The sequence below is a fragment of the Scyliorhinus torazame genome, chromosome 5 (genome assembly GCF_047496885.1).
Source record: "Scyliorhinus torazame isolate Kashiwa2021f chromosome 5, sScyTor2.1, whole genome shotgun sequence".
Classification (NCBI taxonomy): Eukaryota; Metazoa; Chordata; class Chondrichthyes; order Carcharhiniformes; family Scyliorhinidae; genus Scyliorhinus; species Scyliorhinus torazame.
This window is the reverse complement of record NC_092711.1, coordinates 88,176,203-88,464,560: the sequence shown is the minus strand read 5'-3', so window position 1 is coordinate 88,464,560 and position 288,358 is coordinate 88,176,203. Positions and strand designations below refer to the sequence as shown.

The 288,358-nt window shown below is 46.6% G+C and overlaps 3 protein-coding genes, 2 long non-coding RNA genes and 3 gene segments (V, D, J or C); 3 read left to right on the top strand and 5 right to left on the bottom strand.

Annotated features, from left to right (window-relative positions):
- The first annotated feature begins 53,298 nt into the window (after window positions 1–53,298).
- Window positions 53,299–77,964, top strand: LOC140418829 (Ig heavy chain C region, membrane-bound form-like). The segment is given in 7 exon segments: window positions 53,299–53,389; window positions 69,104–69,403; window positions 69,600–69,905; window positions 70,759–71,067; window positions 73,437–73,766; window positions 77,671–77,798; window positions 77,940–77,964. Coding segments are annotated over 7 exon segments (1,425 nt in total).
- A 7,134-nt stretch (window positions 77,965–85,098) lies between these two features.
- LOC140418828 (uncharacterized) lies at window positions 85,099–263,123 on the top strand. 7 transcript variants are annotated; one of them, XM_072502453.1, is made up of 4 exons: window positions 250,437–250,516; window positions 254,522–254,637; window positions 256,361–257,342; window positions 259,295–263,123. In XM_072502453.1, exons 3-4 carry the CDS (start codon window positions 256,477–256,479, stop codon window positions 259,332–259,334), a joined length of 906 nt encoding a protein of 301 aa, XP_072358554.1. In that variant the 5' UTR covers window positions 250,437–250,516; window positions 254,522–254,637; window positions 256,361–256,476; the 3' UTR covers window positions 259,335–263,123. The 7 variants fall into 7 exon arrangements, 1 of the variants encoding a protein (XP_072358554.1); XR_011945359.1 differs by lacking the exon at window positions 256,361–257,342; XR_011945357.1 differs by lacking the exon at window positions 256,361–257,342 and having other exon boundaries at window positions 258,844–263,123.
- LOC140418826 (uncharacterized) lies at window positions 139,098–142,595 on the bottom strand. The gene is made up of 2 exons (XR_011945356.1): window positions 142,460–142,595; window positions 139,098–141,588 (listed from the first exon to the last, which is right to left on the bottom strand). It is a non-coding gene; the product is annotated as an uncharacterized lncRNA (long non-coding RNA).
- On the bottom strand, window positions 146,410–156,858 carry LOC140418825 (uncharacterized). Of its 3 annotated transcripts, none has more exons than XM_072502452.1 (3): window positions 156,680–156,858; window positions 155,405–155,527; window positions 146,410–147,875 (listed from the first exon to the last, which is right to left on the bottom strand). In XM_072502452.1, the coding sequence occupies exon 3, from the start codon at window positions 147,758–147,760 to the stop codon at window positions 146,555–146,557; it is 1,206 nt and encodes a 401-aa protein (XP_072358553.1). In that variant the 5' UTR covers window positions 147,761–147,875; window positions 155,405–155,527; window positions 156,680–156,858; the 3' UTR covers window positions 146,410–146,554. The 3 variants fall into 3 exon arrangements, with proteins under 3 accessions (XP_072358553.1, XP_072358551.1, XP_072358552.1); XM_072502450.1 differs by having other exon boundaries at window positions 155,412–155,527; window positions 156,680–156,857; XM_072502451.1 differs by lacking the exon at window positions 156,680–156,858 and adding an exon at window positions 156,021–156,039 and having other exon boundaries at window positions 155,412–155,527.
- Window positions 175,692–177,126, top strand: LOC140422658 (uncharacterized). Its single transcript, XR_011947541.1, has 2 exons — window positions 175,692–175,917; window positions 176,325–177,126. It is a non-coding gene; the product is annotated as an uncharacterized lncRNA (long non-coding RNA).
- On the bottom strand, window positions 179,008–197,916 carry LOC140418824 (Ig heavy chain C region-like). The segment is given in 5 exon segments: window positions 179,008–179,458; window positions 181,166–181,474; window positions 182,301–182,606; window positions 182,803–183,099; window positions 197,837–197,916. Coding segments are annotated over 5 exon segments (1,323 nt in total).
- LOC140418823 (uncharacterized) lies at window positions 233,489–240,071 on the bottom strand. Of its 5 annotated transcripts, none has more exons than XM_072502447.1 (3): window positions 240,001–240,071; window positions 236,644–236,757; window positions 233,489–234,787 (listed from the first exon to the last, which is right to left on the bottom strand). In XM_072502447.1, exon 3 carries the CDS (start codon window positions 234,665–234,667, stop codon window positions 233,726–233,728), a length of 942 nt encoding a protein of 313 aa, XP_072358548.1. In that variant the 5' UTR covers window positions 234,668–234,787; window positions 236,644–236,757; window positions 240,001–240,071; the 3' UTR covers window positions 233,489–233,725. The 5 variants fall into 5 exon arrangements, with proteins under 5 accessions (XP_072358548.1, XP_072358546.1, XP_072358547.1 ...); XM_072502445.1 differs by lacking the exon at window positions 240,001–240,071 and adding an exon at window positions 239,231–239,983; XM_072502446.1 differs by lacking the exon at window positions 240,001–240,071 and adding an exon at window positions 239,243–239,983.
- A 2,102-nt stretch (window positions 263,124–265,225) lies between the features above and the next one.
- LOC140422657 (Ig heavy chain C region-like) lies at window positions 265,226–286,659 on the bottom strand. The segment is given in 6 exon segments: window positions 265,226–265,681; window positions 271,374–271,682; window positions 276,211–276,525; window positions 276,740–277,039; window positions 286,072–286,437; window positions 286,566–286,659. Coding segments are annotated over 6 exon segments (1,740 nt in total).
- Window positions 286,660–288,358: the final 1,699 nt, after the last annotated feature.

Genomic DNA, 288,358 nt, shown 5'->3' with positions numbered 1-288,358 from the left:
ACATTATTTACTGCTCTTTCAGAGGGTGGTTGCAGCCTCGAAGGGCCGAATGGCTTCCTTCTGCACTGTAGACATTCTATGATTCCATGACATTGGAAGACGTCGGGGAGAAAATGGTGAAGCCACCGTGCTAAGAAGTGTTAATGTGGAGTCGAATTGAGTGTGAAACACGCTGGAGAGCAGCAATTGTTTCGTTCCTTTTCAATCAAGGGAAATAATTAATTGGGTTTCTAAGGTTGGTGAACTTCACATTATATTTATGGTGTTAAGCCCATTCACTTACACAAATCATCACATTTCAGCATGTGGTTCTCGTGGTTCCACATTCCTCCTTTCAATTAAGGTAACCAGAAAAATACATTAACACCAACTGAGGCACTTTATTCTTTAGCTGAATTTAACCCACATTCATCTGCAATTTGTTACAACCAAAATTTTGGGACCTCCAGCGATGGTGATGAACTGGTACATCAGTGGAAATAGTTTCTTGATAGTTGAAACCAGCAAGGATTTACTGAGGGCAATTCGTGGTTAATTAAGCTGTTTGAGTTTTATGATGAGCAGCAGAGATGGTTGATCTGAGTATTGCTGTTGTTGAAGTTTCAAAAGCTATTTGACAATAGCGCAACCTTGTGAGCAGAAATGGAGATCATGGGGTAAAATAGGCAGTACCAAGTTCGAAAGGAAATTGCCAGAAAACAACCAGCAGTGTGGATCAGCTGTTTTCTGGGGTGAAAGCAGATTTGTAGTGAAGTTTCCAGCGATCAGCAGTACGGCCTTATCTATGACACATGAATGATCTGGACCATGGTTGAGAAGGACGATTTTGAAATTCTGCGGATGGTATGAAACTTGGAGGTGTTGTGAACCATCAGTGGGTGTCATGTGAGAGTACCTTTAAGAACTGGGTGTGTTTATCAAATAGCTGCAGTGATGTCAGAGTGTGATTGGAGCTGGGCTGTCTGTCTGCTTTACTTTCGTTTTCGAGCAGGCAGCTACAGTGCGTTTTAGTTTCGTTTTCAGAGCTGGATAGCTGCAGGCAAAGCAAGTAGCTGAATAATGATCTCTCTCTACAAGCAACAGACTGTCTTCAGCTCATTTGAGGATTTCAAAGTAATAACTGTTTCTATAGAGAATTTAAACCTGCTGTCTTTCTTTGAAAACGGTTTAACATATGGATGTTGTTAGGGAAGTTATGAAGGGTTACTTATAGAATATTGTATCTGTGGGGATTATTGATGTTAATAGTTGTTAAGATGTTTACTGTGGGTTTATAAAGTGCTAACTGGATTCATAAATCAACATGGTTTTGTTTTAAAAGTACTTTAGATCTCTGTTGCATCACACCTGTAAAGTAGGCCCTTGTGCTCCCCATAACCACAATCTATTAAAAGTGTGGATCAGTTGAACTCCATGATACACTTTGGTGTTCTCTAAACCCTGGCCCATAACAGTGGGATAATGTATAACATCAAAACCAGGCAGGGAGGTTGGTGCAATGGGCTGGAAACTGCGAGATTAAATTTATTGCAGAGAATTGTGAAGTAATTCATATGTTAGGCAGAATGCAAAAAGGCAAAAGAAAATAAAGGGAATCATTCAAAAGGCTGTACAGGAGCAGAGGAAGCAGGGTGTGTATATGTGCATAAATTATTGATGGTGTGGGACAGGTTGAGAAAACGGTCAATAAAGCAATTAATAAAGAGCATTATCGATGGGAATATAGAATACAGAGGAAAAGACGTAATGTTAAACGTGTAGTAAATTCTGGTTCGGAATGAACTGAAGCATTGTGGGCACCACACTTAGACGAGAGATTGGATTGGATTTGTTTATTGTCACGTGTTCGGAGGTACAGTGAAACGTATTTTCCTGCGAGCAGCTCAACAAATCATTTAGTACATGAAAAGAAAAGGAAATAAAAGAAACTACATAAGAGGGCAACACAAGATACACAATGTAACTGCATAAGCACCAGCATCACCGGTGTGAAATGATGAGAGTGAATGAAGAAAATATTCACAAGAATGGTTCCGGAGATGAGCAATTTCAGTGACGAAGATAGATTAGAGAAGTTACGACTATTTTCCTTGACACACATGTTGAGAAGTGATCTGGCAGAGGTATTGAAAATCATGAGGGTTCTAGACAGAGCAGATTTGGGAGTCTAATCCCATTGATAAGAGGATCGAGTACCAGAGGGCACAGATGGAAGTTAATTCGAAAAATATTAATGGAGACATAGGTGAATGGTTCGGATGTGGACTGGACTGTTTGAGAGTATGGTGGTGGCAGGGTCAATTGATGGATTACTATCTGAAAAGGAAAAAAACACAATGCTATGCATCGGAGAAAAGAGTGATAGTGTGCATCCTCCTTCAATCGGACAGCACATACATGTCGGTCCAAATGGTCTTCTTCTGCACTGATAACGTGCTCTGACTATGTTTAAAGAGAGGGCAGCGGGTTAGCTGTAATGGCACTGGCTTGAAATTGACATGCGCAGGCTAATTCTCTAAGGTCATGTGTTTAAATCCTAATACAGCAGACAAAATGGCGCAGTAACTTATCAGTTCATGGGGTCAAACGTGGTCAACAAATGTTGACCTTGCCAATGGGCCCCACATGCCACAAAATATATATTTTAAATCAGCAACTGCAATAGCAATGTTTGGCCAGTGGATGGCAGTGACACTGTGATTGCTGATATTACAGGAAGCATAGATCCATGATGACATGCAGGCCGTGCTCCTCATCCAAGGAACCAACTCAGATCCAATACGTGTGCAAACTGGAGCCACACAGGGCTGCGTCATCGCACCAACACATTTCTCCATCTTCTTTGCAGCAACACTCACCCTGGCAACTGAAGCTCCCCGTGTAGTGGAGCAAACCGACAGAGAAGCGGAAAATTGTTCATCCTCCGACGCCACCAGGCCAGAAGCAAGACCATCCCATCCTCAGTCATCGAGCTGCAGTACGCAGCCGACGCCTGTGTGTTCACACATTCAGAGGCTGAGCTGCAAATCATCGTTGACCGAGGCAAATGAGAGAATGGATCTCAGACTAAGCATCCGGAAAACCAAGGTTCTCTATGGGCAGCACGGTAGCATTGTGGATAGCATAATTGCTTCACAACTCCAGTGTCCCAGGTTCGATTCCGGCTTGGGCCACTGTCTGTGCGGAGTCTGCACATCCTCCCCGTGTGTGCGTGGGTTTCCTCCGGGTGCTCCGGTTTCCTCCCACAGTCCAAAGATGTGCAGGTTAGGTGGATTGGCTATGATAAATTGCCCTTAGTGTCCAAAAGTGCCCTTAGTGTTGGGTGGGGTTACTGGGTAATGGGGACAGGGTGGAGGTGTTGACCTTGGGTAGGGTGCTCTTTCCAAGAGCCGGTGCAGACTCGATGGGCCGAATGGCCTCCTTCTGCACTGCAAATTCTATGGTTCTATGGTTCTACCATCAATAACAGAGGCTGCCGCGCCCGGGGTCAGACTGGGGTCTGGTATAATAATCACAGAGACCGGCTCCAGTGTATCAATAACAGAGACTGCCGGGCCCGGGGTCAGACTGGGGTCAGGTATAATAATAATCACAAAGACCGGCTCCAGTGTATCAATAACAGAGACTGCCGGGCCCGGGGTCAGACTGGGGTCAGGTATAATAATAATCACAGAGACCGGCTCCAGTGTATCAATAACAGAGACTGCCGGACCCGGGGTCAGACTGGGGTCTGGTATAATAATAATCACAGAGACCGGCTCCAGTGTATCAATAACAGAGACTGCCGGGCCAGGGGTCAGACTGGGGTCAGGTATAATAATAATCACAGAGACCGGCTCCAGTGAGTCAATAACAGAGACTGCCGGGCCCGGGGTCAGACTGGGGTCTGGTATAATAATAATCACAAAGACCGGCTCCAGTGGATCAACAGCCGTCTGCAGATAATATGTATCAAGGATCTTAGTTTTATTCGCAAGTGAAGCTGTGAGACAGGTATGATGCCTAGGGACTTGGCCCAGTCTGCCTTGCATTAAAAAGGGATTGCAACCATCTCTGAGTGAGGAGCGTGTGACTGACTCCACCTGGGATCTTTTATACCCAATGGGAGAACAGTCATGGCGGACTCGAGAGACTTCTGATATCTGAGGTGATAATGATGTATCTTTCAGGGGAACCGAAAACATCTGTTTCTTCTCATTCTTACCAACACTTCTCCATTTATACAGACACAGAGAAGCCGCATCCGCCAGGTTATGGAAACTAAATCATCAAAACCCTATCGCATGAAGAATTCGTGCCACAAATGCTAAAGATAATTGTACTTTTTCTGAGCAAGTTCTATCCAGTGTTTCTTTGTTCAAAGTAACGAATTTCTCATTCTGCTATAGTGCAGAAGATGGCCATCGAGTCTGCGCAGACCGTTTGAAAGAGCAGCCTACCTGGGTCCAATCACCGATCTTGTCCTGTATCCCTGCCCAACCTTTGGACACGAAGGGCAGTTTAGCATGGCCAATCCACCTAACTTGCACATCTTTGGACTGTAGGTGGAAACCGGAGCACCCGGAGGAAACCCACGCAGACACGGGGAGAAAGTGCAACCTCGACACACACAGTCACGCGAGGTCAGAATCGTCTGTTCCCTGGCGCTGTGAGGCAGCAGTGCCAAACACCGTGCCGCTGAAAGTTTCCTGACAATTACCTACACACGCCCAGGTTCTGCCAAATGACCGGATTGGCACAAGAGCAAAGCTATATAATGATTGCATTTAATTCGATGCCAATGAAGGACAGAGGTCGAAACAGAAGAGGTACTGGGACAATGATTCGAAATGAGCCATCCGACTGGCTCCATTGCCTATAATTCTGCATATCTTAACGCCTTAAAATATTTATCGTACATTTTACAACGATACTATTAAATCTGATTCTATCATTCTTTCCAGCTGTGTTTTCCAGTTCATAACAACTCGCTGTGTAAAAATAATCCTCCTGTTCAATACAATAAACTGTGTCCTCTGGTTACAGAGCCTCCTGCCAGTTGTAATAGTCTCTCTTTAATTACTCTGTTCAAATCTTCATGGTTTTAGCAGTTTGGTTAAATAGACAACACAGAGAGATGGCGGGAGATACAGGGAGAGAGAGGCAGAGTAAAAGTGAGCAAACAAACATGAAGAGGAGAAAGAGAGACGGTGGGTTGAAAGAAAAAAGCTGAGAAACAGTAAAAATGAATTACACAGAGAGAGGGAGGAGGATAAAATAATGAAAGAGAGCAAGATATCATTTCCTGGATTCAGAGAACCGAGTGACTGATCCACTGACTATCCAATTATGCCCTGGAGTGGAAGGTCTAAACAGATCACACCAGGCTCATTTGTAACTGTCACCACAATGTGATCTGTGTGACTCTGCCCTGACTCTGTGGGCAGATAGAGGCCGCACTGACAGATGTTCTCACCAGATTGTGGTCCCTGGATTTATATTCTGCTGAGAAGTGAGATTTGCGGTTTGGTACCGGCAGCAGAGTAACAGGAAGTTGTGTTACCTGAGAATGAAACAGCAGGCGTCAGTTTCATGTTATCACAGTGAACAGTCTTCCTGCCTGTGATGGTGACCTCACTCTGACAGCATCAAGAACAACCACACAGATTGCTGCCGCTCTCAGCATTACATTCACCTCCATTCCCATTCCATTTAAAAGGTTAGAGTACTTGTGTAAAAACACATTAACCGAAGGGGAGATGGATAGAAGGTTGTCACTGGGGGAGAAGAAGGGGAATTAAAACAACAATTTCGCTACCAGAGGTAAAGTAGAAAGTTTGAAGTGCGTTGATGTCTCTGTGAGTGAGAGACTGAGAGAGAGAGACAGACAAAGAGAGAGATAGAGAGCGATAGAGAGGGAGAGAGAGATTAATCTTTAAAGACATAAAGTGCCTTCAACAAAAAAAGATGTAAACGTTAGGTGCCAGAACCGGCTGCTGTGTACCTGTGTATGGGAGTTAAGTCTGAGAGAGAAGCGGGATCAACAGAGAAAGCGAGGCGTGCTGATATGTAAGTAATTTGAAACATATATTTGCCTTTGCAAGGGAATGAACAGCTTGGTATTACTGTCACAATAACTCAAGAACAGTAAATATTGACTGTAGCATAGGATCTGGAAGGTAATCTCAACACAATGTCGTCATGTGCTGAAAAATAATTTCAATTATTTGTACCACCATTTTGTAAAAAATGAAAAATGATGTGTTCCAGACCAATGGACCACCATAGACATACAGACACACACACACTTACACACACACACTTTCAGACTCTGTCTCTCTCAATCATTGGCCACAGCAAAAGCAAACGGAATCCCTTCAGCAAAAAGGGTGAAAGACAATTGGCACCATTAAAAAAAACAGTGAGTAATTGTCACAGATAAACACAAGTATGAATTAGTGATATCTACCACAATGGAGCTTGTGACTGTGCTGTGTGATGTGAAATTCAATATGGCTCCTTTATTCCTCTTCTTCTCTCTGTTGATGAAGTGAATGTCACATGACTCACTCCAAACTTTCAGCAAAATATTACGCACACATATCCCCGGACCAATCACACCAACACCATAGGGCAGCACGGTAGCACACGTGGCTAGAACTGTGGCTTCACACTGCCAGGGCCCAAGGTTCAATTCCCCGCTGGGTCACTGTCTATGCCGTGTCTGCATGGGTTTCCTCCGGGTGCTCTGGTTTCCTCCCGCAGTCTAAATACGTGCATGTTAGGTGGATTGGCCATGCTAAATTGCCCTTCGTGTCCGAAAATAAGGTTAGGAGACGTTATTGGGTTATGGGGATAGAGTGAAAGTGAGGGCTTAAGTGGGTCAGTGCTGATTCGATGGGCCGAATAGCCTCCGTCTGCACTGTATGTTTTATGTAAATAGTTATTCATTATGCTTTTGTAAGTGAATTAAATCTGAGAGAGAAAAGGGAGCTTAATTAATCTACGTGCAGTCTGAAACAAAGAGACGAGAACAGATCGGCAGTAATTTGAAAGTTGTATTTGGTTTTGCAAGGAACGTCCACAACCCCTAACAGTTATTGACACGACAAAATGTATTCTTAAAAACAGAAGTGACTGCCCCTTTTCACGCCCCCAAGGCAGTGGCGCAGTGGTAGTGTCGCCGGACTAATAACCCAGAGACACAGAGCCAAACTCTGGGGACCTGGGCTCCCACCACGGCAGGTGGTGACATTCAAATCAAGAAAAATCTGGAATTAAAAGATGACCACGAAACCATTATCGATGGGAGTAAAAACCCATCTAGTTTATTGATGTCCTTTAAGGAAGGACATCTGTCGCATTTAACGATTCTGGCTATAGCTATATGGCTTCAACTATGTTGTCGCTGGACTAGTAATTCAGAGACCCAGAGTCAAATTGGCAGGTGGTGAAACTTGAATCTAGAAAATCAGGAATTTAAAATCTGATGCTGACAATCAAACCATTGTCGATTGTAGTAAAAACCCATCTGGTTCACTGATGTCCTTTAGGGAAGGAAACCTGTTGCCCTTAACTAGACTGTCCTTCATATGACTCCACATCCACAGCAATGTGGTTGCCTCTTAAATGCCCCCCAGGATGGGCAGTTGCTGCCGGCCCAACCACCGACTCACACATCCCATTAACACATTCGGCGGATCCCGCAAAAACGGACTTTTGGGCTCTTTTCAGGGCCCCCAACGGTACCTTTCTGCCTTTTCCCGGCGTGGGAAGGAGTTAATAATAGCTCCCCGTCAGTATATGGCTCCTACTAGGAGCGGGGCGACAAAAAAGGTGGTGGTGGACCCGAAGAAGGTGCGAGGGAAGAAGAACAAAATGGCGACGGGCGGAGACCAGGCAGCGTGGATGCAGTGGGCGGAGGAGCAGCAGGAGGTTTTCCAGCCCTGCTTCAGAGAGATTAAAGCGGACCTGCTAGAGCCGATTAAGGCTTCTATTGATAAGCTGCTGGAGAGACAGCCGGCCCAGGGGGTGGCGATCCGCGAGGCTCGACAAAGGATCTCTGACAATGAGGACGAGATCTTGGGCTTGGCGGTAAAGGTGGAGGCGCACGAGGCGCTCCACAAGAAATGGGAGGAGCGGTTTGAGGAGATGGAGAATCGGTCGAGGCGGAAGAATCTGCAGATTCTGGGCCTCCCGGAGGGGCTGGAGGGGCCGGACGTGGGGGCCTATGTGGCCACCTTGTTGAACTCGTTGATGGGAGCGGGGTCCTTTCAGGGGTCCCTGGAGCTGGAAGGAGCCCATGGAGTGCTGGCGAGAGGCGCAAGGCTAACGAGCCTCCGCGGGCGGTGCTGGTGAGGTTCCATCGGTTCGTCAATCGGGAGTGTGTGCTCAGGTGGGCCAAGAAGGAGAGGAGCAGCAGGTGGGAGAATGTGGAGGTTCGAATATACCAGGACTGGAGTGCGGAGGTGGCGAAGAGGAGGGCCGGGTACGATCGAGCAAAGGCAGTGCTGCACAGGAAGGGGGTGAAGTTTGGCATGTTGCAGCCAGCGTGACTGTGGGTTACTTACAAGAACCGGCACCATTATTTTGAGTCTCCGGAGGAAGCATGGGCCTTTGTTCAGGCCGAGAAGTTGGACACTGATTGAGGGTTGGGATGGGCGATTGGGGACTGCGGTTGATATGTTATGTTGATTCTTTTTTCGAGGGGGGGCCTTTGCATTGCTCCGGGTTTCTCCTTTTTCTCTGTGTTTTTCTCTTTCGGGTCAGTGAGGGTGGTTGGGGCGGGTTGGGTACTGTTTTGCTCGGGTTGGTCGGGGGGGCTCTTGGAGGGGGGTAGGTAAATGGAACAGGGGTGGTGGGCGGCGGTCAGATTGGGCGTGTCACACAATGGGAGGAGTCGAAGGAGAGGTGGGAGTGGCCGGGGTCAGCAGGAGTCAGCTGACTTGTGGAAGTGCAATGGGGGGAGTAAATCAGCTAGGATGGGTCCTAGCTGGGGGGGGGGGGGGTGTTGGGTGGGGGGGAATCGAGTTGCTGCTGCTATGGTCAAGGAGGAGCTGGAGCGAGTGGGGTTGTTTGAGACGGGGGTATGCTGCTGTGGGGAACGGGCCGGGTGTGGGGTGCGTGCGCGTGGTTGGCCGAGGAGGGGTCATGACTATTCGGCGGGGGAGGGGGGTGAGTGGCCCCCTGATCTGGCTGATAACTTGGAATGTAAGGGGACTGAATGGGCCAATTAAGCGGGCCCGTGTATTCGCGCACCTGAAGGGGCTCAAGGAGACTCACTTGAAGGTGGGAGACCAGGTAAGATTGAGGAAAGGGTGGGTAGGTCAGGTGTTTCACTCGGGACTGGATGCCAAAAATCGAGGGGTGGCGGTCTTGGTGGGAAAGAAGGTGTCATTCGAGGCGTCGAGCATTGTGGCAGATAATGGCGGTAGCTACGTAATGGTAAGTGGTAAGTTGCAGGGGGAGAGGGTGGTACTGGTCAATGTGTAAGCCCCGAACTGGGACGATGCGGGTTTTATGCGGCGTATGTTGGGTCGGATCCCAGACTTGGAAGTGGGGGGCCTGATAATGGGGGGAGACTTTAACACGGTGCTGGATCCGGCACTGGATCGCTCCAGGTCTAGGATGGGTAGGAAGCCGGCGGAGGCTAGAGTGTTGAGGGGGTTTATGGACCAGATGAGAAGTGGACCCTTGGAGACTTGCAAGGCCGGGGGCTAGGGAATTTTCATTCTTCTCACATGTCCATAAGGCTTATTCCCGAAACGACTTTTTTATTTTGAGTAGGGCGCTGTAGCGAGAGTCGAGGATACTGAGTATTCGGCAATAGCCATTTCAGACCACGCCCCGCATTGGGTGGACTTGGAGATGGGGAGGAGAGGGACCAGCGCCCGCTGTGGCGCTTGGAGTTGGGGCTGTTGGCGGACGAGGAGGTGAGCGAGCGGGTGCGAGGAAGTATAGAGAGGTACTTGGAGACCAACGACAACGGGGAGGTCCGAGTGGGGATGGTATGGGAGGCGCTGAAGGTGGTGGTGAGGGGAGAGCTGATCTCGATTAGGGCCCACAAGGAGCGGAGGGAGAGGGGGAGAGGGAGAGGCTGGTGGGGGAGATGGTGAGGGTAGACAGGAGGTATGCGGAGGAGCCCGAGGAAGGATTGTTGAGGAAGAGGCATAGCCTCCAGGCCGAATTCGACCTGGTGACCACCAGGAAGGCGGAGGTGCAGTGGAGGAAGGCCCAGGAGGCGATTTACGAGTATGGGGAAAAGGCAAGCCGGATGCTGGTGCATCAGCTTCGGAAGCGGGACGCAGCTCGGGAGCTCGGGGGAGTTCAGGACAAGGGAGGGAGTGTGATGCGGAATGGGGTTGGCATCAATGGGGTCTTCAGCGACTTTTACGATGAATTGTATCGATCCGAGCCCCCACGAGAGGAGGGAGGGATGGGCCGCTTCCTGGACCAATTGAGGTTTCCAAAGGTGGAAGAAGGACTGGGACTGGTGGTGGGATTGGGGGCCCCGATTGGCCTGGAGGAGCTGATCAAAGGGATAGGAAGCATGCAGACGGGGAAGGCACCGGGGCCGGATGGTTTCCCGGTCGAATTCTATAAAAAATATATGGACCTGTTGGGCCCACTGTTAGCCAGGACCTTCAATGAGGCAAGGGAGCGGGGGGGGGGGGGGGGGGGCGGGGGCGGGCGGGGGGGGGGGGGGGGGGGCTTTGCCCCTGATGATGTCCAGGCACTGATCTTTTTGATCCTGAAGCGGGTCAAGGATCCCCTGCAATGTGTGTCTTACAGACCGATTTCCTTGCTAAATGTAGATGCCAAGGTGCTGGCGAAGGTGTTAGCCACGAGGATTGAGGATTGTGTGCCGCAGATCATCCATGAAGACCAGGCAGGGTTTGTGAAGGGGAGGCAGTTGAACGCGAATGTGTGGAGGCTTTTGAGCGTTATTATGATGCCGGCAAGGGAGGGGGAGGCGAAGAGAGTGGTGGCGATGGACGTTGAGAAAGCCTTCGATAGGGTAGAGTGGGGGTACCTGTGGGAGGTGCTGAAGTGGTTCGGGCTTGGGGAGGGTTTTGTCAGCTGGGTTAGGCTGTTGTATGAGGTCCCGATGGCGAGTGAGGCCATGAACACGAGGAGGTCTGAGTACTTTTGGTTGCACCGAGGGACAAGACAGGGGTCCCCCCTGCTCTTTGCACTGGCGATCGAACCCCTGGCTATGGCACTGAGGGAGTCAAGGAACTGGAGGGGTTGGTGCGGGTTGGGGAGGAGCATAGGGTGTCGCTTTATGCGGACGACATGCTGCTATATGTGGCGGACCCAGTGGGAGGAATGCCGGAGGTAATGAGAATTCTTAGGGAATTCGGGGACCTTTCGGGGTACAAGCTCAACATGGGGAAGAACGAGCTGTTCGCAGTTCATCCAGGGGACAGGAGAGGGGGATTGGCGAACTCCCACTAAAAAGGGCGGAGAGGAGCTTCAGGTATTTTGGGGTCCAGGTGGTCAGGAGCTGGGGGAGGCCCTGCATAGGCTTAATTTTACAAGGCCGGTGGAGCAAATGGAGGAGGAGTTCAAGAGGTGGGACGCGTTGCCGCTGTCTTTGGCGGCTAGGGTGCAGTCAATCAAAATGAGGGTGCTCCCAAGGCTTTTGTTCCTGTTCCAGTGCCTCCCCGTGTTTATCCCGAAGGCTTTTTTCAGGCGGGTTAATAGGAGTATACTGGGATTTGTGTAGGCGCGAGGGACTCCGAGGGTGAGAAGGGTGTTCCTGGAGCGGAGTAGAGATAGGGGGGGGGCTGGCGCTGCCCAACCTCTGTGGGTACTACTGGGCCGCCAATGCGACGATGGTGTGCAAGTGGGTGATGGAAGGGGAGGGGGCTGCATGGAAGAGGCTGGAGATGGCGTCTTGTGTGGGTACGAGTCTGGGGGCGCTGGCAACAGCGCCGCTGCCGCTCCCTCCAAGGAGGTATACCACGAGCCCGGTGGTGGCGGCTGCCCTCAAAATCTGGGGCAATGGAGACGGCACAGTGGGGAAGTTGGGGCCTCGGCGAGGACCCCAATACGGGGGAACCGCCGGTTCGCCCCAGGAAGAACAGGTGGAGGGTTTTCGGGGTGGCACAGGGCAGGGACACGTAAGTTGGGGGACCTGTTTGTGGACGGGAAGTTCGCGAGTCTGGGTGAGCTGGAGGAGAAGTACGGGCTCCACCCGGGGAACACCTTCAGGTACTTACAGGTAAGGGCGTTTGCCAAGCAGCAGGTGGCTACTGCCACACACTGTACAGGACAGGGTGCTGTCGGGGGGGGTGGGTGGGAGTGGGGGGGATCTCGGAAACTTACCCGGTGATGCAGGAGGAGGCCTCGGTGGTGGAGGTAAAAGGTAAGTGGGAGGAGGAGTTGGGATAGGAGATTGAGGAAGGGACGTGCGCGGATGCCCTGGGGAGGGTGAACTCTTCCTCATCGTGCGTGAGGCTCAGCCTCATACAGTTTAAGGTGCTGCACAGGGCACACATGACCAGGACAAGGGTGAGCCAGTTTTTTGGGGGTGAGGACAGGTGTGTTAGGTGCTCAGGGAGCCCAGCAAATCACACCCATATGTTCTGGGCGTGCCCAGCACTGGAGGAATTTTGGAAGGGCGTAGCGAGGACGGTGTCTTGGGTGATCGGATCCAGGGTCAAACCAGGCTGGGGGCTTGCAATATTTGGGGTGGCAGAGGAGCCGGGAGTGCAGGAGGCGAAAGAGGCCGGAATTCTGGCCTTTGCGTCCCGGGTAACCCGGCGAAGGATTCTTCTTCAGTGGAAGGATGTGAGGCCCCCAAGCGTGGAATCCTGGATCAGCGATATGGCGGGGTTCATTAAATTGGAGAGGGTGAAATTCGCCTTCAGAGGGTCGGTACAAGGGTTCTTTAGATGGCGGCAACCGTTCTTAGACTTTCTGGCAGAACGATAGACATTGGTCAATGGCAGCAGCAGCTCGGGAGGGGAGTATACTTTATTACTGTTTTTGTTATTTACACCGAAGGGTCTGAGGGGGTGTATATTCCAGTTGTGTTAAGTCGGGGTGTTAATGTTAATTTATTATTTATGTACAGGGGGGAGGGGGGTATGGAGGGTTGCTTTTCTGGACTGTGTTTTGTTCTTAACCCTGTTGGGTTCTTTTTATTCTCATTTTGCTATTGATATTTTATGAAAACCTTTGTTAAAAATTATCTATCTATCTAACTATCTACCTACCTATCTATCTATCTATCTATCTACCTGCCTACCAACTATCTATCTATCTATCCATCTATCCATCTATCTATCCACCTATCTATCTATCTATCTATCTATATACCTACCTATCTATCTAACTATCTATCTACCAACTATTTACCTATCTATCTATCCATCCACCTTTCTATCTATCTATCTTTCTATCTATCCATCTGTCTATCTATCTATCTATTAGACAACCGTTATTTCTTTCATCCATTTGCGCGATATGGCATCGCTGGTTGGGTCAGGAATTATGGCCCATTCCTAGTTGCCATTCAGAAGGTGGTGGTGAGCTGCCTTCTTGACTTGCTGCAGTCCCTGACATGCAGTTACACCCGTACTGCTATTAGCGAGAGAATTTTAGTATTTTTACCCAGCCATAGTGAAGGAAGGACGATATATTTCCAAGTCAAGATGGTGAATGACTTGGAGATGAACCTCCAGGTGTTCCAAGGTATCTGCTGCTCTTGTCCTTGTTGATGCTTGTTACTGTGAGGTATGGTAGGTGCTGACTATGGAACCTTGATTTGTTCCTACAGTAAATTCTGTGGATGGCACCAGTCAAGCGGACTGCTTTGTCCTGGATGGTGTAAAGCTTCTTGAGGTTTGTTGAAGCTGCACTCTAGACAAGTGGAAAATATTCCATTACACTCCTGAATTTTGCTTTGCAGACGATGGACAGGCTTTGGGCAATCAGGAAGTCAGTTACTCGCTCCAGGATTCATAAACGTTGGACTGCTCTGGCAACCACGTCATTCGTCTGGCTCGTCCAGTTTCCGGTCAATGATAACTCCCAGAGGGCAGCACGGTGGCGCAGTGGGTTAGCCCTGCTGCCTCACGGCGCCAAGGTCTCAGGTTCGATCCCGGCTCTGGGTCACTGTCGGTGTGGAGTTTGCACATTCTCCCCGTGTATGCGTGGGTTTCGCACCCACAACCCAAAGATGTCCAGGCTAGGTGGATTGGCCTCAATAAATTGCCCCTTAATTGGAAAAATGAATTGGGTTCTATAAATTAAAATAAAACAAATGATAACTCCCAGGATTTTGATTGTGCGGTAACCAATGAAAAAACATCAGGTACATTATGCTGTGGGGTAGGGCCGTTGTAATATAAAATGAGACACAGAAGACTTCAGCCGTGAATGAAACAGAATCTGACACTATAATATCATGATGTGGAGATGCCGGCGTTGGACTGGGGTGAGCACAGTCTTACAACACCAGGTTAAAGTCCAACAGGTTTGTTTCGATGTCACTAGCTTTCGGAGCGCTGCTCCTTCCTCAGGTGAATGAAGAGGTATGTTCCAGAAACATATATATAGACAGATTCAGAAATGCCAGCCAATGCTTGGAATGTGAGCATTAGCAGGTGATTAAATCTTTACAGATCCAGACATTGGGTAACCCCAGGTTAAAGAGGTATGAATTGTGTCAAGCCAGGACAGTTGGTAGGATTTCGCAGGCCTGATGGTGGGGGATGATTATCCATCTATAACCGGGACCTGGGATTCATGTCGCATTACATTCATCCCCCTGACCTCCTGCTGACCTCCTCCTAGCACTCCGCGAGATAGTCTAGGAACGGTTGCCACCACCTGAAAAACCCTTGCACAGACCCTCGCAAGGCAAACTTTATCCTCTTCTGCTTGATGAACCCTGCCATGTCATTGATCCAAGCTTCCACACAAGGGGGCTTTGCATCTTTCCACAGTAACAAAATCCTCCACCGGGCTATCAGCGATGCAAAGGCCAGAATGCCGGCCTCTTTTGCCTCCTGCAGTCCGGGCTCATTCGATACCCCACATACTGCTAACCCCCAGCTCGGCTTGACCCGGGCGTTCAGCAGTTTGACATAGTCCTCGCAAAACCCCTCCAAAACCCATCCAGCGTCGGGCATGATCAGAACATATGGGCGTGATTTGCTGGGCTCCAGGAGCACTTCACACATCTGTCCTCCACCCCAAAGAACCTACTCAACCTTGCCCCTGTCATATGCGCTCTGTGAACAACTTTAAACTGTATTAGGCTGAGCCTGGCTGAAGAGGAGGAAGAATTAACCCTACTCCGGGCACCAGCCCACAGACCCTCATCTATCTCCTCCCCAAGTTCCTCCTCCCACTTGCCTTTTAACTCCTCCTGCAGCTCCTGGTAAATTGCCAAAACCTTGCCTTCTCCAACCCATACACCCGAAATCACCCTATCCTGAATCCTACGTGTTGGAAGCAGCGGGAATTCCCTCACCTGCCGCCTCTCGAACTCCCTCACTTGCATTTACCTGAAAACGTTCCCCGGGGGTAGCCCAAATTTCTCCTCAGGCGCCCCTAGGCTCGCAAATGTCCCATCGATGAACAGGTCCCCCATTCTTTTAATCCCTGCCCGATGCCAGCTCCGAAACCCCCCATCCATCCTTCCCTGGATGAACCAACGGTTCTCCCGAATCGGGGACCAACCCGAGGCTCCCACCTGGCCCCCGTTCTGCCTCCACTGCCCCCAGATCTTCAGCGTCGCCTCCACCACTGGACTCGTGGTGTACCTTGTCGGCGGGAGTGGCAGCGGTGTCATCACCAGCGGCCTCAGGCTCGTGCCCACACAGGACGCCATCTCTAGACTCTTCCACGCCGCACCCTCTCCCTCCATTACCCACTTGCGGATCATCGCCACATTGGCTGCCCAATAATAGCCACATAGATTCGGCAGCGCCAGCCTCCCCCCTGTCCCTGCTACGCTCCAGAAACACTCTCTTCACCCTCGGGGTGTTATTCGCCCACACAAATCCCATGAAGCTCCTGCTTACCCGTTTGAAAAAGGCCTTGGGGATCAAAATGGGAGGGCACTGGAACATAAAGTGAAACCTCGGAAGGACCGTCATTTTGATCGACTGCACCCTACCCGCTAGTGACAGTGGCAGCATATCCCATCTTCTAAAATCCTCCTCCATCTGCTCCACGAACAGCGTCAAATTGAGCTTGAGCAGGGCCCCCCAACTCCTAGCTACCTGGATCCCCAGGTACCGAAAGCTCCTTTTCGCCCTCTTCAGTGGTAACTCGTCTATCCCCCTTCCTGGTCCCCTGGATGCACCACAAAGAGCCCACTCTTCCCTACATTGTACCCCGAAAAGTCCCCAAACTCCCTAAGGATCCGCGTGACCTCCGCCATCCCCTCCACTGGGTCCGCAACATACAACAACAGGTCATCAGCATACAACAACACCCGGTGTTCCTCTCCCCCCGAACCAATTCCCTTCCATTTCCTGGACTCCCTCAGTGCCATGGCCAGCGGCTCAATTGCCAGTGCAAACAACAAGAGGGATATGGGACACCCCTTCCGCGTCCCCCGGTACAGCCGAAATTCATCTGACCTCCGCCGGTTCATAGCCACACTCGCCACAGGGGCTCTATATAGTAGCCTGAACCAACCTATGAACCCCTCCCCGAAACCAAACCTCTGCAACACTTCCCAAAGATGCTCCCACTCCACCCGATCAAAGGCCTTCTCCGCATCCATAGCTGCCACTACCTCTGCTTCCCCCTCCACCGAGGGCATCATAATCACCTTGAGGAGCCTCCGCATATTATTATTCAGCTACCTACCCTTCACAAATCCCGTCTGGTCCTCATGAATCACCCCCGGGACACAGTCCTCAATTCTCGTAGCCAGAACCTTCGCCAGCAACTTAGCGTCAACATTGAGGAGCGAGGTCGGTCTATATGACCCACATTGCAATGGATCCTTGTCCCGCTTCAAAATCAAAGAAATCAGCGCCCTGGACATTGTCGGGGGCAAGATCCCCTCCTCCCTCGCCTCATTAAATGTTCTCACTTGCAACCGGTCCAGCAGGTCCACGTATTTCCTGTAGAATGCAACCGGGTACCCAACCGGCCCCGGGGCCTTCCCCGCCTGCATGCTCCCCAATTACTTAACCAGCTCCTCCAGCCCAATCGGTGCCCCCAGCCTGACCACCTGCTCCTCCTCCACCCTCGGGAACCTCAGCTGATCTAGGAACCATCAAATCCCCTCCTCCCCCGCCGGGGGCTCAGATCTGTACAGATCCCCATATAAGTCCCTACATACCTTGTTTTTTCTCACCGCACTCCGCACCGTATTCCCCCCTCTATCCCGAACTCCACTAATCTCCCTGGCTGCCTCCCTCTTACGAAACTGATGTGCCAGCATCCGACCCGCCTTCTCCCCATACTCATACGCCGCCCCTTGCGCTTTCCTCCACTGTGCCTCTGCTTTCCCCGTAGTCATCAGGTCGAATTCCGTCTGGAGGTTCTGTCACTCCCTAAGTAGCCCGTCCTCGGGGGCCTCTGCATAGCTCCTGACCCCCTTAAAATCTCCCCCACCAACCTCCCCCTCCCCTCTCTCTCTTCTCCCTGTGGGCCCTAATGGAGATTAGCTCTCCCCTGACCACCGCCTTCAACGCCTCCCAGACTACCCCCACCTGCACCTCCCCATTGTCATTGGCCTTCAAGTGTCTTTCAAGACACCCAGGAACCCGCCCGCACCCCCCCTCATCCGCCAACATTCCCCCATCGGGGCACCACAACGGGCGCTGGTCCCTCTCCTCTCCCAACTCCAGCTCCACCCAATGCGGGGCGTGATCCAAGATGACTGTGGCTGAATATTCCGTTCCCTCCACTTTCGGGATTAGCGCCCTACTGAAGATGAAGAAATCTATCCGGGAGTAGGCTTTATGGACGTGGGGAAAAAAGGAAAATTCCGGCAAGCGGCCTGGCAAACCTCCATGGATCCACTCCCCCCATCTGGTCCATAAACCCCCTGAGCACCTTGGCCGCAGCCGCCCTCTTACAAGTCCTGGACCTAGAACGGTCCAGTGCTGGGTCCAGCACTGTGTTGAAGTGTCCCGTCCCGTTCCCCCCCCGGCCCCATTAACAAGCTTCCTACTTCCAGATCCGGAATCCGACCCAGCATGCGTTTCATAAATCCGGCATCATCCCAATTCGGGGCATATACGTTCACCAGTACCACCTGCATCACCTGCAACGTACCACTCACCATTACATATCGACCTCCATTATCCGCCACAAAATTCAGTGCCTCGAACAACACCCGCTTCCCCACCAGTATTGCAAACCCTCTGTTCTTCGCATCCAGCCCTGAATGAAAGACCTGCCGTACCCATCTCTTTCTCAGCCGAACCTGATCTGCCACCTTCAGATGTGTCTCCTGGACCATAACCATGTCCGCCTTCAGTCCCTTTAAGTGCGTGAACACCAGGCCCTCTTGACCGGCCCATTCAGGCCCCTCACATTCCAAGTTATCAGCCGGATCAGGGGGCTACTCGCCCCCCCCCGTCCCCCCCCCCCCCCCCCCGCCGACTAGCCATCTCCTTTTTTAGGCCAGCCAGGTGCCCACGCCTCTCGCACCCTCCAGTCCCCCAGGCGGCGGACCCCCGCCCCGACTACCTCTCCTCCCCCCAGCTCCCCTTTGGCCAATGTAGCAGCAACTCAGTTCCCCCCCCCCCAACTCTCACCCCCCCCCCCCCCCCGCTAGATCCTCATATAGCCATTTTGCTCCCCCCATGACACTCCCGTAAGTCAGCTGACTCCTGCTGACCCCGGCCTCTCCCGCCAATCCATCGGGTCCCCAGTGTGAGACTCCCCCCACCTCCCCTTGGCAATCAGTGTGTGCTCCTCTCCAGCACCGCCCTCCCCCCCGGCCCCGACCCCTTCCTTCCCTAGCGCGGGAAAATGCCCGTGCTTTCCATCTGAGCTGGCCCCACCCCCTCTGGCGCAGCTCCTTTTTGCGGCTTTACCCCAACTCCCCATCCCCGGGCCTCCGCAGCCCCCCCTCTTCCTCCGCGGGGCCCTGCCCCTCCAACACCGACGCCCACACTCTCACACAGCCCCCACATCAAATCCATTCACCCACCCCACCCAGCACCAAAACAAAAAGAACATTTCCAAAACGCAGTAAACACCGTAACCCCCCCCCCCCCCCCCCGTGACAAACCCTCAGTCCGAGTCCAACTTTTCAGACTGGATAAAGTTCCACGCCTCATCAGGCATCTCAAAATAGTGGTGCCGATCTTGGAACGTGACCCACAATCGTGCTGGCTGCAGCATACCGAACTTCACCCCCTTCCGATGGAGCACCGCCTTGGCCCATTAAAACCAGCCCTCTTCTTAGCCACCTCTGCACTGTAGTCCTAGTAAATTCGGATCTCCGTGTTCTCCCACCTGCTGCTCCACTCTTTTTTGGCCCATCTCAGGACGCACTCTCTGTCCATAAAGCGGTGGAACCTCACCACTACAGCCCTTGGCGGCTCGTTGGCTTTGTGTCTTCTTGCCAGGACCCGATGAGCCCCATCCAGCTCCAGGGTCCTCGGGAAAACTCCCGCACCCATAAATGAATTGATCATCATGACCAAATATGCCCTGGCATCCGACCCCGCCACTCCTTCAGTAAGACCCAGAATCCGAAGATTCTTCCTCCTCGACCTATTCTCCAGGTCCTCAAATTTTTCCTGCCACCTCTTGTGCAGCACCTCGTGCGCCTCTACCTTCACCGCCAGGCCCAAGATCTCGTCCTCATTCTCCAAGGCTTTTTGCCGCACCTCCCGGATCGCCGCCCTTTGGGCCTTCTGGGTCTCCACCAGCTTCTCAATCGACGCTTTCATTGGCGCCAGCATTTCTGCCTTCAGCTCCACAAAGCAGCATTTGAGGAACTCCTGCTGCTCCTGCGACCACTGCGCCCACGCTGCTTGGTCTCCACCCGCCGCCATTTTGCTTCTCCTCCCTCGCACTTTCTGCTGCACCAAAATCACTTTCTTAACCGCTCCACTCCTGGTCCAATCCATACAGTGCCGGGCGAACCTTACTGTCACCGTCCCACACTGGGAGCCGCCGAACAATTGCCGTTGGGGCCCCTCGAAAGAGCCCGAAAGTCAGTTCCTGGCGGGAGTTGCCAAACATGCGACCTACCTCGGCATAGCCGCAAGCGGAAGTTGCTCAGTGCATTTCTGAACGTGACTGCACCTATTCGTTAAAGTAGAAAACACAGGCGGAATGTGGCACAGTGGTTAGCACTGCTGCCTATGGCACTGAGGACTCGGGTTCGAATCCCGGCCCTGAGTCACTGTCCATGTGGAATTTGCACATTCTCTCCATGTCTGAGTGGGCTTCATCCCCACAATCCAAAGATGTGCAGGGTATGTGGATTGGCCACACTAACTTGCCCCTTAATTGAAAAAATAATAATAATTGGATACTATAAATTTATTTTTAAAAGTAGTAAACACAATCTCTTGCAGTCATAACTGAGCAAGGATGAATTGTACTTTGTATAGAAACATGGTCCTTCTTATTCAAAGGTTTAACTGCAAATAGCATTACATACACAGATACAAAGGTAAAACGAAACATGGCCAGTACAATCATTACAAAGACAAGACCTAGGGTAACAAATGATGTTACACGGTTAAGTACAATGATAATTGAAGCAGGGCTCAGTGTAATACTGCGGAACACAATGTGTCATAAAATATAACTAAAGACGGAGTTTAACTACAGTGAAAACTCAAGTAGAGTAAATTACAGGGGGCACATGATCTAGTGTCTTAATAACTGTTATAATATCAAAAGATATAAACTCTGAGAGGGTATAATTTAGAGAGAAGTGAGAAAGGACCTATTTTATTTTAAAGCGAGATATGGGGGAGCGCGGTAATAAATGAAATGCAACCCATTGCACTCTTAATAATGGCATTGCCTCGCACAGTAATAACTAAAACAATATGTAGCGCAACATTTACAGGCACAGAACTGGCATTAAATAAACAGAGCCGGAGGTGTACAGGAATTACTAAAACTGGGGGTTGGTTAATACAAGTGGAGACAGTGTAGTGCAGTGTATACCGACAAACCGGGATTCATTACAACTGGGAAAGTGTTCTAATCCAGTGGTTACGATTGCAGGGTGTATATTCATAATAACTGAGACAGGGTGTGCAGCAATGATTAATGGAGGGAAGTCCAGAATAAGGGGCGTAGTCGAAGGATATCGGGGAGACCATTTGGGACTGAGATGGGGAGAAATTCTCGATCACAGGAAGCAGTTGAGGCCAAAACATTGTATGGTTAGAAAAATGAATTATATATAGCTCTCGTAGCTATATGGATCATAGGATATGGAGGGAAAGCGAGAACAGTATGTTTAATTGGGTGATCAGCCATGTGATCATAATGAATAGAAGAGGGGGCCGAATGGCCTACTCCCGCACCTATTGATTATGTTTCTATGTTTCTTTGTAATGCCACAAATCCTAAAATATATCTAAACTGAAACAGGGACTAGTGCAGTAATTCCTCATACAGGGTCGACATTAATTTAAACTGAGACAGGGCCGAGTTCAGTGATTAGTGATGGGGGAAGGGGTCTACATTAAGGTAGATTTGGACAGGGGTATAATGCACTAATTGCTGCTACAGGGTCTAGATTAATATAAACTGAGTCAGAACCGGGTTCAGTGATTACTGTAAATTTAGACATGGGGTCGAATGCACTAATTGTTAATGCAGGGTCGAGATCAATACAAAGTGAGTCATATTCTATGTGGTAATTACTGCTACAGGGTCTAGATTACCGAAAACCGAGATGAGGTGCAATGCAGTGATTACTGATTCCCGGTATAGATTCGCACAATACGAGATATGGTCCATTGAAGGGTCAGCCCAAGATTAATGTTGATCAATATAGGGCTGAGTGTTATGCTCAGCCTTACAGGGTTGAGATTATATATATGAAGACATATGTTGTCTTTTTTTGTGTGGTTTCTGTGTGTGTGGACATTTTCACACCAAAATCCTGTACAAACACACAAATAATTCCTTTGTTTATACACCAATTAAAGGGACGGAGTATGGGGAACTTAACTCTCTACATAACCCCGCGTTTTTCCTGCCCTGCACGTATCTGATGGTGCGGCAAAGACGAAGCTTTACTACGTTTCTTACATGTGCTTTACCTGTCCTTCACATGTTAGATAGCGGATGTTGCGAAGAGTGCTTTCCTCTGTACTGTGCCTGTCCGCGTGCTTGAGGGGAGATTGTCAAGGGCAGTTTGCTCGGTAACTAAATCTTTACTGTTGGTGCCTTGGGAGTGTATAATGGGACAGGTTTCAGGAAGCGTTATTTTTGATCGAATCCTGTGATGTATCTGGCCCGAGAGTGTTTGCTGGTTCAGTGTGCAGGAAGCTTTGCTCTGTTTACAACCGCGTGCTGTACCTGACTTGCGAGAATTTGACGCGATATTTTAGACAAGAAGAGCGTTACTAAATCTGCCCTTGGAATTTTGATGGGCGCAGGAAATGGAGAAGTCTGGGACCATTGCCTTAATGCCCGTGTCATATTTGAAAAGTGAGCAAAATTGATGTTCCTGCGATTAAATGGGCAGTGGAAGAATATGTACAAAAGTGGCAGGTATCCAACTTTGGGCACAGCAGAAAAGAGGACAAGGTGAGAAGGGGGTGATCAACGCAGGACAGAGGGTGTTGTACCTAAATGTGTGCATCATATGAAACAAGGTAAATGAACTCATTGCGCACATTAAAATGAGCTGGTACGGTGTTGTGGACATCACAGAGACGTGGCTCCAAGGGGATCAGAGCTGGGATCTAAATATACAAGGATAGGTGTCCAAACGAAAGGATAGGGAGAGGGACAGAAGGAGCAGGTTACATTGTTAGTATGGAATGAAATTAACTCAATAGCAAGAAACAATATAGGGTCAGAAAGTATAGAATCTCTGTGGGTGGCGTTGAGGAATCGCAAAGGAAAAAATACCCTGTTGGGTGTTATGTACAGGTCCCCGAGCAGTAATCAGAATGTGGGGCAGAAAGTAAATCAGGAGACAGAAAATGCATGTAAGAAAGGCAATATTACAATAATCATGGGGGACTTCAATATGCAGTTAGATTGGGGAAAATCGGGTTGGTAGCAGATCCCAAGGAAAGGAATTTTTGGAATGCGAAATAGATGGTTTTTTTGGAGTAGCTTGAGACAGAGCCTACTAGGGAACAAGGAATTCTGGATTTGGTATTATGTAATGAGGCGGATTTTATTAGGGAACTTAAGGTGAAGGAACCTTTCGGGACAGTGCCCACAATATGATAGAATCTACCCTCCGGTTTGAGAGGGAAAAGTTGGAATCAGATGATTAAAGGTAACTACGAAGTTATGAGGGAGGAGCTGACCAGAGTTGATTGGAAAATGAGCCAAGCAGGGAAGACAGTTGAACAGCAATGAGAGGGGTTTGGGGGGATTATTAGCAAGGACAACATAAATTAATCCTAAAGCGGAGGAAACATGGCTGACGAGGGACGTCAATGACAGCATGAAAGCAAAGGAAAATGCATGCAATGTGGCGAAGATTATTGGGAAGCCAGAGGATTGGGAAGCTTTTCAAAGCAAGCAGAGGACAACTAAAAATCAATAAGGGGGGGGGGGGAGAGATTAAATATGAGTGTAAGCTGGCTAATAATATATAATAACATTGCTGAGAGATTTTTTCCGATACATAAAAGGTAGAAGCGAGGCCAGAATGGACCACTGAGGCTGCAGATGTAGTAATAGGGAACAAAGAAATGGCAGGGGAACTGAATAGGTACTTTGCATTTTTCTTTACAGTGGAAAACACCAGTGGGATACCAGATCTTCAGCAGTCAGGGGACAGGGGTGAATGAAGGGGCCATCACTAAAGAGAAGGTGCTGGGGAAACTGAAAGGTCTGAAAGTGGATAATTCACACCCACCGGATGGACTACTGCCCAGGGTTCTAAAATAGATCGCTGAGGACATCGTGGAGGCATTGGTGGTAAACTTTCAGGATTAACTGGCGGCAGGGACGTTCCCAGAGGATTGGAAAATGGTTAATGTAACACCCCTGTTTAAGAAGGGAGGGAGGTAGGAGACATGATATTATAGGCTGGTTAGCTTGAGTTTGGCTGTTGGTAAGATTTTAGAGTCTATTATTAAGGATGAGAGTGAGGGAACCACTGTGGTGCAGTGGTTAGCACTGCTGTCTCACGGCACCAAGGACCAGTGTTCGATCCTGGCCCCGGGTTACAGTCCATGTGGAGTTTGCACATTCTCCCCATTTCTGTATGGGTCTCACCCCAATAAACCAAAGAGATGTGCAGGGTATGTGAATTGGCCAAGCTAAATTGCCGCTCAATTGGAAAGAAAGAATTGATACTCTACATTTATTATTATTAAAAATTAGGGATGAGATTTCGGAATATTGAGAAATCCATGATAAAATAGGATTGAGTCAGCATGGATTCTTCAATGGGAGCTCGTGCCTCACAAATCAATTAGAATTCTTTGAGGAGGTAAAAAGGAAGTTCGACAAAGGAGAACCAGTGGACGTGATCAATTGGGATTTCCAAAGGGTCTTTGACAATATGATACAGGAGGCTGTTAAATAAGATAAGAACCCATGGTGTTATGGGAAAGATACTGGCATGGAGAGGGGATTGGATGACGACAGAAGGTAGAGAGTGTGGATACAGGGGTCTTTTTCAAGGAGGGTCAGTGTTAGAACCACAGCTATTCATAGTATGCATTAATGATCTGGATAAATGAACAGGGCGACATGGCAGCACAGTGGTTAGCACTGTTGCTTCACAGCACCAGGGAACCGGTTTCAATTCCCGCCTTGGGTCACTGTCTGTGCGGAGTCTGTATGTTCCCCGCATGTCTGCTGGGTTTCCTCCGGGTGCTCCGGTTTCCTCTCGCACGTTCCGAAAGATGTCCTGTTAGTTGAATTGGATATTCTGAATTATCCCTCAGTGTACCTGAACAGGTGCTGTACTATGGCGATTCGAAGATTTTCACCATAACTTCATGTGTTAATGTGAGCCTACTTGTGACATTAATAAAGATTTTTATTTTTATTGAACTGAGGGCACTGTTGCTACGTTTTCAGATGATACAAAGGTATGTAGAGGGACAGGTTGTGTTGAGGAAGCAGGGAGGCTGCAGAAGGACCTGGACGCGCTAAGAAAGTGGGCAAAGAACTGGCAGATGGAATGCAATGTAGAAAAGTGTGGGATTGAGATTGTGCACTTTGGTTGGAAAAATAGGGGCATAGACTATTTTTCAATTGGGAAAAGGCTCAGCAAATCAGAAGCACAAAGGGACTTAGGAGTTCTAGGTCAGGATTCTCTATGGTTTGCCAAAGAGTCATTGGACTCGAAACCTTAGCTGTTTTCTCTCCCTACAGATGCTGCCAGACCTGCTGAGATTTTCCAGCATTTCCTCTTTTGTTTCAGATTCCAGCCTCCGCAGTAATTTAATTTTAAATTCTTACGGTTAACATGGAGGTTCAATTGGCAGTTTTAAAGGAAAATGCATGTTGGCGTTCATGTTGAGTGGGCTAGAAAACAAGGGCAGGGATGCACTTCTGATGTATAAGGCTTGGGACACATCCCATTTGGAATATTGTGAGCAGTTTTGGTCCCCGTATCTAAGGAAGGATAGTAAGAAGTTTTACAACACCAGGTTAAAGTCCAACAGGTTTGTTTCGATGTCACTAGCTTTCGGAGCGCTGCTCCTTCCTCACCTGAACACAAGAGTAAATTCGTAATTCTGAACAAAACAGAGATTTCCATTAATACCATAGAATTTACAGTGCAGAAGTAGGCCATCCGGCCCATCGAGTCTGCACCAGCTCTTGGAAAGAGCACCCGACCCAAGGTCAACACCTCCACCCTATCCCCATAACCCAGTAACCCCACCCAACACTAAGGGCAATTTTGGACACCAAGGGCAATTTATCATGGCAAATCCACCTAACCTGCACATCTTTGGACTGTGGGAGGAAACCTGAGCACCCGGAGGAAACCCACGCAGACACGGGGAGGATGTGCAGACTCCACGCAGACAGTGACCCAGGCCGGAATCGAACCTGGGACCCTGGAACTGTGAAGTAATTGTACTATCCACAATGCTACCGTGCTGCACACGGTTAATGTTTGGAAATTTCCGTGCACCGGTGTTCCCATGTAGACATGTCCCTCAAGCCCAGTTCATTACTGGGACGTTGGTAAAATATTCAACTCAATATTGCCCACATGATAGCAGAGCAAACACCAATGTCATACAACTAATTAACAAGAATTAACATAATCTCCAAATCAACAATGATTCTATTGTACAAACAAGCAAATATATACAATAATTTTAATATCGAGACAGGCAACAGGAACATGGTCTGGTGTAATATGAACAGAGACAGGTCCTGCTGTGATGGAAAGAGACAAATTCCTGTGGAATATAAAAGAGGCCGAACTTAATGTAATATCATCCAATGTATGGTTTTAGCGTTGTATTAATTGAGTGTAGCACAAACAGAACAGTGTAGCATAGACAAGGGCAGGGTTTACTTAAATATAAATAAAGACAGGGTCTCATTCAACACGAGAATAAACAGATTTGATGTAATACAGTGCATAGAAAATAGAGCAGGAGTGGACCATTCTGCCCTTCGAGCCTGCTCTGCTATTCATTCTGATCAGGGCTGATCATCCACCTCAGTAACCTGTTCCCACTTTCCCCCATATCATTTGGTCCCTCCAGAATTTTGATCCCCAAGAGCTTTATCGAACTCCCTCTTGAAAACATACAATACTTTGGACATAACTTCGTTCTCTGGTAGAGGATACCATAGATTCACGACTCCCAGGGTGAAGATATTGCTCCTCATCTCAGTCCTAAATGGTTTACCCCGTATCCTGAGGCTATGACCCCTGGCTCTAGCTTCCCCGCCCCCCCCTCCCCATCGGGAACATCCTTTCTGCATCCGCCCTGTCTAATCCTGTTACAATTTGATAACTTTATAATCAGAGGGGGAAATTAATACTTCAGAAAATAGTACCTGCTGATTTCTGACCCTCCTGCCAGTGAACGACGCTTCTTCCTAATTAATCAAACAAAATCCTTCAGAATTTAGTACGTCTTTACCACGCCTGCCCATAAACTGCTAGGTTCTTAAGAAAACAATCCCAGCTTCCAACCGCTCTGACCGTGCAGCTCATGCAGTGGGAAGATCAAGTTGTATATATTTTTCTGCCTTGCTTGTTTTTAGATGCTATTTTTGGAATTATTGGCATTTTATATGGAGCCAGTGGAATTCCCATTCACCATTACCATCGTGTCAGAACAAGACTAATAAAAGACCAGCCTCTGAAAATTAAATTAAAGAGTTTGAACTTTAGATACACTAAGCAATATTTCAGAATGTAATGTCAAAATGCAAACCATGATAGGTTAACAGTGTTCTTTTAGTAGAATCGATATCACCTCTCACAACAGGTTCTTGAGCCCATGATCCAGACCTGTGATCCAAAGCAGAAGGAGCGTTTTATGTTCAGTTGCTCCATCTTTTGGATGTGATGATATTACAATCTTAGGGGTGCTTCGCAATATTATTACTAGACTGGTAATCTGGAGACCTGAGCTATTGCTCCAGAGGCAGGAGTACAAACTCCACCAGGGTATACTGCAATGATTTGAGCAGTTTTGGACTCCTTACCTAAGGATAGATATTTTGGAGGCAGTGCAGAGAAGGTTCATTTGGTTAATCTCGAATACGGATGGATTTTCATAGGCAGCTGGAATTTCACAGCACAGAAAATGGTCCTTCGGCCCATCGTTACTGCGCCTGTCATCAAACAGAGAAGAATCCGGCCCTAGATGGTTTTGAAGCAGACCTTTCGGTTTACAGCCAAACACGTTGACCAATTGCACCAAAGAGATTTGCATGAGGAGAGGTTCAGTAGGTAAGGCCTACACGCATTGGAGTTTAGAAGAATGAGAGGCGAACTTACTGAGATATTTGGTATTCTCAGGGCACTTGACAGCGTGGATGCGAGAGGTTGTTTCTGCTTGTGGGAGAGTCTAGGGCCATTGGGCACAGTCTCAGAGTAAGGTGTCACTCATTTCAGACGAGGATGAAGAGGAATTTATTCTCTCAGAGGGGAGTGATTCTATGGAATTCTTTCCACAGAGAATTGGAGAGGCCGGGTCAATAAATATGTTCAAGGCTGAGACAGTCAGATTTTTCATCAGTAAGGTAATCAAGGGTTATGCGGATAAGGCGGAAACGTGGAGTTGAGGATTTTATCAGATCAGCCACGATCTCATTGAATGCCAGATCAGATTCCATGGGCCGAAAGGCGAACTGAACATATAACATACAGTGCAGAAGGAGACCATTCGGCCCATCGAGTCTGTACCGACCCATATTACGCCCTCACTTCCACCCTATCCCCGTAACCCAATAACCCCTCCTAACCATTTTTTGGACACTACGGACAATTTAGCATGGCCAATCCACCTAACCTGCACGTCTTTGGACTGTAGGAGGAAACCAGAGCACCCGGAGTAAACCCACGCAGACACGGGGAGAACGTGCAAACTCCGCACAGACAGTGACCCGGAGGGGAATCAGACCTGGGACCCTTGCGCTGTGAAGCTACAATGCTATCCACGTGTGCTACCGTGATGTCCTTACTGCTGCTCCTCCCTCTTATGATTTTATGGCACCTGGGGGAACTTTCAATTAAATGAATTAATAAATCAGAAATAAAAATCGTCGTGTCATTCATAATGCTCATGAAGTTATCGAAATTTCCCAAAGCTCAGCTGGTTCACCAACATCCTTCAGGAGAAGAAATCTTCCCTCCTTACCCTGTCTGGCCTATATCTGACTCGTTCAGCAGTGATGTGGTTGACGCTTATCTACCTCTGGTATTGCCGAACAAGCAAGTCAGCCGAAGAGAAGCTGCTACATAAAGTCAAATGTGAATTCAACCGTCCAATGTGCCCCTTATCTAAAAGGTGGTTCACATCCGGCTTCTCAGGATGGACAGTTAATGCTGACTTTGCAGTGACAGTCATAGGCCGAGAATGAATGTTAAAAACTGTGCAAAGTGCTGCAGATTCCGGAAATCTAAAACAAAAACAACAAAAAAGGCTGCTCAGTGAGCATCAGCAGAGAGAGAAACAGATTCACATTTCAGGTGGACCACCTCATTGACATAATTCTAAAGAGCAGAGCTGATTTTCCCGGTATCCTCGACCAATGTCCGTTCTTGAACATAAATCACAGATTAGCTGGTCACTTATCACATCACAGTATGTGGGAGCTTGCTGTGCACACATTCCCTGCTCCGTTTACAACATTACATCAGTGACTAAATTCAGCAAAATATATCAGTGGGTTTTAAGGGCGTTGGGATGACCTGAGGTCGGGTAAAGGGTTTTCCAAAAGCAAGCTCTTCCCAAATGTTAACATTTTAAAACGCAAGTTGTAATATGTTGAAGGATCTGAGATTACTGTGACTATCGGTCACTCCTCTGCCTGATGTTTTAATTTATCTAGTTTATATCGGTTACTATTTCAATCAAATTAATATTCAGTGGAATAACAGCCTGGTTAAAGATGCTTCATTAATTGAGGCATCAGAACTTTCAGAATGAATACTTAATTTAAATGTATTTTTTATTTCAATTAAGTAACATCTGTTCTAATGGATGTTTCTATACATTTTAACCAACTGTCAATATTCTTAAAATACACCGCTATTTTGAGTTGAAACTAATCAATGAGACTGTGTTTATCTCGTTTTGCTGACATGAATATTTCATTGTGACCAGTGAGGTGTTTATGTAAATAAACACAAAAATAGAAGTCCCAGATTAGATTATAGACTGACAACAACATAACAACCATTTCCCCACCGACATAGCACAGAAATAGAGGCAAAGATGTAAATAGATCAACGGATTCCAGTAGTGATTGTTTTTGGACATTTGTTTCTTTATCGGTTTTTGAGAAAAAAATCATGATGATATCCATGTTCACAATTAGGAAAGTGTCCCTCTAATCTCGAAATATAATGACATGCGAAATGTGTTCGTAGAGTTTGCCTGTATCTGATATCTGTGCCTTTCTCCGAACTGGTTCTGTCTCATGTCTCTCCACGATGGGCCATTGCCTTTAATCGACAACATGAAGTCAACATGTGGTGAATACATTCTCTCAGCCCAATCTCACCCCATTGGCTTCCAACTAAATGGATCGAATCCAATTAATTGGAATATATAGAGGGAGTTTTACTCTAAAATGTGGTTGGAGTATTCAATTACCTTGTAGTGTTTAATGAGAACTGTAGAGAAAAAATTACCCTGCATCTAACCTGAGCTGCACAGAGTGGTGAGCATTTGATGTGGCAGTGCCGAAGGATCTTTCCCTTTATCTAACCAGTCTGACAGAGATAGATAGTTTTTTGAGTAATAAGGGGATCAGGGGTTATGGCGAGAAGGCAGTTGATAGGCGATGAGAAACATAACAGTCGTGATTAAATGCGGAGCACACTCAAGTGGTCTAATCGTCGAATTCTTCTCCTGTGTCTTATGGTTTTATGGTAGGAAGACCATCTATGGATGATCTTAGAATAGAAAGGTGCTTGATTGCCATCGCAGATATGGTGGGTGAAGGGCATCCTTCTGTATTGTAAACCACTAATTCTCCATGACTCTATGACAAGGGCTAAAAGGATTATCACTCATATAGGATGGAGATTAACCTAAACTAATCCAATAATATTTTTGTCACAAGTAAGGTGACATTAGCACTGCAATGAAGTTACTGTGAAGAAATCCTAGTCGCCACATTCCGGCACCTGTTTGGGTACACAGACGGAGAATTCAGAATGTCCAAATTACCGAACAGCACATCTTTCGGGACTTGTGGGGGGAAACCGGGGCACCCGATGGAATCCCACGCAGACACGGGGAGAACGTGCACAGTTGGGACTCTGGCGCTGTGAAGCAACAGTGCGACTGCAATTGGATCTCGTGCAGTGATTACTGATGCAAGGTCTAGACTAACATAAACCGATACAGGTTCTGGTGCAGAAATCACTGATACAAAGGTTGATTACCCTTAAATGATATAGGATGTAGAGCAGTGATTATTGATTCAGTGTCTGGAATATTATAAACTGAGGTAGGGTCTATTGCAGTCATTCCTGCTGCAGGATCTGGGTTAATATATGTGTAAAGACTTATTAGGTCAGATGATTAAAAACTTGGTCGACGAGGCAGGGTATATGGGATGATTTTATTCAGGGAATTGAGGTAAAGAGGAGTACGGATTGCATACCAGAGATTAGGGCCGAGATGCATGAAGACATCGCAAAGTGAAACAATTAATTCTGAAGATAACATTACGTCTTGATCAATTACAGTTGCAAAACTTAAGAACAATCTTTTATATAAACACCTACACGAATGGTCAATACCTTTTTGCAGAGAATTCACTTGCTCTTCTTAGCCAGATGAGAGTTCTATGATTGGGTGGACATTTATCCTGTGGGTGCCAATCTGGGGATTCTGTGTTAGCACTGATCTGTCTAACATTGCCAGTGTATCAGATGATTGGTGAATATAAAACGAGGCAGGAAAATAACCCTCGCCATAAAACAACTTTCCAATGGATAGAGTGTAACACAAGAGTAAATTCATCATTTTGAACAAAACAGAGATTTCCATTAACTTTTGGAAAGTGCTGTGCACCGGTGATCATATGTAGACCTGTCCCTCAAGCCCAGTTCATTACTGGGACGTTGGTAAAATATTGAACTCAATATTACCCACATGATAGCAGAGCAAATACAAATTTCATAGAACTACTTATAGGTATTAACAAAAATGAATATAATCTCCAAATCAACAATGATTGTACTCGTACAAACAAGCAAAAATATACAATCATTCGTTATATCGAGACAGGCAACAGGAACATGGTCCGGTAAAATATCAATAGAGTTAGGCCCTAGTGTGATGTAAAGAGACAAATTCCTGTGGAACATAAAAGAGGCGGAGCTTAATGTAATATAATCCTATGCATGGTCTAATGTAGTATTCAATGCGTGTAACAGAAACAGAACAGTGTAGTATAGACAGGGACAGGGTTTACTTTAATTTAAATAAAGACAGGGTCTCATTCGGCTTGAGAACGGATTTGATGTAATACAGTGACATAAAAAATAGAGCAGGAGTAAACCATTCTGCCCTTCGAGCCTGCTCCGCTTTTCCCCGTTTCATTTGGTCCCTTTAGAGCTTTGATCCCCAAGAGCTATGTCTAACTGTTTCTTTAAAACATGCAATACTTTCGACTCAACTTCGTTCTGTGGTAGAGAATTCCACAGATTCACGGCTCCCAGGGTGAAGATATTGTTCCTCATCACAATCCTAAATGGTTTACCTCGTATTATTAGATGGTGAACCCTCGTTCTATCTTCCCCCACCATCGGGACCATCCTTTCTGTATCTGCCCTGTCTAGTCATGTTGCAATTTGATCGGTTTAGAATTAGAGGGGGGGGGGGGATTAATTAATATCTAATTAATCAGTGTCCTCTTTTTCTGACCCTCCTGCCAGTGAATCAAGTTTCTTCCTAATTAATCAAACAAAACAATTCTTAAGTTTGAACATTTTTACCAGGCCTTGCCATAACCTGCTCGGTTAAAGGAAAACAGTCCCAGCTTCCAACCGCTCTGATCGTGCAGCTCATGCAGTGGGAAGATCAAATTGTACTTATGTTTCTGCCTTGCTCTATTTTTGGAATAACTGATATTTTGTATGGAGCCAATGGAATCCGATTCACCATTAGCATCGTGTCAGCATAAGACCCAAGACTAATAAAAGACCAGCCTCTGAAAATTAAATTGATCCATGTAAGACTGGACCCTGAGTTTGAACTTTAGATTCCCCGAGCAATATTTCAGAATGTCAAAAAGCAAACCATGATAGGTTAACAGTCTTGTCTCAGTAGAATCAATATCACCTCCCACAACAGCTACCTGAGCACATGATCCAGACGTGTGATCCAATGCAGGAGTGTTTAATGTTCAATTGTTCCACCTTTTAGATGTGATGATATTACAGTCTTTGGGATAGTCTCGCAATATTATTACAAAACTGGTAATCTGGAGGTCTGAACTAAGACTCCAGACACAGGAGTACAAATTCCACCAGGGCATATTGTAATGTTGTGAACAGTTCTGGTCTCCTTATATAAGGATAGATATTTTGGAGTCAATCCAGAGAAGGTTCTTTCGGTTAATCCCGAGTATGGAGGGATTTTCAAAGCTAGGTAGCATTTCACAGCACAGAAAGAGACCTTTCGGCCCATCGTTACTCTACCTGTCAGCAGAAAAAGAAGAATCTGGCCTTGAATCACAGGCCTTTCGTTAAACAGCCAAACACGCTGACCAATTGCACCTCAGAGACTGACATGGGCAGAGCTTAACTCGGTTAGGCCGACACGCATTGGAGTTTAGAAGAATGAGTGGTGAACTTTCTGAGATATATAGTGTTCTTAAGGGGTTTGACAGTGGAGACTATAGGGGTTGTTTCGGCTTGTGCGTGAGTCTAGGGCCATAGGCCACAATCTCAGAGTAAGGTGTCGCTCATTTCAGACGAGGATGAGGAGGAATTTCTTCTCTCAGAGGGTAGTGATTCTATGGAATGCTTTGCCGTAGAGAGTTGGCCTGATCAATAAATATGTTCAAGGCTGAGACAGGCAGATTTTTCATCAGTAAGGCAATCAAGGGTTATGGGGATGAGGCGGCAAAGTGGAGTTGTGGATTTTTTAAAAAAAAAATATTTATTAAAGTTTTTTAACACACTTTTTCTCCCTTACAAACAATAACAATAAGCATTCCATAGACTCACTACCCTCTGAGAGAAGAAATTCCTCCTCATCCTCGTCTGAAATGACCGGCACCGTACCCCGGTAACAAAAGAGCAAGAAATCGCGCGGAGCAAGATATACAGGACAAGATGATATATTTACATAGCTTGTACACTGGCTCTCTCCCGTACGTGCCAGTTTCCCCAACCCTTCATGTTAACTCTTGCTTGTCCACCCTCCCAGGCAGTCCCCCCTTCCCCCCCTTCCCCCCCCCCTCCCAGGGCATCCCCCTCCCCAGGTTGCTGCTGCTGCTGACTGACCTTCCTCTAACGCTCCGCGAGATAGTCTAGGAACGGTTGCCACCGCCTGTAGAACCCCTGCGCCGACCCTCTCAAGGCGAACTTAATTCTCTCCAACTTTATGAACCCAGCCATATCATTTATCCAGGCCACCACGCTGGGGGGCTTTGCCTCCTTCCACATTAGCAAGATCCTTCGCCGGGCTAATGGGGATGCAAAGGCCAGAATGCCGGCCTCTTTCACCTCCTGCACTCCCGGCTCGTCCACTACTCCAAATAGTGCTAGCCCCCAGCTTGGCTTGACCCGGACTTTCACCACCTGAGATATTGCTCCCACCACTCCTCTCCAGAACCCCTCCAGTGCCGGACATGACCAAAACATATGGACATGGTTCGCCAGGCTCCCCGAGCACCTTCCACATCTGTCCTCTACCCCAAAGAACCTGCTCAACCTCGCCCCCGTCATGTGAGCTCTGTGAACCACCTTAAATTGTATCAGGCTGAGCCTGGCACACAAGGAGGAGGAATTAACCCTACCGAGGGCATCAGCCCACAAACCTTCCTAGATCTCTTCCCCCAACTCCTCCTCCCATTTACCCTTCAACTCTTCTACCAGCGCTTCCCCCTCTTCTTTCATCTCCTGGTGTATTGCCGACACCTTGCCCTCCCCGACCCATACACCCGAGGTCACGCTGTCTTGAATTTCTTGTGCCGGGAGCAACGGGAACTCCCTCACCTGTCGCCTCACAAAAGCCCTCATCTGCATATATCTAAAGGCGTTTTCCGGGGGTAACTCGAACTTCTCCTCCAGTGCCCCTAGACTCGCAAACGTCCCGTCAATGAACAGGTCCCCCATTCTTCTAATCCCCACCTGATGCCAGCTCTGGAACCCCCCATCCATCTTCCCCGGGACAAACCGGAGGTTACCACTGATCGGGGACCACACCGATGCTCCCATTGCACCCATGTGCCATCTCCACTGGCCCCAGATCCTTAACGTTGCCGCCACCACCGGGCTCGTGGTATACTTTGACGGCGAGAGCGGCAGCAGTGCCGTCACCAACGCCCCCAGGCTCGTTCCTTTACAGGACGCCATTTCCATCCTCTTCCATGCCGTCCCCTCTCCCTCCAGAACCCACTTGCGGATCATCGCCACATTTGCTGCCCAGTAGTAGCTCCCCAGGTTTGGCAGCGCCAACCCTCCTTGGTCCCTACTGCGTTCCAGGAACCCTCTCCTTACCCTCGGGGTCTTGTTCGCCCACACAAACCCCATAATACTCCTACCTACTCTCTTAAAAAAGGCCTCAGTGATCACGATGGGAAGGCACTGAAACACAAACAGAAACCTCGGAAGGACCACCATTTTGACCGACTGCACCCTACCCGCCAGCGAAAGCGGTAAAATGTCCCATCTTTTGAAATCCACCTCCATTTGCTCCACCAGCCTCGTCAGACTCAGTTTAGGTAGGGCCCCCCAACTCCTGGCTATCTGGATCCCCAGATACCGAAAACTCCCCTCCGCCCTCCTCAGCGGTAGGTCCCCTATCCCTCTTTCTTGGTCCCCCGCCTGTAATACAAAGAGCTCACTCTTCCCTACATTGAGCTTATAGCCCGAAAACTCCCCAAACTCCCTTAGAGTCTGCATGACCTCCACCATCCCCTCCATTGGATCCGCCACGTACAGCAACAGGTCATCCGCATATAGCGACACCCGATGCTCTTCTCCCCCTCGGACCACCCCCCTCCATTTATTAGACTCCCTCAATAACTTGGCCAATGGTTTGATCGCCAATGCGAACAACAGGGGGGACAGGGGGGCACCACTGCCTTGCCCCTCGGTACAGTCGAAAGTACTCCGACCTCCGCCGGTTCATCACTACACTCGCCACCGGGGCTCTGTAAAGGAGTTTAACCCAACTGATAAAACCTCCCCCAAACCCAAACCTACGCAGCACCTCCCAGAGGTACTCCCACTCTACTCGGTCAAAGGCCTTCTCCGCAGCCATAACTACCACTATCACCGCCTCTCCCTCCACCGATGGCGTCATCATAACGGTTAAGAGCCGCCGCACGTTACTGTTTAATTGCCTGCCCTTTACGAATCCCGTCTCGTCTTCATGGATCACCTCCGGTACACAGTCTTCGATCCTCGTGGCCAGCACTTTTGCCAGCAACTTTGCATCCACATTAAGGAGCGAGATCGGCCTGTTTGATCCACATTGCTGTGGGTCCTTGTCCCGCTTTAGGGTCAAAGAAATTGTCACTTCCGACATTGTCGGAGGCAGTGTCCCCTCCTCTCTTGCCTCATTAAAGGTCCTCACTAATAGCGGGGCCAACAGGTCTACGTACTTCCTGTAGAACTCCACCAGGAACCCATCCGGTCCCGGGGCCTTCCCCGCCTGCTCAGCTCCTCCAACCCAAATCGGCCTCCCCAAACCCTTGATCAGCTCCTCCAACCCAATTGGTGCCCCCAAACCAGCCACCTCTTGCTCCTCCACACTCGGGAATCTCGGCCAGTCTAGGAATCGTCTCGTCCCCTCTTCCCCCGCTGGGGGCTGGGATCTGTACAGCTCTTCATAGAAGGCCTTAAATACCTCGTTTATTTTCGTCGCACTCCAAACCGTGGCACCCCTTCCATCTCTGACTCCCCCTATTGCCCTCGCTGCCATCCTCTTACGGAGCTGGTGTGCCAGCATCCGACTAGCCTTTTCCCCATACTCGTAGGTCGCCCCCTGCGCTTTCCTCCACTGTGCCTCCGCCTTCCCTGTGGTCAACAGGTCAAACTCCGTCTGGAGCCGTCGTCTTTCCCCAAGTAATCTTTCCTCCGGGGCCTCTGTGTATCTCCTGTCCACTCTCAAAATCTCCCCCACTAACCTCTCCCTTTCCATACCCTCTGTCTTCTCCCTATGGGCCCTAATGGAGATTAGCTCTCCCCTGATCACCGCCTTCAATGCCTCCCATACCACCCCCACCCGCACCTCCCCATTGTCGTAGGCCTCCAAGTACCTTTCGATACACCCCCTCACCTTCCCACACACCACCTCGTCCGCCAGCAGTCCCACATCCAGCCGCCACAGCGGGCGTTGGTCCCTCTCCTCTCCCAGCTCCAGTTCCACCCAGTGCGGGGCATGGTCCGAAACGGCTATGGCCGAATACTCCGTCCCCTCCACCCTCGGGATGAGCGCCCTACCCAGAACAAAGAAATCTATCCGGGAGTGGACTTTGTGTACATGGGAGAAGAAAGAAAATTCCCTGGCCTGCGGCCTTGCAAACTGCCATGGGTCCACTCCCCCCATCTGATCCATAAACCCCTTAAGTACCTTGGCCACCGCCGGCCTCTTTCCAGTCCTTGATTTGGAGCGGTCCAGTGCTGGATCCAACACTGTATTGAAGTCCTCTCCCATTATCAGGCCTCCTATCTCCAGGTCCGGAATGCGCCCCAACATGCGCTTCATGAATCCTGCATCATCCCAGTTTGGGGCGTATACGTTTACCAACACCACCCACGTCCTTGCAGCCTACTGCTCACCATTACATATCGCCCTCCATTGTCCACTACAATAGTCTTGGCCTCAAATGACACCCGCTTTCCCACCAATATTGCCACCCCTCTATTCTTCAAGCCCAGTCCCGAGTGGAATACCTGTCCTACTCATCCCTTTCTTAGCTTGAACTGGTCTGCCACCTTCAGGTGTGTCTCTTGGAGCATGACCGCGTCCTGGAGCATGACCACGTCCGCCTTCAGTCCCTTTAAGTGCGCGAACACTCGAGCCCTCTTCACCGGCCCATTCAGGACCCTCACATTCCACGTTATCAGCTGGATTGGAAGGGCTCTCACCCCCGCCCCCCCCCCCCCCCCCCCCGCCGACTAGCCATCTCCTTTTCTGGGCCAGTCCCGTGTCCACACCTCCCTCGCCCTCCAGTCCCCCAGACGGGGACCCCCGCCCCGACCACCTCTTCTGTGTCCCATTCCCTTTCGGCCAGTGCAGCAGCAACCCTTTCCCCCCCACCCCCCTTCCCCCTCTCCCCTCCCCCCCCCCCCCCCCGCTAGACCCCTGTCTAGCTTTTTTGCTCCCCCCATGTCACTCCCGTAAGTCAGCTGACACCTGCTGACCCCGGCTTCCCCCGGTGTCCCATTGACCTCCCCGTGTGGAAGTCCCCCAATCTATCTGCATTCCTTCGTTCCCCTTCCCGCCTTTCTTCCGAACACCGCGCTTTCCACAGCCCACTCCGCCCCCTCTGGCGCATCTCCTGTCGCGGCCTTGTCTCTCTCCCCCAGACCATGTAACATTCCTGCGCGTGGTTGACCCCCTATATACACCAACCATCACACATCAAACCTCAAACGTCCCCCCCACCCTCACATACCCTCAATAACAGTCCAACTTTTCGGTTTGAATAAAGGTCCACACCTCTTCAGGCGTTTCGAAGTAATAGTGTTGGCCCTTGTATGTGACCCACAGTCACGCTGGCTGCAGCATTCCAAATTTCCCTTCTTTCCAGTACAACGCCGCTTTGGCCCGGTTGAAACCTGCTCTCCGCTTTGCAACCTCCGTGCTCCAGTCCGGGTATATTCGGATCTCTGCATTGTCCCACTGACTGCTTCGCTCCTTCTTGGCCCATTTCAGGACCCACTCTCTGTCCGTGAACCGGTGAAACCTCACCACCATCGCCCTTGGCGGCTCATTTGCCTGGGGCTTCCTCGCCAGCACCCGGTGTGCCCCGTCCAACTCCAGCGGCCTCGAAGGGGCCTCCTTGCCCATCATCGCCCCGAGCATCGTGCTCGCATATGCCCCAGCATCGGCCCCCTCCAATCCTTCAGGGAGACCCAGGATCCGCAGATTCTTTCTCCTCGACCTGTTCTCCAGGTCTTCGAGTCTTCCCGCCCACCTCTTGTGTAGCGCCTCATGCTGCTCCACTCTCACCGCCAGGCCCAAGAGCTCGTCCTCGTTCTGACTGACTCTTTTCTCTACCTCCTGGATCTTAACATCGTGGGCCTTCTGGGTGATCCCGAGTCCTTCAATTGCCGAAAGCATAGGCGCCAGCATCTCCTTGCGCATCTCCTCGTGCTGCTCCTCGAAGCAGCGCTTGATGAACTCCTGCAGCTCCCCTTTGTCTCTGGCCGCCGCCATTTTGTTTTCTTTCCCTCACTTCTCCCGCTGCTCCAGTGACGATTTTTTGGCCGTTACACTTCTGGTCCCTTTCATAGAAGTTGGAGGGGGACCTCTCTCTTCCCTTCCCCACGGGTTGACGTCAAAAAAAGTTCCGTTGGGGCTCCTCTAGCGAGCCCGAAAGTCCGTGGTAGCGGGAGCTGCTGAATCGTGCGGCTTAGCTCCGCATAGCCGCAACCGGAAGCAGTTGTGGATTTTATCAGATCAGCCACGATCTCATTGAATGGCAGATCATATTCCATCAGCTGAATGGCCAACATCTGCTCCTCCCTCTTATAGTTTTATGGTAGCTGGGGGAAATAGCAATTGAATGAATTAATAAATCAGAAATAAAAATCATCGTGTCATTCATAATACTCATGAAGCTATCGAAATTTCGCCAAGTCCAGCAGATTCACCAATGTCCTTCAGGAGGAGAAAGCTTCCCTCCTTAATCTCTCTGCCCTATATGTAACTCTAGTTCAACAGTGATGGGTTGACTATTAACTATCTCTGATATTGCCGAGCAAGCAAGTCAGTTGATGGGAAGATGCTACAGAAAGTCAAATGTGAATTAAACCGCCCGAAGTGCACCTTATCAAAAAGGTGGTTCACATCCGGCTCCTCAGGATGGACAGTTAATGCTGACTGTCACTGATGGCCATATGGCGGAAATAAATCCAAAACTGTTCAAAGTGCTGCAGATTCTGGAAATCTAAAACTAAAACAACAAAAAAGGCTGCTCAGCAAGTCAGTGAGCATCAGCAGAGAGAGGAACAGATTCACATTTCAGGTGGATTACCTCATTGACATAATTCTAAAGAGCAGAGCTGCTTTTCCCAGTATGCTAGACCAATGTCCGTTCTTCAACTAAAATCACAGATTAGCTGGTCACTTATCACATCTCAGTTTGTGGGAGCTTGCTGTGCACAAATACCCTGCTCTGTTTCCAACATTACAGCAGTGACTAAATTCAGCAAAAATATATCAGTGAGTTGTAAGGGCGTTGGGATGACCTGAGATCGGGTAAAGCGTTTTACAAAAGCAAGCTCTTTCCAAATGTTTACATTTTAAACTGCAAGTTGTAACATGTCGAATGATCTGAGATTAATGTGACAATAGATCACTCCTCTGCCTTACGTTTTAATTTAAATACTTTAAACTGGTTAATATTTCAATCAAAGTAACATTCAGTGGAAAAGTAGCTGGTTAAAGGTGCTTTATTAATTGAGGCTTCATAACTTTCAGAATGAATATTTAATTTAAATCTATTTTTCTTTCAATTAAGTAACATCTGTTCTAATGGAAGTTTCTCTTCACTTTAACCAACTGTCAATATTCTTAAAATAAACCACTATTTGGAGTTGAAACCAATCAATACGTGAATATGTTTATCTCGTTTTGCTGAAATGCACACTTAATTGTGACCAGTGAGGTGTTTAGGTAAATAAACACAGAAATAGAAGTCCCAGTTTAGATTGTGGACTGAGAAAAACAAAACAAATATTTCCCCACCAATACAACACTGAAATAGAGGCAAGGATGCAAATAGATCAACGGATTCCAGTAATGCTTGTTTTTCGACATTTTCTATTCATCAGTTATATGAGAAAAATTTCATGATGATATCCATGTTCAGAATTAGGAAAGATTCCCTCTAATCTCTAAATATAAGGACCTGCGAAATGTGTTCGTAGAGTTTTTCTGTATCCTATCTCCTTCTCTGCCTCTCTGATAACTCTCCACGATGGGTCATTGTGCTTAATCGACAACATGAAGTCAACATGTGGCCAATACATTCTCTCAGCCCAATCGCACCCCATTGGTTTCCAACTAAATGGATTGAATCCAATGAATTGGAATACGTAGAGGGAGTTTAACTCTAATATGTGGTTGGAGCATTCAATGATCTTGGAGTGTTTAATGAGAACTGTAGGAAAATTTTACCCTATCTGGGCTGGGCCTGGTGGCGAGGATTTGATGTGGCAGGGCCGGAGAATCTTTCCTTGTACTTCACCAAGCTGCCGTGACCTTGGAGCATTTGTTTGCCCAGGGTGGAGCAAGCTTTACTTGCATGTAACCTGCACTAAACCTGCCCTGTGAGTGTTTGTTATGGATGTGCACAGGGAGATTTACTCCGTATCTGAACTCTGCTGGACCTGACCTGGGTGAGTTTGATGGAAAAATGCAGAGGTTTCTTTACCCAGTAACTAACCCCACTGTCAACCTGGCTTGGGGATCTCGGAATGAAGAGTGCAGAAGAGCTTTCGCCTGGTATAGAACCCTTGATTTCCAGGCCTTTAATGTGTCTAAGCGAGTTATGTAGAGGGAATTTCGTTCCACATAATAATAATCGCTTATTGTCACAAGTAGGGTTCAATTAAGTTACTGTGAAAAGCCTCAAGTCACCACATTCCACCGCCTGTTGAGAGAGGCCGGTATGGTAATCGAACCCGCACTGCTGGCATTGGTCTGCATTGCAAGCCAGCTATTTAGCCCGCTGTGCTAAACCAGCCCCTCATGCAATCTGCAGCTGCTCTGGGAATGTTTGATGGGGACAGTATGATTGAAGAAGTCCTGGCAACATCTTGCCTCCAACCAATGATGCAACTGTCCTGCGAGTGTTTGAAGGGGCAGTAGGCCCTGCCTCTGTATTGTACCAGGCCGTGAACCCACTTCTGTGTATGTTATACTACCTCGTACCCGTGTCAGTTTATATTCAATAAGGATCTGTTTCTGATTATAGAACATAGAACATAGAACAATACAGCACAGTACACGCCCTTCGGCCCACAATGTTGCACCGAAACAAAAGCCATCTAACCTACACTATACCATTATCATCCATATGTTTATCCAATAAACTTTTAAATGCCCTCAATGTTGGCGAGTTCACTACTGTAGCAGGTAGGGCATTCCACGGCCTCACTACTCTTTGCGTAAAGAACCTACCTCTGACCTCTGTCCTATATCTATTACCCCTCAGTTTAAAGTTATGTCCCCTCGTGCCAGCCATTTCCATCCGCGGGAGAAGGCTCTCACTGTCCACCCTATCCAACCCCCTAATCATTTTGTATGCCTTTATTAAGTCTCCTCTTAACCTTCTTCTCTCCAACGAAAACAACCTCAAGTCCATCAGCCTTTCCTCATAAGATTTTCCCTCCATACCAGGCAACAGCCTGGTAAATCTCCTCTGCACCCGCTCCAAAGCCTCCACGTCCTTCCTATAATGCGGTGACCAGAACTGTACGCAATACTCCAAATGCGGCCGTACCAGAGTTCTGTTGCAACATGACCTCCTGACTCCGGAACTCAATCCCTCTACCAATAAAGGCCAACACTCCATAGGCCTTCTTCACCACCCTATCAACCTGGGTGGCAACTTTCAGGGATCTATGTACATGGACACCTAGATCCCTCTGCTCATCCACACTTTCAAGAACTTTTCCATTAGCCAAATATTCCACATTCCTGTTATTCCTTCCACTGATTGTTCATATTAAACTAGGCCACCAATTAGAGGACATGCCTTGATCAATAAGGAGTTCAGGGGTTATTGGAAGAAGGCAGGAGAATGGGGATTCGGAACATATCGGCCAGGATTTAATGGCGGAGCAGTCTCGATGGGTCGAATGGCCTAATTCTGCTCCTATATCTTATGGACACATGGAACCTGTTTGTCTCTGTTTACATTAACCTAGAACCTGACTCTGTTTCTATTAATTTAAACCTGTCTCTGTATTAAATTAGACACAGCCTCAGTTCTGCATTGGGCCATATCTCTGTTCATATTACAGAGGGCCCGGCCTCAGTATTTGCTGCGGTACACCATGCACAATAATGTCGAAAGTGGCTGGGGTGGAAATTGTGAAGATAAAGAAAAACTGAGGTAACAGTAATAATGTAAAATTCTTCAGCGAACAATGCTGATCTATGCCCAGATAAACGTCGCCATCTGTCTTGTCAGCACCCTAGTTGTGTGTACATACAACCACAGATCTCCCTGATCTTCTTGCAGCCATTTCAAATTGTGCAACTTAACTTCTATTGCCTGGGCCTAGTGCAATAAACTAAGGGAATGGACCAGTTGTAATTGTGCAACATAAGCAAAGGACCATTAGATAAATAACTGAGTACTTAATGTTACAGCAACATTCATTCTCTTCACAACGGCCACACAGTAGCTGCAGTGTGTAACATCGACGGGATGCACTGCAACAACTCGCCAAGAATTCTTCAACAGCACCTTCCATACCCGAGACCTCCGAGAATCACAAGGGCAGCAAGCACATGGGAACACAATACTCTGCATCCTCCTACACATACAGCTCTCTGGGGCAGAAATTGTTCTTGGGCATTGGAAAAGAAGAAATGCCAACTGAAATCTAATTCCGCTAACTGCACTGAAAATGAATATCAAATGTTGCATCGCACACACTGTAGACACTATACATCCCGTTTCAGGCTGTTGCCATATACTGATTTCTTGTCCAAAATATGTATTTAATATATTATATTTCCATCTCAAAGACATGTGGTATAATGCTCCCACAGTTAAAAACAGAGGTATCATATGGTGCATTAATAAAAGTGAGCAGGTCTCGGAAAAAATAGGCAGATTCAGGATCAAATATAGAATCCCTATAGGACAGAAGGTCACTCGGCCCATAGCATCTGCACCTACCTATGAAAGATCACCCTCCCCCATCCCCCGCCCTTGCACCATGACCTGCGCAATTTAGAATGGCCAATAAACTTAACCGACGCATCTTTGGACTATGGGAGGAAACCGGAGCACCCGGAGGAAAGCCACTCAGACACAGGGAGAAAGTGCAATCTCGGCACGATAGTCAAGAATTGAACCCTGGAGCTATGAGGCAGCAGTGCTAACCACTGTGCCACCGTGCCGCCGGCACCATAAGCAGAGACTGGGTCTAGTGCAATCTAAACTGAGTTCTGCTCTAGCGGAGTGTCGACTGATACAAATTCAGACACAAACAATGCAGCAATAAGAAGGATATTGTACAATACAAGAATAACAGGCAGGGCCTAGTGTTATATAAACAGGGACATGGGCAGGTGTAGCATTAACTAAAGCATGATTGAGTTTATTAGAATCTAAATATCTAGTAGAGTAATAATTGAGACAGAACCACATGTGATGCAAACAGAATGTTGTTCCAGTTTATGATGCACAGATAAAAGTTCTGATGCAGTAACGATTGTGACGCATTTCTTACCAGATTAACCCAGACATGGGTCAGTGCGTCATAATTAATGATTTGTAATATAAACAGGGTGTGGGCTGGTATATTAACAACTGATATTCAGCCGAGTGCAGGAAAACTGAGAGAGAGCCTGTTGCAATGTGATAGAGACACGGCCGAGTGTAATGTAATCCGAGGCGGGGGCTGGGTGAATGTAAGTTGAGCGATATGTTTAAAATGATTTAGTGGGATCTTGGCGTCACCAGTAACGTCAACATTCGATGCCAATTCCTAATTGCCCTTGAGAATGAGGTGCTGAGCCCTCTTATTGAACCATTGCATTCCATACTGACTAAGTACACCCACAGTGCTGATAGGAAGGGATTCCAGGATTTTGACCAGTGACAGTGAAGGAACAGAAACATAGTTCCCATCAAGATGGTGTGTGGCTTGGCGGAGAACTTGCAAGTCCTGCTGTTGTAATGCATCGGTCGGGCCTGGTCCTTTTAGATGGCTGAGTTTGTGGGTTTGGGAGGAGGCAGTTGCTGCAATAGATCCTTGAATATCGTTCACGCTGCTAGAATTGTACACCCGTGATTCAGGCAGTGAATGTTTAAGCTGGTGGATGGGGTGTTCGTCGAGTCGGCTGCTTTGTCGTGGATGGCGTCGCGATTCTCGAGTGTTGCTTGATGGGCACACTTCAGACAAATGGAGAACATTCAGTTAAACTCCTGACTTCTGCCTTATCGATGATGGATCTGGGTTAGGAGGTCAGGAGGTGAGATGCTCACCGCAGAATTTCCAGCCACTGAGCTGCTGTTGTAGCCATAGTATTTAAAATATTCTTCCAATTCAGTTATTAATCAATGATAATACAGAGGATGTTGATAGTGGGTGAATCAATCACGGTGGTGTCATTTAAAATCCTGGCGAGATGGTTAGAATCTCCCTTTTTGGGATAGTCATTGCCTGACACTTGTCAGTCCAAGTCTGAATGTTGTCCAAGTCTTGCTGTATATGAAGACAGACTGCTTCAGTATTATAGGAGTCGAATATGGTGCAGAACACTGGGTAATCATCAGCGAACATCCCACTTCTGACGTTATGATGAATTGTGAAGCTGTGGCCGGGGACATTATGCTGTGGAGACTATATGTGACAGGGTGATCCTTGACACTTCGCATGAAGTTGCTGATAATCGAATGCGGACTGATAGGGAAATAATTAGCTGGGTTGGATTTATCCTGCCTTTTGTGGACGGGTCATGTTTGGCAATGTTATACATTGTTGGGTACATGCCAGTGCTGTACCTGTACTGGAGGAACTTGTCTGGGGCGCAGCCAGTTCTGGAGCACAAACCTTCAACATTGTTGCTGGAATGTTGCCAAGGATAATGCATTTGCAGCGCCGTCTGCCATTTCTTGATATCGTGTGGAGTGAATCAAATTTCCTGAAGACTGACACCCATGATGATGCGGACCACCGGAGGAGGCCGAGATGGATCATCCTCTCGGCACCTCTGGCAGAAACTTTCAGTCTTGTTTTTTGCTCTGACGTGCTGGGGTCCCCCATCATTGAAGAGGGAAATTTTATTGATGCTCCTATTCCGGCTACTTGTTTATTTATTCATTAATATTCAGGACTGGATGTGGCAAAACTGCAGAGATAGATCCTGTATATTGAAAATAGGATCACATTGATTGTGTGATATAAACATTGACAAGTACTGGTGCAGTACTAATTGAAACAGAGAGTCGCGTATTATAAACCAAGACAGAGTCTAGTCTGACAAAAATACAGATGGAGTCCAATTTAAAATGAGCAGAGACAGCAGTAATTATTGAGGCAATGTCTGCTTCATGTAATGCAAGGCATTTCGATTTAAATTCCATCTGCTGGCCAAACTTTGCAATTGCAGTTACTGTGAAAATGTCGCTGTCAGGTATAATCTATGATGTTGATGTATCCATAATCCATTCCCACAAATGTAAAATCACATCGCCTTCTGCGGGAGGTGCCAACATTTAAAGTGTAACTAATTGCAGGTGTCGCTGGCTGATTCTCCCACATTGAGATCAGCACCAGAGCAAAGCGGCTCAATTCCTGGTCATGCATTTTTGTTCATCTTTGTTAAATGGAGGAATCTTTACCTGGGCGCTTAATGGAGTCCGTGGGAAATGTAACATTCATCTAACAAACATAGTGTTGGGGAGAGTTTATTGATTCATTATACCACCTGGAAAATGGTTGGGGTAATTGTCTCCGACGCTTCCCAGGAAGTTAACATGGGATTTTAATTTTAAAGGGGAAATGTGGGTGTGCGTGTAAGGCAGAGAGAATGCGTGTGTGAGAGACTGTGTGTGTGTGTGTATTTGTGTGAAACACATGTTGCGTACAACTAAATTTCACAAAGGCCACGGCATCCTTCCTTTTCCAATAAATACACAGCAAATAGTTCCACAAATGTTGCACCTGAAGCTCCCAATTGTCTTCTGGGTTGTCATTTTCTCGGTTTGTGTCGATTTCAAAGCTGCTAAATCCACTGGTCCTGGTGGTTCACACCAGCCCGCCGGAGGTGTCGCCATTATTTTCCGTTTGCAGCTGGTGACACCCAAGTGTGATGATCAATGTTTAGGTTCAGGGACATTATGTCACACTTGGAAGAATCCTTGAAGCGGAATATCGGGCTTCCCACTGGATGCGTGGCTCCGGCTACTTCGCAAAGTGGAAATTCCTTGGTCGTGTGACCATGTCACATTTAGGGACCATACTGGAAATGTGCAAACCACCTATTTTTAATTGTCTTTGAGAGAACTGCCGCATTTCTGATTTTGTCCCGCCAGTAAATATCCATAATGCATTGCGGACAACAAAGATGAAATTGGCTGAGCTATTTTTCTTGACAGCTGTAAGTCGTTGTTTCACAGCCATACAACAAGGTTCTGAGAGCTCAGGCCTTATAAACCATCAGCTTGTTCCAAAGGGTCAGCTTGATATTATTCCATGGACATTCAATGAGTAAAACAAAGGTCGGATCTGCTTTCTCCATGACAGCATCACATTCTACTTCAAAGCAGCCTCTCAGCGCGGAAACTCGACAGCAGAAATTGCTCGCCTGCTCTTATTTTGCGTGACCATTGGCGAAATTGCAACACCTTGTCCCACGACCACGGTTTTCCTCATACTACTCATTGGTAAGGAAGAACAAGTTACAGGCACCGGAGACATAGTTTCTGTAGATGATGTTTTGTTTGGATGATTCCGCGTAGAGGAATTCTCTGTGGAGGATGTATTGTGATTATGTCTCCGTTTTGATGACTGGAAGGTTGTAGAGGTTGCAGCCTGGCCTAGTGTGCAAGTGGACTTCATCCATATCTTCAGGGAAGACGAAGATCAGCAGGATGCTGTCCAATAAAGTTGGGTGTGGGACACGGCCCTCTTTCATTCAATTATTCACTTAGAATCTGTCGGAAGTGGAATCATCAATCTGTACAGTGTTTTGCCAGGGAAAGAGTGAATGAAACAGTGGAGCTTTAGCAGACAGCCAAATGTCTCCAAATCGTATAGTCCCTGCTCCGCTGACGGTGTCGAAAGTTTATTAAGATTGATGAAAGTAAGGTGAAGAGGTAGACGTGTGGCAGAGGGAGCAGATCATGTCCAGAGTAAATCTTGCGACATGAATACCGTGCCTTGCTTCCAGCTACATTCGGCCTGCAAGCAGATGAAGTGTTTAAAGTGTGAAACTAGCAGAGGCCTTCCCAGTGCTGCTATGAGTGAGATATGTCAATAGTTGCTGCAGTTTCCTCTGCCCACTTTGCTTTCACATATTGGTTATGATTTTACATCATGAATCTCCTGTGGGATGTTTTATATTTTCCAGCAGAGAAGGAGCAGGCCATAAATGTTCAGAAACATAGTAATTATATTCACAGTTTTTCGTTTATTTATGAACATAAATAATTAGATTCACCAACTCCCATCGTTTCACAAAGATTACAACAGTTTTAAATTAAGTTGTACGGTGTGGCCGTCGCAGGCTCGCCATGATTTATTGTCCATCGCTAATTACCCTTCACAAAGGGCGGTGAACTGCGTGTTTGAACCTCTGCCGTCACTCCAGTGCAGGCACACCGACGATGCTGTTAGGGAGGGAGTTCTAGTCATTTGAACCAGCGACAGCGAAGATTCGGCGATATATTTCCAAGTCAGGGTAGTCAGTGATTTGGAGCAGAATTTCCAGGTGGTGATGGTAGAAATGAAAATGTCTGTACCTAATGTGACGTTATTGCACCTTTAAATCCCGATTTGTTATTACACTGTTTTGGAAAGTAATTCAAAGTCTGCAGTTGTCCACTGAGTTTCGCGGTATTTCTGTTTTCACATTAATACGTTTTTAGTCTGGTGTCTTCATTAATTTGGGTGAGGACATCTTGAGTGACTTATTGTACATGAAATGACGACATGTTCCAAATATTACCGTCCCTCCTCAACCTAATCATGTTCCAGCTTTCTGTCATTGAGATGAAGATTCACCATCAGCAGAGAAGAACACCAGCACCACAGGAGTATCTCCAGTTTCCTCCTAGTAACGCCCAGCTGGTCTGTTCCCAATAGTCTGGGGATGGAATTCACCCAGAAAATCTTCAGCCACCGATTGTACCATTCTGACGCAAATTATAAAGGACCAGCTTTAATTTGTGAAGTCATCAAGCGCAAAACTGAGAATGTAGAACAGCATCTTTCAGGACCATCTAGCCATCCATCCATCAACCCCATTCACTGATTCCTCAATCAACATATTTAGGCATCCAACCAACATCCATCCCTACATCAAAGCCGTAATCCTTTTATCTTTTGGTTGGGTGGTGGTGGGGGAGTATTAATGTCATTGAACCAATAATGCAAAGGCTCAGGCTAATTCTGTGGGAACTTGCGAACAAATCCTACCATGGCCGGTGGGGGAATTTGAGTTCAATTAATAAATCTGGAATATAGACTAACTGTGTCCATGGAATCCCCTCTGCTTCACCAATGAAGGAAATGTGACATCCCTCCCTGGTCTCACCTACATGTGGCTCCAGTCAGACAGCAACATGTCTGACTCTTCAGTTCCTTCTGAGCTGCCCCAGCAAACCACTCAGTTCAACAGCAATTAGGGACAGGGAACACATGGTGGTCTTGCCGGTGAGTCCCACATTCCATGGAAGCATGTAGGAAAAAATACAGAATATACATGTTGATCTGTTGCAAATGGGCCCCTGTCTGATAGTCTAATTGTATTTCTATCCATCATCACAATGTTATGAGATGTGGGAGAGATCTCCAGCCGGCTGTTGTTGCTAAGAGAGGCTAGAAAAGCTGGATAACTCTCCTTTCCTGAGATGGGAACAGTTCAGATAGGTTCGCAATTTAAAACGTAAAATGATGTCCAGTACTGTTGCTGGGTAGATTTGTTTATAAATAGTCCTCATTGACAATGTTAAGAGTTTGAAGCTGGCTTGCAGCCAAACGGTCAGTACTGAGGAAACAGATCTCTGAAAAAAAATCCAGATGTTTCCTGTAAACAACTTTGAACATTCGAGCCTGCCTGCTGCAAGCGGTTGGATTGCTGCCAAATACTGTGTGGGGCAGATTAGCCTGAATATGAATGGACAAAATGGGATTTATCCATTCAAACAATAAATGTTTCAGTCGCACATGAAGTAAACGTTTTAAATGGTGTTCCATCTAAATAAATATATTCAGTGAATGCTGTGATCACGCTGAGGTTAGACGCGATCGGAACATTGTAAACTGACCAGATGCTATTTAATTCATATTAGTTCCGAGTAAAGGTCACTGTAGTTATTGAAGTCCGTTTGTTAAGAACCTAATGAAGTGAGAGTGAGTGGTGTTGATGGACCCAATCCACAAGCCCAATAAGACGAGGTACTTAAATAAAATCATAAAACTGCCTTGAACCCGCCTGAATCCCTGGAATATTCTCCGAGTTGTTGACTTCAGTTAAACGGAGGCGTCTCTTATACCTGATCAGCACCGTGTTCTGTACAGTTTAATTTGTGCTGATTTCCATTATTATTTAACAGTCCCTCTCATTTCTGCCAATGAGTGGAGAAATGACCAGTTCATGACCTGCTTCAGTGGAAGATAAAACATTTATTCTTGTGATATTGTGTAATATTCCGCAAAATCCTGATATCCTGTGTTCCCAACATAGCGAATGTTAGACAGCCGGTGGCCAGTGAAATTAGCGGCATTGCTTTGGATGCTGAAGGATAACTTTGCTGATCGCCCTGTCCGTTCTGATTCATTCTGTCAAATGTTAATGTCAATTTTATGTTTGCAAGTGGGTTTCTTTTACCGCTAATTTTCACAGGACTGTCTGAGGCTCAGGGGCAGTTTCAGAAATGTAAGGAGTGACATTGTGTAATGTTAGGAGCCTTGTCTGCAGACCCGCAATGCTCAGTGATAGCCATCCGCACTGCAAATGGAATCACCTTATTCATTCCCGCATTCCGACATAAACCGTCAACAATTCCTCTGATAAATGATACATGTTTACAAATGGAATGGGGACCCGGAGTGTTGCAAATCAGACTGACATACAACCTATTCCCTGACAAAATAATTAGTCTTTTTAAGATCATATCAATATATTGGAGTAGAAATAAAGGGACTGAATTTGCAATGGAATAGTTCTTTTCTTAACAGATGAGCAAAAGTAATTTCGCAATGGGGACATTATAAAGAATCAATTCAGAGAAACAAATATCCCGCTACAGATAAATGTCTATTTAATAATAACCCATAGTAAATCTCCGGGTCCATCCTGTTGGGGGGGGGGGGGGGGGGGGGGGTGGAAGGTGGGACGTGGATCCAGTCGCCGCCTCCACCAGGGAATCAACAGGCGGCGCCTGGAAACCCGCCCCTTCTGCCGGGTATTTAAATGCCGCTCACTGGGACCCGAATCCAACAGTCCGGGAGCTGGTTTGTTCACTGAGTTCCTGACACAACCATTTCCCCCAAATGACCAGAAGGATGAGGTGGGCCATTTCTCTCAGTTTGTTGCTGACCTTCTTATCCCGTGAGTAGTTTTTATTGTCCAAGTCTCTCACTGTTACTGTCTCAGTGTTAGTCTCTCTCTGGAATGTTCCAGAGTCACCAATCATTTCACCAGCATTAATCCTCGGGCTTTTTGATATATTTTTACAGGTGTCCAGTCGGAGGTTGTGTTGACTCAGCCGGGGGCAGAGACCGGGCGTCCCGGAGGCTCCCTGAGACTGACTTGTAGAACCAGCGGCTTCGATCTCGGCAGCTACAATATGTACTGGATCCGCCAGGTCCCCGGACAGGGGTTGGAGTGGTTGGTATATTACTATAGTTCATCAGACAACAGCTACGCCCCAGCAATTAAAGATCGATTCACTGCGTCCAAAGACACTTCAAACAACATCTTCTCTTTGGCCATGACGAACCTGAAGACAGAAGACACCGCCATCTATTACTGTGCAGGAGACCACAGCGAGAGGAACCAGGGCTGGACCCGCACAAGAACAGCTCGAGAGCGAATTCAGCAACTTGCACCTTAACCTGAAGGTCAGTACTTGATTCAAATGTAATATTGATGTCAGTGATCAGAGTCAAAACACAAGCTGCTTCTTACATAACTGACACAGGGAAAATTAAACAGTAAAACCGAACAAACCAATCGATCTGAAAGTATTAGCTTCTGTCTGTTGATGTTTACTGTTAACAGTTTCAGTAATTACAGACCTGGATATACTCATCGTTGTATTATTTCTGATACTTGGAGAAAGTCTATTTGCATTGCGTTTTATGAACTGCTGTCTAAATTGTAAATTCGATCAGAAGTAATCGTCTATTTGAAGTGAATATTGAGCGGCAGGGCTGAACAGAGAGTGGGTGCAGTTTTTGTGCGGGTGTCTGTCACTGTGACTACAGTGGGTCACAGTGCTGTGCACAGCGACATCCTCACACAAAAACCTCAGTGAAAGAGTTTGTCCAAATTGGTGATCAGGGCCACAGCAGGATTGTCAACTTAAATGAGGCTTAAATAAAACACAATATTAGTTTGTGAAAAGGTACAACAATCTTCCACTTTATCTCTGTGGAACGACACGCTAAATGTGCCCAGAGGGTTTAAAAGTGTTCCGATCCTCTTTATAAATGTATTGACCAGGACAAGCTGAAATAACTCAGATTCGCTCTTGGAAGAGACAGAGTTAGTTTTTTGAACGCGCAGTGAAATTAAATCTCTGTATTTTACAGTTAACAGTCTGCCGCAGTATTTGACACGCTGTGTCTCACTGTGATAACTGGATCACAGCAGTTACTGTCAATACAAAAAGCCCCTCAGCACTAATTAACTGAGGCTGGCTCAGTGCTCGCTTTTACAATCCAACTTTATTTACAGTGAAGTATTATTCATATCCAGCATTGACAAAATGACAATAATTAATATGGAAATCTGTGACAATTATTCACTCGTTAGTTGGTGATTTCAAGAACATGATCATGTGTTACTCTGAAATATAAAACATTAGGGTCATTTCTGAACAGCAAGCGATCTCCACAAGTACAATTCTAGTTTAATGAAAATTTACCGTGCCTTTACCTTGTCTCTGGTTTGTGAATATTCAAAATAATGGTGGATTTCTGTCTATTTTGTGCAGGTCCGGTTATTGTACGGAGCTGCTCAGGGAATGTGACACTGTGACGCTATGGACTACTGGGGACAAGGCACCATGGTGACGGTGACTGCAGGTAAGAATCATTCAATTATTTATGAACTGTTTTACTTGAGTCTATGTTTTATTTATTTTTTCTATTTTAACTACGCATTCGTTCACTGAATTGCGGGTTTGCTGGATTCTGTATTGAGATTTTGTTGGAATGCTTTATGTGATTCAGCTGAAAAAGGAATTATTCTGTCTCTTGACAAAAGGTTCTGCTGAGGGATTCAGTCCCTGGTTGTTATGATTTGATGTTTATTTGCTGAGGATACTGTGGCTGGGTTACTTTAAATACCTAACGCCTGTTAAACAGTTTGGTATTTCTGCAATGTTTAATCTCGGTGACATCTGGTGGCTGCAGATTTTACCACCTCCTGCACAAGTGTTAGAAATCTACCCAATATTCACAAAATATGCTGAAGTATCTGTATCAATTTATTGAACACTTCCCGCGTATTGACAATGCTGATGATATTCTTCCATATTTCTGTTTGTTTTAATTGTTCATTCACTTGCTGAAAGGCGAATTTGGTGGGTTCTAGATATAAATTTTCTTGAAATGCTGTTTGATTCTATTGAAAGTGTTTGAAGAATTGAGCTGGTTCTCCATGAGACGAGTTTCAGCCTCTCGGTGATGTAATTTGATGTATTTCTGCTGAGGAGATTGTGTCTGGGTGATTTTGAATTAGTAAAATTTGTGAAACGATTCTGGCGTTTCTATATTCTTTAAACTCGGTGATATTGAGCGTTTCCATGTTTTGTAATTGAATGAAATAAGATACGTATTTGAAACTGTTTGGCACACGATTGTGGGTGGAAAACAGTTAGGATTTTAGAGTGTTTTTTAAAAGTGATGATTGCAGATTAAACTAAGCCACAGTTTAAAATGCTCTTTCCGAACATAATTTGTTACTGAAATCACAGTCTGGCTTTTCTTCAATGTTCCACCTTGGTAGGGTTGATGGATGCAGCTTTTATCTCTCCTGTCAACTGTTTAAATGCGTTTGAAATATGGTCCAACATGAATAAAATGTGGTAAAGTTTCAAAAATATTTTGCACATACCCCACATCCTCACAATGATGTTACTGTTGTTCTGTATTTCTATTTAGTTTGATAATTCATACATTTGGTGTCGAACTGGTTTGCTGGATTCGATATTCAGCTGTTTTTGAAATGTTACATTTGATTCTGTTGAATGTAGAATTGAGCTGCTTCTCAATGAAACGGGTTCAGTCCTTACAATGAGTTTTGGTGTTTTTGCTGCTGAGGAGATGGTGTGTCTGGGTGACTTTGAATAAGTACAATTTGTGAAGCGGTTTTCTGTTTCTACGTTGTCTCTGCATTGTTCAAACTGGGTGACATTGAGCAGTTACACGTTTTCTGGTTAAATGTAAAAAGGTTTGCGCGTTTGAATCTCCTTGAAACACAATTGTGGGGAGTAAACGCGTCAGGTTTCGAAAATAAAGAAAGGAATTAAAGATTTGATAGACATTTTTAAATTTTACCTACTGATTACTGATTAAACTAAACCATGGCGTCATTAAGAACGCAATTCGTTACTGCAGTCTGAAACTATTTAATTAAACCGTTTTCAAATTCGTGAGTAAAATTAATATGACAAACAATTATAATGCGGTATTATCACCATATTATCCAAATATATTTTCATATTAATATCATTAATCATCAATCTCCTTTCACAATTCTGCTGTGCTTTGTACACCATTAGCATGACCGGAAAAGTTTCTCGGCTGGGAATATTTTGTGATTATTTCTGAAACTGTTTTAATAATAACATATTGATTTTACAGCACTGTTCAGTTACAAAAGATATATTTGAATTATTTTTAATTTCTCTGATTTCGTTTGCAGTTACTTAAATATGAGTTTTATATTGCAGTTTGGCAATTTATTTACCCGGTTATTGTATTAATTATGTGCAGCAGCAAGAATATTATCTCTTCAATATTTGTAGTTGTCTCTAACCTAATCATAGAGTTTTCTCAGAGGCAGAAGTCGCTGACAGTGCAGGAATTATTCTTATGATTTTATTTAAATTGTAGGAATATTCATACTGCACAGTGCTGGAGATTGACAAGTAAAAGCTTGAAATTCAAAGAGATTAATTTAATTACAAAAGGAGAATATTAGCTTTGCAATAATAATAACATCGTGTCTCGCAGAGCTGTGCTGTACACAATATAACATTATAGAAATAAAACAAATTATACAATAGAAGAATAGATTATATCTGAGCCTCAAGCTCGTAAATTGAACAAGAACATTTCTCGATCATTTTCTCACCATGTTTCAGGGCTGTGGAGAATCTGACTGAACTGTTTTCATTAAGTTGTGCACTGATTAATTTGGATCTCCTTTTCTTCAGCAATATTTTCAATAATAAAGTTACTCGAATTGCCTGAATGATTAAATCTCAGAAACACTTTATTGATCACAAACTACCAAGGACTTTATTGTTTTATATATATATATATAGTTTCGAGTTACAACAGTTTATCAATTCGGGAATACCACTTTAACAAACAGATGAGATATTACACATGTCTGAATTATTCCATCCGATAATTTGAAGTTTAATATTTAATTAAATCCAAATTATTTATCAAATTTCAGGCAGGAGCAGGTTTTGAATTACAGAGAACCATGTTTTATTATTTATATTATAGAGTACAAATCAGCTGACAGGTCAACTAATTGACAATTGGCAATAACTTGCAATGCGACATTAGTACTAACTAATTCAACATAAATTAACTGCTACAATTGAGTAGCATACTGGTGTGTGATATCAAAGCTATTGGAGAATGGTTAATTGTACTGAAAATAATTTAGAAAACAATACATTTATTTGCTCCGGTTGAATAGGTGGCCCGCCTCCATTGTTTTGTTGATTGTATTTAATTAAGACATTGGATCAAATCAGGTCATCAGTTTCCAATGTGAATGTTTCCTGGTTTGTTTATTTCTTATCAAACACTGGATCTCTGTCACAGACATTAAACTCCCCTCAATCTGTTATATTTAATGGGTTCATTCTCAGTGAAAATATATTTTGCCCAGAAATGTCTGAAAGGCGAAGGGAGTTTGAAATTAATATGAGTTTAATTTCAAAGAGGTTATTAAATTTATTTTGTCGTAAGTTGACTATTTATCAATTAGAATCAAGCAGTTTGAATGATTCGTTCCCCTGTGTTTCAGAGTGAAATTTGACACACTAGGTACGCTCTCATCCGCACACTCTTTCTCCCTCACACACTCCCTCTCTCCCAGAAACCCGGACTATTCCTCAAACACACAGACACTCTCTCTCACAGAGACTCTCACATACACGATAGCTCTTCAAAAACACACAGTCTCTCACACACACACTCGGTCACACACACGCACTGCCTCACACATTCATTCTCTTACATACTCTCTGTCTCCAACTTTCTCTCTCTCCAACTCTCCCTCACACACCAACAGACTGTCACTCACTCTCTCACATACACAGGCACATTATCCCTCTCTCTCTTCACAGACAATCTCCCTCTCTCACACTCTCTCACAAACACACTCTCTCTTTCACGTTTTACCAATCTCACTCACATACACAATCATTCACAGACACACTCTCACACACATGCACTCTCGCACACATTATCTCTTGCACACACATGCCCTGTCACACACATCTCTCTCACACAAAAACCCTCTCTCACACATACACACTCTCACGCATACGCTCTCTCTCACACACTCTCTCTGACATGCATGGTCTCTCGTACGCACGCTCTCTCACACACATGCTCTCACACACACGCTCTCTCACACACACGCTCTCTCACACACACGCTCTCTCACACACACGCTCTCTCACACACGCTCTCTCACACACACGCTCTCTCACACACACGGCCTCTCGCACACACGGCCTCTCACACACACGGCCTCTCGCACACACATGCTCTCTTGTACACCTGCTCTCTCACACATATATCCTCTCTTGCATACATGCTCTCTCATTCACATGCGCTCTGATACTCACACTCTCTCGCACACACTCTCTCACTCACTTGCTCACTCACACTCATTCTCTCTTGCAGACACGCTCCCTGACACACAATCCCTCTCACTCACATGCTCTCTCATACACTTGCTCCCTCACATACATGCTCTCTCAAACACTCACTCTCTCACACACACACCCTCTCTCACTCACAAGCTCTCTCACAGACACGCTCTCTCATTCTCTCTTGCACTTACGCTCTCTGACACACATGCTCTCTCACACATGCTCTCTCACACTCATGCACTCACGCACACATGCTCTCTCACACACATGTTCTTTTGCACACATGCTGTCCCATGCACACATTCTCTCACGCACATGCTCTCTCGCACACATACTCTCACACATGTTCTGTTACACCCTCTCTCACACACATTCTCACACACATGCTCTCACACACGTGATCTCTCGCACACATGCTCTCTCACATACATGCTGTCTCACTCACATGCTTTGGTGCATACATGCTCTCTCACACATGCTCTCTTGTGAAAGCACTCTTTCACACACATGCTCTCACACACACAATTTTGCGCATACAGTCTCTCTCCTGTGCACACTATTTTGCTCCTCACACACACACACATCCACTCGCTCGCATAAATACACACAATCGCGCTCTCACACACAGATATTCTCTCACGCAGATATTCCCTCACACACAGATACACTCTCACACCCACACTCACACGTGTACTCTCTCTCTCCCACTCTCTTGATTCATCTCTTGCAGAAACACACACGCATTCACACACATGCATGCAGACACATGCATGGACACACTCACAGGCTCTCAGACACATACCCCCACACTCCCTCACACACACACACACTCAGATACGCACACACTTTCACATACACAGGTGAGAGCAACTGAACTAACATCAATAATAAAAATAATAATCTTTATTACTGTCACAAGTAGGCTTACATTAACACTGTAATGCAGTTACTGTGAAAGGCCCCTAGTCGCCACACTCTGGCGCCTGTTCGGGTACACAGAGGGAGAATTCAGAATGTCCAAACCACTAACAGGTCGTTTTTCAGGACTTGTGGGAGGAAAGCAGAGCCCCCAGAGAAAATCCACCCAGACACGGGGAGAACGTGCAGACTCCACACAGGCAATGACCCAAGTGGGAATCGAACCCGGTTCCCTGGTGCTGTGAAGCAACAGGGTTAACCACTGTGCAGCCGTGCCGCCAAATCAAGGCAGCATTGAAACGTGTGACCTCAAGCAACCCAACCAAAGAATGAATGGATGGGAATCAGGGGAAGAATCTCCGCTGGTTGGAGTCACAACCAGCACCAAGGTGGATGGATTCCATTGCTGGAGGCCAATCAGCTCAGTTCCAGGACATCACTGCGAGACTTCTTCAGGGCAGTGTCCAAGGTCCAGCCATCTTCAGCTTGTTCATCAATGACCTTCTTTCCATCATCAGGTCTGAACAGGGGTTGATGGCAGATGATTGCATCATGCTCAGCACAATTTGCAGCTGTACAGTCACTAAATAAACCTTTAAATAAAGCATCATGGAGGCTCTATCCGGTTCTGGCTGACAAGTGGTAAGTAACAGTCTAGTCACCCAATTGAAGGCAATGCCCACCTCCAGTAAGAACGGATCTAACCACCGCCCCTTGACATTCACTGGCATTACCATCATTGAATCCCCACTAACAACCTCCTGGGGATTAACATGGACCAGAAAGTGATCTGGACGAGTCATATAAATGTTGAGGCCAGAAGAACAGATCAAAGGTGAGGAATCCTGCGGTGAAAAACTCATCTGCTGACTCCCCAAAGCCTGTCCGCCATTTAAAGATCCACTGCAGAAGCTCATCATGTCTCCCTAGACAGCACCTTCCAAACCCATGACAGCGGCCACCTGGACAAGGACAGCAGAGACATGGGAACACCACCAACTGGAAGTTCAATCCCAAGCCATTCAGCATCATGACTATAAAATATATCACCGTTCCTGCACTGCCGCTGGTTCAAAATCATGTAACTGACTCGGGGAAACAGCACATGGACGGCAATGGTTAAAGACGGAAGCTCGCCACATTCTCAAAGGCAATGAGGGATGGGAGATAAATGCTGGCCGAGCCAGGGACGCCTACATCACAAGAATGAATAAACACAACACACTCTCTCTGACACAATATGACAAGAATTTTACGGGCAGAAAAATCCCATTTACAAAATGAAAATCCGTTAAGTCGCAGGAATGTTCATTGTCCCAGTTCTAAATTGTTTTGTGGAAAATGAAATTACATCGGCATTAAAGCAGCTGCCCAGTGATCTACACTGCTGTCTGACTGTACACAGCCGGTGTTACTGAAAGTATTGAAGCAGCTGCCCAGTGATCTACACTGCTGTCTGACTGTACACAACCGGTGTAACTGAAAGTATTAAAGCAGCTGCCCAGTGATCTACACTGCTGTCTGACTGTACACATCCGGTGTTACTGAAAGTATTAAAGCAGCTGCCCAGTGATCTACACTGCTGTCTGACTTTACACAGCCGGTGTTACTGAAAGTATTAAAGCAGCTGCCCAGTGATCTACACTGCTGTCTGACTTTACACAGCCGGTGTTACTGAAAGTATTAAAGCAGCTGCCCAGGGATCTACACTGCTATCTGACTGTACACAGCCGGTGTTACTGAAAGTATTAAAGCAGCTGTCCAGTGATCTACACTGCTGTCTGACTTTACACAGCCGGTGTTACTGAAAGTATTAAAGCAGCTGCCCAGGGATCTACACTGCTATCTGACTGTACACAGCCGGTGTTACTGAAAGTATTAAAGCAGCTGCCCAGGGATCTACACTGCTATCTGACTGTACACAGCCGGTGTTACTGAAAGTATTAAAGCAGCTGTCCAGTGATCTACACTGCTGTCTGACTGTACACAGCCGGTGTTACTGAATGTATTAAAGCAGCTGTCCAGTGATCTACACTGCTGTCTGACTGTACACAGCCGGTGTTACTGAAAGTATTAAAGCAGCTGCCCAGTGATCTACACTGCTGTCTGACTTTACACAGCCGGTGTTACTGAAAGTATTAAAGCAGCTGCCCAGTGAGCTACATTGCTGTCTGACTGTACACAGCCGGTGTTACTGAAAGTATTAAAGCAGCTGTCCAGCGATCTACACTGCTGTCTGACTGTACACAGCCGGTGTTACTGAAAGTATTAAAGCAGCTGCCCAGTGATCTACACTGCTTTCTGACTGTACACAGCCGGTGTTACTGAAAGTATTAACGCAGCTGCCCAGTGATCTACACTGCTGTCTGACTGTACACAGCCGGTGTTACTGAAAGTATTGAAGCAGCTGCACAGTGATCTGCACTGCTGTCTGACTGTACACAGCCGATGTTACTGAAAGTATTAAAGCAGCTGCCCAGTGATGTACACTGCTGTCTCACTTTACACAGCCCATGTTACTGTAAGTATTAAAGCAGCTGCCCAGTGATCTACACTGCTGTCTGACTGTACACAGCCGGTGTTACTGAAAGTATTAAAGCAGCTGTCCAGTGATCTACACTGCTGTCTGACTGTACACAGCCGGTGTTACTGAAAGTATTAAAGCAGCTGTCCAGTGATCTACACTGCTGTCTGACTGTACACAGCCGGTGTTACTGAAAGTATTAAAGCAGCTGTCCAGTGATCTACACTGCTGTCTGACTGTACGCAGCCGGTGTTACTGAAAGTATTAAAGCAGCTGTCCAGTGATCTACACTGCTGTCTGACTGTACGCAGCCGGTGTTACTGAAAGTATTAAAGCAGCTGTCCAGTGATCTACACTGCTGTCTGACTGTACGCAGCCGGTGTTACTGAAAGTATTAAAGCAGCTGTCCAGTGATCTACACTGCTGTCTGACTGTACACAGCCGGTGTTACTGAAAGTATTAAAGCAGCTGTCCAGTGATCTACACTGCTGTCTGACTGTACGCAGCCGGTGTTACTGAAAGTATTAAAGCAGCTGTCCAGTGATCTACACTGCTGTCTGACTGTACGCAGCCGGTGTTACTGAAAGTATTAAAGCAGCTGTCCAGTGATCTACACTGCTGTCTGACTGTACGCAGCCGGTGTTACTGAAAGTATTAAAGCAGCTGTCCAGTGATCTACACTGCTGTCTGACTGTACACAGCCGGTGTTACTGAAAGTATTAAAGCAGCTGTCCAGTGATCTACACTGCTGTCTGACTGTACACAGCCGGTGTTACTGAAAGTATTAAAGCAGCTGCTCAGTGATCTACACTGCTGTCTGACTGTACACAGCCGGTGTTACTGAAAGTATTAAAGCAGCTGTCCAGTGATCTACACTGCTGTCTGACTGTACACAGCTGGTGTAACTGAAAGTATTAAAGCAGCTGTCCAGTGATCTACACTGCTGTCTGACTTTACACAGCCGGTGTTACTGAAAGTATTAAAGCAGCTGCCCAGTGATCTACACTGCTGTCTGACTGTACACAGCCGGTGTTACTGAAAGCTGATCAATGTGGAGAATCAGGACAGGATCGATGGAGAGGAAGAGGAGGAGGTGGGGGTGGTGGACCCGATTGGAGGATCCCGCAGCTCGGCTGTGGACAACAGGCAACAGAAAGCTGAGCCTGAGCGGAAATTCGTCCCAAGAAACATCGTCCCAATGGGCTGGGAGCACCTGGGAATGATCACTCACCCACACTCACTCACGTACCCTCACTCACCATTCTCACCATCACTCATTGACCCTCACTCAACCATCCTCAATGATACACCTTTCCTTAACCACCCTCACACGCAGACTCACACTCCCACCTTCATTCACCTACCGTCATTCACCCCCCTGACACACTCTCACTGACCCGCCCTCACTCTCACACCCTCACACACACACTCACACATCCTCATTCAGCAACACTCACTGTCATTGACTCACCCATAGACGCCCAACCTAACTCTCACCCTCACTCACACACTCTCACACACTCATCCTCAAACACCCACCCATCCTTCCCCCCCCCTCATTCAGGCTCTCACCCTCACTCAGCCACCCACCCATACTCACTCCCCCACCTCACACACTCTCACTCACCCACCCTCACTCTCACACCCTCACACACACACTCACACATCCTCATTCAGCAACACTCACTGTCATTGACTCACCCTTAGACGCCCAAACTAACTCTCACCCTCACTCACACACTCTCACTCACTCCTCCTCAAACACCCACCCATACTCACTCCCCCACCTCACACACTCTCACTCACCCACCCTCACTCTCACACCCTCACACACACACTCACACATCCTCATTCAGCAACACTCACTGTCATTGACTCACCCTTAGACGCCCAAACTAACTCTCACCCTCACTCAGCCACCCACCCACACTCATTCGCCCACCCTCACTACCCTCACCCACCCATCCACACCCACCCTCACTCCCCCTCATTCAGGCTCTCACCCTCACTCAGTCATTCACACACCCCCACTCACCCGCCCTCACAAGCCCTCATTCTGTAAACCACCCTCACACACCCTCACTCCCCCACCCTCACTCACCCACCCTCCCTGACACACTCTCATTCACACACCCTCACACACCCTCCCCACCCTCACTCACCCACCCTCCCTGACACACTCTCACTCACCCACCCTCACACACCTCACTCCCCCACCCTCATTCTGTAAACCACCCTCACACACCCTCACTCCCACCCTTACTCACCACTCACTCACTCACCCACCACCACTCACCCACCCACCCTCACTCACCCACCCTCACTCACACGCCTCACACACTCTCACTCACACGCCTCGCACACTCTCACTCACCCACCTCAGCTCACCAACCTCCCTGACACATTCTCACTCACCCACCGTCACTCTCACCCTCACACACACTCACTCACCCACCCTCACACACTCTCATTCAGTAAACTACCGTCACTCACTCATCCTCAAACACCTACGTATCCTCACTCACCCTCATTCAGGCGCTCACACTCGCTCACTCTCCCACCCACACTCACGTTCACTCACTCACCTACCCTCACTCAGCCACCCTCCCTGACACACCCTCACTCACCCACCCTCACTTACCCACCCTCCCTGACACACTCTCACTCACCCACCCTCCCTGACACACTCTCACTCACCCACCCTCACTCAATCGTCCCTCAACCATCCTCACTCATTCACCCTCACTCACCCACGCTCACTGACTCCCCCCTCATTCATTCACCCACTCCATTCACTCACCAGCAGTCGACCCCCTGACTCACTCACCCTCATTCACTCACCCTCACTCACCCACCCTCACTCACTCACCCTCACTCACTGACCCTCGCTCACTCACCTTCACTGACTCTCACTACACAACCTCACTCACCCAGCGTCACTCATTCTCTGCGTCTCACTCACTCTCCCTCACACACCCTTCATTCGTCCTCGGTGACATACCTACCCTCAGTCAGTCACCCCTGATCCGCCACTTATCAACATTCATACATCCTCAATCACCCAACTCACTCACCCTCACTCAGTTACTCACTAACCCACACTCACTCTCCTACCCTCACTCAGTTACTCACTAACCCACACTCACTCTCCTACCCTCACTCAGTTACTCACTCACCCACACTCACTCTCCTACCCTCACTCAGTTACTCACCCACACTCGCTCTCCTACTCTCACTCAGTTACTCACTCACCTGCACTCACTCTCCCACCCTCACTCAGTTACTCACTCACCCACACTCACTCGCCTACCCTCACTCAGTTACTCACCCACACTCGCTCTCCTACCCTCACTCAGTTACTCACTAACCCACACTCGCTCTCCTACCCTCACTCAGTTACTCACTCGCCCACACTCACTCTCCTACCCTCACTCAGTTACTCACTCATCCACACTCACTCTCCTACCCTCACTCGGTTACTCACTCACCCACACTCACTCTCCTACCCTCACTCGGTTACTCACTCACCCACACTCACTCTCCTACCCTCACTCAGTTACTCACCCACACTCGCTCTCCTACTCTCACTCAGTTACTCACTCACCTGCACTCACTCTCCTACCCTCACTCAGTTACTCACTCATCCACACTCACTCTCCTACCCTCACTCGGTTACTCACTCACCCACACTCGCTCTCCTACTCTCACTCAGTTACTCACTCACCTGCACTCACTCTCCTACCCTCACTCAGTTACTCACTCACCCACACTCACTCTCCTACCCTCACTCAGTTACTCACTCACCCACACTCAGTCTCCTACCCTCACTCAGTTACTCACTCACCCACACTGACTCTCCTACCCTCACTCAGTTACTCACTCATCCTCTCTCACTCATGCCCAGGAAATGGGCAAGGGAGCGGCTGCAACGAGAGAGGAATGGAGAACTGGAGCGAAACTGATGACGAGTGGCGCCCGAATGTGGCTGCATGACACGGGACTGCCGGGAGCCGGGGAAAGTGCAGAGAGCCGGGGAAAGACTCCGGAGCCGAGAGAAAGCGCCGAGGCGGTGGAAAAGAACAAAAAGGCGGCGAAAAGGCAGAGTTGGGAGGAAAGCATCGAGATGCAGGGGAAAGGACAGAAATGTAGGGGAATAGACCGAGATGCAGCGGAACACACAGAGTCGTAGAAAAGGACAAAGAGTTGGCAAGAAGTGGAGAGAGCAAGGGAAAGGTGCAGAGAGCAGGATGGGGGTGGGGGTGCGAGGGGCGGGGGGGGGGGTGGCGAGTGCGGGGAGCCGGGGGAACTGCAGAGAGCCAAGGGGGGAGGGGGGTGCAGGGTACCGGGGGAACTGCAGAGAGCCGGGGGCGGGGGATGAGGGGGGGGGGGGCGGGTAGTGCAGGGAGCCGCGGGGGGGGGGGGGGGGAGGTGCAGGGAGCCGGGGGAAGGTGCAGAGAGCCGGGGGCTGTGCAGAGAGCCGGGGGAAGACGCAGAGAGCCGGGGAAAGAGGCAGGGAGCCGGGGAAAGAGGCAGGGAGCCGGGGAAAGACGCAGAGAGCCGGGGAAAGATGCAGGGAGCCGGGGAAAGATGCAGGGAGTAGGGTGAAGGAGCACAGAGCCGGGGGAAGTGCAGAGAGCCGGAAGAAAGTCCATGGAGTGGGCGATAAGCGATAAGAATCGGGGTAAAGCGCACAGTGCTGGCGAAAACCTCAAAAAGCCCGCACAAAGATCCAGGAACCGGGAAAAGCACAAAGAACTGGGAAAAGTGCAGCACACCTGGGCAAAGCACTAAAGAGCAGGAAGAAAATGCAGAGTCGAGAGAAAGTGCAGAGATGCGGAGGAAAGCGCAGAGAGCCGTGGAAAAGAGCAGAGAGCTAAACGAAAGTGAAGGGACCAGGAGAAAGGTGCAGAGATCCAGCGGGAACCGCAGAGAGATGGGGGACGCACAGGGAGCGCGGGGCGGGGTGCGGGGGGATTGCAGACAGCCCGGTCTCAGTGACAGGCGGAATGTGGAGTTAACACCACAATCAGCACAGCCAGGAGCTTATTGATTGGGGGAGGAGGCTCGACCGGCTGAATGGCCGACTCCCTCATGATCCTAAAATGAGAGACTATTGCAATTACTCAAATGTAAAACCTTATTGTAATTATATAAATGTGCATTCCGAAGGTATTTTTGAAGCAAAGACACTACTCTCTGGTTTGGGGAATGGGGGTAGTGAAATGGAGAGAGGGGGCGGGGGGGGGGGGGGGTGGGATCAGTAAATTTGAACAAAGGGAATTTCCCAAATTGCAAAGATACAAATGAAGAGACAACATTTTTAACACAAATTGATTGTGACGTACACAGCTCAGTGAGCTGGATTGTGGCGTACACAGCTCAGTTAGCTGGATTGTGACGTACACAGCTCAGTTAGCTGGATTGTGACGTACACAGCTCAGTTAGCTGGATTGTGACATACACAGCTCAGTTAGCTGGATTGTGACGTACACAGCTCAGTTAGCTGGATTGTGACGTACACAGCTCAGTTAGCTGGATTGTGACGTACGCAGCTCAGTGAGCTGGATTGTGTCGTACACAGCTCCGTTAGCTGGATTGTGACGTGTGCAGCTCAGAGAGCTGGATTGTGATGTACACAGCTCAGTTAGCTGGAGTGTGATGTACACAGCTCAGCTAGCTGGATTGTGACGTACACAGTTAGCTGGAGTGTGACGTACACAGCTCAGCTAGCTGGATTGTGACGTACGCAGCTCAGTTAGCTGGACTGTGGCGTACACAGCTCAGTTAGCTGGAGTGTGACGTACACAGCTCAGCTAGCTGGATTGTGACATACACAGTTCAGTTAGCTGGATTGTGATGTACACAGCTCAGCTAGCTGGATTGTGACGTACACAGCTCAGTTAGCTGGAGTGTGACGTACACAGCTCAGCTAGCTGGATTGTGACGTACACAGCTCAGTTAGCTGGAGTGTGACGTACACAGCTCAGCTAGCTGGATTGTGACGTACGCAGCTCAGTTAGCTGGACTGTGGCGTACACAGCTCAGTTAGCTGGAGTGTGACGTACACAGCTCAGCTAGCTGGATTGTGACGTACGCAGCTCAGTTAGCTGGACTGTGGCGTACACAGCTCAGTTAGCTGGAGAGTGGCGTACACAGCTCAGCTAGCTGGATTGTGACGTACACAGCTCAGTTAGCTGGATTGTGACATGGACAGCTCAGTTAGCTGGATTGTGACGTATACAGCTCAGTTAGTTGGATTGTGACGTACACAGCTCAGTTAGCTGGATTGTGATGTACACAGCTCAGTTAGCTGGATTGTGACGTCCACAGCTCAGTTAGCTGGATTGTGACGTACACAGCTCAGTGAGCTGGATTGTGACGTACACAGCTCAGATAGCTGGATTGTGAAGTACACAGCTCTGTTAGCTGCATTGTGACGTACACAGCTCAGTTAGCTGAATTGTGACATACACAGCTCAGTTAGCTGGATTGTGACATACACAGCTCAGTTAGCTGGATTGTGACGTATACAACTTTGTTAGCTGGAGTGTGACGTACACAGCTCAGCTAGCTGGATTGTGACGTACGCAGCTCAGTTAGCTGGACTGTGGCGTACACAGCTCAGTTAGCTGGAGTGTGACGTACACAGCTCAGCTAGCTGGATTGTGACATACACAGCTCAGTTAGCTGGATTGTGATGTACACAGCTCAGCTAGCTGGATTGAGACGTACACAGCTCAGTTAGCTGGAGTGTGACGTACACAGCTCAGCTAGCTGGATTGTGACGTACACAGCTCAGTTAGCTGGTGTGTGACGTACACAGCTCAGCTAGCTGGATTGTGACGTACGCAGCTCAGTTAGCTGGACTGTGGCGTACACAGCTCAGTTAGCTGGAGTGTGACGTACACAGCTCAGCTAGCTGGATTGTGACGTACGCAGCTCAGTTAGCTGGACTGTGGCGTACACAGCTCAGTTAGCTGGAGTGTGACGTACACAGCTCAGCTAGCTGGATTGTGACGTACACAGCTCAGATAGCTGGATTGTGAAGTACACAGCTCTGTTAGCTGCATTGTGACGTACGCAGCTCCGTTAGCTGGATTGTGACGTACACAGCTCAGTTAGCTGGATTGTGACGTATACAGCTCAGTTAGTTGGATTGTGACGTACACAGCTCAGTTAGCTGGATTGTGATGTACACAGCTCAGTTAGCTGGATTGTGACGTCCACAGCTCAGTTAGCTGGATTGTGACGTACACAGCTCAGTGAGCTGGATTGTGATGTACACAGCTCAGTTAGCTGGATTGTGACGTACACAGCTCAGATAGCTGGATTGTGAAGTACACAGCTCTGTTAGCTGCATTGTGACGTACGCAGCTCAGTGAGCTGGATTGTGACGTATACAGCTCAGTTAGCTGAATTGTGACATACACAGCTCAGTTAGCTGGATTGTGACATACACAGCTCAGTTAGCTGGATTGTGACGTATACAGCTTTGTTAGCTGGATTGTGACATACACAGCTCAGTTAGCTGGATTGTGACGTACACATCTCAGTTAGCTGGATTGTGACGTCCACAGCTCAGTTAGCTGGATTGTGACGTACTTAGCTCAGTCAGCTGGATTGTGACGTACACAGCTCAGTTAGCTGGATTGTGACGTACTCAGCTCAGTTAGCTGGATTGTGACGTACAAAGCTCAGTTAGCTGGATTGTGACGTACACAACTCAGTTAGCTGGACGGCTGGTTTGTGATGAAGAGCGATCCCAACAGCGCGGATTCAATTGTTGTACCGGCTGAGGATATTCATAAAGACCCCCATTCTCAACCTTGCCCCTCGCCTGAGGTGTGGTAACCCTCAGGTTAAATCACCACGAGTCAGCTCTCAGAAGGAAAGGGCAGTCTCCGGGACTATGGTGACATTTCTATTTTATTTTACATGGTAGCTGAAATAATGGGGGAAACCCTCTGCTCCTCTCCTTCAATCCAATGACAGTTACACCATTCAGGCGGCATCAAATGTTATTTTTTTTGTATGTGTTCGAAACGGAGAAAGGGATGCAAAGAGATGGCGATTCTCAAATCATAGAACTAATAGACGCTGAAATATGGATGTAACAGTTAATGAGAACATGTTAGGATAAATGCATCGTCACATTTTGATGTGCTTGGTAACTTATAGATCACAAATAACAGAGTCTAACTTGTTGAATGGGCCATTCTTTCCCAGCAACACCGTCTCCGCCCACTCTCTACAGCCTGGTCTCCTCCTGTCAGCAAAACAACAACGACGGCTCCGTGACCTACGGCTGTTTAGCGATGGATTACTCCCCAGAAATCACCAGCCTTACCTGGAAGAAAAATGGGCAGCTGATCACCACTGGAGTTAAGAAATACCCGTCAGTGAGAAACAAGAAGGGAACCTACACCCTGAGCAGCCAGCTAACCATCACCGAGTCAGAGGGGGGATGCAGCGAAATCAGCTGTGAGGTTCGACACAGCGGCTCAGACAAGAGCATTGGAATGAAATGTAAGTGTTGTGGAATCTGTGAGAAACAGATGTTTTGATTACTTTATTTACATCTTTGGTCATAACACATTTATGGTTCTCTGCATAGTTCTGATTCCTGCGAGAAATAGTGACCACAGAGAAACTGTTCAAATATAATTAGTCATTTTATTCGTTACATCTTCTTCAAGAAATGTCTCACTTGTGTTTCTTGAAGGCGGAGTCAACACTCCAAATGTTCTCCTCACCGTGAGTTCCAATGAAGAAATCTCAAGCAAGAAATTTGCAACCATGGTCTGTTCAATCAACGATTTCCATCCAAAGTCAATGACGGTGATGTGGCTGAAGAATGGACAAGCCATGGGTTCAGGATTTGACACCTCGCCCCCCTGTGAAGTGAACGGGAACTTCTCGGCGAGCAGTCGGCTGACAGTCTCCGCTGGGGAATGGTTCAGCAAAGCGGTCTATACCTGCCAGGTCACTCACCAAGGAGTCACACAAAGTCAAAACATCACCGCCTCTGGTAAGAGACTCAAACAGGGGAAACAATAAATCATCCTGCACTCTGATGTTAATCCAAATCAGGAATTTACTGAAGTTAGTGCAAAGCACAGAACAACTTCTAATTTACTGCCATGTAGTTTGTGTTTCATTCTGATGTAAGAGCTGCATGAGGGTTGCTTATCATTCACGATTTTATGAATATGGAAATAACTGTATCCCTATAATTTGAAGTAATTTAGTGAGTGAGGTGAATGAATGACATGAAAATCGCTTATTGTCACAAGTAGGCTTCAAATGAGGTTACTGTGAAAAGCCCCTAGTCGCCACATTCCGGCGCCTGTTCAGGGAGGCTGGTATGGGAATTGGTCCCGCACTGGTGGCCTGCCTTGGTCTGCTTTAAAAGCCAGCGATTTAGCCCCGTGCTAAACCAGCCCCTGGTGGACTTGATACCAGCTTTATCCTGAGACAGCTGATTATATTTGAGTCAGTGGGTGTCTCAAACACTTAACTGATAACAGCTCTGGGGGAAAGTGTTGGAAAGTTCATCCAACCTATTTATGGATCAACCGCTAGTACTTCGTTCCTGAGATCAGGAATGGAATATTTGTATTGGGAATGCTGAAATGCTGATTCGTTAGAATGATATCGGGGCTGACTGTATTTCACAATGAGAATAGTTTTCACAAAGCAAACTGGTTTTCCATTGCATATAGAAGATTAAAGGCGGTCTTTAGAGGTTGATGTTTCGAAGTTGATTATTTAGAGGTTGATGTTTCGAGGTTGATTTATTCCCATTTAGAGTTCAGGCTGAATACTGCTGTCCTGATTCTGAAGATAAAACTTGGGTTGATTTCCACTTTTTTCATTCGCAGATCCTTCCGGTTGCACTGTTGCCTCAGTAACAATACTGCCACCACCAATAGAACAGGTCTTACTGGAGGCGACTGTAACCTTAACCTGCGTCATTTCGAATGCTCCTTATGGAGTCAACGTGTCCTGGAGTGAAGCAAAGAAGCCGCTGAAATCAGAGATTGCCGACCAGCCTGGGGCAGATACTGAGAGTGTGGTCAGCAAATTAAACATCTCGACACAAGCCTGGCTGAGTGGGGCTGTGTTTGACTGTGTGGCGAGCCACCAGGACCTGCCAACTCCTTTAAGAATTTCAATCCACAAAAAAATAGGTGAGCGGTGAGACTGAAGCAATAAGTGAGGCATTGTGTCTATTTCTAGTGTCAGTGCAGCGGTCAGTGTTTAGCATTCAGTGTATTTATGGTCCATTCGGATTGGTAATTCCACTAACTAAATACTCTGGGCGTTTAGTGTTTAAGGGGGAAATTGATAAGCAGATGAATGGGCAATGAATTAAATGTAGTGATATTGGGTTTAGATGGAGCGAGACTATAGACCACAAGACCTAAGAGCAGATGTAGGCCATTGGGCCCATCAACACCGGTCCAGCCTTCAGTGAGATCATGACTGATCTGCTGTGATAATCTTCAACTCCTCTTTCCCGCCTTATCCACAAATCTCTTGATGCCTTTACTGATTGAAAATATGTCTCTCTCAACCTTGAACATACTGAACAACCCAGAATCTACGCCCCTGGGTTAAATAATTCCACAGCTTCACTACTCAGATAGGTGGAGGGGCAGGTAGTATGGAGGAGGTGGGGAGGCTGCAGAAAGATTTAGACAGTTTAGGTGAGTGGTCCAAGAAATGGCTGATGAAATTCAACGTGGGCAAGTGCGAGGTCTTGCACTTTGGGAAAAAGAATCGAGGCATGGACTATTTTCTAAACGGTGACAAAATTCATAATGCTGAAGTGCAAAGGGACTTGGGAGTCCTAGTCCAGGATTCTCTAAAGGTAAACTTGCAGGTTGAGTCCTTAATTAAGAAAGCAAATGCAATGTTGTCATTCATCGCAAGAGGCTTGGAATATAAAAGCAGGGATGTACTTCTGAAGCTTTATAAAGCATTAGTTAGGCCCCATTTAGAATACTGTGAGCAATTTTGGGCCCCACACCTCAGGAAGGACATACTGGCACTGGAGCGGGTCCAGCGGAGATTCACACGGATGATCCCAGGAATGGTAGGCCTAACATACGATGAACGTCTGAGGATCCTGGGATTATATTCATTGGAGTTTAGGAGGTTGAGGGGAGATGTAATAGAAACTTACAAGATAATGAATGGCTTAGATAGGGTGGACGTAGGGAAGTTGTTTCCATTAACAGGGGAGACTTGGACCCGGGGGCACAGCCTTAGAATAAAAGGGAGTCACTTTAGAACAGAGATGAGGAGAAATGTCTTCAGCCAGAGAGTGGTGGGTCTGTGGAATTCATTGCCACAGAGGGCGGTGGAGGCCGGGACGTTGAGTGTCTTCAAGACAGAAGTTGATAAATTCTTGATTTCTCGAGGAATTAAGGGCTACGGAGAGAGAGCGGGTAAATGGAGTTGAAATCAGCCATGATTGAATGGTGGAGTGGACTCGATGGGCCGAATGGCCTTACTTCCGATCCTATGTCTTATGGTCTTATGGTCTTACTCTCTGAGAGAGGAAATTCCACCTCATCTCGGTCTGAAATGGGCGAACCCTTACATTGTGATCCTGCGCTCTGGTCCTAGACACTCCCACAGGGGAAAACAACCACTCAGCGTCTATCCTACCAAGGTCCCTGAGAATCTTTCATGTCTCGATTAAGCCGCCTTCATTCTTCTAAACTCCAATAAGTACAACCCAGCAAAGTTACCCTCAGCTGCTAAGAAAATCCCTCCACACTCAGGATCAACCTCGTGATCCTTCTCTGGACTGCCTTCAAAACCAATCTGTCTTCCTTAGATAAGGGCACCGAGACTATTCAAAGTATACCAGGTGTCGACTAACTAGTGCCTTGTATAGTTTTAACCAGACTTCCCCATGTTTATATTCTATTTCCTTTGAAATAAATGTCAACATTCCCTGTAGAACTTGCTTTGTGTGGTTTCTGCACGAGGACCCCCAATTCCCCCGTTACTTCAGCTTTCTCCAGTCTTTCTCCATCTAAATTTGTCAGGCATGATTTACCCTTCAAGAGGCCGCGCTGACTCTGTTGATTATATTGAGTATTTCTAAATGCTCAGCGATTGGATCCGTTATAATGGACTCGAACCGTCTCCCACTGACAGATGTTAAGGTCACTGGCCTATAGTTACCTGTTTTTGTCTCCCTCCCTTTTGAATAAGGGTGTTACATTGGCAGTTTTACAATCCTCTGGGAGTAAGGTGGGAGGAGCCTGGAGTGGAGCTTATACACCAGCACAGAACAGTCGGGCCGAATGGCCTGTTTCCCTGCTGTACACTTTCTGAAACTTTCGAATTCAACTTCCGTAAATTCTCAGGGTAAAGGATTGTGTCCACCTCAGCTCCGAGCTATGAAACCGGACAGATCCCAAAGTGGGAAATGGAAACCTTTAAAATCCAACACAAAACACATTTCTCTCACATCTAACCCGCGGTTCCATTGTCTCCGGAATTCCCCATTTTATTTACATTTATTGTACATTTTCTGCAGATCCCAATCCGCGGGAACCGTCCGTCTCTGTCCTCCTGCCCTCGGCTGAAGACGTCTCCGCTCAGAGATTCGTCTCCCTCAGCTGCTTAGTGAGAGGTTTCTCCCCCCGAGAGATCTTCGTCAAGTGGACCGTCAATGACAAGCCGGTGAATCCCGGGAACTACAAGAACACCGAGGTGATGGCGGAGAACGGCAATAGCTCCTTCTTCATGTACAGCCTGTTATCCATTGCAGCGGAGGAGTGGGCCAGCGGCGCTTCTTACTCCTGTGTGGTGGGACATGAAGCCATCCCCTTGAAGATCATCAACAGAACGGTTGATAAATCCAGCGGTAAACCCAGTTTTGTGAACATTTCCCTCGCTCTGATGGACACCGTTAATTCATGTCAATGAGAATCTGTCAATTGCACCTCTAACTAAATTAAAAATAATAAAGGTTTTTTTCCTCCAATTGTGATTTAAATGTACAGCCGCTTAATTAATGGAGCTTCGACTTTGCTGATATTAGATCTGTTCAAGGAGACCAAGATTTCTACAGGTCCCAGCCCCAGGTCAGATACAACCAGAGCTCCCAGCTCAGATACACCCTGGGTTGGAGACAGAGTAAAATTCATTCATTGCAGGATTCACAAAATATATTCATTGACTTTCTTCCCGCTGAGGAGAAATCGGACACTTTCCCATTTCAGACAGACAAACACATCACATTTAGATCTCGGTGTTCCTGCTTCTCCCATTGCCCATCCCTTTAAAATTGATGTCAGCTTAAAATTGCTACATCACACCCACTGGGAACTGAATTGATAATCAAACAGAAACAAGGACCAACAATCACCCATCACGGAGAGGGGAAAGGGAAATGTTTAATCCATTATATCTCCACCTCTCCTACAAAATCAGGAGGAGGGGCGTTAGTTAATCCACTGTCCCCCCACGACCCCAACAGTGACAGGAGGAGGGGCATTAGTTAATGTACTCTACTGCCACTTCCTCAAAAGAGAGAGGAAGGGGCATAAATTAATCCACTGCAACCACACTTCCCAAAACAGAGAGGGGGAGGGGTTATAGTTAATCCACTGCATCCCCACTTCTCCAACAGAGAGTGGGGAATGGACGTTCGCTAATGCCCTGCACCCCAACTCCCTAACAAAGAGGAAGGGACTTAGTGAACCCACTATACCCCTCACTTCCACACCAAAGCATGGGGGGCAGTAGTTAATCCGGTGTATCACCACGCCCCAACAAATAGTGGGAGAGGAGCATTAATTAACCCTGTACCCCCACTTTCCCACCAAAGAGCTGGGGCATTAGTTAATTCACTGTACAGCCGCTTCCAACAAAGAGAGGGGGAGGGCCTAAATAAATGCACTGTCCGCCCACTTCCCCAACAGAGAGAGAGGGATGGGCATTATAAACCCATTTTACCTCCACTTTCCCGACCAAAAGAGGAGGAAGGTGATGAGTGAACTCTCTGTATCTCCACCTCTTTAGCAGGGGGAACCCAAAGAGAATTTGTTCAGCTGGCCAGAGAGGGAGAGACTATTAAATCACTATCCACCTACTCCCCAAGCAGGGAATTTGGGAGTGGATGTGTCTCTACACTAAGGACTCAGTTACTGACATTACAAGATGGCTTGTAGCTTACTGGCTGAAGATTTTAAAAGCCCATCATGCTAAAGATGTTCTTAAACTATCTATTCATGCAACATAATTTTCTTCAGCACCCTTGTTCCTCTTATCCATATGCGACAACTGATTTCCCAAAATCCAAATCCAGACTGGTGATTAAATTCTGCCTGGGTTTTCGCTGTTCTCTCCTGAGACACTTCCTTGTATTTTTGCATTAGGTCAATGATGTCAGCTTGCAACTCACAGAAAACACATTTATAAGCAGAAAGTTCAACATATTCGACATCGGTACCAATAATACCCACAACCGGCAAAGCTACAGGCAGCTGATACAAATACACAGACAGATAAAGACACAAACACTGAACATACAGGCACATGTACACACACCCACAACCATATACATGAGCACACAGACACAAACACACACATATATGTACACATAGAAACACATGCATACATATACACATAAATGAACAAAAATTTACAAACAGGCACATAAACACAAACAAGCACACGTTTATGTACACAGAGACACTCGTGGACACACACGCACAAATCCACACACACAGGCCGGCATGCACAAACATGCACATACATCCACATGTCCACACAGATACACAAATATGCAAACACAAACATATAAAACCATACACGCAGACTGACACAAGAATATGAAACACAACTGTGAGCAATAACATATACATAATAGTAAAAATAATGTTTATTGTCACAAGTAGGCTTACATTAACACTGCAAGAAGTTACTGTGAAAAACCCCTAGTCGCCACACTCTTGGCGCCTTTTCGGGTACACAGAGGGAGAATTCAGAATGTCCAAATTACCTCACAAGCACATCTTTCGGGACTTGTGGGAAGAAACCGGAGCACCGGACGAAACCCACACGGACACAGGGAGAACGAGCAGACTCCGCACAGACAGGAACCCAAGCCAGAAATCGAACCTGGGACTCTGGCGCTGTGAAGCAACAGTGCTAACCACTGTACTACCGTGCCGCCCACAATCGCACAATTTCACAATGACAGAAATATTTCCATTAAAACAGAGACAATAATCCACATTAACACACTAATGGGCACACGTAGTCACATATTAACAGATTCGTACATACGCTCATACAAACACACATGAATACACACGGAGGCGTCAATACACAGCAATAGATAGTTATAAACAAACATCAAAGCACAAATAGCACTGCTGCCTCACAGCGCCATAAACCCGGGTTCAATTCCATCCTCAGGTGATTGTCCGTGCTGAGTTTCCACACTCTCCTGTGTCCGTGTTTCCTCCGCGTGCTCCAGTTTCCTCCCACAGTCCAAAGATGTGCAGGTTAGGTGGATTAGCCACTCTATATCACCCCTTCGCTCCCAAAACGTTAGGTGGTGTTACGAGGTTCTGGGGATAGGGCAGGGCGTGCACCGTGCACCTCGGTAGGGTGTTCTTTCGAAGGGTCGGTGCAGACTCAATAGGCCGAATGGCCTCGTTCTCCACTGTAGGGATTATATGATGATGATTCTATGATGAAATACACGCATTGACACACACACACACACACACACAAACGCATTTATCCAGGCACAAACATTAAGACACTGGCATGCATGTTGAACGCAAAAAGACACATTAACACATATATTACTAGACAGGAAAGTATAAACACATATTAACACAGGCAATAATATATAAACATAGATTTCAACACATATACATACAATATATCACTCATATATACACATTGACAGAAGACAAACAAAGTTCCGGTTTGGGCCACTGTCTGTGCGGAGTCTGCACATCCTCCCCGTGTGTGCGTGGGTTTCCTCCGGGTGCTCCGGTTTCCTCCCACAGTCCAAAGATGTGCAGGTTAGGTGGATTGGCCATGATAAATTGCCCTTAGTGTCCAAAATTGCCCTGAGTGTTGGGTGGGGTTACTGGGTTATGGGGATAGGGTAGAGGTGTTGACCTTGGGTAGGGTGCTCTTTCCATGAGCCAGTGCAGACTCGATGGGCCGAATGGCCTCCTTCTGCACTGTAAATTCTATGAAAAAAAAAAAATTCACACACAGGCGCTGACACACAAATACACAGACCAATACTCATTGACACGATGAACACACAGTGAACCTACACAGACATCTGGACACACAACAGAGGAGTAAATCAAAACACGGAATTTCGCATCGACACAGACACAAAAGCTAAGGAACAAACAGAAACGTCAGGCAATGGCGGCACGGTGGCATAGTGGTTAGCGCTGCTGCCTCACGCCACCATGGACCTGGGGTTGATCCCGCTCCTGGGTCCCTGTCCCAGTGGAGTTTTCACATTCTCCCCATGACCCGTGGGTCTCACCCCGACAACCCAAAGATGTGCAGGGTAGGTGGATTGGCCATGCTAAATTGCCCCTTAATTAGAAAAAAAAAGTTAAAGACATCAATTTCTGAGTGTCATGAACTCAACAGGAGATATGCAATGGAAATATATTAAAGAATGAATTAGCAGCGGGAGAAAATGAAACGAGAATATTAAAAATAAATCGTGGATTAATAAACAATCTAATTATATTTATTTGGCTCTATCCTCATAGATACCACAGAGCACACCTGGACTGAAGACGATGAGGATGATAACGGGAACATCTGGACAACCGCTTCCACATTCATCACCCTGTTCTTCCTGAGCATTTCCTACAGCGCTGCAGTCACTCTGGTGAAGGTGAGAAGATTCAATCCACTCACACTTCAAACTGACAGAAGCCGTTTAAAAAAATCTATAAATGTTTGATTGATTAAAAACTCTAACATCAATGTCCCAGATCATAAACATCTGCTTCATCATTTTCTCTCTCTTTTACAGATCAAGTGATCGGTTGACGTTCGGACGCTGTAGATTTTCCTCAGCTGTTTATTACGATCTCTGTGTGACACAAATACAATATCTCCTCTTGGTGACTCTAACAGTAAAATCTTCTCAGTTTATTATTCTGCATCTGTAACTGAGACAATCTTGGACAGTATTTCTGTTTCCCAGTTTGAAATGTACGAGATAATTTTGGCTGTAATGTAATTGTAGCTAATAATTTCCCTCAATATCTAAGTAAAGTAATTTATCTCGTTCCTTACTCATAACTTTGGCCTTCCCTTTATATTGAGCTCCTGTTCTCTCTTTCTGGTGCCTGTTACAGTTGTACATACATTTGGCAGCTCAGAGGGTATGTGTTCTGTTCTCACTGTGACCCTCAATCGTTATGTTTCCTTTCGTCAACTTCAAAATAAACTTTTGTGGAATATTTTCTCTGAAATTTTAATAAATATTGAATGAAAAATGAAGAAAATAAGCCTTGTCTGAACTCCTTTCTCTCAGGCCCATCGGCAGCGCTCCATTTCCCCGATTACACAGTTTTCTCCCCTTTCCCAGACAGATATTTCTCACCAGTCCTGTTTGGGATGTGTCTGAACTCAAGGCCCCTCAGTGAAAGAGCCACTGCGCCACCAAGTGGCCCATCCGGGTAAACACACCTTCACCTTTGCCTTTTTATGGTTAAACTCCAGAGACAGAATGATTGCACAGCTAAAGAATTCCACAGATTCACTGCGCTCTGAGAGAAGAAATGTCGCCTCATGTCTGTCTTAAATTTGAGACCCCTTACTTTGAGATTATGCCCTCTGGTCCTGGACTCTCCCACAAGAGGAAACATCCTCTCAGCATCTACCGTGTCAACCCCCCTGAGAATGCTTATGTCTCAAAAAGGTCACCTCTCATTCGTCTCAACTCCAATGAGTACAGGCCCAAACAACTCAACCTCTTCTAATCAGAAAATCTCTCCATATCCGGGACGAACCGTTAGTTCATTGGATTAGGCCAGTTTTCAGAGGCTAGATTCACAGTATAAATGTGATCCACCGACAGTGCAGACTTTGTTTTCACTGAGTGCTGAATTTGGTGCATTTGAGTGCTATAGTGAGAGTTTGGTGACTGAGGGAGTTGGGTGAGGAGGGAGTAAGGTGTTCCTTTCATTTTGTTTCCTACATTTCCTCAAAGAGTGAGAAGGGAGCCAGGAGTTTACAGAGAGTGCAACTGACTGGGAGCAGAGTCGGAGGGCGGAGGTCCAGTTGGTCCACAGGGCAGCTATATTCTGTAAGGTAAGAGGGGATGGAGGCTAGGCCAGTTGCATGCTCCTCCTGTAGGATGTGGGTGGTGAGGGATACCACCAGTGTCCCCGCTGACTATACCTGCGGGAAGTGCACCCAACTCCAGCTCCTTGGAGACCGTGTTAGGGAACTGGAGCTGGAGCTGGATGAACTTCGGATCATCCGGGAGGCAGAGGGGGTTATAGAGAAGAGTTACAGGGAGGTAACCACACCCAAGGTACAGGACAAGAGTAGCTGGGTTACAGTCAGGGGAAAGGAAACAAACAGGCAGACAGTGCAGAGATCCCTCGTGGCCCTTCCCCTTCAAAACAAGTATACCGTTTTGGATGCTGTTGGGGGGGGATGACCTACCGGGGGAAAGCCCCAGCGGCCAGGTCTCTGGCACTGAGTCTGACTCTGGGGCTCAGAAGGGAAGGGGGAGACTGGAAAAGCAATAGTAATAGGAGATTCAATGATTAGGGGAATAGATAGAAGATTCTGTGGTCGCGAGCGAGACTCCCGGAAGGTATGTTGCCTCCTGGTTGCCAGGGCCAGGGATGTCTCGGATCGTGTCTTCAGGATCCGTAAGAGGGAGGGGGAGCAGCTAGAAGTCATGGTGCACATTGGTACCAACGACGTAGGTGGGAAAAGGGGTGTGGAGGTAATAAACAAGTTTAGGGAGTTAGGCTGGAAGTTAAAAGCCAGGACAGACAGATTTGTCATCTCTGGTTTGATGCCGGTGCCACGTGATAGCGAGGCTAGGAATAGGGAGGGAGTGCAGTTGAACACATGGCTGCAGGAATGGTGTTTGAGGGAGGGCTTCAGGTATTTGGATAATTGGAGTGCATTCTGGGGAAGGTGGGACCTGTACAAGCAGGACGGGTTGCATCTGAACCAGAGGGGCACCAATATCCTGGGAGGGAGGTTTTCTAGTACACTTCGGGAGGGTTTAAACTAATTTGGCAGGGGAATGGGAACCGGATTTGTAGTCCAGCAACTAAGTTAGACGATATTCAGGACGGGAAAACGTGTAGTGAGGCAGTGGGGAAGGGAACACTGACAAAGGAGAGTACTTGCAGGCACGGAGATGGGTTGAAGTGTATGTACTTAAACGCAAGAAGCATCAGGAACAAGGTGGGTGAACGCCAGGCATGGATCGGTACTTGGGACTACGATGTGGTGGCCATCACGGAAACTTGGATAGAAATGGTTGTTGGAGGTCCCTGGTTATAGATGTTTCAATAAGATTCGGGAGGGTGGTAAAAGAGGTGGGGGGGGGGCATTGTTAATTAGAGATAGTATAACAGCTGCAGAAAGGCAGTTCGAGGAGTATCTACCTACTGAGGCAGTATGGGTTGAAGTCAGAAATAGGAAAGGAGCAGTCACCTTGTTGGGAGTTTTCTATAGGCCCCCCAATAGTAGCAGAGATGTGGAGGAACAGATTGGGAAACAGATTTTGGAAAGGTGCAGAAGTCACAGGGTAGTAGGCATGGGTGACTTCAACTTCCCAAACATTGAGTGGAAACTCTTTAGATCAAATAGTTTGGATGGAGTGGTGTTTGTGCAGTGTGTCCAGGAAGCTTTTCTAACACAGTACGTAGATTGTCCGACCAGAGGGGAGGCCATATTGCCGCCGTCTGCTCCATGATCCCTTTTAGTTCCTTTGCCATCGCTGGCACCCTGCCCGTTTTCGAGCTTGACCGGTCCAAGCCAGGGCCAATAACTATGTTGAAGTCCCCTCCTATGACCAAAATGTGTGAGTCCAGGTCCGGTATCTTCCCCAGCATCCTCTTTATAAACTTCACATCATCCCAATTTGGCACGTACACATATACTAATACCACCTGCATCCCCTCCAGTTTCCCACGGACCATAATGTACCGATCTCCCACATCTGAAATTATTCTACCCGCCTCAAACAGCACCCGTTTATTGATCAGGATCACGACCCCCTCCAGTCTCTGTGTCTAGACCCGATTGAAAGACCAGACTGACCCAGCCTTTCCTCCATCTAATCTGATCAGTTACTCTAAGGTGCATCTCCTGCAACATTACCACGTCTGCCTTCAGTCCCCTAAGACGCGCGAACACATGTGCCCTCTTGACCGGCCCATTTAACCCTCAAACATTCCAGGTGATCAGCCTCGTGGGAGGACTCATTGCCCCACCCACCCTTTCAACGATCAGCCATCCCCTTTTATGGGCCCACCTGCAGCCCATGCTCCACGACAGCCTCCGCCCCCAACCTCCTCTCTGTCCCTTAGCCCAAATCCCTCCTTCGTCAGCAGAACATTCATCCCCTCCCTCCCCCAGTAACAACACTCTGTAACCGAAACCCTTTAATAAACCGAACATATGCACCCCCCCCCCATTGCGCTTCCGTGAGCAAGCCCGCCCAGCTCGCTTGGTGGCCCCCATCCCTGGCGCTGGATTGTCTCCCACCTATTGTTCCCGCACCACCCTCCCCTCACTCATACAAATAAACTCCAACATCATACAATCCCCACACAATTGCCCAATAGAAAACACCAAAATCTAAACAAGCAGACCTCCATCCCCCAACAGTGCAAATGAAAACCTTAACTCACTCAGCTCTACCGCTGGTCCCAAATCAATGCAAAATGCATTACAAAGAGCTTCCAGAAAACGAGAAATAAGAAACTTTTTAAAAAAAAAGAACAGAAACACCAAAAAAAAACATGAACATTGCAGCAAAGTTCAAAAGTTCTCGGTCCACCACCAGTCCTTTCCTTTTCGCGAAGTCCAGCACGTCCTCAGGTGATTCAAAATAAAAGTGCTGCTCCTCACGCATGACCCAAAGATGGACCGGAGACAACAGTTTGAACTTCACCTTTTTCTTAAAAAGGATTGACCTGATCTGGTTGAAGCCTGCTCTTCTCCTGGCCACCTCCACACTCAGGTCCTGATAGATCCGCAGGATACTGTTATCCCACTTACAGCTCCGCGTCTGCTTGGCCCATTGTAGAATGCGCTCCTTATCCAAGTACCTGTGGAATCTCACGACCATTGCCCTCAGGGGGTTTCCCATTCACGGCTTCCTCGCGAGCGCTCTGTGAGCCCTGTCCACCTCCAAGGGTCGGGGGAATGCCCCATCCCCCAGCAGCTTCTCAAACATGTCCGTGATGTATGCCCCAGCGTCCGCTCCTTCAGACCCCTCCGGGAGCCCAACAATTCTCAATTTCTGCCGGCGAGACCTATTCTCTTGGTCCTCCACCTTCTCCAGGGACTTCTTCTGCTGGTCTCTCAGCATCCCCACCTCCAACTCCACCGCAGTTTGGTGTTCCTCCTGCTCAGCCAGTGCCTTCTCTACCTTCTGGATCGCCCAATCTTGGGCGTCCAATCTAAGCTCCAGCCGCTCAATTGACTCTTTTATCGGGTCCAAGCTGTCCAGTTTCTGCTTAGCAAAGCCTTCCTGAATAACTTGCATCAGCTGCTCCAGAGACTGCTGGGTCGACAAACCAGAGGTCCGGTCATCCGCTATGCTGTCTCCTGCTGCAGCTTCAGCCCAAGCGTTCTCTGACTTTCTGTTTCTGCCTTGATGAGCACGTCTAGTCCTTCTCTCCATGCACCAATGTGGGAATTCAGTACACAATTGCCTCTGTCATCAGTTTTACAATTCGAGTCCGGTAGAAAATTGGGGGAAAAGGCCCAAAATGCTGACTCGAGTGGGAGCCAGCAAATGTGTGACTTACTCCTTCATAGCCACCACCAGAAGTCCTCTTCTTCCCGCTGTTACCAGACTCCTAACCAACCCTCTTATGGACTGACCTAATTGACACTACACCTCTGTATGCTTCATCCGATGCCGGTGCTTACATAGTTACATTGTGTACCTTGTGTTGCCCTATTATGTATTTTCTTTTATTCCCATTTCTTTTCATGTACTTAATGATCTGTTGAGCTGCTCACAGAAAAATACTTTTCATTGTATCTCGGTACACGTGACAATAAACAAATCCAATCCAATCCAACCCAATGATCAGTTGAATCCTCGTCCACACACAGAGCACGTGTACAGTCTTTCCTTGCTGTCAATGGTGTGGTGTTCTTTCAGGCTGTGAAACTGGTTAAATCTCTTTCCACAGTTAGTTCACTGGAACTTTCTCGCTCGGGTATGTGCTGTGTGTGTGTCGGTGCTTTTCCAGTCACACTGATATTTGAAATCTTTGCCCACAGACAGAACAGACAAACACATTGAAAGTTTGTGCTTTTTAGGTCGTAATGAATTGAGTGACACCGTCAGATCTCAATATGATGTTTGGTTCGAGTTGCCCAGCTGCCAAACCTCCCGTTCTAATGCTCTGAAAAAGAGGTTTCCAAAAATGAGCACTGTATGAATAGGATAGAAATTCACAACAGATCATTCTAGTTTCTATCGAACCTTCTTTCCTCTGTTGCTTTCCCCAAGCATGTGGTCCAGTCACACAAAAAGAACAAAATCAGCTAGAAGTCCCAACCAAAGTGTAGGGAACCTTCCTAACTGAACCAGAATATTGTTCCCAGTGTCTCTGAAACAGCTGTCCGCTGAGGTGTGGTTGTGGAAGGTGTCAAGCATTCCGGTGGATACCGCATGCTCCCTCTGAGGAGCCACTGGGAATAGACAAAACCACGCAACACAGTCGGCAGCCAGAGTAACCACCCACCCACCTCCAAGGTCCTCACCCAGCTACAATTCACTGTTTTAACCAGGCCCAAGGTTAGATTCAAGATCTTACGCTCAGCACAAGGATACTAGATATTATAGACTGTAAGATCCGCAAACTCTGCCAAGATAGCTGCAATTTAACAGGTTATTATGGACATTAAACTGTGGGCAATATTCGATTCTGTGACCAATAATTAGTTAAACACGGACCTGAATAAGGAAACTTAGAGCCACCTGTGAAGTTTAAATGTCTCGATGTGTCAGTATGAACCAGCATTTGAGGAATATGAAATCACGGCACTGTTAGTCTCCAAGTGCCGTATTGAACACCGGAGAATGAGCTCGAATTGGGGCAGAGATAAGCGTGAGTGAGCATCGTAAACTGCTATTGTATCGGAGTGTTCTGGGTCTCAGAGTTTTAACCCTGCAGTTAATTGTCAGGGATGCAGTATAATAAACCCCGAACAAAGCAAATGTGTGTGTGAGAAGCATCTGAAGCAGCTGAACCAGCAGAGCTGAATGTCTCCCAGTGCAGCCACAGTACTGAACTTATTCCAGCTTCCAAGCCCACCTGAGAACCAACCTCCTGGCTATTCATCGACAAGAAGCTTCAGAGCCTCATGAGAATTATTTGTTTCTAAAAACCCTTGACTCCAACTAAAGGACCAGCTCAACAAGAAGACCACAGACCTGCAGCAATATAAAGATTGCAGTCGACATTCCATTTTCATCATTACAGCTTCAACTTGACTTGTACCTAATTTCTGTGTATGTGTCAGTGAGTGTGAAATAGACGAGAGACTGAGATTTTCAAACGTCCAGGAAATAGTGTGATAATAAATAACCTCCTTTCCTTTAAAAAATCACCAGTAAGCTTGCTGCTGAAAGTATTTTAAATGAAGAAATATCACTCTGAGGGGAAGAAAATATCACACAAACATCCTGATAATGAACTGGAAAGGACCACGAAATGTAATCAAACGCTGTATAATCCCCTTCAGGTAGCTATATAGAGGCTGCAGCTTCTCACACTAAATGTATCCGTGATCCATAGACACCTCCAGGCTACAAAGATCAGCTGGATCCTGGGAGTAGGTGAAACTTATTTAAAACCTGTTTCACTGCAATATTCTCACCGGCACTAAGACCCGGCTGGGAACAGAAACCCACTAGTTGTTGCGTCACCAAGACGCCAGCGCATGCGCTCTGTTTCCCCAAGATGGCGTCTGTGAACCAGGGCCTGGTCCCGGGAGAGAGCTGACCGGCGGTGATGTGACCTGAGGATCACCACACCTCAGGCAAGGGGCCAGGTTGGAAAGGCGGTGCCTTCAGGAATAACTGGGAAGGTGATGTTTGGTCAGTTGCTGCAGTCTGTGTGGTGAAGGTGCTGTCACAGTGGTGTGAGGTGAGGAAGTACAGGATTATCACCCAGCAATGATCAATTAAGGGGAATGTAAATCCAGCTCAGGCTGCTTTCAGATTGGAAAGGGAGCTAAAGTGTGTCCTTGGAGCTGGTGAATGTTGTGGCTTTGGCAGTTTCTCTATAAACTCCTTCTCAATCTCCCTCCCTCTCCCACCTCTATCTTTAGAATCATAGAGTTTTACAGCACGGAAAGAGGCCCTTCGGCCCATTCATAATCTTTATCATTAGTGTCACAAGTAGGCTGACATTAACACTGCAATGAAGTTACTATTAAAATCCCGTAGTCGCCACATTCCGGCGCCTGTTCGGGTACACAGAGGGAGAATTCAGCATGTCCAATTCACCTTACAAGCTCATCTTTTGGGACTTGTGGGTGGAAACTGGAGCATGCTGAGGAAACCCGCGCAGACACAGGGAAAACGTGCAGACTCCACACAGACAGTGAACCAAGCTCGGAATCGAACCCGGGTCCCTGGTGCTGTGAAGCAGCAGTGCTAACCACTCTGCTACCCTGCCATTATTAGATTACTAGCTCTGGATGAATTGTATCCCAGGATGCTGTGGGAGGCGAGGGAGAGAATGCAGCGGCTCTGATCCAAAGTTTTAACCACAAATACGCCTGTTTTTGCTAAAATTTAGACATTTAAGGTGTGATCTAATTGAAGTATTTGAGCTATTAACAGGGAACGACAGGGTCGATGAAGATAAACTATTTCCACTGGTTGGAGATTCTAAAACTCGGGATCATTGTCTAAAAATAAGGGCTAGACCGCTCAGTACAGGTGTCAGGAAGAAATTCTTCATACGCAGGGTGGCAGAGGTTTGGAACTCTCTCCCACAAACAGCAGGTGAAACTGGATCAGTTGTTAAGTTTAAATCTGAGGTAGAGTTTTGTTAAGCAAAGATATTAATGGATATGGAGTTAGGTCACAGATCAGCCTGATCTCACTAAATGGCGTACAGACTCGAGAGGCTGAATGGCCTACTCCTGTCCCTATGTGTATTTCTGTGATTCTGAAATTCAGACAATATTATGACAGGGAAAGAATCCGGATTAGAACCTGAGTTAGTCCGAGCTGCAAATCATCCCTCCATGGATTTAATGAAGGCCAAGGCAATAGTTGGATTGTTGAACGACTTGATGGAGTTGTTGGATACCATTTTTCGGGTTGCAGGATAAAGCCTGACATAATTCACTCACCACAGCCCTGAGCTGCCTTTGAACTTCATCAAAGCTTCGATGCTTCGTTTGTGTTGCTGCCAAAAAGTCCTGGAAGAAGTAAATCCTCACTCCTTCCTGGGCCAGGTGCTACCTCGCCGTTCCCTCTCCAGGACATTCTTTCAAGTTGTGGAAGTGAATGATTACAGGCCTGGGATGAAAACTATCCCTCGGCCTCAAAGACCGATGCACCGTTTCTAATTTGAAACGCCCAGGCTTCACATCCAACTTGAGAAAACGTGGCAGTCGATCCTCGCAGAACCTAACGGGAGCCTTACCCTCCACACTTGAATGGACAGAAAAAAACAGCATTCATGGGCAGCACGGTAGCACAGTTGCTTCACAGCTCTAGGGTCACAGGTTCGATTCACGGCTTGGGTCACTGTCTGTCTGGAATCTGCACATTCTCCCCGTGTCTGCGTAGGTTTATTCCGGGTGCTCCAGTTTCCTCCCACAGTCCAAAGATGTGCAGGTTAGGTGGATTGGCCATGATAAATTGCCCTTAGTGCCCAAATAAAAGGTTAGGTGGGATTACTGGGTTACAGGGATGGGGTATGGGCTTGGATGGGGTCCTGTTTCCAAGGTGCAGACTCGATGGGCCGAGTAGCCTCCTTCTACACTGTAAATTCTATGATGACCATTGGACAGACCGACGACTCGGATGTTCTTTCTCCGACCCTCAGTCCTCCAGGACCTCCGCCACGCCACTCGGCTGGTTTTCAAAGGATTGAATTATTGTCTCCGTCGAGTAGGCATCTTACTGAATGTTCAGGATTCTCTCCTCCGGATCATCGAGCATCTTCATGGCGTTTTGGAGCTGGGCCTTATGAGCTCACAGATATTGAGTCAGCACACTCAGCCTCTGGTCAGTAACACGGATAATTTTGGTAGTCATCATTTTTGCCGCCTCCCAGAGAGCCCCGGAGAGGGCGGGGTCGAGAGACCTCCCAAGGGTCAGGCCGCCATGTTGAAAAGGCGGCTCCATTCCCGCTGAATCCACCTGCGCTGTTTATCAACGGATTTCACTTTTACTGGCATAATCCTACCAATCCGAACCCTGAAGTCTTCCAGAGACATGGTAACAAATATGAATTCAAGGATTAGGTAGATGAGTGCCAGGCTATCAGGATCAGTGACAGATTTGAGGTGAGCGGCACTAGAACCTGCGGAATAGCAGCTCCCGCACCCGTATCAAATACCAGACACCCCGGCACAGACATATTTCTGATTCAGGATGTCAAGTGTTATGCGGAACTGGCAGGTAAATGGAGAGAAAGCTGAGATGAGGAGGGATTTCTTTATTTGAGGATGTGGTGAAGCTTTGGAATTCCCTCCCTCAGAGCATTCTGGAGAATCAGTCATCAAGTATTTTCAAGACACAGACTGATAGGTTTCAAGATATTGAAGATGTCGAGGGACATGGGGATAGTGTGGGGAAAACGGTGCTGAGGTAGATCGGCAAATGATCCCATTGAATGGTTCAGGCTTGATGGGCCGAATGGCCAACTGCAGCTCATATTTGTTGTGATCTCCTGGACAGGAAGTTGTGAGCTTGGATCTGTCAATCAGCCTGAATCAGCACCTTCAGGAGAATAGGGAGGGTGAATATTAGAGTCAGCAGAGTGAGAATGGAGGGAGAATGTTTACAACTTTAGGGGAATAAGAGAGGAAAAAATATGCCACCAAAACTAGAATTGTCCATTCTGAGTTTCTATCCTGTATTGACAGTCATGACTTTTGTAAATTGTTTTTACAGGATATTAGACGAGGAGGAATTACAGACAGAAATCTCAATAGTCAAGTCTCGGTGTGACAGAGTCACTCGATTCCTTACAACCTGAATATGTACAGAACAAAGAAATGTACAGCACAGGAACAGGCCCTTCGGCCCTCCAAGCCCGTGCTTGACCTTTGAATCTAGAAGAAATGTTTGTCTGATCTGTTGGCTTCTATAGATTTGAAACATCAATGTGACTGGAAAAGCACCGAGACCCACACAACACACACCCGAGTGAGAGTGTTCCAGTGAACTGACTGTGGAAAGAGCTTTAACCAGTTACACAGCCTGAACAAACATCATACCATTTACAGCAGGTAAAGACCGTCCCCGTGTTGTGTGTGTGGTCAAGGATTCAGCTGATCATCCACCCAGGAGAGACACGAGGAGACCCAAAACATGGAGAAACCGTGGAAATGTGCGGACTGTGGGAAGGGATTCAAAGCCCCATCAGAGCTGGGAACTCATCGACGCAGTCACACTGGGGAGAGGCCGTTCACCTGCTCCCAGTGTGAGAAGGGATTCACTCAGTTATCTCACCTGCAGTCACATCAGCGAGTTCACACTGGGGAGAGGCCGTTCATCTGTTCCCAGTGTGAGAAAGGATTCACTCAGTTATCTCACCTGCAGTCACACCAGCGAGTTCACACTGGGAAGAGGCCATTCACCTGCTCTGAGTGTGGGAAGGGATTCAGCGATTCAGCCAACCTGCGGAGACACCAGCGAGTTCACACTGGGGAGAGGCCATTCACCTGCTCTCAGTGTGGGAAGGGATTTACTCAATTATCCACCCTGCAGTCACACCAGCGAGTTCACACTGGGGAGAGGCCATTCGCCTGTTCTCAGTGTGGGAAGGGATTCATTGATTCATCAAGCCTGCAGAGACACCAGCGAGCTCTCACTGGGGAGAGGCCATTCAGCTGCTCTCAGTGTGGGAAAGGATTCACTCGGTCATCCACCCTGCAGAGACATCAGCAAATTCACACTGGGGAGAGGCCATTCACCTGCTCTCAGTGTGGAAAGGGATTCACTCAGTTATCTCATCTGCGGAGACACCAGCGAGTTCACACTGGAGAGACGCCATCCACCTCTCAATGTGCGATGGGATTGCATACTTCATCGCACCTGCTGTGACGCCAACAATTTCACAATTGATTATGGGGTTGGATTCTGCTGTTATTGTTTCTGCTCTACACCCAGGACTGCATTTTGGTCATTATGACAGGTGGTCAGTGGGGATGGTTGGAGGGTTCCTTTCTGCTGTACTGGCCGGTCTCACTACTTTGGCTCCAGTGGGCTGATGCTGTTTGAGCCTTGTTGCTAATTCCTGGCTTCAAATTGCACAAGGATCTCGGAGTGAAAGGGTGTTTGGAAGTTGAAGATATTTAGTTTCCATTTCTTTTTGGAACTTTCGAACCAGGCCACGTTGTCTTGGAGATGGGCCCTGGTGGTTACGTGGTTCTTTTGTTTAAGTTATCTGAGTGTTCCTCATCGAAGAAAACTATCAGGCTTTGAGGAGGAAGTTGTCCGATGTGGACTGGGAAAATGATTGGTGCAGGGAATACTTAATATTTAAAGAATTATTACATATTTATCAGGGGTCGGTTTGCTCAGTTGGCTGGACTACTGTTTGTGATGCAGAGCAAGGCCAACAGTGAGGATTCAACTCCCGTACTGGCTGAGTTTATTCATGAAGGCCCCACCTTCTCAACCAGGCCCCTCGCCTGAGGTTTGCTGACCCTCAGGTTAAATTGAGGAATTGAACTAAAGAAAAGAGCATTAGACTGGGATGACCAGTTAGAATAGTGCATTATGGACATTAATTCAGGTTGCAGGGAGTGAACAAAGAGATGGGCAAAGCATGGCGAGAGGGGGAGGGGTGGCTATCAGGACTGGCTCTTTGCACAAAGGATGCTGGGAGGCAGAGGCCCAGAGGAAGGAAAGGAATGTGTAATGAGCCTATCAGAATCAGTGGCAGTTAGATTATATGACCAGGTCAAGGAAAGGGCCTATCGGAATCTTGTATTCGTGTATGTGGCACGTGATGCTGCATGAATGTATATGAGACCTCATGTATGTGTTGCCTCCCTTTGTCTCACTCGCTCTGGGAGTTTCAAGAGACATGGGTCTCCTGCCTTCATCAGAGGGAGCGTAAGCTTGCAAGCTATTTGAAATAAACTAAAGGAATTTCAGCGAGGAGAGAAGCCGATGGTCCTCTGGGATTTTTGTGACTTTTATTTCACATATATACAACAAATATAGATTTATTTAAGGAATAAAAATCAAACAGGAAAAGTGATGCAACCGTGGCTAACAAGAAAAGTTAAAGATTCCATTAGATCAATGGAAGAGGCTCATAACGTGGTCAAAATAGTGGTAACCTGAGGATTGGGAAATGTTTTACAATTCAGCAAAGGAGGACCAATAAACTGATAAAGAGCAATAGAATATGAGGGCAAACTGGGGAGAAACATAAAAACCGACTGGTGAAGCTTCTATAGATATGTAAAAAGGAAAAGATTGTCAAAGACAAATGTGGGTCCATTCCAGGCAGATACAGGACAGTTCATAATAGGGAATGAGGAAATGGCAGAGAAACTAAGCAATGTGTGTCTGATTTCACAGAGGAAGATGCAAAAATTTCACCAAAACACGAGCGAACCAAGCGACAAGTGAGCACGAGGGACAGAAAGAGATGAGAATTAGTGAAAAGTGGTACTGGAGAAATGAATGGGGTTGGAAGCGAATAAATGCCCAATACCTGATGATCAATATCCCAGAGTGTTGAACGAGGTGGCTGTAGAGATCGCTATTCCTCATTCCTCACTATAATCGTGCAGTTCGACTTTAGATTGCATACCTTTGGTACGGTAGCACAGTGGTTAGCACTGGTGCTTCACAGCGCCAGGGTCCCAGGTTCAATTCCCACTTGGGCCACTGTTGTACAGAGTCTGCACGTTCTCCCCGTGTCTGCGTGGGTTACCTCCGGGTGCTCCGGTTTCCTCCCACAAGTCCCGAAAGATGTGCTTGTTAGATGAATTTAGACATCCTGAATTCTCCCTCAGTGTACCCGAACAGGCGCCGGACTGTGGCGACTAGGGGCTTTTCACAGTATCTTCATTGCAGTGTTAATGTAAGGCTACTTGTGACAATAATAAAGATTATTATTATTAAAAAAGAGCAAAGTTCTATGTGTAGGTTAAAGTAGCTTCTAGTTTGTTTGTTTGTTGCATTAAAAGTCATAAAACTTGAAGTCCCGCCGTGTGATCCTTTTAATTTGTTGACTGGGAATTCGATTTTTTTTCAAGAAGTTGCTGACCTTTATGGGGGTCGTAATCCACAAATTCGGACTTCTGGTTTGAGCCTCTGGCACCTTTCTGTCTTTATTGCTCGTGTCAGTGACAGCTGAGGGCTGAATTTAGCTGAGAATAAAGGGGCCTGTTCACTAATAGAGACAGGAAGGTGCTGGAGGCCTGACTGGGAAATGAATCTCCAACTAATCAGGAGCGAGGGTGACGGGCTGACGGTGATGCGACCCCCAGGGTTCAGTGCCCCCGTGTCCAAAGTCACGGGAACAGGGTACAGAGGAGCCGCAGGGAAACCATTTGGGACCAGAACATTGTGACCATCCTGTTACTCTGGTTGTCTTTCATCCTCAAGTAATTTTCTGTTACTTTTTTTAACCGTGTTCTGTTTCGGCAATAAACGTTTAACAGGAAAATATTTGAATTTGTTGGACTTCTCCTGATTACATTTTTCACTTTCCGTAAAGTGGGTGAGAGGGGTTGGCAGGCTCTTTAACAGAAAGTGAGTCCCTCTAAGGTAATTGGCAAAGGGGCCAGAGGGGGAGAGGAGATTTGATTTTTCTTTTGATACATTGTTTGAAAATGAAAATGGGGTTCAGGGAATCAATCGTGATTGACTAATTTATCAAGGTTCTCTGAGGAAGTAACAAGGGATGTCAATAAAGGGGAACCTGTAGATGTGCTTTATCTGGATTTCCAGAAGGTATTTCCCATTGTGCCACATCAAAGGTTATTGCACAAAATAAGCTCATTGTGTGTGTGTGTGTGGGGGGGGGGGACATATCAGCATGGATAGAGGATTGGTTAGCTAACAGGAAGCAGACAGTAGGTATAAATGGGTCATTTCTGGGTGGGTAAGGTGTGACAAATGGAATGGCACCAGGATCAGTGCTGGGCTCCCAACCATTTACAATCTGTACGAATGTGTTGGATGACGGGATTGAATGTATGACTCGTACAGGAAGGGAAGTAATATGTGAAGTAGATTTAAGGAGGCTGCAAAGGACGCGAGAGAGTCACCCAAGGCCGTTATCGAACCTGGGTCCCTGGCACTGCGAGGCAGCAGTGCTAACCACTGTGCTCCCATGTCGCCCCTTCGACTGAACCTTTACTGTGGCTGGGTCAAACTCCTGGAATTCCCTCTCGAAAAGCACAGTGGGTGTCCCAACACCACACCGACAGCAGCAGTTCAAGAAGACAGCTCACCACCTTCTCAAGGACAATTAGGGATGGGCAATAAATGTTGGTGAAGATTTTGTAATCTGTGCTGAGGAGGGAGACCGGTCACCATTTTTTAAGGTGGGGGAGATCCTCCCTCTTTGGCAGCAGGGTAATGGTGGCATCTCCCCAGTCGCGAGACTTTTCCCCCAGGACCCCTGCGTCGTCGCTCCCCAGAAGTTCCAGAACACTCTGAAAGTCTGCATGGTCAGCCCGGGGTTTTTGCTCCTGGACAGACTGTCGAGGGCAAAGGTCAGCTCCCTCAGGCTTATAGGGTTATCAAACCTCCCGGCGCCCTCTGGGCCGATCTGCGGCAGGTCCTTCCACAAAACTCAAAGCATCCTCCTTGGACGGATCCAGGAGAAATGGGCACTAGATGTTTCGAATTTGTGCCCTGACCCGAGATGAGGGACCAATCATCAGCCAGCAGTGTAAGGAACTGCTGATGGACCCCACGCATTTTTGCCAGAAGTAGGAGAACTGGGGTCCATGAGGATCTGGATCTATGACCTCAGAAACGGGCCACGGGTCTCAACAAGTTGCAGATCCCGCATGCGCCCTTCTTCTCCCTGAACATCAAGCACGGGGCCAGATCCTCATCGGGCTGACTGAGACATGACTCCAGGTAACGTACCTCCTTGACCATCTCCTCGACCTTGGATTTCGGCCTCTTTGTCGACTCCCTCGCATTCTCATGACAGAAGGTAGGCATGGGAGTCTTGCCCACGTCCCACCATAACCTCATGGGGAAGCCTCTCCGCTTCCTTCTCAAGCCCGTCCAGATCCGACGAACGAGCCAAGGAACCACTTGTCCTCCAGCAGTAGGTTGTTGAAGTGCCAGTACGTGGACCGTGTCTGAGCACGAGACAGGGCGAGCCCCACCCAGACCAGACTGTGGTCCGAGCACGGCACCTGCTGCACAGAGGCCATCAGGAAATGGGGCGGGGCAGGGCAGCACGGTGGCAGAAGTGGTTAGCACGGCTGCCTCACGGCGCCGAGGTCCCAGGTTCGATCCCGGCTCTGGGTCACTGTCCGTGTAGAGTTTGCACATTCTCCCAGTGTTTGCATGGGTTTCACCCCCACAACCCAAACGATGTGCAGGGTAGATGGATTGACCATGCTAAATTGCCCTTAATTGGAAAAAATTAATTGGATGCTCTAAATTAAAAAAGAAAAAGATGGTAACGGGGCAGCTGTGACCTTGAAATGTAGAGGCGGTCAATTCTGCACACTCCGACCCCAGGCCTCAAAAAAGTGAAGACGCTGGAGTCAGGATGGAGTGCCAGACATCCACCAAGTCAAAGAACCCGACCAGGTTCCTTAACTTCACCACCGCACGAGAGCTGCACAGGGTACCGAGGCGGTCCTTTGTCCCGAGCGTGCAATTAAAATTAAAATCCCCCCCGCCCCCCCCCCCGGACGATGCACTTGCCTGCGGCGATGATGCCAAGGAGAGTGGATACTTGCTCGAAGAAAGTCATCTGCTGCTGGCCAGCCTGAGGTGCGTAGACATTCACAAGGTGAAATACCTCACCCACCTCGTGGACCGTCAGGTGCTGCAACCAACCTGGCACTGGCTCGTTGACCTTCAAAATCTCCGGCTGAAAATGTGGGACCAACAAGATAGCCAACCCACCTAAACGTAAGGTTAGGTGACTCATATAGACCCCACCCCCCTCCTCTCTGCCACTCCAGGAGCCATGTGACTTTGTCTCCTGGGGCAGTGTGGGTTTCTTGCAGGAAGCATGCCACATACTTCCTGTCCCAGAGGACCAAGAAGTTCTGAATGAGTGCCTGGAGGGAGCAGAGGAGCGCGGGCCCCTTCGTTTCCCCTGGAGCCGGGCGAGGAAAGATTTCAGCTCGCGCTGCTCAGTCACGTCCGCGTCTCCCGCCTCTTTCACGTAGGCGAGGGAAGACTTAATGATCAGCGCCATGTCCGACCACTGGTTGAGGGCTAGCTGCACTCGGGTTTCGGCGACCACAGTTTACATATAGAAAATCCCGGAGTTCCCCTCAAGGAAGTGTGTGTAAAGGCCAAATGTTACAGAAATTCAAGTAAACAGGTTACAAGGAGAAAGAATATAATAGAAATGTTTGCACTGAGCAAGAGAAAACTCTAAAGCAACAAAAGTAAGAACCTTCTTGATTCTCATGATGGGGAATGTAGACAGAGGGAGGCAATGCGGAGAAGATCTGAATAACTTTAATAAACATTATTCAACAGTAATAGAAGTGTAGAAGATTGTAGTTTAGTCGGGCAGCTTGGTCGGCACTGGCTTTGAGGGCCGAAGGGTCTATTCCTGTGCTGTACTTTTCTTTGTTCTAATGTCACTTACACACATTAAAACAAAGGACCTACAATAGAAGCAGGTTCTCCCGAGGTCAGACTGAGGATAAGATTAGACATGAAGATTTAAATAATCTGAAAGTACAGACAATGTATGTTCTCGACACTGAGCCAGAGGGTCAGAAGATGGACTAAATACAAAGACATTCTTAAGTTTAGAAGGAAGAGAGGAGATATTCAGTTATAAACCATGGGAAAAGTAGATCACACAGACTGACTAAAGAACATAATTTACCAGATGAATTAATGGGTTCATGTGTTCCACTTTGATAAATAAATAACCAGAGTGAGTTGACAAGTTAAGAACACGTTACTAAAGTGAAAAACGATCAATACAAAAGCTCGGTGTTCCTGACCAGATCTACCTTCAACCAGATTGATCAGATTAGAATAACGTGCTCACAGATCTTTCTGATGAGACCTCCCGTCGGTGTCCAGTAATCTCATGGTCTCTGTCTGGAATGGGTTGTGTGATAGAAATAAAAATATTGAACCAATGTCTCATTGTTTCCGAGCTTGTATCAAGTGATATGGATAATTTGGTAAAAACACATGGTATATTTAGATTTTAGGGAGCAACACTGTAACAATCTGAAATTAAATCCAGGATCTCTGATCAATATGAATTCCATTATCAGAAACTGTGTTGCCAGACAGCACACACAGACACCCTCTGTGCAGTGTGAACTTACTGATGAGTCAAAGGTTTAAACGGCTGAGTGAATCCCTTCCCACTCAGAGCAGGTGAACAGTCGACGCCCAGTGTGAACTTTCATCAGGTCAGTTGAAACATTTCCACACACACAGCAAGTGAATGACTGTCCAAGGGGGCTGGTTTATTTGCCTTTACAAAATCCTAACAAATTCCTTCGTATTTAAAGATCTCTTTTAGTTGATCAGACCTCAAGAGCTCTCTTTAACGATTCTTCTTCTGCCCTGATAGCTGGTGGCTGTTCTTATTCTTCGGTCTTCCAGCTCCTTCCCATGGACCGATGAGCTGACTCGAATCGGATCTAAGAATAAACTCGAACCGAATGCTCTAAGGTTGTCAGTTCTCGGAGTTCTGATTTTGCCACTGGCGATTCGAGGCTTTAAATTTGCCTCTCCAGCACATTTCAGCCACAAAGCATTGTCTCATAATTTCCCTTATGGATATGTCACATTTCAAAAAACCTCGCTGTCCTGCACCTGGCGCAAGGCTGCGATACATTTTAAAACCACTCATCTCCTTTTTCCCAAAATATACACGTCCTGTTCAAGATTGCCACATTGGCAAAACACCATGGGCGTCATTCTCCGACCCCCCGCCGGGTCGGAGAATGGCCGTTGGCCGCCGTGAATCCCGCCCCCGCCGAAGCCTCCGCTCCCGGAGATTGGGCGGGGGCGGGAATCCAGCCGCGCCGGTTGGCGGGACCCCCCGCTGGATTCTCCGGCCCGGATGGGCCGAAGTCCCGCCCAGGAATTGCCTGTCCCGCCGACGTAAATCAAACCTGGTATTTACCGGCGGGACCAGGCAGCGTGGGCGGGCTCCGGGGTCCTGGGGGGGGGGGGGCGCGGGGCGATCTGACCCCGGGGGGTGCCCCCACGGTGGCCTGGCCCGCGATCGGGGCCCACCGATCCGCGGGCGGGCCTGTGCCGTGGGGGCACTCTTTCCCTTCCGCCTCCGCTACGGCCTCCACAATGGCGGAGGCGGAAGAGACTCTCCCCACTGCGCATGCACGGGAATCTTTCAGCGGCTGCTGACGCTCCCGCGCATGCGCGGGGAAACTGACAGCGGCCGCTGACGCTCCCGCGCATGCGCCGCATTTCCGCGCCAGCTGGCGGGGCAACAAACGCCATTTCCGCCAGCTGGCGGGGCGGAAATCCCTCCGGCGTCGGCCTAGCCCCTCAATGTTGGGGCTAGGCCGCCAAAGATGCGGAGACTTCCGCACCTTTGGGCCGGCGCGATGCCAGTCTGATTGGCGCCGGCTTTGGCGCCAGTCGGCGGGCATCCCGCCGTTGGGGGAGAATTTCGCCCCATTTGTTCCCTTTTTCTCAGAAACTAATTTACAGCTAATCCTGTCCACTTAGAATACCAGCAGTTTTCTTTTTAATAACTGTTTTAGTGAGGTAATTTAACAGCAACAAAATCAACAATATGCATAACAAGGAAAATATAAACATAGTGCAAATTCCACCTCCCTCTCCCACCGGTCTTGCTATTACTTACCCCCCTCACCTACGCTAACCTAACCCCCCCCCCCCCCCCCTTTTCTGCTGGCTATTAGTTCTCTGCGAGGATGTCGACGAATGGTTGCCACCTCCGGGCGAATCACAACAGAGACCCTCTGAAGGCGAACTTAATTTTCTCCAACAGAGGAAGCTCGCCATGTCCGATAGCCAGGTCTCCGATTTCGGGGGAATTGAGTCCCTTCATGCCAGCAATATACGCCTCCGGGCTACCCGGGAAGCAAAGGCCAGAACGTCTGCCTCTTTCTCCTCCTGGATTCCCGGGTCCTACGATACCCCCAAAATCGCCACCTCTGGACTCATTGCCACCCTCCCATTTAATACTGTGGACATGGCGTCAGCAAACACTGCCAAAATCCCCTCAGCGTTGGACATGCCCAGAACATATGGACATGATTCGCTGGCCCCCCCGCACACTTCGCACACCAATCCTCCACCCCAAAGAATCTGCTCATCCGGGCCACTGTCATGTGAGCCCGGTGAACAACCTTAAATTGGATCAGGCTGAGCCTGGCACGTGTTGCAGTAGTATTGACCCTTACTAATGCGTCCGCCTAGAGGCCCTCCTCCCACTTTTGCTTCAGCTCCTTGGTCTGCATCTCCTCCGAACCCATAAGCTCTTTATATATGTCCGAGACGCTCCTCCTATCCATTTTGCTATTATTCCGACCAAAATGGATAACCTCACATTTGTCAACATTGCATTCCATCTGCCATCAAGGGACTTATGGTTAGGTTTTAGGGTGTGGATAGGTGATGTAAAGGTTGTTGTTGTAATTTAGGGTTAGTGTCTGAATAAGTGTACCCCTCAAGGGACTTAGGGCTAGGTTTTAGGGTGTGGATAGGTGATGTCAAGGTGGTTGTTGTAATTTAGGGTGTTGGATAGGTGATGTATAAGTTGTTGTTGTATTGGGGTTAGGGTTTGCGTATGTCATATAACATACATATGAACATATATTCTGGTGTTATGAAAAGATCATAATTTATCTTGTTTTTGTTCCCCGTCTCCTACCTGGGGCTACACTTTCAAGCGACCAGGTTTTTTTTTTGGGGGGTGTGGTTTAGGGATAGATTTGTGTTTACTATACCCTAGTTAGGGTTAAGATTAGGGACAGAGTTAGGGTTAAGATAAGGGTGAGGCCCAAAAGTCCAAGGTGTTAGGGTGGGGATCAAGGGTCAGGGTTTAAGGTTAAGGTCGAGACTCGAGGTCATGGTATGACGAAAGACTGAATAAGTGTTGTTATCAAGGGAATATGTATTCATGTTTGAAAATTCTGTTCATTTTTCATTTAGACCTTTTGGGGACTTTGTTCTAAGATTTAGAATCCAATGCCTTTCATGTCTTTTTCTTTGTGGAGTTGACCATTTGCCATTTGCTTCTAAGCCTATAATTTGTAATGCATCAAGGCCATGCTCTATAAAATGTATGTTAATTAATTTATGTCTTTTCTGAGTACAGATCTCACTGTAATGTCCCGTCAGTCTGGTTTGTAAGGTGTTACCTGTTTCGCCGATGTGCAAAATGTCACACCTTTTACACCGTATAGCATAGACCAAATTTTTATGTTGGCATGTTACTTTTTGTTTTATTGAGGTACTTTTCCTACTCTGGGATTGTGAATTATAGATGTGATTTTTAAATATTTACAGCTTGTGCAGTTGGCACGTCCACAATTGTAGGTCTTTTCCAAGGGTAGTTTGCTCTTGACATAAACGTCTTTTAGGTTCTTGCTTCTCTTGTTGGCAGAGACTATATCCCAATGGGCTAATGGAACAATGTCCTGTTTAAATTTCTCAAAATGTTTTTTGATGAGTTTATTTATTTGTGTGGTTTATTACAAAAGGTATTTTTGAGGACAAAGTTTTATTGCTGGAGGGGTTATGTAATTCTGCTAGAAAGTTTGACTTAATATATCTAAGATATCTTTTTGTGTATCCTCTATGTTGTAAAGCTGTAAATAAAGTATGTACTGCAGTCTCAAAATCTGAGTTTTCTGAGCAAATGCAGTGGAACCTTGTCAATTGCGATTTAATGGGGACCCTAAAAACTTGTTTCAAGTGATGGCGGTTAGTGTGCAGAAGTGCATGACTGTCTGTTTAAAGAAAACTTTAATTTGTATTCACCATTTGCCTTTCTGACTTTATATACAATGGTGTCCAAACAATCTATTGGGCGCAATTCTCTCCCCCCCCCCCCCCCAATGCCGGGTGGGAGAATCGTCGGGGCGCCGTGCAAATCGCGCTGCGCCTCCCCGACCCCCGCATGCGATTCTCCCCCCCCCCCCCCACCCCCCCCCCAAAACCAGCTCCGCGCGGATCACGCCGGGCCGCTCGGAGAATCCCTGCAAACGGCGAGCGATTCCCTGGCCCGGATGAGCGACACGACAGGTTCCCGCCGGCGCCATCCACCCCTGGTCGCTGCCGGCGGGAGCTCTGCATGAACGCTGGGGGGCGGCCTGTGTGGGGGGGGGAGGGGGCTACTTCACCGGGGGGGGGGGGGCCTCCGATGGGGTCTGGCCTGCGATCGCGGCCCACCGATCGGTGGTTCGGCCTCCCCCCCCCCGGCCTACCTCCTTCCGCGCACGGCCCCAGAACGCCGGCACCATGTTGGTGAGGGGCCGGCGCACGTAACCAGTTGCCCGCGCATGCGCAGGATGGCGCGGTAAGGAGGCTGGAGCGGCGTGAACCGCTCCAGGGACGTGCTGGCCCCCACATAGGTTGTGCCCGGGCCCTGTTCGTGCCGTCGTGAAATACGACGGCGATCACAACTGCGCGGGCACTTAGTCCCGGGAGCGGAGAATCCCGCCCATTGTGTGTTTGTGTGTAATGACTGGCATCGGCCGGTGCAATTTTTTTGCCCATTGCTGTACCCTTAATCTGTAGATAATGTTCATTATTAAATTGAAAGTCATTTCTCGTCAGTCCTAAGTGTAATAGTTGAACAAGGATTGCATCCGGTCCATCAGGTTGCCAATATTTCTTGAAAATATTTCTCACCGCCTCAATTCCTCTATCCGTCTCAAAGTTGGTGTAGAGGTTATCGACATCCATGGTGAATAGCATTGTGTTAGAAGTGATTGTTAGGGATCTAACAATTTCAATGAAATGATATGTGTCTTTAATGTAACTCGGATGTTTTGGGGCTAAGGGGTTTAAAAATGAGTCAAATGAATTCTGCGGTCCTATAGGACTCGCTCCCACAGTCTGAAACTGTGGGTCTACCTGGGGGAATTTCATGTGGTGCAGTCCATGTTTCCGGATTTTTATGTATTTTTGGGAGGAGGTCAAATATTTGTGGTAAAGGTTGAAATTGTTTAAAATAGTCCATTTGTTTCTCAGTAATACAGTGTAAATTGTATAATTGTACTAGCAGGTCTGTGATCTGCTCGTATGTTTGGTGGTTTATTGGTGCTGGTAATTTAGTATAATGTTCAGTGTTGTTGAGTTGCCGATAAGCTTCAAAAAGGTATTGTTGCCGATCCATAATAACAATATTATTCCCTTTGTCTGCTGGTTTTATAATGATATCTGAATTAGATTTAAGCTGCATGATTGCTTGCCTCTCTATTCTTGTTAAGTTTTGTTTATCTTTTACTTGTTTGATCTTTGTAATGTCTGAGTTAATTTTTTTGATAAAACTTTGCATTTTGGGGTCTATTTTCTGTTCTGGTGGGTTCCAATCCGATTGGGGTAGGAAGGGTTGTTCATCCTCTGATGTTGAGTATTCAAAGAAACTCAGAATTTTAATTCTTCTGTAAAATCTTTCAAGGTCTATTTGAATTTGTGTATTGTCTGGCTTTTGTACTGCGACGAAGATTAACTCTTCATTTAAAATCTTTTCTTGTATGGTGGTGAGTTTGAATGTGTTTGATATGTTAACTATTGTATTGTCGAGATTAAGTGGTTCTTTTTGCAGGCTTGTTTTGGAATTGTGTAAATAGAACAAAGAATAAAGAAAAGTACAGCACAGGAACAGGCCCTTCGGCCCTCCAAGCCCGTGCCGACCATGCTACCTGACTAAACTACAATCTTCTACCCTTCCTGGGTCTGGATCCCTCTATTCCCATCATATTCATGTATTTGTCAAGATGCCCCTTAAATGTCACTATCGTCCCTGCTTCCACCACCTCCTCCGGCAGCGAGTTCCAGGCACCCATTACCCTCTGTGTAAAAATACTTGCCTCGTACATCTCCTCTAAACCTTGCCCCTCACACCTTAAACCTATGCCCCTCTAGTAATTGACCCCTCTACCCTGGGGAACAGCCTCTGACTATCCACTCTGTCTATGCCCCTCATAATTTTGTAGACCTCTATCAGGTCTCCCCTCAACCTCTGTCGTTCCTGTGAGAACAAACCGAGTTTATTCAACCGCTCCTCATAGCTAATGCCCTCCACACCAGGCAACATCCTGGTAAATCTCTTCTGCACCCTCGCTAAAGCCTCCACATCCTTCTGGTAGTGTGGCGACCAGAATTGAACGCTATACTCCCAAGTGTGGCCTAACTAAGGTTCTATACAGCTGCAACATGACTTGCCAATTCTTATACTCAGTGCGCCGGCCAATGAAGGCAAGCATGCTGTACGCCTTCTTGACTCCCTTCTCCACCTGTGTTGCCCCTTTCAGTGACCTGTGGACCTGTACACCTAGATCTCTCTGACTTTCAATACTCTTGAGGGTACTGCCATTCACTGTATATTCCCTACCTGCATTAGACCTGCCAAAATGCAATACCTCATCCAAATGAGTCATCCAGTTATTTAGCACAGCAGTGGCTGTTTCATCCGTCCAATAGACGTTGTCTGATTGTACTTGGAAGGATTTGTTTGAAATTGCTGGGATGAACAATGTTGGTTAATGTATTGATTTAAGGCCATGATTGTTTTTATCTGTTTTTGTGGGAGACTCTTACTGTAATTGAGTTCAATAATAAAGATTTCAGCTTTGGGGAATTTTTGTCTTGTATTTAATAAAATTTTGAGTTGTTTAATCGCGGTGGAAGGTTTTTGTGTGCGATTATTAATGCCAATTGATAATATTACTTTTTGTATTTCCGAATGGGGTTGTAATTTATTTTAAATGGTACTAATATGAGAAAATTTTGCTCTAGGAAAACAGTCGAATTGAATACTTGGACCTGGGCAATGTTTAATTTTCGTAAGGTTAGAATCTCCTTTGATTAATATAGATTTTTGTGGCAAAAATGACCAATCTTTATTCTTGTCATTTGTGTGAGGATGTTGTGTCATCGCAATTGTATTGATATTTTGTATCATGGTGAGTGTTGTGTCAGGCGAAGATGAGTGCACCTGTAATGACTGTGTGGGACGACCTCTATCTACTTCTGGGCTCCCAGCTATGTAGGACCAGGTAAGTGCTTGGATTGGGGCTTTTAAAAGACCCAAATGGCTAGAACAAGTCGGTGTAGGTGATGGGGGTGAAATTATGTGATTGGTAGTTAAATTCTTAGGAGTGCTTGGCACCGGCACTGTGTGTATTGGTATTTTCTGCTTTATCTGTAATGTTGTCAGTGTATCATTACATGTCGTGTATTTTGAGATGTCTGTATGTTTGGAAAGTGGTCCATCAATTTGTCGATTGTCATGTTGCTGTGTTGCGGAGAAGTTTTTGTTTTTAATTCTTCCAATGTTAAGTCTTTTTGTAAATTAAAGATGTACTCTTTTGTTTTTTGGATTGTTTTAGTTCTGAATTTATTCTGCAACTTCCTTTTGTGCCATTGCACAGCTTTTGAAAAAGCTTCCTCGTATCTATTTGTATTAATAATTTTTTGTCATTTATTAAATGTTTTTCGGTTTGTTTTATAGTGTTCAATTATTAAAAATGTATTGTTATAAACCCAATTGTTTGCATTGATTGTTAATCTGTTCGCTGTTGCGATAGTTAAACCTGCTGGTTTGATTGAGTCTATTAGTGACTTTGATAATTCTTCAATGTGTGTAGGGGTGTCCGACTCGAGAATAGATAACTGGTGCATCATTTGTAACATCTTTCAAATGATCTTCACTGTTGGGATAAATGTATCTGTCTGGATGGAGAGGGGATTCGTTTTGCTGTTCATTTTTAGTTTGTGATGTCAGCAACGTCAAGGTACCTTTAAAAATTGTCAATTGAAATATTTAAAATAGAAATACATATAATCAGGAATATTGAAATAAATGGCAGTTAAGGATTTTAGACAATTGTTAATATATTTCAGAAAAAGTAATTTTTTTGTTAACATTTTCACTAAATTGTCAGTAAGAACTCATATTCATTTACAGGAACAAAATGTAATATAAATACATCTACATATTCTTGATCCCCATTTTTTACCTCGGGTTACTATGTCAAGTAGCTAGGTTTTCTTCCATTGGGGGATGATTTCTATTTACTGTTACTTAATTAAGATTGCCATATAAAACGGTTGTTTTTACCAATGGTTACTGTAGTATATTCCTATACTTGTGTATAATATTGTTACTTTAAAGAACACTATGTCCCATGGAAAATAGAAGGGGATTGGGGGTTTGTTTTAAGGGTCAGATTAGGGTTAAAAAATAAATTATTTGTTTTTGAGTTGGTTTTTGGTTTGTATGTTAATTAATTTAACTATATTTTAACCAATTATTAAGGATAGCTGTGGCAGTGTCATCTGTCCAGGTTACCTTGTTATGTGACACATTAAAAACTTTGTTTGATGAGGTACCATCAATTCACTACAAGACGATGAGAACGAGTGAACATAGGCTTTATTATCCAAGAACTTGATTGCCTGTGACTGCTGTAACAATGACTGCCGCCCACAGGTGGCAGGTCTATATACTGCCCTGTGGGGGGCGGAGCCCACCAGGGTTCCAGTACAATACATGGAAGGAGATCATATTACCATTCCCTGGCCATAGGCCACAATACTATACAGACAACTTATATTATGGTGAATACATTCACCACATTCACCCCTTGTTAAAAATGAAGTCCAGCAGGGGTGAAGTGGGGTCATCCTACGTTCAGTCTGTCTGGAGGCCGGATTGTTCTTTTGGACCTCCTCAGCTCTGGCAGTGCGGCGGGTACGGGCGTTGTAGTTGTTGACTCCGAGAGCGTGTTGTCTGGAGCTTTGGTCCGGCATGTCGGCGACGGTTGAGGGGTGGGGGTAGGCAGGGGGGTGGTGGATGGCGGCAATGTAGGCGCGAGACAGTACAGGAGCCACAGAGGGGCGTTAGGGATTTGCGGGGTGGCGGTAGGCGATGGGGAGGGGGGCGCGTTGACATGGGAACCATCGAGCGCCAGGTCCTGGAGGGAGACCGTATCTTGCCGTCCGTCTTAGTGTGCGGCATAGACATATTGGGGGTTGGCGTGCAACAGCTGGACCCTCTCGATCAGGGGGTCCATTATGTGACACATTAAAAACTTTGTTTGATGAGGTACCATCAATTCACTACAAGACGATGAGAACGAGTGAACATAGGCTTTATTATCCAAGAACTTGATTGCCTGTGACTGCTGTAACAATGACTGCCGCCCACAGGTGGCAGGTCTATATACTGCCCTGTGGGGGGCGGAGCCCACCAGGGTTCCAGTACAATACATGGAAGGAGATCATATTACCATTCCCTGGCCATAGGCCACAATACTATACAGACAACTTATATTATGGTGAATACATTCACCACATTCACCCCTTGTTAAAAATGAAGTCCAGCAGGGGTGAAGTGGGGTCATCCTACGTTCAGTCTGTCTGGAGGCCGGATTGTTCTTTTGGACCTCCTCAGCTCTGGCAGTGCGGCGGGTACGGGCGTTGTAGTTGTTGACTCCGAGAGCGTGTTGTCTGGAGCTTTGGTCCGGCATGTCGGCGACGGTTGAGGGGTGGGGGTAGGCAGGGGGGTGGTGGATGGCGGCAATGTAGGCGCGGGACAGTACAGGAGCCCCAGAGGGGCGTTAGGGATTTGCGGGGTGGCGGTAGGCGATGGGGAGGGGGGCGCGTTGACATGGGAACCATCGAGCGCCAGGTCCTGGAGGGAGACCGTATCTTGCCGTCCGTCTTCGTGTGCGGCATAGACATATTGGGGGTTGGCGTGCAACAGCTGGACCCTCTCGATCAGGGGGTCGGTCTTATGGTTCCTCTTATGCTTCCGGGGAAGGACAGGTCCCAGAGTTGTCAGCCAGGATGGAAGTGAGACCCCGGAGATGGACTTCCTAGGGAAGACAAACAAACGGTCGTGATGGGTCTCGTTCGTGGCTGTGCAGAGGAGCGATCTAATGGAGTGGAGCACATCGGGGAGGATCTCCTGCCAGTGGGGAATCTGGAGACTTCTAGACCGAAGGGCAAGAAGAACAGCCTTCCATACCGTTGCGTTCTCCCTTTCCACCTGCCCGTTTCCCTGCGGGTTGTAGCTCGTAGTCCTGCTCGAGGGGATGCCCTTACTGAGCAGGTACTGACGCAGCTCATCACTAATGAAAGAGGTGCCCGGGTCACTGTGGACGTATGCAGGGAAACCGAACAAGTTGAAAATGCTGTGCAGTGCCTTTATAACAGCGGCCGAGGTCATGTTGGGACATGGGATAGCGAAGGGGAAGCGGGAGTTCTCGTCAATGACGGTCAGGAAGTATATATTGCGGCTGGTGGAAGGGAGGGGCCCTTTGAAGTCGATACTGAGGCGCTCAAAGGGTCGGGAGGCTTTTACCAGGTGGGCCTTGTCTGGCCGGTAGAAGTGCGTTTGCACTCTGCGCAGACTTGGCAATCCCTGGCCATGGCCCTGACCGCCTCGGTGGAGTAGGGCAGATTGTGGGCCTTAATAAAGTGAATAAGCCACGTGACCCCCGGGTGACAGAGGTCATTGTGGATAGCCTGAAGTCGGTCATCTTGCGCACTGGCGCATGTGCGGCGGGACAGGGCATCTGAGGGCTCGTTGAGCTCCCCAGGACGATACTTGATATCGTAAGTATAGGTGGAGAGTTCGATCCTCCACCTCAAGATTTTGTCGTTTTTAATTTTGCCCCGTTGTGCATTGTCGTACATAAAGGCTACCCACCGTTGGTCGGTGACGAGGGTGAACCTCCTACCGGCTAGGTACTGCCTCCAATGCCGCACAGCGTCCACAATGGCTTGCGCGTCCTTCTCAACAGAGGAGTGTCGAATCTCGGACGCATGGAGGGTTCTAGAAAAGAAGACTACTGGCCTGCCCGCCTGGTTGAGGGTGGCGGCCAGGGCGACGTCTGACGCAGCGCTCCCTACCTGGAAGGGGACGGACTCGTCCACCGCGTGCATCGCGACCTTAGTGATATCGGCCTTGATGCGGCTGAAGGCCGAGCGGGCTTCAGCCGTCAGGGGGAATATAGTGTCTTTGATAAGTGGGTGGGCTTTGTCCGCATAGTTGGGGACCCACTGTGCGTAATAGGAGAATAGCCCCAGGCAGCGTTTGAGGGCCTTGTGGCTGTGGGGAAGGGGAAGTTCCATGAGGGGGCACATGTGGTCAGGGTCGGGCCCTAGGACCCCGTTTTCCACGACATAGTCGAGGATGGCTAGCCTTGTTATATGTGAGGTTGAGGGATTGGGTGGTCTGGAGGAACCTCTGAAGGTTGGCATCATTGGACCTGCTGATCATGGCTGCAGATGGTAACATTGTCCAAGTACGGGTGTGCAGCCCACAGGCATACTGGTCCACCATTCAGTCCATCGTTCTCTGGAAGACCGAGACCCCATTAGTGACGCCGAAAGAGACCCTAAGGAAGTGGAAGAGTCGGCCGGCTGCATCAAAAGCAGTGTAGTGGCGATCTTCCGGGTGGATCGGGAGCGGGTGGTAGGCAGACTTCAGATCTACCGTGGAGAACACCCGGTACTGTGCGATCTGGTTGACCATCTCCGCTATGTGGGGGAGGGGGGACGCATCAAGTTGCGTGAACCGGTTTATGGTCTGGCTGTAGTCCACAACCATCCGATTCTTTTCCCGGGTCCTGACAACCACCACTTGTGCTCTCCAGGGGCTGTTGCTGGCCTCGATGACCCCCTCCCTCGAATCGCTGGACCTCCGACTTGATAAAAATCATGTCTTGTGCACTGTACCGCCTGCTCCTGGTGGCGACGGGCTTACAGTCGGGGCTGAGGTTCGCAAAGAGTGAAGGGGGGGTGACCTTAAGGGTCGCGAAGCTACATACAGTGAGAGGGGGTAGGAGTCCGCCGAACTTTAGGGTCAAGCTTCGGTGACTGCATTGGAAGCCATGTCCAAGCAGTGGGGGGGCTCAGAGGTGAGGGAGGACACACAGTTTAAAATGGGAGTACTCAGCGCCCGGTATCGTGAGGTTTGCGACACAGTACCCCCGGATCTGTCCCGAACGGGATCCGGAGGCAAGGGAGATTGTCTGGGACGCGGGGTAGATGTGGAGGGAGCAGCGCCTTACTGTGTCGGGATGGACGAAGCTCTCTGTACTCTCGGAGTCGATAAGACAGGGGGGCTCGCGCCCATTGACCCGGATGGCCATCATCGAATTCTTCAGATGTTTTGGCCGTGACTTGGTTGAGGGTCACTGCGCCGAGCTGCAGGTAGTCTGCGTAGTCGGAGGTATCGGGGTCACAAGATGGCGGCCCCCACGAGTCGCACGTGTCGGGCTGAGTTAAAGATGGCGACCAAGATGGTCACCCCATCGGTCGCACGTGTCTGTTGGTGTTGAAGATGGCGGCCAATATGGCCGCCCCCATGGGTCGCACGTGTCGAGCTGAGTTAAAGATGGCGCCCCCCACGAGCTGCACAAGGCGGAAGACGCATCTGAAGGGGATGGTATCAGTAGTCACGCAGCCACTTTGTGGAGTCTGTGGGCCTGTGAGTCCGTGGATCGGGCCTGGTAAGCTTTTGACTTCGGGGCTTTGGATCGGGCCAGACAGACTCTGGCAAAATGTCCCTTTTTGCTGCATGTCGCGCTGCGGGCTGGGCAATGCTGCCGGGGGTGTTGGCCCTGAATGCAGAAGTAGCAAGACTGTCCCCCGGGCTGAACGGGCAGCCGCGCGGCAGAAACCTGGGATGTAGTCGGGTCTTGTGAAGGCCCTGTCTGTGGTGCCCACGAGGGGTTTGCTGGGTCCACCAGGAACGCGCTGAGGCTCTGGTAGGCCACCTCTAACCAGGTGGCTAGTTTTACCGTGTCCTGTAGATCAGTGGCCCCATTTTCCAGCAGTCGCTGCCGAACGTAGTTAGACCGGACCCCAGCCACGTAGGCGTCCCGGATCATCAGCTTGATGTGCCCATCGGCCTTCACATCCCTGTAGTTGCAGTTGCAGGCGAGTAGTGTCAGGTTCTCTAGATACTCATCCTGCGATTCCCCGGAGCGTTGATGGCGGGAAGTGAGGAGGTGCCGCGCGAAAACTTCGCTCACGGGCTTCACAAACTGTCTCTTTAGAATCGCGACCGCCGCTTTGTAGGTTACTGCGTCCTCAATCACACCCGAGATTCGGTGGCTCACCCGGGCGTGGAGCAGGCGCAGCTTGAGGGCGTCGGAGGGAAGCGTTTCAGAGGAGTCGAGGTAGGCCTCAAAACAGCGGAGCCAGTGGGTGAAGATTTCCTTAGCTTCTGCTGCTCGTGCGCGAGTTCTAGTTTATCAGGCCTCAGAGCGGCTTCCATCATGATGTCTTTGGATAATAAATTGAGGTACCATCAATTCACTACAAGATGATGAGAACGAGTGAACATAGGCTTTATTATCCAAGAACTTGCCTGCCTGTGACTGCTGTAACAATGAGTGCCACCCACAGGCGGCAGGTCTATACACTGCCCCGGGGGGGCGGAGCCCACCAGGGTTCCGGTACAATACATGGAAGGGGATCATATTACCATTCCCTGGCCATAGGCCACAGTACTATACCGAAAACTTATTATGGTGAATATTTTCACCACATTTGATATACGTGGGATAAAACATTTTTTTCTAATAAATTCACTTGGGTGATAATTGTCTGTATTTGTTTTTTTGGGAGACTCTGGCTGTAATTAATTTCCGTGATAAAGATTTTAGTTTTGGGGAATTTTTGTGTGGCTACTTTTGAAATAATTTGTAATTGTTTGATTGCAGTGGTAGCTCTGCGTACGGTTAAAAATGCCAATTGAAAATATAATTGTCACTTCCGGGTGCGGCGATGACCAGCTGAGTCGCACGTTTCGGCAGCTCCCTGTGAAACGGACTTTTGGGCTCTTGATAGGAGCCCCAACGGCAATTTTGACGGCTAAAAACACTGTGCGGTAAACCAGAAGGGAATCCCCCCTGGATACGGATGGAAAAAGGAGGAGAGAGTGGCCAGATTGCAGTGGATCCTTTAGAACAGCGGCAAGGAAGGCAAGCAAAAACCAAGATGGCGTCGGAAGATGGCAGTTTAACATGGGGCCCTGAACAACAAGAGTTCTTGAAATGCTGTGTGGAAGAGATCAAAAAGGAAATGAAGAAAGAGCTGTTGGCCCCGATACTACAGGCGATCGAAGGGCTAAAGGAGGAACAAAAGACCCAGGAGCGGGAGCTTTGGGTCGTGAAGGCAAAGGCAGCCGAGAATGAGGACGATATACAGGGCCTGGTGGTGAAGACGGAGACGCAGGAGGCACATCAGAAACGATGTGTGGAAAGGTTGGAGGCACTGGAAAACAACGCAAGGAGGAACAACCTGAGGATTCTTGGTCTTCCTGAAGGTGTGGAGGGAGCGGACGTCGGGGCATATGTGAGCACGATGCTGCACTCGTTAATGGGAGCGGAGGCCCCGGCGGGTCCGTTGGAGGTGGAGGGAGCATACCGAGTGATGGCGCGAGGACCGAGAGCAGGAGAAATTCCCAGAGCCATAGTGGTGAGATTCCTCCGTTTTAAGGATAGAGAAATGGCCCTTAGATGGGCAAAGAAAACTCGGAGCAGTAAATGGGAGAACGCGGTGATCCGCGTTTATCAAGACTGGAGTGCGGAGGTGGCGAAAAGGAGGGTGAGCTTTAATCGGGCCAAGGCGGTGCTTCATAAAAAGAAGATAAAATTTGGAATGCTGCAACCGGCAAGACTGTGGGTCACATATCGAGGGAGGCACCACTACTTTGCGACGGCGGATGAAGCGTGGACTTTTATTGTGGAAGAAAAACTGGAATGAGTGGGTTATTAAAAAGAACGTTCGAACAAAGTGGTGGGGCGAATTTGGGGGGCAAAGAGGGGTTTTATGTACTAATCCTGCGATGTGGTAACTTTTCTCTCTCCCACAGGTGGTGATGGGGGAGGAGGGGAGGTGGAGGAGATGGGGTGTTGGCCATTGGGGGCGGGGCCAAGGGAGAAGCGCGGGCTTGGTTCCCGCGCTATGATAATCATGGCGGGAATAGAGAAGCAGGAAGGAGGGGGCGTCGCACGGTGCGAGCCGAGGTCACGGGGGGAAGCCGAGGTCAGCCAGAGTTTGCTGACTTCTGGGAGCAACATGGGGGGAGTAATTACGCTAGCGGGGGGGGGGGGGGGTGGGAGGGGGAATTACTGGGTTGCTGCTGCTGGGGAGAGGGGGGAGCTGGTATGGGAGAGGATGGGCGGGGGGGCACCGCCTGGGGGAGATACAGCTGCGTGGGAACCGGGTGAGGAGCTGGAAAAAGGTGATGGCTAATCGACAAGGGGGGGGGGGTAGGAAGCCCCCCAACTCGGCTGATCACGTGGAACGTGAGAGGGCTGAACGGGCCGATAAAGAGGGCACGGGTACTCGCACACCTTAAGAAACTTAAGGCAGATGTGGTTATGTTACAGGAAACGCACCTGAAACTGATAGACCAGGTTAGGCTATGCAAAGGATGGGTGGGGCAGGTGTTCCATTCGGAGCTAGATGCGAAAAACAGGGGGGTGGCTATATTAGTGGGGAAGCGGGTAATGTTCGAGGCAAAGACTATAGTGGCGGATAACGGGGGCAGATACGTGATGGTGAGTGGCAAACTACAGGGGGAGACGGTGGTTTTGGTAAACGTATATGCCCCGAACTGGGATGATGCCAATTTTATGAGGTGGATGCTAGGACGCATTCTGGACCTAGAGATGGGAAAGCTGATAATGGGGGGAGATTTTAATACGGTGTTGGAACCAGGGCTGGATAGGTCGAAGTCCAGGACTGGAAGGAGGCCGGCAGCAGCCAAGGTACTTAAAGATTTTATGGAGCAGATGGGAGGTGTAGACCCGTGGAGATTTAGCAGACCTAGGAGTAAGGAGTTCTCGTTTTTCTCCTATGTCCATAAAGTCTACTCGCGAATAGACTTTTTTGTGCTGGGTAGGGCATTGATCCCGAAGGTGAGGGGAACGGAGTATACGGCTATAGCCATTTCGGATCACGCTCCACACTGGGTGGACTTGGAGATAGGGGAGGAAACAGGAGGGCGCCCACCCTGGAGAATGGACATGGGACTAATGGCAGATGAGGGGGTGTGTCTAAGGGTGAGGGCGTGCATTGAAAAGTACTTGGAACTCAATGATAATGGGGAGGTCCAGGTGGGAGTGGTCTGGGAGGCGTTGAAGGCGGTGGTTAGAGGGGAGCTGATATCAATAAGGGCACATAAAGGGAAGCAGGAGAGTAAGGAACGGGAGCGGTTGCTGCAAGAACTTTTGAGGGTGGACAGACAATATGCGGAAGCACCGGAGGAGGGACTGTACAGGGAAAGGCAAAGGCTACATGTAGAATTTGACTTGCTGACTACAGAAGGCGAGCAGATTGCTGGCACACCAATTGAGGAAAAGGGGAGCAGCGAGGGAAATAGGGGGAGTGAGGGATGAGGAAGGAGAGATGGAGCGGGGAGCGGAGAGAGTGAATGGAGTGTTCAAGACATTTTATAAAAAATTATATGAAGCTCAACCCCCGGATGGGAGGGAGAGAATGATGGGCTTCTTGGATCGGCTGGAATTTCCCAAGGTGGAAGAGCAGGAAAGGGTGGGACTGGGAGCACAGATCGAGGTAGAAGAAGTGGTGAAAGGAATTAGGAGCATGCAGGCGGGAAAGGCCCCGGGACCGGATGGATTCCCAGTCGAATTCTATAGAAAATATGTGGACTTGCTCGCCCCGGTACTGACGAGGACCTTTAATGAGGCAAAGGAAAGGGGACAACTGCCCCCGACTATGTCTGAAGCAACGATATCGCTTCTCTTAAAGAAGGAAAAGGACCCGCTACAATGCGGGTCCTATAGACCTATTTCCCTCCTAAATGTAGATGCCAAGGTCCTGGCCAAGGTAATGGCAATGAGAATAGAGGAATGTGCCCCGGGGGTGGTCCACGAGGACCAAACTGGGTTTGTGAAGGGGAGACAGCTGAACACGAATATACGGAGGTTGTTAGGGGTAATGATGATGGCCCCACCAGAGGGAGAAACGGAGATAGTAGTGGCGATGGATGCCGAGAAAGCATTTGATAGAGTGGAGTGGGATTATTTGTGGGAGGTGTTGAGCAGATTTGGTTTTGGAGAGGGGTATGTTAGATGAGTGCAGCTGTTGTATAGGGCCCCAGTGGCGAGCGTGGTCACGAATGGACGGGAATCTGCATATTTTCGGCTCCATAGAGGGACAAGGCAGGGATGCCCTCTGTCCCCATTATTGTTTGCACTGGCGATTGAGCCCCTGGCGATAGCGTTGAGGGGTTCCAAGAAGTGGAGGGGAGTACTTTGGGGAGGAGAAGAGCACCGGGTATCTTTGTATGCGGACGATTTGCTACTATACGTGGCGGACCCGGCGGAGGGGATGCCAGAAATAATGCGGATACTTGGGGAGTTTGGGGATTTTTCAGGGTATAAATTGAACATGGGGAAAAGTGAGTTGTTTGTGGTGCATCCAGGGGAGCAGAGTAGAGAAATAGAGGACCTGCCGTTGAGGAAGGTAACAAGGGACTTTCGTTACCTGGGGATCCAGATAGCTAAGAATTGGGGCACATTGCATAGGTTAAATTTAACGCGGTTGGTGGAACAAATGGAGGAGGATTTCAAGAGATGGGATATGGTATTCCTGTCAATGGCAGGGAGGGTGCAGGCGGTTAAGATGGTGGTCCTCCCGAGATTCCTCTTTGTGTTTCAGTGCCTCCCGGTGGTGATCACGAAGGCTTTTTTTAAAAGGATTGAAAAGAGCATCATGGGTTTTGTGTGGGCCGGGAAGACCCCGAGAGTGAGGAAGGGATTCTTACAGCGTAGCAGGGATAGGGGGGTGCTGGCACTACCGAGCCTAAGTGAGTATTATTGGGCCGCTAATATTTCAATGGTGAGTAAGTGGATGGGAGAGGAGGAGGGAGCGGCGTGGAAGAGATTAGAGAGGGCGTCCTGTAGGGGGACTAGCCTACAGGCTATGGTGACAGCCCCATTGCCGTTCTCACCGAGGAACTACACCACAAGCCCGGTGGTGGTGGCTACACTGAAGATTTGGGGACAGTGGAGACGGCATAGGGGAAAGACTGGAGCCTTGGGGGGGTCCCCGATAAGAAACAACCATAGGTTTGCCCCGGGGGGAATGGATGGGGGATATGGAATGTGGCAAAGAGCAGGAATAAAGCAACTGAAAGATCTGTTTGTGGATGGGAAGTTCGCGAGTCTGGGAGCGCTGACCGAGAAATATGGGTTGCCCCAAGGGAATGCATTCAGGTATATGCAACTGAGGGCTTTTGCGAGGCAACAGGTGAGGGAATTCCCGCAGCTCCCGACACAAGAGGTGCAGGACAGAGTGATCTCAAAGACATGGGTGGGAGATGGTAAGGTGTCAGATATATATAGGGAAATGAGGGACGAAGGGGAGACTATGGTAGATGAACTAAAAGGGAAATGGGAAGAAGAGCTGGGGGAGGAGATCGAGGAGGGGCTGTGGGCAGATGCCCTAAGCAGGGTAAACTCGTCGTCCTCGTGTGCCAGGCTAAGCCTGATTCAGTTTAAGGTATTACACAGGGCACATATGACTGGAGCACGGCTCAGTAAATTTTTTGGGGTGGAGGATAGGTGTGCGAGGTGCTCGAGAAGCCCAGCGAATCATACCCATATGTTTTGGTCATGCCCGGCACTACAGGGGTTTTGGATGGGGGTGACAAAGGTGCTTTCAAAAGTAGTAGGAGTCCGGGTCGAACCAAGCTGGGGGTTGGCTATATTTGGGGTTGCACAAGAGCCGGGAGTGCAGGAGGCGAGAGAGGCCAATGTTTTGGCCTTTGCGTCCCTAGTAGCCCAGCGCAGGATATTGCTAATGTGGAAAGAAGCCAAGCCCCCGGGGGTGGAGACTTGGATAAATGACATGGCGGGGTTTATAAAGCTAGAGCGGATTAAGTTCGTCCTAAGGGGGTCGGCTCAAGGGTTCACCAGGCGGTGGCAACCGTTCGTCGAATACCTCGCAGAAAGATAGACGGAATGGGAAAAAGAAGGCAGCAGCAGCAGCCCAGGATCGGGGGGGGGGGGGGGGGGGCGGGGGGAGGAGGAACCAGAAGGACTCTCAGGGTTGTTAATATATACTGTATAGTATGTATAGGTCGTTGCTACAGATAATTATATATTGGACTGTTAAATTATATTTTTGGAGAGTGTTACTTGTGACAAGGCAGTTGCCAATTAGGGCTAGTTTTCATTTTTGTTATTTATTATTTATTCATTTTTTGTTTATAAAATAGGTCATTGTTATTTGTGTTGTTATAATATTGTGTAAAGGATGCACAATGTACTGTGTTGGTTGACCAAAAATTTTCAATAAAATATTTAATTAAAAAAAAGAAAATATAATTGTGTTTACTATGGGATGGAATTTTAATTTATTTAGAATGGAAGTAATGTGGATGAATTTAGCTCGGGGAAAGCTGTCAAATTAAATGTTAGGGATTGGACAACTCTTATTTGTGGACAGATTGGAGTCTCCTATGATTAGAATGGATTTTTTGGGACTAAGCCATTTTTTATTTTTGTAATATGTATGGGGGTGTTGCGATGTGATATGTGTGGTTGTGTTATTTGTGGTAGTGGGTGTTTTGTTGTGCTCTTGACATAGCATAAGCAGCTTCCTTGATGTGCACTCTGACAAAGGAATGTTCAGACTTGGAGATAGCTTTAACATGTTTATTAAACTATTGACCATTCTCCTACTTGGATTCGACTCTACTGTTAATCCTTCTATAGCTACCCAGACTGATGAACCAGTCTGCTACAATCCACATGGTGGGTGTGGTGTTCAATCAACCCTGTGTCTGTACTCACTGAGTGTCTCCACTGGAAAGAGGAAGATCATGTGTGCTGTGTCCTTTTATATGGATGGTGTAATGCCCCCCTGTCACAGTGTCACCTCTGTGTGTATCTTGAATGCCCATTGGTTGTGTCCTGTCTTACTGACCTATTGGTTGAATGTCTGTGTGTCATGTCTCTGGTGCTCCCTCTAGTGTCTATCTAGTCTACGTGTATTTACATTAACCCCTTGTGCATTTACAGTGATGCATATCACCACAGTGGGTAAGTCCTTTTTTGGTGTTTGTATAGCATTGGTTTTCTTTTCAATTGGGCTATCAATTGTGTCGATCCATGATTGTGCCTGGACCGGAGCTGTTAATGGGTTGAGATATGCGGGGTTGAGATATGTGGTGCAAGTTGGAACTACTGGTGAGGGTGAAATCCTGTTGTTGTGACGAGGCTTTGTATTCTGGAAATCTGAATCAATGTCCTGTGTCTTAGGTGAATCAATGATGTCAGTATCCTTGGGTGGGCTACTAAAACCTATTTTTAGGCAAACTTTGGTCCCTATATGTTTCGCAGACAATACTGCTCCTCAGGGGACTGTTTTTCGTCCACCAAGAGCCTTCCTCTCACTAAGTGTGTAGCACCAATTTCCAAATTAAAAAAATCCTTATAAAAAATCAAATTAGGTGGATAAATCTTACAACTATGAAAAAATATTCAATTATTGAAATTGTTTTACCTCAAAAAAGTCAAAAATAGCACAGCTGTTCTGAGAAATGCCTCAAATTGTGGACAACTTGACAAAGCCAGTGGCTCCTGATTGTGTCTGGAACCTGCTGGCAAACTGCCAATCAGCAGCTGCAGAAAACCGCTTGTTACAACTGTCTTTGCCAATGGTTACCGTAAAAGCCTCCTATACCTTTGTGCTATATTGCCACCCTGGAAAACTATGTATATCCCATGGAAAGTAAAAGGTTAAAAATTCAAAACAAAAAATTAAAATTTGAAAAAAAATTAGCATTAAGACATCTAAGCTGTAGACGTATATTAAGTAAGGGGTTAAAATAAATTAGGATAAAGGTAGGAGTCATTGAGGTTTGTGATAAGGTCGGAACTACTAAAACCATCAGGGGACTGAGGGCTAGTCCCAGGGTAAAAAAATAATGTAATTGTTGTTTGTTTTCGGGTTGTATGTTATTTTATCCAATTGTTTAAAATTGCAATGGCAGTGTCACTTGTCCAATGTATGTTGTTATGTGACACTCTGAAAAGCTCATTTGGTATACTTGGGATGAACATTTTACTCCTGATGAATTGATTTGGGCGACAATTGTCTCTATTTGTTTTTTGGGGAGACTCTGGCTGTAATTTAGTTCAGTGAGGAAGAGTTTTGTTTTTGGGAATTTCTGTTTTGCTACTTTTAATAGTATTTGGAGTTGTTTAATCGCAGTAGTAGCTCGCTGCGTCCGGTTAAAAATACCATTTGAAAATATTATCCTGTGTATTTTGGGATAATGTTTTAGTTTATTTTAAATGGATATACTATGGATAAATTTGGCTCTAGGGAAACAGTCGAATTGGATGTTGGTGACTGGACAACTATTAATTTTGGAGAGATTGGAGTCACCTATGGCCAGTGTGGATTTTCTTTGAACTAATAACCATTTTTTATTTTCAACTGGGTGTCAGCTGTGTAGACCATGTTTGTGCCTGGACCGGGGCTGCCAGTCGGTTCATATCTGCGGTACAGATTGGGGTACCTGATGGTGGCGAAACTATGTGACTGTGACCAGTAATTGAATTCGAAGAATTAAATGAGGCCATCACATCCGGAATTAAATGTTTTGTTCGCCATTTTCAATTACGTTGATGAATTCTTAGGAATTATGTTTTTTGAGGTCTTATATTGAGGAATTGTGGTGGAATCCTCAAAATCTGAACTACTCTGTTGGGTCACAGGAGAAGTCATGGTGTTGTGTTTGTCTCCTGAGGTGGTAGGTCCATTTTTGAATTGAAAATATATGTTTTGTTTTTTTAAATTATTTTGGATTTGGAATTCTCTTCAAAGTTTATTTTATACCTTGTTTTGCTCTGGAGAATGCTTCTTGTAATTTGTCCCTATTGTCAATTTTTTCTAATTTATCGAGCAATATTTTTAAATTTGTTGTGTCGTGATCAATTAGAATCATTTTAGTGTTTTGGGCCCAATTGTTTGCATTAATAATTTTGTAATTATTTCAGTGGTCACCCCTATGGGTCGAATTGAATCAATTAATATCTTTGATAATTCTTTAATACTTTTAGGGGTTATCCACTTTGAATGGTGTTAGGTGATGCATGGCTTGTATCATTTTATAGATAATTTTGACTGTTGAGGAGAAAATGTTTTTTCGAGGAGAAAGTGGATTAATGCTGATATTCATCCTGAGGAGAAAACAGAAAAAATTAAATTCTTATATACGTTTAAAAGCTTTATATACGAGTTATTTTATTTAAAAAAAAATATGAAGAAACAAGGAATGAATACCACATAAAAATCGAAGAATTATTAAATATAATATGAAAATATGAATATTTTTCGTCAGTATTCACTCAGGAAAAAGATAATGTTGTGGAGGAGAATGCTGAGCCCCAGGCTAATAGAATAGATGGCATTGAGGTACGTAGGGAAGAGGTGTTGGCAATTCTGGACAGGCTGAAAATAGATAAGTCCCCGGGACCTGATGGGATTTATCCTAGGATTCTCTGGGAGGCCAGGGAAGAGATTGCTGGACCTTTGGCTTTGATTTTTATGTCATCATTGGCTACAGGAATAGTGCCAGAGGACTGGAGGACAGCAAATGTGGTCCCTTTGTTCAAAAAGGGGAGCAGAGACAACCCCGGCAACTATGGACCAGTGAGCCTCACGTCTGTAGTGGGTAAAGTCTTGGAGGGGATTATAAGAGACAAGATTTATAATCATCTAGATAGGAATAATATGATCAGGGATAGTCAGCATGGCTTTGTGAAGGGTAGGTCATGCCTCACAAACCTTATTGAGTTCTTTGAGAAGGTGACTGAACAGGTAGACGAGGGTAGAGCAGTTGATGTGGTGTATATGGATTTCAGCAAAGCGTTTGATAAGGTTCCCCACGGTAGGCTATTGCAAAAAATACGGAGGCTGGGTATTGAGGGTGATTTAGAGATGTGGATCAGAAATTGGCTAGCTGAAAGAAGACAGAGGGTGGTGGTTGATGGGAAATGTTCAGAATGGAGTACAGTCACAAGTGGAGTACCACAAGGATCTGTTCTGGGGCCGTTGCTGTTTGCCATTTTTATCAATGACCTAGAGGAAGGCGCAGAAGGGTGGGTGAGTAAATTTGCAGACGATACTAAAGTCGGTGGTGTTGTCGATAGTGTGGAAGGATGTAGCAGGTTACAGAGGGATATAGATAAGCTGCAGAGCTGGGCTGAGAGGTGGCAAATGGAGTTTAATGTAGAGAAGTGTGAGATGATTCACTTTGGAAGGAATAACAGGAATGCGGAATATTTGGCTAATGGTAAAGTTCTTGAAAGTGTGGATGAGCAGAGGGATCTAGGTGTCCATGTACATAGATCCCTGAAAGTTGCCATCCAGGTTGATAGGGTTGTGAAGAAGGCCTATGGAGTGTTGGCCTTTATTGGTAGAGGGATTGAGTTCCGGAGTCGGGAGGTCATGTTGCAGCTGTACAGAACTCTGGTACGGCCGCATTTGGAGTATTGCGTACAGTTCTGGTCACCGCATTATAGGAAGGATGTGGAGGCTTTGGAGCGGGTGCAGAGGAGATTTACCAGGATGTTGCCTGGTATGGAGGGAAAATCTTATGAGGAAAGGCTGATGGACTTGAGGTTCTTTTCGTTGGAGAGAAGAAGGTTAAGAGGAGACTTAATAGAGGCATACAAAATGATCAGGGGGTTGGATAGGGTGGACCGTGAGAGCCTTCTCCCGCGGATGGATATGGCTAGCACGAGGGGACATAACTTTAAACTGAGGGGTAATAGATATAGGACAGAGGTCAGAGGTAGGTTCTTTACGCAAAGAGTAGTGAGGCCGTGGAATGCCCTACCTGCTACAGTAGTGAACTCGCCAACATTGAGGGCATTTAAAAGTTTATTGGATAAGCATATGGATGATAATGGCATAGTGTAGGTTCGATGGCTTTTGTTTTGGTGCAACATCGTGGGCCGAAGGGCCTGTACTGCGCTGTATTGTTCTATGTTCTATGTTCTATAAGAGAAAATAAGTTTTTTCATAAAAAATTAACCCACTTACTGTTAAAATTTGAACTATTTCAATCAGACAAAGATAGAGAGGCCGAGATCAATCAGATATGAGACTGTAAAGGAACTGTTGAGTTACCTGCATGGTCGATAACACGTGTTACTCAATCCTTGGTTGATGGTGAGGTCCTCTGAATCTTGTTGATGAAGACTCAAACTCGTCCAGTAACAACAAAGATTTATTGAGTAACTATAACAATAAGCGCATGAGTTCTTTACCTTAACTTGGAAACTAGGGATAAGGTGCATAAGATTTAACAACAATAACGAAACGTAACTCCACGAACTATCTAAACTATTCTGATATTACTCTGTTCACAGTACACTCAAGACAGAGAGAGCGAGAGACCCGGTGTTGCTGCTTTTTATACCCCTGTTGGTCCGGCCCTCTAGTGATCATGTGGTGCTGCTATTTACCCATTAACCCCGTGTGTACATGCACCTACAGAGATCACTACATCCCCCTCTTTTTCGTGTGTTACAGATTTTCAGTATGGTGTATAGAAAATTGAACAGTCAACGGGGGACAGACAATACAAATAACACTGTGTACAGTATGTGATGGTCAATCAATCTTTAAAAAGTCCAATCTTAACGAAAATATGTGAGAGTCCAGACTGTATGAATTTGACCAGGTGGGTTGATTTCTTCTTCTGTCGTTGAGGTGGCAGTGTTGATGTTGTCAATTCGGTGTGAACACCGTCAGTGTTTATGTGTGTATGTGAGCACATCACGAGATATCGGAATGGTCGAAGTAGTTTGTTGTCAGTACCAGACTTTCTTTTGTGCTTGCGGTATTGACTCCGTATGTCATCTTTTTTGCAAACTGGGTTGGTTGATTGCTGCGGTGCAGATACAAAATCACAAGATCTGTTGTCATGGAATGTAAAGTTTGTAGTCTTACTCCTGTTTTGAACAGTACTGGAACATTGTCACTTATGTGTGGAGTTGTGATATGATGTATAGGTCATTGTTTCATTGGTGTGGTTTGTGTGATTTCTGTCTCTGTTGATACCGCTGTTGGTATTGTTGTTGCGGTTTTGCTCACTGACTGTACCATTGAGAATTCGCAATCTTTTTGCCCTCAGTCTGGTTCAGTAAATATACTGAGTCTGAATTGCAGGTAAAATTAGTTACTTTATTTGCGCGGCTCGCCGGCGGACATCTGTCGAATCCACCAAAGTAAGTAAAAAAACGAACATGCTTCCACATATACATTGTTACCTTCTCAGTAAATTGAATGAGGTTTCATACATGCCCAAATAAGGTTACTTGGCAACTATAGGGTTCCCATAGGTTCTTCTTAACTTCTTAACATGACCAAATAAGATAACTTGGCAACTATAGGGTTCCGATAGGTTCTTCTTACATTCCTTTTGTCTAACGGTCTTTTGCCAGTATCTGTCTTCAACAGAGCGACTCAGTGTCTACCCACCCTGCGTCATACATTCTCAGAATTCCACAGCTGCAGAACTGCACTTCTTTGCAAGCACAAGGCAGGAATCTTTGCAAAGTCCGACAACCTAGCTCCTCACTCCCCTCCAGCAAGAATCACTCCTGACTTGGCCTAATTACCCATCAAGCATTCGTGCCATGCCTTTCTGTTCATTTCCTCACCATGTTTAATTTTTGAGACATACTTAAAGGTGTTCGTGTCAGTAGCCAATTTTTCGATGAGCGTATCTGTACATGCGAGCTGAGCTCTGTCAGTCTCGCTGTAATCTTGTACACTTTGTCACTGTTTTTATCAACAGTGGGTAGACATTTAATGTCTTCTCGGTGGTGACATGAACTGGGTAGACTTTCATAGTCCGCTGCTGGCTGCTCATATCAGGCAGATAGACCGTCATAGTCTTCCTCGTTCACGGCTGTCGCTCCGCAGTCTTTGATTGCGTCCATTCTGGAATCTGTCAATGAGCTCGCTATGGAGGCTGGTATCACTCCCTCAGTGGAGTCGACCTGTGCTCTCTGCGTGACGTCGCCTTCTTCTAGGATATTTGGCATGTGGCTGTCACCCATTGTATCGACGAGCTGCCATGTCGTCATGGTACTGGATTCCTCCACCATGAGATTCGTATTGAACTTGGCACCCATGTTGCTGTTGCAATGACCATTAGATCCAGAGAACTGATCCATGGCTGAGTGGCATTCGTCAGCGAGCAAATCATCGCTGCTTGTCGATGATGTGTCATGGTGCTCTATTTGTCCAATGAGGAACTCATCTCCTGAGTAATCATCGTCAATTAACAAATCTTTTGCTATGGATTTGTCATTGTGCTCTCTTTGGGTCTTGCAAACTGCATGTTCCAGGGTGTTGCGACAGTGAGCTTTAACTGCGAGTGGAGGCTCGGGCTTCATTCTGTCGTTGGGGAAAATATATATATATATATATATATTTTTTTTTTTTTTAAACTTTGAAACCCTTGTCGTTTACTCTCGGGCATTTCGGATGAGGTGTGGTGACGTAAGGTTCTTCAGTTGCTGCAACCATGTCAACAGCGTATGAGTCATCATAGGTTAGGTCATCATGTTCTGACAGGTAATCACTATATATTGGTTTGCGTTCCATAGATGCCACGTTCCTAACGTCGCCGGGCCTTAGTTTTTGTCCCGTGGAAGTCATCTATAGCACAGCTCGACATTTGAATGCATTGTGATTGTATCTTCCACACCTGAATTGAATTGAATTTGATTTATTGTCACGTGTACCGAGGTACAGTGAAAAGTATTTTTCTGCATACAGTCCAGACAGATAGGTCCATACACGGAGAAACATAGGACATACATACGACTGTTTGCCGAAAGCTGGACATTGCCCTTTTAAGTGGGCGCTTCCGCAGTTAGGACACGTCATGACGGTGTCCCGCCACGCTCGCGCAGCGTTGATATTGTGCTTCAGTGTTTTCGTGAGCAGAGCATTTTTGTATGGCCATTTCCAGAGTAAGGTTTTTGTGCTTCAGGAGAGATTTTCTGAGTCCATCATCAGAGATGCCACTGACAAGTTGGTCCCTGATGAGGGAGTCATGGAGGTTCTCATAATTACAGGATCAGGCCAACAGCTTTAAGCCAGTGACAAAACTGTTGAACGATTTTCCTGGTCTTTGTATACGCCTGGTGAATTTAAAGCGTTCAAATATCTCATTAACCTCCGATTTGCAGTGGATGTCGAATTTTCTTATAATTATGTCCCACTTATCCTTGTCCTTCCGCGTAGGTAAATGAATTATATATCTCCATGGCTGGTTTCCCTGCCGCAGCTAAGAGGTATGCTATTTTTTTGGAATCTGGCGCAGCGATCATGTCCTTAATTTCCAGAAACAGATTAAATTGTTGTAGGAAAATTTTCCAATTATACTAGAGATTACCAGAGGTTCTGAGGTGTTCTGGAGCTGGAAGTGACTCCATTTTTCCAGTTTGTGCCCGAGAGTTCTGAGTGTAGCAATGCTTTCCTCGGCCGAATATCTTATCCAAATTTTTTTTTTCTCATCTCTTTTTTAATTGTCGAACCTAATCTAGCTAGTTTCTGTTTTTGTCGTTAAGGCCAACACTTCTTGGTACCATGTGGTGTTACCTGAGTGGTCGATAACATGTGTTACTCAATCCTTGGTTGATGGTGAGGTCCTCTGAATCTAGTTGAAGAAGACTCAAACTCGTCCAGTAACAACAAAGATTTATTGAGTAACTCTAACAATGAGTTCTTTATCTTAACTTGGAAACTAGGGATAAGGTGAACAAGATTTAACAACAATAACTAAACTTAACTCCACTAACTATCTAAACTTTTCTGATATTACCCTGTCCACAGTACACCTGAGAGAGAGAGCAAGACACCCAGTGTGGCTGCTTTTTATACCCCTGTTGGTCCGATCCTTTAGTGATCATGTGGTGCTGCTAGTTACACATAAACCCCTTGTGTACATACACCTACAGAGATCACTGCATAGACTACTCCTATCAGTGACTTTTTCGCCTTACTATTCCTGATTTCCAGCCAAATGGATTCAACCTGATCCTCCATAACACCGATGTCATCCCTTACTGTTGCCTGGATGTCATCCTTAAATAACAGAGCTACACCACCTCCCTTACCATCCACTCTGTCCTTCCGAATAGTTTGATACCCTCGGATATTTAACTCCCAGTCGTGACCATCCTTTAACCATGTTTCAGTAATGGCCACTAAACCATAGTCATTCACGATGATTTGCGCCATCAACTCATTTACCTTATTCCGAACAGTATGAGCATTCAGGTTAAGTACACTACTGTTGGCTTTTTTACCTCTGTTTTGAATCTTAACACCTTGATCAGTAACCTCTCCTAAGTTATTTTTCCTCTTAACTTTTCTCCTAATTTTCCTTGTCGTTGAACCCATATCTTCATGTAACAATCTGCCGCGTTGCTTTCCATTTATGTTTTTACTTCCTGTTTTATTGCTTTTAGTATTAAGGGCCTATTCACTGAGCTCCCCATAGTCACTGTACCTTGTACTGTCGCCCTTTTTGATTTTTGACGATGGCTTCTCTGCCTTACACTTTCCCCCTTACTGCCTTTTGTTTCTGTCCCTGTTTTACTACTTTCCGACGTCCTGCACCGGTTCCCATCCCCCGCCCACGTTAGTTTAAGCACTCCCCAACCGCTCTAGCAAATAGCCCCCCCAAGGACATCAGTTCCAGTCCTGCCCAGGTGTAACCCGTCCAGTTTGTACCACCTCCCCCAGAACCGGTCCCAATACCCAGGAATCTGAAACCCTCCCCCTGACACCATCCCTTCAGCCATGTATTCATCCTATATATCCTGTCATTTCTACTCTAACCAGCACATAGCACCGGTAGTAATCCTGAGATCACTACCTTCGAGGTCTGATTTCTTAACTTCCTTCCTACCTCCCTGTATTCTGCTTTTAGGACCTCATCCCTTTTTTAACCTTTTTTAACCTATGTCATTTGTACCAATGTGTATCACGACCACTGGCTGTTCACCCTTCCCCTCCAGAATGTCCTGGACCCACTCTGAGACATCCTTGACCCCAGCACCAGGGAGGCAACATACCATCCTGGAGTCTCATTTGCGGCCACAGAAACGCCCGTCTGTTCCCCATACAATCAAATCCCCTATAACTATTGCACTGTCACACTTATCACCCCTCCCCTCTGCAGCAGAACCAACTGTGGTGCCACGTGTTTGGCTGTTGTTTTCCCGAGAGGCCATTCCCCTCAACAGTATCCAAAGCAGTTCTGCAGGGAATGGCCACAGGAGATTTCTGCACTACCTGCCTCGATCTCTTGCTCTGTCTGGTGGTCACCCATTCCCTTCCTGCCTGCAGAGTCTGAGCCTGCGGTGTGACCACCTCTCTATACGTGCTATCCACGATGCTCTCCGACTCGCGGATGCTCCACAGTATCTCCAGCTGCCGCTCCAGCTCTGAAACTCGAGCTTCCAGGAGCTGTAACTGGAGACACTTCCTGCACACATGTTGACCCTGGGGACTGGAACTGTCCCCAGTCTGCCACATGGAGCAAGAGGAGCAGACCGTGCCTTGGAGCTGTCCTGCCATGATTTAGTCCTTTCAATTAAACTTTTGAAATTAAATTTTAGAAAGATGTTTTTGTGTCGGATGATATCCAATCTCCTTTTACTATTTGGATGTGGTCCAAATTCTAACAGCATTGGTTCAGTCTTTCGGAGGGTAAAAGAATCTCCCCCTGCTGCAAAAGCGTTAATCTTTCCTGCATTTAGGGGAAATAAATCAGCATAGTCTTGAGTAACACAGGTAAGTTCAGCGCCAGTATCAAAAAGAAAATCAATATTATATCCTCCCACTCTTAGTGAAATATATAATCCATCCTTTTTCTGTTCAAGCAGTGCATGCAATGAAAGACAAAAAGAATCACCAAGAGTGGGGTCCATTAGTTTTTTGAAGCTTCAAGCAGAGCACGTCTTTGTATTGCGGCTAAGCTGTTGAACATGTCAGTCATTTCATTGTCGTCATTGCGTGCATCCCTGCGTGGGAACGGCTGGAGGGGCCTAGGTTCCCTGTACGTCTTGTTGGTCCGCAACCCTGGGCGTGTCCTGTCTGTACGCATGACATGGCCGGCCACGGGGCAGAAACATATTGTATGAGTTATTGGACATTTCATAGGCGGATTGATACCAGAACTATTATTTCTTTAGTCGTCTTGTTTGTAACACGGTAGCATAATGGTTAGCACAATTGCTTCACAGTTCCAGGGTCCGAGGTTCGATTCCCGGCTTGGGTCACTGCCTGTGCGGAGTCTGCACGTTCTTCCCTTGTGTGCGTGGGTTTTCTCCGGGTGCTCCGGTTTCCTCCCACAGTCCAAAGATGTGCAGGTTAGGTGGATTGGACATGGTAAATTGCCCTTAGTGTCCAAAATTGGGGTTGCTGGGTTATGGGGATAGGGTGGAGGTGTGGGCTTGGGTAGGGTGCTCTTTCCAAGGGCCGGTGCAGACTCGATGGGCCAAATGGCCTCCTTCTGCACTGTAAATTCTGTGAAATCTAAAAAAATTCTATGTAACAACATGATTTCATCCAATATCCTGTTTTACCACAATAAAGACATTGTGAAGGTTTTCTGTATTCTTTTTTTTAAAATATATTTTATTCAAAATTTTTGGCCAACCATAACAGTACATTGTGTATCTTTTACACAGTAATATAACAATATAAATAACAATGGCCAGTTTTTTAAACAAGAAATAAATAATATATAAACAACATCAAAATTAATAAACAAAACAAAACTAAATGGCAACTGCCATTGTCCAAAATAAATACTCTCCAAAAATACAATTCAGCAGTCCAGTATACAATTACCGATAACAACAACCTATACATATTATACTTATACACTAACATCCCTGAGAGCCTGAGAGTCCTTATGGTTCCTCCCCCTCCTCCCCCCCCCCCACCCCCCACAACCCCCCCCTCCCCCACCCCCTGGGTTGCTGCTGCTGTGTTCTTCTTTTCCATTCCCTCTATCTTTCTGTGAGGTATTCGACGAACGGTTGCCACCGCCTGGTGAACCCTTGAGCCGATCCCCTTAGGGCGATCTTAATCCGTTCCAGCTTTATAAACCCTGCCATGTCATATATCCAGGTCTCCACACCCGGGGGCTTGGCTTCCTTCCACATCAACAGTATCCTGCGCCGGGCTACTAGGGACGCAAAGGCCAAAATATCAGCCTCTTTCGCCTCCTGCACTCCCGGCTCTTCTGCAACCCCGAATATAGCCAACCCCCAGCTTGGTTCGACCTGGACCCCCACCACCTTCGAAAGCACCTTTGTCACCCCCACCCAAAACCCCTGTAGTGCCGGACATGACCAGAACATGTGGGTGTGATTCGCTGGGCTTCTCGAGCATCTCGCACACCTATCCTCTACTCCAAAAAATTTACTGAGCCGTGCTCCAGTCATATGCGCCCTGTGTAACACCTTAAATTGTATCAGGCTTAGCCTGGCACACGAGGACGATGAGTTTACCCTACTTAGGGCATCAGCCGACAGCCCCTCCTCAATCTCCTCCCCCAGCTCTTCTTCCCATTTCCCTTTCAGCTCATCTACCATAATCTCCCCCTCGTCCCTCATTTCCCTATATATGTCTGATACCTTACCGTCCCCCACCCATGTCTTCGAGATCACTCTGTCCTGCACCTCCTGCGTCGGGAGCTGCGGGAATTCACTCACCCGTTGCCTCGCAAAAGCCCTCAGTTGCATATACCGGAATGCATTCCCTTGGGGCAACCCATATTTTTCGGTCAGCGCTCCCAGACTTGCAAACGTCCCATCTACAAACAGATCTCTCAATTGTGTTACTCCTGCTCTTTGCCATGTTCCAAATCCCCCATCCATTCTCCCCGGAGCAAACCTATGGTTATTTCTTATCGGGGACCACACCGAGGCTCCCGTCTTTCCCCTATGCCGTCTCCACTGCCCCCAAATTTTCAAAGTGGCCACCACCACCGGGCTTGTGGTGTATTTCTTCGGTGAGAACGGCAACGGCGCCGTCACCATAGCTTGTAGGCTAGTCCCCCTGCAGGATGCCCTCTCCAATCTCTTCCACGCCGCTCCCTCCTCTTCTCCCATCCACTTACATACCATTGAGATATTGGCGGCCCAGTAGTACTCACTTAGGCTCGGTAGTGCCAGCCCCCCCCTATCCCTACTACGCTGCAAAAATCCCTTCCTCACTCTCGGGGTCTTCCCGGCCCACACAAAATTCATGATACTCTTCTCAATCCTTTTGAAAAAAGCCTTCGTGATCACCACCGGGAGGCACTGAAACACAAAGAGGAATCTCGGGAGGACCACCATTTTAACCGCCTGCACCCTCCCTGCCAGTGACAGGGATACCATGTCCCATCTCTTGAAGTCCTCCTCCATCTGTTCCACCAACCGCGTTAAATTTAACCTATGCAATGTACCCCAATTCTTGGCTATCTGGATCCCCAAGTAGCGAAAGTCCCTTGTTCCCTTCCTCAGCGGTAAGTCCTCTATTTCTCTGCTCTGCTCCCCTGGATGCACCACAAACAACTCACTTTTCCCCATGTTCAGTTTATATCCTGAAAATTCTCGAAACTCCCCAAGTATCCGCAGTATCTCTGGCATCCCCTCCGCCGGGTCCGCCACATACAACAACAAATCGTCCGCATACAGAGATACCCGGTGTTCTTCTCCTCCCCTGAGTACTCCCCTCCACTTCCTGGAACCCCTCAATGCTATTGCCAGGGGCTCAATCGCCAGTGCAAACAATAATGGGGACAGAGGACATCCCTGCCTCGTCCCTCTGTGGAGCCGAAAATACGCAGACCCCCGTCCATTCGTGACCACGCTCGCCACGCTCGCCATCGGGGCCCTATACAGCAGCTGTACCCATCTAATATACTCATCTCCAAAGCCAAATCTCCTCAACACCTCCCACAAATAATCCCACTCCACTCTATCAAATGCTTTCTCGGCATCCATCGCCACCACTATCTCCGCTTCCCCCTCTGGTGGGGGCATCATCATTACCCCTAGCAGCCTCCGTATATTCGTATTCAGCTGTCTCCCCTTCACAAACCCAGTTTGGTCCTCATGGACCACCCCCGGGACACAATCCTCTATCCTCATTGCCATTACCTTGGCCAGAATCTTAGTGTCTACGTTCAGGAGGGAAATAGGCCTATAGGACCCGCATTGCAGCGGGTCTTTTTCCTTCTTTAGGAGAAGCGATATCGTTGCCTCTGACATAGTCGGGGCAGCTGTCCCCTTTCCCTCGCCTCATTAAAGGTTCTCATCAGTAGCGGGGCGAGCAAGTCCACATATTTCCTGTAAAATTCAACTGGGAATCCATCCGGTCCCGGGGCCTTCCCCGCCTGCATGCTCCTAATTCCTTTCACGACTTCCTCCATTTCGATCTGTGCTCCCAGTCCCACCCTCTCCTGCTCCTCCACCTTAGGAAATTCCAGCTGGTCCAGAAAACACATTGTTCTCTCCTTCCCATCCGGGGGCTGAGCTTCATATAATCTTTCATAGAATGCCTTGAACACTCCATTCACTCTCTCCGCTCCCCGCTCCATCTCTCCCTCCTCATCCCTCACTCCCCCTATTTCCCTCGCTGCTCCCCTTTTCCTCAATTGGTGGGCCATATTCGTACTGTACACCCTGTGCCTTCCTCCACTGTGCCTCTGCAGTACCTGTTGTCAGCAACTCAAATTCTACGTGTAGCCTTTGCCTTTCCCTGTACAGTCCCTCCTCCGGTGCCTCCACATATTGCCTGTCCACCCTCAGAAGTTCTTGCAGCAACCGCTCCCGTTCCCTACTCTCCTGCTTTCCTTTATGTGCCCTGATTGATATCAGCTCCCCTCTAACCATTGCCTTCAGCGCCTCCCAGACCACTCCCACCTGGACCTCCCCATTATCATTGAGTTCCAAGTACTTTTCAATACACCCCCTCACCCTTAGACACACCCCCTCATCCGCCATTAGTCCCATGTCCATTCCCCAGGGTGGACGCCGTTCTTTTTCCTCCCCTATCTCCAAGTCCACCCAGTGTGGAGCGTGATCCGAAATAGCTATAGCCGTATACTCCGTCCCCCTCACCTTCGGGATCAACGCCCTTCCCAAAACAAAAAAGTTTATTCGCGAATAAACTTTGTGGACATAGGAGAAAAACGAAAACTCCTTACTCCTAGGTCTGCTAAATCTCCATGGGTCTACTCCTCCCACCTGCTCCATAAAATCTTTAAGCACCTTGACTGCTGCCGGCCTCCTTCCAGTCCTGGACCTCGATCTGTCCAGCCGTGGTTCCAGCACCGTGTTAAAATCTCCACCCATTACCAACTTCCCCACCTCTAGGTCCGGGATACGTCCTAACATGCGCCTCATAAAGTTGGCATCATCCCAGTTCGGGGCATATACGTTCACTAAGACCACTGCCTCCCCCTGTAATTTGCCACTCACCATCACGTATCTGCCCCCACTATCCGCCACTATGGTCTTTGCCTCAAACATTACCCGCTTCCCCACTAGTATAGCCACCCCCTATTTTTCGCATCTAGCCCCGAATGAAACACCTGCCCCACCCATCCTTTGCGTAGTCTAACCTGGTCTATCAGTTTCAAATGCGTCTCCTGTAACATAACCACATCTGCCTTAAGTTTCTTAAGGTGTGCGAGTACCCGTGCCCTCTTTATCGGCCCGTTCAGCCCTCTCACATTCCACGTGATCAGCCGGGTTGGGGGGCTCTTTACCCCCCCCCCCCCCCCTTGTCGATTAGCCATCCCCTTTTATCCAGCTCCTCACCCGGTTCCCACGCAGCTGTGTCCCCCCCAGGCGGTGCCCTCCCGTCCCACCCACCCCACCCCATACCAGCTCCCCCTTCTCCCCAGCAGCAGCAGCCCAGTAAATCCCCCCTCCCACCCCCCCCCCCCTGCTAGATCCCCCACTAGCGTAGTTACACCCCCCATGTTGCTCCCAGAAGTCAGCAAACTCTGGCCGACCTCGGCTTCCCCCGTGACCTCGGCTCGCACCGTGCGACGCCCCCTCCTTCCTGCTACCCTATTCCCGCCATAATTATCATAGCGCGGGAACAAAGTCCGCGCTTCCCTTTTGTCCCCGCCCCCAATGGCCAACGCCCCCAGCTCCTCCACCTCCCTTCCTCCCTCCCCCACAACCTGTGGAAGAGAGAAAAGTTACCGGGTCGCAGGATTAACAACATAAAAATCATCTCTCCCCCCATTTTTCCCCCCTCTTCGCCCCCCATATTCGCCCCACCACTTTGTCTCAAACGTTCTTTTTTAATAACCCGCTTATTCCAATTTCTCTTCAACAATAAATGTCCACGCCTCATCCGCCGTTTCAAAGTAGTGGTGCTTCCCTTGATATGTGACCCACAGTCTTGCCGGCTGCAGCATTCCAAATTTAATCTTCTTTTTATGAAGCACCGCCTTGGCCCGATTAAAGCTCGCCCTTCTCGCCACCTCCGCACTCCAGTCTTGATATACGCGGATCACCGCGTTCTCCCACCTACTGCTCCGAGTTTTCTTTGCCCATCTGAGGACCATCTCTCTGTCCTTAAAACGGAGGAATCTCACCACTATGGCTCTGGGAATTTCTCCTGCTCTCGGTCCTCGCGTCATCACTCGGTATGCTCCTTCCACCTCCAACGGACCCGTCGGGGCCTCCGCTCCCATTAACGAGTGCAGCATCGTGCTCACATATGCCCCAACGTCCGACCCTTCTGCACCTTCAGGAAGACCAAGAATCCTTAAATTCTTCCTCCTCGCATTATTCTCCAGCACCTCCAGCCTTTCCACACATCGTTTATGGTGTGCCTCGTGCACCTCCGTCTTCACCACCAGGCCTTGTATATCGTCCTCGTTCTCGGCAGCCTTTGCCTTCACGACCCGAAGCTCCCGCTCCTGGGTCTTTTGCTCATCTTTTAGCCCTTCAATCGCCTGTAATATCGGGGCCAACAGCTCCTTCTTCATCTCCTTTTTAAGCTCTTCCACGCAGCGTTTCAAAAACTCGTGTTGTTCAGGGCCCCATATTAAACTACCACCTTCCGACGCCATCTTGGTTTTTGCTTGCCTTCCTTGCCGCTGCTCTAAAGGATCCACCGCAATCCGGCCACTTTCCTCTCCTTTTTCCATCCGTATCCAGGGGGGATTCCCTTCTGGTTTACCGCGCAGTGCTTTTAGCCGTTAAAATTGCCGTTGGGGCTCTTATTAAGAGCCCAAAAGTCCATTCCACCGGGAGCTGCCGAAACGTGCGACTTAGCTGGTCATCGCCGCACCCGGAACCTTTTCTGTATTCTTTTAATGGGGCAAGGGAACATGTGGAAGCCGATTCTTCTGGAGAGGTTGCATTTACGGCTGATAACCCTGCAGCAGCCGCCACTGGAGCGGCAGCTGCCACAGGCTGAATTTGGCCAGCTGGAGGGGTATTGTTTGTCTGACTATGCATGCCGCAATCGATCGGAATATATCGGTCAACTGCTTCTCGACTGAAGCTCAATTACGTAGGATCAGGTTTAAAGCGTTAGATATTTCGGCTTTTAAACCAGCTTTTAAAACATATGACCCAATTGGTGGGAAGACAGTGAATTAAAAGCCGTTAGCAGAATTGGTGGACAGATGATGAAGTTAAAATGTCATGTTTGGAACTTACCTTCATAAAAATCCGGTCGTAATCAAAATAAAGTAATTAAAGTAAATGCAGTAGCAACATCAGGAATGTATCAGGGTAAGGTTTCGACCAGATTGGATCACTGAGTGAGCAAATGAGGAGGAGTTTGAGATTCTTTGAATCTCACTCAGGGGTGCAATGATAGAATCAATGTACATCAATGGTAAGGAAAATAAACCAGTTCAAAAAGAAAAAGGAAAGAAATGGTGGCAAAAGAAATCCGGAAGTCCTGGAGAGGGCACTTCTGGAGTATCCAAACGAAGATAGAAAGTACAAATTAAAGAATAGGGCCCTCTCCACCCTTGACCTGTTCATTTGATTTTTCAGATGGAAAAAATAAATAACAGACAAACCAGTTCACAAGAAGGAAGAGAACGACAATCCAGAAAAGAATGTTTCAACAGTATTGGGGGGAAACTAATCATACAATTGGCTACATATTTGGGAGAATTAAATGACAGAGCCTGGAGGAAAACTTTACGGGTTAGAAACAAATCAAAATATCAAATTATTACTGAGCATTGAAACCTCCGGTCAGACATCTCTAACTGGACATCAGCTGATGGATGATCTGCGGTCTCCACGGGGTATGTACCATTCAGTGGATTTACTAAGGATCTCGGCAGACAGCAGCGACTGACGAGGAACCCTAACATGAGAATTTTTGTAGCTTGATGCCACGGTGGGAAAATTATTACCAATGCAGCAAACAATATTGCATTGGAGAGCTGTAATAGTTATTAAGGAAGAAATGTCATGTAAACTGTTAGGGACTGTTATGTATGTATGATAATGGGGTATGTGTGCCGTTCAAGAACTTGATCAGCATTTCTAAACTGTGTGAATGTTTTAATAGAGGGGGAATAGTGGTAGTTTAGTGTGTTTTCTTGATTTACCTGCATAGAACATCACGAATAATATTGATGTTGTTAACACACCATATTTTATATGTAATGACTATTGGTCCCAAAGTGACGAAGTGATGTATTGATATTGTACTTTATTTTTAGTGCTGAAATTGTGATAACATTTGCAAATATGTAAAGTTGTGACACACTGTCTATTTGTGTGGTTAGGTAATGAGTAATGTATTAAGATAAGACTTAATTTTTATTTTTACTGTGTATTTAACAATAGGGAGAATTTATTTGGAAAAAGGAAAGTGATAGTTCGATGTGGTTTTGCGAATACTGTTGGCATATTGTGTTGCAAATGTTGTAATGGAAAAGATACACTTTCATGTTGTAAGGGAAATGATAACAGACAAAAGGGATTTGAAGGAAATTTGTCAGAAAGATATTCTCTCACGTACACCAGGGGCTGGCAGACATACATAGTTCAGGACAATGTTAGACATTAATGTGGAGAAGTCCGGGATAGAAGCAGGATCGATTGAACCTTTTAAATTAATGAAGCAAGGGAATCAGTGGGTGGTACATGATATCATAATTTACCATTCCAATAAGAAACGGAGAGCAATTTGGATGACAGAAAAATGGGACACTCGACAGCCAGTGATGGATAAAAGACCTTTTTGGTTACTGATGGACTGGGTTGTGTGCTGTTTCTAAGGGACATGAGGAAGCCTCTACGGTGCTGCTACCCCAAGGAAGTAAAATGCTTTGGAGGTAGTGGAACACACGGATATAGCCATTGTGTTACCTTCCTGAGCAGCTACAGCTATGGTTCATGGTAATTGGACTTGAGGAACGGAAAAAAAAGACTCTTTATCGACTCTGGTCTGTGATATGGATACATTTACGAATTGATTTCGGTGCACAATTTAAAATCACAACACATACATACAAATGACAAAGATCGTGGATAAATGTTAGTCAGCATAATTGGATGGGGGGTGTAATTGACCAAATGATGTAGTTATGTTTCAAATGTCAAGACGGGATGTAATTGAAAATATGGAAAGATGTGTCATTTGAAACATGGAAGTCTGGCAATATCTGGTCTGAGAGAAACATGAGAGAACATAAGAACTAGGAGCAGGAGTAGGCCATCTGGCCCCTCGAGCCTGCTCCACCATTCAATGAGATTATGGCTGATCTTTTGTGGACTCAGCTCCACTTTCCGGCCCGAACACCATAACCCTTAATCCCTTTATTCTTCAAAAAACTATCTATCCTTATCTTAAAAACATTTAATGAAGGAGCCTCTACTGCTTCACTGGGCAAGGAATTCCATTGATTCACAACCCTTTGGGTGAAGAAGTTCCTCCTAAACTCAGTCCTAAATCTACTTCCCCTTATTTTGAGGCTATGCCCCCTAGTTCTGCTTTCACCCGCCAGTGGAAACAACCTGCCCGCATCTATCCTATCTATTCCTTTCATAATTTGATATGTTTCTATTAGATCCCCCCCCTCATCCTTCTAAATTCCAACGAGTACAGTCCCAGTCTACTCAACCTCTCCTCGTAATCCAACCCCTTCAGCTCTGGGGGGAAAGATCCCATGAAGGGTTAACAGCAGCTGCAAAGAGCAGGATTATAAACAGGTGGAGCAAACAAACAGGATTTTTGTATGAAGCTAAAAACAATGGCTCACACTTTCATTGAAATTAACCATCTTAGTAAGCATCTGGAAAAGCATGGATGAGGGTTTCAGTCGAGTTAGGTGATAAATGTAAACCTTTCAAGTTATATCCAAGTGGATTTTTAGCATTACGCTAGAAGCAATGATTCACACCTTCATTGAAGTAAAATCAGCAGATAGAAAAGAATGACTCGGGGTGGGGGGGGGGGGGGGGTGGGGGGGGGGGGGCGGGGGGGGGGGGTGGGGGGGGGGCGGGGGGGGGGTGCAAATGTATAGATGTGAAGCTCTGCTGACATCAGGTAAATTAAAAGAAAATTGGAGACTATCAGTCTACGAGAAACATAATTTAAAGCCAAAATCAAAGTAAAAATTATGAGCTGGGGACACAGTTGGAAAATAAAACTATAGAAATGACAGGGATCAAAATTCACACCCCTGTGAAATCGAAGCATTTTGAACACCACAAAGGAAACAATATAATCAGAGATCTATAAGCTGAGGTCATGTCAAAATGAATACCTCGTCGTGTTAGAAAAATTTAGGTTAAAGGTACCTTTTACAATCCAAATGAAATAAAAGTTACTTTACAATAAAGTCATAAAAACTTAATAACTATTAGAAAAATATATAAACCCTGAGAAAGGGGCAGAGAAGGAACAAGAGAAGCAAGCAGAGTCAGCTTACAGTCAGCTCGGCCATGGGACAGAGAAAAGCAGCCGAGCTAAAACAGCTAATACACCTAAGGAAAACCAGAATTTAAAGAGGAGGCATTATCAGCTCAGAGACAGCCAGCAGAGCTAGCTCTCACAGCTCAGTACATGGGAAAGATTGAGCATAGCAACCGAGCAGAACAGTGAATATATCTAAAGAAGACCAGATTTTAAAAAGAAGATTGATTGTCAAGTTGGGCCTGAAGGTCACTTCAACCAACCAGGAGGGTCCAGAAGCAAGATCTTTTTACCTTTCTGTAAAGACAGTGATTGCAGCTTTTAAAAGAAAAAATATAATAATAAAATAGCTTAAAAGTTTTAACCTGAAACAGTGGTTATTAGCCTACTTTACTTACTTAGCAACGCGGGTCCAGGATCGATGCTACTAAGTGGTAAGTAGATGAAATCTTCTGTGAAGGTATGGGTTATACCGGGGGATAACTTGAAAATATAGTTTGACCTGAATAGCACCCACCGAAGCCTGCACAGGAGTCAGGGAGCGAGAATCCCTGTTCACCATTTAGAATGTCGGCACTTTTTGGTATGGGGGACTTCTAAGAATAGTGGTGAGTTTTCAACTTCACAGTTCAAAGCGAAAGTGCAGAAAGTAGTCAGAAATTAAGTAAGGTGATTCCGGAATGAATTGTTCAAAATTGGCAGTACTTTTTAATGTTATGGCTATCACCAATGTCTGTCCCCTTTCTGGCTGTGATTGGGTTAAAGTAATTATAGTATTATTTAATTTGATTGAGATTTCTGTCCATCAAATTTAGGTATGGAGTGATTGAAATACATCTTTCTTATGAACTTTATCAGTTGTCATGAAGATCTGTTCTGGGGCCGTTGCTGTTTGTCATTTTTATCAATGACCTAGAGGAAGGCGCAGAAGGGTGGGTGAGTAAATTTGCAGACGATACTAAAGTCGGTGGTGTTGTCGATAGTGTGGAAGGAAGTAGCAGGTTACAGAGGGATATAGATAAGCTGCAGTGCTGGGCTGAGAGGTGGCAAATGGAGTTTAATGTAGAGAAGTGTGAGGTGATTCACTTTGGAAGGAAAAACAGGAATGTGGAATATTTGGCTAATGGAAAAGTTCTTGAAAGTGTGGATGAGCAGAGGGATCTAGGTGTCCATGTACATAGATCCCTGAAAGTTGCCACCCAGGTTGATAGGGTGGTGAAGAAGGCCTATGGAGTGTTGGCCTTTATTGGTAGAGGGATTGAATTCCGGAGTCAGGAGGTCATGTTGCAGCTGTACAGAACTCTGGTACGGCCGCATTTGGAGTATTGCGTACAGTTCTGGTCACCGCATTATAGGAAGGACGTGGAGGCTTTGGAACGGGTGCAGAGGAGATTTACCAGGATGTTGCCTGGTATGGAGGGAAAATCTTATGAGGAAAGGCTGATGGACTTGAGGTTGTTTTCGTTAGAGAGAAGAAGGTTAAGAGGAAACTTAATAGAGGCATACAAAATGATCAGAGGGATAGATAGGGTGGACAGTGAGACCCTTCTCCCGCGGATGGAAATGGCTAGCACGAGGGGACATAGCCTTAAACTGAGGGGTAATAGATATAGGACAGAAGTCAGGGGTAGGTTCTTTACGCAAAGAGTAGTGAGGCCGTGGAATGCCCTACCTGCTACAGTAGTGAACTCGCCAACATTGAGGGCATTTAAAAGTTTATTGGATAAACATATGGATGATAATGGTATAGTGTAGGTTAGATGGCTTTTGTTTCGGTGCAACATCGTGGGCCGAAGGGCCTGTACTGCGCTGTATTGTTCTATGTTCTATGTTCTATAAGCCCGTGCCGACCATGCTGCCCGACTAAACTACAATCTTCTACACTTCCTGGGTCCGTATGCCTCTATTCCCATCCTATTCATATATTTGTCAAGATGCCCCTTAAATGTCACTATCGTCCCTGCTTCCACCACCTCCTCTGGTAGCGAGTTACAGGCACCCACTACCCTCTGCGTAAAAAACTTGCCTCGTACATCTACTCTAAACCTTGCCGCTCTCACCTTAAACCTATGCCTCCTAGTAATTGACCCAGTCTCATCAGTCTGCAGACTCCTGTTAAATACAGAGCAGTACAGGAGCACACTGACAGTGTAACAGTGTCTCATCAGTCTGCAGACTCCTGTTAAATACAGAGCAGTACAGGAACACACTGACAGTGTAACAGTGTCTCATCAGTCTGCAGACTCCTGTTAAATACAGAGCAGTACAGAAGCACACTGACAGTGTAACAGTGTCTCATCAGTCTGCAGACTCCTGTTAAATACAGAGCAGTACAGGAGCACACTGACAGTGTAACACAGTCTCATTAGTCTGCAGACTCCTGTTAAATACAGAGCAGTACAGGAGCACACTGACAGTGTAACACAGTCTCATCAGTCTGCAGACTCCTGTTAAATACAGAGCAGTACAGGAACACACTGACAGTGTAACACAGTCTCATTAGTCTGCAGACTCCTGTTAAATACAGAGCAGTACAGGAGCACACTGACAGTGTAACACAGTCTCATCAGTCTGCAGACTCCTGTTAAATACAGAGCAGTACAGGAGTACGCTGACAGTGTGACACAGTCTCATCAGTCTGCAGACTCCTGTTAAATACAGAGCAGTACAGGAGCTCACTGACAGTGTAACACAGTCTCATTAGTCTGCAGACTCCTGTTGAATATAGAGCAGTACAGGAGCACACTGACAGTGTAACACAGTCTCATTAGTCTGCAGACTCGTTTGGAGACTTGGGCAGAGAGATGGCAGATGGAGTTCAATCCGGACAAATGTGAGGTGATGCATTTTGGAAGGTCTAATACAGGTAGGGAAAATACAGTGAATGGCAGCACCCACAAGTGTATTGACAGTCAGAGAGATCTAGGTGTACAGGACCACAGGTCACTGAAAGGGGCAACACATGTGGAGAAGGTAGTCAAGGCATTCGGCATGCTTGCGTTCACTGGCCAGGGCATTGAGTATAAAAATTGGCAAGTCATGTTGCAGCTGTATAGAACCTTAGTTAGGCCACACTTTGAGTATAGTGTTCAAGTTTTTAACACAGAGGGTAGTGGGTGCCTGGAACTCGCTGCCGGAGGAGTTGGTGGAAGCAGAGACGATAGTGACGTTTAAGGGGCATTTGACAAATACATGAATAGGATGGGAATAGAGGGATATGGACCCCGGAAGTGTTGAAGATTTTCGTTTAGACGGGCAGCATGGTCGACGCAGGCTTGGAGGGCCGAAGGGCCTGTTCCTGTGCTGTACTTTTCTTTGTTCTTTGTTCTCTTTGACTCCTGTTAAATACAGAGCAGTACAGGGGCACACTGACAGTGGATTTCTTTATTGTCACGTGTACCGAGGTACAGTGAAAAGTATTTTTTGCAAGCAACTCAACAGATCATTAAGTACATGAAAAGAAAAGGAAATAAAAGAAAATACATCCTAGGGCAACACAAGGTACACAATGTAGCTACATAAACACCGGCATCGGGTGAAGCATTCAGGGGTGTAGTGTTAATCAGGTCAGTACATAAGAGGGTCATTTAGGAGTCTGGTAACAGCGGGGAAGAAGCTGTTTTTGAGTCTGTTTATGCGTATCCTCAGACTTTTTTATCTCCTGCCCGATGGAAGACTAACACAATCTCATCAGTCTGCAGACTCCTGTTAAATACAGAGCAGTACAGGAGCACACTGACAGTGCAACACAGTCTCATCAGTCTGAAGGCTCTGTTAAATACAGAGCAGTGCAGGAGCACACTGACAGTGTAACACAGTCTCATCAGTCTGCAGACTCCTGTTAAATACAGAGCAGTACAGGAGCACACTGACAGTGCAACACAGTCTCATCAGCTTGCAGACTCCTGTTAAATACAGAGCAGTACAGGAGCACACTGACAGTGTAACACAGTCTCATCAGTCTGCAGACTCCTGTTAAATACAGAGGAGTACAGGAGCACACTGACAGTGTAACACAGTCTCATCAGTCTGCAGACTCCTGTTAAATACAGAGCAGTACAGGAGCATGCTGACAGTGTAACACAGTCTCATGGGCGGCATGGTAGCACAGTGGTTAGCACTACTACTTCATAGTGCCAGTGTCCCAGGTTTGATTCCTGGCTTTTGATCCCTGTCTGTGCAGAGTCTGTACATTCTCCCTGTGTCTGCGTGGGTTTCCTCCGGGTGCTCCGGTTTCCTCCCATATATCCCGGAAGACATGCTGTTAGGTGAATTGGACATGCTGAATTTGCTCTCTGTGTTCCCGAACAGGCGCCAGAATGTGGCGACTAGGGGCTTTTCACAGAAACTTCATTGCAGTGTTAATGTAAGCCTACTTGTGACAATAATAAAGATTATGATTTATCAGTCTGCAAGATATGGAGAGCTGGGAATTGTCCACGAGAGTGACCAAAACTGTGAGATTTGAAATAATCTAGGATTAGAAGAGAAAAGGCCCCAAAAATGAAGCAGTCGGCAACAGGACATCAATTAATCTCCTCGTACATTGGAGAAAAATGGAACATAACACAGTGTATTTGCTCAACAACTGACCAAGCTCACATTCATGTAGAATGGGAAAAAAAATAGATTTAAAGTACCCAATTCTTTTTTTTCCAATTAAGGGGCAATTTAGCGTTGCCAATCCACCTACCCTGCACATCTTTGGTTGTGGGGGTGAGCCCCTCGCAGACACGGGGAGAACGTCTTCATGTAAAATTTCAATAACCTCCAAGATGGGGCTGGAGTTTACTATCAGCAGAAACAAACAGTGAAAGTGATGAACAGCAGAGTCCCACCCCTGCAATCACATGTAAACTCACTGCTCTCACAATAGGTGATGGGACTGAGTGAACCCTTTTCACACACAGAGGTGACCAGCCTCTCCCCAATGTGAGTGCGTTGGTGTGTCTGCACCTCACTTGTACTTCTCATATTCATAACAAGAGGTCATTTATCAATGTGAACAAGTTGAAGTGCAGCGAGGGTGCTTAACCGAGTCAATCCCTTCCCACACACCGAGCAGGTGAATGGCCTCTCCCCAGTGTGAACCCGCTGGTGCCTCAGCGGGGTGGATGACTGAATGAATCTCCTGTCTCACACAGAGCAGGTGAATGGCCTTTTTCCAGTGTGAGTCTGCTGGTGCCTGATCAGGGTGGATGACTGAGTGAATCCTTTCCCACACATGGGGCAGGTGAACGGCCTCTCTCCAGTGTGAGTGTGTTGGTGTTGCATCAGGTTCTTTCTGCTTTTAAAGCTCCTCCCACAGTCAGAACATTCTCAAGGTCTCTTATTGGAGTGAGCACGCTGGTGTGACTGCAGGTGTTGTGACTGAATTAAATGTTTTCCACACAAGGAGCAGGTGAACGGCCTCTCCCCTGTGTGACTGGGTCGATGAGTTTCGAGATGGGATGGGTAATTGAATCCCTTCCCACAGTCCCCACATTTCCACGGTTTCTCCACGGTGCCGGTGTCCTTTTGTCTCTCCAGGTTCGATGATCAGTTGAAGCCTTGTCCACACACAGACCCCGTGTATGATTTCTCCTCACTGTGAATGGTGTGATTTTTGTTCCAGCTGTGTAACTGGTTAAAGCTCTTTCCACAGTCAGTTCACTGGATCACTCTCACCCGGGTGTGTGTGTCTCAGTGCTCTTCCAGTCACATTGATGTTTGAAATCTTTTCCCAGACAGAAGTCAAACAATTCTCCCTCCACATGCAAAGACCAATGAGATTCAGGTCCTGATAATCGAGTGACTTTGTTGAATCTTGATGTGATGCTTGGTTTGAATTTCCCGTCTGTAAATCACCCCTTCGAATATCCTGTAAATGGTGATTACCAAAGTCAAAGCTGTAAATCCCTGTCCCGCACACTCTCCCTCCTCCCTGGGCAGAAATCCAAACCCATCTCACCATCTGCATCATTTCTTTCCTCCACTCCCAGTTTTCTCCCTCCCTCTCCTCTGCCTGGGTTCAGTTCTCCAGCTCCTGTCTGCAGACTTACAATAAAATCAATTGGTCTTATGGTGGGGGGCACGGTTTGGGGTCTCCTCTTACCCACGTGAGTCCACATCAAGAGCCCGCACTGCGTGTGTTCCAGCTCACAATGCCCGAGCTGCGATTGACGGCATCTCTAGACCTATAAGAGGCAGCAGTGGGGCTGGAGGACCGAGCAGGAGCAGCTGGTCTTCCAACCAATCAGAGTGAATGAGGGGCGGGGCTGAGCCGAGATATCTCTCTTTGGCTGAAACTCTGCATCATTTTGAAAACTGATTTGTCTCAAACTCCAGGAGAAAAGTGAACCTTTCTGTCTGTGTCGGGAGACATCACTCACTCCCTCCAGCCTGCTCCACCATCGAATAAGAACCTGGCTGATCTGACTGTAACACCCACTACACATGCAGTGAGCGGGACTGCCCTGGAGCTCAATTATACTCAAATTCTGATCATGTTCAGGTTCTGATGAACAGAGTGACTCTGTTAGAACTTGATGTGATCTTTGATTTGAGTTTTCTGTGTAAATCCAGCCTCCCAACCCCTGTAAAAGGAGTTTGCAGAATCCATCCCTGTCAGTCCAGGAGAGAAATTCACAACATTCTCTCCTCCTGCTGACAGGGAGCACCGCGCATGCGCCCTTAACCCGGGCCTCTCACTCCAGATGCGGTCCCGCCGCCTCCGCCGCACAGATACAAACCCGGCACCGGCAGCTTCTTATTCCGGTGTCAGAGCCGCATCGGGGATCAAGGAGCCTCCCCGCCCACCTCTCGGCTCCGCCTCTCCCTCCATTCCGCCATTTCCCTCACCGCCTGTGGATCTGACAAACAAGCATCTGTCCCTGGACACCGCCTGCACTGCGCATGCTCAACGTCACAATGCCCGGGGAGTGATTGACGGCAGGGCCAGGCCAATAGGAAGAAGGGGCAGGGCCGGAGGACCGAGCAGCAGCGGCTGGTCCTCCCACCAATCGGAGTGAAAGGGGGGCTGGGGGCTCAGCACTGACTGAAGCATGCGCCGTACGAGCCCCAGAGCTGGAAAAGGCGGTCCAGTTGAGGTCATGATGTGGAGATGCCGGCATTGCACTGGGGTGGGCACAGTAAGAAGTCTTCCACCAGGTTAAAGTCCAACATGTTTGTATTGAGGTCACAAAGAGTGAGAAGTGAATCCGGGGGGGGGGGGGGGGATTGTGAACAAAGCAGGAGGTTGGGAGCCAGGGATGAGATGGTGGTGGAGTGGGAATGTCCCTGGGTGGGTATTACTGAGTCCCCTAGGGTAATGGTCTGAGGAGCTAGTGGAATATTCCCGGTTACCAAACAACTACATTCAATTCATAAAACAGTGAAAACTCAAATCAGTAATGGTGACCATGCAGCTATCACTGGTTGTGTTTAAACTGATCTGGTTCACTAATGGCCTTTAAGAAATCTGCCAACCCTACCTGGTCTGACCTACATGTGACTCCAGAGCCACAGCAGTAAATCTGCCCTCTGAAATAGACCAGTAAGCCATTCAGTTCAAGAGCAATTCGGGATCGGCAACAAATAAGGGGACAGCATAGCAGCATTGTGGATAGCGCAATTACTGCACAGCTCCAGGGTCCCAGTTTTGATTCCGGCTTGGGTCACTGTCTGTGTGGAGTCTGCACATCCTCCCGGTGTCTGCGTGGGTTTCCTCCCACAGTCCAAAGATGTGCAGGTTAGATGGATTGGCCATGCTAAAATTGTCCTTACTGTCAAAAATTGTCCTTAGTGTTGGGTGGGTTTACTGGGTTATGGGGATAGGGTGGAGATGTGGACCTTGGGTAGGGTGCTCTTTCCAAGAGCTGGTGCAGACTCGATGGGCCGAATGGCCTCCATCTGCACTGTAAATTCTATGAAAGATAGTGGATTCACCAGGGATTGCCACAGGAATTGTCATTTATGGGAGAGAATTCCAAATGTGTCCCAGATTTTGTGTCAACAAGTGTTTCCTCAATTCACACTGAGTTCTGTGACCTGGCTACAATTTTTAAGCAATGTCCCAAGTCCTTACTCCCCAGTCAGCAGAAATCACTCCTCTCTGTCTTTGATTAAATCATGCTGTAATTTACTAAACACCAGGATGTGGAGATACCGGCGTTGCACTGGGGTGGGCACAGTGAGAAGTCTTACAACACCAGGTTAAAGTCCAACAGATTTGTTTCGAATCACAAGCATTCAGAGCATAGTTCCTTCCTCAGCTGTGCTCCAAAAGCTAGTGATTCTAAATAAACCTGTTGGACTTTAACCTGGTGTTGTAAGACTGCTTACTGTGCCCACCCCAGTGCAACACCGGCATCTCCACATTTCATAGAATTTACAGTGCCATTCGGCCCATCGAGTCTGCACCGGCTCTTGGAAAGAGCACCCTACCCAAGGTCCACACCTCCACCCTATCCCCATAATCCAGTAACCCCACCCAACATCATGGCCTCAAGATGAGACAAACAAGCGTCTGTCCCTGGGCATGAGCCGCACTGCACATGCTCCACATCACAATGCCCGGCGAGTGATTGACGGTAGCTTTGCAACAATAGGAAGAGGAGGCGGGACTGCAGGACCGAATGACAGCAGCTGGTCCTCCACCCAATTGGAGTGAATGAGGGGCGTGGCTGCTCTCAGATCTCCCTCATTGGCTGAGACTGCATTATTTTGAGTTGTTCCCATTAGCCACGTGCGCACGGGTTCCACGACCTCATTTCCTGTCTGAGAGGGGATGACCAACGGGAAGATTGGGAGGACGGGATGGATTCTGGTCCTTCAGCCAATCAGACTGCGGGCTTTGTGTGAATGAAACTGGGGCTTCACACAGAGTGAAATTTGTTCCTGTGTCAAACCGCTTCAATGGACAAAAATGTCTTATTTCGACTTCAATGGGCTTTTTTTAGAATCCATTGATCCTTCTACAGAACTGTTACAAGGAACAACAAACATTAACTCTGTTTCTCTCATCACAGATGTGGCACAATGGTTAGCACTGCTGCCTCACAGCGCCAGTGACCAGGGTTCAATTCCGGTCTTGGATGACTGTGTGGAGTTTGCACATTCTTCCCGTGTCTGTGTGGTTCCCTCTGGGTGCTCGAGTTTTCTCCCACGAGAATGTGTAGGCTTGGTGGATTGGCTATGCTAAATTGCTCCTTAGTGTCCAAAGGTGAAGTGGGGTTATGGGGAGAGGGTGGGGGAAGTGCACCTGGGTGGGACGCACTTTTGTAGGGTTGGTGCAAACGCGATGGACCGAATGGCCTCCTGCACTTTAAGGATTCGATGATACTGCCAGACCTGTTTTGTTAATCTCGCATTTTCTGTTTTACTATATATTACACACCTTTATAATCCACTGATTATATTTATTGAACCACTATACCATCAACCACCAGGAGCAGTGTGTTGATGTTTCAGCAATTTCAGCCTTGAGTAACTGGGTAAAGTTTGCACATTTTCCCTGTGTCTGTGTGCGTTCCCTCCGGGTGCTCCAGTTTTCTCCCACCGTCCAAAGAGTTAAGGTCGATTGGCCCCTTAGTGTCCAAATAAAGGTTAGGTGAGTTACTGGGATGGGCTTAAGTAGGGTATTCTTTCTGAGGGCCGGTGCAGGCTAAATGGGCCAAATGGCCTCTTTCTGCACTGTAAATTCTATGATTCTGTTGGATTTTCTCTCCCACAGTCTTGGCCCGGTGGGTCTGTCTGGTGGTATTTCCCTGGTACTGTCCATGTGTTTGGATGTTTGAGTATTTTAGGGAGTAGGTAGAACTTCCTTGGTTCTACCTGTTTTCTTTGGTTAATATGTCTGGAGTCTGTGTTCTTCCAGTCTGTCTCCAATTCTCCTTCCTGTCTCGGGTATATGGGTCTAGGTAGCTTGGTGTTGTGATTCGTGTTGTTTAGTTGTCTGTCTGTCTCCAGCAGGTATTGTTGTCTCTCGATAATGACTGTGCTGCTACCCTTGCTTCTGATCTTATGAACATATCCGTGTTGGATCCAAGCTCCCGGATTGTCTGTCTTTCTCTCCGGGTAAGATTCTGTTTGTCTCTTGTGTTTCACTGTGACAGGGCAGAGACCCGATTGAAGGGATTCAAACATGGGAATTCTGGGAAAGATGGGCAAGGATTTGGGAGGGACAACATGTTCAAAGAGTTTGGGAGGAGAGGGAGGTTGAAGATGGGGCAGTAATTTGTAAGGATGGCAGGGTCAAGGGTTTGTTTTATTGAGGGGGTGATGATGGCAGATTTGAAGGACAGAGGGACAGCACCCGATGAGAGAGAAATGTTGACAATATCCATGGACACAGGGTAGTTGGCTGATCAGTAGCTCAGTGGGAATAGGGTCGATGGAGCAGGAGCTGGGTCTCATGGACAAGATGAGCTCTGAGAGGGCATGAGGGGAGATGGGAGAGAAACTAGAGAAAGATGTGGGTTCAGGGCTCGGGAAAGGATGACATTTAGAGACAGTTTGGTCCGGTGGGCCCGTGGAAGGGAGGGAAGCAGCAGAGGCGGCTGATCGGATTTACTCAATCTCAGTCACAAAGAAGCTCCTCACACTTCTTGTTGGAGGTGAGGATGGAAGAGACGGGAGAGCGAGATTACTTCAAAAGGAACTAACTTGTGTCAGAGTAATTAAAAAGTTTCAGCACACTGCGTATGTCACACAAATCTAATTTATTTGACTTTTAGCTAGAATATTAGCCCCTGTAAATGGGCTGGATTTTGTTATCAGCAGAAAGAGACCCAAATGAATATGGTTCAGTCCTGAATGTGAGGAACAGCAAAATCCAATCACTGTTGTTATTTGTGGCCTCGTTGGTGTTTCAGCAGGAGGGATGAAGTGGCGAATCCCTTCCTACACTTGGAACAGGTGAACGGTCTCTCCCCAGTGTGAACTCGCTGGTGCTTCTGCAAGGCGGATGACTGAGTGAATCCCTTCCCACACCAGGAGCAGGCGAATGGCCTCTCCCCAGTGTGAATTCGCTGATGTGCAGTGAGATGAGACGATTGTCTGAACCCAGTCCCACAGTGAGAGCACCTAAACGGTCTCTTGTCAGTGTGAACACGTTGATGCCGCATCAGTTCCCCAGAACGTTTATAACAATTCCCGCAGTCTGGACAATGAAATGGTCTCTCATCAGTGTGAATTCGCTGGTGATTCAGAAGTTCGGATGACTGAATGAATCCCTTTCCACACTCTGAGCAGATGAATGGCCTCTCCCCAGTGTGAGTTCGCTGATGTACAGTGAGATGAGATGATCGTCTCAACCCAGTCCCGCAGTGAAAGCACCTAAACGGTCTCTCGTCAGTGTGAACACGTTGATGTTGTAACAGTTCCCCAAAACGTTTATAGCACTTCTCGCAGTCTGGACATTGAAACGGTCTCTCCCCAGTGTGAATTTGCTGATGCTTCTGCAGGTCGGATGACTGAGTGAATCTCTTCCCACACTTGGTGCAGACGAATGGCCTTTCCACTGTGTGAGTTCGCTGATGTACAGTGAGGTTAGATGATCGTCTGAACCCAGTCCCACACTGAGAGCACCTGAATGGTCTCTCGTCAGTGTGAACACGTTGATGGCACATCAGATCCCCAGATCTTTTATAGCACCTCCCGCAGTCTGGACATTGAAACGGTTTCTCATCAGTGTGAACTAGCTGGTGACTCAGCAAGTGGGCTGAAATAGTAAATCCTTTCCCACATGTGGAGCAGGTGAATGGTCTCTCCCTGGAGTGAAGTCGCTGGTGTGTGGACAGAGCGGATGGCTGAGTGAATCCCTTCCCACACGTGGAGCAGGTGAATGGTCTCTCCCCAGTGTGACTGCGTCGATGAGTTTCCAGCTTGGATGGGTAAGTGAATCCTTTCCCACAGTCCTCACATTTCCACGGTTTCTCCTCAGTGTGACTGCATTTGTGTCTTGTGAGGCCTGATGATTGACTGAATCCTCGTCCACACACACAACACGTATACGGCTTCTCCCCACTGTGAACGATGCTTTTTCCTTCCATGTTCAAAATCTCATGATATTCAGAAATGATAAATTGAGGACTCTGTCAGACCCTGATGTGATGCTTGGTTTGTGTTTCCGGATCTTGAAGTCTCACCTTCGAACACCCTGTGAAACTGATTGAAAACAGAAAATAGGGAGTGAGAGAGAACCCACAAAAACACAAAGGCAGGTTGTGAAATTGAGCTGAATGAATCTGGTCATTTCAAGGGACCATAAAAACTGCTGGATTGTTGTAAAAACCCAACTGGCCTCTTTGGGAGGAGAGAGGAAGAGGTGAGGAGGGATTTTGTCTATCTACAAGACATATTAAGAGAGTAGTTGGCAAAGCAAATTCGACCTTGAGCTTCATAACTGACACAGAAACTATGCTTCTGGTGGCACAGTGATTAGCACTGCTGCCTCACAGTGCCAAGGACTCGGGTTCAATTCTGGCCTTGATGACTGTCTGTGTGGAGTTTGCACTTTCTCCCCGTGTCTGCGTGGGTTTCCACCCGGTGCTCAGGATTCCTCCAACAGACCAAAAAATAATGATAATAATAATCACTTATTGTCACAAGTAGGCTTCAATGAAGTTACTGTGAAAAGCCCCTAGTCGCCACATTCCGGCGCCTGTTCGGGGAGGCCGGTACGGGACTTGAACCCGTGCTGCTGGTCTTATTCTGCATTACAAGCCAGCTGTCTTAGCCCACTGTGCTATACCAGCCCCAAAGCCCTTAGTCGCCACATTCTGGCGCCTGTTTGGGGAGGCTGACAGGGGAGCAAGTTAGATCGATTGGCCTTGATAAATTGCCCCTTAGTGTCCAGGGATGTGCAGGTTTGGTGTGGCTATGGGGTTACAGGGACAGGGTAGCGGTGTGGGCCTAGGCAGGGTGCCCTTTCAGTGAATCAGTGCACACTTGATGGGCCGAATGGCCTCCTTCTGCACTGTAGGAATTCTATGGTTCTAATTCTATTCTATGAATCTTTATAAAGCTCTGGTCACCACTCTTCAAGAAGGATGTGAAGGTTCTTGGAGAAGGTGTAGAGGAGATTTACCAGAATGGTTCCAGCAAAGGAGGTTGAGGGGAGATTTGATTCAGGGACACAAGATTATGCCAGGTTTCGATCGGGTGGACAAAGACACTCTGTTTCCATTCACTGATCGTACAAGCAGCCGGGACACAGATTCAAAGTTTTGGGTAAAACCTGGATTGAACGATATAAGATGCTGACGGGTCTTGACAGGGTGGATGTGGAGAGGATGTTTCCTCTTGTGGGAGAATCTGGAACAAGGGGGTCACTGTTGGAAAGTGAGGGGTCACCCATTTCAGATGGGGATGAGGATTTTTTTTTCGCTCGAGGGTTGTAAAAGAGGGGGTGGCACAGTGGTTAGCGCTGCTGCATCACAGCACCAGGGACCCAGGTTCACGCCTGACCCTGGATGACTGTGTGGAGTTTGCACATTCTCCCCTTGTCTGTGTGGGTTTCTTCCGGGTGCTCCGGTTTCCTCTCACAGTTCAAAGATTTGCAGGTTAGGTGCTAAATTGCCTCTTCATCTCCAAGGATGTGCACGTTGGGTGGGATGTGAGGATGGGGCAGGGTGGGATGGGCGGGGCGGGGGGGGGGAGGTTTCGGAGGGTTGGTGCTGACTTGGGCTCCTTCTGCACTGTGGGGATTCTATGACTTAGATCTTGCGTCCTTAAAACGCAGTGGAAGTCGAGTCCTTGAATATTTTTAAGGCAGAGATGGATAGATTCTCGATAAGCAAGGGGGTGAAAGGTTATCGGGGTCAGCAGGGATGTGGAGTTGAGGTTAAAATTATTGTATAATGGAGCAGGCTCGAGGAGCCGACTCCTAGTTTGTGTGCAAGGAGCAGGCTCGAGGGGCTGACTTTAGTTTGTGTGTAAGGAGCAGGCTCGAGAGGCTGGCTCCTAGTTTGTGTGTAAGGAGCAGGCTCGAGGGGCCGACTCCTAGTTTGTGTGTAAGGAGCAGGCTCGAGGGGCTGACTTTAGTTTGTGTGTAAGGAGCAGGCTCGAGAGGCTGGCTCCTAGTTTGTGTGTAAGGAGCAGGCTCGAGGGGCCGAGTGGCCTGCTCCTAGTTTGTATGGAAGCATGCAAATACAGCATGCGGTAAAGAAGGCAAATGGGCTGCACGATGGCGCAGTGGTTAGCACTGTTGCCTCACGTCACCAAGGGCCTAGGTTCGATCCCGGTCCTGGGTCACTGTCCATGTAGAGTTTGTGCATTCTCCCTGTGTCTGTGTGGGTCCCACCCCCACAACACAAAGATGTGCAGGGTAGGTAGATTAGCCATGCTAATATTACCCCTTAATTGGGACAAAAAAGAATTGGGCACTCTAAATTTATATTTTTAAAAAACCTATAACATTCTAACAGGGCGAGACAGATTAGATTCGGGAAGGATGTTCCCGATGGTGGGTGTGTCCAGAACCCGGGGTCACAGTCTGAGGATACAGGATAGCACGGGCAGCACATGTGGCTAGCACTGTGGCTTCACAGCGCCAGGGTCCCAGGTTCGATTCCCTGCTGAGTTACTGTCTGTGCGGAGTCTGCACGTTCTCCCCGTGTCTGCGTGGGTTTCCTCCGGATGCTCCGCCTTCCTCCCACAGTCCAAAGATGTGCAGGTTAGGTGGATTAGCCACGCTAAATTGTCCTAAGTGTCCAAAAAGGTTAGGAGGGGTTATTGGGTTACGGGGATTGGGTGGAAGTGAGGATTTAAGTGGGTCGGTGCAGACTCGATGGGCGAATGGCCTCCTTCTGCACTGTATGTTCTATGTTCTATGACAGACCATTTAGGACAGAGGTGAGGAGAAATGTCTTCACCCAGAGAGTGGTGAGCCTGTGGAATTCATCACCACAGGAAGAATTGAGTCCAAAACATTTCATGTTTTCAAGAAGCAGTTAGATACAGCACTGAGGGTGAAGGGGATCAAAGGATCTGGGGGAAAGCGGGATTAGACTATTGAGCCCAATCTGCTCTGATCGTAATGAATGGTGGAGCAGGTTCGAAGGGCCAAATGGTCCCCTCCTGCTCCTATTTTCTACGTTGCTCCGTATCTATGCATGTAAATGGTCCAGGAGGTATGAGGAAGAAGGTTTTACACAGCCAGTGGCAATTACCTGAACCTTGCTGCCTATGACAGAGTTTAGAAATAGACACCAATGAATGATTTTGTTAAAAATTGGATAGAAACCTGAGAGAAATAAAGCTGTTAGGATACAGGGATAAAGCAGGAGAATGAGACTGACTGGATTGTTCCAGATAATAACAGTAATCTTTATTAGTCTCACAAGTATGAATGTTTGAGGTGAGGGACGCCGTCAGTGTCCCTGCTGATTTCACTGGTGGGAAGCGCACCCATCTTCAGCTCCTCAGAAACCGCGTTAAGGAACTGGAGGTGGAGCTGGATGAACTTCGGATCATTCGGGAGGCAGAGGTGGTCATAGAAAGTAGCTTCAGGGATGTAGTTACTCCGAAGAATCAAGACGGTGACGGTGAGAGGGGCTGGGAGGAAGCAGTCAGTGCAGGGATCCTCTGTGGTCGTTCCCCTCAGTAACAGGTATACCGCTTTGGATACTGTTGAGGGGGACGACCTACCAGGGGTAAGCCACGGTGAACGGATCTCCAGCACTGAGTCCGTCCCTGTAGCTCAGAAGGGAAGGAGGGAGAGCAGGAGAGCAATAGTTATTGGGGACTCGATAGTTAGAGGGACAGATAGACGGTTCTGTGGCAGCGAAAGAGACTCACGGATGGTATGTTGCCTCCCGGGTGCCAGGGTCCATGACGCCTCGGACCATGTTTTCAGAATCCTTAAAGGGGAGGGGGAGCAGTCACAAGTTGTGGAACACATCAGTACCAACGACATAGGTAAGAGAAGGGACGGGGATTTAAACCAGGAACAAAGGGAGCTAGGGAGGAAGCTGAGAGCCAGGACAAACCATGTTGTCATCTCTGGTTTGTTGCCGGTGCCACGTGCTCGTGAGGTGAGGAACAGGGAGAGAGTGCAGATAAACACGTGGCTGCAGGGATGGTGTAGGAGGGAGGGTTTCAGGTACGTGGATAATTGGAACACATTCTGGGGAAGGTGGAACCTGTACAGACAGGACGGTTTGCACCTGAACCAGAGGGGCACCAATATCCTGGGAGGGAAATTTGCTACGGCTCTTTGGGGGGGTTTAAACTAATTTGTCAGTGGGCTGGGAAAACGAGCTGTAGTCCAGAAGCCAGTGTTGAGAGTAGTGAGGTACTGAGGAGGGTATCAAGGTCGCAGGAGTGTACCAGCAGACAGAAAGATAGGTAGAAGTGTGTCTACTTCAATGCAAGGAGCATGCGGAATAAGGTAGGTGAACTTGGAGCGTAGGTTGGTACTTGGGACTACGATGTTGTGGCCATTTCGGAGACATGGTTAGAACACGGACAGGAATGGTTGTTGGAAGTTCCGGGGTATAGATGTTTCAGTAAGAGTAGGGAAGGTGATAAAAGAGGTGGAGGAGTAGCATTGTTAATCAAGGATAGTTTAACGGCTGCAGAAAGGCAGTTTGAAGGGGATCTGCCTACTGAGGTAATATGGGTTGAAGTTAGAAATAGGAAAGGAGCGGTCACATTGTTGGGAGTTTTCTATAGGCCCCCAAATAGTAATAGAGATGTGGAGGAAGAAATTGCAAAACAGATTATGGATAGGTGTGGAGGTCTCAGGGTAGTTGTCATGGATGACTTTAACTTTCAAAATATTGATTGGAACCTCTATAAGTCGAACAGTTCGGATGGGGCAGTTTTTGTACAGTGTGGATAGGCCGACAAGAGGGGGGGGCACATTGGATTTGATACTGGGTAATGAACAGGGCCAAGTGTTAGATTTGTTTGTGGGAGAGCACTTTGGAGATAGTGACCACAATTCAGTGTCTTTCATTATTGCAATGGAGAGGGATAGGGCCAGACGATAGGGCAAGGTTTATAATTGGGGGAGGGGTAATTATGATGCGATTAGGCAAGAATTAGGGAGCATAAGATGGGAACAGAAACTGTCAGGGAAAGGCACAAATGAAAAGTGGAGCTTGTTCAAGGAACAAATACTGCGTGTCCTTGATAGGCATGTCCCTGTCAGGCAGGGTGAAAATGGCCGTGTGAGGGAACCATGGTTCACAAAAGAGGTTGAATGTCTTGTCAAGAGGAAAAAGGAAGAGTATGTAAGGATGAGAAAACAAGGTTTAGTAGGGTCGCTTGAGAGTTATAAGGTAGCAAGGAATGAGCTGAAAAAAGGGCTTGAGAGCTAGGAGGGGGCATGAGAAGTCCTTGGCGGGTTGGATCAAGGAAAACCCCAAGGCATTTTACTCTTATGTGAGAAATAAAAGAATGACCAGGGTGACGGTAGGGCCTGTCAAGGACAGTAGTGGGAACTTGTGCATGGAGTCAGAAGAGATAGGAGGGGTGTTGAATGAATACTTTTCTTCAGTGTTCACAAAGGAGAGGGACCATGTTTTTGGGGATGAGTGTGTGATACAGGCGGGTAGACTGGAGGAGGTAGATGTTCTGAGGAAGAATGTATTTGCAATTTTGAAAAACCTGAGGGTCGACAAGTCCCTTGGTCCAGATGGGATATATCCAAGGATTCTTTGGGAGGCAAGGGATGAGATTGCAGAGCCTTTGGCTTTGATCTTTGGGTCCTCACTGTCCACGGGGATAGTGCCAGAGTGTTGAATGTTGTTCCTCTGTTCAAGAAAGGGAACAGGAATGACCCTGGTAATTATAGGCCAGTTAGTCTTACTTTGGTGGTCGGTAAGATAATGGAAAAGGTCCTGAAGGATAGGATTTTTAACCCTTTGGAAAGATGCAGCTTAATCCGGGATAGTCAACACGGATTCATGAAGGGTAGGTCTTGCCTCACAAATTTGATTGAATTCTTTGAGGAGGTAACAAAGTGTGTAGATGAAGGTAGAGCAGTTGATGTTGTTTCCATGGATTTTAGTAAGGCGTTGATAAGGTTCCCCATGGTCGGCTCATGAAGAAAGTAAGGAGGTGTCGGATGGAGGGAAATTTGGCCAATTGGATAAGTAACTGGCTATCACATAGAAGACAGAGGGTGGTGGTGGATGGAAAATGTTTAGACTGGAGACCAGTTACCAGCGGTGTACCACAGGGATCAGTGCTGGGTCCTCTGCTATTTGTGATTTTTATCAATGACTTGGAGGAGGGGGCTGAAGGGTGGGTCAGTAAATTTGCTGATGACACCAAGATTGGTGGAGTAGTGGATGAGATGGAGGGCTGTTGTCGGCTGCAAAGAGACATTAATAGGATGCAGAGCTGGGCTGAAAAATGGCAGATGGAGTTTTACCCTGATAAGTGCAAGGTGATCCATTTTGGTAGAAAAAATTTGAATGCGGATTACAGGGTCAATGGCAGGGTTCTGAGGAATGTGGAGGAACAGAGAGATCTTGGGGTTCATGTCCACAGATCTCTGAAGGTTGCCACTCAAATGGATAGAGCAGTGAAGAAGGCTTATAGTGTGTTAACGTTTATTAAAGGGGGCTTGAGTTTAAGAGCCGCGGGGTTATGCTGCAACTATACATGATTGTGTGAGACCACATTTGGAGTATTGTGTGCAGTTCTGGTCACCTCATTATAGGAAGGATGTCGAAGCATTGGAAAGGGTGCAAAGGAGATTTTACCAGGATGCTGCCTGGTTTGCAGAATAGGTCTTATGAGGAAAAGTTGAGGGAGCTAAGGCTTTTCTCTTTGGAGTGGAGGAGGATGAGAGGTGACTTAATGGAGGTTTATAAGATGATCAGGGGGACAGATAGAGTGGACGTTCAGAGACTATTTCCTCGGGTGGAGGTAGCTGTTACAACGGGTATAACTATAAGATTCAGGGTTGGAGATATAGGAGGGATTTCTGAGGTAGGTTCTTTACTCAGTGGTTCGGGGGTGGAATGGACTGCCTGCTGTGATAGTGGAGTCGGACACTTTAGGAACTTTCAAGTGGTTATTGGATAGGCACATGGAGCACACCAGAATGACAGGGAGTGGGATTGCTTGATCTTGGTTTTGGACAATGCTCGGCACAACATCGAGGGCCGAAGGGCCTGTTCTGTGCTGTACTATTCTATGTTCTAAGTAGGCTTACATTAACACTGCAATGAAGTTCCTGTGAAAAGCCCCTTGTCGCCACATTCCGGCACCTTTTGGGTAGACAGAGGGAGAATTCAGAATGTCCAATTCACCTAGCAAGCACATCTTCCGGGACTTGTGGGAGGAAACCGGAGCACCCGGAGGAAACCCACGCAGACACGGGGAGAACGTGCAGACTCCGCCCATTCAGTGACCCAAGCCGGGAAAGAAATTGGGTTCCCTGGCGCTGTGAAGCAATGGTGCTACCACGTCGATTAGAGAGCTGGCATGGACCGAATGCTTTTCTCTGACCCACAATTACAGATTTTTTTGTGCAATCTAGTTTTGTAATTTAACCCCAGGGGGTTCAGATAAATCTGTGCTGCACTCCCTCCGAGGCCATTCTATCCTTCCTCAGGTTTGTTGTCCAGAACTGAACACAGTTCTCCAGGTTTGGTCGAACCAGGGTTTGTGAATCTCGGGGCTTTTCTAATCACACGGAGACCTGAAATCTTCCCTCACAGACAGAACAGACAAACCTTTTACCTTCCACACCCAGATGCTGCTGATATTCAGGTTCTGATGAACCGAGTGACTCTGTCAGATTGCAATGTGACGTTTGGTTTGCGTTTCCCGTCTGTTAAACCTCCACTTCCAGTATCCTGTAAATTTACAGAAACCTCACTGTCAGTTTAAGATAGAAATTCACAACATTCTCTCCTCGCCAACTTTGATTAAATGTATTCCTGGAGGTTTGATCACATGACCTGCCCCCATCCTCCAGCCATTAATCGGTCAACACATCCATCCTTGTGACACACTGCCTTCCTCGGCCAATTGGGAAGCAAAAGGACTAATTACCTCACAGGACAGTGTTTGACTGTCAGCCAATCAACCTTTATCCCATATTCAATAATTTATATCCGCTTAAGAGAAATGTTCAAAAAAATATTTTTTACTATCCTAATCATTTTCCAAAGATCCAAAAATATTTTCCACTGTCCTAATGATTTCCTAAGTATGAATCTCACCGAGACTGAAGGTAAAATTTGAATTCATTGCAAGTCTACTGATGACCATGAAACCATTGTCAATTGTTGTAAAGACACATCTGTCCACTCATGTCCTTCAGTGAAGTAAATAATCTATCCTTACCTCGTCTGGCTGACACGATTCCAAATCACAGCAATATGGTTGACTCTTTAAATGCCCTCCGAGATGGCCGAGCAAGCCACTCAGTTCAAGGGAAATTAGGGATGGGCAATAAATGTTGACCCAGCCAGTGACTTCCACAAATGATCAAAATAAAATTCGGGGGCAGCACAGTGGGCTATCCCTGATGGCTCACGGCGCTGAGGACCCTTGCTTCGATCCCTGCTCTGGGTCACTGTCTGTGTGGAGTTTGCACATTCTCCCCATGTTTATGTGGGTTTTGCCCCCACAACCCAAAGATGTGCAGGGTCGGCGGATTGGCCAGACAAAATTGCCCCTTAATTGGATAAAATTAATTGGATATACTAAATTTATGAGAAAAAAAAATCCTGGAGACTCCAGTCAGTGAATCCGGGAGAGTTGGCATCCGGTCCAGGCTCGCAGCGCATGCGCCCTGCGGCACCTTGTCCACTGTAAAGATGGCGGCCGGTAACCCGGGCCTGTCACCGCTCAGCCCTGTCTATAGAGAAACTACCAAAGCCACTACATTCACCAGCTCTAAGGACACACCTTAGCTCCCTTTCCAATCTGAAAGCAGCCTGAGCTGGATTTACATTCCCCTTAATTGATCATTGCTGAGTGATAATCCTGTACTTCCTCACCTCACACCACTGTGACAGCACTGCACTACACAGACTGCAGCAACTGACCAAACATCACCTTCCCAGTTATTCCTGAAGGCACCGCCTTCCCAACCTGGCCCCTTGTCTGAGGTGTGGTGATCCTCAGGTCACATCACCGCCGGTCAGCTCTCTCCCGGGACCAGGCCCTGGTTCACAGCCGCCATCTTGGGGAAACAGAGCGCATGCGCTGGCGTCTTGTTGACGCAACAGCTAGTGGGCGGGGCCTGAAGGTTTCTGTTCCCAGTCGGGTCCTAGTGCCGGTGAGTAAATGGCAGCGAAACAGGTTTTTACTAAGTTTCACCCACTCCCAGGCTCCAGCTGATCTTTGTAGCCTGAATCACGGATACATTCAGTGTGAGAGGCTGCAGCATCTATATAGCTACCTGAAGGGGGTTATACAGCGTTTGATTACATTTCGTGGTCCTTTCCAGTTCATTATCAGGATGTTTGTGTGATATTTTCGTCCCCTCAGAGTGATATTTCTTTATTTAAAATACATTTCAGCAGCAAGCTTACTGGTGATTTTTTAAAGGAAAGGAGGTTATTTATTATCACACAATTTCCTGGATGTTTGAACATCTCAGTTTCTCGTCTATTTCACACTCACTGACACATACACAGAAATTAGGTACAGATCAAGTTGAAGCTGTAATGATCAAAATGGAATGTAGACTGCAATCTTTATATCGCTGCAGGTCTGTTGTCTTCTTGTTGAGCTGGTCCTTTAGTTGGAGCCAAGGGTTTTTAGAAACAAATAATTCTCATGAGGCTCTGAAGCTTCTTGTTGATGAATCGCCAGGAGGTTGGTTCTCAGGTGGACTTGGAAGCTGGAATAAGTACATTACTGTGGCTGCACTGGGAGACATTCAGCTCTGCTGGTTCAGCTGCTTCAGATGCTTCTCACACACACATTTGCTTTGTTCAGAGTTTATTATACTGCATCCCTGACAATTAACTGCAGAGTTAAAACTCTGAGACCCAGAACACCCCGATACAATAGCAGTTTACGATGCTCACTCACGCTTATCTCTATCCCAATTCGAGCTCATTCTCCTGTGTTCAATACGGCACTTGGAGACAAACAGTCCAGAGATTTCATATTCCTCAAATGCTGGTTCATCCTGACACAACGAGACATTTAAACTTCACAGGTGGCTCAAAGTTTCCTTATTCAGATCTGTGTTTAACTAATTATTGGTCACAGAATCGAATATTGCCCACAGTTTAATGCCCATAATAACCTGTTAAGTTGCAGCCATCTTGGCAGAGTTTGTGGATCTTACAATCTGTAATATCTAGTATTCTTGTGCTGAGCGTAAGATCTTGAATCTAATCTTGGGCCTGGTTAAAACAGTAAATTGTAGCTGGGTGAGGACCTTGGAGGTGGGTGGGTGGTTACTCTGGCGCCGACTGTGTTGCGTGGTTTTGTCTATTCCCAGTGGCTCTGCAGAGGGAGCATGCGGTATCCAACGGAATGCTTGACACCTCCCACAACCAGTGGAATGCTTGACACCTTCCACAACCACACCTCAGCGGACAGCTGTTTCAGAGACACTGGGAACAATATTCTGGTTCAGTTAGGAAGGTTCCCTACACTTTTGTTGGGACTTCTAGCTGATTTTGGTCTTTTTGTTTGACTGGACCACATGCTTGGGGAAAGCAAGAGAGGAAAGAAGGTTCGCTAGAAACTAGAATGATCTGTTGTGAATTTCTATCCTATTCGTACAGTGATCATTTTTGGAAACCTCTTTTTCAGAGCATTAAAATGGGAGGTTTGGCAGCTGGGCAACTCGAACCAAACATCCTATTGAGATCTGACAGTGTCATTCAATTCATTACGACCTAAAAAGCACAAACTTTCAATGTGTTTGTCTGTTCTGTCTGTGGGCAAAGATTTCAAATATCAGTGCGATACCCGAGTGAGAAAGTTCCAGTGAACTGACTGTGGAAAGAGATTTAACCAGTTTCACAGCCTGAAAGAACATCACACCATTCACAGCAAGGAAAGACTGTACACGTGTTCTGTGTGTGGACGAGGATTCAACTGATCATTGGGTTGGATTGGATTGGATTTGTTTATTGTCACGTGTACCGAGATACAATGAAAAGTATTTTTCTGCGAGCAGCTCAACAGATCACTGAGTACTTGAAAAGAAAAGGGAATAAAAGAAAATACATAATAGGGCAACACAAGGCACACAATTTAACTGTGTAAGCACCGGCATCGGATGAAGCATACAGAGGTGTAGTGTCAATGAGGTCAGTCCATAAGAGGGTTGTTTAGGAGTCTGGTAACAGCGGGAAGAAGAGGACTTCTGGTGGCGGCTATGAAGAAGTAAGTCACACATTTGCTGGCTCCTACTCGAGTCAGCATTTTTGGCCTTTTCCCCCAATTTTCTACCGGACTTGAATTGTAAAACTGATGACAGAGGCAATTGTGTACTGAATTCCCACATTGGTGCATGGAGAGAAGGACTAGATGTGCTCATCAAGGCAGAAACAGAAAGACAGAGAAGGCTTGGGCTGAAGCTGCAGCGGGAGACAGCATAGCGGATGACCAGACCTCTGGTTTGTCGACCCAGCAGCCTCTGGAGCAGCTGATGCAAGTTATTCAGGAAGGCTTTGCTAAGCAGAAACTGGACACCTTGGACCCAATAAAAGAGTCAATTGAGCGGCTGGAGCTTAGATTGGACGCCCAAGATTGGGCGATCCAGAAGGTAGAGAAGGCACTGGCTGAGCAGGAGGAACATCAAACTGCGGTGGAGTTGGAGGTGGGGATGCTGAGAGACCAGCAGAAGCAGCCCCTGGAGAAGGTGGAGGACCAAGAGAATAGGTCTCGCCGGCAGAAATCGAGAATTGTTGGGCACCCGGAGGGGTCTGAAGGAGCGGACGTTGGGGCATACATCACGGACATGTTTGAGAAGCTGCTGGGGGATGGGGCATTCCCCCGACCCTTGGAGGTGGACAGGGCTCACAGAGCGCTCGCGAGGAAGCCATGAATGGGAGACCCCCTGAGGGCAATGATCGTGAGATTCCACAGGTCCTTGGATAAGGAGCGCATTCTACAGTGGGCCAAGCAGACACGGAGCTGTAAGTGGGATAACAGTATCCTGCGGATCTATCAGGACCTGAGTGTGGAGGTGGCCAGGAGAAGAGCAGGCTTCAACCAGATCAGGTCGATCCTTTTTAAGAAAAAGGTGAAATTCAAACTGTTGTCTCCGGCCCATCTTTGGGTCATGCATGAGGAGCAGCACTTTTATTTTGAGTCACCTGAGGACGTGCTGGACTTCGCGAAAAGGAAAGGACTGGTGGTGGACCGAGAACTTTTGAACTTTGCTGCAATGTTCATGTTTTTTTTTGGTTTTTCTGTTCTTTTTTTAAAAAAAGTTTCTTATTTCTGGAAGCTGTTTGTAATGCATTTTGCATTGATTTGGGACCAGCAGTAGAGCTGAGTGAGTTAAGGTTTTCATTTGCACTGTTGGGGGATGGAGGTCCGCTTGTTTAGATTTTGGTGTTTTCTGTAGGGCAATTGTGTGGGGATTGTATGATGTTGGAGTTTGTTTGTATGAGTGAGGGGAGGGTGGTGAGGGAACAATAGGTGGGAGACTATCCAGCGCCAGGGATGGGGGCCACCAAGCGAGCTGGGTGGGCTTGCTCATGGAAGCGCAGTGGGGGGGGGGGGGTTGCATATGTTCGGTTTATTAAAGGGTTTGGGTTACAGAGTGTTGTTACTAGGGGGAGGGAGGGGGTGAATGTTCTGCTGACGAAGGAGGGATTTGGGCTAAGGGACAGAGAGGAGGTTGGGGGTGGAGGCTGTCTGGGGGCGGGCTGGTGGAGGTGCGGAGCATGGGCTGCAGGTGGGCCCAAAAAAGGGGATGGCTGATCGGTGAAAGGGGGGGGGCAATGAGCCCCCCAACTAGGTTGATCACCTGGAATGTTCGAGGGTTATATGGGCCGGTCAAGAGGGCATGTGTGTTCGCGCATCTTAGGGGACTGAAGGTGGATGTGGTAATGTTGCGGGAGATGCACCTTAGAGTAACTCATCAGATTAGATTGAGGAAAGGCTGGGTCAGTCAGGTCTTTCACTCGGGACGAGACTCAGAGACTGGAGGGGTCGCGATCCTGATCAATAAGCGGTTGGTGTTTGAGGCGGGTAGAATAGTCTCAGATGTGGGAGGTCGGTACATTATGGTCCGTGGGAAACTGGAGGGGGTGCAGGTGGTATTAGTAAATATGTACGTGCCAAATTGGGATGATGTGAAGTTTATAAAGAGGCCACTGAGGAAGATACCGGACCTGGACTCGCAAAGTTGGTCATGGGAGGGGACTTCAACAGTTATTGACCCTGGCTTGGACCGGTCAAACTTGAAAACGGGCAGGGTGCCAGCAATGGCAAAGGAACTAAAAGGGTGCATGGAGCAGATTTGGCGGGGTGGGGGGGGGGGGGGCGGGGGGGGGGGGCGGGGGGGGGGGGGGGGGCGGGGGGGGGGGGGGGGTGGGGGGGGGGGGGGCGGGCGGGGGGGGGGGGGCGGGCGGGGCGGGGGGGGGGCGGGCGGGGGGGGGGGGCGGGCGGGGCGGGGGGGGGGCGGGGCGGGGGGGGGCGGGCGGGGCGGGGGGGGGGCGGGAGGGGGGGTGGATCCATGGAGATTTGGGCAGCAGAGGGTGAAGGAGTTCTCCTTCTACTCACACGTGCATAGAGTGTACTCCCGGATTGACTTCTTTGTTTTTGAGTAGGTGAGTAGGGCCTTATTGACAGGGGTGGTGGACACGGGGTACTCGGTGATCACAATCGCAGACCAGAGGGAGAAGGTGGACAGGGCAGAGACGGGCCGACTGGTAAAGGAGATACTACAGATCAATAGGAGGTAGGCGGAGACCCCAGAGGCAGGGCTTTTAAGGGAATTGCGGAGGCTACATCGGAGTTTGGCTTGTTAACCACAGGGAGGGCGGTGGAGCAGCTGAGAAAGGCGAGGGGGGCGACCTATGGGTATGGAGAGAAGGCCAGTAGAATGCGTGCACAGCAGCTTAGAAAGAGGGAGGCAACCAGGGAGATAGGGAAAGTAAATGACGGAGATGGGAACCTGGTTGGAGGTTCAGCAGGGGTGAATAAGGCATTTAGGGATTTCTACAGTAGGCTGTATAGGTCAGAACCCCCTACCGGAGGGGATGAGGCACTTCTCGGAGGGGCTGAATTTCCCAAAGGTGGACGGGGAGGTGGTAGAAGGGCTGGGGGCCCCGACTGGGCTGGAAGAGATAGTGGAGGGCTTGAAGGCCATGCAGTCGGGTAAAGCCCTGGGGCCGGACGGGTACCCAGTGGAGGTTTATAAAAGATTCGCTGGGATATTGGGGCCGGTGTTGTTGAGGATGTTCAATGAGACAAAGGAAAGAGGGGTGCTGCCTCCGACGTTGTCACAGGCCACGATTTCGCTGATCCTTAAGCGGGACAAGAACCCGGAGCTGTGTGGATCCTATAGGCCTATCTCCCTGTTGAATGTAGATGCCAGATTGCTGGCCAAAATTTTGTCCTCCGGGATTGAGGATTGAGTTCCTGACGTTATTGGGGAGGACCAGACGAGGTTTGTTAAGGGTAGGCAGTTGGTGGCCAATGTAAGAAGGTTGTTAAACGTGATCATGATTCCCCCGGAAGGTAGGGAGTTGGAGGTAGTGATCGCAATGGATGTAGAAAAGGTCTTTGATCGGGTAATCTTTGATGGGATAATCTGTGGGAGGTACTGGGACGGTTTGGATTTGGGCGGGGTTTTATTGACTGGGTCGGGTTGCTGTATAAGGCTCCTGTGGCAAGTGTATGGATGAATAGGACAACATCGGACTATTTTAGTCTGCACAGAGGGGCGAGACAGAGATGCCCCCTTTCCCCACTGTTGTTTGCGCTGGCAAAAGAGCCACTGGCGATTGCTCTGAAAGCCTCAAGGGGCTGGAAGGGGCTGGTCCGGGAGGGGGGTGGGGGGTGGAGCACAGAGTCTCACTCTATGCAGACGACCTGCTTCTGTATGTATCGGACCCAATAGAGGGGACGGAAGAAATTATGAGGATTCTCGGGGAATTTAGCTGGTTTTCGGGGTACAAGTTAAATATGGGGAAAAGTGAGATGTTTGTGGTCCAGACAAGGGGACAGGAGAGGCGATTGGGGGAGCTGCCGTTTAGATTAGTAGGGGGAAGCTTTAGGTACTTAACCATCAAAGTGGCGCGGGAATGAGACCGGCTGCATAAATTAAATTTGGCCCGGCGAGTAGACCAAATGAAGGATGATTTCTGAAGGTGGGACGCGCTTCCGTCGTCACTGGCTGGGAGGGTGCAGACGGTGAAGATGACAGTCCTCCCAAGATTCCTGTTCGCGTTTCAATGTCTCCCAATTTTTATTCCGCGGTCCTTTTTTAAACGGGTCAACAAAGTGATCACTGGCAAGACCCCACGAGTAAGGAAGGTAATGCTTGAGTGGAGTCGGGGAGAGGGCGGGCTGGCGCTGCCAAATTTTAGTAACTATTACTGGGCGGCGAATATAGCCATGATCAGGAAGTGGGTGGTGGGGGAGGGGTGGGCATGGGAGCGTATGGAGGTGGCTTCATGCAAGGGCACCAGTCTGGGGGCATTGGTAACTGTGCCTCTGTCATTCCCATCGGCACGATACTCCACCAGCCCCGTGGTGGTGGTGGCCCTGAGAGTCCGGGGGCAATGGAGGAGACATGTGGGAGCAGAGGGAGCATCGGTCTGGTCCCCAATCTGTAATAATCACCGGTTTGCCCCGGGATATATGGATTGGGGGTTCCGGATATGGCGGAGAGCAGGGATTGAGAGGATGGGGGATTTGTTTATAGAGGGGAGCTTTCCGAGTATGAGGGCACTGGAGGAGAAGTTTGGGTTGGTGAGGGGATACGAATTCAGGTATCTGCAGGTGGGGGACTTACTACGTAAAGAGGTGTCAACCTTCCTGCTCCTACCGCTAAGGGGAATTCAGGACAGGGTAGTTTCCAGAGGATGGGTAGGTGAAGGGAGCGTCTCTGACATTTACAAGGAACTTATGGGGTCAGAGGAGATGCAGACCGAGGAGCTGAGGCGCAAGTGGGAGGAGAAGCTGGGAGGTGAGATAAAGGATGGTCTATGGGTGGATGCGTTGAGTAGAGTCAACGCGTCCACAACATGCGCCAGGCTCAGCCTGATACAATTCAAGTTCGTTCAGTCGGGCCTGGATGAGCATATTTTTGGGGGTGGGAGACAGGTGTACAAAATGTGCGGGAGGACCAGCGAACCATGTCCACATGTTCTGGACATGTCTGAAGCTGAGGGTATTTTGGCAGGGGTTTGCAGATGTCATGATCAGGGTGTTAAAAACAAGAGTGGCATTGAGTCCAGAGGTGGCGATTTTCGGAATGTCAGAAGACCCAGGAATCCAGGAGGAGAAAGAGGCAGACGTTCTGGCCTTTGCTACCCTGGTTGCCCGGAGACGGATATTATTAGCTTGGAGGGACTCAAAGCCCCCGAAGTCAGAGACCTGGCTAGCGGACATGGCTAGCTTCCTCTGTTTGGAGAAAATCAAGTTCGCCTTGAGAGGGTCAATGTTAGGGTTCACCCGGAGGTGGCAACCGTTCGTCGACTTCTTCGTGGAAAATTGATCATCAGCAGAAGGTGGGGGGGGGGGGGGGGGGGGGTGGGGGGGGTGGTGGGGGGGGTTAGTTTAGCTTAAAGTAGGGGGTTATTAAAGGTGGGACCTGGAAGGGAGGGTAACAGCTTTTGCACTATGTATATAGTTTCATGTACATTGTTTATTTTGTTGTTACAATACCAAAAAATACTTCAATAAAATGTTATTTTAAAAAAACAGCGGGAAGGGGCTGTTTTTGAGTCTCTCCGTGCGTGTTCTCAGCCTACTGTATCTCCTGCCCGATGGAAGGAGTTGGAAGAGTGAGTAAGCCGGGTGGGAGGGGTCTTTGATTATGCTGCCCGCTTTCCCCAGGCCATGAAAGGTGTAGATGGAGTCAATGGATGGGAGGCAGGTTTGTGTGATGGACTGAGCTATGTTCACGACTCTCTGAAGTTTCTTGCGATCTTGGGCCGAGCTGTTGCCATACCAGGCTGTGATGCAGCCCGATAGGATGCTTTCTATGGTGCATCTGCAAAGGTTGTCAAGAGTTAATGTGGACATGCTGAATTTCCTTAGTTTCCTGAGGAAGTTTAGGCGCTGTTGTGCTTTCTTGGTGGTAGCGTCAACATGGGTGGACCAGGACAGATTTTTTGAGATGTGCACCCATAGGAATTTGAAACTGCTAACCATCTTAACCTCGGCCCCGTTGATGCTGACAGGGGTGTGTGTACAGTACTTTGCTTCCTGCAGCCAATGACCAGCTCTTTAGTTTTGCTGGCATTGAGGGATAGACTGTTGGTTTTGGAGCTTTGATATGAGCTTGGCTGGGATTATGGTGTTGAAGGCGGATATGTAGTCAATAAATAGGAGTCTGATGTCGGAGTCCTTGCTGTCGAGATGCTCTAGGGATGAGTGTAGGGCCAGAGAAATGGCATCTGCTGTGGACCGGTTGTGGCGGTATGCGAATTGCAGTGGATCAAGGCGTTCTGGGAGTGTGGAGGTGATGCGCTTCATGATCAACCTGTCGAAATACTTCATTATCACTGAAGTCAGGGCCACAGGACGGTAGTCATTGAGGCACGCTGCCTGGTTCTTCTTTGGCACCGGTATGATGGTGGTCTTCTTGAAGCCAATCTGGACAGACACAAGGACACTGGCACCATGGAGAAACCGTGGAAATGTGGGGATTGTGGGAAGAGATTCAGATCCCTGTCTGTGCTGGAAATTCATCAATGGAGTCACACCGGGGGAGGCCATTCATCTGCTCAGAATGTGGTCAAGGATTCACTCAGCTATCCAACTTACATAAACACCAGAGAACTCACACCGGCGAGAAACTGTTCATCTGCTCTATTTGTGGGAAGGGATTGTCAACTAACTGACCTCACTTCAAACCGACTTCTTCACTCTGACTTGAGGCCGTTTAAATGCTCCAGCTGGGAAAAGAGCTTTAAAAGTAACAAGCTTTTGCTGACTCACCGGCGAATTCACAGTGGGGAGAGGCTATTCACCTGCTCCGTTTGCGGGAAGTGATTCACTCATTCAGCCTACTGAAACACCACCAAATTCACACTGGGGAGGGACCATTCAGCTTCTCGTGTCTGGGAAGGGATTCACTCAATCATTCAGCCTGCTGAAACACCAGATTACACCGGGAAGAGACCATTCACTGCTCTGTGTGTGGGGAGAGACTCACTCAGTCATCCACCCTGCTGAATCACCAGTGGGTTCACACTGGGGAGAGACCATTCATTTGCTTCATGTGTGAGAAGCGATTCACTCAGTTATCCCAGTTTCAGAGGTGGTGTATAGGGGAGATGTTGGCGTAGTGGTCTTGTCGCTGGACTAATGATCCAGATACCCAGGATAATGACCTGTGGACCTGGGATCGAAGATGATTGGGCCTAGGACACTACCCTGAGGGACTCCTGCAGTGATGTCCTGGAGCTGAGATGATTGACCTCCAAACACCACAACCATTTTCCTTTGTGCCAGATATGACTCCAGTAAGTGGAGAGTTTTTCCCCTGATTCCCATTGACTCCAGTTTACCTAGGGCTCCTTGATGCCATACTCTATCAAATGCTGCCTTGATGTCAAGAGCAGTCATTCTCACCTCTCACATTCAGCTCTTGTGTCCATGTTTGAACCAAGGTTGCAATGAGGTTAGGAGCAGATTGACCCTGGCGGAACCCAAACTGAGCATCCGAGAGAAGGGTATTGCTGAGTAAGTGCCACTTGATCGCACTACTGATGACTCCTTCCATCATTTTGCTGATCATGGAGAGTAGATTGACGGTGTGATAATTGGCTGGGTTGCATTTGTCATGTTGTGTACAGGACACGCCTGGGCAATTTTCGACAGTGTAGATGCCAGTGTTCTAGTTCTGCTGGGACAGCTTGGCTAGGGGTGCGGCAAGTTCAGGAGCACAAGACATCAGTACTATTGTCCCTATATTGTCAGAGCCCATAGCCTTTGCAGTATTCAGTGCCTTCAGCTGTTTCTTCATATCACGTGGAGTGAATTTATCGGCTGAAAACTGACATCTGTGATGCTGGGGACCTCCGAAGGAGACTGAGATGGATCATCCAGTCGGTACTTCTGGCTGATGGTGTTGTAAATGCTTCAGCCTTGCCTCTAGCACATATGTGCTTCGCTCCTCCATCATTGAGGATGGGGATATTTGTGGAGCCTCCTCCTCCAGTGAATTGTTTAATTGTCCACAACCATACGTGACTGGATGTGGCAGAACTGCAGAGTTTGGACCTGATGTGTTCGTTATGGAACCGTTTAGCTCTGTCTATTACTTGTAGCTTATGCTGTTTGGCACACAAGAAGTCCTGTGTTGTAGCTTCACCAGATTGACACCTCATTTTTTGGTATGTCTAATGTTGTTCCTGGCATGCTCTCCTGCACTCTTCATAGAACCAGTGTTGATCCCCTGGCTTGGTGGTAATGGTAGAGTGGTGGCCATGAGGGTGGCAGGTTGTGGTTGAATACAATTCTGCTGCTGCTGATGGCCCACATAGCCTCATAGATGCCCAGTTTTGAGTTTCAATATCTGTTTGAAATCTATACCATTTAGCACAGTGGTAACGCCACACAACACGATGGAGAGTATATCCTCAATGTGAAGACGGGACTTTGTCACCACAAGGACTGTGCGGTGGTCACTTCTACTGATACTGTCATGGACAGATGCATCTTCAGCAGGCAGATTGGTGAGAATGAGGTCAAATATGTTCTTCCCTCTGGTTGGTCCCCTCACCGCCTGCTGCAGTCCCAGTCTAGCGGCTATGTCCTTTAGGGCCCAGCCAGCTCGGTCTGTGGTGGTACTACCAAGACACTCTTAGTGATGGATATTGAAGTACCCCTCCCAGAGCATAATCTGCTCCCTTGCCACCCTCAGTGCTTCCTCCAAGTGGTGTTCAACATGGAGGCGTACATCGTTCATCAGCGGATGGTGGCCGGTACATTGTAATCAGCGGATGGTGGCCGGTATGTTGCCCATATTTAACCTGCAGCCGTGGGACTTCATGTTGTCTTCCTGTTCTCAACAGAGTCCATGTTGAGGACTCCCAGGGTATCTCCTTCCTGAATGTATACCACTGTGCCGCGGCCTCTGCTGGATCTGTCCTACCGGTGAGACAGGACATACCCAGGAATGGTAACAGTGCTGTCTGGGACATTGTCTAAGGTATGATTCTGTGAGTATGACTATGTCAGGTTGTTGCTTAGCTAATCTGTGAGACAGCTCTGCCAAGGTAAATATAGTGTTAAACTCAAAGTTAAAACGTATCTTGGCAAATATATTCCCAGAGGTTTGGGAAAGTTTTCAGAAAAAAAACAGTAGATGAGCAAAAACAGGGAGGACATATACCATGAGGATAAACTAGGAAGTAATATAGAAATGGACAGCAAGAGTTTCCTTAATTTCTTAAAAATGAAGAGAGGCACTGAAGTGGACGTCGGTTCCTGAGAGAATGAGACTGCGGAAATAATGATGGGAGTCAGGAAATGGCAGAGGAGTTAAATAAATACTGTGAGTCAGTCTTCACGGTAGGAGACAGTAATAGCATTCCACAAATACTAAATAATCAAAGGCAAAAGGGGAAGGCAATAAACACAATAACTACACCAGAGAAAAAGTATTCGGAAACTAATGGAGCAAAAGTCTGCTATGTTCCCGGCCTGATGGGTTGCATCCCAGGATAGTAAAGGAAGTAGCTGCAGAGATAGTGGATGCCCTGGTCAAATTCTTGAAAAGTCCCGAAGGATTGGAAAACTGCTCATGCAACATCTTTATTTAATAAAGGAGGGAGACAAAAACCAATAACGATAGGCCAATAAACTTAACATCTGTCATCGGGAAAATGTTAAGAGTCCATTATAAAGGATGTAATCGCAGAACATTTTGAAAAGCATAATATCATCAAACAGAGTCAGCATGGCTTCATGAAGGGGAAATCATGTTTGAAACATTTGTTAGAAATTTTTGAGGTGGTAACAAGCAGGATAGATGACGGGGAGCCAGTAGATCTAATATACTTGGATTTCCAAAAAGTGTTTGATAAGGTACCACACAACCGGCTACATAATAAGATAAGAGCTCATAGTGTTGGGGAACTGACCATGATAATGCACGTTCTCTCCGTGTCTCCGTGGGTTTCCTCCAGGTGCTCCGGTTTCCTCCCACAAGTCCCGAAGACGTGGTTGTTAGGTGAATTGGACATTCTGAATTCTCCCTCAGTGTACCCGAACAGGCGTCGGTGTGTGGCGACTAGGGGTTTTTCACAGTAACTTCATTGCAATGTTAATGGAAGCCTACTTGTGACAATAATTATTATTATTATAAAAGACAGAAAATTGGGATAAGGGGGCATTTTCAGAATGGCAACATAACTAGCGGAGTGCCGCTGGGATCCATACTGGGGCCACAGTTATTTACCATATATATTAATGACTTGGACAAGGGAAGCGAATGCACTTTTGCAAACTTTGTGGTTGACACAAAAATAGGTGGGAAGTCTACACACGGCTATAAACAGGTTAGTTGAGTGGGCAAAAATTTGAGAAATGGAATATAATGTAGGGAAACGAAAATGTATGCACTTTGATGGGAAGAATAAAGGAGCTGAATATTATTTAAAATGAGAAAGACGACAGAAAACTGCAGCACAGAGGGACCTGGGGGTCCTCGGGCATTAATCACAAAAGCTAGCGTGTAGGTTCAGCAGGTCATTGGGAAGGTAAATGGAAGGTTGGCCTTTATTTCAAAGGGAATGCAGCATAAAAATAGAGAAGTCCAGCTGAAATTATACAAGGCAATAGTTAGACCACACTTGGAATACTGTGAACAACATTAGTCCCCTTTCCTGAGGAAAGATATGCGGGCATTGGAGACAGTCCAGAGAAGGTTCACTAGGTTAGAACATAGAACAGAGAAAAATACAGCACAGAACAGGCCCTTCGGCCCACGATATTGTGCCGAACCTTTGTCCTAGATTAATCATAGATTATCGTAGAATTTACAGTGCAGACGAAGGCCATTCGGCCCATCATGTCTGCACCGGCTCTTGGAAAGAGCACCCTACCCAAGGTCAACACCTCCACCCTATCCCCATAACCCAGTGACCCCACCCAACACTAAGGGCAATTTTGGACACTAAGGGCAATTTATCATGGCCAATCCACCTAACCTGCACATCTTTGGACTGTGGGAGGAAACCGGAGCACCCGGAGGAAACCCACGCACACAAGGGGAGGAGGTGCAGACTCCGCACAGACAGTGACCCAAGCCGTAATCGAACCTGGGATCCTGGAGCTGTGAAGCAATTGTGCTATCCACAATGCTACCGTGCTACCCTTAAGAACAAATTAATCTACACTATATCATTCTACCGTGATCCATGTACCTATCCAATAGCCGCTTGAAGGTTCCTAATGTTTCCGACTCAACTACTTCCACAGGCAGTGCATTCCATGCCCCCACTACTCTATGGGTAAAGAACCTACCTCTGACATCCCCCCTATATATTCCACCATTCACCTTAAATTTATGTCCCCTTGTAATGGTTTGTTCAACCCGGGGAAAAAGTCTCTGACTGTCTACTCTATCTATTCCCCATATCATCTTATAAACCTCTATCAAGTTGCCCCTCATCCTTCTCCATTCTAATGAGTAAAGGCCTAGCACCCTCAACCTTTCCTCGTAAGACATACTTTCCATTCCAGGCAACATCCTGGTAAATCTCCTTTGCACCTTTTCCAAAGCTTCCACATCCTTCCTAAAATGAGGTGACCAGAACTGTACACAGTACTCCAAATGTGGCCTTACCAAGGTTTTGTACAGCTGCATCATCACCGCACGGCTCTTAAATTCAATCCCTCTGTTAATGAACGCTAGCACACCATAGACCTTCCTCACAGCTCTATCCACTTGAGTGGCAACTTTCAAAGATGTATGAACATAGACCCCAAGATCTCTGCTCCCCTACATTGCCAAGAACCCTACCGTTAACCCTATATTCCGCATTCATATTTGTCCTTCCAAAATGGGCAACCTCACACTTTTCAGGGTTAAACTACATCTGCCATTTCTCAGCCCAGCTCTGCATCCTATCTATGTCTCTTTGCAGCCGACAACAGCCCTCCTCACTATCCACAACTCCACCAATCTTCATATCGTCTGCAAATTTACTGACCAACCCTTCAACTCCCTCATCCAAGTAATTAATGAAAATCACAAACAGCAGAGGATCCAGAACTGATCCCTGCGGTACGCCACTGGCAACTGGGATCCAGGCTGAATATTTTCCATCCCCCACCACTCTCTGACTTCTAGCGGTTAGCCAGTTCGTTATGCAATTGGCCAAATTTCCCGCTATCCCATGCCTCCTTCCTTTCTGCATAAGCCTATCATGGGGAACCTTATCAAATGCCTTACTAAAATCCATGTACGCTACATCCACTGCTTTACCTTCATCCACATGCTTGGTCACCTCCTCAAAGAATTCAATAAGACTTGTAAGGCAAGACCTACCCCTCACAAATCCGTGCTGACTATTCCTAATCAAGCAGTGTCTTTCCAGATGCTCAGAAATCCTATCCCTCAATACCCTTTCCATTACTTTGCCTACCACCGAAGTAAGACTAACTGGCCTGTAATTCCCAGGGTTGTCCCTATTCCCTTTTTTGAACAGGGGCACGGCATTCGCCACTCTCCAATCCCCTGGTACCACCCCTGTTGACAGTGAGGACGAAAAGATCATTGCCAATGGCTCTGCAATTTCATCTCTTGCTTTCCATAGAATCCTTGGATATATCCCGTCCGGCCCGGGGGACTTGTTTATCCTCATGTTTTTCAAAATGCCCAACACATCTTCCTTCCTAACAAGTATTTCCTCGAGCTTACCAGTCTGTTTCACACTGTCCTCTCCAACAATATGGCCCCTCTCATTTGTAAATACTGCAAAAAGGTACACGTTCAAGATCTCTCCTATCTCTTCAGACTCAATACACAATCTCCCGCTACTATCCTTGATCGGACCTACCCTCGATCTAGTCATTCTCATATTTCTCACAAATGTGTAAAAGATCTTGGGGTTTTTCTTGATCCTACCCGCCAAAGATTGTTCATGCCCTCTCTTAGCTCTCCTCATCCCTTTCTTCAGTTCCCTCCTGGCTATCTTGTATCCTCAGCCTTACATAAGTCTCCTTCTTCCTCTTAACAAGACATTCAACCTCTCTTGTCAACTATGGTTTCCTCACTCGACCATCTCTTCCCTGCCTGACAGGGACATACATATCAAGGACACGTAGTACCTGTTCCTTGAACAAGTTCCACATTTCACTTGTGTCCTTCCCTGACAGCCTATGTTCCCAACTTATGCACTTCAGTTCTTGTCTGACAACATCGAATTTACCCTTCCCCCAATTGTACACCTTGCCCTGTTGCACGCACCTATCCCTCTCCATTACTACAGTGAAAGTCACAGAATTGTGGTCACTATCTCCAAAATGCTCCCCCACTAACAAATCTAGCACTTGCCCTGGTTCATTACCAAGAATCAAATCCAATATGGCCTCCCCTCTGGTCGGACAATCTACGTACTGTGTGAGAAAAGCTTCCTGGACGCACTGCACAAACACCACCCCATCCAAACTATTTAATCTAAAGAGTTTCCACTCAATGTTTGGGAAGTTGAAGTCACCCATGACGACTACCCTGTGACTTCTGCACCTTTCCAAAATCTGTTTCCCAATCTGTTCCTCCACATCTCTGCTACTGTTGAGGGGCCTATAGAAAACTCCCAACAAGGTGACTGCTCCTTTCCTATTTCTGACTTCAACCCATACTGCCTCAGTCGGTAGATACTCCTCGAACTGCCTTTCTGCAGCTGTTATACTATCTCTAATTAACAATGCCAGTCCCCCCCCCCCACCTCTTTTACCACCCTCCCGAATCTTATTGAAACATCTATAACCAGGGACCTCCAACAACCATTTCTGCCCCTCTTCTACCAAGTTTCCTTGATGGCCACCACATCGTAGTCCCAAGTACCGATCCATGCCTGAAGTTCACCTTATTCCTGATGCTTCTTGCGTTGAAGTATACACACTTCAACCCATCTCCGTGCCTGCAAGTACTCTCCTTTGTCAGTGTTCCCTTCCCCACTGCCTCACTACACGTTTTTGCGTCCTGAATATCGGCTAACTTAGTTGCTGGACTACAAATCCGGTTCCCATTCCCCTGCCAAATTAGGTTAAACCCTCCCGAAGAGTCCTAGAAAACCTCCCTCCCAGGATATTGGTGCCCCTCTGGTTCAGATGCAACCCGTCCTGCTTGTACAGGTCCCACCTTCCCCAGAATGCACTCCAATTATCCAAATACCTGAAGCTCTCCCTCAAACACCATTCCTGCAGCCATGTGTTCAACTGCGCTCCCTCCCTATTCCTAGCCTCGCTATCACGTGGCACCGGCAACAAACCAGAGATGACAACTCTGTCTGTCCTGGCTTTTAACTTCCAGCCTAACTCCCTAAACTTGTTTATTACCTCCACATCCCTTTTCCTACCTACGTCCTTGGTACCAATGTGCACCACGACTTCTGGCTGCTCCCCCTCCCCTTTAAGGATCCTGAAGACACGATCCGCGACATCCCTGGCCCTGGCAACCAGGAGGCAATATACCTTCCGGGATTCTCGCTCGCGACCACAGAATCTCCTATGTATTTCCCTAACCACTGAATCCCCTGTTACTATTGCTTTTCCATTCTCCCCCCTTCCCTTCTGAGCCCCAGAGTCAGACTCAGTGCCAGAGACCTGGCCGCTAGGGCCTTCCCCCGGTAGGTCACCCCCCCCCCCCCCCCAACAGCATCCAAAACGGTATACTTGTTTTGAAGGGGAACAGCCACGAGGGATCCCTGCACTGTCTGCCTGTTTGTTTCCTTTCCCCTGACTGTAACCCAGCTACTCTTGTCCTGTACATTGGTTGTGGTTACCTCCCTGTAATTCTTCTCTATAACCCCCTCTGCCTCCCGGATGATCCGAAGTTCATCCAGCTCCAGCTCCAGTTCCCTAACACGGTCTCCAAGGAGCTGGAGTTGGGTGCACTTCCCGCAGGTATAGTCAGCGGGGACACTGGTGGTATCCCTCACCACCCACATCCTACAGGAGGAGCATGCAACTGGCCTAGCCTCCATCCCCTCTTACCGTACAGAATATAGCTGCCCTGTGGACCAACTGGACCTCCGCCCTCCGACTCTGCTCCCAGTCAGTTGCACTCTCTGTAAACTCCTGGCTCCCTTCTCGCTCTTTGAGGAAATGTAACAAACAAAATAAAAGGAACACCTTACTCCCTCCGCACCCAGCTCCCTCAGTCACCAAACTCTCACTATAGCACTCAAATGCACCAAATTCAGCACAGTCGGTGGGTCACTTTTATACTGTGAATCTAGCCTCTGAAAACTGGCCTAATCCAATGAACTAAAGGTTAGTCCCGGATATGGAGAGATTTTCTGATTAGAAGAGGTTGAGGTGTTTGGGCCTGTACTCATTGGAGTTGAGACGAATGAGAGGTGACCTTTTTGAGACATAAGCATTCTCAGGGGGGTTGACAGGGTAGATGCTGAGAGGACGTTTCCTCCTGTGGGAGAGTCCAGGACCAGAGGGCATAATCTCAAAGTAAGGGGTCTCAAATTTAAGACAGACATGAAGCGACATTTCTTCTCTCAGAGCGCAGTGAATCTGTGGAATTCTTTAGCTGTGCAATCATCCTGTCGCTGGAGTTTAACCATAAAAAGGCAAAGGTGAAGGTGTGTTTACCCGGATGGGCCGCTTGGTGGCGCAGTGGCTCTTCACTGAGGGGCCTTGAGTTCAGACACATCCCAGACAGGACTGGTGAGAAATATCTGTCTGGGAAAGGGGAGAAAACTGCGTAATCGGGGAAATGGAGCGGTGCCGATGGACCTGAGAGAAAGGATTCAGACAAGTCTTATTTTCTTCATTTTTCATTCAATATTTATTAAAATTTCAGAGAAAATATTACACAAAAGTTTATTTTGAAGTTGACGAAAGGAAACATAACGATTGAGGGTCACAGTGAGAACAGAACACATGCCCTCTGAACTGCCAAATGTATGTACAACTGTAACAGACACCAGAAAGAGAGAACAGGAGCTCAATGTAAAGGAAAGGCCAAAGATATGAGTAAGGAACGAGATAAGTTACTTTATTTAGACATGATATTGAGGGAAATTATTAGCTACAATTATATTACAGCCAAAATTATCTCGTACATTTCAAACTGGGAAACAGAAATACTGTCCAAGATTGTCTCAGTTACAGATGCAGAATAATAAACTGAGAAGATTTGACTGTTAGTCACCAAGAGGAGATATTGTATTTCTGTCACACACAGATCATAATAAACAGCTGGGGAAAGTCTACAGCGTCCGAAAGTTAACCGATCACTTGATCTGTAAAAGAGAGAGAAAATGATGAAGCAGATGTTTATGATCTGGGACATTGATGTTAGAGTTTTTAATCAATCAAACATTTAGAGATTTTTGAAACGGCTTCTGTCAGTTTGAAGTGTGAGTGGATTGAATCTTCTCACCTTCACCAGAGTGACTGCAGCGCTGTAGGAAATGCTCAGGAAGAATAGGGTGATGAATGTGGAAGCGGTTGTCCAGATGTTCCCGTAATCATCCTCATCGTCTTCAGGCCAGGTGTGGTCTGTGGTATCTATGAGGATAGAGCAAATAAATATAATCAGATTGCTTATTAATCCAGGATTTATTTTTAATATTCTCGTTTCATTTTCTCCCGCTGCTTATTCATTCTTTAATATATTTGTCATTGCATATCTACTGTTGAGTTCGTGACACTCAGAAATTGATGTCTTTAACTTTTTTTTTCTAATTAAGGGGCAATTTAGCCTGGCCAATCCACCTACCCTGCACAACTTTGGGTTGTCGGGGTGAGACCCACTGGTCATGGGGAGAATGTGAAAACTCCACTGGGACACAGACCCAGGAGCGGGATCAACCCCAGGTCCATGGTGGCGTGAGGCAGCAGCGCTAACCACTATGCCACCGTGCCGCCATTGCCTGAAGTTTGTGTTTGTTCTTTATCTTTTGTGTCTGTGTAGATGCGAAATTCCGTGTTTTGATTTACTCCTCTGTTGTGTGTCCAGATGTCTGTGTAGGTTCACTGTGTGTTCATCGTGTCAATGAGGATTGGCCTGTGTATTTGTGTGTCAGCGCCTGTGTGTGAACTTTGTTTGTCTTCTGTCAATGTGTATATATGAGTGTTATATTGTATGTGTTGAAATCTATGTTTATATATTATTGCCTGTGTTAATATGTGTTTATACTTCCCTGTCCAGTAATATATGTGTTAATGTGTCTTTTTGCGTTCATCATGCATGCCAGTGTCTTAATGTTTGTGCCTGGATAAATGCGTGTGTGTGTGTCAATGCGTGTATTTCATCACAGAATCATCATCATATAATCCCTACAGTGGAGAACGAGGCCATTCGGCCTATTGAGTCTGCACCGACCCTCCGAAAGAACACCCTACCGAGGTGCACGGTGCACGCCCTGCCTTATCCCCAGAACCTCGTAGCACCACCTAACGTTTTGGGCGCGAAGGGGTGATATAGCATGGCTAATCCACCTAACCTGCACATCTTTGGACTGTGGGAGGAAACTGGAGCACCGGGAGGAAACACGGGAGATCGTGGAAACTCAACACGGACAATCACCCGAGGCTGGAATTGAACCCGGGTTTATGGCGCTGTGAGGCAGCAGTGCTATTTATGCGTTGATGTTTGTTTATAACTATCTATTGCTGTGTATTGATGCCTCCATGTGCACTAATGTGTGTTTGTATGAGCCTGTGTACGAATCTGTTAATATGTAACTACATGTGCCCATTAGTGTGTTAATGTGGATTATTGTCTCTGTTTTAATGGAAATATTTCTGTCATTGTGAAATTGTGCGATTACGGGCGGCACGGTAGCACAGTGGTTAGCACTGTTGCTTCACAGCGCCAGAGTCCCAGGTTCGATTCCTGGCTTGGGTTACTATCTGTGCGGAGTCTGCACGTTCTCCCTGTGTCCGTGTGGGTTTCGTCCGGGTGCTCCGGTTTCCTCCCACAAGTCCCAAAAGATGTGCTTGTGAGGTAATTTTGACATTTTGAATTCTTCCTCTGTCTACCCGAACAGGCGCCAAGAGTGTGGCGACTAGCGTTTTTTCACAGTAACTTCTTGCAGTGTTAATGTAAGCCAACTTGTGACAATAAACATTATTTTTACTATTATGTATATGTTATTGCTCACAGTTGTGTTTCATATTCTTGTGTCAGTCTGCGTGTATGGTTTTATATGTTTGTGTTTGCATATTTGCGTATCTGTGTGGACACGTGGATGTTTGTGCATGCCGGCCTGTGTGTGTGGATTTGTGTGTGTGTGTACACGAGTGTCTCTGTGTACATAAACGTGTGCTTGTTTGTGTTTATGTGCATGTTTGTAAATTTTTGTTCGTTTATGTGTATATGTATGCATGTGTTTCTATGTGTACATCTATGTGTGTGTTTGTGTCTATGTGTGCTATGTATATGGTTGTGGGTGTGTGTACGTGTACGTGTGCCTGTATGTTTAGTGTTTGTGTCTTTATCTGTCTGTGTATTTGTATCAGCTGCCTGTAGCTTTGCCAGTTGTGGGTATTATTGGTACCGATGTAGAATATGTTGAACTTTCTGCTTATAAATGTGTTTTCTGTGAGTTGCAAGCTGACATCATTGACCGAATGCAAAAATACAAGGAAGTGTCTCAGGAGAGAACAGCGAAAACCCAGGCAGAATTTAATCACCATCTGGATTTGGATTTTGGGAAATCAGTTGTTGCATATGGATAAGAGGAACAAGGGTGCTAAACAAAAATTTGTTGCGTGCATAGATAGTTTAAGAACATCTTTAGCATGATGGGCTTTTAAAATCTTCAGCCAGTAAGCTACAAGCCGTCTTGTAATGTCAGTAACTGAGTCCTTAGTGTAGAGACACATCCACTCCCAAATTCCCTGCTTGGGGAGTAGGTGGATAGTGATTTAATAGTCTCTCCCTCTCTGGCCAGCTGAACAAATTCTCTTTGGGTTCCCCCTGCTGAGGAGGTGGAGATACAGAGAGTTCACTCATCACCTTCCTCCTCTTTTGGTCGGGAAAGTGGAGGTAAAATGGGTTTATATTGCCCATCCCCCTCTCTCTGTTGGGGAAGTGGGCGGACAGTGCATTTATTTAGGCCCTCCCCCTCTCTTTGTTGGAAGCGGCTGTACAGTGAATTAACTAATGCCCCAGCTCTTTGGTGGGAAAATGGGGGTACAGGGTTAATTAATGCTCCTCTCGCACTATTTGTTGGGGCGTTGTGATACACTGGATTAACTACTGCCCCCCATGCTTTGGTGTGGAAGTGAGGGGTATAGTGGGTTCACTAAGTCCCTTCCTCTTTGTTAGGGAGTTGGGGTGCAGGGCATTAGCTAACGTCCATTCCACACTCTGTTGGAGAAGTAGGGGTGCAGTGCAGTGGATTAACTATAACCCCTCCCCCTCTCTGTTTTGGGAAGTGTGGTTGCAGTGGATTAATTGATGCCCCTTCCTCTCTGTTTTGAGGAAGTGGCAGTAGTGTGCATTAACTAATGCGCCTCCTCCTGTCTCTGTTGGGGAGGTGAGGGGACAGTGGATTAACTAGGGGCTCCTCCTGATTTTGTAGGAAAGGTGGAGATATAATGGATTAACAATTTCTCTTTCCCCTCTCCGTGATGGGTGATTGTTGGTCCTTGTTTCTGTTTGATTATCAATTCAGTTCCCAGTGGGTGTGATGCAGCAATTTTAAGCTGACATCAATTTTAAAGGGATGGGCAATGGGAGAAGCAGGAACACCGAGATCTAAATGTGATGTGTTTGTCTGTCTGAAATGGGAAAGTGTCCGATTTCTCCTCAGCGGGAAGAAAGTCAATGAATATATTTTGTGAATCCTGCAATGAATGAATTTTACTCTGTCTCCAACCCAGGGTGTATCTGAGCTGGGAGCTCTGGTTGTATGAGACTTGGGGCTGAGACCTGTAGAAATCCGGGTCTCATTGAACAGATCTAATATCAGCAAAGTGGAAGCTCCATTAATTAAGCGGCTGTACATTTAAATCACAATTGGAGGAAAAAAACCTTTTTAATTTTTTTATTTAGTTCGAAATGCAATTGATAGATTCTCATTGACATGAATTAACGGTGTCCATCAGAGCGAGGGAAATGTTCACAAAACTGGGTTTACCGCTGGATTTATCAACCGTTCTGTTGATGATCTTCAAGGGGATGGCTTCATGTCCCACCACACAGGAGTAAGAAGCGCCGCTGGCCCACTCCTCCGCTGCAATGGATAACAGGCTGTACATGAAGAAGGAGCTATTGCCGTTCTCCGCCATCACCTCGGTGTTCTTGTAGTTCCCGGCATTCACCGGCTTGTCATTGACGGTCCACTTGACGAAGATCTCTCGGGGGGAGAAACCTCTCACTAAGCAGCTGAGAGAGACGAATCTCTGAGCGGAGACGTCTTCAGCCGAGGGCAGGAGGACAGAGACGGACGGTTCCCGCGGATTGGGATCTGCAGAAAATGTACAATAAATGTCAATAAAATGGGGAATTCTGGAGACAATGGAACCGCGGGTTGGATGTGAGAGAAATGTGTTTTGTGTTGGATTTTAAAGGTTTCCATTTTCCACTTTGGGATCTGTCCGGTTTCCGAGCTCGGAGCAGAGGTGGACACAAGCCTTTTCCCTGAGAATTTACATATTGGATTCGAAAGTTTCAGAATGTGGATAGCAGGGGAACGGACCATTCGGCCCGCCTGTTCTGTGCTGGTGTATAAACTCCACTCCAAGCTCCTCCCACCTTACCCCAAGAGGATTGGAAAACTGCCAATGTAACACCCTTATTCAAAAGGGGAGGGTGTCAAAAACAGGTAACGATAGGCCAGTGACCTTAACATCTGTCAGTGGGAAACGGTTCGAGTCCATTATAACGGATCCAATCGCTCAGCATTTAGAAATACTCAATATAATCAACAGAGTCAGCGCGGCCTCGTGAAGGGGGAATCATTACCTGACAAATTTATTGCCCTTATTTGAGGTGATAACGAGAAGGCGAGAGAGAGGGGGGCCAATAGGAGTAATATACATGGATTTCAAAACTGTGTTTAATAAATGAATGTACTATTCCCACGTTTGCAGATGACAAAAAATAGGTAGAAAGGCAAGTGGTGAGGATCACAGAAAATACACAGAGGGACAGAGAATGTGAGGTTAGACACTTTGGTAGGAGGAAGTACATAACGGAATATTATTCAGATGGAGAAAGACTGTAGAATTCTGAAGTAACGGGGGAATTGGGGGCCCCCGTGCAAAAACCACACAAAGCAAGTTCTGCAGGTAATATGGAGACAAATTGAATGTTGACATTCATTTCAAAGGGAATAGAATATAAACATGGGGAAGTCTGGCTAAAACTATACAAGGCATTAGTTAGACTGCACCTGGTATACTTTGAACAGTCTCGGCGCCCTTATCTAAGGAAGACAGATTGGTTTTGAAGGCAGTCCAGAGAAGGATCACGTGGTTGATCCCGAGTATGGAGGGATTTTCTTATGAGCTGAGGTTAAGTAGGCTGGGCTGTACTTATTGGAGTTTAGAGGAATGAAGGCCACCTAATTGAGACATGAAAGATTCTCAGGGAGCTCCTTAGGATAGACGCTGAGGGGTTGTTTTCCCCAGTGGGAGCGTCTAGGACCAGCGTGCATGATCACAAAGTGAGGGTTCGCCCATTTCAGACAGAGATGAGGTGGAATTTCCTCTCTCAGAGAGTAGGGAAGCTGTGGAATTATTTAACCCGGGGGGCTGTAGATTCTGGGTTGTTCAGTATGTTCAAGGTTGAGGGAGACATACTTTAAATCTGTGAATGCGTCAAGAGATATGGGGATAAGTTGGGAAAGAGGAATTGAAGGTTATCACATCAGATCAGTCATGACCTCACTGCAGGCTGGACCGGTGTTGATGGGCCCAATGGCCAACGTCTGTTCCTCAGTCTTGTGGTCTATGGTCTCGCTCCATCTAAACCCAATATCACTGCTTTCAATTCATTGTTCGTTCATCTGCATATCAATTTCCCCCTTAAACGCTAATCGCCCAGAGTATTTAGTTAGTGGAATTCCCAATCAGAATGGACCATAAATACCCTGAATGCTAAATACTGACCGCTGCACTGACACTAGAAATAGACACAATGACTCACTTATTGCTTCAATCTCTCCACCCACCTATTTTTTTGTGGATTGAAATTCTTAAAGGAGTTGGCAGGTCCTGATGGCTCGCCACACAGTCAAACACAGCACCACTCAGCCAGGCTTGTGTCGAGATGTTTAATTTGCTGACCACGCTTTCAGTATCTGCCCCAGGCTGGTCGGCAATCTCTGATTTCAGCGGCTTCTTCGCTTCACTCCAGGACACGTTGACTCCATAAGGAGCATTCGAAATGACGCAGGTTAAGGTTACTGTCGCCTCCAATAAGACCTGTTCTATTTGTGGTGGCAGTATTGTTACTGAGGCATCAGTGCAAAGGGAAGGATCTGCGAATGAAAAAAGTGGAAATCAACCCAAGTTTGATCTTCAGAATCAGGACAGCAGGATTCAGCCTGAACTCTAAATGGGAATGAATCAACTTCGAAACATCAACCTCTAAAGACCGCCTTTAATCTTCTATACGCAATGGAAAATCAGTTTGGTTTGTGAAAACTATTCTCATTGTGAAATACAGTCAGCCCTGATATCGTTCGAACGAATCAGTATTTCAGCATTCCCAATGTAAGTATTCCATTCCTGATCTCAGGAACGAAGTACTGGAGGCTGATCCATAAATAGGTTGGATGAACTTTCCAACGCTTTCCCCCGGAGCTGTTATCAGTTAAGTGTTTGAGACACCCACTGACTCTCAAATATAATCAGCCGTCTCAGGATAAAGCTGGTATCAAGTCCACCAGGGGCTGGTTTAGCACGGGGCTAAATCGCTGGCTTTTAAAGCAGACCAAGACAGGCCACCAGCGCGGGTCCAATTCCCATACCAGCCTCCCCGAACAGGCGCCGGAATGTGGCGACCAAGGGCTTTTCACAGTAACTTCATTTGAAGCCTACTTGTGACAATAAGCGATTTTCATTTCATTCATTCACCTCACTCACTAAATTACTTCAAATTATAGGGATAAATTTATTTCTATATTCATAAAATCGTGAATGATAAGCAACCCTCATGCAGCTCTTACATCAGAATGAAACACAAACTACATGGCAGTAAATTAGAAGTTGTTCTGTGCTTTACACTAACTTCAGTAAATTCCTGATTTGGATTAACATCAGAGTGCAGGATGATTTATTGTTTCCTCTGTTTGTGTCTCTTACCAGACGCAGTGATATTTTGACTTTGTGTGACCTCTTGATGAGTGACCTGGCAGGTATAGACCGCTTTGCTGAACCATTCCCCAGCGGAGACTGTCAGCCGACTGCTCGCCGAGAAGTTCCCGTTCACTTCACAGGGGGGCGAGGTGACAAATCCTGAACCCATGGCTTGTCCATTCTTCAGCCACTTCACCGTCATTGACTTTGGATGGAAATCGTTGATTGAACAGACCATGGTTGCAAATTTCTGTCTTGAGATTTCTTCATTGGAACTCACGGTGAGGAGAACATTTGGAGTGTTGACTCCACCTTCAAGAAACACAAGTTAGACATTTCTTGAAGAAGATGTAATCAATAAAATTACTAATTGTATTTTAACAGTTTCTCTGTGGTCACTATTTCTCGCAGGAATCAGAACTATGCAGAGAACCATAAATGTGTTATGACCAAAGATGTAAATAAAGTAATCAAAGCGTCTGTTTCTCACAGATTCCACAACACTTACATTCCATTCCAATGCTCTTGTCTGAGCCGCTGTGTCGAACCTCACAGCTGATTTCGCTGCATCCCCCCTCTGACTCGGTGATGGTTAACTGACTGCTCAGGGTGTAGGTTCCCTTCTTGTTTCTCACTGACGGGTATTTCTTAACTCCAGTGGTGATCAGCTGCCCATCTTTCTTCCAGGTAAGGCTGGTGATTTCTGGGGAGTAGTCCATCGCCAAACAGCCGAAGGTCACGGAGCCGTCACTGTTGTGTTGCTGACAGGAGACCAGGCTGTAGAGAGTGGGCGGAGACGGTGTCGCTGGGGGAGAATGGTCCATTCAACAAGTTAGACTCTGTTATTTGTGATGTATAAGTTAACAAGCACTTCAAAATGTGACCATGCGTTTATCCGAATATTTTCTCATTAAACGTTACATCCACATTTCAGCGTCTATCATTTGGGGATCACCATCTCTATGGCCCCTCAATAGAAACTCACATCTCTCTCTCCATCTCTATCACATGACAAAAAATAGCATTTTGATGCCACCTGAATGATGTAACTTTCATTGAATTGAATGAGAGGAGCAGAGGGTTTTCCCCATTATTTCAGCCATCATGTAAAATAAAATGTAAATGTCGCCATAATCACAGAGACTGCTCTCCTTTTCAGAGCTGACTTGTGGTGATTTGACCTGAGGGTCAGCACATCTCAGATGAGGGGCAAGTTTGAGAATGGTGGTCTTCATGAGAACCTCAGCCGATACAGCAATTGAACCCGCGCTGTTGGGGTCGCTTTCCATCACGAACCAGCCGCCCAGCTAACTGAGCTGTGTACGTCACAATCCAGCTCACTGAGCTGTGTACGTCACAATCCAGCTAACTGAGCTGTGTACGTCACAATCCAGCTAACTGAGCTGTGTACGTCACAATCCAGCTAACTGAGCTGTGTACGTCACAATCCAGCTAACTGAGCTGTGTACATCACAATCCAGCTAACTGAGCTGTGTACGTCACAATCAGCTAACTGAGCTGTGTACATCACAATCCAGCTAACTGAGCTATGTACGTCACAATCCAGCTAACTGAGCTATGTACGTCACAATCCAGCTAGCTGAGCTGTGTACGTCACAATCCAGCTAACTGAGCTGTGTACGTCACAATCCAGCTAACTGAGCTGTGTACATCACAATCCAGCTAACTGAGCTGTGTACGTCACAATCCAGCTAACTGAGCTGTGTACGTCACAATCCAGCTATCTGAGCTGTGTACGTCACAATCCAGCTAACTGAGCTGTGTACGTCACAATCCAGCTATCTGAGCTGTGTACGTCACAATCCAGCTAACTGAGCTGTGTACGTCACAATCCAGCTAACTGAGCTGTGTACGTCACAATCCAACTAACTGAGCTGTGTACGTCACAATCCAGCTAACTGAGCCGTGTACGTCACAATCAGCTAACTGAGCTCTGTACGTCACAATCCAGCTAACTGAGCTGTGTACGTCACAATCCAGCTAACTGAGCTGTGTACGTCACAATCCAGCTAACTGAGCTGTGTACGTCACAATCAGCTAACTGAGCTGTGTACATCACAATCCAGCTAACTGAGCTGTGTACATCACAATCCAGCTAACTGAGCTGTGTACGTCACAATCCAGCTAACTGAGCTGTGTACGTCACAATCCAGCTAACTGAGCTGTGTACGTCACAATCCAGCTAACTGAGCTGTGTACGTCACAATCCAGCTAACTGAGCTGTGTACGTCACAATCCAGCTAACTGAGCTGTGTACGTCACAATCCAGCTAACTGAGCTGTGTACGTCACAATCTAGCTCACTGAGCTGTGTACGTCACAATCCAGCTAACTGAGCTGTGTACATCACAATCCAGCTAACTGAGCTGTGTACGTCACAATCCAGCTAACTGAGCTGTGTACGTCACAATCCAGCTAACTGAGCTGTGTACGTCACAATCCAGCTCACTGAGCTGTGTACGTCACAATCCAGCTAACTGAGCTGTGTACGTCACAATCCAGCTAACTGAGCTGTGTACGTCACAATCCAGCTAACTGAGCTGTGTACGCCACAATCCAGCTAACTGAGCTGTGTACGTCACAATCCAGCTAACTGAGCTGTGTACATCACAATCCAGCTAACTGAGCTGTGTACGTCACAATCCAGCTAACTGAGCTGTGTACGACACAATCCAGCTAACTGAGCTGTGTACGTCACAATCCAGCTAACTGAGCTGTGTACGTCACAATCCAGCTAACTGAGCTGTGTACGTCACAATCCAGCTAACTGAGCTGGGTACGTCACAATCCAGCTAACTGAGCTGTGTACGTCACAATCCAGCTAACTGAGCTGTGTACGTCACAATCCAGCTAACTGAGCTGTGTATGTCACAATCCAGCTAACTGAGCTGTGTACGTCTCAATCCAGCTAACTGAGCTGTGTACCTCACAATTCAGCTAACTGAGCTGTGTACGTCACAATCCAGCTAACTGAGCTGTGTACGTCACAATCCAGCTAACTGAGCTCTGTACGTACCAGTCCAGTGAGGGTGTGTGTGAGTGAGGGTCAGTGAGTGAGCTGTGTGAGTGAGGGTGTGTGAGTGAGGGTGTGTGAGTGAGGGTGTGTGAGTGAGGGTGTGTGAGTGAGTGTGTGTGAGTGAGGGTGTGTGAGTAAGTGTGTGTGAGTGAGGGTGTGTGAGTGAGTGAGGGTGTGTGAGTGAGTGTATGTGAGTGAGGGTGTGTGAGTGAGTGTGTGTGAGTGAGGGTGTGTGAGTGAGTGTGTGTGAGGGTGTGTGAGTGAGGGTGTGTGAGTGAGGGTGTGTGAGTGAGGGTGTGTGAGTGAGTGAGGGTGTGTGAGTGAGTGTGTGTGAGTGAGGGTGTGTGAGTGAGTGAGGGTGTGTGAGTGAGTGTGTGTGAGTGAGGGTGTGTGAGTGAGAGTGTGTGAGTGAGGGTGTGTGAGTGAGTGTGTGAGAGTGAGGGTGTGTGAGTGAGTGAGGGTGTGTGAGTGAGTGTGTGTGAGTGAGTGAGGGTGTGTGAGTGAGTGAGGGTGTGTGAGTGAGTGTGTGAGAGTGAGGGTGTGTGAGTGAGGGTGTGTGAGTGAGGGTGTGTGAGTGAGGGTGAGTGAGTGAGGGTGTGTGAGTGAGGGTGTGTGAGTGAGGGTGTGTGAGTGAGGGTGTGTGAGTGAGGGTGTGTGAGTGAGGGTGTGTGAGTGAGGGTGTGTGAGTGAGGGTGAGTGAGTGAGGGTGTGTGAGTGAGGGTGTGTGTGTGAGGGTGTGTGAGAGAGTGTGTGTGAGGGTGTGTGAGTGAGGGTGTGTGAGTGAGGGTATGTGAGTGAGGGTGTGTGAGTGAGGGTGTGTGAGTGAGGGTGTGTGTGTGAGGGTGTGTGAGTGAGGGTGTGTGAGTGAGTGTGTGTGAGTGAGGGTGTGTGAGTGAGGGTGTGTGAGTGAGGGTGTGTGAGTGAGGGTCTGTGAGTGAGGGTCTGTGAGTGAGTGTATGTGAGTGAGGGTGTGTGAGTGAGGGTGTGTGAGTGAGGGTGTGTGAGTGAGGGTGTGTGTGTGAGAGTGTGTGAGTGAGGGTATGTGAGTGAGGGTGTGTGAGTGAGGGGGTGTGAGTGAGGGTGTGTGAGTGAGGGTGTGTGTGAGAGGGTGTGTGAGTGAGGGTGTGTGAGTGAGGGTATGTGAGTGAGGGTGTGTGAGTGAGGGTGTGTGAGTGAGGGTGTGTGTGTGAGGGTGTGTGAGTGAGGGTGTGTGAGTGAGTGTGTGTGAGTGAGGGTGTGTGAGTGAGGGTGTGTGAGTGAGGGTGTGTGAGTGAGGGTCTGTGAGTGAGGGTCTGTGAGTGAGTGTATGTGAGTGAGGGTGTGTGAGTGAGGGTGTGTGTGTGAGAGTGTGTGAGTGAGGGTATGTGAGTGAGGGTGTGTGAGTGAGGGTGTGTGTGAGAGGGTGTGTGAGTGAGGGTGTGTGTGAGAGGGTGTGTGAGTGAGGGTGTGTGAGTGAGGGTATGTGAGTGAGGGTGTGTGAGTGAGGGTGTGTGAGTGAGGGTGTGTGTGTGAGGGTGTGTGAGTGAGGGTGTGTGAGTGAGGGTGTGTGAGTGAGTGTGTGTGAGTGAGGGTGTGTGAGTGAGGGTGTGTGAGTGAGGGTGTGTGAGTGAGGGTCTGTGAGTGAGTGTATGTGAGTGAGGGTGTGTGAGTGAGGGTGTGTGAGTGAGGGTGTGTGAGTGAGGGTGTGTGAGTGAGGGTGTGTGTGTGAGAGTGTGTGAGTGAGGGTATGTGAGTGAGGGTGTGTGAGTGAGGGTGTGTGAGTGAGGGTGTGTGAGTGAGGGTGTGAGAGTGAGGGTGTGAGAGTGAGGGTGAGTGAGTGAGGGTGTGTGAGTGAGGGTGTGTGTGTGAGGGTGTGTGTGTGAGGGTGTGTGAGTGAGGGTGTGTGAGTGAGGGCGTGTGAGTGAGGGTGTGTGAGTAAGGGTGCGTGTGTGAGGGCGTGTGAGTGATGGCGTGTGAGTGTGGGTGAGTGAGTGAGGGTGTGTGTGTGAGTGTGGGTGAATGAGGGTGTGTGTGAGGGTGAATGAGGGTGTGTGAGTGAGGGTGTGTGAGTGAGGGTGTGTGAGTGAGGGTGTGTGTGAGAGGGTGTGTGAGTGAGGGTGTGTGTGAGAGGGTGTGTGAGTGAGGGTGTGTGAGTGAGGGTATGTGAGTGAGGGTGTGTGAGTGAGGGTGTGTGAGTGAGGGTTTGTGTGTGAGGGTGTGTGAGTGAGGGTGTGTGAGTGAGTGTGTGTGAGTGAGGGTGTGTGAGTGAGGGTGTGTGAGTGAGGGTGTGTGAGTGAGGGTCTGTGAGTGAGGGTCTGTGAGTGAGTGTATGTGAGTGAGGGTGTGTGAGTGAGGGTGTGTGAGTGAGGGTGTGTGAGTGAGGGTGTGTGAGTGAGGGCGTGTGAGCGAGGGTGTGTGAGTGAGGGAGTGAGACGGTGTGTGTGAATGTGTGTGTGAAAGTGTGGGTTAGTGAGGGTGTATGAGGACGTGTGTGACTGCAGGTGTATGAGTGAGGGTGTGTGTGAGGGTGTGTGTGTGAGGGTGTGTGAGTGAGGGTGTGTGAATGAGGGTGTGTGAGTGAGGGTGTGTGAGTGAGGGTGTGTGAGTGAGGGTGTGTTAGTGACGGTGTGTGAATGAGGGTGTATGAGTGAGGTTGTGAGAGTGAGTGTGTGTGTGTGAGGGTGTGTGTGTGAGGGTGTGTGAGTCAGGTTGTGTGAGTGAGGGCGTGTGAGTGAGGGTGTGTGATTGAGAGTGTGTGAGTGAGGGTGTGAGAGTGAGGGTGTGTGAGTGAGGGTGTGAGTGAGGGTGTGTTTGTGAGGGTGTGTGTGAGTGAGGGTTTGAGTGAGGGTGTATATGCAAGGGTGTGTGAGTGAGGGCGTGTGAGTGATGGTGTGTGAATGAGGGTGTAAGTGAGGGCGTGTGAGTGAGGTTGTGTGAGTGAGGGTTGTGTGAGTGAGGGCATGAGAGTGATGGTGTGTGAGTGAGGGTGTGTGAGTGAGACTTTGAGTGAGGGTGAATGAATGTGGGTGGTTGAGTGAGTGAGATCTATGAGAGTGTGTGTGTGAGAGGGTGTGTGAGTGAGGGTGTGTGAGTGAGGGTGTGTGAGTGAGGGTGTGTGAGTGAGGGTATGAGAGTGAGGGTGTGTGAGTGACGGTGTGTGAGTGAATGTGTGTGAATGAGGGTGTGTGAGTGAGGTTGTGTGAGTGAGGGTGTGTGAGTGAGGGCGTGTGTTTGAGGGTGTGTGAGTGAGGGTGGGTGAGTGAAGGTATGTGAGTGAGGGTATGTGAGTGAGGGTGTGCGAATGAGGTGGTGTGTGAATGAGGGTGTGTGTGTGAGGGTGTGTGTGTGAGGGTGTGTGAGTGAGGTTGTTTGAGTGAGGTTGTTTGAGTGAGGTTGTTTGAGTGAGGGTGTGTGAGTGAAGGTGTGTGAGTGAAGGTGTGTGAGTGAGGGTGTGTGCGCGAGGGTGTGTGAGTGAGGGTGTGTGAGTGAGGGTATGTGAGTGAGGGTGTGTGAATGAGGTGGTGTGTGAATGAGGGTGTGTGTGTGAGGGTGTGTGAGTGAGGTTGTTTGAGTGAGGTTGTTTGAGTGAGGTTGTTTGAGTGAGGGTGTGTGAGTGAAGGTGTGTGAGTGAAGGTGTGTGAGTGAAGGTGTGTGAGTGAGGGTGTGTGCGCGAGGGTGTGTGAGTGAGGGCGTGTGATTGAGGGTGTAAGTTTGGCGTGTGAGTGAGGATGAGAGAGTGAGGGTTGTGTGAGTGAGGGTATGAGAGTGACGGTGTGTGAGTGACGGTGTGTGTGAGAGGGTGTGTGAGTGAGGGTGTGTGAGTGAGGGTGTGTGAGTGTGGGTGTATGAGGGTATGTGAATGAGGGTGTGTGAGTGAGGGTGTATGAGTGAGGGCGAATGAATGTGGGTGGGTGAGTGAGGGTGTGTGCGGGTGGGAGAGTGGGAGCTGTGAGTGTGTGTGTGTGTGAGAGGGTGTGTAAGAGTGTGTGTGAGTTTGTGTGTGTGAGAGGGTGTGTGAGTGAGGGTGTGTGAGTGAGGGTGTGTGAGTGAGGGTGTGTGAGAGGATGTGTAAGTGAGGGTGTGTGAGAGGGTGTGTGAGTGAGGGTGTGTGAGTGACGGTGTGTGTGAGAGAGGGTGTGTGAGAGAGGGTGTGTGAGAGAGGGTGTGTGAGTGAGGGTATGTGAGTGTGGGTGTATGAGGGTGTGTGAGTGAGGGTGTGTGAGCGAGGGTTTGTGAGTGAGGGTGTGTGTGTGAGGTTGTGTGAGGGTGTGTGTGTGAGTGAGGTTGTGTGAGTGAGTTTGTGTGAGTGAGGTTGTGTGAGTGAGGTTGTGTGAGTGAGGGTGTGTGAGTGAGGGTGTGTGAGTGAGGGTGTGTGAGTGAGGGTGTGTGAGTGAGGGCGTGTGAATGAGGGTGTAAGTGAGGGCGTGCGAGTGAGGTTGTGTGAGAGGGTATGTGAGTGAGGGTGTGTGAGAGTGTGTGTGAGTGAGGGTCTGAGACGGTGTGTGTGTGAATGTGTGTGTGAGAGGGTGGGTTAGTGAGGGTGTATGAGGGTGTGTGAGTGAGGGGGTGTGACTGCGGGTGTATGAGTGAGGGTGTGTGAGTGAGGGTGTGTGAGTGAGGGTGTGTGAGTGAGGGTATGAGAGTGAGGGTATGAGAGTGAGTGGGTGTGTGAGAGGGTGTGTGAGTGAGTGTGTGTGAATGAGGGTGTGTGAATGAGGGTGTGTGAGTGAGGGTGTGTGAGTGAGGGTGTGTGAGTGTGAGTGTATGATTGAGGGTGTGTGAGTGAGGGTGTGTGTGTGTGGGTGTGTGAGTGAGGGTGTGTGAGCGAGGGTGTGTGAGTGAGGGTGTGTGAGTGAGGGTGTGTGAGTGAGAGTGTGTGAGAGGATGTGTAAGTGAGGGTGTGTGAGAGGGTGTGTGAGTGAGGGTGTGTGAGTGACGGTGTGTGTGAGAGAGGGTGTGTGAGAGAGGGTGTGTGAGTGAGGGTATGTGAGTGTGGGTGTATGAGGGTGTGTGAGTGAGGGTGTGTGAGCGAGGGTTTGTGAGTGAGGGTGTGTGTGTGAGGTTGTGTGAGGGTGTGTGTGTGAGTGAGGTTGTGTGAGTGAGTTTGTGTGAGTGAGGTTGTGTGAGTGAGGTTGTGTGAGTGAGGTTGTGTCAGTGAGGGTGTGTGAGTGAGGGTGTGTGAGTGAGGGTGTGTGTGTGTGGGTGTGTGAGTGAGGGTGTGTGAGTGAGGGTGTGTGAGTGAGGGTGAGTGAGTGAAGGTGTGTGAGTGAGGGTGTGTGTGTGTGGGTGTGTGAGTGAGGGTGTGTGAGTGAGGGTGTGTGAGTGAGGGTGTGTGAGTGAGGGTGTGTGAGTGAGGCTGTGTGAGTGAGGGTGTGTGAGTGAGGGTGTGTGTGTGTGGGTGTGTGAGTGAGGGTGTGTGAGTGAGGGTGTGTGAGTGAGGGTGTGTGAGCGAGGGTGTGTGAGTGAGGGTGTGTGAGTGAAGGTGTGTGAGTGAGGGTGTGTGAGTGAGGGTGTGTGAGTGAGGCTGTGTGAGTGAGGCTGTGTGAGTGAGGGTGTGTGAGTGAGGGTGTGTGAGTGTGGGTGTGTGAGTGAGGGTGTGTGAGTGAGGGTGTGTGAGTGAGGGTGAGTGAGTGAGGGTGTGTGAGTGAGGGTGTATATGCAAGGGTGTGTGAGTGAGGGCGTGTGAGTGAGGGTGTGTGAGTGAGGGTGTGAGTGAGTGAGGGTGTGTGTGAGAGGGTGTGTGAGTGAGGGTGTGTGAGTGAGGGTGTGTGAGTGAGGGTGTGAGTGAGTGAGGGTGTGTGAGTGAGGGTGTGTGAGTGAGGGTGTGAGTGAGTGAGGGTGTGTGAGTGAGGGTGTGTGAGTGAGGGTGTGTGAGTGAGGGTGTGAGTGAGTGAGGGTGTGTGTGAGAGGGTGTGTGAGTGAGGGTGTGAGTGAGTGAGGGTGTGTGAGTGAGGGTGTGTGAATGAGGGTGTGTGTGTGAAAGGGTGAGTGAGGGTGTGTGAGTGAGGGTTGATGTGTTAGAGTGGGTGAATGCACTTTGCAGAAAGAGGATGAGTGAGTGAGGATGTGTGATTTAGGGTTGATGAGTTAGAGTGGGTGAGTGCGTGGTGCTGAAAAAAGTTGAGTGAGAAAACAATTTAGAACTGGGACAATGAACATTCCTGCGACTTAACGGATTTTCATTTTGCAAATGGGATTTTTGTGCCCGTAAAAGTCTTGTCATATTGTGTCAGAGAGAGTGTGTTGTGTTTATTCATTCTTGTGATGTAGGCTCGGCCAGCATTTATCTCCCATCCCTCATTGACTTTGAGAAGGTGCTGAGCTTCCTTCTTTAACCATTGCAGTCCATGTGGTGTTTCCCCGAGTCCGATACATGATGTTGAACCAGCGGCAGTGCAGGAACGGAGATATATTACATAGTCATGATGGTGAATGGTGAGGAGGGGACCTTCCAGTTGGTGATGTTCCCATGTGTCTATTGTCCTTGTCCAAATGGCCGCTGTCATCGGTTTGGAAAATGCTGCCTACGGAGACACGATGAGCTTCTGCAGCGGATCTTTAGACAGTCGACAGGCTTTGGGGAGTCAGAAGATGGGTTTTTCACCTTTGATCTGTTCTTCTGGCCTCAAAATTTCTATGACTCGCCCAGATCACTTTCTGGTCCATGTTAATCACCAGGAGGTTGTTAGTGAGGATTCACTGATGGTAATGCCAGTGAATGTTAAGGGGCGGTGGTTAGATCAGTTCTTACTGGAGGTGAGCATTGCCTTCAATTGGGTTACTAGACTGTTACTTACCACTTGTCAGCCAGAACCGGATAGAGCCTCCGTGTTGCTTTATTTACAGGTTTATTTAGTGACTGCACAGTTGCAAATTGTGCTGAGCATGGTGCAATCATCTGCCAACAACCCCTGTTCAGACCTGATGATGGAAAGAAGGTCATTGATGAACAAGCTGAAGATGGTTGGACCTGGGACACTGCCCTGAAGAAGTCTCGCAGTGATGTCCTGGAACTGAGCTGATTGGCCTCCAGCAATGGAATCCATCCACCTTGGTGCTGGTTGTGACTCCAACCAGCGGGGATTCTTCCCCTGATTCCCATCCATTCATTCTTTGGTTGGGCTGCTTGACGTCTCACGTTTCAATGCTGCCTTGATTTGGCGGCACGGCAGCACAGTGGTTAACCCTGTTGCTTCACAGAACCAGGGACCCGGGATCGATTCCCACTTGGGTCATTGCCTGTGCGGAGTCTGCACATTCTCCCCGGAGTCTGCGTGGATTTTATCCGGGTGATCCGGTTTCCTCCCACAAGTCCCGAAAATCGACCTGTTAGGTGGTTTGGATATTCCGAATTCTCCCTCTGTGTACCCGAACAGGCGCCAGAGTGTGGTGACTGGGGGCTTTTCACAGTAACTTCATTGCAGTGTTAATGTAAGCCTACTTGTGACAATAATAATGATTATTATTATTGATGTTAGATCAGTCGCTCTCACCTGTGTATCTGAAAGTGTGTGCGTGTCTGAGTGTGTGTGTGTGTCTGAGGGAGAATTTGGGTATGTGAGAGCCCGTGACTGTGTGTATGCATGTGTCTGCATGCTTGCGTGTGAATGAGTGTGTGTGTTTCTGCGAGAGATGGATCAAGAGAGTGGGAGAGAGAGAGTACACGTGTGAGTGTGTGTGCGAGAGAGTATCTGTGTGTGAGAGAATATCTGTGTGTGAGAGCGCGATTGTGTGTATTTGTGCGAGCAACAGGATGTGTGTGTGTGTGAGGAGCAAAATAGTGTGCACAGGAGAGAGACTGCATGCGCAAAATTATGTGTGTGAGAGGGCATGTGTGTGAAAGAGTGCTTTCACAAGAGAGCATGTGTATGAGAGAGCATGTATGCACCAAAGCATGTGAGTGAGACAGCATGTATGTGAGAGAGCATGTGTGCGAGAGATCATGTGTGTGAGAACACGTGTGTGTGAGTGTGTAACAGACCATATGTGTGAGAGAGCATGTGTGCAAGAGAGCATATGTGTGAGAGAGCATGTGTGTGAGAGAACGTGTGCATGAGACAGCATGTGTGCAAAAGAACATGTGTGTGAGAGAGCATGACTGCGAGACAGCATGTGTGAGGGAGGATGTGTGCGAGAAATCATGAGTACGAGAGAGACCATGAGGTGTGTCAGAGCGTGTGTGTGCAAGAAAGAATGAGAGAGTGTGTGTGGGTGTGAGCGTGTGTGTGAGAGTGTGTGTGTGAGAGCATGAGTGTGGAGAGTGAGTGTATGAGAGAGTGTGTATGTGAGAGAGCAAGTGTATGAGAGAGCATGTGAGTGAGAGGGCATGTGTGTCAGGGAGCGTGTGTGCAAGAGAGCATGAGTGTGAGAGATATGTGATTGAGAGCGTGTGTGTGAGAAAGCATGTGTAGGAGAGTACATGGGTGTGAGAGCATGTGTGCAACAGAGCAAGTGTGTGAGAAAGCATGTGCGTGAGAGAGCATGTGTGTAAACGAGCATGAGTGTGAGTGAGCAAGTGAGTGAGAGAGTGTGCGAGAGAGTGTGAGTATCAGAGCGCATGTGTATGAGAGAGCATGTATGCAAGAGAGGATATATGTGTGAGAGAGCAGGCGTACAAGAGAGTATGTGTGTGCGAGAGGCCATGTGTGTGAGAGAGCGTGTGTGTGTGAGAGAGCGTGTGTGTGAGAGCATGTGTGTGAGAGAGCATGAGAGAGCATGCCTGCGAGAGACCATGCATGTCAGAGAGAGTGTATGTGTGAGAGAGTGTATGTGTGAGAGAGCGGATGTGTGAGAGAGCCTGTATGTGAGAGAACGTTTTTGTGTTGGAGAGATGTGTGTGACAGGGCATGTGTGTGAACGAGCGTGTGTGCAAGAGATAATGTGTGCGAGAGTGCATGTGTGTGAGAGTGTGTGTCTGTGAATGATTGTGTATGTGAGTGAGATTGGTAAAACGTGTAAGAGAGAGTGTGTGAGAGAGGTGAGAGAGGCAGATTTTCTGTGAAAGAGAGAGAGGGATAATGTGCCTGTGTATGTGAGAGAGCGAGTGACCGTCTGTTGGTGTGTGAGGGAGAGTTGGAGAGAGAGAAAGTTGGAGACAGAGAGTATGTAAGAGAATGAGTGTGTGAGGCAGTGCGTGTGTGACCGAGTGTGTGTGTGAGAGGGACTGTGTGTTTTTGAAGAGCTATTGTGTATGTGAGAGTCTCTGTGAGAGAGAGTGTCTGTGTGTTTGAGGAATAGTCCGGGTTTCTGGGAGAGAGGGAGTGTGTGAGGGAGAAAGAGTGTGCGGATGAGAGCGTACCTAGTGTGTCAAATTTCACTCTGAAACACAGGGGAACGAATCATTCAAACTGCTTGATTCTAATTGATAAATGGTCAACTTACAACAAAAGAAATTCAATAACCTCTTTGAAATTAAACTAATACTAATTTCAAACTCCCTTCGCCTTTCAGCTATTTCTCCTGTCTGTCTGAACTGGGCAAAATGTAATTTCACTGAGAATGAACACATTAAATACAACAGATTGAGGGAAGTTTAATGTCTGTGACAGAGATCCAGTGTTTGATAAGAAATAAACAAACCAGGAAACATTCACATTGGAAACTGATTACCTGATTTTATCCAATGTCTTAATTAAATACAATCAACAAAACAATGGAGGCGGGCCACCTCATCAACTGGAGCAAATAAATGTATTGTTTTCTAAATTATTTTCAGTACAATTAAACATTCTCCAATAGCTTTGATATCACACGCCAGTATGCTCCTCAATTGTAGCAGTTAATTTATGTTGAACTAGTTAGTACTAATGTCGCATTGCAAGTTATTGCCAATTGTCAATTAGTTGACCTGTCAGCTGATTTGTACTCTATAATATAAATAATAAAACATGGTTCTCTGTAATTCAAAACCTGCTCCTGCTTGAAATTTGATAAATAATTTGGATTTAATTAAATATTATACTTCAAATTATCGGATGGAATAATTCAGACATGTGTAATATCTCATCTGTTTGTTAAAGCGGTATTCCCTAATTGATAAACTGTTGTAACTCGAAACTATATATATATATATAAAACAATAAAGTCCTTGGTAGTTTGTGATCAATAAAAGTGTTTCTGAGATTTAATCATTCAGGCAATTCGATTAACTTTATTATTGAAAATATTGCTTCAGAAAAGGAGATCCAAATTAATCAGTGCAAAACTTAATGAAAACAATTCAGTCAGATCCTCCACAGCCCTGAAACATAGTGAGAAAATGATGGAGAAATGTTCTTGTTCAATTTACGAGTTAAGAAGAAATAAGCTTGAGGCTCAGATATAATCTATTCTTCGATTGTATAATTTGTTTTATTTCTATAATGTTATATTGTGTACAGCACAGCTCTGCGAGACAGGATGTTATTATTTTTTGCAAAGCTAATATTCTCCTTTTGTAATGAAATTAATCTCTTTGAATTTCAAGCATTTACTTCTCAAGCTCCAGCACTGTGAAGTCTGAGCATTTCTACAATTTAAATAAAATCATAAGAACAATTCCTGCACTGTCAGCGACTTCCACCTCTGAGAAAACTCTATGATTAGGTTAGAGACAACTACAAATGACGTTGAAGAGATAATATTTTTGCTGCTGCACATAATTAATACAATAACCGGATACATAAATTGCCAAACTGCAAAATAAAACTCCTATTTAAGTAACTGCAAACGTAATCAGATAAATAAAAATTAATTCAAATATATCTTGTGTAACTGAACAGTGCTGTAGAATCAGTATGTTATTATTAAAACACTTTCATAAATAATCACAAAATATTCCCAGCCGAGAAACTTTTCCGGTCATGCTAATGGTGTGCTCACACCAGAATTGTGGAAGGAGATTGATGATTAATGATTTTAATATGAAAACATATTTGGATAATATGGTGATAATACCGCAATATAATTGTTTAAGTTATATTAATTTTACTCACAAATTTGAAAATGTTTTAATTAAATAGTTTCAGACTGCACTAACGAATTGCGTTCTTAATGACGCCATGGTTTAGTTTAATCAGTAATCATTAGGTAAAATTTAAAAATGTCTATCAAATCTTTAATTCCTTTCTTTATTTTCGAAACCGGCCACGTTTACTCCCCACAATTGTGTTTCAAGGAGATTCAAACGAGCAAATCTTTTTACATTTAACCAGAAAACGTGTAACTGCTCAATGTCACCCAGTTCGAACAATGCAGAAACAACGTAGAAACAGAAAACCGCTTCACAAATTGTACTTATTCAAAGTCACCCAGACACACCATCTCCTCAGCAGCAAAACACCAAAACTCACCGTAAGGACTGAACCCGTTTCATTGAGAAGCAGCTCAATTCTACATTCAACAGAATCAAATGTAACATTTCAAAAACATCTGAATATCGAATCCAGCAAACCAGTTCGACACCAAATGTATGAATTATCAAACTAAATAGAAATACACAACAACAGTAATATCATTGTGAGGATGTGGGGTATGTCCAAAATATTTTTGAAACTTTACCATCTTTTATTCATGTTGGACCATATTTCAAACGCATTTAAACAGTTGACAGGAGAGATAAAAGCTGCATCCATCAATCCCACCAAGATGGAACATTGAAGAAAAGCCTGGCTGTGATTTCAGTAACAAATTATGTTCGGAAAGAGCATTTTAAACTGTGGCTAAGTTTAATCTGCAATCATCACTTTCAAAAAACACTCTAAAATCCTGACTGTTTTCCACCCACAATCGTGTGCCAGGCAGTTTCAAACACGTGTCTTATTTTCATTCAATTACAAAACATGGAAACGCTCAATATCACCGAGTTTAAAGAATATAGACACGCCAGAACCGTTTCACAAATTTTATTCATTCAAAATCACCCAGACACAATCTCCTCAGCAGAAATACACCAAATTACATCACCGAGGGGCTGAAACTCGTCTCATGGAGAATCAGCTCAATTCTACAAACACTTTCAACAGAATCAAACAGCATTTCAAGAAAATGTATATCTAGAACCCACCAAATCCGCCTTCAGCAAGTGAATGCACAATTAAAACAAACAGAAAAATGGAAGAATATCATTAGCATTGTCAATAAGCGGGAAGTGTTCAATAAATTAACACAGAAACTTTAGCATAGTTTGTGTATATTGGGTAGATTTCTAATACTTGTGCAGGAGGCGGTAAAACCTGCAGCCACCAGATGTCACCGAGATTAAACATTGTAGATTCTCCAAACTGTTTAACAGGCGTGAGGTATTTAAAGTAACCCGGCCACAGTATCCTCAGCAAATAAACATCAAATCACAACATGCAGGGACTGAATCCCTCAGCAGCATCTCTAATTCCTTTTTCAGCAGAATCACATGAAACATTGCAACACAATCTCAATGCAGAATCCAGCAAACCCGCAATTCAGTGAATGAATGCATAGTTAAAGTAGAAATAAATAAATTTTAAAAAGACTCAAGTAAAACAGTTCATAAATAATGGAATGGTTCTTACCTGCAGTCACCGTCACCATGGTCCCCTGTCCCCAGTAGTCGAGATAGTCACAGTGTCACATTCCCTGGGCAGCTCCGTACAATAACCGCACCTGCACAAAATAGACAAAAATCCACCATTATTTTAAATATTCACAAACCAGAGACAAGGTAAAGTCACGGTAAATTTTCATTAAATTAGAATTGCATTTGTGGATATCGCTTGCTGTTCAGAAATGACCCTAATGTTTTATGAGTAACACATGAACATGTTATTGAAATCACTAACTAATGAGTGAAGAATTATCACAGATTTCCATATTAATTATTGTCATTTTGTCAGAGCTGGACATAAATAATACTTCACTGTGAATAAAGTTGGATTGTAAAAGCGAGAACTGACCCAGCCTCAGTTAATTAGTGCTGAGGGGCTTTTTGTATTGACAGTAACTGCTGTGCCAGGTATCACAGTGAGACACAGCGTGTCAAATACTGCGGCAGACTGTTAACTGTAAAATGCAGAGATTTAATTTCACTGTTCACTCAAAAAACTAAATCGGTCTCTTCCAAGAGCGAATGGGTGAGTTATTTCAGCTTGTCCTGGTCATTGCATTTATAAAGAGGATCGGAACACTTTTAAACCCTCTGGGCACATTTAGCGTGTCGTTCCACAGAGATAAAGTGGAAGATTTTTATATCTTTTCACAAACTAATATTTTGTTTTATTTAAGCCTCATTTAAGTTGGCAATCCTGCTGTGGCCTTGATCACCAATTTGAGCAAACTCTTTCTCTGAGGTTTTTGTGTGAGGATGTCGCTGTGCACAGCACTGTGACCCCGCTGTAGTCACAGTGACAGACACCCGCACAAAAACCCACTCTCTGTTCAGTCCTGCCGCTCAATATTCACTTCAAATAGACGATTACTTCTGATCTAATTTACAATTTAGGCAGAAGTTTATCAAACCCAATGCATACAGTCTTTCTCCAAGTATCAGAAATAATAAAACGAGGATTATATCCAAGTCTGCATTTGCTGAAACTGTTAACAGAAAACATCAACAGACAAAAGCTAATATTTTTAGATCGATTGGTTTGTTCGGTTTTACTGTTTAATTTTCTCTGTGTTAGTTATGTAAGAAGCAGCTTGTGTTTTGACTCTGATCACTAACATCAATATTACATTTGGTCAAGGTGTAAGTTGCTGAATTCCCTCTCGAGCTGTTCTTGTGCGGGTCCAGCCCTGGTTCCTCTCGCTGTGTTCTCTTGCACAGTAATAGATGGCGGTGTCTTCGGCCTTCAGGCTCGTCATGGCCAAAGAGAAGATGTTGTTTGAAGTGTCTTTGGACGCAGTAAATCGATCTTTAATTGCTGGAGCGTAGTTGTTGCTGGATGAACTATAGTAGTAAAGCAGCCACTCCAGCCCCTGTCCGGGGACCTGGCGGACCCAGTGCATGCTGTAGCTGCCAAGATCGAAGCCGCTGGTTCTACAGGTCAGTCTCAGGGAGCCTCCGGGACGCCCGCTCTCTGCCTCTGGCTGAGTCAACACAACCTCCGACTGGACGCCTGTAAAAATATATCAAAAAGCCCGAGGATTAATGCTGGTGAAATGATTGGTGACTCTGGAACATTCCAGAGAGAGACTAACACTGAGACAGTAACAGTGAGAGACTTGGACAATAAAAACTACTCACGGGATAAGAAAGTCAGCAACAAACTGAGAGAAATGGCCCACCTCATCCTTCTGGTCATTTGGGGGAAATGGTTGTGTCAGGAACTCAGTGAACAAACCAGCTCCCGGACTGTTGGATTCGGGTCCCAGTGAGCGGCATTTAAATACCCGGCAGAAGGGGCGGGTTTCCAGGCGCCGCCTGTTGATTCCCTGGTGGAGGCGGCGACTGGATCCACGTCCCACCTTCCACCACCCCCAGCAGGGTGGACTCAGAGATTTACTATCGGATATTAGTAAAAGTTGGGATTTATCTGTATCGGGATATTTATTTTTCTGAATGGATTCATTGTAATGTCTCTCCTCATCCTAATGTCGAAATTACGTTTGAGCATCTGTTAATAAAAGTTAATTCCAGTGCAAATCCAGTCCCTTTATCTCTACTCTTCAACATAAGGGGATGAACAGAAACATATCAAATTATAGTTACAGGGATTAAGATGCCTGTCTGATTTGTAACAGCTCCGGGTCTCTATCCAATTAAAACAATAACGTATAATTGATCAGAAGAATTGTTCTCGATTTCTGTAACTAAATACGGGGAATGAATAAAGTGATTCTATTTAAAGTGTGCAAGGCTATCTTTAAACAATGTAGGTCTGGGGGCATGAAGAAACTCTCACATTAAACAATGTCTCTGCTTACATTTCTCGAACTGCCCCTGAGCCTCAGACAGTCCTGTGAACATTAGCGGTAAAAGAAGCCGCTTGCCTGATAATTGAGCAGTGAGTTGACAGAGAAACAGAAAATTCACATCAGCTTTTGACAGAGAAGTTAATGAATCGGAATAGACACGGCGATCAGTAAAGTTATCCTTCAGCATCCAAATCATTGCCGCTAATTTTACTGACCACCGGCTGTCTAACATTCACTGGTGTTGGGAGCACAGGATATCAGGACTTTGTGGCATATTAAACACGATCACAAGAATAAATGTTTTCTCTTCCACTGAAGCAGGTCATGAACTGGTCATTTCTCCACTCATTGGCAGCAATGAGTGTGACTGTTAAACAATGGAAATCAGCACAAATTAAATGTACAGAACACGGTGCTAATCGGGTTCAAGAGACGCCCCCGTTTAAATGAAGTCAACAACTCCGAAAATATTCCAGGAATTCCGGCGGGTTCAAGGCAGAATTATGATTTTATTTTAATTTAACTTATTTATTTTACAATTCCACTCATCTTATTGGACTTGTGGACTTGGTCCATCAACACCACTCACTCTCACTCCATTAGGTTCTTAACAAACGGACTTTAATAACTAGCGTGACCTTTACTCGGAATCAATGTAAATTAAATAGCAGTTAGTCCGTTTACTATTTTCCGATGGTGTTTAATCTCAAAGTGAACAGAACATTCACTGAATATGTTGGTTTGATGGATCACCATTTAAAAAGTTTAGTTCATGTGAGACTGAAACATTTATTGTTTGAATGGATAAATCCCATTTTATCCATTCATATTCAGGCTAATCTGCCCCACACAGTATTTGGCAGCAATCCAGCCCCCTGCAGTCAGGCAGGCTCGAAAGTTCAATGTTGTTTACAGGAAACATCTGGATTTTTTTTCAAATATCTGTTTCTTCAGTACTGACCGCTTGGCTGCAAGCCAACTTCAAACTCTTAACATTGTCAATGAGGACTATTTATAAATACATCTACCCAGCAACAGTACTGGAGATAATTTTATGTTTTAAAATTGTGAACCTATTTGAACTGCTCCCCTCTCTACGGAAAGGATAATTATCCAGCTTCTCCGACCCCTCTGAGCAGCAATATCCCGCTGGAGGATCTCTCCCACATCTCATAGCATTGTGATAATTGATAGAAATACAAGCAGACTATCAGACAGACTATCAGACAGAGGGTACATTTTGTAATAGATAAACATGTATATTTATGTATTTTTCCCTGTATTCTTCCATGGAACGTGGGACTCACTGTCAAGATAACCGTGTGATCCCTGTCCTTAATTGCTGGTGAACTGAGCGGTTTGCTGGGCCAGCTCAGAAGGAGTTGAAGGGTCAGACATGTTGCTGTCCGATTGGAGCCACATGTAGGTGAGACCAGGGAGGGATGTCAGATTTCCTTCATTGGTGAAGCAGAGGGGATTTCATGGTCACAGTTAGTATGCATTCCCGATTTATTAATTGAACTCAAATCCCCCCACCGGCTATGGTAGGATTTGTACCCAAGTCCCCGCAGAATTAGCCTGGGCCTTTGGATTACTGGTTCAATGTCATTAATACTCCCCCACCATCCACCCAAAAGATAAAGGGATTACTGATTTGATGTACGGGTCGGGTGTTGGTTGGATGCCTGAATATTTTGATTGTGGAATCAGTGAATGGGGTTGATGGATGGATGGATAGATGGTCTGAAAGATACGGTTCTACATTCTCAGTTTTGCGTTGATGACTTCACAAATTAAAGCTGGTCCATTATAATTTGTGTCAGTGTAATGCATTCGGTGGCTGAAGCTGTTCTAGGTGAATTCCACCCCCCAGATGGACGTCACTAAGAGGAAACTGGAGATATTCCTGCAGTGCTGGTGATTCTTCTCCGCTGATGGTGAATCTTCATCTCAAACACAGAAAGCGGGAACATGATTACATTGAGGAGGGACGGCTGTAATTTATGGCACATGTCATTTCATGTACAATAAGTCACTCAAGATGTCCTCGCCCAAATCAATGAAGACACCAGACTTGGGACAGAAATACTGTGGAACTCAGTGGACAGCTGCAGACGTTGAATTACTTTCCAAAACAGTGTAATAACATACTGGGATTCAAAGATTTATTAACGTCACATTAGGTACAGGAAGTTTCATTTCTACCGACACTTTAAAAATCATCTCACACTCCAGTCTGGAGATTCTGTGACGACGAGGTGATTACTGACCAATACATCGCAGAGGCTGCTGGGTGGCTGCACATTATCCTTGGTGTGGTTTAATTCCAGTTCACATTGAATTCCGGTGAAGATGTGACTTCTTGGTGGCAGAATGGTCAATGCTACCTCAATTAAGTTTAATCTCAATAGATTATGTTAAACATACGAATCTAGGAATGAGGAGCGGAAGTCGGCAATTCAGGCCCACGAGCCTCCTCCGCCATTCAGTCATCATGGCTGATCTCTTCCTGGTCTCAAATCCACCTCCCTTAAAGGAATTGCATTTACATTTTGTAAAGCTAAGTGCGGATCATAATTGGCGAATATAACTTTTTATGTTGTGAGTTGATGATAATTGATTAATATCATTATTTAACTTTGTGAATTGTGACAAGTGGTAATATGCGCCACGGAATTGCTGAACAATGAGCATTTCCAGGAAAATAGAATCCAACCATCGCCCACTTGATATTGACTGATATTGCCATCGCTGAATCCCCCACGATCAATACACTGGGGTTACCATTGACCAGAAGCTGTACTGGACTGATCATATAAATGCTGAAGCTACAAGATCCGGTCAGCGTCTAGGAAACCTGCGGCGAGCAACTCACCTCCTGACTCCCAAAGCCTGTTCACCATCTGCAAGGCACAAGTCAGGACTGTAATTGAATATTCTGACACCATGCAGGCCAAAGCAGCCCGCTTGATTGCCACCCTATGCGCAAACACTCATTCCACCCACCACCGAAGAACAATGACAATAATGTACCATCCACAAGATACGCTGCAGCAACGCAGCAAGTCTCCGTTGAAACACCTTCTAAACCCAGGACTTCTTCCAGAAGGAAAAGGCAGCTGACACATGGGAAGATGACCACCTGGAAATTCCCCTCCAAATCTTATAGTCTCTGCTCTGCTGACGATGTCGAATGTTTATTGAGATTGATGAAAGTAAGGTGACGAGGTCTACCTCCAAATCACTCACTATCCTGATTTGGAAATATATCACCAAATCTTCGCTGTCGCTGGTTCAAAAACCGACAACTGCCTCCCTAACAGCATCGTCGGTGTACCTACACCAGAGTGACTGCAGAGGTTCAAACGGGCAGTTCACCGCCTCTTTGTGAAAGGCAATTAGCGATGGACAATAAGTCATGGCCTAACCCTCTACGGCCACACCGTACAACTTAATTTAAAACTGCACTTTGTGGAACGAGGGCAATTTGTGAATCTAACTATTTATATTCATAAATGAATGAAAATTGGTAAATAGAATTGCTATGTTTTGGAACATTTATGACCTGCGCCTTCTCTGCTGGAAGATATAAGACATCCCACAGGAGATGCATGATGCAAAGTCATAACCAATATCGGAAAACAAAGTGGACGGAGGAAACTGCAGCAACTATTGGCATATCCTGGAGTATTGTGTTCAGTTTTGGTCTCCTTACTTGAGAAAGGGCGTACTGGCACTGGAGGGTGTGCAGAGGACATTCACTAGGTTAATCCCAGAGCTGAAGGGGTTGGATTACGAGGAGAGGTTGAGTAGACTGGGACTGTACTCATTGGAATTTAGAAGGATGAGGCGGGATCTTATAGAAACATACAAGATTATGAAGGATATAGATAGGATAGATAGGTTGTTTCCACTGGCGGGTGAAAGCAGGACTAGGGGGCATAGCCTCAAAATAAGGGGAAGTAGATTTAGGACTGAGTTTAGGAGGAACTTCTTCACCCAAAGGGTTGTGAATCTATGGAATTCCTTGCCCAGTGAAGCAGTAGAAGCTCCTTCATTAAATGTTTTTAAGATAAAGATAGATAGTTTTTTGAAGAATAGAGGGATTAAGGGTTATGGTGTTCGGGCCGGAAAGTGGAGTTGAGTCCACAAAAGATCAGCCATGATCTCATTGAATGGTGGAGCAGGCTCGAGGGGCCAGATGGCCTACTCCTGCTCCTAGTTCTTATGTTCTTATCTCACTCATAGCAGCACTGGGAAGGCCTTTGCTAGCTTCACACTTTAAACACTTCATCTGCTTGTAGGCCGAATGTTGCTGGAAGAAAGGCGCTGTGTTTGCGTCGCAAGATTTACTCTGGACATGATCTGCTCCCTCTGCCACATGTCTACCTCTTCACCTTACTTTCGTCAATCTCAATAAACATTCAACACTGTCAGCGGAGTAGGGACTATATGATTTGGGGAAAATTGGCTGTCTGCTAAAGCTCCCCTGTCTCATTCACTCCTTCCATGGCAAAATGCACTGCACTGTACAGATTGATGATTCCACATCCGAATGATTCTAAGTGAATAATTGAGTGAAAGATGACCATGTCCCACACCCAACTTTATTCGGCAGCTTCCTCTCCATGCTGCTGATCTTCGCCTTCCCTGAAGATATGGATGAAATCCAGGAGCACACTCGGTCAGGCTGCAACCTCTGCAACCTCAGTCATCAAACGGAGACATAATCAGAATACATCCTCATCAGAGAATTCCTCTACTCTGAAAATCCGATCATCCAGACAAAACATCATCTGTAGAGACTTGTGGACTGTGACCCTGGTGCCCGTATCTTGTTCTTCATTACCATACGCATGAGGAAAACCGTGGTCGTGGGTCAAGGTGTTGCACTTTCGCCATGGTCACACTAAATGAGAGCAGGCGAGCAAATTCTGCTGCCGAGTTTTCATGGCGAGAGACTGCCTTGAAGTAGAATGTAATGCTGTCATGGGGAAAGCAGACACGACCGTTGTTTTACTCATTAAATGCCCATGGAATAACAGCAAGCTGACCCTTTGGAACAAGCTGATGGTTTATATGGCGTCAACGCCCAGAAACTTGTTGTATGGCTGTGCAACAAGGAACACTTACAGCTGTCAAGAAAAAAAGCTCCGCCAATTCCATCTTTGTTGTCTGCAATGCATTATGGATATTTACTGCCCGGACAAAATCAGAAATGCGGCACTTCTCTCAAAGACAGAGTTTTCAAGTCTCTTTGAGACAATTAAAAAGAGGTGGCTTGCACATTTCCAGTATGGTCGCTAAATGGGACATGATCACACGACCAAGGAATTTCCACGTTGCGAAGTAGCCGGAGCCACGCACCCAGTGGGAAGCCCGATATTCCGCTTCAATGATTCTTCCAAGTGTGACATAATGTCCCTAAACCTAAACATTGATCAGCACACTTGGGTGCCACCAGCTGCAAACTGAAAAAAATGGCGACACCTCCGGCGGGCTGGTGTGAACCACCAGGACCAGTGGATTTAGCAGCTTTGAAATCGACACAAACCGAGAAAATGACAACCCAGAAGACAATTGGGAGCTTCAGGTGCAACATTTGTGGAAATATTTGCTGTGTATCTATTGGAAATAGAAGGATGCCGTGGCCTTTGTGAAATTTAGTTGTGCGCAACATGTGTTTCACACAAACACACACACACACACACAGTTTCTCACACATGCATTCTCTCTGTCTTACACGCACACCCACATTTCACCTTTAAAATTAAAATCCCATGTTAACTTCCTGGGAAGGTTCGGAGACAATGGCCCCAACCATTTTCTAGGTGGTATAATGAATCAATAAACTCTCCCCAACACTATTTTTGTTAGATGAATGTTACATTTCCCATAGACTCCATCCAGCGCCCAGGTAAACATTTCTCCATTTCACAAAGATGAACAAAAATGCATGACCAGGAATTGAGCCGCTTTGCTCTGGTGCTGATCTCAATGTGGGAGAATCAGCCAGCGACACCTGCAATTAGTTACACTTTAGATGTTGGCACCTCCCGCAGAAGGCGATGTGATATTACATTTGTGGAAATGGATTATGGATACATCAACATCATAGATTATATCTGACAGCGACATTTTCACAGTAACTGCAATTGCAAATTTTGGCCAGCAGATGGAATTTAAATCGAGATGCCTTGCATTACATGAAGCAGACATTGCCTCAATAATTACTGCTGTCTCTGCTAATTTTAAATTGGACTTCATCTGTATTTTTGTCCGACTAGACTCTGTCTTTGTTTATAATACACAACAGTCTGTTTAAATTAATACTGCACCAGTACTTGTCAATGTTTATATCACACAATCAATGTGATCCTATTTTCAATATACAGGATCTATCTCTGCAGTTTTGCCACATCCAGTCCTGAATATTAATGAATAAATAAACAAAAAGCCAGCATAGGAGCCTCAATAAAATCCCCCTCTTCAATGATGGGGGACCCCAGCACGTCAGAGCAAAAAACAAGACTGAAAGTTTCTGCCAGAGGTGCCGAGAGGATAATCCATCTCGGCCTCCTCCGGTGGTCTGCACCATCATGGGTGTCAGTCTTCAGGAAATTTGATTCACGCCACACGATATCAAGAAATGGCTGATGGTGCTGCAAATGCATTATCCCTGGCAACGTTCCAGCAGCAATATTGAAAGTTTGTGCTGCAGAACTGGCTGCGCCCCAGACAAGTTTCTCCAGTACAGGTACAGCACTGGCATGTACCCAACAATGTGTAACATTGCCAAACATGACCCGTCCACAAAAGGCAGGATAAATCCAACCCGTCTAATTATTTCCCTGTCAGTCCGCATTCGATCATCAGCAACTTCATGAGAAGTGTCAAGGATCACCCTGTCACATATCATCTCCATAGCATAATGCCCCCGGCCCTAGCTTCTCAATTCATCATAAGGTCAGAAGTGGGATGTTCGCTGATGATTACTAAATGTTCTGCACCATATTCGACTCCTCTAATACTGAAGCAGTCTGTCTTCATATACAGCAAGACTTGGACAACATTCAGGCTTGGGCTGACAAGTGTCAGGCAATGACCATCCCAAAAAGGGAGATTCTAACCATCTCCCCTGGATTTTAAATGACACTACCGTGATTGAATCCCCCACTGTCAACATCCTCTGGATTATCATTGATTAATAACTGAATTGGAAGAATCTTTTAAATAATATGGCTACAAGAGCAGCTCAGTGGCTGGAAATTCTGCGGTGAATATTTAACCTCCTGACTTCCGAACCCAGATCCATCATCGTAAGGCAGAAGTCGGGAGTTTAACTGAATGTTCTCCATTTGTCTCACATGTGCCCCTCAAGCAACACGAGAGAATCGCGACGCCATCCAGGACAAAGCAGACGTCTCGACAACTCCCCATCGACCAGCTTAAACATTCACTCCCTGAATCACGGGTGTACAATTCTAGCAGCGTGAACGATATTCAAGAATCTATTGCAGCAACTGCCTCCTTCTATAGCACCTTCCAAACCCACAAACTCAGCCATCTAAAAGGACCAGGCCCCGAGCGGTGCATTGCAACAGCAGGCCTTGCACGTTCCCCGCCAAGCCACACACCATCTTGATGGGAACTATGTTTCTGTTCCTTCACTGTCACTGGTCAAAATCCTGGAATCCCTTCTTATCAGCACTGTGGGTGCACTTGCTCAGGGTGGGATGCAATGGTTCAATAAGAGGGCTCAACACCACATTCTCAAGGGCAATTAGGAATTGGCATCAAATGTTGACGCTACTGGTGACGCCAAGATCCTATTAAATCATTTTAAACATATCTCTCAGCTTACATTCACCGAGCCCCTGCCTTGGTTTAAAGTACATTCGGCCGTGCCTCTATCACATTGCAACAGGCTCTCTCTCAGTTTTCCTGCACTCGGCTGAATATCAGTTGTTAATATACCAGCCCACACCCTGTTTATATTACAAATCATTAATTATGACGCACTGACCCATGTCTAGGTTAATCTGGCAAGAAATGCGTCACAATCGTTATTGCATCAGAACGTTTATCTGTGCATCGTAAACTGGAACAACATTCTGTTTGCATCACATGTGGTTCTGTCTCAATTATTACTCTACTAGATAGTTAGATTCTAATAAAGTCAATCCTGCTTTAGTTAATGCTACACCTGCCCATGTCCCTGTTTATATAACACTAGGCCCTGCCTGTTATTCTTGTATTGTACAATATCCTTCTTATTGCTGCATTGTTTGTGTCTCAATTTGTATCAGTCGACACTCCGCTAGAGCAGAACTCAGTTTAGATTGCACTAGACCCAGTCTCTGCTTATGGTGCCGGCGGCACGGTGGCACAGAGGTTAGCACTGCTGCCTCATAGCTCCAGGGTTCAATTCTTGACTATCGTGCCAAGTTTGCACTTTCTCCCTGTGTCTGAGTGGCTTTCCTCCGGGTGCTCTGGTTTCCTCCCATCGTCCAAAGATGCGTCGGTTAAGTTTATTGGCCATTCTAAATTGCGCAGGTCATGGTGCAAGGGCGGGGGATGGGGAGGGTGATCTTTCATAGGTAGGTGCAGATGCTATGGGCCGAGTGACCTTCTGCCCCATAGGGATTCTATATTTGATCCTAAATCTGCCTATTTTTTCGAGACCTGCTCACTTTTATTAATGCACCAGATGATACCTCTGTTTTTAACTGTGGGCGCATTATTCCACATGTCTTTGAGATGGAAATATAATACATTAATTACATATTTTGGACAAGAAATCAGTATATGGCAACAGCCTGAAACGGGATGTATAGTGTCTCCAGTGTGTGCGATGCAACATTTGATATTAATTTTCAGTGCAGTTAGCGGAATTAGATTTCAGTTGGCATTTCTTCTTTGCCAATGCCCAAGACCAATTTCTGCCCCAGAGAGCTGTATGTGTAGGAGGATGCAGAGCATTGTGTTCCCATGTGCTTGCTGCCCTTGTGATTCTCGGAGGTCTCGGGTATGGAAGGTGCTGTTGAAGAATTCTTGGCGAGTTGTTGCAGTGCATCCCGTCGATGTTACACACTGCAGCTACTGTGTGGCCGTTGTGAAGAGAATGAATGTTGCTGTAACATTAAGTACTCAGTTATTTATCTAATGGTCCTTTGCTTATGTTGCACAATTACAACTGGTCCATTCCCTTAGTTTATTGCACTAGGCCCAGGCAATAGAAGTTAAGTTGCACAATTTGAAATGGCTGCAAGAAGATCAGGGAGATCTGCGGTTGTATGTCCACAAAGCTAGGGTGCTGACAAGACAGATGGCGACGTTTATCTGGGCATAGATCAGCATTGTTCGCTGAAGAATTTTACATTATTACTGTTTCCTCAGTTTTTCTTTATCTTCACAATTTCCACCCCAGCCACTTTCGACATTATTGTGCATGGTTTACCGCAGCAAATACTGCGGCTGGGTCCAATGTAATATGAACAGAGATATGGCCCAATGCAGAACTGAGGCTGTGTCTAATTTAATACAGAGACAGGTTTAAATTAATAGAAACAGAGTCAGGTTCTAGGTTAATGTAAACAGAGACAAACAGGTTCCATGTGTCCATAAGATATAGGAGCAGAATTAGGCCATTCGACCCATCGAGACTGCTCCGCCATTAAATCCTGGCCGATATGTTCCGAATCCCCATTCTCCTGCCTTCTTCCAATAACCCCTGAACTCCTTATTGATCAAGGCATGTCCTCTAATTGGTGGCCTAGTTTAATATGAACAATCAGAAACAGATCCTTATTGAATATAAACTGACACGGGTACGAGGTTGTATAACATAAACAGAGGTGGGTTCACGGCCTGGTACAATACAAAGGCAGGGCCTACTGTCCCTTCAAACACTCGCAGGACAGTTGCATCATTGCTTGGAGGCAAGATGTCGCCAGGACTTCTTCAATCATACTGTCCCCATCAAACATTCCCAGAGCAGCTGCAGATTGCATGAGGGGCTGGTTTAGCACAGCGGGCTAAATAGCTGGGTTGCAATGCAGACCAAAGCCAGCAGCGCGGGTTCGATTACCCTACCGGCCTCTCTGAACAGGCGGTGGAATGTGGCGACTTGAGGCTTTTCACAGTAACTTAATTGAAGCCTACTTGTGACAATAAGCGATTATTATTATATGGAATTAAATTATTATATGGAATAACTCGCTTAGACACATTAAAGGCCTGGAAATCAAGGGTTCTATACCAGGTAAAAGCTCTTCTGCACTCTTCCTTCCGAGATCCCGAAGCCAGGTTGACAGTGAGGTTAGTTACTGCGTAAAGAAACCTCTGCATCTTTTCATCAAACTCACCCAGGTCAGGTCCAGCAGAGTTCAGATACGGAGTAGATCTCCCTGTGCACATTCATAACAAACACTCACAGGGCAGGTTTAGTGCAGGTTACATGCAAGTAAAGCTTGCTCCACCCTGGGCAAACAAATGCTCCAAGGTCACGGCAGCTTGGTGAAGTACAAGGAAAGATTCTCCGGCCCTGCCACATCAAATCCTCGCCACCAGGTGCAGCCCAGATCAGACATAGAGTAAAATTGTCCTACAGTTCTCATTAAACACTCCAAGATCATTGAATGCTCCAACCACATTTTAGAGTTAAACTCCCTCTACGTATTCCAATTCATTGGATTCAATCCATTTAGTTGGAAACCAATGGGGTGCGATTGGGCTGAGAGAATGTATTGGCCACATGTTGACTTCATTTTGTCGATTAAGCACAATGACCCATCGCGGAGAGTTATGAGAAAGGCAGAGAAAGAGATAGGATGCAGAAAAACTCTACGAACACATTTTGCAGGTCCTTATATTTAGAGATTAGAGGGAATCTTTCCTAATTCTGAACATGGATATCATCATGACATTTTTCTCATATAACTGATGAATAAAAAATGTCGAAAAACAAGCATTACTGGAATCCGTTGATCTATTTGCATCCTTGCCTCTATTTCAGTGTTGTGTTGGTGGGGAAATATTTGTTTTGTTTTTCTCAGTCCACAATCTAAACTGGGACTTCTATTTCTGTGTACATAAACACCTCACGTATTGATTAGTTTCAACTCCAAATCGTGGTTTATTTTAAGAATATTGACAGTTGGTTAAAATGAATAGAAACTTCCATTGGAACAGATGTTACTTAATTGAAAGAAAAATAGATTTAAATTAAGTATTCATTCTGAAAGTTATGAAGCCTCAATTAATGAAGCATCTTTAACCAGCTACTTTTCCACTGAATGTTACTTTGATTGAAATATTAACCAGTTTAAAGTATTTAAATTAAAACGTAAGGCAGAGGAGTGATCTATTGTCACATTAATCTCAGATCATTCGACATGTTACAACTTGCATTTTAAAATGTAAACATTTGGAAAGAGCTTGCTTTTGTAAAACGCTTTACTCGACCTCAGGTCATCCCAACGCCCTTAAAACTCACTGATATATTTTTGCTGAATTTAGTCACTGCTGTAATGTTGGAAACAGAGCAGGGAATTTGTGCACAGCAAGCTCCCACATACTGAGATGTGATAAGTCACCAGCTAATCTGTGATTTTAGTTGAAGAACGGACATTGGTCCAGCATACTGGGAAAAGCAGCTCTGCTCTTTAGAATTATATCAATGAGGTAATCCACCTGAAATGTGAATCTGTTCCTCTCTCTGCTGATGCTCACTGACCTGCTGAGCAGCCTTTTTTGTTGTTTTAGTTTTAGATTTCCAGAATCTGCAGCACTTTGAACAGTTTTGGATTCATTTTCACCATAAGGCCATCAATGGCAAAGTCAGCATTAACTGTCCGTCCCGAGGAGCCGGATGTGAACCACCTTTATGATAAGGTGCACTTCGGGCGGTTTAATTCACATTTGACTTTCTGTAGCATCTTCCCATCAACTGACTTGCTTGCTCGGCAATATCGGAGATAGTTAATAGTCAACCCACCATTGGTGAACTAGAGTTACATACAGGGCAGACAGATTAAGGAGGGAAGCTTTCTTCTCCTGAAGGACATTGGTGAATCTGCTGGACTTGGCGAAATTTCGATAGCTTCATGAGTATTATGAACGACACGATGATTTTTATTTCTGATTTATTAATTCATTCAATTGCTATTTCCCCCAGCTACCATAAAACTATAAGAGGGAGGAGCAGATGTTGGCCATTCAGCTGATGGAATATGATCTGCCATTCAATGAGATCGTGGCTGATCTGATAAAATACACAACTGCTTCCGGTTGCGGCTATGCGGAGCTAGGCCGCACGATTCAGCAGCTCCCGCTACCACGGACATTCGGGCTCGCTAGAGGAGCCCAACGGAACTTTTTTTGACGTCAACCCGTGGGGAAGGGAAGAGCGAGGTCCCCCTCCAACTTCTATGAAAGGGACCAGAAGTGTAACGGCCAAAAAAATCGGCACTGGAGCAGCGGGAGAAGCGAGGGAAAGAAAACAAAATGGCGGCGGCCAGAGACAAAGGGGAGCTGCAGGAGTTCATCAAGCGCTGCTTCGAGGAGCAGCGCGAGGAGATGCGCAAGGAGATGCTGGCGCCTATGCTTTTGGCAATTGAAGGACTCGGGATCAGCCAGAAGGCCCACGAGGTTAAGATCCAGGAGTTAGAGAAAAGAGTCAGTCAGAACGAGGACGAACTCTTGGGCCTGGCGGTGAGAGTGGAGCAGCATGAGGCGCGACACAAGAGGTAGGCGGGAAGACTCGAAGACCTGGAGAACAGGTCGAGGAGAAATAATCTTCGGATCCTCCGTCTCCCTGAAGGATTGGAGGGAGCCGATCCCGGGGCATACGCGAGCACGATGCTCGGGGCGATGATGGGCAAGGAGGCCCCTTCGAGGCTGCTGGAGTTGGATGGGGCACACCGGGTGCTGGCGAGGAAGCCCCAGGCAAATGAGCCGCCAGGGCGATGGTGGTGAGGTTTCACCTGTTCACGGACAGAGAGTGGGTCCTGAAATGGGCCAAGAAGGAGCGAAGCAGTAAGTGGGACAATGCAGAGATCCGAATATACCCGGACTGGAGCACGGAGGTTGCAAAGCGGAGAGCGGGTTTCAACTGGGCCAAAGCGGTGCTGCACCGAAAAGGAGTGAAATTCGGAATGCTGCAGCCAGCGCGACTGTGGGTCACATACAAGGGCCAACACTATTACTTCGAAACGCCTGAAGAGGCGTGGACCTTTATTCAAACCGAAAAGTTGGACTCTAACTGAGGGTTTGTGATGGTGGGGGGGATGTTTGAGGTTTGATGTGTGATGGTTGGTGTACATAAGGGGTCAACCACGTGCAGGAATGTTACATGATCTGGGGGAGAGAGACAAGGCCGCGACAGGAGCTGCGCCAGAGGGGGCGGAGTGGGCTGTGGAAAGCGCGAGGTTTTTCCCGCGCGCGGGAAGAAAGGCGGGAAGGGGAACGAAGGAACGCAGATAGATTGGGGGACTCCCACACGGGGAGGTCAATGGGACAGCGGGGAAAGCCGGGGTCAGCAGGTGTCAGCTGACTTACGGGAGTGACATGGGGGAGCAAAAAAGCTAGACAGGGGTCTAACGGGGGGGAGGGGAGGGGGAAGGGGGGGAAGGGTTGCTGCTGCACTGACCAAAAGGGAATGGGACACAGAAGAGGTGGTCGGGGCGGGGGTCCCCCGTCTGGGGGACTGGAAGGTGAGGGAGGCGTGGACACGGGACTGGCCCGGAAAAGGAGATGGCTAGTCGGCGGGGTGGGGGGGGGGGTGCTGAGAGCCCCTCCAATCCGGCTGATAACGTGGAATGTGAGGGGCCTGAATGGGCCGGTGAAGAGTGCTCGAGTGTTCGTGCACTTAAAGGGACTGAAGGCGGACGTGGTCATGCTCCAGGACGTGGTCATGCTCCAAGAGACACACCTGAAGGTGGCGGACCAGTTCAGGCTAAGAAAGGGATGGGTAGGACAGGTATTCCACTCGGGACTGGACGCGAAGAATAGAGGGGTGGCAATATTGGTGGGAAAGCGGGTGTCATTTGAGGCCAAGGCTATTGTAGTGGACAATGGAGGGCGATATGTAATGGTGAGCAGTAGGCTGCAAGGGACGTGGGTGGTGTTGGTCAGCGTATACGCCCCGAACTGGGATGATGCAGGATTCATGAAGCGCATGTTGGGGCGCATTCCAGACCTGGAGATAGGAGGCCTGATAATGGGAGGGGACTTCAATACAGTGTTGGATCCAGCACTGGACCGCTCCAAATCAAGGACTGGAAAGAGGCCGGCGGTGCCAAGGTACTTAAGGGGTTTATGGATCAGATGGGGGGAGTGGACCCATGGTGGTTTGCAAGGCCGCAGGCCAGGGAATTTTCTTTCTCCTCCCATGTACACAAAGCCTACTCCTGGATAGATTTTTTTGTTCTGGGCAGGGTGCTCATCCCGAGGGTGGAGGGGACGGAGTATTCGGCCATAGCCGTTTCGGACCATGCCCCTCACTGGGTGGAACTGGAGCTGGGAGAGGAGAGGGACCAACGCCCGCTGTGGAGGCTGGATGTAGGACTGCTGGCGGACGAGGTGGTGTGTGGGAAGGTGAGGGGGTGTATCGAAAGGTACTTGGAGGCCAACGACAATGGGGAGGTGCGGGTGGGGGTGGTATGGGAGGCGTTGAAGGCTGTGATCAGGGGAGAGCTCATTTCCATTAGGGCCCATAGGGAGAAGACAGAGGGCATGGAAAGGGAGAGGTTAGTGGGGGAGATTTTGAGAGTGGACAGGAGATACGCAGAGGCCCCAGAGGAAAGATTACTTGGGGAAAGACGACAGCTCCAGACGGAGTTTGACCTGTTGACCACAGGGAAGGCTGAGGCACAGTGGAGGAAAGCGCAGGGGGCGACCTACGAGTATGGGGAAAAGGCTAGTCGGATGCTGGCACACCAGCTCCGTAAGAGGATGGCAGCGAGGGAAATAGGGGGAGTCAGAGATGGAAGGGGTGCCACGGTTTGGAGTGCGACGTAAATAAACGAGGTATTTAAGGCCTTCTATGAAGAGCTGTACAGATCCCAGCCCCCAGCGGGGGAAGAGGGGACGAGACGATTCCTAGACCGACTGAGATTCCCGAGTGTGGAGGTGGCTGGTTTGGGGGCACCAGTTGGGTTGGAGGAGCTGAGCAAGGGTTTGGGGAGGCCGATTTGGGTTGGAGGAGCTGAGCAGGCGGGGAAGGCCCCGGGACCGGACGGGTTCCCGGTGGAGTTCTACAGGAAGTACGTAGACCTGTTGGCCCCGCTATTAGTGAGGACCTTTAATGAGGCAAGAGAGGAGGGAACACTGCCTCCGACAATGTCAGAAGCGACAATTTCTTTGATCCTAAAGCGGGACAAGGACCCACAGCAATGTGGATCAAACAGGCCGATCTCGCTCCTTAATGTGGATGCAAAGTTGCTGGCAAAAGTGCTGGCCACGAGGATCGAAGACTGTGTACCGGAGGTGATCCATGAAGACCAGCCGGGATTCGTAAAGGGCAGGCAATTAAACAGTAACGTGCGGCGGCTCTTAAACGTGATGATGACGCCATCGGTGGAGGGAGAGGCGGTGATAGTGGTAGTTATGGACGCGGAGAAGGCCTTTGACCGAGTAGAGTGGGAGTACCTCTGGGAGGTGCTGCGTAGGTTTGGGTTTGGGGGAGGTTTTATCAGTTGGGTTAAGCTCCTTTACAGAGCCCCGGTGGCGAGTGTAGTGATGAACCGGCGGAGGTCGGAGTACTTTCGACTGTACCGAGGGGCGAGGCAGGAGTGCCCCCTGTCCCCCCTGTTGTTTGCATTGGCGATCAAACCATTGGCCAAGTTATTGAGGGAGTCTAATAAATGGAGGGGGGTGGTCCGAGGGGGAGAAGAGCATCGGGTGTCGCTATATGCGGATGACCTGTTGCTGTACGTGGCGGATCCAATGGAGGGGATGGTGGAGGTCATGCAGACTCTAAGGGAGTTTGGGGAGTTTTCGGGCTATAAGCTCAATGTAGGGAAGAGTGAGCTCTTTGTATTACAGGCGGGGGACCAAGAAAGAGGGATAGGGGACCTACCGCTGAGGAGGGCGGAGGGGAGTTTTCGGTATCTGGGGATCCAGATAGCCAGGAGTTGGGGGGCCCTACCTAAACTGAATCTGACGAGGCTGGTGGAGCAAATGGAGGAGGATTTCAAAAGATGGGACATTTTACCGCTTTCGCTGGCGGGTAGGGTGCAGTCGGTCAAAATGATGGTCCTTCCGAGGTTTCTGTTTGTGTTTCAGTGCCTTCCCATCATGATCACTGAGGCCTTTTTTAAGAGAGTAGGTAGGAGTATTATGGGGTTTGTGTGGGCGAACAAGACCCCGAGGGTAAGGAGAGGGTTCCTGGAACGCAGTAGGGACCAAGGAGGGTTGGCGCTGCCAAACCTGGGGAGCTACTACTGGGAAGCAAATGTGGCGATGATCCGCAAGTGGGTTCTGGAGGGAGAGGGGGCGGCATGGAAGAGGATGGAGATGGCGTTCTGTAAAGGAACGAGCCTGGGGGCGTTGGTGACGGCACCGCTGCCGCTCTCGCCGTCAAAGTATACCACGAGCCCGGTGGTCGCGGCAACGCTAAGGATCTGGGGCCAGTGGAGATGGCACAGGGGTGCAATGGGAGCATCGGTGTGGTCCCCGATCAGTGGTAACCTCCGGTTTGTCCCGGGGAAGATGGATGGGGGGGTTCCAGAGCTGGCATCAGGTGGGGATTAGAAGAATGGGGGACCTGTTCATTGACGGGACCTTTGCGAGTCTAGGGGCACTGGAGGAGAAGTTCGAGTTACCCCCGGAAAACGCCTTTAGATATATGCAGATGAGGGCTTTTGTGAGGCGACAGGTGAGGGAGTTCCCGTTGCTCCCGGCACAAGAAATTCAAGACAGCGTGATCTCGGGTGTATGGGTCGGGGAGGGCAAGGTGTCGGCAATACACCAGGAGATGAAAGAAGAGGGGGAAGCGCTGGTAGAAGAGTTGAAGGGTAAATGGGAGGAGGAGTTGGGGGAAGAGATCTAGGAAGGTTTGTGGGCTGATGCCCTAGGTAGGGTTAATTCCTCCTCCTTGTGTGCCAGGCTCAGCCTGATACAATTTAAGGTGGTTCCCAGAGCTCACATGACGGGGGCGAGGTTGAGCAGGTTCTTTGGGGTAGAGGACAGATGTGGAAGGTGCTCGGGGAGCCTGGCGAACCATGTCCATATGTTTTGGTCATGTCCGGCACTGGATTGGTTCTGGAGAGGAGTGGTGGGAGCAATATCTCAGGTGGCGAAAGTCCGGGTCAAGCCAAGCTGGGGGCTAGCACTATTTGGAGTAGTGGACGAGCCGGGAGTGCAGGAGGTGAAAGAGGCCGGCATTCTGGCCTTTGCATCCCCATTAGCCCGGCGAAGGATCTTGCTAATGTGGAAGGAGGCGAAGCCCCCCAGCGTAGGGGCCTGGATAAATGATATGGCTGGGTTCATAAAGTTGGATAGAATTAAGTTCGCCTTGAGAGGGTCGGCGCAGGGGTTCTACAGGCGGTGGCAACCGTTCCTAGACTATCTCGCGGAGCGTTAGAGGAAGGTCGGTCAGCAGCAGCAACCTGGGGGGGGGGGAATGCCCTGGGAGGGGGGGGGGGGGAGGGGGGGAGGGGGGACTGCCTGGGAGGGTGGATGAGCAAGAGTTTACATGAAGGGTTGGGGAAACTGGCACATACGGGAGAGAGCCAGTGTACAAAGCTATGTAAATATATCATCTTGTCATGTATATCTTGCTCCGCGCGATTTCTTGCTCTTTTGTTACCGGGGTAAGGTGCCGGTCATTTCAGATGAGGATGAGGAGGAATTTCTTCTCTCAGAGGGTAGTGATTCTATGGAATGCTTATTGTTATTGTTTGTAAGGGAGAAAAAGTGTGTTAAAAAACTTTAATAAATATATATATTTTTTTAAATCCACAACTCCACTTTGCCGCCTCATCCCCATAACCCTTGATTGCCTTACTGATGAAAAATCTGCCTGTCTCAGCCTTGAACATATTTATTGATCAGGCCAACTCTCTACGGCAAAGCATTCCACAGAATCGCTGCCCTCTGAGAGAAGAAATTCCTCCTCATCCTCGTCTGAAATGAGCGGCACCTTACTCTGAGATTGCGCCCTATGGCCCTGGACTCTCCCACAAGCCGAAACAACCCCTATAGTCTCCTCTGTCAAACCCCTTAAGAACACTATATATCTCAGAAAGTTCACCACTCATTCTTCTAAACTCCAATGCGTGTCGGCCTAACCGACTTAAGCTCTGCCCATGTCAGTCTCTGAGGTGCAATTGGTCAGCGTGTTTGGCTGTTCACCGAAAGGCCTGTGATTGAAGGCCAGATTCTTCTTTTTCTGCTGACAGGTAGAGTAACGATGGGCCGAAAGGTCTCTTTCTGTGCTGTGAAATGCTACCTAGCTTTGAAAATCCCTCCATACTCGGGATTAACCGAAAGAACCTTCTCTGGACTGCCTCCAAAATATCTATCCTTATATATGGAGACCAAAACTGTTCACAACATTACAATATGCCCTGGTGGAATTTGTATTCCTGTGTCTGGAGTATTAGTTCAGACCTCCAGATTACCAGTTTTGTAATAATATTGCGAGACTATCCCAAAGACTGTAATATCATCACATCTAAAAGGTGGAACAATTGAACATTAAACACTCCTGCATTGGATCACAGGTCTGGATCATGTGCTCAGGTATCTGTTGTGGGAGGTGATATTGATTCTACTGAGACAAGACTGTTAACCTATCATGGTTTGCTTTTTGACATTCTGAAATATTGCTCAGGGAATCTGAAGTTCAAACTCAGGGTCCAGTCTTACATGGGTCAATTTAATTTTTAGAGGCTGGTCTTTTATTAGTCTTGGGTCTTATGCTGACACGATGCTAATGATGAATCGGATTCCATTGGCTCCATACAAAATATCAGTTATTCCAAAAATAGAGCAAGGCAGAAACATAAGTACAATTTGATCTTCCCACTGCATGAGCTGCACGATCAGAGCGGTTGGAAGCTGGGATTGTTTTCCTTTAACCGAGCAGGTTATGGCAAGGCCTGGTAAAAATGTTCAAACTTAAGAATTGTTTTGTTTGATTAATTAGGAAGAAACTTGATTCACTGGCAGGAGGGTCAGAAAAAGAGGACACTGATTAATTAGATATTAATTAATTCCCCCCCCCCTCTCTAATTCTAAACCGATCAAATTGCAACATGACCAGACAGGGCGGATACAGAAAGGATGGTCCCGATGGTGGGGAAGCTAGAACGAGGGGTCACCATCTAATAATACGAGGTAAACCATTTAGGATTGTGATGAGGAACAGTATCTTCACCCTGGGAGCCGTGAATCTGTGGAATTCTCTACCACAGAACGAAGTTGAGTCGAAAGTATTGCATGTTTTAAAGAAACAGTTAAACATAGCTCTTGGGGATCAAAGCTCTAAAGGGACCAAATGAAACGGGGAAAAGCGGAGCAGGCTCGAAGGGCAGAATGGTTTACTCCTGCTCTATTTTTTATGTCACTGTATTACATCAAATCCGTTCTCAAGCCGAATGAGACCCTGTCTTTATTTAAATTAAAGTAAACCCTGTCCCTGTCTATACTACACTGTTCTGTTTCTGTTACACGCATTTAATACTACATTAGACCATGCATAGGATTATATTACATTAAGTTCCGCCTCTTTTATGTTCCACAGGAATTTGTCTCTTTACATCACACTAGGGCCTAACTCTATTGATATTACATTAAGTTCCGCCTCTTTTATGTTCCACAGGAATTTGTCTCTTTACATCACACTAGGGCCTAACTCTATTGATATTTTACCGGACCATGTTCCTGTTGCCTGTCTCGATATAACAAATGATTGTATATATTTGCTTGTTTGTACGAGTACAATCATTGTTGATTTGGAGATTATATTCATTTTTGTTAATACCTATAAGTAGTTCTATGAAATTTGTATTTGCTCTGCTATCATGTGGGTAATATTGAGTTCAATATTTTACCAACGTCCCAGTAATGAACTGGGCTTGAGGGACAGGAAATCTCTGTTTTGTTCAAAATGATGAATTTACTCTTGTGCTACACTCTATCCATTGGAAAGTTGTTTTATGGCGTGGATTATTTTCCTGCCTCGTTTTATATTCACCAATCATCTGATACACTGGCAATGTTAGACAGATCAGTGCTTTCACAGAATCCCCAGATTGGCACCCACAGGATAAATGTCCACCCAATCATAGAACTCTCATTTGGCTAAGAAGAGCAAGTGAATTCTCTGCAAAAAGGTATTGACCGTTCGTGTAGGTGTTTATATAAAATATTGTTCTTAAGTTTTGCACCTGTAATCGATCACGGCGTAATGTTATCTTCAGAATTAATTGTTTCACTTTGCGATGTCTTCATGCATCTCGGCCCTAATCTCTGGTATGAATTCCGTACTCATCCTTACCTCAATTCCCTTAATAAATATAACCTGCCTCGTCGACCAAGTTTTTAATCACCTGACCTAATAAGTCTTTACACATATATTAATCCAGACCCTACAGCAGCAATGACTGCAATAGACCCTACCTCAGTTTATAATATTCCAGACACTGAATCAATAATCACTGCTCTGTATCCTATATCATTTAAGGGTAATCAACCTTTGTATCAGTGATTTCTGCACCAGAACCTGTCTCGGTTTATGCTAGTCTAGACCTTGCATCAGTAATCACTGCAATAGATCCAATCGCAGTCGCACTGTTGCTTCACAGCGCCAGAGTCCCAACTGTGCACGTTCTCCCCGTGTCTGCGTGGGATTCCATCGGGTGCCCCGGTTTCCCCCCACAAGTCCCGAAAGATGTGCTGTTCGGTAATTTGGACATTCTGAATTCTCCGTCTGCGTACCCAAACAGGTGGCGGAATGTGGCGACTAGAATTTCTTCACAGTAACTTCATTGCAGTGCTAATGTCACCTTACTTGTGACAAAAATATTATTGGATTAGTTTAGGTTAATCTCCACCCTATATGAGTGATAATCGTTTTAGACCTTGTCACAGAGTCATGGAGAATTAGCGGTTTACAATACAGAAGGGTGCCCTTCACCCACCATATCTGCGATGGCAATCAAGCACCTTTCTATTCTAAGATCATCCATAGATGGTCTTCCTACCATAAAACCATAAGACACAGGAGCAGAATTCGACGATTAGACCACTCGAGTGTGCTCCGCATTTAATCACGACTGTTATGTTTCTCATAGCCTATCTACTGCCTTCTCGCCATAACCCCTGATCCCCTTATTAATCAAAAAACTATCTATCTCTGTCAGACTGGTTAGATAAAGGGAAAGATCCCTCGGCACTGCCACATCAAATGCTCACCACTCTGTGCAGCTCAGGTTAGATACAGGGTAACTTTTTCTCTACAGTTCTCATTAAACCCTACAAAGTAATTGAATACTCCAACCACATTTTAGAGTAAAACTCCCTCTATATATTCCAATTAATTGGATTCGATCCATTTAGTTGGAAGCCAATGGGGTGAGATTGGGCTGAGAGAATATATTGGGCGCATGTTGACTTCAAGTTGTCGATTAAAGGCAATGGCCCATTGTGGAGAGACATGAGACAGAACCAGTTAGGAGAAAGACACAGATATCAGAGACAGGAAAACTCTACGAACACATTTCGCAGGTCATTATATTTCGAGATTAGAGGGACACTTTCCTAATTCTGAACATGGATATCATCATGAATTTTTTCTCATATAACTGATAAAGAAACAAATGTCCAAAAACAATCACTACTGGAATCCGTTGATCTATTTACATCTTTATCTCTATTTCTGTGCTGTGTCGGTGGGGAAATAGTTGTTATGTTTTTGTCAGTCCACAATCTAATCTGGGACTTCTATTTCTGTGTTTATTTACATAAACACCTCACTGGTCACAATTAAATGTTCATGACAGCAAAACGAGATAAACACAGTCACATTGATTAGTTTCAACTCAAAATAGCGGTGTATTTTAAGAATATTGACAGTTGGTTAAAATGTATAGAAACTTCCATTAGAACAGATGTTACTTAATTGAAATAAAAAATACATTTAAATTAAGTATTCATTCTGAAAGTTCTGATGCCTCAATTAATGAAGCATCTTTAACCAGGCTGTTATTCCACTGAATATTAATTTGATTGAAATAGTAACCGATTTAAACTAGATAAATTAAAACATCAGGCAGAGGAGTGACCGATAGTCACAGTAATCTCAGATCTTTCAACATATTACAACTTGCATTTTAAAATGTTAACATTTGGGAAGAGCTTGCTTTTGTAAAACCCTTTACCCGACCTCAGGACATCCCAACGCCCTTAAACCCCACTGATATATTTTGCTGAATTTAGTCACTGCTGTAATGTTGTAAACGGAGCAGGGAATGTGTGCACAGCAAGCTCCCACATACTGAGATGTGATAAGTGACCAGCTAATCTGTGATTTATGGTCAAGGACGGACATTGGTCGAGGATACTGGGAAAACCAGCTCTACTCTTTAGAATTATGTCAATGAGGTGGCCCACCTGAAATGTGAATCTGTTCCTCTCTCTGCTGATGCTCACTGACCTGCTGAGCAGCCTTTTTTGTTGTTTTTGTTTTAGATTTCCGGAATCTGCAGCACTTTGCACAGTTTTTAAAATTCATTCTCGGCCTATGACCCTCACTGGCAAAGTCAGCATTAACTGTCCATCCTGAGAAGCCGGATGTGAACCACCTTTTAGATAAGGGGCACATTGGACAGTTGAATTCACATTTGAGTTTATGCAGCAGCTTCTCTTCGGCTGACTTGTTTGTTCGGCAATACCAGAGGTAGATAAGCGTCAACCACATCACTGCTGAACTAGTCACATATAGGCCAGACAGGGTAAGGAGGGAAGATTTCTTCTCCTGAAGGATGTTGGTGAACCTGCTGAGCTTTGGGAAATTTCGATAACTTCATGAGCATTATGAATGACACGACGATTTTTATTTCGGATTTATTAATTCATTTAATTGAAAGTTCCCCCAGGTGCCATAAAACCATAAGAGGGAGGAGCAGCAGTTGGGACATCACGGTAGCACACGTGGATAGCATTGTGGCTTGACAGCACCAGGGTCCCAGGTCTGATTCCCCTCTGGGTCACTGTCTGTGCGGAGTTTGCACGTTCTCCCCGTGTCTGCGTGGATTTACTCCGGGTGCTCCGGTTTCCTCCTACAGTCCAAAGACGTGCAGGTTAGGTGGATTGGCCATGCTAAATTGTCCATAGTGTCCAAAAAAGGTTAGGAGGGGTTATTGGGTTACGGGGATAGGGTGGAAGTGAGGGCTTAATATGGGTCGGTGCAGACTCGATGGGCCGAATGGTCTCCTTCTGCACTGGATGTTATATGTTCAGTTGGCCTTTCGGCCCATGGAATCTGATCTAGCATTCAATGAGATCGTGGCTGATCTGATAAAATCCTCAACTCCACGTTTCCGCCTTATCCGCATAACCCTTGATTACCTTACTGATGAAAAATCTGACTGTCTCAGCCTTGAACATATTTATTGACCCGGCCTCTCCAATTCTCTGTGGAAAATTGCCATAGAATCACTCCTCTCTGAGAGAATAAATTCCTCTTCATCCTCTTCTGAAATGAGTGACACCTTACTCTGAGATTGTGCCCTATGGCCCTAGACTCTCCCACAAGCAGAAACAGCCTCTAGCATCCACACTGTCAAGTGCCCTGAGAATACCAAATATCTCAGTAAGTTCGCCTCTCCTTCTTCTAAACTCCAATGCGTGTAGGCCTTACCTACTTAACCTCTCCTCCTGTCAGTCACTTTGGTGCAATTGGTCAACGTGTTTGGCTGTAAACCGAAAGGTCTGTGCTTCAAACCATCTAGGGCCGGATTCTTCTCCGTTTGATGACAGGCGCAGTAATGATGGGCCGAAGGACCCCTTTCTGTGCTGTGAAATTCCAGCTGCATATGAAAATCCATCCGTATTCGAGATTAACCTAAAGAACCTTCCCTGGACTGCCTCCAAAATATCTATCCTTAGGTAAGGAGTCCAAAACTGCTCAAATCATTGCAGTATACCCTGGTGAAATTTGTACTCCTGCCTGTGGAGTAATAGCTCAGGTCTCCAGATTACCAGTCTAGTAATAATATTGCGAAGCATCTCTAAGATTGTAATATCATCACATCCAAAAGATGGAGCAACTGAACATAAAACGCTCCTTCTGCTTTGGACCACAGGTCTGGATCATGGTCTCAAGTACCTGTTGTGAGAGGTGTGAAAGTGTACAAACTCAGCAATAGCATGATGGGAAAAATAGCCAACTTATGTAACCAAGTGTAAGACAGCTGTGTCAGCTAAGTGCTAAGAATCCACATAATCGTATCATACAAGGCCAGAAGAGGGAAAATAGTGCCTGACCTTAGTAAAACCTGATAACAAAGCCACGATCTAGGAATGTCCTAATAACACAACTTCCTCATGACCTAGGTCCATCTGCGTCAAGGCATCATGAGGGCAGAGGTGAAAAACAAAATAGGACCACGTCTTAAATCCTCTAAAGACAAAATACTGCAAATAAGCCGAGTCAGGGTCTTTCCATGACAACATGTTTGATCAGAAGTTATGACTGTATTGACGTTTTTGAACAAGGTCTGTTTTTGTAAAATGATACAGCTTTTGTATAAATATTGAACGTTTTCTCCATGTCTTTGCGAGCTTGAGAAAGAATGAGTAGGTTTACCTTAACAGCTCTCTCTCTCTCTAACCTGTAGCCATCTGCATGCAGACTTTGGTCAATAAAGACGAAGTTAGTTTTATCGAAACCAAGGTGTAAAGTTGTTTTTTTCACAGTCTTGAAGTAGGAAAGATTTTAAAAATCGACAGTGGCGCTGCGAGCCCTCACCAATACCCTGAGTGGCTTCCGTGGGGGACCGAACAAGTGATCGAGCACGAACCCGGAGAGCGGAGACGGACGGCGCAACAAGGTAAGCTTTAACCTTGGTCTCTCTCTCTCTCTCGGATCGGTGCTGTGACCCCTCGTCCCTGACAGATAACGCTGACAGGTGACGGTGTTCGAATCTAAATTTGACTGTGAGTAATGTTCTTAGGGTCTGGGACTCGGTTGTCGTTCAAAGCCTAAGGTCAGGGACCCCCTGCTCTTGTTTTTTTTCCCCCAGGACAGGGATACACAGGCTTGGCTAGGTCAGGGACCAGATTTGGATTTTTGACTTTTAAATTTACAAGGCAGTTTTTCCCCATTTTTTTTCTCTTCTCTCTCTCTTTTAATTTTTTTTCCACTCCTTAAAAGTCATGGGCCAGAGCCTGGACAAAACGGAGGACAATTCTCCCTTGCTTTTTATGTGCACCATGTTCCCTGATAAGGAACGCAATTTACGCCTCTTGTCTTCAGCTTTAAATAAGAAATTCAGATCTGAAATTTGGCCATTAGGTGGTACCTGGAATTGAGAAAACTGCACCGCGGCAGAGACAGCCATTTGGTCTCGGAATGCCGGAGCCAAATGGAAGAAATTAATTACCAAATGGCAAAAAGAATCAGACAGACGACACAAACTGTCCTTGTTAATGAGTTGGAGGGACAATGCCCGTAGGAGAGGGATTGCTGATTATATAGACGGAGAAACCAAAGACTGGGAAACGTTGAAATTCGAATGTGAACTATGGGACAGGAAAGATCCTAAGAATCAAGGGGGGGGGGGGGGATAATACTGCATCGGGTGGTAAGCAGTTCGGAATAGCCCATCAGATTAAAAATCAGGAGGATCCTCCCACTACCTCTGGCATGCCGTTGTTTCCCTATTTGATTGATACAGAGGAGGAGGAGGAGGAATTAAATCCCACGATGCCCCCATGGCCACATCTTCCCAGTTACACGGTGCGGCAGCCCCGTTCTCACCCTCCCCCTTGTAACAACCTTGCTGCCGATAATCTCCCTGCTCCTATTACTCCCATTGCAACATGCGCTCGCTCAAAAGCACCAACCCCCTTCCTCGATCAGCCCGTTACCTCTGTTAGTCAGGCTTTCCAAGAATTAACTATCCGCACAGCACCGGTAGAGGAGCCTTTTCCACCACCGCCTCCCCCTGCAAATTTTCCAATCCGACGTCTCGTTAACCCTCGAGCGACTGATGACAACGACCAATTTATTGAGACATGGCAGGCTTTTAAACCTCAGGAGCTCTGTTTGATCATGGCTCACTGTCCGTCACATAAAACGGACCCAGAGGGCTTTACTGAATACCTGAGGAGAACTGCGACTGTGTATGGTGCTACCCCTAGGGATCAGTATTCCCTTATTTTTTCATCCCTTCCCCCAGATTTAGGTGAGAAATGGAAACGAGAATTAGGGGATCATGGAACCACATGGGATGCATTTAAAACGAACAATCCATCAGATGAGGCTCAACTCACTTTAATGTTCCCAGCACTTAAGCGTGCTCTCCGTAAACCTGTAGATATCTCCAAAATTCTTGATTGTACACCCACTCCTAAGGAGGAGGGTCCTGAATTTTTTGACCGCTTTTGTGGAATTTACACTCTTTATTCCGGTGATGAGACTTTTAATGCGGGCTTGAAATCTCCCCAGTTCAATGCGCTGCTTATGCAGGTCGTGCCTGACCGCATAGCGACTAGTATAAAAACTAATAATATGGATTGGTCTGATAGCTCCAAATCCCACATGCGACGTGCTATCTCTTATTACTGGAGCAATGGCCGTGACCGCGAAGCTTTCGGAAGGGACCCTACTACACCCAAAATAAAGTCGGAGTTTATCCAGCGACCCCCTCGCAGGAACCCCCCACCTTATGAACGTCACCAAGGCCCTCCCCGGCCTTGTCCTCCAACCCGAGACAGTGTCACTTGCTTTAATTGCAGACGGATGGGTCACTACGCTAGGGATTGCCTGCCATCACGCAGAGACAGGGCACCCCCTCCACGGCGGTATGCTCCCTTCACTGACTCCCACCCCTATTGACTGGCCCGCTCCAATTTCCCGGTTCTCTCTGGCGACCACTCTGAGGAACCCACAGCTACAATTCACATTGAGGGTATTCCCGTCCCCTTCCTCATTGATACAGGGGCAACTGCTTCTACGTTGAATTTGACGTTAGTTAAACAGTATTGTTTTCCTCTCTCAGACGAATATGTGGAACTTTCTGGTTTTATGGGTGAGGGGGCTACATACCAACTCACGAAACCCCTTCTGGTTCAATTTAATGACCGTCAATGTTGTATTCCCTTCACTGTCACGCATACCCTTGGTGTTAATCTTGCTGGCCGTGATCTGTTATGTCCCTTACAAGTTGAGATTGTTTGCCTTGACGACGGCGTCACGATCTCCACGGCTCCACAAGTCCAGCCTCGAAATTTACCCCTTTTTTTCACTCCCCAATGGTGGTCCGTTGATTTTGATCCCTCCAATTTTTCACCTCCCTTGAATGTTCCTCATCCATACGTGACCCTTTGCTATGACCACACGGGGTGCTTGCCCGATTTGGAGACCATCTACCGGGACTCCCTCGGGTCCACGGTGGCAGTTACTTTCATCGCTCATGCTGAGGGAAAAGAGGGCTCTGCATTTCTTGTTGAAGTGCCCCTCGTATTCTGGAAACAGTCTGGACTAGTGGCACCTCACGTTACCCTCACTGTCAATGCAGGCTACAGTGCCAGGTCACTGGGCTTTCTGGTTGCTACCCTCCAAGGAAAATGTGATCGTTTTTATACTGGACGACAGAGCTTCCCTGAAGGCACGTTACAGTATTTTTCACAGCCCTTTTGTGTTGATGGTACATTGAACCACCATCGGTCCAACCGTTCCCCATCCCCAGAGATTCCTGCAGACTTATGGGTTGCGCCCAAACACGAAGTTGGTCTTACTAATGTGCCTCCAGTTCTCATTAAGGTTAAGTCCGGTGTGCCCCTGCCCTCCATTTCTCAGTACCCTATTCGCCCTGACGCTGAGGAAGGAATCTCCAGCATGATACAATCCTTCCTTCAACAGGGAATTTTGGTTCTGTGCCAATCGCCCTGTAACACTCCTATTCTTCCCGTTCCTAAGGTTGGGCGGCCGTCTGAATGGCGTTTGGTCCAGGACCTCCGCCATATCAATCAGATCGTTGAACCCTTGCATCCCCTGGTCCCTAACCCGGCTACAATCCTCAGTAATATCCCGCCTGAGGCAGCTGTCTTTACCCTTGTGGACTTACAACACGCCTTTTTTGCGATACCCCTTGCCGCTGAATCCCAGTATTTGTTTGCCTTCACATTCAAAGGGCACCAGTACACTTGGACTAGGCTACCGCAAGGTTTCATTCATTCACCGACACTCTTCTCACAGGCATTGCACTCCCAATTAGCTACTTTGACACCCCCGGGGGGATCTACTATTATACAGTATGTCGATGACTTACTCCTTGCTAGCCCTGACTTTGCTTCTAACGAACGCGACTCCATTTATCTGCTCACCCGTCTCCATTCCTGGGGATATGTAATACCACCTAATAAAGTACACAAAGGACAGAGGCAGGTTAAATTTCTGGGCGTTCTGATAAGCGCTACTGAACGTTCCCTTACGCAGGATCGTATTACTCCCATTTTGCAAACCGCACGTCCTACCTCGCCAAAGCAGATGAGAGCCTTTTTAGGTTTAGTGAACTTTTGCAGACAATGGATTCCGAATGTTACTGCTCATACTAAGGAGCTTACTCCTTATTCCTCCCAGAATTCACCCCTTAAGTTTGAACTACCCGATTTAGCACAGCAATCTTTTGTTACTCTTAAGAACGCGCTGGCTTCCGCCCTGGCTTTAGGACGACCTCTTTACGACAGGCCCTTCCAGTTGTATGTTAATGTCCTTGACCTATGTGCCACGGGTGTCTTGACACAGGAACATGGTGACCAACGCCATCCGGTTGCCTATTATTCTACTAAATTGGATCCAGTAGCTTGTGGTTTGCCTCTCTGCACTCAAATTCTCACTGCTGTACATGTGTTAGCTCAGGCAGCCTCTAATCTAACCCTTCATCAGCCCGTGCATGTGTATACCTCACACTCTGTTGTGGCTCTCCTTACATCTCAGCAGACCCAGCATCTGACACAGGCCCGCTTGAGCCGATATGAGGTCTCACTATTACAGAACCCATATCTGTCTTTCCATTACTGTTCCACTTTAAATTCCGCAGCATTCCTCGAACATCCCCCTGATGTACTTGTTGATCCACCACATGATTGTTTGCTTCGGAATCACTTCCTTACCGCACCTCGTCCCGATTTAACTAACCCTCTTGATAATCCTGATCTCACTTTTTATGTTGATGGCAGTTCTTCTATTTCCCAAATGGGTGTCCCGCAATCGGGGTATGCCATTGTTACAGACACTGACATTCTGGAAGCAGCTGCTTTCCAGATTCCAGTCTCGGCACAGAAAGCTGAGCTATTCGCCCTTACTAGAGCTTGTGTTCTGGCCAAAGACCAAAGTGCGAATGTGTACACAGACTCTAGGTACGCTTTTGGTGTCACCCACGATTTTGGCCGCCTCTGGCAGCAACGTGGATTCCTTACCTCTGCAGGCTCTCCCATTCTAAATGCTCTTTGGGTTAAAAATCTCCTCGTTGCTATTCAACTTCCTCGTCAATTGGCTATCATTAAATGTGCTGCGCACACTTCCGGGGACACTCCTGTGCAATTGGGAAACGCCCGTGCTGATTCAGCCGCTAAGGCAGCGTCTGCATCAGCCCCTATGATTGTTCCCGCAGGGGGTACACAGGCTTTAAATCAGCTACCTATTCTAGCAAAAAAGGGCATGCCAGAGTTAGCTGAAATTCAAAGGTTACAGAGGGACGCCTCTGATTCTGAGCGCACACTATGGAAGTCAATGGGGTGTTCGCACTCGTTGACACAAAACCTCTGGCTTACCCCAGTAGGTCAAGTTTGTGTTCCAGATTCGTTATTGCCGATACTTATTGATTATTTGCATTCTTGTACCCATCTTGGCAAGGAGGGAATGGTACAGCTACTTTTGAAAACTTGGTGGCACCCAGATCTGAATACAGCAGCACAAATGCGGCTGGATCGATGTCTTATTTGCATGAAAAATAATAAGGGTAAAGGCATTAAATGTCCTCCCGGAACAACCCCTTGCCAGATGGTCCTTTTGCCTGCATACAGCTTGATTTTATTGAATTACCTAAAGTACAATGCTATAAATATTGTTTAGTGATCATTGATGTATTTAGTAAATGGATTGAAGCCTTCCCCACCACCAACTGTACTGCACATACGGTGGTAAAATTACTATTGACAGAAATTATTCCCCGATTTGGGATTCCCAGAATGATGAGCTCAGACAAGGGAACACATTTTGTGGCTCGAATCAATTCTGAATTATGTGAAGCACTCAAAATTAAACAACAACTGCACTGCGCGTATCATCCACAGGCAGCAGGAATTGTAGAAAGAGCAAATGGGACCTTAAAAGAAAAATTATCTAAATTGACCGAAGAAACTGGATTAAATTGGCTAAAGGTATTGCCTTTGGCACTGTTTCACATGAGGGTTACTCCACATTCGCGGTCCGGACTGCCAGCTGCAGAGATAGTCTACGGTCGGCCAATGAGGACTCCCTGGGATGCCCATGAAGAACCCCTAGAGGGAGTAGACCTCCACGTTATGGGAGATAAAATGCTGAGTTATTTGAAGCAATTAACATTTTCTTTAAAGTTTCTCCACTCGCAGGTAAAACAGGCCCATCTCCCAGCAGCAGCCGGAACAAAGATCCCTCGATATCCAGTAGTCAAACCAGGAGACTACGTGCTGATAAAGAATTGGGACAGAGAGAAGTTAGGGCAATGCTGGAGCGGCCCTTTTCAAGTATTGCTGACTACACCGACTGCCGTTAAACGCGAAGGACGTTCGAGTTGGGTACACCTATCGGATTGTAAGAAGATTGGTTCCAGCCCCAACGAGGACGCAGAATGAGGATCTTCATTATCACAGTTGGACTATTTGGACTAATTGGTCTTAATGGCCATTCGACAGTAAGCGAACAAACTGACAAAGAGCTGCGTGCTAATAGCTTTCTATATATGTCATATATTTATGCTGACAGATTGAATGTAAGTAACTGTTGGGTTTGTACCCGTATCCCCATCCATTCCAAGGAGGGGCTACCTCTCCAATCACTCCCATTTCACTTAGCAGAAACAGTTAGAACATAGAACATAGAACGATACAGCGCAGTACAGGCCCTTCGGCCCACGATGTTGCACCGAAACAAAAGCCATCTAACCTACACTATGCCATTATCATCCATATGTTTATCCAATAAACTTTTAAATGCCCTCAATGTTGGCGAGTTCACTACTGTAGCAGGTAGGGCATTCCACGGCCTCACTTGGATTGACGCAGTATCCACTCAGTTGAGTGGATACTGCATCAAAACCGAACACAGGAGTTCGGTGGAGATATGAAAATTTGGAAATCGGCTGGCTATGGGATGACTAGATTTTTAGCCTGGTATCAACCTGGATATCCCCATGTTTCGAATCCCCCTGCCCTTACCATCCCATCGAGCACTGCGCAAGGATCCCTATGTTTTAGTAAATCAGGAAAAGGACCATCAATGGGGCAGAGTAGGTGTAATCTTACAACTGAATGGCAGGGACCGATACCAAACATCTCCAACAAGGGTATGTTTGTTCTTGATTGGTCCAGGGTGTGGAATAAAACATCAAATAGCTCATGGACGCAAAATTCCCAGGTACCCTGGATGACAATGGCTGAGAATTTTACGGCCTATAACGGGACCTATTTCATATGTGGCACTAAAGCATACTCCTGGCTTCCCAGAAATTGGACAGGGTCCTGTTATCTAGGATATGTCGTACCCTGCATGCACCACCTACTCTCCCTTAAACAACACTCCTCACGAATCAGGAGGACCATTAGTAAAACCGAGGCGTTCTTTATGATCGCCTTTCCACAATACGGAACAGGCAAGGCAGCAAACGAACTGATCCTTATGGCCTCGGCATTGGAACAACTGTCGAACATAACAGCAGCAGAATCCAGGGCAACTGGACGGGCACTAGCCGAGGTCTCGGCTGAGCTGGTGGCTGTCCGGACTGTGGCATTACAAAATCGAATGGCTCTGGATTATCTGTTAGCCTCGCAGGGAGGAACGTGTGCCATTATAGGTCAGGAATGCTGTACTTATATCCCAGATGCCTCTGAAAATATTACCAACCTAGCTGACCATATAAGAAGACAGGCGGATCAACTTCAAGAAATTGGCCAAGAATTTCACGATTATAACCCACCAGGTTGGTTAGGTTGGCTGGGACACGGATTGTTCAATTGGATCTTTAAGGCCTTCATATTATTACTATTATTACTATTAGCAATAGGATTGCTTGGATGCTTGTGTCAATGTATTTACACCCGTCTCCTGAATATCCCTATTTGAACAAATTGAGTGGTTGTCCTGATGGGACAACAGGAGGGAATGTGAAAGTGTACAAACTCAGCAATAGCATGATGGGAAAAATAGCCAACTTATGTAACCAAGTGTAGGACAGCTGTGTCAGCTAGTGCCAAGATCAGACCCTGACAAACTAGACAAAGCTAAGAATCCACATAATTGTATCATACAAGGCCAGAAGAGGGATTATAGTGCCTGACCTTGTTAAAACCTGATAACAAAGCCACAATCTAGGAATGTCCTAATAACACAACTTCCTCATGACCTAGGTCCATCTGCGTCAAGGCATCATGAGGGCAGAGGTGAAAAACAAAATAGGACCACGTCTTATTTCCTCTAAAAACAAACTACTGCAAATAAGCCGAGTCAGGGTCTTTCCATGACAACATGTTTGATCAGAAGTTATGACTGTATTGACATTTTTGAACAAGGTCTGTTTTTGTAAAATGATACAGCTTGTGTATAAATATTGAACGTTTTCTCCATGTCTTTGCGAGCTTGAGAAAGAATGAGCAGGTTTACCTTAACAGCTCTCTCTCTCTCTAACCTGTAGCCATCTGCATGCAGACTTTGTTAAATAAAGACAAAGTTATTTATTTCGAAACAGAGTTGTAAAGTTGTTTTTTCTCACAGTCTTGAAGTAGGAAAAATTTTAAAAGACGACAGAGGTGAGGATGGACGAGACAGGGGAGAGCGAGAGAACTTCAAAAGGAAATAATCTGTATCAGTACTCTGCGTATTTAACACAAATCTAATTTATTTGACTTTTAGCCAGAATATTAGCCCCTGTAAATGGGCTGGAGTTTGTTATCAGCAGAAAGAGACCCAAATGACCATGGTTCAGTCCTGAATGTGAGTAACAGCAAAATCCAATCACTGTGGTTACTTGTGGCCTCGTTGGCCTGTCAGCAGGTTGGATGACTTCGTGAAACCCTTCCCACATGGAGCGGGTGAATGGCCTCTCTCCAGTGTCAACTCACTGATGCTTCTGTAGGTCAGATGACTGAGTGAATCCCTTCCCACACAGTGCGCAGTTGAATGGCCTCTCCCCAGTGTGAATTCGCTGATGTACAGCGAGGTAAGATGATCGCCTGAACCCAGTCCCGCAGTGAGAGCACCTCAACGGTCTCTCATCAGTGTGAACATGTTGATGGCTCATCAGATCCCCAGAACTTTTATAGCACTTCCCGCAGTCTGAACATTGAAATGGTCTCTCATCAGTGTGAACTCGCTGGTGACTCAGCAGGTTGGATGACCGAGTGAATCCCTTCCCACACTCTGAACAGGTGAAAGGTCTTACCCCAGTGTGAATTCGCTGGTGCATTTGCAGGTTTAATGACCGAGTGAATCCCTTCCCACACTTCGAGCAGGCGAATGGCCTCTCCCCAGTGTGACTTCGCTGATGGACAGTGAGGTCAGATGATCGCCTGAACCCAGTCCCGCATTGAGAGCACCTGAACGGTCTCTCGTCAGTGTGAACACGTTGATGGCGCATCAGTTCCCCAGAACTTTTATAGCTCTTCCCGCAGTCTGGACATTGAAACGGTCTCTCATCCGTGTGAACTCGCTGGTGACTCACCAGGTGGGATGAAGTGGTGAATCCCTTCCCACACTCTGAGCAGGTGAATGGTCTCTCCCCAGTGTGAACACGCTGGTGACTCAGCAGGTTGGCTGAAATAGTAAATCCCTTCCTACATTTGGAGCAGGTGAACGGTCTCTCCCCAGTGTGACTGCGTCGATGAGTTTCCAGCTGGGATGGGGAAGTGAATCCTTTCCCACAGTCCGCACATTTCCACGGTTTCTCCTCAGTGTGACAGCATTTGTGGCTTGTGAGGCCTGATGATTGACTGAATCCTCGTCCACACACACAACACGTGTACGGTTTCCCCGCAGTGTGAACAATGCTTTTTCCTTCCATGTTTAATGATATTCCGATGATATTCAGGATATGATAAATTGAGGACTCTGTCAGATCCTAATGTGATGCTTGGTTTGAGTTTCCGGATTTTGAAGCCTCCCCTTCGAACACCCTGTGAAACTGATTGAAAACAGAAAATAGGGAGTGAGAGAGAACCCACATAAACACAAAGGCAGATTGTGAAATTGAGCTGAATGAATCTGGTCACTTGTGGGGCCAACACTAAGAAAAAGTGACCATGAAAACTGCTGGATTGTCACAAATACCTAACGGGCCTCTTTGGGAGGCAAGAGAAAGAGGTGAAGAGGGATTTTCTATATCTACAAGTCAGATTAAAGAGAATAGATGGCAAAGCAAATTCGATCTTGAGCTTCACAAACAGTAATATTGATAGCAAAACACTGCTTCTGGTGGCACAGTGATTAGCACTGCTGCCTCACAGTGCCAGGGACCTAGGTTCAATTCCGGCCTTGTTGACCGTCGGTGTGTGGAGTTTGCACTTTCTCCCCGTGTCAGCGTGGGTTTCCACCCGGGGCTCAGGTTTCCTCCAACAGTCTAAAGGGAAATTTTAGTGTATTGGCCTTGATAAATTGCCCGTTAGTGTCCAGGGATGTGTAGTTAGATGGGGCGATGGGGCTATGAGGTTACAGGCACAGGGTGACCTTTCAGAGAATCAGTGCCGACTCGATGGGCCGAATGCCCTCCTTCTGCTCTGCAGGAATTCTATGGTTCTAAATCTATTCTATGAATCTTTATAAAACTCTGGTCACCACTCTTCAGGAAGGATGTGAAGGTTCTTGGAGAAGGTGCCGAGGAGATTTACCAGAATGGTTCCAGCAAAGGAGGTTGAGGGAAGATTTGATTCAGGGACACAAGATTACGCCAGATTTCCATCAGGTGGACAAAGAAACTCTGTTTCCATTCACTGATCGTACAAGCAGTCGGGACACAGATGTGAAGTTTTGGGTAAAACCTGAATTGAACTATATAAGCCTGAGTGATCTTCACAGGGTGGATGTGGAGAGGATTATCATAGATTCATAGATTATCATAGAATTTACAGTGCAGAAGGAGGCCATTCGGCCCATCGAGTCTGCACCGGCTCTTGGAAAGAGCACCCTACCCAAGGTCAACACCGCCACCCTATCCCCATAACCCAGTAACCCCACCCAACACTAAGGGTGTTTCCTCTTGTGGGAGAATCTCGAACAAGGGGGTCACTGTTGCAAAATAAGGGGTCACCCATTTCAGATGCAGTTGAAGATTTCCCTTGAGAGTTGTAAGACTTTGGATCTCACGTCCTTAAAAGGCAGCGGAAGCCGAGTCCTTGAATATTTTTAAGGCAGAGCTGGATAGATTCTTGATGAGTAAGGGGTGAAAGGTCATCAGGGGTAGGCAGGAAGGTGGAGTTGGGGTTAGAATGAGATCAGTCGCAATCTTATTGAATGCTGAGCAGGCTCGAGGGGCCGAGTGGCCTGTTCCTAGTTCGTATGTAAAAGGTACAGGTGATATGAGATGTATGTTTTTACACAGCGAGCGGCAATGACCTGATACTTGCTGCCTATGAGGGAGTTCAAAAATAGACACAATGAATGATTTGATTTCAAAAGGAAATTGGATGGACATCTGAGGGAAATAAACCTGCGAGGATACAGGGATCGAGCAGGAGAATGGGACTGACTGGATTGCTCCAGAGAGCTAGCATGGACTCAATGGACCGAATGCCCTTCTCTGTGCCATCATGTCTCTGACTCCTTTGTGTAATCTAGTTTTGTAATTTAACCCCAGTGGGTGTTCAGATATCACTCAGGTAAATCTGTGCTACGCTCCCTCCGAGGTCATTCTATCCTTCCTCAGGTTTGTTGTCCAGAACTGAACACAGTTCTCCAGGTTTGGTCTAACCAGGGTTTGTGAATCTCGGGGCTTTTCCAGTCACACTGAGACCTGAAATCTTCCCTCACAGACAAACCTTTTACCTTCCACACCCAGATGCTGCTGGAATTCAAGTTCTGATGGATCGAGTGACTGTCAGATTGCAATGTGACGTTTGGTTTGCGTTTCCCGTCTGTTCAGCTTCCACTTCCAGTATCCTGTAAATTTACAGAAACCTCACTGTCGGTTTAGGATAGAAATTCACAACATTCTCTCCGAGCCAACTTTGATTAAATGTATTCCTGGAGGTTTGATCACATGACCTGCCCCCATCCTCCAGCCATTAATCGGTCAACACATCCATCCTTGTGACACACTGCCTTCCTCGGCCAATTGGGAAGCAAAAGGACTCATTACCTTAGTAACCTTGGGACCAGTTACTGTCCGAACGATTTTCCAGACACCCAGATGTGAATCTCACCAACGCAGGGAGCGGAGTTGGTGAGAATCCAGGGAGGAGGAGCTTTGGAACAGTAAATATAAATAACTTACCTCGGGGATTCATGGCGTAGTCGACAGGGAGCGGAGTTGGGGGCGAATCCCGGGAGGAGAAGCTTCAGAACAGTAAGTATAATTAAAAAAAATTTTTTTTTAATATTTAAACTTTGAGTACCCAATTCATTTTTCCAATTAAGTGGCAATTTAGCGTGGCCAATCCACCTACCCTGCACATCTTCTTGGGTTGTGGGGGCAAAACCCACGCAAACACGGGGAGAATGTGCAAACACCACACGGACAGTGACCCAGAGCTGGGATCAAACCTGGGACCTCAGCGCCGTGAGACTGCAGTGCTACTCACTGCGCCACCGTGCTGCCATCAGTAAGTATAAATAACTTATCTGTTGGGTATCTGGACTGGGGGCAAAAACTGAAACGTGACATCAGAGTAATTAACTAAGTCGGGGAGTATCTAGGAGATTAGTAACTAGGAGATTAGTAACTAGGAGATTGCTGAATGTTATCTATAATCAACGATTTGGATGAGAATGTACAAGGCATGATCAGTAAGTTTGCAGATGACTACTGGTATTGTAGACAGTGAGGAAGGTTATCAAAAATTGCAGCTGGATCTTGATCAGCTGGGGAAGTGGGCCGAGAAATGGCAAATGGAGTTCAATACAGTAAATGTAAGGAGTTGCATTTCGGAAAGTCAAATCAAGGTAGGACTTTCACAGTGAATGGTAGAGCCCGAGGGAATATTGTGGAACAGAGGGACCTTGGAGTTCAGGTGCACGGTTCTCTAAAGGTGGAGTCACAGGTAGATAGGGCAGTGAAGAAGGCTTTTGGCCTTCATCGGTCAGGGCACTGAGTATAGAAGTTGGGAAGTTATGTTGCAGTTGTACAGGACGTTGGTGAGGTCGCACCTTGAGTATTGTGTTCAGTTTTGGCTGCTTTGCTATAGGAAAGATGTTATTAAACTGGAGAGAGCGCAGAAGAGATTTACAAGGATGTTGCCAGGGCTCAAGGGACTGAGTTCTAGGGAGAGATTGGACAGGCCAGGACCTTTTTCTTTGGAGCGTAGGACACTGAGGGGTGATCTTCTAGAGGTGTATAACATCATGAGAGGCATGGACAGGGTGAATGCTCTCAGTCTTTTTCTCAGGGTTGGGGAATCGAGAACTAAAAGACTTTGGTTTAAGTTCAGAGGGGAAAGAATTAATGGGAACCTAAGGAGCAACGTTTTAACACTGAGGATGGTACGTATGTGGAATGAGCTGCCGGAGGAAATGGTTGAGGCAGGGACATTGGCAACATTGAAAAGGCATTTGGACAGATACGTGGATAGGAAAGGTTCAGAGGGATATGGGCCAAAAGCAGGCATATTGGGTTAGCTTAGATGGGCCTTTTGGTTGGCATGGGCCAGTTTGGGCCGAAGGGCCTGTTTCCGTGCTACAGATTCTATCCATGAATGCCAAGTCTCTTTGGACACCCACTGTACTTAACCTCTTTCCATTTAGAAAGTACTCAGCTCTCACCTTTTTTGGTTCAAAATAGATAACCTCACACTTGTTTACATTGCCACAATCTTGGTCATTCACCTTGTCTGTCAATAGGGCTGGTTTAGCACAGTGGGCTAAATGGCTGGCTTGTAATGCAGAACAATGCCAGCAGCGAGATTCAATTCCTGCAGCAGCCTCCCCGAACAGCTGTGGTGACTGGGGACTTTTCACAGTAACTTCATTGAAGCCGACTTGTGACAATAAACAATTATTCTTAATATTACCATTATCTTCTTAGTTTTATGCTGTCATCAATGCTGTCTACGATGCCACCGAACTTTGTATTATCAGCAAAAGTGCAGAAGAGGCACTTCGGTCCACCGAGTTTGCACCAACACATCAAAATCTGACCCACCTACCTAATCCCATTTGCCAGCACTTGGCCCATAGCCCTGAATGTTATGATGTGCCAGTCTTCATCCAGGAACTTTTAAGAGGATGTGAGGCAACCCATCTCTACCACCCTCCTCAGCAGTGCATTCCAGGCCCTCACCACCCTCTGGGTAAAAATGAGTTTCCTCAAGATATGTGTCAATAAATCTAATATAATCTAACCCCACTCTGCTATCTGTTGGTTAGCCAATCCTCCATCCAAGCTAATATATTACCTCTAAACCCCGTGGGATCTTACCTTGTTTATTACCTTTTGTGTGACACCTTATCAACTGTATTTTGGAAGTCCAAATACATCCACAGGACCCCCATTATCCACCTGGCCTGTTACATCTTCCAAGAACTCCAACAAGTGAGTCAAACACTTCACAAAACCACACTGACTGATGGATTGCGGTTTGACTTTCCAAATGTCCAGTTACTTCTTCCTCAATAATGGATTCCAGCAGTTTCCCAACAACAGGCATTAAACTTACTAGTTTCCTACTTTCTGCCTTTCTGAACAGGAGGGGTGCCATTAGTCTTTTCCTCTCATGCAATGACATGGTAACTGGGTCAGTGTCTCCCCCCTGGTCTCTATGAGGTTGTTTGTGGAGAGAAGCCGGAAGCGGTGGACAGTGAGTGGAGAATGTTCATTGTTCGGCTCTGGGGACCCACTGGGGTTTGTAAACCCCGCCCCCCGACACTGACCTCTCACCTGACACATCACAATGCGCGGAGTGATTGACGACAGCACCGAACCAATAGGCGAAGAGTGGACAGATCCGGAGGACCAGTGGGAGCGACTGATCCTCCAACCAATCAGCGTGAATGAGGAGGCGGGACTGGGCTGAGTGAAGCATGCGCAATGTGATTAATGGCGACGCAGAAAAAGGTTCTATCTCGGATCCACAATCCGTGAAGGTGGGAATGGCGGGACGGAGGGAGAGATGAATCAGGAGGGTCGTTAGGCACGCTTCGTGTACATGTTATATAGACCAAAAATCCGGAAAAATAACCTAACGGTACCTGGGGATCTGAGCGAGAGCTGCTGCTTTGTGCAGACAATATTAAGCAAACGCCATCTTTATTTGGCTCTGGCAGACGTGCGCATGCGCCGTCTCAATATTGGGTTCGCGGCAGCAATGAGTATGCGCCCTCGGTATCCTTATTTGGATCACTAGCAGCAGTGCGCATGCGGACCCACCATCTTTATTGGGGCACGAGCAGCAGAGGGCAGGCTCAGTGGCCATCATTGTTGGGGGCAACATTTTTGAAACGTGTCTTCATGACAGAATGTCCAGCAAACTGCTTCACTCGGAGTTACAAATTCCTATTGTGAGAAGTGAGCATTTTGTGTTGTTTTTACATGTATAACTCTGGTTCACAATTAAGATGTCAACAATAAGGCCTGATGGGAAATTAAGATGTCAAGTTCTGTGTAAGCTACAGTGAGCAAGTTGTTGTAACTATGTACAGGACTGACCTTCGGGGAAGAAGGGAATGTACAATAACAGAAATCACTAAGCAAGGGGGAAGATAGCAGGTGCAAGCAGGGGGCCTCATTCTTATCTTTTAATTGACGGTCCAAGGATATACCAGGAGCTAACAGAAACCCCTATGCAAGGGGGAAGACAAAATGAACATAAGTCCAAATAAGGAATCACTGATAAGGAAACTGCCCTTTCTGCAGTTTGTGGGATGTGTTTCTCACAGATTGTATATAACAAATTGATGCTGTGTGAATTCTTTGTGTCTGCTATTGTTTACCGGCGGCACCCGTTCTTGCAAGATCGATTGAAATAAATACTTATTCAGAATTTGACTAAGTGTAAATTATTATCAAGTGAGCGGTGTTTCTCACACTATGTATGGGGCAGAATATATGTCCAGGGCAGTGACAATAATTCAAATTTACATTGTGACTTGAACGGAATAAAACTTTGAAGACTTTCAGAGAAACATTACAAAATAACAATTGACACTGAGCCACATGAGGATATATTAGCTTTTAAGGAGAATCTTAACGGAGGAAAGTGAGTCGGAGAGTTTTAAAGAGGAAATTGAGGCCTTGGGAACACAGTAATGGGGGAGAGATTAAAATCGGGAATTCTCAAGTGGCTGGAATTAAATGAGTGCAGAGATCTCAAAGGGGTGTGTGTGTGGAGGAGATTACAGTGATCAGGATGATCACTACCATGGAGTAAAACAATGAGAAATTTAAATTTTTTGTGCCTTTTAAAAGGAAACGTTTGTAGAGGGGCTGTTTAGCACAGGGCTAAATCGCTGGCTTTGAAAGCAGACCAAGGCAGGCCAGCAGCACGGTTCAATTCCCGTAACAGCCTCCCCGAACAGGTGCCAGAATGTGGCGACTATGGGCTTTTCACAGTAACTTCATTTGAAGTCTACTTGTGACAATAAGCGATTTTCATTTCATTTCATTTTTCATCAGTGGGCACAGGGGCTGGTGTGAGTAAGCACATGGGTAGCAGAGCTTTGGAGGGTGTTGTTTAATGTTGGAGTCTGGCTGCGAGTGCGTTGGAATAATTTGTTTGAGAGGTAACAGAAGAATGGATGGTGGTTTCTGCAGCAGATGAACAGAGACTAAGGTGGAGTCGAGCTGTGTTCCTGAGGTGGAAATCGGCAATCTTGGTGACAGTGTGGATATGTGGTCAAGAGCTCATCTAGGGATGAAATATTTCACCATGGTTGTGAACAGTCAGCTTCAGCCTCAGACATTGGACAGGGATGGAATTGGTGACAAGGGACTGGAGTTTGTAGCGGGTATGAAAGGGAATGGGTTCAGTCTTGTCAATATTTAAATGGAGGAAGGTTCTGCTCATCCAGCACTGGTTCAGACAGTGTGTGTCTTGGAAAATAACTTTCAAGTGGTGATGTTGCTGCTAACTTTTGGTTGGCTCTTAAATGTTGCCTGTTGTATCTTTACTTAATTTGCTCTGTTTCTATAAGCTTTGCTCTAGAGTCGCCAGGTATAACTCAACACACCAATTAATAAGATTCAAATGAAAACACATTTATTATACACAGTAAATCACTACTCATGCATAAACTCTACTTTCTAGACTATTCTCGATCACTAAAAGGTCTATACTTAGCTTTGGACTGGCCCACCAGGTCAGGGGAACAAATGGCCTTTCGTTCGATCTGAGTCTGCAGGATTCAAAAGCTGGTATGGACTGGTAGCTAGGAGCGCCTATCTGGTAGCGTGCATTGACTGGAGACTTACTTGGTTGATGCGGCAGCTGGGCAGTTGAGTGACCCTGCCAAGAAGGACGATTTGAACTTGGGGGCTTTACTTTATAGTCCCCAGGGGCTTCCCGCCCTTCGGGGCGGAACCCGTTCCTGGTTCCAAGCGATTGGACTGCGTCCCGATCACTTGGATCGATTTCTCCAATACTGGAGTTGTTCCCTGATCACTGCGCGGTCCCTAAATGTCCGTTGGCCTTCCTTTGTCTTGGCTCCTGCTGGCGCCAAGGAGTCTGGCTTGGCTTTATTCACCTTAAGTGTTGCAATTGTGCCTTGGAATCGCTCATTGCTATGCAGATAGCTGCTGGTTTCAGTGCTGTCTGGTTTTTGCAGGTTCCAATACACAGGATTTCTGCACTTGCTCGTTTTTGCCTGTGTTGGCTGAATTTCCCTTTAGTCTTTGCAGTTCTCCATTTTAAGTCAGGAAGTGGCCAACCCAGGTGGCTACAATGTTCACATACATCTGCTGTCCTGGTCCATTCACTTGGTGGAGGTTAAGGGTTCAGGAGATTTTGTGAAATTGTGATTCAGTTGTTGGTCCATTGCTTCCTGTTACCCTCACTCCATTCCCACTCTCCCTTTCCATCAATCTATTTGATTCTCTCTCTCTCCCCCACTACTCACTCTCTTTCTCTCTCTCACTCTGTTTCTCACATAACATTCTCTATTACAGAGGGTTGTGGATGTTAATAATAATCATTATTGTCACAAGTAGGCTTACATTAACACTGCAATGAAGTCACTGTGACCATCAGTGAATATATTAAGGCTGAGATGGTGAGAGATTTGGTCTCTCTGGAAGCCAAAGGACATAGAGAGCTAACAGGAAAGTGGAATTGAAGACTGAGATCAGCCACAAATGTGTTCAATGGCAGAGCAGGTTTGACGGGCCGAATGGTCTACTTCTGCTCCTATTTCTTGTGTTCTTGCAGAGGCCCGAATCTTGTGTGGGCTCAGGCCGGGCGGCAGGTTCCCTTCCCTGAAGGCCATTAACAAACTGGTTCACTTTTCACAAAAGGTTCAACAGTTTTCGTGGTCACTTTTTTCCCAGTGCCGGCCCCACAAGTTACCAGATTCATTCAGCTCAATTTCACAACCTGCCTTTGTGTTTTTGTTGGATCTCTCTCACTCCCTTTTTTCTGTTTTAACTCAATTTCACAGGGTATCAGCAGGGAAGGATGTGCAATTGGGAAACTCCAACCAAGCACCACATCAAAATCTGACAGTCGTGTAACTGGTCGGAACCTGAATATCATCAGATTTTGAACATGGAAAGAAAAAGCACAGTTCACAGTGGGTAGAAATGGTACACGTGTTTTGTGTGTGGACAAAGCTTCAGCCGATCATCTGGCCTGTCAAAACACAAGCGCAATCACATCAGGGAGAACCATGGAAATGTGGGGGCTGTGACAAGGCGTTCAGTTACCCATCTGACCTGGCACCCCATCGACGCATTCACACTGGGGAGAAGCCTTTCACCTGCCCCGAGTGTGGGCGTGGATTCACTCAGTCACACAGCCTGTTGATGCACCAGCGAGTTCACACTGGGGAAAGGCCTTTCACCTGCCCTGAGTGTGGGAAGGAATTCACTCATTCATCCCAACTGCTGACACAGCAGCAGATTTACAATAATGAGAGACCTTTTAAATGCCTCGACTGTGGGATGTGCTTTAAAAGTTCCAGGGAACTGGTGTCAACGTGTTCACACCGACGAGAAACCATTCAGATGCTCCGACTGTGGGACTGAGTTCAGACGATCATCTCAACTCACTCTACACCAGCGGATCACACTGGGGAGAGACCATTCACCTGCTCCCAGTGTGGAAAGGGATTCATTCACTCAGGCAACCTGCTGAGACACCAACGGGTTCACAAGTAACTGCTGTGATTAGATTTTGCTGTTAATCACATCCAGGACTGAAGCATGTTCATTGGACTCGGGTTTGACTCATATTTATAAACGCTAATCCAGTTATCAGGGATAATATTCTGGATAAAAGTCAATTATTTAACACAAGTGTGTTGAATCTTTTAACATCCCATCACAAGTTAGTTCTGTTTGAAGGTCTCTCCCTCTCCCCCGTCTCCTCCATCCTCACCTCAAATGTGTGGAGTTCATGAAGCTTCTTTCTCACTGAGATTGAGACAATCTGATCAGCTGCCTCTGCTGCTTTCCTCTCGCAATGGGCCAAACTGTCTCGAACATTCCACCTGGTCTGAGCTCTGAACTCCTCTTTCTCCAGTTTCTCTCCTACCCTCTATCTTCATCAGAGCTCATCTTGTCCATTAGACCTGCCTCCTGCACCAGGATCCCAGGTTCGATTCCTAGCTCGGGTCACTGTCTGTGCGGAGTCTGCACATTCTCCTCGTGTCTGCGTGGGTTTTCTCTGGTTTCCTCCCACAAGTCCCGAAAGACGTGCTGTTGGGTGAATTGGACATTCACAAAACTGCTGACCATTCAACTTCTCCATGTTGTGTGATATTGTTCAGAACAAAGAACAAAGAACAAAGAAATGTACAGCACAGGAACAGGCCCTTCGGCCCTCCAAGCCCGTGCCGACCATGCTGCCCGACTAAACTACAATCTTCTACACTTCCTGGGTCCGTATCCTTCTATTCCCATCCTATTCATATATTTGTCAAGATGCCCCTTAAATGTCCCTATCGTCCCTGCTTCCACTACCTCCTCCGGTAGCGAGTTCCAGGCACCCACTACCCTCTGCGTAAAAAACTTGCCTCGTACATCTACTCTAAACCTTGCCCCTCTCACCTTAAACCTATGCCCCCTAGTAATTGACCCCTCTACCCTGGGGAAAAGCCTCTGACTATCCACTCTGTCTATGCCCCTCATAATTTTGTATACCTCTATCAGGTCTCCCCTCAACCTCCTTCGTTCCAGTGAGAACAAACCGAGTTTATTCAATCGCTCCTCATAGCTAATGCCCTCCATACCAGGCAACATTCTGGTAAATCTCTTCTGCACCCTCTCTAAAGCCTCCACATCCTACTGGTAGTGTGGCGACCAGAATTGAACACTATACTCCAAGTGTGGCCTAACTAAGGTTCTATACAGCTGCAACATGACTTGCCAATTCTTATACTCAATGCCCCGGCCAATGAAGGCAAGCATGCCGTATGCCTTCTTGACTACCTTCTCCACCTGTGTTGCCCCTTTCAATGACCTGTGGACCTGTACTCCTAGATCTCTTTGACTTTCAATACTCTTGAGGGTTCTACCATTCACTATATATTCCCTACCTGCATTAGACCTTCCAAAATGCATTACCTCACATTTTTCCGGATTAAACTCCATCTGCCATCTCTCCGCCCAAGTCTCCAGACAATCTAAATCCTGCTGTATCAGGATCTGTATCATAGTTCTGTCTCTTGGTCCTGTCGCTCATCTTTAAATGCACCCATCCTAAAACAATATTAAACCCCCTTCATTGCAAACTACCACATCAAAACCTCCCTTTCCTCTCCAACTCCTTGTACTCGGTGTCCCCCAGGATCTATCCTCGGTCCTTCCTATTTTCCCATCTCCACGCTGCCCCGAGGTGACATCATCCAAAAGCACCGTGTTAGTTTTTACATGTACACTGACAACACCCAGCTCTACCTCACCACCATCCCTCTCCATTCCTCCACTGTCACTCAATTATCAAACTGCTTATCCCACATCCAGTGCTGGATGAGCAGAAATTTCCTCAAATTAAAAATTGGGAAGATCAAAGCCATTGTCTTCAGTCACCATTCGAAATTCCGTTCCCTAACTCCCGAGTCCATCCCTCTCCCTGGGAAATGTCTGTGGCTGAACCACACTCTGCACAATCTCCGTGTCAGATTTGACCCCAAGGTGAGTTTCTTTTAAAAAAAAAATAATTTTTATTCAAATTTTCACAAAATATCAACAGCAAAATACAAAAATAAAAGAACAAACCCCCCTCCCCAGATACACAAATAATAAATTAACAACCATCATCAACACAAAAGCAAATATACACGCCCAATCAAGAAAAACGAACCAGCCCCCCCCCCCAAATCCCCAGCTCCCTGAGAATCCTCATCATCTCCGACATTCCCCCCACCGGGTCCGCCACATGTAACAAAACATGGCTGAAATACATTGACATCCAATGTCTGATATAATGTGTGTTATGGGAGAGAGAAGTTTAGTCTGAGTTATAAACTCAAGCAGGCGCTTCACTGCAGACAGGTCACCGTGGAAACGCTGATAAGACATTCCTTCACTGCAGACAGGTCACCGTGGAAACGCTGATAAGACATTCCATTCCACAGAATCGACTCACTGGAAACTAATCGGATCGGGGAGAGGACAGAGTTTGTCTGTTATCAAGTCAAAAGGTAACAGGGGCATGGATGAGGTTTCAGCAGCAGTTGGGGTGGGGATGGACACAGGTGACATGGAGATTGAAATATCTGATATTAGTGATGGTGTGGATATGGGGTCAGAAAGTCATCTTGGGGTCAGATCTGACACGGAGATTGTGCAGAGAGTGCTTCAGTCTCAGACAGTTCCCAGGGAGAGGGATGGACTCGGGAGTGAGGAAACGGAATTTGTAATGGTGACTGAAGACAATGGCTTTGATCTTCCCAATTTTTAATTGGAGGAAATTTCTGCTCATCCAGTACCGGATATGGGATAAGCAGTTTGATAATTGAGTGACAGTGGAGGAATGGAGAGGGATGGTGGTGAGGTAGAGCTGGGTGTTGTCAGTGTACATGTGAAAACTAACACGGTGCTTTTGGATGATGTCACCTACTGGAAGCGTGTTGATGAGAAAATGGAGGGGCCGAGGGTAGATCCTTGGGGGACACCGAGTACAAGGAGTTGGAGAGGAAAGGGAGGTTTTGATGTGGTAGTTGCAATGATGGTGGGGTAAAATATTGTTTTAGGATGGGTGATGATGGTGCATTTAAAGATGAGCGACAGGACGAAGAGAGAGAACTATGAACAATATCACACAACATGGAGAAGGTGAATGGTCAGCAGTTTTGTGAGAATGTGGTGAAATAGTAATAATCAAACAATCTTTATTAGTGTCACAAGTAGGCTCACATTAACACTGCAATGAAGTTACTGTGAAAAGCCCCTAGTCACCACACTCCGGCGCCTGTTCGGGTACACAGAGGGAGAATTCAGAATGTCCAATTCACCTAACAAACACGTCTTTCAGGACTTGTGGGAGGAAACAGAAACACCCTGGGAGCAGACACGGGGAGAACGTGCAGACTCCGCACCGACAGTGACCCAAGCCGGGAATCGAACCCAGGACCCTGGCACAGGAGGCAGGTCTAATGGACAAGATGAGCTCTGATGAAGATAGAGGGTAGGAGAGAAACTGGAGAAAGAGGAGTTCAGAGCTCAGACCAGGTGGAATTTTCGAGACAATTTGGCCCATTGGTAGAGAGGAAAGCAGCAGAGGCAGCTCATCAGATTGTCTCAATCTCAGTGAGAAAGAAGCTTCATGAACTCCACACACTTGAGGTGAGGATGGAGGAGACGGGCGAGGGGAGAGACCTTCAAACAGAACTAACTTGTGATGGGATGTTAAAAGATTCGACACACTTGTGTTAAATAATTGACTTTTATCCAGAATATTATCCCTTATAACTGGGTTAGCGTTTATAAATATGAGTCCAACCCGAGTCCAATGAACATGCTTCAGTCCTGGATGTGATTAACAGCAAAACCCAATCACAGCAGTTACTTGTGAACCCGCTGGTGTCTCAGCAGGTTGCCTGAGTGAATGAATCCCTTTCCACACTGGGAGCAGGTGAATGGCCTCTCCCCAGTGTGAATCCGCTGGTGTAGAGTGAGTTGAGATAATCATCTGAACCAAGTCCCACAGTCGGTGCACCTGAATAGTTTCTCGTCAGTGTGAACATGCAGTTGGGACACCAGTTCCCGAGAACTTTTAAAGCACTTCCCGCATTTTTTGCATTTAAAAGGTCTCTCATCATTGTGAATCGGCTGGTGTGTCAGCAGTTGGGATGACTGAGTGAATCCATGCCCACACTCTGGACAAGTGAAAGGCCTTTCCCCAGTTTGAACTCACTGGTGCATCAACAGGCTGTATGACTGAGTGAATCCACGCCCACACTCGGGGCAGGTGAAAGGCCTCTCCCCAGTGTGAATGTGTCGCTGAGTTGCCAGGTCAGATGGGTAATTGAACGCATTGCCACAGTCCCCACATTTCCATGGTTTCTCCCTGCTGTGACTGCGCTTGAGTTTTGACAGACCAGATGATCGGCTGAAGCTTCGTCCACACACAAAACACGTGTCCGGTTTCTCCCGACTGTGAACTGTGCTTTTTCCTTCCATTTTCAAAATCTGATGATACTTAGGTTACGATCAGTTATACAACAGTCAGATTTTGATGTGGTGTTTGGTTGGAGTTTCCCAATTGCACATCCTTCCCTGCTGATACCCTGTGAAATTGAGTTAAAACAAACAAAAGGGAGAGAGAGATCCCACAAAAACACAAAGGCAGGTTGTGAAATTGTGCTGAATCAATCTGGTAACTTGTGGGGCCGGCACTGGGAAAGTGACTACGAAAACTGTTGAACCTTTTGTGAAAAGTGAACCAGTTTGTTAATGTCCTTCAGGGAAGGGAACCTGCCACCCGGTCTGAGCCCACACAAGATTTGGGCCTCTGCAAGAACACAAGAAATAGGAGCAGAAGTAGACCATTCGGCCCGTCGAACCTGCTCTGCCATTGAACACATTTGTGGCTGATCTCAGTCTTCAATTCCACTTTCCCGTTAGCTCCCTTTGTCCTTTGACTTCCTGAGAGACCAAAAATCTCACCATCTCAGCCTTATATATATTCACTGATGGTCACAGTAACTTCATTGCAATGTTAATGTAAGCTTACTTGTGACAATAATGATTATTATTAACATCCACAACCCTCTGGGCTAGAGAATTTAATATAAGAAACAGAGTGAGAGAAAGAGAGCGAGTAGTGGGGGAGAGAGAAAATCAAATAGATTGATGGAGAGGGAGAGTGAGAAAGGAGTGAGGGTAACAGCAAGCAATGGACCAACAACTGAATCACAATTTGACAGAATCTCCTGAACCCTTAACCTCCACCACCTGGATGGAGCAGGATAGCAGATGTATGTGAACATCACCACCTGCAAGTTCCTTTCCAAGACACACACTGTTGAACTTGTCTGACATCCAGTGCTGGATGAGCAGAACTTTCCTCCATTTAAATATTGACAAGACTGAACCCATTCCCTTTCATCCCCTCTACAAACTCCACTCCCTCGTCACCAATTCCATCCCTGTCCAATGTCTGAGGCTGAAGCGGACTGTTCACAACCATGGTGAAATATTTCACCCCTCGATGAGCTCTTGACCACATATCCACACTGTCACCAAGATTGCCGATTTCCACCTCAGGAACACAGCTCGACTTCACCTTTGTCTCTGTTCATCTGCTGCAGAAACCATCATCCATTCTTCTGTTACCACTTAACCAAATTATTCCAACGCACTCGCAGCCGGACTGCAACATTAAACAACCCCCTCCATCCCATCCCAAACTCTGCTACCCATGTGCATACTCACACCAGCCCCTGTGCCCACTGATCTGCAAATGCTTCCTTTTAAAAGGCACACAGTTTAAATTTCTCATTCTTTTCCTCCATGGTAATGATCATCCTGATCACCGTAATCTCCTCCACACACACCCCTTTGAGATCGCTGCACTCATTTAATTCCAGCCACTTGAGAATTCCTGATTTTAATCTCTCCACCATTACTGAGTTGCCAAGGCCTCAATTTCAGGAATTTCCTCCTTAAAACTCTCCGACTCTCTGACTCAATTTCCTCCATTAAGATTCTCCTTAAAATCTAATATCTCCTCATGTGGCTCAGTGTCAATTGTTATTTTGTAACGTTTCTCTGAGTCTCAAAAGTTATATTCTGTTCAAGTCACAATATAAATTCGAATTATTGTCACTGCCCTCGGCATATATTCTGCCCCATAAATAAGAATTTGTAACTCAGAGTGAAAGTCTGTCATGAAGACACATTACAAAAATGTTGCCCCCAACAATGATGGCGACTGAGCCTGCGCTCTGCTGCTCGTGCCCCAATAAAGATGGTGGGTGCGGGTGCGCGTGCGCACTACTGCCAGTGAGCCAAATAACGAAGGCGCATGCGCACCTCTGCCAGTACCAAATAAAGATGGCGGGTGCATAGTCTGGTCTGTAACAAAGCTGCAGCCTCCGCTCAGATCCCCAGGTACCGGTGGTTTATTTTGTCAGATGTTCAGTTTATATAACATGTTTACGAAGCGTGCCTAACAACCCGCATGATCCAGCTCTCCCTCCGTCCCGCTATTCCCACCTTCACGGATTGTGGATCCGAGAAAGAAACTTTTCTGCGTCGCCATTAATCACACTGCGCATGCTTCACTCGGCCCAGTCTCGCCCCTGATTCACTCCTATTGGCTGGAGGACCAGTCACTTCCAACCCCCCTAAGCCGGACCCGTCCACCCTTCTCCTATTGGTCGCGCGATGCCGTCAACCATTGTCCGGGCATTATGAGGTGTCAGGTGAGAGGTCAGTGTTGGGGGGCGGGGTTTTCAAATCCCGAGTGCGGCCCCAGAGCTGAACAATGAACATTCTCCACTCTCACTGTCCACCGCTTCCGGCTTCTCTCCACAAACAACCTGACAGAGACCAGGGGGGGGAGACACTGACCCAGTGACAATGTCACTGCATTAGTCACCCAGAGAGACAGGAGAATGTTCTGGGGACATTAAATTAATAAAATCTGGAATTTAAAGTTCGTTTCAGTGATGGTGACTGAGGGTCACTGAGAAAATCTCCAATGTCACTGGATTAGGTCAAAAAGGCAGAAAGTAGGAAACTAGTTAGTTTAAAGTCTGTTGTTGGAAAACTGTTAGAATCTATTATTGAGGAAGCAGTATCTGGACATTTGGAAAGTCAAACTGCAATCCATCAGAGTCAGCGTGGTTTTGTGAAGGGTATATCGTGTTTGACTCATTTCTTGCAGTTCTTGGAAGATGTAACAAGTCAAGTAGATAATGGGGTCCTGTAGATGTATTTGGACTCCCAGAATTCATTTGATAACGTGTCACACAAAAGGTAATAAGGTAAAATCCCACGGGGTTGAGAGATAATATATTAGCTTGTATAGAGGATTGGCTAACCAACAGACAACAGAGAGTGGGGTTAGATTTATTGACACATGTACTGAAGAAAAATGTTTTTACGCAGAGGGTGGTGAGCGTCTGGAATGCACTGCCTCGGAGGGTGGTAGAGACGGTTGTCTCACATCCTCTAAAAAAGTACCTGGATGAAGACTGGCACGTCATAACATTGAAGGCTATGAGCCAAGTGCTGGTAAATGGGATTAGGTAGGTGGGTCAGGTTTATCATGTGTTAGTGCAAACTCGATGGACCGAAGGGCCTCTTCTGCACTGTGAAATAAATGAAATGAAAATTGCTTGTCACAAGTAGGCTTCAAATGAAGTTACTGTGAAAGGCCCCTATTCGCCACATTCTGGCGCTTGTTCGGGGAGGCTGGTAACGGAAATTGAACCGTGCTGCTGGCCTGCCCAGTGTGCCAAACCAGCCCCTCTGTGTTGCTGATGATACAAAGTTCGGTGGCATCATAGAGTAACTCCCACTTAACTCTTGCATTAAATTGCAAGAAGATATTGACAGACAAGGTGAATGGGCAAGATTGTGGCAATGTAAACAAGTGTGAGGTTATCTGTTTGGAACCAAAAAAGGTTAGAACTGAGTACTTTCTAAATGGAAGGAGGTTAAGTATAGTGGATGTCCAAAGAGATTTGGAGTTCATAGAATCTACAGCACGGAGACTGGCCCTTCAGCCCAAACTGGTCCATGCCAATCAAAAAGCTCATCTAAGCCAATCCCATTTGCCTGTATTTGGCCCACATCCCTCTGAACCTTGCCTATCCATGTATCTGTCCAAATGCCTTTTCAATGTTGTCAATGTCCCTGCCTCAACTACTTCCTCCGGCAGCTCATTCCGTACCATCCTCTGTGTAAAACCATTGCTCCTTAGGTTCCCATTAATTCTTTCCCCTCTGAACTTAAACCAAAGCCCTCTAGTTCTTGATTCCCCAACCCTGAGAAAAAGACTGAGTGTATTCACCCTGTCCATGCCTCTCATGATCTTATACATCTCGATAAGACCACCCCTCAGTCTCCTACGCTCCAAAGATAAAGGTCCTGGCCTGTCGAATCTCTCCCTTTCACTCAGTCTCTTGAGTCCTGGCAATATCCTTGTAAATCTCTTCTTCACTCTCTCCAGTTTAATAACATCTTTCCCACAGCAAGGCGACCAAAACTGAACACAATACTCCAGGTGCGACCTCACCCACGTCCTGTACAACTGCAACATAACTTCCCAACTTGTATACTCAGTGCCCTGACTGATGAAGGTCAGCACGCCAAAAGCCTTCTTCAGAGAATTTATAGTGCAAAAGGAGGCTTTTCGGCCCATCGAGTCTGCACCGGCCCTTACAAAAAGCACCCTACTCAAGCCCACTTATCTACCCTATCCCCGTAACCCAGTAACTCCCACTTAACCTTTTTTTTGGACACTAAGGGCAATTTAGCAAGGCCAGTCCACCGAACCTGCACATCTTTAGACTGTGGGAGGAAACTAGAGAACACACGCAGACACGGGGAGAACGTGCATACTCTGCACAGACAGTGACCCAGCTGGGAATCGAACTGGGGACCCTGGAGCTGTGAAGCAACTGTGATCCACTATGCTACCGTGCTGCCCTATCTACCTGTGACTCCACCTTTAGAGAACCGTGCACCTGAACTCCAAGATCCTTCTGTTCCATGATACACCCTCAGGCCTTACCATTCACTGTGAAAGTCCTACCTTGATTTCTGAAATGCAATTCCTCACACTTATCTGTATTGAATTCCATTTGCCATTTCTCGGCCCACTTTCCCAGCTGATCAAGAGCCTGCTGCAATTTTTGATAACCTTCCTCACTGCCGACAATACCACCTATTTTAGTGTCATCTGCAAACTTACTGATCATATCATAGATGTCATAGAATTTACCATGCAGAAGGAGGCCATTCGGCCCATCGAGTCTGCACCAGCTCTTGGAAAGAGCACCCCGCCCAAGGTCAACACCCCCACCCTATCCCCATAACCCAGTAATCCCACCCATCACGACGGGCAATTTTGGACACTAAGGGCAATTTATCATGGCCAATCCACCTAACCTGCACATCTTTGGACTGTGGGAGGAAACCGGAGCACCCGGAGGAAACCCACGCACACACGGGGAGGATGTGCAGACTCCGCACAGACAGTGACCCAAGCCCCAACAGCACGGTAGCATTGTGGACAGCACAATTGCTTCACAGCTCCAGGGTCCCAGGTTCGATTCCGGCTTGGGTCACTGTCTGTGCGTAGTCTGCACATCCTCCCCGTGTGTGCGTGGGTTTCCTCCCACAGTCCAAAGATGTGCAGGTTAGGTGGATTGGCCATGATAAATTACCCTTAGTGCCCAAAATTGCCCTTAGTGTTGGGTGGGGTTACTGGGTTATGGGGATAGGGTGAAGGTGTTGACCTTGGGTAGGGTGCTCTTTCCAAGAGCTGGTGCAGACTCGATGGGCCAAATAGCCTCCTTCTGCACTGTAAATTCTATGAATGTCTTGTACATTCTCATCCAAATCGTTGATTATAGATATAAACAGCAATCTCCTAGTTACTGATCTCCGAGTTACTCCCGACTTAGTTAATTACTCCAGTTTCTCAAATTTAGAACAGATTCCCAACAAGCCAATCAGCTTTACTCTGAGGTAAGTTATTTATATTTGCTGTTCAAAGCTCCTCCTCCCCGGATTCGGGCCAAATCCGCTCCCTGCCGAATAGGCCGTGAATCCCTGAGGTAAGTTATTTATATTTACTGTTCCGAAGCTGCTCCAGCCTGAGTTTGCACCAACTCCACTCCCTGCGTTCGTGAGATTCATACCTGGGTGTCTGGAAAATCGTTAGGACAGTAACTGTCCTGTTAGGTAATGAGTCATTTTGCTTCCCAATTGGCCGAGGAAGGCAGTGTGTCACAAGGATGGATGTGTTGACCGATTAATGGCTGGAGGATGGGGGCAGATCATGTGATCAAACCTCCAGGAATACGTTTAATCAAAGTTGGCGAGGAGAGAATGTTGTGAATTTCTATCCTAAACTGACAGTGAGGTTTCTGTAATTTACAGGATAATGGAAGTGGAGGTTTAACAGACGGGAAATGCAAACCAAACGTCACATCGCGATCTGACAGAGTCACTTGATTTATTAGAAACTGAATTTCAGCAGCATCTGGGTGTGGAAGGTAAAAGGTTTGTCTGTTCTGTCTGTGAGGGAAGATTTCAGGTCTCAGTGTGACTGGAAAAGCCCCAAGATTCACAAACCCTGGTGTGACCAAACCTGGAGAACTGTGTTCAGTTCTGGGCAACAAACCTGAGGAAGGATAGAATGGCCTCGGAGGGAGTGTAGCACAGATTTACCTGAGTGATATCTGAACCCGGGGTTAAATTACAAAACTAGATTACACAAAAGAGTCAGTGACATGATGGCACAAAGAAGGGCATTTGGCCCATTGAGTCCATGCTAGCTCTCTGGAGCAATCCAGTCAGTGCCATTCTCCTGCTCTATCCCTGTATCCTCGCAGGTTTATTTCCCTCAGATGTCTATCCAATTTCCTTTTGAAATTAAATCATTCATTGTGTCTATTTTCAAACTCCCTCATAGGCAGCGAGTTTCAGGTCATTGCCACTCGCTGTGTAAAAACATAAATCTCATATCACCTCATATCTCCTGTACCTTTGGACATACAATCTAAGTACAGGCCACTCGGCCCCTCGAGCCTGCTCAGCATTGAATAAGATTGCAACTGATCTCATTCTAACGTTAACTCCACATTCCTGTCTACCCCTGATGACCTTTCACCTCTTTGCTCATCAAGAATCTATCCAGTTCTGCCTTAAAAATATTTAAGGTCTCTGCTTCCGCTGCCTTTTAAGGACGCGAGTTCCAAATTCTTACAGCCCTCAAGAGAATACAAAATCCTCATCTCCATCTGAAATGGGTGACCCCTTATTTTGCAACAGTGATGCCCTCGTTCTCGATTCCCCCACAAGAGGAAACATCCTCTCCACATCCACCCTGTCAAAACCCCTCAGGATCTTATATAGATCAATCCAGGTTTTACCCAAAACTTTACATCTTTGTCCCTAGTTCTTGGACGATCAGTGAATGGAAACAGAGTTTCTTTGTACACCTGATAGAAATCTGGCATAATCTTGTGTTCCTGAATCAAATCTCCCCTCAACCTCCTTTGCTGGAACTATTCTGGTAAATCTCCTCTGCACCTTCTCCAAGAACCTTCAGATCCTTCCTGAAAAGTGGTGACCAAAGCTTTATAAAGATTCATCGAATAGAATTGGAATCATAGAATTCCTACAGTGCAGGAGGCCACTTGGCCCATCGAGTCAGCACTGATTCTCTGAAAGGGCACCCTGCCTCGGCCCACACTCCTACCCTGTCCCTGTAACCTAACCTGCACATCCCTGGACACTAAGGGGCAATTTATCAAGGCCAATCCACCTAACTTTCCCTTCATTGGACTGTTAGAGGAAACCTGAGCACCGGGTGGAAAGCCACGCAGACACTAGGAGGAAGTGCAGACCCCACACAGACAGTCACCAAGGCCGGAATTGAACCCGGGTCCCTGGCGCTGAGAGGCAGCAGTGCTAATCACATGCCACCAGAAGCATAGTTTTGGTGTCAATATTACTGTTTATGAAGCTCAAGGTCGAATTTGCGTTGCTAACTATTCTCTTTAGTATGACTTGTAGATATACTAAATCCCTCTTCACCTCTTTCTCTCTCCTCCCAAAGAGGCCAGTTGGGTTTTTATGACAATCCAGCAGTTTTCATGGTCACTTTTTCCCAGTGCCGGCCCCACAAATGACCAGATTCATTCAGCTCAATTTCACAACCTGCCTTTGTGTTTTTGTGGGTTCTCTCACTCCCTATTTTCTGTTTTAAATCAGTTTCACAGGGTGTTCGAAGGGCAGGCTTCAAAGTCCAGAAACACAAACCAAACATCACATCAGGATCTGACAGAGTCCTCAATTTATCATATCCTGAATATCATCGTACTTTGAACATGGAAGGAAAAAGCATTGTTCACAGTGCGGGGAAACCGTACACGTGTTGTGTGTGGGGACGGGGATTCAATCGATCATCAGACCTCACAAGCCACAAATGCAGTCACACGGAGGAGAAACCGTGGAAATGTGCGGACTGTGGGAAAGGATTCACTTACCCATCCCAGCTGGAAACTCATCGACGCAGTCACACTGGGGAGAGACCATTCACCTGCTCCAAGTGTGGGAAGGGATTCACTCGGTCATCCGCTCTGTCCAGACACCAGCAAATTCACACTGGGGAGAGACCATTCACCTGCCCCAAGTGTGGGAAGGGATTCACTCAGTCATCCGCTCTGTCCAGACACCAGCAAATTCACACTGGGGAGAGACCATTCACCTGCTCAGAGTGTGAGAAGGGATTCAGTGATTCATCCAACCTGCAGAATCACCAGCGAATTCACACTGGGAAGAGGCCGTTCACCTGCTCAGAGTGTGGGAAGGGATTTGCTATTTCAGCCCACTTGCTGAGACACCAGAAAGTTCACACTGATGAGAGACCGTTTAAATGTCCAGACTGCGGGACGTGCTATAAAAGTTCTGGGGATCTGATGAGCCATCAACGTGTTCACACTGACGAGAGACCGTTCAGGTGCTCTCACTGCGGGACTGGGTTCAGACGATCATATCACCTCACTGTACATCAGCAAATTCACACAGAGGAGAGGCCATTCACCTGCGCCGAGTGTGGGAAGGGATTCACTCAGTCATCCGCTCTGTCCACACACCAGCGAGTTCACACTGGGGAGAGACCATTCACCTGCTCAGAGTGTGGGAAGGGATTCACTACTTCACCCAACCTGCTGAGACACCAACGAGGCCACAAGTAACCACAGTGATTGGATTTTGCTGTTCCTCACATTCAGGACTGAACCATATTCATTTGGGCCTCTTTCTGCTGATAACAAACTCCAGCCCATTTATAGGGGCTAATATTCTGGCTGAAAGTCAAATAAATTGACCGAAGACCATAAGACATAGGAGCGGAAGTAAGGCCATTTGGCCCATCGAGTCCACTCCACCATTCAATCATGGCTGATTTCAACTCCATTTACCTGCTCTCTCTCCATAGCCCTTAATTCCTTGAGAAATCAAGAATTTATCAACTTCTGTCTTAAAGACACTCAACGTCCCGGCCTCCACCGCCCTCTGTGGAAATGAATTCCACAGACCCACCACTCTCTGGCTGAAGAAATTTCTCCTCATCTCTGTTCTAAAGTGACTCCCTTTTATTCTAAGGCTGTGCCCCCGGGTCCTAGTCTCCCCTGCTAATGGAAACAACTTCCCTACGTCCACCCTATCTAAGCCATTCATTATCTTGTAAGTTTCTATTAGATCTCCCCTCAACCTCTTAAACTCCAATGAATATAATCCCAGGATCCTCAGACGATCATCGTATGTTAGGCCTACCATTCCTGGGATCATCTGTGTGAATCTCCGCTGTACCCGCTCCAGTGCCAGTATGTCCTTCCTGAGGTGTGGGGCCCAAAATTGCTCACAGTATTCTAAATGGGGCCTAACTAATGCTTTATAAAGCTTCAGAAGTACATCCCTGCTTTTATATTCCAAGCCTCTTGAGATAAATGACAACATTCCTTGCCCAGTGAAGCAGTAGAGGCTCCTTCATTAAATGTTTTTAAGATAAAGATAGATAGTTTTTTGAAGAATAAAGGGATTAAGGGTTATGGTGTTCGGGCCGGAAAGTGGAGCTGAGTCCACAAAAGATCAGCCATGATCTCATTGAATGGTGGAGCAGGCTCGAGGGGCCAGATGGCCTACTCCTGCTCCTAGTTCTTATGTTCTTAAAACCCTGCTGATATTAGATCCGAGGGTGTCCAACAACCCAAATGGGTAAATTGGAACTCCGGGTAACTTGAAAGTGCCTTGGGAATGTATGCTGGCACAGTCTACAGCCGCGTAACTCTGTATTTAAACCCATGCTGTGCCTGCACCGTAAGCGTTTGACTGTGACAGTGTACAGGCAGTTTCAATTTTCCTATTTCCGTTTTGTATAGGGCTGCAATGGATCAGTGTGTTGCTCTTTACAAGAACCTGCCATGTGAATTTGACGACTAATCATATGAGAGAGTTCAGAGAGGTTCTTCTGGCTGTGTGGTCATTCTGCCTATGCATTTTCTGATAAAATCATGTGAAAGTGATGGGCCGCCATTATCCAGCAGTGTGTGTGTGCGCGAGGGAGGGAGGCGACGCGGGGGGGGGGGGGGTCTTTAATAGGGAAACTAGAGAGCTGGGGAGGAACCGTAGGAAAAGAAATACAAAGAATTTGAAGTTAATTAATGTAACACTTTATTGCCAAATTCATACAGAGTATGTTCGGGAGAACGTCTGTTTCAAACTTTCACAAAGAGGATACAACAGCTTAGAAAGTAATTGAGAAATGAACACATGGGCTCTGAGCGGCCAGCACTATCTACACCTGTAACATACCAGGGAGCACATATAACTGCGACATAAAAGGAAGAAACATCTGAGCACAGGAGTGAGAACAGCTATTTATTAGCACATTAACTGAAACTAAAGTGAAAATCTAAGTTACGTTAACGGTATAACGATAACTCCCTCCCCAATACCAAAGTGGGTGAATCTGCACCCCATGGACTGTAACGGATCAAGAAGATGGTTCACCACCACCTTCTCAAGGGCAATTATGGTTGGGCAACAAATGGTGGCCTTGCCAGCAAAACCGACGTGCCGTAAAAATGAACAACAAAACAAAATCACGCAAGATGTCCAATTCATGATTCTTTTCAACTACAGATTACGAATCCAAACAGTCGCTTGGTCACACCGGACTTGAATATTGCTGAAAACACAGGTATGATTCCGAAGATTCTGGATGTGCAAAATGGAAAACTTCAGCAGGATGTTTCTCTCTTCACAAAAAGACCTGGCATCATCAAATAAAAACCGCTTTCTTTAAGAGTGATCAAGAAAATATGTTTATTATTGTAATCCAGAGGTGCCTATAAACACTGAGGAAAATGAACGGCGGCCGAACGTCAACTGATCACTCGATCTGTATGAAAAATAATAGAATGAAGCAGATATTTAGTGATCCGTTGCAGTTATCTAATTTCTTTTTAAATGAAACTTGTAGAAATGTGGACAGATGGTAGAGTGAATGGATTGAATCTTCTCACCTTCACCAGAGTGACTGCTGTGCTATAGAATATGCTGAAGACAAACAGGGTGATGAATGTGGAAGCGGTTGTCCCGATATTACCATTATCATCCCCATCGTCTTCAATCCAGATGTGGCCTGTAATGTCTACGGAGATGGGAAAGTGGAAATGTATTTCAGTCGGTTATAATCCAAATGGTGTTCTACTTCCTCTTCCTCTTTTAGTTTCCTTAAGATGCAATTTGTTCTATAATTAAACTTTCAAACGGTATCAACATGCTAAGTTAATCTCTCATCAATACATACCTAATACTTAATACCACCGCTGTATTCTATAAATATGTTCTGTTATGATCCTAGATCAGACCACCAGGGTTTTGGTATGATTCGGTTTAAAGTTTGCAAAGTTTCTTATCCCATGTACACCCCAAGCCATAAAAACCCACAGTCTTTGCACAAACAAATTAAGCATCACTCCACAAAGTCAAAGAAGTGTGGTTATTTGCAATACCTATCTTAATCAAAAACATTCAGAATCAACACATGGCACATTTGAATTAACAGGTAATCTGCAGTTGAACACATAAAATTGCACAATGCATGGTCGGTGCGACGAACATAGATTCCACAGAACCCTGCACAACACAGCCAGGCGGCCTTATTAATTACGTGTTACACAATACTGGTTCACACTATCTCCCCTCAAGAGGGAAATCGAGCATTCTCTTCCAAATATCGAACCTCTGAATTGCCTTTAAAAATCGCTCCTTCTAATAACAGTAATCTTTATTATTGGCACAAGTAGGCTCGCATTAACACTGCAATGAAGTTACTGTGTAAATCCCTCGGACTGCTTCCACGACTTCTCACCTGCCAGGTTTTCAATCACACTTCTTGCGACAACGTTCCCCTGGATTCCTGAGGCTAAACTCCAGCACCAACTCTCAGCCAGATATAGAAGATCGCCATGTTTCCAAAGGGTAACCATTGGCTTCTCGACGCGCATCAGGAAGCCACCACACATCTGCTGCCTTTTCAGCTCTCCAGGTCTTCTCCCGAGCTATGCATCCTGGGAACTGGCGGAGGTCCCTCAACCCCGACCACCTGCTCGGCCATTAAATGAGATCATGGTCGATCTGACTCTATCCTCACCCCCATATTCCTGCCTAATCCAATAAACGTATTACTCCTTGCTTCTCAAGAATCTATCTATCTTTGTATCAAAGACATTCAAAGACTACGTTTCTATCGGCTTTTGAGGCAGTGAGTACCAAAGACTCACGACTTTCTGAGAGAAAGTCAATCCCCCTCACCTCTACCTGAAATTGGCGACCTCTTATATCTGAACAGTGACCTTCGTTCCCGATTGTCCCAGAAGAGTAAATATCCTTTCCACATCGACCATGTCAAGCCACCTCAGGATTATATGTGTTTCAATTAACTTGTTTCTTATGCTTTTAATCTCCAGTGCATATAACATTAGCGTATATAAACTTTCATCATAAAATAACCGGTGGTATTCATGGTAGTCTCTGGCAAACATTGCTTCTATAGAACTTACATCCTTCCTTCAGCAAGGAGCGGGGGTGGCGTAGTCGTATTGTCACTGGGCTAGGAAACCAGGAATGTAATCTGCGGTCCCGGGTTCGAATCCCACCATGACAGGTGGTGAAATTTGAATTGAATAAAAATATGAAATTAAAAGTCTAGTTATGACCATGAACCGATTCTAGGGAAGGATAACTCCCGTCCTTATACAAAGGATTGTGCGCAATTGATCTCGCAAATGCTCTGTAAAACTGATGCTTCGCCTCGCTACTTTTCTATTCAATTACCCACATGATAACATTATATTCGTTTTTTTCCGATTACTCGCTGTAACTGCATACTAACAGTTTGCATTTCATACTCGAAGAAAAACAGTTCTCTCTAAATCGCAGTGCTCTGCAATCTCTCACACTTTCGATAATATGCTTATTTTTAATTTATTCCTCAAACATTTGACAATTTCCCAATTACCATTATATTCTCTGGTCGTAACGACAGTCACTTAACCTATCTATAGCCACCTGTTCCTCTGTATATCCTACTCACAACTTATATTCCGACTTACAATCCAAAGATGTGGAGGTTCGGCGCGTGCTCTAACATCTATTAAGTCCACTTGCCTGTGGTTCTGCCTTCTTAGTTTTGAGCCTGTCAACTCACCTTCTCGTGATTGACAGCAGCAGTTTATGTGCATGGAACCTATTATCCTGTTGCAGATTTTCTGGATTCGTTCGTGGGATGTAGGTGTCGCTGGCTGGGTCAGCATTTGTTGCCCATCCCAGAGGAAATTTAAGACTCAAACAAATTTCAGTGGGTCTGGAGTCATATGTAGACCCACGTAAGGATGATAGATTTCCTTCCCTGAAGGACAATACTGAACCAGGTGGGGTTTTTGCAACAATCAACAATTGTTTCATGGTCGTTATTAGTATTTTAATTTCAGATTATTATTCAATTCATTTTCCACCATGTGCTCTGGTGGCATTCCAACCCACGTCCCCAGAGCATTACCCTGGGTTTCTGGATTGCTAGTCCAGTGACAATACCGCTACGCCTCTGCCTCCCTTGCACGGATCTTCACTGACCCTTGAACTGATCTGGGTGACCCATCAAAACGCTGCAATGAGTCCCGCTCTTGTTGCTGCTGGATCAAATGTAGCACATATAGGAACATCCTGTAACCTTGCATCTTCCAATATCTACAGGCGCTGGCTCACAAAACAAGCAGTAACAGCAAACAATGATACATCTGTGTTCGAACATGTATTTTTTCTTCACCTTCAGGTGCAACTTCATTGTGAATCAATTGTTAAATGGTCTATCATCAGGGAATATTATGGTGAGATACAGAAGAAGGTTTACACATTGATAATGGTCACCGTAATGATAGTTTCGGATCACTACTTAAGACAAGACAGTGAATAGAGCTATTCGAACAGAGTTCACGCATGCTTTTTTGTGTGATGGAAATGGTTGGTATATCATTAAATAAAATCAGTTGTTATCTGTTATCTGGGTTTTGCGCATCAGTGTCATTTAACGACAATTGTTGTCGAATGTTACTATGAAAAATGTCCGTCAGAATTCTGATATTGCTCTTCGTCTTTCTCTCTCTCTTTCTCTCACTCTCGCTCTCTCTCTCTCTAATATGCATCAGTATCGTTTCATTTGCATTATTCTGCACTTGTGTTTGTATGAGTTCTAATGAGTGTCGGAAACATTCTAATGAGGATTGATGGATATATTCATGCATCTGTGTGTGCGCATTGTGGTAGCCTATCAATGAACATGTATGATCTGAATTATGTGTTTCTCGTTACTGTGTTTCTGTGCTGATATATGTTTACAAATTGATCTTTGCATTTACCTCTGTTTATGTGTCTGGATTTGCAATAATGACTTTTTGTACGCATTCGAGCTTCCATTTGTGTGTATGTTAATATTTTTGACCGTATGATCCTGTTAAATTGTTTATTCATAGAAGCCCGAAAGGGCTGAAGGAGGCTATTCGGTCCATCGAGTCTGCGCCGAACATCCGAAAGACCACCCGACCTAAGCCGATTAACCTGTCCTATCCCTGTAACCCCACCTAACCTGCACATCTTTGGACACTAATGGGCAAAGTAAGCATAGTCAATCCACCCAATCGGCGCATCTATGGGCTGTGGGAGGAAACCGGAGAACACGGAGGAAACTCACACAGACAAGGAGAGAATGTGCAAATTCCCACAGACAGTCATGCAAGGCCATAGCCCTGGCGCTGTGAGGCAGCAATGCTAACCACTGTGGCAATTTGTGCCGCCCCTTGGACTTATGTGGTAACGTCTGTTTTTGCCATATATTTGTGTGCTTCTGCATGTCTGTTAACATCTGCGCCTATGTGTGTCACTGTGAATTTGTTAATGTTAGTTTATCGATTAAATGCATGTCGCTGTGTGTGCCTCTTCGTGTCCATGCATATATGTGTTCATTTCCCAAGATAGTATTTGTCTTCATGTCTACGTTATTGTGTTCGTTCGGGTTTGCAAGTGCATTTGTTAATGTTTACCTTTGTGGGTCCCTGCATGCGTGCATGCTTGTGATGGCATATTATCTGCGGTTGTGTTTGTGCGTATTTGCATGTGCGTGTTTTTGATTTTTGCTACAAGTTTCACCAATAGCAATGCCTGGTCCTGGTGGCGTGCATTGTAGGGAATAGTATTCACAGCTCTGTGCAAAAGTGCGTTATTTGAGAGATGCAATATGACATCTGCTGAAATATCCCAAAATAATCACAGGACTAGCTTTGGAAACATAAATCACAGAACTGTGAAAAGGCCCTGGAGGATAGACTATTGGAGTTCAACCGGTTGGAATATGATTATCTGTGATAAGATTTTTCAAAATTCCTGGAATGTTTAAATATGAACATCTCCAACACAAGTGGAAAGGTTGGGATCGTCGGCCGCATAGTGAGCTAGAAGCCGATTATGTATCGAGGGAGTGTTTGTCTCCTTCAGTAATAATTGTCCTTTCCCCTCCCTCTGGTGCAGAATGCGAGTTAAGTGATTAACTCCTTCGTAGGGAATTCGAAAAACATTGTGTAAACATTTGCCCTTCTTCGTTACTCTGATGGAGAAATGTGATTACAATGGGTTGATAATTGCTGTCAACGCCCCTGACCCCGATCAAGGAAGTGTTAATGCACTGGGTTAATTTTCATAGAATTTACAGTGCAGAAGGAGGCCATTCGGCCCATCGAGTCTGCACCGGCTCTTAGAAAGAGCACCTCACCCAAGGTCCACACCTCCATCCTAACCCAGTAACTACACCCAACACTAAGAGCAATTTTGGACACTATGGGCAATTTCGCATGGCCAATCCACCTAACCCGCACATCTTTGGATTGTGGGAGGAAACCAGAGCACCCGGAGGAAACCCACGCACACACGGGGAGGATGTGCAGACTCCACACAGACAGTGACCCAAGCCGGAATCGAACCTGGGACCCTGGAGCTGTGAAGCAATTGTGCTATCCACAATGCTACCGTGCTGCCCCTTAACAATCCATCCTTGCGCTCTCTCTGCTGCCTGAGTTGGGATTCGAGGTTGCAGCGTCAATTATCCTCTCCAGTTTGGAGCAGAGGGTTAACAAATTAACGCTTCTACTCTCTTTGATGAGGAGCAGAACGTGTTCCCATCTGGCCATCACTCCATTCCCATTAGGCACACGATGCTAAACTGACCCCAATTCTGAGTGATAGATAATGAACGAACCAGGGACACCAACATTTCAATTTGCTGCAGCTGTCTCTCAGTAATAGAAAATTGTCCGAATTCAGCAGGAGGACTGTTACAGAAAATACTCTGTGGAATCATGTAATGAATGAATTCCAATACATCTCTAATCTGTGGTGTATCTGAACTGGGAGCGGTGGATGTAAAACTTGTGCCAGAGGAAGGTGAATTTCCGACTTCCGGCAGAGAATTCTTTCCGTGACATATTTACACAGGATTAAGTGAGCGATTGTGCATATAGCTCAGTTTTAAAAGAAAGGCCTTTATTGCATTTTATTTAAGATCCGAAATGTGTCTGATTGAATCTCATTGACATGAATTAACGGTGTCCATCAATGCAAGGGAAATGTTCACAAAACTGGGTTTACCGCTGGATTTATCAACCGTCCTGTTGATGATCTTCAAGGGGATGGCTTCATGTCCCACCACACAGGAGTAAGAAGCGCCGCTGGCCCACTCCTCCGCTGCAATGGATAACAGGCTGTACATGAAGAAGGAGCTATTGCCGTTCTCCGCCATCACCTCGGTGTTCTTGTAGTTCCCGGGATTCACCGGCTTGTCATTGACGGTCCACTTGACGAAGATCTCTCGGGGGGAGAAACCTCTCACTAAGCAGCTGAGGGAGACGAATCTCTGAGCGGAGACGTCTTCAGCCGAGGGCAGGAGGACAGAGACGGACGGTTCCCGCGGAATTTGCGCTGCAGAAAAAATACAATAAATGTTTTTTTAAAAAAAAGAATTCCAGAGACATTGGAGCAGGTGGCTAGGTGTGAAAGGAATGTGCAGTGCCCTCAGTTTAACATGCATTTCTGTCCCTCTTTGCTGTTTGTCCTGTTATCCAGCCCAGTGTATGGGCGGGTGCAGTCCGTCTCTCTGGAAACAGAGAGTTGGTGACAGTTATCTGCCAATCATATGAGACCTAACGAGTGAGTCAGTTGACCATGATTGCGATTGATGCTTGACTGGCGCATGAGTTATCTCATCATACCTCAGTTCTATTTCAGTACGAGACACAGCCAGAGTGAGTGTGGGTATCGGGAATTAGGAGCACAGTGGGAATTCGATGCAGAGAGGAAAGTGCTGCCTTTTTCATATGTTGTGTTTGCTTTCTAATTTTAAAAAAATATTCAGAGAGTGGCCTGACCCTGCTGCAACAATAGAGGCTAAAGGGAGAGCAGTTGGTAAGTAGTGGGTAACGTCGGGTAAATATTTACTGTTTTTATCATTTATAGTTTGTGAGGACTTTTTGTGGTTATAAGGGAAATAGTATGTAGCAACGTGGACCAGTAGAGAAGTGCCCGAGAATAATGGTTATTGTCTGACATCAAGCATCCACGAAAGGTTTCATTTAAAGGTCTTAGCAGAAGAACCAATGGCGTGGCTTTTCTCCTTGTGCTCCAGGTGGGAAGCTGGGGACATTTCCATTGCCAGGGGCTAGCATGTGAGCAGGAAGTGCCTCCAGCTTCAGCTCCTGGAAATCTGGGTTCGGAGACCAAGAGGCGGCTGGGGACACTGTGGTGCATCCTTAAGGCGGAGAGTGAAGTGGATAGCGCGAATAGCGAGGTGGTCACACCGCAAGCACAGGCTCCACGGGCAGGAACGGAATGGGTAACCAACATCAAGAGCAAAGGGACTAGACAGGTAGTTCATTCTGTGGCCATTCCCCATAAAAACTGACGTACCACTTTGGATACGGTTGAGGAGAATTACCTCTCTGGGTAACAGGGCAACAGCCAAATCCATTACCCCTCAGTTGGCTCCGCTGCACAGAGGAGGAGTAAGAAGTGTGGAAGTGCAATAGCTATCGGGAATTCTGTCTTTCAAGGGAAGGCAATAGGTAGGCATTTCTGTGGCCGCAAACGCGAATTCAGCAAGGTATTGCCTTCCTGGTGCTTGGGTCAAGAATGTCTAGGAGCATTTACAGAACATTCTGGGTCAACAGCTAGTGGTCTTGGTACATATTGACACAAACGACATAGGTACAAAAATGCATGACGTCCTAAAAATCAAAATATAGGGGTTACGTAAAAAGTTGAGAACTAGCCTTTGAAAGATGGTGATCTCAGGATCAATAATAGTGCCATGTGCTTGTTATCGTCGAAATATCCGGATATATAGGATGAATAAATGGCTGACAATATGGCGCGAGTGGGAGGGTTTAAGATGCTGTGGACTTCGGGGCGGTTCCGGAGGAGGTGGGATCAGGACAAACTGGATGGGTTACAAATGGGCAGGACGGAACCAATGTCCTTGGGGGAGCATTTTCTAGCGTGGTTGGGGAGGGCTGAAACTAAAATGACAAAGGTGTGGGAATATATGCAAGTAGCTAGAGAAGGGGGAATCATGAACAAGAACTAACAACAGTCAGGGGAATAAGAAAAGTGACAGGCAGAGAAATCTACGAACAGGATCAAAAAGGACCATCGGACTGTAGAGGAATTCCTGGAATATATCCAGGATGGTTTTCTGAACCAATACGTTGAACCACCAACTTGAGAGCAGATAATTCTAGAATCGATGTTGTGTAACATGAAAGGAATAATTTGAAATATAGTTGTGCGAGACGCCTTGGGGATGAGCGACCATAAAATGATAGAATTTTGCATCTGGATGGAGAGTGACGTAGTTGAGTTTGAGAATAGGGTCCTGAACTTTAATGAAGGAAACGTGGATGGTATGAGGCGCCAGTTAGCTATAAGACATTGGGAAACGTTACTTAAAGGAATGACGGTGGATAGGAAATGGCTAATATTCTAAGAGCGTAGGGTGGTTGCAACAATTCGTTACTCCTGTCTGGCGCAAAGTAAAAGGAGAAAGATGACCAAACGGTGGTGTACAACGGAATCAGTGATGGTATTAGATCCAAGGAAGTGGCATACAAATGGGCCAGGAAAAACAACAGACCTGAGAATCAGGAGCAGTTTAGAATTCCGCAAAAGAGAACCAACAGTTTGATTCAGGAGAGCTTAACAGAGGACGAGAGTAAGTTTACGGGGAACATACACACTGACTGTAAAACGTTCGACAGGTATGTGACGCGAAAAAAATTGGTGAAGATAAATGTAGTTCCCTTATAGTCAAAAACAGAGGGATTTATAATTGGGAACAAAGGACTGGCTGACCAACTAAATTAATGCGTTGGTTCTGCATTCACAACGGAGGATACAAATAACATACCAGATATGTTGGGGAACACAGGGTCTGGTGGGTGGGAGGAACTGAAGAAAAGTAACATGAGTAGATAAATGGTTTTAGGTAAATTGATAGGATTGATGGTCCATATAGACACCGGGCCTGATAATGTACATCCGAGAATGTTGAAGGAAGTGACCCTAGAAGCGGTAGGTGTATTAGTTGTCACCTTCCAATATTCAATTGTCTCTGGAACAGTTTTTAAAATAATAATCATATAATCTTTTATTAGTGTCACAAGTAGGCTGACATTAACACTGCAATGAAGTTACTGTGAAAAGCCCCTAGTCGCCACACTCCGGTGCCTGTTCAGGTACACAGAGGGAGAATTCAGAATTTCCAATTCACCTAACAAGCACGTCTTTCGGGATTTGTCGGAGGAAACTGGAGAACCCGGAGGAAACCCATGCAGGCACGAGGAAAACTTCCAGACCGTGACCGAAGCCGGGAATCGAACCTGAGACACTGGCACTGTGAAGAAGCAGTGCTACCCACTGTGCTACCGTGCCACCCATTTCCAGATTAGATGGTAGTTAATGTAACCCCACTACTTACATAGGGCTGTAAATAGAAAAGAGAATTATTGACCAGTCGGCTTGACGTCGGCATTGATGCAAGTTCTCGACCCATTATCAGTCGCTGAAAGTAAGTCCGCAGGTACAGGAGGCAGTAAAGAAGGCAAATGTTACGTTGGCCTTCATAGCGAGAGGATTTGAGTACAGGAGTATAGATGATTTACTGAAATTGTTTAGGGCCTTGGTGAGGCCAAACCTGGAGTTTTGTTTGCCGTTTTGGTGTCATCTGAGCAAGGATGTTCTTGCTATGGAGGAGTGCAGCAAAGGTTCACCGAGATCATTGCTGGGATGGCGATGTCATACGAGGAGAGAGTTAAGTCAGTTAGGATGAGATTCAAGGGAGGTTAGAAGAGTGACAGGGGATCTCATTGAAACCTACAAAATATTAACAAGATTTGACAGTGTAGATTTGGGAAGAAAGTTCCCGATGGTGCACAAGTCCAGAACTAGGGGTCATAGTTTGAGGATAAGAGATAAACCTTTTGAGGGCTGAGGTGAGGAGACATTTCATCACCCAGAGAGTGCTGAATCTGCGGAATTCATTACCGCAGAAAGTAGTTGAGGCCAAATTGTTGGGTAATTTCAAGAAGTTATTAGATATACCTCTTGGGGCAAAGGGATATGGGGTAAGGCAGGATCAGGGTATTGAACGTGATGATCAGTCATGATCACAATGAATGGGGGAGCTGGCTCGAAGGGCCAAATTGCCTCCTCCTGCTTTTATTTTCTATGCACGTTTCTATGTATCGAAGAGTTTGTAGCAGTGGATTTGAAAAACAGTGCAGAATCGGACAGTGAGCATGGATTTACGAAATGGAATTTGTGCTTGACAATTCTACTGGAATCCTTTGAGGATGCAGCGAGTACAGTTATTGAGGGGGAGCCAGTGTCTGCGCTTCATTTAGATTTTACAAAGGTTTTCAACAAAGTCCATATAAAATATTTGTGTATAGAATTAAAGCGCATCGATTTGGTGTTAGTATATTGAGATGGATATAAAACTGTTTGGTAACCAAGAACAGAATAGGATTGAATTTTCCCAAATGGCAGACAGTGACATTTGGCGAACTGTAGGGATCGGTGGTTGCAGCCCAGATATTTACAATAAATATTCATGGTTTTGATGAGGGAAATAAATTCAATATCTCCAAACTTGCAGATGACACCGAGCTGTGTGGGAGGGTAGGCTGTGAGAAGGATACAGAGATGCGTCAATGTGATTTGGACAAGATAAGTGAGTTGACAATGCATGGCACATGAAGTGCAATGTGGATAAACGTGAAGCTATCCAATTTGCTAGCAAAAACAGGACGGCAGATTATGATCTGAATGGCTATAAATTAAGAGAGAGACATGTGTAACGAGATCTGGGTGTTCTCGTATACCAGGCGCTGAAGGTAAGCATGCAAGTGATCAGGCGTTGAAGAAGGCAAATGCTATGTTGGCCTTTACCGCGAGAGGATTCGAGTACAGGAGCAGAGATGTCTTGCTGCAATTCTACAGTTCTTTGGCGGGGGAACATTTGGAATAGTCTGAGCAGTTTTGGTCTCCTGATCTGAGCCAAGATTTCCATGCTGTAGAGGGAGCACAGATACAGTTTACCAGACTGATTCCCGGGCTGGTAGGACTGATGTATGAGGAGAGGTAGAGTCGTTTAGGATTATAGGGCAGCACTGTAGCATAGTGGTTAGCACTGTGGCTTCACAGCGCCAGGGTCCCAGGTTTGATTCCCTGCTGGCCCACTGTCTGTGCGGAGTCTGCACGTTCTCCCCGCGTCTGCGTGGGTTTCCTCCAGGTGCTCCGGTTTCCTCCCACAGTCCAAAGACGTGCAGGTTAGGTAGATTGGCCATGCTAAATTGCCCTTAGTGTCCAAAAAAAGGTTAGGAGAGGTTATTGGTTACGGGGATAGGGTGGAAGTGAGTGCTTAAGTGAGTCGGTGCAGACTCGATGGACCGAATGGCCTCCTTCTGCACTGTATGTTCTATGCTCTATATCCGCTGGAGGTCAGAAGAATGAGGGGGGCATCTCATGGAAACCTATAAAATCCCAATAGGACTAGGCAGCGTAGATGCATGAGGGATATTCCCGATGGTGGGTTGTTCACAAGCAGAGTCATAGTCTAAGGCACCTTTTAGGATGAAAGGAGGAAACTGTGTTTCACCCAGAGAGTGGTAAGACTGTGTTATTCGCTGCAATAGGAAGCAGTTGAAGCCAAGACGCTGCATATTATCGAGACGATGTCAGGTATGGCTCTAAAAGGATCAAACGATCTAGGGGGAAAGCCAGCACAGATTATTGAATTGGGTGATCAGCCATGATCATAATGAATGGCCCAGTTGCCGCCTCCCCCTGCTCCAATTTACTGTATTTCTCTGACAAATGAATCGCAATTAAACATAGAAACAGGCCATTCGGCTCAATTCCTCGATGCTTCTGTTCAGGTTCAACACCTTATTTGTTATAGTGTTAAATCCTCCTGTTCCTTTCTCATTCGTTCACTTATCCAATTTCTCCTTAAATCTATGATCTGCGCTTTCGAAGGATTTCGTTATTGGAATTAACTATTACCAATGTGGTCCATTAAACACTAAATAGAAGGGACAGGCCTTTGCTTCAATCTCACCTTCTTCTTTGTGGATAGATTTTTTTAAGGGCGTCGGCAGATCCTGATGGCTCACCTCGCAGTCAAACACAGCCCCACTCAGCCAGGCTTGTGTCGAGATGTTTAATTTGCTGACCACACTCTCAGTATCTGCCCCAGGCTGTTCAGCAATCACTGATTTCAGCGGCTTCTTCTCTTGGCTCCAGGACACGTTGGCTCCATAAGGAGCATTCAAAATGACGCAGGTTAAGGTTACAGTCGCCTCCAGTAAGACCTGTTCTATTGGTGGTGGCAGTATTGTTACTGAGACATCAATGCAAGGGGCAGGCTCTGTGAATGACAAATTAAAATCAACCCAAGTTTCATCTTTAGAATCAGGACAGCAGTATTCAGCCTTCACTTTCTAAAGGAAACTATAACAACCTCGATGTATCAACCCTTAACAATTCCTTAATTCTTCAATACACAATGGTACACCAGCTTGGTCAGTACGCAACACCCATTTTAGAAATGCACTTTCCAAGGCTTTGAACAGAAGCTGTTACCAGTAAACGGTTCCAGAAATCAACGGGATGTCGGCGTCTCTGGCTAGGCCAGCATTTATTGCCTATCCATTATTTATCTTGAGAGGTGGAGGTCAGCTGCCTTCTTGCACCACTGTAGTCCATGTGGTGTAGATATCCCCAGTCTTATTATGGAGGGAATTCCAGAATTTTGCCCCAGCAACAGTGAAGGGATGGTGAGAAATTTCGAGGTCGAGATGTTCTTTTTTTATTCATTTATGTGATGTGGGCGTCGTTGGTTAGGTCAGAAACGACATGGGGTCGGATGATGTGGAGTCTGTGTGGGTAGAGTTGAGGAACCACAAAGGCAAAAAAGACCATAATGGGAGTTATGTACAGGCCTCCTAACAGTGGTCAGGACCAGGGGCACAAGATGCACCACGAAATAGAAAGTGCATGTCAGAAAGGCAAGGTCACAGTGATCATGGGGGACTTTAATATGCAGGTGGACTGGGTAAATAATACTGCCAGTGGAGCCAACGAAAGGGAATTCATTGAATGTTTACAGGAGGGCTTTTTGGAACAGCTTGTGATGGAGCCCACGAGGGAACAGGCCATTCTGGACTTAGTGTTATGTAATGAGCCAGACTTGATTAAAGATCTTAAAGTAAGGGAGCACTTAGGAGGCAGTGATCATAATATGGTCGAATTCAATCTCCAATTTGAAAGAAAGAAGGTAGAATCAGATGTAAAGGTGTTACAGTTAAATAAAGGTAACTACAGGGGCATGAGGGAGGAACTGACGAAAATCGACTGGGAGCAGAGCCTAGTGGGAAAGACAGTAGAATAGCAATGGCAGGAGTTTCTGGGAGTAATTGAGGACACAGTACAGAGGTTCATCCCAAAGAAAAGAAAGGTTATCAGAGGGGGGATTAGGCAGCCATGGCTGACAAAGGAAGTTAGGGAATGCACCAAAGCAAAAGAGAAAGCCTATATAATGTGGCAAAGAGTAGTGGGAAGTCAGAAGATTGGGAAGGCTACAAAAACAAACAGAGGATAACAAAGAGAGAGATAAGGAAAGAGAGGATCAAATTTGAAGGTAGGCTAGCCAGTAACATTAGGAATGATAGTAAAAGTTTCTTTAAATACATTAAAAACAAACGGGAGGCAAAAGTTGACATAGGGCCGCTCCAAAATGACGCTGGTAATTTTGTGATGGGAGACAAGGAAATAGCCGAGGAACTGAATAAGTACTTTGCGTCAGTCTTCACAGTAGAAGACATGAGTAATATCCCAACAATTCCGGAGAGTCAGGGGACAGAGTTGAATATGGTAGCCATCACAAAGGAGAAAGTGCTAGAGAAACTAAGAGGTCTAAAAATTGATAAATCTCCGGGCCCAGATGGGCTACATCCTAGAGTTCTAAAGGAGATAGCTGAAGAAATAGTGGAGGCGTTTGTAATGATGTTTCAAAAGTAACTGGAGTCAGGGAAAGTACCAGATGATTGGAAAATCGCTGTTCTAACCCCCCTGTTCAAGAAGGGAACAAGGAAAAAGATGGAAAATTATAGGCCAATTAGCCTAACCTCGGTTGTTGGCAAGATTCTAGAGTCAATTGTTAAGGATGAGATTTCTAAATTCTTGGAAGTGCAGGGTCGGATTAGGACAAGTCAGCATGGATTTAGTAAGGGGAGGTCGTGCCTGACAAACCTGTTAGAGTTCTTTGAAGAGATAACAAATAGGTTCGACCAAGGAGAGCCAATGGATGTTATCTATCTTGACTTCCAAAAGGCCTTTGATAAGGTGCCTCACGGGAGACTGCTGAGTAAAATAAGGACCCATGGTATTCAAGGCAAGGTACTAACATGGATTGATGATTGGCTGTCAGGCAGAAGGCAGAGAGTTGGGATAAAAGGTTCTTTTTCGGAATGGCAACCGGTGACGAGTGGTGTCCCGCAGGGTTCAGTGTTGGGGCCACAGCTGTTCTCTTTATATATTAACGATCTAGATGACGGGACTGGGGGCATTCTGGCTAAGTTTGCCGATGATACAAAGATAGGTGGAGGGGCAGGTAGTATGGAGGAGGTGGGGAGGCTTCAGAAAGATTTAGACAGTTTAGGAGAGTGGTCCAAGAAATGGCTGATGAAATTCAACATGGGCAAGTGCGAGGTCTTGCACTTTGGAAAAAAGAATAGAGGCGTGGACTATTTTCTAAACGGTGACAAAATTCATAATGCTGAAGTGCAAAGGGACTTGGGAGTCCTAGTCCAGGATTCTTTAAAGGTAAACTTGCAGGTTGAGTCCGTAATTAAGAAAGGAAATGCAATGTTGTCATTCATCTCAAGAGGCTTGGAATATAAAAGCAAGGATGTACTTCTGAAGCTTTATAAATCATTAGTTAGGCCCCATTTAGAATACTGTGAGCAATTTTGGACCCCACACCTCAGGAAGGACATACTAGCACTCGAGTGGGTCCAGCGGAGATTCACACGGATGATCCCAGGAATGGTAGGCCTAACATACGATGAACGTCTGAGGATCCTGGGATTATATTCATTGGAGTTCAGGAGGTTGAGGGGAGATCTAATAGAAACTTACAAGATAATGAATGGCTTAGATAGGGTGGATATAGGGAAGTTGTTTCCATTAACAGGGGAGACTAGGACCCGGGGGCACAGCCTTAGAATAAAAGGGAGTCACTTTAGAACAGAGATGAGGAGAAATTTCTTCAGCCAGAGAGTGTTGGGTCTGTGGAATTCATTGCCACAGAGGGCGGTGGAGGCCGGGACGTTGAGTGTCTTTAAGACAGAAGTTGATAAATTCTTGATTTCTCGAGGAATTAAGGGCTATGGAGAGAGAGCGGGTACATGGAGTTGAAATCAGCCATGATTGAATGGTGGAGTGGACTCGATGGGCCGAATGGCCTTACTTCCACTCCAATATCTAATGGTCTTATGGTCTTATTGCCCATTTCTAGTTGCCCTGCAGAGGGTGGTGTTGAGTTGCCTTGAACCGCTGCAGTCCCTGAGGTGTAAGTACATCCACTGTGCTGTGATGGAGGGAGTTCAGGATTTTGCCCCAGCGGCAGTGAAGGAGCGCCGATATATTTCCAAGTCAGGGTTGTGAGTGACTTGGAGGGAACCTCCAGGTGGTGAGGTTCCCAGGTATCTGCTGCTCTTGTCCTTCTAAATGGTAGTGGTTGTGGGTTTGTATGGTGCTGTCTGAGGAACCATGGTGAGTTACTGCAGTGCATCTTGTAGATGGTACACACGGCTGCCACTGTTCTTCGGTGGTGGAGGGTTTGAATGTTTGTGGAAGGGGGAGCAATCAAGCGGGCTGCTTTGTCCTGGATGGTGTCGAGCTTCTTGAGTGTTGTTGGAGCTGAACTCATCCAGGCATGTGGACAGTATTACTTTACACTCCTCATTTGTGCCTTGTAAATGGTGGACAGGCTTTGGGGAATCAGGAGGTAAGTTGCTCACTGTGGGATTCAATGGTAACTCCCAGAATGTTGATTGCGAGGGATTCAGTGGTGATAATGCCATTGAACGTCAAGAAAGGTGGTTACATCCTCTCTTGTAGGAGATGGTCGCGAATGCAACTTGCCACTTGTCAGCCCATACTGGATATTGTTCTGGTCTTGTTGCATTTGGACATGAACTGCTTCATTATCTGAAAGTCACGAATGGTGCTGAACATTGTGCAGTCATCCGTTCTTCTGAATTAAAATGGTGAGTGACTTGGAGGGCAAATTCCAGAAGGTAGTCATCCTGCTGCACTTGTCCTTCACGATGGTAGCGGTCGTGGGATTTGAAGGTTCTGTTTACGGAGGCCCGGTAAGTTCCTACAGTGCATCTTGTAGATTATTTTTAAAAAATCTTTTCAAGGGTAATTTAGCGTGGCAAATCCACCTAATCAGCACATCCTTGGGTTGTAGAGTTGAAACCCACGCAGACACGGCGAGAATGTGCAAACTGCATCATGCATATTCTAAATACGGCTGCTGCTCTATGTCGGCGGTGGGGGAACTGAATGTTTGTGGAAAGGGTGCAAATCAAGCGGCCTCTTTTGTCCTGGATGGTGTCAAGCTTCGAGTGTCGTTGGAGCTGCATTTATCCAGGCAAGTTAATAATGATTGAAACTCGGCCACTAAATTACGTCAAACTAGAGGGAACATGTCTTTGCTGATGTGATTAAATCCTGAATGTTCAGCAATCTAATACAGCTCTTACATCAGAGTGAAGCACAAAGAACATGACAGTAAATTAGAAGTTGTTGTAGCTTAATTAAATTCTGCATTATGCTTAACATCGCAGCATAGAATGATCAATATTTCCTCGGTTTGTATCTCTTACCTTCAGATGTGCCGATATTCCGACTTTGTGTGAGCCCTTTATGGGTGACCTGGCAGGTATAGGCCGCTTTGCTGAACCAGTCCCCAGCGGCGACTGTCAACCGACTGCTCGCCGAGAAGTTCCCGTTCACTTCACAGGCGGGAGAGGTGACAAATCCTGAACCCATGGGTTGTCCATTCTTCAGCCACTTCACCGTCATTGACTTTGGACGGAAATCAATGATTGAACAGACGATGGTTGCAAATTTAGTGCGTGTGATTTCTTCATTGGAACTCACAGTGAGGACAAGATTTGGAGGTTTGTCATTTTTAGGACCTTCAAAAACAAGTGTTAGATATTTCTTGTAGACGAAATTCAGAATAAATAAAATGAGCTGTTATACATTCCAGTTTTTTGTGGTCAACAGACTCTAACCTGGATTTTCCTGGCATCAGGACTATACTGATTACTATAACCGCGTTATAACCAAGACCTTATTATACAAGGTATTCATAGATTTCCTATTTTGTACTGTTTCCACAACACTTACATTTCATTTCAATGCTCTTGTCTGAGCCGCTGTGTCGAACCTCACAGCTGATTTTGCTGCATCCCCCCTCTGACTCGGTGATGGTTAACTGGCTGCTCAGGGTGTAGGTTCCCTTTACGTTTCTCACTGCCGGATAAGTCTTCAATCCAGTGGTGATCGACTGCCCATCTTTCTTCCAGGTAAGGCTGGTGATTTCTGGGGAATAGTCCATCGCCAAACAGCCGTAGGTCACAGAGCCGTCGGTGTTACGTTGCTGGCAGGAGGAGACCAGGCTGTAGAGAGTGGGCGGAGACGGTGTCGCTGGAAAAGAAAGACGGATTGACCATGTCAGATCCTATTATTTGCCCTTAATTAGTAACCAAACAACTTAAAATTAGGCTATAGTTATACATTTATTCCATTAAAAAAAATTTTTAGATTACCCACTTCATTTTTTCCACTTAAGGGGCAATTTAGCGTGGCCAATCCACCTCCCCTGCACATTTTTGGGTTGTGGGGGCGAAACACACGCAATCACGAGGAGAATGTGCAAACTCCACACAGACAGTGACCCAGCGCCGGTATCGAACCTGAGACCGCGGCGCCACGAGGCAGCAATGCTAACCACTGCGCCACTGTGCTGCCCTATTCCATTATTTTGACACTAATGTCTACATCCGCATTTGAATTTTCATCAGTTCCATTATGCATTGTTCTTCACATGTTCACTTTCTCTGCCTCGAACACATTTAAAAACATGTTGATTTTAGCTGAATGACATGGACTTCGTTGGATTAAAATAGAAGAGCAGAACATTTTCCAAATATTGCAACTACCATTTCAAAAATATTTACATTTTCGTGAACAACTAAGTGTTTTCTCGTCGTCAGGTTGTTGCATTGGAAACTGGCCTTATTGAAATTGACACCTGTCCACTCCAACCCCCATCACCCTCAAAAAATAATAACTCCGCTGCTTGGCAATGAATACTTATAAAATTGCCCTACAACTCTAAACCTGAGTACAAGATAAAGTAATTCCAACATTTTCTAATCATGACCTGCAGTGCCCTTTGTGCTAAAGTGGGTTGTGAGACCAAGTGTAAAACACCTTCAAATAATTCCAGTCTTGCAGAAAATGAAGGCCATGATTCCGAAAGGTGCGTTCTGACCATGAGATTGCTTTCCCGAGCGAATTCGAAACATTGAATCCTCGATTTTCTTCAGATCTTGTTTGCTGTTGAGAAACTCACTTAACTCCCCAAATATTTTCGTTTTAGGCTGTTCCACATTTTGTCCATTGAACACCTCCGACATACATTTACTACCAGCCTCCTGACATCCGCACAGATTTTCCCATTCTTGATATTAAATTTCATCTGTCATTCCATTTTAAAAGTTGCCGTAAACATTCCTCTTGGTCAAAGCTTTTGGAGAACTGCCATAACTTCTCATTATATTACTCTGGTTAGGTCATCTCACATCAAGATCGAGGAAAATGTTTGGGGCGTAGCACTACATTGCAGTGGTCATACAATTGCAGCTCACTATTGATTTCAGAGGAAAAAATGTTTTAATTTGGATCGGTTTACTTTTCTTCATTACAGATGTTACTCATAGTCATACAAGTTATCACATATTTAAAACAAATCACTGCATGCTCATAAAGAATAACAGCATTGTAAATTATGAAATATAATGTCTGGGAAAAAAGCTATTTAGGTGATCATGCCTTTGATCTTCCTTTTCAAAAGTTCAATTTTACCAAAGTATTATACATTCCACTTACTTTTTGACAGGCCATATCCGGTCCTAACAACCAAGCGTTTAGAAATTGTAATCCTTTCTCCCTTAAATGTTTCCATGTTTATTTCAGCACAATGTATTTTGTATACCAACATCTGATTTGGGGAAATAACTTCTTGAATTCCAGTAAGAAGAAACCCTTTCTGTTGTCCAAAACATCTCCAACAGATTTCATCCGAATTTTCTTTGTTCTCGTGACAGTAATGGATGTTTGGAATAACTGGTTCATGACTCCTTTCACATATAAATGTATAATTTGACATTGGCGTTGCAAGGGATAATTTTACAAACCTCAATACCTGGAATTGGATTTTTGTGTGAATAGTCATTTAATCTAGTTTATCTATTTCCTTCTGAAAAAGAGTCCTTATCTCCCATACATTCTCTATACAGATCTACTGAATGTCTATCTCATATTTGCTCGCCCCGCACCCCATCCCCGACAACTCAATTAATACTACTAATTGAGCACAATTCCATCGGTCGAAAATATAAAACACCATTGTTTAAATAGTCTATTTCATTTTACAATCTAACTTCCTAAGTCCTCCCTATTATTTATTTTACCAGTTGTTTCTGTTTGCTCACAGGGCAGACATTTTCTGTATACATCAACGTGTGCACTCGTTAAACGTCATAATTCGAGTAGACGTCAATGGGTTACATAGAGAAAAGAACGAAATCATCTAGTGTGTTGATATGGTCAACTCACACTTCTGTTTTTTGTGGATAATTAATATACCTGAGTTATTCGGTAATCACACTCTACATTATGAAATATCAAGGATGACTAATTATTGTCAGTGTGGCGAATTAGAGGGATGCACATTGACAACGTTTTTGAAAGCAGCAGGGAAGGTTGTTAAGGTGGCTTGAAAAGCGAATGGAAGACTTGGTCTTGTAAATAGGAGCACGGACAAGGCGAAATTCATGATGAAGTTTTTCAAGCACTGACCAGGCTACACTATCTTCTGAAAATTTCTGACCACCATTTTAGGGAGATGGTCATATCCCCGTGGAGAATACGGAGAGGATGTACTAAGGTGATGTCACGTGTGAGAGAGTTTTATTTTATAGAGATATTACACCAGCTAACTTGTTCTCGTTCGAACCGTGTGTCTTATGGGGTTATTGGATAGATATGATCAAAATGATGAGATATTGTTAATATAATAGTTGAGGAGAAACTCTTTATGCTGGTTATCAAAAGAAAACAATTGACAAAATAATTAGGAAATACGGGGTGATGCAGAACGTGTTTTGCTCCAGTCAGAAGATGTTGCATTTAAAATTATAGAGTGGTTACTGCATATGGGAAGATCATCCAGATCATTGTGTCTGTCTCTGTTCGCTACATCTGGAATGAATAAAGTGGTTTGATATGTCAAGTAATTAACAGATTTACGAGTTGTGGGTCCAAATTGCACCTATTTTAGAGTCAAAATGGGCATGGTGAGCCAAATTACTCAGTTATCTACGACACAATTCTACCAGTCTGCAGGACTCATTGGACACATTCATTCTCATTTGATGGGAGAAAAGGTTTAATAATTTCTCACAGCTCTTTGATATCTTTATATTGTTTGGAATAATGGAAACTTATGTTAAAATAAAGGGATCTGATTAATCTGAGGGGACTAGGTCAATGGAATGCACTCAAGGAATTAGACTTATTATGGAACAGCCGATTATAGACTAAATTCAGCACTTGAAATATATGACAGAAATGTAGTTCTGTGGCTTCATACTCTGTGTGGTGGCCTAGTGGGATACTTGCACCTCGATCCAGTTACTTCCGTCTGTGAACAATTTAAAAGAATAGAATGAAAGAATAATTAGAAACAAAAGTTTATTGCGTTGTTTATTTGGCATGGGAGGCTAATCATTCTCTATTTCGGGAGTGAAAATAACTTGCAGCTTCCTATCAGACCAGAACAGACGCCGCTCGCTGGAGCGTTACTCTCACTTCCTGAAAGTAATACAAAATTGCGTTCAAAGTCAGGTCGCTGACATTGAATGATTATTTGATACTCAAATGTCAAAACATAATTAGTTCAGTAAAATGCATGCATGTTCATTTTTCAGAAAGATTGTTACAATCAATTAAAGTGAATTATTGCACTGGGGTAATGGGAGAATTGATGTTTACGAACACACTTATTTAGTTAGAAGCTGATTAAATGTGTTTTAATTCTGTGGGGAGAAGACGCGCACGTCAGGCAGAGGACAATTATGGAGTAAAGACCTCTCCTGACTCCACTGCCTCTGACTACCCTACCGCCCCCCAGTCCTGTCTCTCCGCCTCCATCCACCATCAAAACGCCAACTCCCGGAGCAACTCAACAATTTTATGCCAAAGCCGACCATCATCTAGAAGACACAAAGGGGGGCAACGATTGAATAAATTCCCTATGCCTCTATGGATGCCGATCCAACAACATTCAATAAATTCGACGCTGTCAAGGACAAAGTAGCCAGCAAAATTGGTACCACAACCACCACCTGGAAAACTCACTCTCTCTACCTCCGGTGCATTGGAGCAGTGTCTCTTGCTTGATGTTCAACAGCGACTCGACAAAGCTCCTTCCCAACCCATGTCCCTCCACCAGCCGAAAGTGAAATGGCTCCTGCTGACGATAGCGTAACCTGCAATTCCCCTCCAAGCCACAATTATCATGATTTAATAATTTAACCATTATTAACCATGATTTAACCATTTCTTCACTGTTACTGGGGATAATCATGCAATTCGCTTCCGAACATTACTCTGAGTGTACTGATACACATTGTCTTCAGCGGTTTAAGAATGCGACTCCTCCAGGTGCTCCGCGGTTCCACCACAGTCCAACCATGAGCAGGCTAGGTGGGGTTACGGTGTTCGGGGGATAGGTCGGGTAGTGGGCCTTTAAGAGGGTAACTACACTTTCGATGATCCGAATGGCCTTCCTTTGTACTGAAAGGATTCTATAGACGCTATAGGATTCAATGATACTTTCTGAAACTAAACTTGGAAAGCGTAGTAGAGTAAAATTCACTTAAAATTGCCTAATCCAACAGTCCCAATCTTATTGGTTACAAATCGATCGAATCTCCTTTGCTCGGCCCTCGATTGTGTGTGATTTTCCCGGTCTGGCAGGAGTCCGATTTCATAGAATTTACAGTGCAGAAGGAGGCCATTCAGCCCATCGAGTCTGCACCGGCTCTTGGAAAGAGCACCCCACCCAAGGTCAACACCTCCACCCCATCCCCACAACCCGGTAACCCCACCCAACACTCAGGGCAATTTTGGACACTAAGGGCAATTTTGGACACTAAGGGCAATTTTGGACACTAAGGGCCAATCATGGCCAATCCACCTAACCTGCACATCTTTGGACTGTGGGAGGAAACCGGAGCACCCGGAGGAAACCCACGCACACACGGGGAGGATGTGCAGACTCCGCACAGACAGTGACCCAGCCGGAATCGAACCTGGGACCCTGGAGCTGTGAAGCAGTTGTGCTATCCACAATGCTACCGTGCTGCATTTCTGAGGCACGTAATTAAATATGAAGTCGAACTTTCACATTGATCATACATACTTTTTGAAGAAATGAATCCGATTTCACGCCTTGAAATACAGGAGAATGAAGCGGAAGGTTTACAAACCGTCAGCACGATTCCTGGTACAACACAGTGACCATGAGCACAGAACTCAACAGACACATGCAGTGCTACAATCGAGTTTCCAGCAGTTAAATACGTTCAACCTGTCAATTTCATTCAAACTGTGTGACTCTATTTGATCAATGATCCATTTACTACAATAATAACGCCTTTGAAATTCAACCTTGAAAAAACAAAGATTTAGTTTCCCTGAATATGAGCATATCATGTTTTGCAGATTGGGGATAATTTGATGTTCTCAAAAGGCACGCAGTGACAGGGGAAGCAACGCACAAACTGGGAAGCATTCATATTCAAAACTCATGCTCCACAGGTTTGAGATAATAATTTCCTAATCGAACATCATAGAATTTTTTTTTTCATAGAATCTACAGTGCTGAAGGAGGCCATTCGGCCCATCGAGTCTGCACCGGCTCTTGGAAAGAGCACCCTACCCAAGGTCAACACCTCCACCCTATCCCCATAACCCAGTGACCCCACCCAACATTAAGGGCAATTGTGGTTACTAAGGGCAATTTATCATGGCCAATCCAACTAACCCGCACATCTTTGGACTGTGGGAGGAAACCGGAGCACCCGGAGGAAACCCACGCACACACGGGGAGGATGTGCAGACTCCGCACAGACAGTGACCCAAGCTGGAATCGAACCTGGGACCCTGGAGCTGTGAAGCAATTGTGCTATCCACTATGCTACCGTGCTGCCTGTAACATTACAGCGCAGTACAGGCCCTTCGGCCCTCGATGTTGCGCCGACCTGTGAAACCACTCTAAAGCCCATCTACACTATTCCCTTATCGTCCATATGTCTATCCAATGACCATTTGAATGCCCTTAGCGTTGGCGAGTAATAATGGAATGTAACCAACAAAGAAATCAAGGCAAAGCCCCTTACTGAGCACCTTACAGTTGACGAAATACATGTGTTGTTTTCTCAATTCATTTTGGATGCAATTAAACATTCTTCCTAACCGTTGAGATCTGGGACTGGTTTGTCCCATCCAAGAGAAACGTTTGCTCGGTGGCGCACCGTTCATTGGCTGGGGGATTCTCTCCTCCTGCCACTTGCCAATGGGATTTCCAATTGAAGCCACCCCACTCCGTCGGGAAAGCTGCCGGCGGGGTGCGCCGCCGGCGGGAAGAGTGAATCCCAACGGCCGGGACCATGAGCTCACTGAAATGACTCAGTTGTAGGAGATCACATGTATGTAGAATGAGTTAGAATTATTATGGTTACAGTTAATTTGCTTGTTAACAGATTTGTACTCAATAATAAAAAATAATTTTGACATTTTAAAATATGTTTCTGCCTAATACTTTGTGAAATAATTGGGGTAAACTGAATTGAAATGAAAATCGCTTACTGACACAAGTAGGTTTCAAATGAAGTTACTGTGAAAAGCCCCTAGTCACCACATTCCGGCGCCTGTTCGGGGAGGCTCGTACGGGAATTGAACGGTGCTGCTGGCCTGCCTTCATCTGCTTTCAAAGTCTGCGATTTAGCCCTGTGCTAAACCAGCCCCGTGTAATTAGCCCTGTGCTAAACCAGCCCCATGAATTAATATGGCACTTAACCTTTGTTAAGCAATACAAATAAAATTAACAGAAGGAAACATTGAGGCAAATATGTCATTTTTATTTAAATCTAATCACATTTTAAGAATTTAAAATGGACAATACCTATAACTGCCCTTTTTTACCGACAAACTTGTAAATATTAAAATATTCGTAAAGACGTTCATGTACCATAATCTCACTCAATTCTCTGTAAGTGGTTTACATGATGCATTTGAGTGGACTATTTTAAGTAGTTCCTAATTTTGCGTGGGCCACTTCGCAAGGACGGTTTATGGGCTGTAATATCAGCTGGTTGACAAAACAAGACTCTCGTATTTAAATATTGTCGTAAATCGTAACTATATATATTATTACAGGAGTGAATATTAAAAAATGCCTGTGTTATAAACGGCAGGCAGCAATTTTATTGATCAGAAACTGCCAGGGCCTATATATATCCGCAGTTTGTGAGCGGTAACGGTACTGCCTGGATTTTATAATTCAGGCAATTTTTCAAAATTACTCCTACAATTCACACAATTGCCGGAAATATGTTAATAAATATATTATTAATTGGAGAAGAGCCAAACTGAAGAATGTAAAACTTGGGAACAATTCATTCAGATCGTTTGCGAGAAAGTGCAGGTGCAATTTCCTTGTTCAATGTAATATTTAGTAAAGACCTAACCATAAAGTTCAGATATCATCAGTTTTTCAGCTCTGATTCTTTCCTGTGTGCAGCACAGTTATAGGAGACGGTATAGCTTTCAGATTCGATGCTATTGTCAGACTTTTGATTTAAAATAATTCGCTCACTTTCAAGTTTTACTTGCAAATCTCTAGCCATATGCAAATACACCCTCCAACTATTAACATAACTTAATTATTAACAATACCTTCACAAAACTGTCTAAGATTAGGTTAATTAGAATTATCTCACTATCAAAGAACAAATACATTTGATGGGATAATATAGGTGCGGCTGCGCACAAAGAATATCATAACCGGATGCATATATTGCCAAAATGCAATATAAAACTCCTATGTCAGTAAAGGCGAACGTTCATTTATCTGTTTTAGCCAGGGCTATAACAATTACTTCAAAATCGCTTGTGAAACTGAACACTGGTTGGAATCAGAATGTCTTATTGAAATATTTGCAGGGATAATAAAAAAATACTTACAACTTGAAGTTTTCCGTTCATGTTGTTTGTGCTCAGTACACAGCAGCATTGTGAAAGGGGATTGATGATAATGATATTAATTTAACAGCACCTTTATTCCATGTGGAGAGATATTGGCTCATTCTAGTTGCTTGAATTACATTAATTTTACTCTCCATTTGATGAACTTGTTAATTAAGTAATTTGTGACCACAGTTACAAAGTATGTTCTGAACGAGCATCGTAAACCCTGTCTTTATTTAAACTGCAATTATCACACTATTAAATAAATGCACCAAAATATCTGAAAATGTTAATTTTTCATTTTAACGTCTGCCTGTTTTCTGCCTACAATCGTGCTTGAAGTATTTCATGCAACCCGTTAACGTTTAACCGCACAATGTCACGGAGTTGAAACAATGCAGGAGCAAGTCAGAAACGCAAAATGGTTTCACAAATATTGGATAAGCATATGGATGATAATGGCATAGTGCAGGTTAGATGGCTTTTGTTTTTTGACTTCACATGTCGGTACAACATCGTGGGCCGAAGGGCCTGTACTGCGCTGTATCGTTCTTGGTTCTATGTTCTAAATGTGACTTCTTCAAAGCAACGCAGTCACATGTTCGCCACCGTAGAAAAATACCAAATCACGCCATTAATAATCTTTATTGTCACAAGTAGGCTTACATTAGCACTGCATTGAAATTACTGTGAAAAGCCCCGAATCATCACACTCCGGCGCCTGTTCGGGTACGCAGAGGGCGAAATCAGAATGTCCCCATTGCCTAACAGCACGTCTTTCGGGACTAGTGGGAGGAAACCTGAGCAACCGGAGGAAACCCGCGCAGACAGAGGGAGAACGTGCACTCCACACAGATAGTGACCCAAGCAGGGACTCGAACCTGGGACGCTGGAGCTGTGTAGCAACAGTGCTAACCAATGTGCTCCCGTGCGCTGAAACACGTTTCATGGAGACGCAGCTGTTTTTTTTCTATTATGCATATTTTTCCAAACAAAACAAATGCCCGGCCCAATAAAACCTCAACCTGGAATTCAAGGAGCCCGCTCGCCAACAAACTATTTAATTCGGAACATAACCAGAAACATGGAATAATGGCAACAGCTTTGTGAATAGGCATAAATAAATGTAAGAATCTGACCTGCCGTGACTGTCACCATGGTGCCTTGTCCCCAGTATTCGCCACCCCAGTGTATTGTCGGCTGCCATGAACAGTAATAGATGGCGATGTCTTTGGTCTTCAGATTCCGTATGTCCAAAGCGAAGATGTTCTTTGAAAGGTCTTTGGACGCAGTAAATCGGTTCTCAATCCCTGGGGCGTAGTAATTGTTAGATGCAGTATAATAGTAAAGCAACCACTGTAAACCCTGTCCGGGGACGAAACGGACCCAGTGAAGGCTGAAGCCGCCTACACTGAACCCGCTGGCTTTGCAAGTCAGTCTCAGGGAGCCTCCGGGACGCCCGGTCTCTGCCTCCGGCTGAGTCAACACAACATCCGACTGGACACCTGTAAAAATATATCAAAAAGCCCGAGGATTAATGCTGGTGAAATGATTGGTGACTCTGGAACATTCCAGAGACAGACTAACACTGAGACAGTAACAGTGAGAGACTTGGACAATAAAAACTACTCACGGGATAAGAAAGTCAGCAACAAACTGAGAGAAATGGCCCACCTCATCCTTCTGGTCATTTGGGGGAAATGGTTGTGTCAGGAACTCAGTGAACAAACCAGCTCCCGGACTGTTGGATTCGGGTCCCAGTGAGCGGCATTTAAATACCCGGCAGAAGGGGCGGATTTCCACACTCGATCCACGTCCCACCTTCCACATCCCCCAACAGAATGGACTCAGAGATTTACAATAGGTTATTATTACAACTGACATTTTATCTGTATCGGAATATTTATTTGTCTGAATGGATTCCTTGTAATATCTCTCCTCTTCCTAATGGCAAAATTACATCTGAGAATTTGCTAATAAAAACTAATTTCATTGTAAATTAAGCCCCTTTATTTCTACACGCCAATATAAGGGGATTAACATCAACAGATTAAATGATAGTATCAGGGAACGAATCGCCTGTCAGTCTGATTTGGACCACTTCAGGTCTCTATCCCATTACAACAATAAAGTATCATCTGCTAGAGGAATTGTTATCCGTTTCTGTAACTAAATGCACGGGATGAACAAAGTGATTCTATTTCTAGTGTGGGGGCCTATCACTGTACAATGTGGGACAGTGGGTATGAAGGAATTCTCACATTATGCAATATTTCTTCTGGCATTTCTCGAAATTCTCCTGAGATGAAGACAGTCCTGTAAACATTAGCGGGAAAAGAAATCCGTTTGCCTCGTTACTGCACTGTGAGTGGTCAGAGAACCATAAAATTGGCATCAGCATTGGACAGAAAAGTTAATGAATCAGAACGGATACGGCGATCAGCAAAGTTCTCCTTCAGCATCCAAATCATTGCCGCTAATTTTACTGGCCACCGGCTGTCTAACATTCACTGGTGTTGGGAACACAGGATATCAGGACTTTGCGGAATATTATAAAATAACTCAAGAATAAATGTTTTATCTTCCACTGAAGCAGGTCATGAACTGGTCATTTCTCCACTCATTGGCAGCAATGAGAGGGACTGTTAAACAATGGAAATCAGCACAAATTAAACTGTACAGAACACGGTGCTGATCAGGTATAAGAGACGCCTCCGTTTAAATGGGGTCAACAACTCGGAGAATATTCCAGACGATACTATGATTCTCTTTTAGTTTAATATAAATGTATTTTTGCCATCCCACTGACCCCATTAGATACTGTGTATGGGAGCATCCGCTTCTTTGTTCTTTGTTTGTTCATTCTCTCGCACTTCATGAAGTTCGGAATAACCGTCTTTAATAACTTGAATGAATTTTACTTGGAAAGGATACAAATTAAACACCATAGTCTTCGTTTACTATTTTAGGATCGTTTTTAATCTCACGTTGAACAGGGCATTCACTAAAAATAATTATTTTTGTGAAATAACATTTAAAATGTGTCCTTCAGGTGCGATTACAACATTTATTCGTCGTGGCTGAATCCCACTTTGTCCATTCATATTGACGCGGATCTGTCTCACAGTATTTGGCAGCAATCCAGCTGACTGAAGCCAGGCAGTCTCATTAACAGGAAGCATCTGGTGGTTTTTTGCAGTAAACAAAATACATGGGTTCCTCGGTGCTGCAAGCCAACTTCAAACTCTCAGTGAAGACTATTTATAGACAAACTCACCCAGCAACAACACTGGAGATCATTTTCAATGTTTTGAATTGTGTCTTATGTGAACTGTTCCCATCTCTCAGGAAAGGAGAGTTATCCAGCTTCTTTGACACCATGTTGGCAACAGAAACTGTTGGAAGATCTCTCCAATATCTCATAAC

Bases quoted from the DNA above. Each gene is read 5' to 3' on its own strand.
- LOC140418825 (XM_072502452.1), bottom strand. From the start codon at position 147,760: ATGGAAGGAAAAAGCATCGTTCACAGTGGGGAGAAGCCGTATACGTGT.
- LOC140418823 (XM_072502447.1), bottom strand. From the start codon at position 234,667: ATGGAAGGAAAAAGCATTGTTCACACTGCGGGGAAACCGTACACGTGT.
- LOC140418828 (XM_072502453.1), top strand. From the start codon at position 256,477: ATGGAAGGAAAAAGCATTGTTCACAGTGCGGGGAAACCGTACACGTGT. The intron at 257,343-259,294 runs GTAACCACAGTG...TTTCAACTACAG, and splicing joins AGACACCAACGAGGCCACAA to ATTACGAATCCAAACAGTCG.